The sequence below is a fragment of the Manduca sexta genome, chromosome 25 (assembly GCF_014839805.1).
Source record: "Manduca sexta isolate Smith_Timp_Sample1 chromosome 25, JHU_Msex_v1.0, whole genome shotgun sequence".
Classification (NCBI taxonomy): Eukaryota; Metazoa; Arthropoda; class Insecta; order Lepidoptera; family Sphingidae; genus Manduca; species Manduca sexta.
The window spans coordinates 16,676,050-16,964,407 of NC_051139.1; the positions used below are offsets into that span (position 1 = coordinate 16,676,050).

The 288,358-nt window shown below is 38.2% G+C and overlaps 4 protein-coding genes, 1 long non-coding RNA gene and 1 pseudogene across 5 annotated transcripts; 2 read left to right on the forward strand and 4 right to left on the reverse strand.

The window, feature by feature from the left end:
• Positions 1-52,367: 52,367 nt before the first annotated feature.
• Positions 52,368-52,456, reverse strand: LOC119190640 (annotated as a pseudogene).
• A 7,384-nt stretch (positions 52,457-59,840) lies between these two features.
• LOC115448114 (atrial natriuretic peptide-converting enzyme) lies at positions 59,841-120,892 on the forward strand. The gene is made up of 15 exons (XM_037442797.1): positions 59,841-60,016; positions 78,885-79,114; positions 80,102-80,526; positions 85,882-86,022; positions 89,541-89,735; positions 94,189-94,321; positions 94,830-94,982; positions 95,932-96,150; positions 96,332-96,473; positions 97,959-98,164; positions 117,050-117,230; positions 117,457-117,610; positions 118,084-118,207; positions 118,911-119,059; positions 120,603-120,892. Exons 1-15 carry the CDS (start codon positions 59,841-59,843, stop codon positions 120,801-120,803), a joined length of 2,829 nt encoding a protein of 942 aa, XP_037298694.1. The 3' UTR covers positions 120,804-120,892.
• Positions 120,893-128,277: 7,385 nt separating this feature from the next.
• On the reverse strand, positions 128,278-153,362 carry LOC115448331 (gamma-1-syntrophin). The gene is made up of 13 exons (XM_030175739.2): positions 152,901-153,362; positions 150,422-150,565; positions 150,170-150,329; positions 148,904-149,029; positions 146,952-147,073; positions 146,176-146,296; positions 145,785-145,855; positions 145,404-145,520; positions 143,725-143,883; positions 143,217-143,474; positions 134,838-134,953; positions 134,507-134,597; positions 128,278-134,181 (listed from the first exon to the last, which is right to left on the reverse strand). The coding sequence occupies exons 1-13, from the start codon at positions 152,934-152,936 to the stop codon at positions 134,068-134,070; spliced, it is 1,635 nt and encodes a 544-aa protein (XP_030031599.1). The 5' UTR covers positions 152,937-153,362; the 3' UTR covers positions 128,278-134,067.
• On the forward strand, positions 137,643-138,789 carry LOC115448341 (potassium/sodium hyperpolarization-activated cyclic nucleotide-gated channel 4). The gene is made up of 3 exons (XM_037442718.1): positions 137,643-137,725; positions 137,901-138,007; positions 138,144-138,789. The coding sequence occupies exons 1-3, from the start codon at positions 137,705-137,707 to the stop codon at positions 138,268-138,270; spliced, it is 255 nt and encodes an 84-aa protein (XP_037298615.1). The 5' UTR covers positions 137,643-137,704; the 3' UTR covers positions 138,271-138,789.
• A 947-nt stretch (positions 153,363-154,309) lies between the features above and the next one.
• On the reverse strand, positions 154,310-158,307 carry LOC119190615. The gene is made up of 3 exons (XR_005113027.1): positions 157,694-158,307; positions 156,984-157,061; positions 154,310-156,654 (listed from the first exon to the last, which is right to left on the reverse strand). It is a non-coding gene; the product is annotated as an uncharacterized LOC119190615 (long non-coding RNA).
• Positions 158,308-158,617: 310 nt separating this feature from the next.
• On the reverse strand, positions 158,618-236,572 carry LOC115448703 (Down syndrome cell adhesion molecule-like protein Dscam2). Its single transcript, XM_037442878.1, has 33 exons — positions 236,310-236,572; positions 235,884-236,042; positions 234,437-234,586; positions 233,625-233,745; positions 193,016-193,238; positions 182,972-183,218; positions 182,507-182,660; positions 181,915-182,066; positions 181,266-181,356; positions 180,933-181,099; positions 180,022-180,167; positions 179,555-179,690; positions 173,273-173,395; positions 172,705-172,881; positions 172,305-172,449; positions 171,929-172,077; positions 171,433-171,646; positions 170,870-171,015; positions 170,486-170,654; positions 170,167-170,315; positions 169,642-169,788; positions 168,984-169,133; positions 168,576-168,705; positions 168,136-168,311; positions 166,819-166,998; positions 166,244-166,432; positions 162,107-162,295; positions 161,645-161,790; positions 161,173-161,314; positions 160,456-160,606; positions 160,072-160,223; positions 159,229-159,372; positions 158,618-158,868 (listed from the first exon to the last, which is right to left on the reverse strand). Exons 2-33 carry the CDS (start codon positions 235,966-235,968, stop codon positions 158,666-158,668), a joined length of 5,043 nt encoding a protein of 1,680 aa, XP_037298775.1. The 5' UTR covers positions 235,969-236,042; positions 236,310-236,572; the 3' UTR covers positions 158,618-158,665.
• Positions 236,573-288,358: the final 51,786 nt, after the last annotated feature.

Below are 288,358 nucleotides of genomic sequence, written 5' to 3' on the forward strand. Positions count from 1 at the left end.
ATAATTAGTTTTATTTAAATGTCAAACATTTGTGTACATAAGAAATCCCCAGAATAATGTATAATCAATGTAGGTTTTAGTATATTATGAATGATTATATTTAATATCCTTCCTCATATTATATTGGGTTGGTTTTTATATTGTTTTTTTTTCAGCACCGTACCAAATCGGAATTTAGTATTTCTGGCCAACATGGTGATAAGCTCGCTTCCCTACATCATGATACAGAACACATGTGACGAAAAAAGGGTTCCTAAGTCGCGCCTCTGCCTACCCTTTCGGGAATATAGGCGTGGTAAGTGTGTATCTGTATATATAACATATTCACATTAGCTTTTGTAGTAATAGAAGGATAAAAATGACGTAGATTGACCAAATATTGGATTAACATGTTGGTAACTTGCTATTGCGGAAAATTGCGAAGATACGCTTTTCAAACGGGGGAATACGTGGACAAAAGTAGTTCATAAAACCAATGTAACAAAAGTTCAATAGGATTTATTTGAAACATGTGTTTTTGTTAGAATAAGGCTTTGTCGGCAATCTTGTTAACTTAGGACCGGTTTTACTGAATACTGAAGTAATACCCTTTTATGTTCAACAGCGGAGAAAGGGTGCTCCGGGTTTGAACTCAAGATATTATTTGTTTTATTTAGTTCTTATGGTTTTTAGATGATTAGCCGAGGCAGAAAACGGGCGGTAATTGATCAGTCAAGCTTATAATGATGGCAATCATTAAGGTACAAAGGTAAAGATCTCTACATATACTGATCTTAGAAAAGCTACAGCTAATTTGAGTTAGATTTTTATTCTAGTGTGCGTTTATAGTATACCTCCTTGTCGAGCGTCTTTTTATGTACGCCTACTGTAGGAATATCCGAAAAACGTTTGGGATGACGGGAATTTATCGTGTCCAAGAATAATTGTGTCTGACCGCTGTCAGACTTTTTTTTAATTGCTTTGAATGACGAGACGAGCTTTCCGTTCGGCTGATGGTAAGCGATACGACCGCCCATAAACTGTAGAAACACCATCCAACACCTTGAATTACAAAGTATTGTTTGGTATTCCACTGCGCTCGCCATCCTGAGACATGAAGTGTTAAGTCTTAATATTCATCAAACCGGAATACAACAGTGACTACACACAGCCGCTTGGCGGCAGAAAGCTACCGCTGGGCAGCGGCCTACCCAGGCGGACTCTCCCACATGAGACCTACCACCAGTAAAATATGTTCTATTTACTAGTTGTGATTAGTTATTTCGGTTTAAGTTATTGAATAACGAAATGAACTTATCTAGTTAGCACAACCTGTAAACAGCAAAACATACAATAACGCACATTACAATGCTCTCCGTTACCAGGAGACTTAAGATGTCAATCTCATATAAAGTAATTACAACAACTTCCTTCAAAAAAAGAGCACAACTGAAAATGCTTCGACGAAATACCAACATTTACAAATAAGATAACCAGTGCATTTTCCAATGTCCATTCGGTGTTTAAACATCCAAAACATGTGTACGAATGTGTAATCCGCATAATGTGATACCGAGTGAAACGCTCAGCAAACAGTCCTGCCGCACTATCCACAGAAACTTCACGAAGATGCTGCGTGCGAACTTACGTAACTCAACATATCGATTTTTGTAATGAAATCTGGAAGTTGAAATTGGGTTGAAAATGTGAAAGGTTGTTTGGAGATTTGACTAGAACGATTAAAAAAAATGCAGTGCTTGAAATTGGCACTTGCTTTAGCAAACGTCCCATGAAACCATTATCATACTAGGCATTATAAATCCCCATAACAGATCTTCTTTTATTGACTGCCACGGTGGCGTGGGTGTCATTAGTACGCGGTATGAGTACGATTATAGTGCTTAGATCGTGGGTTGGAATCCCCGGTCGGGCCAAAAATAATTGTGACAGGGTTTTCAATCTTAAAATGACTCAGTCGTAGCTCGGAGTCAGATATAGGCGGTGTGATACCCCCGTGTCGCAGGCAGCATGTAAGGACGTTCGTCCTGCGCTTGATCTCTCTCCAGTCGTGTCCAACTGCCGTCTTATCGGAGTATGAGAGTGCATCTGTGTATGGTGTACACACTTGTGCACTATAATATTCCGGCCTACCTGGCTGACCCGATGAATCCGTGGCCCAAATTCGGTTAGGAGGGATTCATTCATTCTTGAATTGTAAAACTCATAAAAATTACCTTTACACCAGACAATTTACCCGTCAACAAAACAATTTTCAACCTCGTTAGCGGGCAAAACGAAATGTGATAACTAATCCCTTTGTATAAAGTATGAATAGGGTAAAAAAAACGTCACGTGAGTCTTTGTAATTAGCCGGGACCTTGGCCGCCTTCCAGAGGCTTCTACTGAGGGTTTATACAAAGGTGGAGATGAGAAATATACACGAGACCATTACTTTGTCGTTTGTCGAGACTTTTTGACTGTTTTTATATTTTATTCGTTTTGTTTATAGTAAATATTGTTGGCCACTTTGATGCGTGAAAATTTTCTGGAAATAAGATATGGCGTGTTCAAAGGACTCTGTAGTTTGTGTAGGTCTACACGTGTGCCGAATTGCATTTTTCAACTGTTTTTAAGGATTTTTTAATAAACATACAAACATTTACATTTACTTACAATATTAGTAGGATTATTTTCAAATATAACAAAGATGACATGGGACTAGTTTCAACCAATATATTAAATCACAATACGCGTGGATCATAAAATATAACTTATCCGACTTCGGAAGAAAATACTTATAATTATAGGAAAAGTTCTATTATCTGTAGGTTGACTAGGAACATAAAATAAACGAAAAAAATAAAAAACAAATCTATTGTTGGTTTTAATTGTCGCCTCTTTCCATTTGTTGAAATTCCTATATTTTGTTTCATTCTTTTTTTCTATAAGAGTGCGGCAAAGTGATCCAATTGCACGTTATGATGACTGGAGTGAGGTCTAGTAGAATGTCGACTGACGAGAAATGATTATGCCTCGGCAGTCGACACAATTATGCAGGCCTTTTGGTACCGCATATACACAGGTTGATCGCGGAGCGCGACACACTTACGTTGGTCACTATGGCGGGTTTTAACACCTCGTGTACGGAGGTCGCTATCCGAGCGGTTATAAAATGTTTCCTACCGAAACAGTTCTATGAAACTTTTTACAATAATATGGTTATAATTCAATTTCTTGTTACTAGATTTTAATACAGTGCTGTATCGAGTTATTTTCTACAGTTAGGTGGTACTACGGTTTACGGGCTGTCGTGATGCTTACCAACAGGCGAGCGGCTAGCTCCTCTCATGATTCAGTTGCATATAAATAGGTGCGCCTTTCGCCTTTGCCAGTTGAATAAAACTGCATATTCTTACTTATACCATTTGTATACACAGAGTCGGAGCTTTCTACTGCTGAGTGGGAATTTGCGGCTTCGCGTAGGTGTGAAGAGCTTTGATAGCTTAACTGAAAGATCATCGTTTAAAAGCAAGTGCGATCGTTTCGCTGTACGCTTTGAAATCTTTTGCTGAAGGTTTGTGGAATTGTTTTGCAGTTGTTTGTGCGATATTTTCTCTTGACATTGTTCGATGTGGAAGGATAGTGAATACTTTTTGTAGCAAATGGTGATCTTTATACGAGTTTATAACGAGAGGGACAAATTGTATTCCTGACTTTTGCCAAGGTTATACTTCATTACTTTATAATTATAAAAAATTAGAGGCCGATGGAAGAATAAATATTTTATAAAATATCCAATCTTTTTTTAATTAGTATTCGAATGAGTTATTAAAGTTTGGTCTTAATTTTGATTACTCTCGATTACTGTTTGTAATTAACGCAATGCCCAATGCCTTTATTAAAATAGTCTTTCACAAGTTCTTTTGAATCGTTCTTTTCTTAGATGCCTTAAGGACGGCTCCGGCTTTTTTAGCCGAGGTTCTACTTATATCATAAAAATTGGTTCCAAAAACCAAGACAAAATAGGGGACCGGCCTGTGTTTGATTTTGTACATTATTCTATATGTAATAGTTAATAATACGAAAAAGAAACCCTCCTGCGAAAACTGCATTAAAATTGGTTAAAAAATGAGCCAGTAATTCATATTTCAAATATTACTACGTGCCGAAGTGGGCGTGAAGTAGGGATATCGCTTCATTCCTTTCTTTCGCACGCGTCGTAATGCCCGATGACGTCACACGTGGGTATTGCGCCTCTTTTCTGTTTCTCTTTACTTACCCCTTCTACCGAAATTGAAAGAATTATAACTTGTTGATTTTTTACGGGATTTTAATAATTCTTTCTGTGTTATAATTTATATAACGTAAATATTTGATAATAATAAAGACCAAAAATGAGTCCGGTCCCCTATTGGTAGCGCTCAGATATAGAACCCATTGCCATTTGTACATGAGCTAATTACCGTCTTTCATCTTACAAACTTGACTTTCTGTCTAACCTTTAGGTTGTTCTCCGTTTCACGCCTCAAGCGGTCGTTATTCCAATGGAGTATCAACGAAGCTTATAGAATTTTAATAAATAAATTTTAATAGGCTTTTAGGTTGAAGAAGGCTTATATCTTATTGAGCTTTAGACTCCTAATTAAATGCCAGTATGGCTTGGTTGGTATTATTAAGTAGAAATTGAATGGATTGGTAGACCCTTCCCTGTGTATCGACCACCGTAAATGTGGAAAAAACCCTGATTGTAGTTCGTGTTATCTTGTTGTTAGTTGTTTTCAAAGATCATTTTTACAAGGAATTTGTGCGCTTCGGAATAAACTTCCTCCCACGGTGTTTTCTCGGAGTTATGACTGGTCCTGCATCAGACAAGGTTTAAAAAAAGTCTTTCACGGTAGGCAGCGGCTTGGCTGTGTCCCAGGCACTGCCGACGTCGATGGGCAACAGTAACCACTTACCATCACATGGGCCACTAGCTCGTATGCTTTCGGCAGCAATAAAATGTTATTAATAAAGTTGAATAAAAATATGTGTTACTGACACGAGTATTTATTTCGAACGTAACTATGCAAGAAAAACAACAAAACACATATAACTACAAATATAAAACATAAAAATAACACACCCACAACAAAGGTTACCTATAAAAGGTCTCTTTGTGATTCAATATAAAGCAGAATGTATCTATCTGCTAAAAGACTGTTAGGCTATCGATCTGCACTAACATATCTACTTTTTCTTTAAGTTTAATTTTTTTTTTCTTAAAGAATATTGTAAAATTTTCAAATCGTTCAGAACGATTGTCTCCTGCTTAACCTTAGGAGGTAAAAGGTTTCGCTAATGTGCCCCGCGAATGTTTTAAAAGAAATTCGATGTGCTCAGACCTTTTACACATAAAAATAGTGGGTCTACTTTTTCATGTCATTCAAACTTTTTAATGTGTATCATGTAACTTGAGCTTAGTAAAATTGTGATCAGTAAGGTAAATTAAATATTAGGTGACGTTTCAAATGAGAGTTTAAGACAATTGCTCATGGATAGAATGGAATCGCCACCTTGATTTACCGTAATTTATATAAAATATATTTATTTTTTTTATGTTATAAGTGTAATATCTATGTTTAATAAATTATTCTATAATATATATGCTATAAATTTAATGAAATTAATTATCTTACCGTTTGTAAAAGTACACCTACCTTGTTTATTTCTATATCACCCTAAGGTCGACTGGTAGAAAAGCCTTTGGCATTAAGTCCGCACATATTGTTCTATAAATATAAAGCGTAAAAATAAATATTAAAGACAATATTGAGCAAACATTGTAGTGTTCACATTTTTTTTTTCGCAGAGGTAGTCCCTTATTACTACCGCCCAGCCTTCGTGGGGGGCGACTGAGCGGTTATGCTGGGGTAACCGTGCCTTACGGCCCGGCGTTGAGCCGCCCGGATTTGATGGTGACCTTAGGGCGACCGCCGGGCCGAGTCTCTAACCCTATATACAACTAACCTACGCCCGGCCTACCAGCTAAAACTCCGCGGTGGCCCTCTTCGGCGCATTTGGGACGGTTGCGGGCTTCCTCTGACGAAAGTGTCATAATTCTTCGTCCGCAGCCGCCCCTGCGCGGTGCCGCCTTGTGGCCCGTCTCCTATTGGGGGGCTCAGAAGCCCCCGCGCACCGAAGGACGCCCTCGGCGTCTACGGCAGCATGAGGCCAACTACACACTGCCGTCCATCCCAACATCCGTGCCGAGGTCAACCGATAAAAGTGCAAAAAGATGTACAGAAATGTATTAGGGCGTACCGCCGCCTGCTGCCCGCCGACGACCCCCATCTTGATACTTACGGGACCAATAATATGCATTTGACCGGATTTCCCATATACCAGGTTTAAATGGCATTACTAATTAACGTCACACACTTATCTTTTTAAAAATAACACTTAACAATAAGATACTCCACCCGTAGATGTAAAGTTTTGGGCAGAATAAATATCAATAAAACATAAATGCCCTAATGCCACTACTACTCTCAGAGAATTTGTTGCAGCAGCAATATCATACTTTCGGACAGAAAAACACTCGCACACGCCATACTCTTATTAAATTATAAATCGATGAAAAAATCTGAAAATAATTAACTGGGATTATTCGTTATTCATAGATGATTTTCGACACATTATCAGCAGAGACAAATACAAGTATCTGTTTTTATTTACGAACGCAGTGTCAATATGAAAAAATATAAACATTTAACATAGCTAATATAGAACTATGTTAAATGTTTATATTTTACCAATTCCATCAGCTGTAACGCTGGGTATCTGTATAAGCAGGGCTCTTGCGCCACTACCTTTCCATTTACATGCCGGGTACGAGATTCAATCCATTAAACCAAAGGGCTCGGTCGCGAGGGCCCATTCCGATCTCCCACCACATCCAATTTCCTAGCGTGGTCTAAGTGAAATCGTGTGAATTTCCTAGAGTATGTACCTTTCTTGTTTGTTATTCTTTGCTGTCATTGTTAAGTATAATACAAAATTTTCATACTCCTAAATGAGAATATTAATACTTGAGACGTGAGGTCAGATATCTAAGACCTAAAATTGTCCATCAGCACATGAAGCAAATATGACGTCATTTTGTCGTTTTAGCCCGTATCCAATAATATATTATGTTTCTACAGTCGTTAATACTCATAAAAACAAAACAATATACAATAATGACGTATTTTACCGATGTCTACCGATATATCTGTATATATGTATTTGTCACTCCCATACATAACGTTAGCGTCAACGATTGTAAAAAGGTATCTTGCAACAACCCTTGAAATATAAATGTAATGTTTTCTGTCTTCTGACATCAAGGATTTCCTTCACCATCGTTATTGGAATGCATTTAATAAATAAACATTTCAAACAAACATTAATATAATAATCGCTATTTCCACAACAGTATTTTAAAATTAAACCTATTAATTATACAAAACTGTACTAGTTATATAGGGGTCATTGTTACTAACCCTTTAATTGTTATCATAAGTCATTAGTGACAAGAATTGTTTGGAATCAAAAGTCTTACTAAGTCTTCCAACATAATAGTGTTAGTACAAAGAGTTATGTTGGTATTGTGCAGCCAATAGTTTGAACAATAGTCATTATATACAAACAATAAGCTATTATTAGTCTTGAAAACTACGTAACTCCAAATGGTCACTTGAAGTTTATTTAAATTGCTATTATAAGCTTATTTGTTTTATTATTAATTCCAAGATTACGATGAGGTTTTGAGTGAGATTTTTATAAGATGTCCTTTGTATACTGGCTTTTGATAAAAAATCCTGTGATGATCCCAGGGTCACAAACTAGGTCCATACCAAATTTCATCAAAAACCGTTCGGTAGTTTTTGGATTTATCGCGTGAAAACAGACAGGCGCGACGGGGACTTGGTTTAATAAGATGTTTAAGAATAATCTCTCGGTACAAACCAGCGTGATGCGTTTGCCTCCAATCCTATAAAAGTAGTATTAAGTAGATATATAAAAATCCGTATCAAATAACAATAAGAAAATAACTTCCTCCCGTGCGATAACATTGCTTTAGAAAGGTGATATACGTGCCTTTTTACTCTGAAAACGTGAAAAACTTCCAGACTTTTAAATCGTCGGCGATCCTTCTAGAACACTTCCTGTTACTGTGGTAATGCGTGTGAAAGTTCCTGCAATTTATTACTGACAGTTACAGGATCACTCGGGTCGAGATAAGGCATTTGAAAGGGATATGTTATTGTAGAAAATATTAAAATTGTTTAGTTCAAACGTTTCTTGGTGGTCAATATTTTCTTACAATAAACTTATTTTCAGGCGTGGTGTATTACCTAGCGGACCTCGGGTAAAAAGATGCAGTCCTTAACTCCATCTGTATTAACCGACTTCTGCCAACTTCCCTTTCAGGTCGCGTTTATGCATATTAGTAAGTACTAATATTCTGCGGCAAGTAGGTTGGTAAGTACCTATAATATCTTTTGTCGAGTTCCCTTTCGGAAAATTGCACCCTATGCTTGTGCTGTTTAAGAAGTTAAACAAGGTAGGTTCAGGTCCAACAGTTGTATCTATATTAGAAAATTGAGTCTTTCGAGAATATAAATTGCAGCTGACATAGCGAGTTCTATCCGAGTTGCTATTCACTGGTTGCCTGACTTTTACTACAAAACGCGAGGCGGTGGTCCATCAGATCTAAATATGCTTTTTCCTTCTGATACAGATATAATCTTTAAAAACACACATCACGCGTTTATCCCCGAAGGGGTACAAAGAAGTGCAACTAGGGCACCCAGTTTTGATATGTATCCCGTCTGTAATATGTGATAGGAGGCGAGTCTATCGCCATGCCGTGCCCAAATTCCAGATATCGCTCTGATACTAAGCAGAAATACTCAATACTCGCTTTGCTCGATCCAGGATTTGAATCCGAGACTTGAGTGCGGTATCCGTATACTTCAGGCGTGATCGTATAATTACATTTAAAATAATTTCTGCAAAATTATATCTATTTTACTTTTCAATCAAAAGGTATTTTCATAGTGGTCGTGACAAACAATGGCATGAAATAGTTTGCTAAGTTCCGCTCCGAAATCATCTTCCGTTTCAATACAACGTGGCCAGGATTGTTTTATAACTCACGAGACGAGTCCGACACGATTTTAGATGCAAAAAACCCAGGGAGAGATACATGTACGTGTAAATAAATATTGCTTTTTAATTTACATTTAATGTACGTTTAAACTATGATTATTCGGTGTAATTATTCGAAAAGTTTTGGTGCCATAGTTGCACCACTGCCTACCACTTTTAAAAAGAAGGCGTGATATGGTCTTTTCATATTGGAAATAAATTTAATGACAAATTTTAAAACAGCCGTAAGTCATTGTTAGTTATTTGTTTAATTGTTTCTTTCCTGAACATGTACTTGAATAGTGTGCCTTGAGGTCTTGTTCAGTAATCATTGTGTATTATCAGGTTTAAAATAGATGGTATGATAAGAGAACAGTAATACGCGACTTAGTACAAGACCTCGTTCAGATGACAAACATTACTTATTGATAACTAACATACGTTTTGTTTGAAGTGTTCACATACTGGGGCCTTATTCTCTATCCCGCACGTTATTTTAACAGTGCGTCACAAGCACGTAACACAACGCATCATGTTTAGGACTATAGAAATTTGGCTTACAGAATACCATTCCACGCACATTTCTCGAAGATAACATGACACGGCCGCGTTACGCGTTTACACTACCATACAGAATAAGGGCCCTGACGCGCGCGCTTTAGGTTTTTTTTTAGTATATGACTCTCAGTAGTAGAAGAGGCCCGTGCCCAACAGTAGGACAGTATATAATATAGGGCTGATATATTATTATTGTTGCTAATTATGTCAGTCTGGTGGCGCTTATCGTCCGTGACCTGTTTGTGTCATTATTCGTATGTAGAAACAATAACTAAAGTCGTCGTGTATAAACCGCTTTAACAGTTACGCTAGGTTGGTATCGGCCAGTTGGATTAAGTTTTAATCGATCCGAAACGTTGCTGCCAATTGAGTTCCGCTTTCAGTTACCATATCATAGACCACAAAAAACTATTCTTCATTATTTTATTTATTTTGGGTTGATAACTTAAGTTTTAATTTTGATTGAAATAAATTAATTTGAATTTAATTAAAATAAAATAGTTGAAATAAAACTATTGTTACGATTTTTATTTAATTTTCTCCCGACGTTTCGCCTTCATGGTCACTGGGGGATGGGGAGTCCGTCCGGTGACGAAAATGCGACGTATAGTTTTATTTTAATGTTTAACATGTTTTACATATTTTTATTTAAAATGGTATAAGAATTAATGCATTAGCCTGCTCATGAAAATTGAAAAAGTTGTGACGCAAAAGTAAAATATGGCTTTTCTATTCACTTTTTTTAATTTTTTTATTACCGCCATAGCTCACGTACCGCAAGTTAGAACGCTTATTCAAACTTTCGTATCCTAATGGCACTAAAAGAGATGCACCGGCGAATAAGCTTCATTTCAGAATATAAATGCATCTTTTCAAAGCCTTTGTTAATAAGCAACCGGGGTAGTTTGCCTTCGCGAAACTTTCGCTAAGTTTCCTGAATTGTGTGAATTCAGGAAGTTTTTCCTCCCGAACTCTCCAATAGCGTTTATTGCTGTGAATTGATATATATAATCCGTTATAAATATTAATGGTTGCGGACAATAATGCAGCATTATAAGACATCTTAAACTGCTACTGAACAAATCTATAAACAGATATTCTTTCTTTAGGACGGACAGAGGCGCAACGGACTGGCGGACTTGAACGGTGCACGGTGTACGTTTGTGGCGTTGGTTACGTGTGTTGTAGCTCTTGTTGGTTTATGATATTAACTATTTATTTAATTTTTTGTTTTCTATTATACGGGGAGTTATGAATGACCGACGAAAGAAGTTGTTTCCCAATTAAACCCCGTGCATGACGCTCTATGTTGCGCGGTTCAATTTATTTGGCATTTAGTGGCGTTTTAATAAAAATGAACTTGTCATAATAAAGTTCGCCATGCAGCTATGTTATTAATAGATGACTTTCAATGGAATACAGTTTGTATTTGTTTACTATATTCTATAAACTATTTAAAAACGGACGGATTCATGGAATTATTTTATTAGCATAGCAGTTGAGCAGCATGAAAATAAAGCAAAAACCTTATAAGTTAATTTTGCTAGTCCACATTACAGTACAATATTTCTACTAAAGAAAAATTGGAAATGGTTCACAAAACTAGTATCGAAAAATGTTCAAAGGGTAGGTTTCACTGTCGGCGCGACACATCGACAATACCTGTACAGTCGATACCAAGCCTTATGCAATAACCCGTCCATTCAACTCACATCAAATACCAGCCATTGTTGACGCAGTGAACGGCGACAGCATTTCGGGGTTCCCTCTGAAACCGATAAAATACGGCCATGTGACATGTTTCTTATATTAGTAGTGATATAGTCTTTTATTGGCCAAATAAAGTTGTTACTTGGTATTGTTTTGAAATAATCACTCAATGCAGATGTTAAACCTTACAGTAATTAGTGATTACATTACTACAATGTTCTACATAAACAAAATACCCTCGTAAGGCAAATATAAAATATATTTGTATAGTCATACAAACATGCACCACGTGCAACGAGGCATTTTACGCCATGTGTGTTCTGTACCGTCGTCGCGTTTCCAGACTGCTGGCTGATAGAGAGCTAAAAACCCAATATCACTTCCCAACTCGGGGCTCGAATCTTGGACCTCAAAGCTATGTCGTACAGCACACGCAATACGACTACGCCACTTAGGCTGACTCACTATTCAGTTTATTGGAATCGAATCCGAGACTTCTCCGTTCTTTCTAAACGTCTACTAAAACGAAAGCAGCTACCCTGATAATATATTCAGAAAGAACCCACACTTCCTAATGAGATCGCGCGACCCCAATTTTTCCTTACGTCATCCCAGGGCAATAAGATAGTTTTTATTGCGAGGCATTTACCTTATTGTGTACTTGTTATCTATTGGAAAAGGGACCTTAATCGTCTGGTGCTCTCACTGGGGGCGCAGAAGAGCCGCTAAGGATTAATATTAGATTTATACAACGGTTTTACGTAGTATTTGCTTTAGCCATGACTTGAGCAGTTCGAATATCAGATATTTTAATAAGCAAGTTCTGCAATGCGTTTTATTTGATGTTTGGTTTCCTAATAATGGTGTATGAGATTTCTGATGGCTAAATGTATTCTTAATTATCTCTTTTAAACGCGGCAAGGCATCTTTGATGGCCCATATTGTATGGTTTATGGAATCGAGGGGGCCCTTAAGACCAGGTCACTCGCTTGCTAGTTATATACAATTCAAATACACTTACTCTTTAGTATTTTTTTATTATCTACAAGCGGTAAGTGACATGTGTGCTTACAAAATCTGTTTAGTAAATAAATTACTTTCCAACGGGAACATAATGCACCCTGCTTGGTAGAAAGCAAAGCTATTCTACAAACAAAGTCGCGCAACTCCAAAAATTGTCGAAACTAAATAAAAGAACGCGAAGTAGCACAAAGAACTTCAGGGACTAGCAAGTTACTGCTAGTAAGTAAAACGACTACTAGCAGAACTTTAAACAGTATGGCATTTTACTTCCGGAAATTTACAGGATATCTTAAAGGCAGAGAAACTGATGAACATTTTAATCATTACCTTGAACAGTGTTCTTTATGAGATTAAAGTTACATAACTCAAAAACGGATAAACCAGTGAATTGTTACAACAATTACAAATAATGTGGCAACATGCATTTATTCTTGCCAATGCACGTTATTGACCCATCGGTAGGGGCTGTTGTGTTATGACCCATATTTGAAGGAGAGTGGTCGATTAATCAGCTCATAACTAGGGGCGCTGGACACAAACTGTAAGATCGGTAAGTCCTACATCGACTTCGAGCATCCAAAATGTCTTAGTACCATTTGAAAGTACGAGTGTGAATAGCTTGTAATTATAATTTGTTTCGGGCATGGACAAGCTCAAAACCTATCATCTGTTACGTCCCTTACACATTAGCATAAGAAATACAAGCGTGTACTTGATGCACTTTTGCCACCTCTACAGGGACAATAACATGACTATGTATTTAATGGGCAATGTGCCAACAAGTTAGATTTCAAATAAAGACTATGAATTTCATGATAAAAACTGAACTCCGAACGTCACCTTTGACACAGCGAAATCGGAAAAACATATACTAGCCCCCAAGAAGTGCCAGACCCTTACACGTGGATAACCAGCTCGACAATATACTTTAAGTAAATACAATAAAGCGCAATTCTCACCCCGGGCTTTACAAACTTATTATTACACTTGAACTAGATGTTATTCCGGAGGCATAAAGTTGCAATTTTATAGCCAAGCGTATATTCGACTGGTTCATGTTAAATTTTATTCCAACTGCGTATGGGTACCGGCAAATATGTTATTTTCCGCCGGCACGGCTGGTTATACAAACGACTAGCGCTCGCCGCCGGCAATGTTTAATAAAATATAAAACTTAGATGGAAATGAAAATCAGTTTGTTTACACAAACAGAAACTTTGTATTTTATTTATTTAATTATATTAAAAATTGTCGCCAAGAAGAAATCAAAGAAGAAAGCTTGACAATTATATTCTGATATGTAAGTATGGCTTAATGGTAATAATGTACTGTCATTAGGTTTATGGCCAGGGTAAACGTTTAAAAACCTGCATACTTGTAAAAACTTTTAATATTATACCAATAAATGCAAACGTTTCAGAAGATGTTTTAACGATAGTTTGAAGTTTACATATAAACCATGGAATGGGTTAGATTGAAAGGCACAAAGGCATATTGAACTCTAGATTCACATATATAGATTTATTTTTATGCTGAAAAAAGTACACCATATGCCTTCTTCTATAACGCAGGTTAAGTTTGGCAAAAAGTAGTTCTTAATTCTAAGATATTTGAATCCTCTACATATAGAGTAACATAATTTGATCATCGGGGGTTATAATTGCGATACTCAAAGTCTCTTATTAATAATAATATCAGCCCTGTATACTGTCCCGCTGCTGGGCATGGGTCTTCTCTACTATTGCGAGGGTTTAGGCTTTAGTCCACCACGATTGCCTACTGCGGATTCGTAGATTTCACACACTCAAAATTCCTATAGAATATTTTCCAGGTATGCAGGATTTCCCGGCGATGTTTAACTTCACCGTTAAAACAAGCGATAATTCAAAAAGAATGCACACATTCCTTGGCTTGCCCTTGGGTTCTGAACCTGCGGACATTCGTCTTAGCAGTTCATACCACAACCAACTAGGTTATCGCCGCATGCAATATCTATCCTCAAGTCCCATTTAATCGCTTACCGCAAAACTAACGAGAATTATTCTAGCAAACAAACGTTTTAAAATTAACTTATATTTCCCGAATGCAATTCCAGTAATGGGGACATTAAAAGTTAATTGAAAAACTGTTCATTATGTTAATTTGCATTGGTAGAGTTGAATCTGCAGTTGTTACGGTAGTGATGCGTTGGTATCGATTATCGATAACAATATCGGTATTGTGATATTGTCCGAGTGCTGAACATGGGGCACGTCTATTAAAGAGGGTTTATGCTTTGGAAACTACGTTAGCTTACAATGCGGTTATAAAAAAAAACGCGCTTGTGTCTTAAGTAGACTTCAATAATGTATTCTAGGTTACCCGAGCGTATTTTCAGCTAATGATTCATATACCTCTCAGATATAGTTCGATCGATTTAACTACCGTGACCGGATAAATATACGCCAACTCACTAGTATTTTCCAATTTTGATGTAACTACTAGACATAATAAAACTTAACATCTTATGTCTCATGATTGCGAGCGCATTGGAATACCAAACAATAATTTATAATTCAAGCTGTTGGATGGTGTTTCTACTATATATGGGTCGTATCGCTTACCACCACACGAACGGCAAGCTCATTTTGTAATTCAAAGTAATAAAAAAAGTACACTGAAGAAGTGATTGATTTCGGACGACACTGTCCCTGGTGATATTGATTTGTCGATATGGCTTTGCTTTTAAAATTGTTTTCCCCATTACGGCGGAACTAATGACGTTTAAATGTAATTTTGTTAACTCCTTTGAAAGCCTTCGTGATTTGATTTGAAAAAATGCGATATTTTTTCTGCGGGCTTTTTACTAGATGTATATTATACTGATTAATTTATGTTTCTTATTTATATTGATTCCGGAAAGCGACTTTTAGAATAAGCTGCTATGGAGGGTTGTATACAATATACACGGTGGCTAACCATACAGGTACAAAATATATAAGGTATTTTAGTATTAATCATTTCTGGGTCGCGGGGAAACTGCAGTCATTACCACCACCACTCAGCTGACCATCAACATGTATTTACGTGCTTTCTGTTAAAATGACTATCGATAAATACTATCGATAGAAGTTCTCACACTTCCCAACAGCCGAGTAGGAAGCGGTGCGAATGTTTTGCGCACAACTTTTGCTTAATAACCTTTGATTATGCGTCTAGATGCTGCATCGCGTCGTCATTCCATTGTCTCTCCTGATCATGGAACTAAAGTATTCAAATTTATTTTGAAATTTGTATACATATAAAAAGATATTGATAAGAATGCTTTTATGGGCTCTATATGAAAATTTTTAATGCTTTCAACCTTAGATCATTCAATTATATGTTAATTTAATTTATAAATTACGAAGTATTACTTTCGACTGCGCTTGTGTAAGACCTTTCTTTGTATAAAAGTTCCCATGTGTACGTTTTCCTGATTAATGTAGCCTTTAAGTGAATCTATAACAATGATCCGCACACAAAGCAATATATGACAAACATGCTTAAAATATGTACAAAGTTATTGAGCGGTTTTTGGGGTTACTTTTACATCCAAACATCCTTAGAATTTTTCACATTCATAATATAAAAAGCGGTAATTATTTTTTAATTAAAACTGCCTAATAATTAACAGTAATTATCTCGGCTTAACTGTAGCAGTTACTTTTTGATGGATACGTTTTGCTCTAATATTCCATGACTGACTATCTAGACATGTAAATATTACTAGCTTACAATGTCGCTACTTTTACTTTAGAACTTTTTATTGTTTTGCCGTTTCAGAACATATATTAAGTATATTTGCATTGCTATAACATTTTATAATTTAAAATTAAATTATATTCTTTTGATAAGTGTTTGCAGTATGATCGCTTTAATAACTAACATAAACTGCTGCGTACTTTTTGCAAGTACATTTATATTTTAATTTCCATTTGAGAAATTTAAATGACTTTCATAATGTTGAAGTGTGTGTCCAATTTGTTACTAGAGACACATCTACTTCTTGGGATAGCAAAGGTTTGCGTTCTATTTCCGCATACTTCTACGAGAATTCAGAATGTTTTGACCCACGGTAAAACAACAAATAACAAAAAACTGGAGGCCATACAGATCTCACGCAATCATGCGTACTTGTTTCTTTTTGTACATTCACAGCATAGTGACCCCACTACACCTGATGGTAAGTGGAGTGGGTCCAATAGAATGTCGACTGACGAGAGATGATTACCCCTCGATAGTCGACACAATTATGCCGGCGTGTTGGTAGCATTGGCTGATCCCGGAACACGACCCACTTATGTGGGTTACTGTGGCGTGTTTTAACACCTTGTGTACGGTGGTCGCTATCTGGGTAGATATATATCCTACCACCAGCAAGTGGTAGACGACGCACTAAATATTCTAACTTGCAATTCCCATGTCTGACATTGGATGTACATGCTGCGATGCTCAATTATCAGGTACCGCCCTGTAACCTCATTTGGCGTGAAAATACAATCGAATGAAGATTCTTTTTAAAGTTAATAATTCAACGCGAGGATACGTTGATTGCGAGAAATAAAGTTTTATCTTTATCTGATTCGAGGGGCAGGTTGAGATCGTATCGTGAGGGTGACCTTTTAATCAGGGATTCAATTCGGCTGGTGGAAATATTTAATTCTTCGAACGATCTTTTCAACTTTAAGGTATAATTGCGTAACTGAAAATAGTATTTTATAGGTTTCTTAAATGGTAGGTAGTCTATAAATACTGTTTTGGGCCGTGTAAGCGTTGCTTTGCTTTGAAAATAAATTTGAAGTCTTATTTAACTAATGTTTTACGTTGCCGAGTGCACTCGTTCGAGTTTGCACTCGTTCGAGTTTGCACTCGTCCGTGTTGCTACTGATTAGGACAAGTAATAGTGACCAAGCGAGCAATCCGCTAGTCTCAATGCGGGTGATAGAAAAACACAAAAAAAACTGCGCCGTACAGACGTTGTCAGTTTCTACAACTACATGACTGTTGATTAATTGAAAGTGGCTTTAAGTAAATTGATTATTTTGGCAACTAAATCGTTCCCGCTGTTTAAGTGGGTGTCATAGACTATGAGCTTTAAACCAGCGGTTTTAAAGAACGCGTACTCTGCTCGACGTCGGCGACACAAGACAGGCTTGCTCGTACTGTTTGTTCATATTAATAAAAACAAGAAATGAAGATGTATGCACAGTCTGGTTAAAGCAATTATTAACCAAACGAGAGCATTTATCACATATCAATTAAAGAAAAAGATCATAACGTAGATTTTCGTAATTATTTAATAATGCCTGAGCCACTGTATGAAGAACTATTGAAATAAGTTACACCTATTATAAGTATGGATGATACATGTATGACATAAGTTATGCATTAATTTATTAATTGTAACAAAATGGCGGCACGCCGTGCTGCCACACATACGAGCCTAGACGAGCTACGAGCAAATTTCAAAACGATTGGATCGTCAACGAACTTGCTCGGCGGTTTCAAAGTACGCGTACCTAGTTATGGATCACAGGCGAAAAAGATAGTCGACCTACATTAGCGGATTTAGTGGAACGTCTATGACCCGCTTAACAATTTGACAGTAAGCTGTTATCGATTACATTGCTGAACTTTTGCTTGCATATCTTTTGTTTAAATTTATTATATTTAAATTATTACTGTTCAGCATCAAGTGACCTGTTCGAATCAATTATAATCTAATGCCTACATGCGACAAAAACTGAGGCTCAATCAGCACACAATGGTTCCATCAATCCGTGGAACTGCCGGCTCAATCCATTAGTGGCGACGCCATCTTATCGCGCCATCTTAATGTGTTCTCTCATTTCGCGCGCTGTCCAATGCCGAGGTTGCTACATGGGAAAATGTTATTATATTTTTTTTTGTGGTAATGGGGATAGATTTTACCAATAATTATCAAGGGATTGTTAATGAAGAATATCTCTAGGATACAACTTAGGTCTTGTATCAGAAATTACGACTATTTTACCTTTGAAGACAAATATTTACGGATCACGGAGCCTTCGGTTTCCTTACTTACATCAAACCCACAGTCTCTCGTATTACAGCTGGCTCAACATCCTTTACGCCACGGTAGCCGTTAATAACTATTACGTACTACGTCGTTTACTTTATGCTCAAAAGCGTATTATTTTACATTTCTTTTATTCCGCAACTGAATTTTACGACATACCGAGAAATGTCGGATATCCGAAGAAATAGAATAGACAAATAAAATTTCCATTTTCCAAAACTAAGCCAGATATATACCTGGACGCATCAATAGAATCCCGTCACGGTACAATATATTCAATTTGTGAAATCCCGGACGCCACGAGTCGCCGTAGCGCTGGTAACACTGATAACCGTTGACGTTCCATTTTCGAATGTCCGCGAATATTGGAATGCCGAATTTAAAATTGAATTTTAGTGTATAGGGCGTTTTCACACGCCACGCCGTTTAATAGAGATGGGAATGCATGAATGTGGATTGCGGAAGGTGGAAGCGGCTGTTTAAATGTGAAAATTTTAAAATCTGATTAGAAATGCTAGAATAGTACTGGATATAATTTGTTACTGACTAGTGTTATTACTATTAAGATTTTTATGTGAGCTTTAAATGAACTAGGACTGTGGATAGTAATTAAAAACGCGATTAATTCAACAGACAGACTTTCAAGTCAACTAGGGCTGTGAGGATGTGGATAAAAATAAAAAAAACACAATTAATTCAACAGACAGATCCGGTAAGGAAGGAAAATACGCATGTATTGAGAGTTTCGTATGCCAAAAATATTCCACTTTATTATCGTTAAACAAAAACTACATTTGAAAAAAGTTCCTCAAATGTTTACTTGCAGTTCCTCAAAATACAAACTCAAATATAAGCGTTCCCTTGACCCAGTTATTATAATTTAAAGCCTTGATAGTGATATAATCGGCTTAGAGCAATAAAACCAAGGATACTTTCCACGCGGACTTTGAATGTATTTGTACCGAGTAGTTATAGCCAATTACAAATGCTAATGTGCAATATTTTTTGAACAATTGAACTACGAATTGACTATATTGTTCGCCTCCATGTCTTAAATAGTATCTACAATACTGGGAACCAAAAATTGCAAAGTTTTGTTTACCGCACTGGGCTCTTAACCCTTATACTTACGATAATTCCATAGCATTCCGTAATTACACTGGTTGTTCTTTTTCTACTTTAGTTTCGGAAGTCCACAGCTGAAACATAGTCCTCACTGTAATAGCTGGCTGATACTCCATATAAATTGTAATAAGAATATATTTGCTAGTAACTCGGCGGCAAATACAGTTTGAAGTTTATATGTTCGTCACATCCGCGGATGCCAATTCGGATATTGGTGACATCACTACTCCGCTGCGTGATTAACATCATTTCAGACGTCTGTACTGCTCGCGTGTATTTCTGTCTGAATAAAATATATTTTTGCTTACTATGTTTCTCGTGTCTGTTGTAGGTAATAGATACCACTTTTACGATTCTGAACAGTTTATAGATAAGCATTTGGCATCCGTGCTTCTTCAGGTGTCGTGAGTATAGTCGGCAGAGACAGACTATCAGGAGACTTACTTGCTCATTTGCGGGTGTTAGTTATAAAAAATATGTTCTATCTTAAAGAATTAGCTACTGTAATAATATTGAACTGTTAACATCCGATTTTGAATTTCTAATCTGATTAGTGACTGGCTTTGTGCCATTCCATACGCAATAGGGTACCGGACTCATTTTTTTTCTTTATTATTATCAAATATTTACATAATTTAAATTATAACACAGAAAGAAATATTAAAATCCGGTAAAAAATCAACAAGTTATGTCTTTCAATTTTGGTGGAAAGGGTAATTTACAAAAAACAGAAAAGAGACGAAATACCCACATGTGAGGTCATTGGGAATTACGACGCGTGCTAAAGAAAGAGATGAAGCGATATCCCTACATCGCGCCCACTTCTGTACATTGTAATATTTTAAATATGAATTGCTCGCTCATTTTTTAACCAATTTTTATGCAGTTTTCGCAGGAGTGCTTCTTTTTCGTATTATTAACCATTACATATAGAATAATGTACAAAATAAAGCATAGGCCGGTCCCCTCCTATTGTGTTCGTAGATTTGATTAGTCTTCCTATTTAGTGGCACACGCGGCGCTCACGATCAGATGTTTGAAAATCTTTACCAAGAATAAAAAATACTATTAATATTCATTTTCCTTTTCCTGAAAATTGTCTACATTCACCATAGATCCAAGATTAATTGCAGCACAAGTAAAACCCGGATAAAGATGTTAGTCGAAATGGTTCGATTTATTTCAGCGCTAAAAGGGTTGTTTTCAGCTGAAAAATTACCGCGCTCGGATTCAAGCATTGTTCTGAGATCGAGCCTCGAGAGGTCCGGAGTTTGAGGGATCTGGCGTCTTGTAAATAAACGACTTGGTTCCGGGGTGGTGGATTTAACGGGTGTTTCGATTCGTAAAACGTAGTTTGTGTGACAGGTAATGGGATTTTCGAAGAAAGATCCGGTCTCGCTTGAAAACATTAAAAGAAATTAAATGATTCAATCTAATAAAGCTGAACTTTTGTATGTTTCAACGCGAAATTATTTAATCTTTGGAATATTTACTCTGACTTAAAAATAATTTCAGTATTAGGAAACTACATTGATACTAAGTGCTATAGGTCTTTTTTCTACGGAACGGACTTCTAAGCGCGCACTGCTGTGTGTCAAAGCTAATCTAAGACGGATTTATGGTTTCGTTAAGTATAGGTGTAGGGACACATGTAATTTTGCGTTATAATGTAGTTGCGGTAGCTTAAAATATGTGTGTGACGAATGTAACGTAATATATGTAGGTACCTAGTTAATATAATATTCTATAAGTATAGCATAGTGTAGGGGCGGTTACGCGCGCCAGTAAGTAGAATAAGTTAGTAGTCGCCAATAAACCGTCTTAGAATACGCCTGTGTATTGATAGTCCGCACTTAAAAAGGGAAAAACCTACAATTACGAAAATAGGCCACTCAGTTTGTACCACCTCGTATGTTCCTTCGTCTAGGTGTCTATTTTGCGAGAGCCAAAACAAAGGCCCAGAATTGCAACCAATTTTTACTTAACAAAGTGTACACTTAAAAAAGATCTATATATATATTTTTTTTATAAAGTTAGTCTTATTTGTGCCGTTCTAATCTTAAAATTTGCCGTCCCCTAGGCCGCGGCCTGTACGGCTTATCAACAAATCTACTATTGAAGCTATGTATTGTATCTATGTATTGTGTTATATGAATAAAGAAATACAAATGCAATATTCGATTCTTATTTAAAATATTTTATCTCAATATCAGACAGATTCCGTTATCGTTGATTTCCTTTTGCATTATTTACCCCCTGTTTATTAAATTTTAAGTACTTTAAAGCAAAACTTAAACTTTACTCTTTGCTGAAAACTTATTTCATAAAATAGCGAAAATTTCATCAAAAAGAAATTTCCTATAGAAATTTCCATGTAAAGCTCGTACTGTATTATCATTTAATGCGGTTTATACATTAATTATTTTTATTATTATGCCTTATTTAATACTAGCTTCCGCTCGCAGCTTCGCCCGCGTGGATTTCGGACTTCAAAAATGGAGCCGGTCGCGAACGTTCGAGAATGTTCGTTTTACGAAGCTACTCGCTAGGTGATTCGCTAGCCTCTAGGTGCCAAGCAAGCCGTCTGCCTGTGCGTTCGCGACCTTATTATATATATACAAAAATAATCCTTATAGCATGATTCAGTATTCACGCATGATGGCTTATTATTAGCGTATTTCATGTATAACTTTGGTGTTTCTATACCGATTTCAATGATTCTTTTTTATGGAATATTTAATAATGTTAACTTTTTTAATTAGGGATGACTGAGAGTGTTATAAACGTAAGAGTAGACAAATATAATGAGAAAGCTTTGAACTGCTAAGCTATCGGGAGTTACACGTGTTATTGTGAGTCAACCATAAAAGATAGACATATGCTGTCATGGGATATTTTTTATATAATTTTAAGGAAAACATTTCCGTCATACATGATTTCTGTGTAGCTTTAACCATTAAGGTTGCACACGCGACGGAAGCTTAAAAAATGGAGTAACTTCTCCCGTTTTCCCAACATTTCCCTTCACTGCTCTGCTCCTATTAATTGTAGCGTGATGAAAAGTATACTATAACCAGCACAGGAGTATGACAAATAATTGTACCAAGTTTCGTTAAAATCCGTCGAGTAGTTTTTGTTTCTATAACGGTTATACAGACAGACAGACAGACAAAAATTTTACTAATTGCATTTTTGGCATCAGTATCGATCCCTAATCACCGCCTGATAGTTATTTTGGAAATATATTTAATGTACAGAATTGACCTTTCTACAGATTTATTATAAGTATAGATTATTATAAGTATAGATAAGGCATGTTAAAATCTTAACACAAAGATGATTATTGATACATTAAATACAAAAAGGCGAAGTAATCAATACAATATGTATGGAAGAGACAGATATAACCCATTAGGCTTATTGAAGGCACCCCAAGTTAACTATTGTTATTAATATATACTAACGACTAGGCCCAGGTTCGCCTGATTAGCCAACCATATATATTTTTTCTGTAGTTTCTGTCTCAGCGCGTATTGTGCATGTTATAGCAACAGACAATCGCAGTCAACCCGAGTAAGACTAGGACCGCTTGCATTTATTTTATCACGGCATAGTTTGAGGTTTGTGATTACTTCGAAAATATTCATTTAAATCGTATGGTGTAAAGTGAAATTATAATGTACATGAGATGCTAAAGCTAAGTAACGTATTTAATAAGGATTAATATCTGTATCCGTCTAAATAGATTTCTAATTACCTTATTATCATCATCATCAGCCGCAGGATGTCCACTGCCGAACATGGGCCTATATTACTACATTATATGAAACATTTTTTTAAGTATTAAAATGGTTGTAGTAGCACTTGTATATATGTCATCGCACACTTTATTGTACACCTATAAATGAGGAAAATTTCGACCATATATTATTTTGATATGTCTCAAAGGATAAGGCAGTGTTTTTAATAAAAGCTCTCCATTAGCTTGATTTTTTTCCGAAATCTTAAAAATCATCTATTATTTTAACCTATTTACATAAAATTAATGAATTGTACACATATAGCTTAACTGCGAATCACTCCGTCTATTGGTGGAAACGTAATGTAAATCCATTAGGTAGTTTTTCAGTTTATCTCATTTAGACTGACAAACTTGAGGACCTTTATTTCATTATTGTATATAGTGATAAATAAAGTTTCGATTGAATATCTGAACATGGGAAATATCATTCACCAAAGTATAATAAATGTACAATCAAATTGTTTTATAAGCTTACGAAATTTGAACACAATTCGACACATTTATTAAATAAAATCAGAAAACCTTTTCGAGATAAATTATTGCTAACAGCAATTTAATTACAGAGCAACGAAGCTATTACATAATTTCCAGTGTAACAATTCTCGTAGTACTACGTGTTGTTACAATACGTAGCGGTCTGCGAGACTGCTACGCGTGGGCGTAGGCCGCTACGAGCTTTAGCGGCGACAAACTACGAGCCTAGTACTACGAAGGCGTGGCTCGATCAGCTGATCCACTTCGACATTTGTTTTTGGTTCTTGTGACGTCATATAGCAAATAGATGGTTGGTAAACAATGCATTGTTGTTGTTAATTTTTTAAATTGGGGTAATATTATATTACCAATTGTTACCGCAACAAAGGGTGTTGGTATTGTTAGTGTAATTTAATCCCTGGTCGTGTTCTGTAATGTTTTCCTTTCATTAAACCATAAGTTTACAAGGAGTGACTCGATCGATTGACAGCATGTGCCGCGCCTGTTCGTACACAAGACATTATCCCTTTGTCATTAGAATATTTTAGAAAGTATTGGTTAAGATTTTATTTCTTATTATTGGCCGTTTGTCTGAAGATAATATGTTATGTGGGAAAACGTTAAACAATATTGATAACATAATAATGAAAACATTCAGTAATCACACACGACGCAGTCGTCCTACTACGACACGAGACGAATTTGTCGTTCGCCTGATGGTAAGAGATACGACCGCCCATAAATAGTAGAAACACCATCCAACACCTTGAATTACAAATTATTTTTTGGTATTCCACTGCGATTGCCATCCTGCGACGTGAAATGTTAAGTCTTATTATGGGCAGAATTTACACTGGCTGCAATGTCTTTCAAACCGTAACACAACAGTGACTACACACTGCAGTCAAATATTATAGTACCAGTAAAATATTATAGTAATAAATTCCAGAACCTTCGATTAGAAAGTCTCGAAGGCTGTCACACGCTCTAACGTATTAATCCGTATGTACAGAAGTAGATCTGTCACGGAATTGAGATAGTTAAATTTTGGCACGCTTCCCAAACGCGAGGGTCTGTGGAATCAAGACATCTTGAATTGTGAGATACGATGATTGGTTTTAGTCGTATATTCTTTGCCCTCGTATATTTTGAAGGCATCAATTTCGGCCGGTTAATGTGACGTGACCTTTTCTTCATGCAGTTATGAACATTGTTTCTTTATAATAATAATAATAATATCAGCCCTGTATTATATACTTGCCCACTACTGAGCACGGGCCTCCTCTACTACTGAGAGGGATTAGGCCTTAGTCCACCACGCTGGCCTAGTGCGGATTGGTAGACTTCACATACCTTCGAATTTCCTATAGAGAACTTCTCAAATGTGCAGGTTTCCTCACGATGTTTTCCTTCACCGTTAAAGCGAACGATAAATTCACAAAGAATACACACACGATTTTAGAAAAGTCAGAGGTGTGTGCCCTTGCGTTTTGAACCTGCGGACATTGGTCTTGGCAGTCCGTTCCACACCCAACTAGGCTATCGCCGCCTTTTCTTTATAAACTTGTATTTTAAGTATTTAGTATAACGATGATGTTATCCATATTATTTTATATCTGTAATGGCCAATGTGTTATAATGAACCTTTTTTTGCCATTAATCTTCCGTTACACGGGCCTAGAAAAAAATGTTCCTACTTTACCGCACCATTAAGCTGTGGAACAATTTTCCGACGCAAAAGTTGCCCAAACTTCAACGTATATTATTGGCTTTTTAATCCGAATATGACGAAATAATAGAGCAGGGAGTCAATTGAAAATACAACGAAATGTAAATGTATAAAAAAGGACAAATCATAATAATTTGTTAAACTATTTTAATGTAAGCCCTAATGTAACAACATTATGAGTCTTGGTCCTTGAAAATAAAAACATTATTATTATTATAGTGAGACATAACGAGTTTTCTTTTGACTTTTTATCACTATACGGCGCAGAGTCGTTTTACATAGCAGTGCTAAAAATATGAAATCAACCTACACGTTGGTACTCCACTGCGATACATTTGTAAGTACGATAGTGATATAGAGGGTGAGGACAGCGATTGGAAAGCATTTAGTACACTTATTGGATTTTTGGTCGCACTGTACAGTTGTCTGGGTTGCTGGTTTGAACTTAAATAACTGTTACTATCATGTTTTTATCTCAACCCGCAAGGTTTTGCTTTTTGTACAGTATGGTAGGATTGTCGGATTTGTGTAGTTGTATTACGCTACGATTGCATTGCTATGGTGCGGGTACGCTCTATAAGTTGGACAAAGTGATTGGATTTTTCTATTCAGTATTAGCTCGGAGTCTGGAGTCTGTGTCCGATATGGCGACAGGGTTGCCCTCTATCACATCATGGGACGGAATACGCATGGGAGAGGGGGGGGGGGGGGGGTTTGATAAAAAGCATAAGTGTATGGTACGTAAAGTTCATAAGTTTTAAGTAATACAGTTTCAAATTTCCACAATTACTGAGCCAGTTTTACGTTGATACCAATGTGGCGATTAACAGGTTAATTATCAACATACATTACAATCAGATCTGCTTAGCAGTTGTAAACGTCGTGCCACTGACGCGTGAACAGATAACGTGGAGACAATGTGTGGATGCTGGATGGATTGTGGAGCAAGATATTAGCAGATTGGGATGTTATGTAACTGTCATGGTAGGTCGTATTTGTACACATGTGGTTTTTACCATGTTATTGTTATGTTTGAAAGGTGCAATATTGTGTATTATGAGATTCAATAATTCCATCTCGATGATTACTAATTTTGATGGTATAGTAGTTGCTTTCAGTTCTGACGCATTCTATCAGCCGAAAGAGTGACCCGTTCGTCAATGTATTTAAATTTATTTATTTACATCAACACACAGCCATTACAGGTTACACCCAATTCGACTGGCGGAACTATAATAACATAATAACTTACAACTATATTCTATAACTAAGTATTTATAAAAATAAATAATGTAACAAAAATCATAAAATAAAATTAAAGCTAAGAATAACAAATTACATGCAACAACATAATATGTGTGAGCTCACTCCAGTTACATGTCAAAACGTCTTTTTTGACATGCACCTCGTTTATATTAGTAATGGCTCGGGTGAGAGGCGCCTTGGCCAAGAGGTTGGTCCTGGCCGTCGGCCTACAGGCCTATTGTGGCCTACAGGAAGAATCCTTGCAGTATTTCTAAACATTACATCTTAAAATCAATGTAACTTATCACTTCATAACATTTTTGTGGTTTCAAATAATATAAACCGGTTTTTTCAATAGTCAAGGCTAACCAATGCCGAGCCGATAAGTGTGCGTCAACCCTAATGAGGCTCATTTTGATCGACACTTTTGTTATAAGAATGGTGTTAGTGGGTTTGTTGTGTATTGTGTTCTAACAACCGATGGCCTCTTAGCCGTTGCTAGCGATGAGGCGGGTGTAAAATGAGAGGCCTCGTTCTCTCGCAAAGTAAATATTAGTATCATCCGCATATTTATTTTGCGCTTGGCTTTGGATTGAAAAACCTTAGTACTTAATAACACAAGCCCTATTAGGGTTAATTTTGTATTTATTATTTTCTTAAACAAAGATACGAAACTTTTTTAGGAAAGGATGAACTAGAGAGTACCTCAAGTGTGGGTGATGATTACTGCCTATACATATCGACAATGTTTAACATTTCTATAAATTAAAAAGAAAAGGTTTGGAATATAAATTCGTATTATTATTTCATTGAAGGAAAGCGTGAAGAGATAATTCTCCCACCTGCGTTGGAAACACGCTGCTTATTGTATTCAGAGCGGCAAAAAACCGACTGTCAAACACCAGACGCTATATCTCAACTCGAGCCTTCGTGTTTGGAGAAACGAATGAATTAATGTATTTATTAAAATGTTTTTACTTTGCTGAGACTTGGTTAAATTTTCCGAAAGGTTGGAGTTATAAGTGTTTGGACAGCAGCTACTGGTAAAAAATATTATGTTTAAATTGTGATTGTTTAATGTTTGTACTTAAAAACAACTTAAGATGATTTTTCATTTTTATTGTATAACTTAAAGATTACCATCTAATAGAATAACTAAAAATATATCTTTGTATCGGAGAAGCTGTTTTAGTGATTTTATCCTAAAAAATATTATAACATATTATGTCTTGAAACTTGAAAAGACCATCCTAGAGTGTTATTAAAAAAAATGTAACAATAATAACGACGTTAAAATTCGGTACACAAATCCTTTACCAGTTTTTTATGCGCGAAGGTGTGTGGAGGCGCGGCGTGGTAAGGGCGGCTGGTGGCGGCTGGAGGGTGTGTGGGGGTGAAGCGGGCGGTGTGGCGGGGGCAGCGGCGCAGCGGGGGCTCGGCCCAGACGTACGCCTACGCGCGCCGTTGCGGACGTATCGTCGCCGAGCCCCGCCACAGCGCCGCCAGCGGCTGGGCCGCGCGCCCGCCGCGCCGTCCAACTCTTAACACGACGCATCCCAACGCGACTCATCCACGAACGCGCCGCATCCGCGATCGCAACACTTTTACGGTAAGTTTATGCTTCAGTAGTTTTATGTGTTATTTTGGTTTATTTTTATGGTTTATAATTTTTTTTATTTAATGCATAATATTTAGTTCATACAAAAAAATATAAGTAATTTGTTTGTAAAACATTGTAACAAAATTCTTTTTTGCAAGTGATATTTTGTTTTTAATTTATATTAAGTAGTTGTGGTTATTATTATTTGAATTTGTGTACTGTATTGTATTTTTTATAAAGCAAATGATTTTTATGCAGTAGTTTTAATTTTTATTTATATCAAGAATTAATTAAACTTTCTTCATCCCATTTAGGAAGCTGCTTAAAATATTCTAACAGCTATAATTTATTCTTAAGTGCTACGAATGAAAAACATGAATATTTTTCTTAAGTAATTTCGCAAGAGACGCGTTTTTACCCAAAAATAATTGAAATTATTATTCGAGGGTATGATAAATTAAAGAATGGCTACTTAATTTATTAATAGCCTGGTTTCCTGAAGCCGTGGGCGCGCTGGCCCACCTGTTCTAAAATTATTAAGCCTGATTAGTGTTCTAGGGTTTCCGCACTTTTCATGTAAATTATTCGTGGAAAATTTGAGCTTTATTTTTCGAATAATATACGAATTCAGCATTCTTTAATGTATTTTATTTTGATAGAGTGCCACTTTTATTTAAAATATATCTCGATTAGTTCTTTCTTTGGCCCCCAACGATTTATTACAAAGTAATTAAAAACGAGTTTGGTATTTTCTTACGCCAAGCTAACTTATAAGAATACTAGCGGGAGTGTAATTAAACTATGTTTCATGGAAATAAGTTTGTAATCAACATATTTTATAGTAACTGTGGCTCGGACTAGGAAACAAGACACGTCTTTCGAAATTCAGATAAGAAAAATTAAAACGTAAAAAAAAATATGATTTCTTATGTTTTACGTAATGTTAGACATTCGTATAAAATTGCTTAATTTATCCGCAAAATAGTTTTATTTTAATCAAAAAAATCTCATCGCCGGATTTATTCATTTTCAATAATTTACAAAGTTATGTGCACCTTACTTTAATAGCTACGTAAGGCTGTTAAATTCTTGTAGTCCTGGAACTACTTTCAATTTTGGTTCTGTTCGTAGATTTCAATAACACAAACCTGAACTGTCTAGGGTTGAAATTAATGTATATTATTTACAAATGATGAGTCAAGTAGATATGCCGCTCGTCTAATACAACAAGACACCCACCCGTTGTCGTTAAACTAGGAGGTATTAACAATGAGGAAACTTAACTTCTTATGTGTTAACGCACTTGTGGACCCCTGTATCCTAATACAGGATCCACGGGTTCTAACATGGGAAAGCTTAAATCCCAAAAAAAAGCATGGCGCCCATGAATAGTAACAGTGCCAGAGTAACAGCACTGTGTGACACTACAGTCTACACTGCTCGTCAACCAGAGACAGTAGATAAGTCTCATAACGACGACGATACTCATCTTATCTCACCACAGGGTAGAAATAGCTTGACAAAATGTATGTGCTCGTTGCACCTTATAACTGCTTACCGAATTAAATATTACATACTACCCAATGGTGAGCACAGAAGCCAGAGATAGAAGAAAATTGATGCATCTGTGGATGCCTACGCCAATAAAGCGACTTTTAAAACAAAAAAGAAATAAATAACAATATTAATTTATTGCATACAAATAATATATCTCTTGTAATGTGATAACTATAAATTCATTTAACTCTGATGATTGGGATTTGTGGTAGATTCAAGGCTGTTTTATTTTCTATGAGCAAAGGGCTCCTCTTTAGGGAGGAAGAACGAGAGGGTTTAGGCGTTAGTCCACCACGCTGTTTTAGTGCAGGCAAATTTAACATACCTTCCAAATTCTTATAGAGAACCTGTCAAGTTTGCAGGTTTCCTAACGATATTATTATCCTTCACCTTTGAAACTAGCGGTTCACAAAGATTACACACGTAACTTTAGAAGTCCAGAGCTGCGTGCCTTCGGGTTTTCAACCTGCGACCTTTGTCTTGGTAGTCCGTTCCACTCATCACTAAACTATCGCCGTTTAATCATGAGTGGTTAAGCATTAAACATAATGGCTTCCGTTTGATATTTTCTGTAAATATGTCTCTATTTATTCAAATCGTTTTTCTTCGAAAATCGTTTCAGGAAGAATTTATTGGACCGTGGATTTGAACGGTTTGAATCATGAGTACATGAATGAACATCTCGAGGAAGATGGGTTACTTTAGCAATATAATGTTGAGCTTTTGTCCTGGTTACTGTGGAGTACGGACGCACTTGAGATCAACATCTGGATAATAAATAGAAACTTTCTTATTTCTATATAACATATTGTATATTTCGCGTTAGATAAATGTTTGTTTTAACTTTCTATGTTTCGAAAATTTTACAGACAGGGCCACAAGGTGGCCAAAAGTTAAATAAACTATCCGTGAAAATATTCGTTAAGTAGTTTTATTTAAATGTCAAATTCGTGCACACACAACAAATATTTTATAATTATTATTTTTTTGTAATTTAATAGCTTTTACTTGCGTCTCAGCCCGTGTGAAAGTTCCGCTATACGTTTTCCCGGGATAAAAGTAGCCTATGTCCTGTCCTCTCAAAATATCTCCAAAACAAACTTCATCGCAATCCGTTGGGTAGTTTTTGAGTTTATCACGTTTAGATAGGCAGACAGACGCGGTGAGGGACTTCGTTTTACAGTACATATATTGTTTAGAAGTTTTTAGAGGAATAACTCCGCCATACTTGTGTTTGTTGCGTAACTTTAACCGTTTACGCAGCGCACGTAGCGGAAACCCTCAAAAGAAATACATTTTTCCCGTTTTTGCAACACTTTTTATTGATGCAACGATCCTATTGGTCATAGCGTGATGTTACATAGTCTAGAGCCTTACTCGACAAATGGGCTATCCAAAACTAAAAGATTTTATACCTAAGACTAGTAGTTTTTGAGATTGGCGCATTCAAACAAACTCTTCAACTTTATATTATAGTATAGATACATATTTTTTGGTGTTAAAAAAACACATGCTGGTTCTAGTTCTTACAAATAGCAAATAGTTATAACGGTTATGGCTTACTATCAAGATGACGTGGTTCACGTAGTTTATAAAAAGTCAGAATACGCTTTTTCTTGCGTCCACGTCGCAAAATAATCTAGTTCTTTGAACTCAATATCCAATTGATTCACACTTTAGTTATAATTAAATTTACCATTGATTGTAATCGTATTAATTACTGAGTTAATTAAACGGATTGGAGAACTGCGTATTCATCAAATATCATTCAAGCTTTTATTAAAGACTTGGAATTTTTAATACAAGTACATTGTAATTTTCAGAATAGATTGATCAATTTATGCCATGTTTGTTTATTGACAGTAGCTAGTTACTTGAATTTAATTAACCCTCTGCAGGATATTGAACTGCACTTATCATCCTTACGATTGACATATTCTCAAGGATTTAATGGATTTTAGGGTGATTCATACGGTCATATTATAACATTTAAAACTTCTATTATAATTGACAAAATAATAGGTATATTCAGCAGACCTCAATCCTGTGGTAAGTTCAATACCACGAGGTATAAGTCTAGAGCCGTGAGTATCAACTACTTTCAGTCCATAATACCCAAATCCAATAATAATAATATAATAATAATATCAGCCCTGTATTATATACTCGCCCACTGCTGAGCACGGGCCTCCTCTACTACTGAGAGGGATTAGGCCTTAGTCCACCACGCTGGCCTAGTGCGGATTGGTAGACTTCACACACCTTCGAAATTCCTATAGAGAACTTCTCAGATGTGCAGGTTTCCTCACGATGTTTTTCCTTCACCGTTAAAGTGAACGATAAAATCACAAAGAATACACACATGATTTTAGAAAAGTCAGAGGTGTGTGCCCTTGCGTTTTGAACCTGCGGACATTCGTCTTCGCAGTCCGTTCCACACCCAACTAGGCTATCGCCGCCCAAATCCAATACAAATAGAGAATCGTACAAACATTTTCCACGATGCATGGTACTTGTCTTTAAGTTAACTGCCTATTTATCGGACGTAGAGTTAACGTTTTGTAGAAGTTTGATCGTGGTCGCCGAATGTGCCAATTGAAAAAAAACGGACAAGTGCGGGTGACGCTAGCACCAAGGGTTCTGTAAAAACGTTTAGATTACTTATCTAAGTTTAAACTTGGCAACATTTACTTTGCCGTTCGATCCCTAGACAAGGTTATTGTACCAACCGTTAATAATAAGTTTGTAATAGTAAATTCGGTTCTGTTTCTTATAAGTACCTACATATTTGTGGTTTTATTTTTCATTTCATATAATTTATTTCTTTACATGTGCTGTGAGACATTGCAATAGATTTAATTCACTTTTAAAGTCGCAAAATATACTTACGACATAAACAGACATATCTTTGGATCGTGATGAATTATAAACTTTTCTACAGCTGACAGAGACTGTAATTCAGAGTATTTGTTATAAACTTCAAGTTGATAGTTTTTCGCGTTCCTGTGAAAAATGTTTTTAAGAGATAGACAGACAGACGGACAAAAAGTGATCCTAAAAAGGCTCCTTTAAAGACGGAAGCCTAAAAAAATTCCAAACCCTTTTTTAATTTGTGCCAGAAAAACCACTGGTAATAAACATTAAAAAATGCTAATGCACGACCGGCCGGCCCTCGCATGAAATATTAAACCGAGCCTCTGATGGACCATGAGCCAATATCCGAGGTTTCGAAACGGTGTTACCTTTTCAAAACATTTGAATATTATGAATTAGCAAGTCAGCGACAAAACACAGGTGGGAATATGGACGTTGCTTTACAAAGCCGACGACACTAACCAATTATCTCTGGCAAGCCAATGATATATCCACTGCCGAGTATTGTATAATTTTTATGAATTTGTATTATTATAGTGTCGACTGCTGGTATGCGCTGCGTGCCGTAAAATAATAAGGATTAAGAAATGGAGATTTGTGCCTCTAGAAGTATGCAAACTCGATTATCAATAGATTTTATATTCTTGTAACTCAAATATTAAATATCACATTATTATCGTTTCTCGGTGCTCCAATATGTGCTTTTATTGACCCCTACATAAGAATGACAACTGTTTTATAAATTCGACAATGTCTCATTAAATACGTAGTCATGGTCCGTCCGAAGATTATCCTCTAGTATAAGCATTTTGTATCGATTTTTGTGCTCATTTACTTCGAGGACCACAGAAAAATGTACAAAGAGAAATATATCTCGCGAGTACTCGTTATTTGTTACAGAAGTACGACGTTGAATAAATTTCAAACTGTTAACGAGCGACTTAGTTACTTCCGAACGTCTGTCGACTTAGAATACATGTTTGAGACTTTCCTATGTTTATAAGTAGGAACTTGCCGGCAAATTGGTGAGACCGAATTTGAAATGAAAGTTTGCTGATGTGTTTGGTATGGTGGGTGAGATTTATGAAGGCCCAAACGAGTTCCTCCCACTCTAATGTTTAATTATTCTTCTTTCACGTTACTTCCTGGGTTATCTATCTATGGTAAAAAGAAACTGTTCCAACTTGAAGGACATTGTAGCCAACATAATTACAGGGCATTGTGAGACTTAACGTCTTATGGCTTAGGGATCAGCGCAGTGGAGTGCCACGCAGTTCTTTGTAATTCAAAGTTCAGTATGGTGTTGCTACTGTTTGTGGTCGTCGTAAAGCTTGCCATAAGGCGCGTGGCATGCTTTGTCTCGTTCAATTAAAATACTAGAGCTTTGTAATATACAGGCCTAAACACATGTAATTAACCATTAACAGAAGAATAAAAGGATGCAAAATGTAGCGTGCAGGCTTGTGTTGAAAGCTGTTCGTTTTTCAAATATCGTTATACATTTTCGTTTCATAGAGTTTCAAAATTTCTAAAGAAGTTTTATTTCAAAGGCGGCGGTAGCCTAGCTGGATATGGACCGGACTGCCAAGACGAATGTCCATAGGTTCAAATCCAAAAGGCACATACCTCTGACTTTTCTAAAAAAATATGTGTGTATTCTTTGTGAATTATCGCTTGCTTTAACGGTGAAGGAAAAATATTGTGAGGAAACCTGCACACTTGAGAAGTTTTTTATAGGAATTTCGTGGGTGTGTGAAGTCTACCAATCCGCACTTGGCCATCGTGGTGGACTAAGACCTAATCCCTCTCAGTACTAGAGGAGGCCCGTGCCCAACAGTGGGACAGTATATAATATTGGGCTGATATTACTATGATATATATATTAATTTCAAAAAGGCACGAGAGTAAATATAACAATATAAAACTTACATGCCATGTTTAAATTACGACCGCAGTACAAGCTCGTACTCTGAAGATCTGCGGCGTGATAATTTGAGCTATCTCGTCACTTGTAACACCGTTTTTACATCAGCTTATTGCAGCCGAGCCAGGATTACACCCACAAAGTCAACAAGTGGCCGCAGCGAAGTTCGCGAAACTTTATAATTGAAGTGCAACGAACTCGCGATAGTTCTAATGAATGGATTAATGAACGAGCCGTCGGTTTGTCTTCTTATTGTAAACTCATCAAATTAGAATATTAAATTTCGGTTTGAATGGATCTTTTCAAGAAGATTGGCTTGTTAATATGCTCACTTGTTGGTATTTAGTAAATGTTTGTTAATTTGAAATTGTTTTGTGTATTTGATACATTAATTTAAGACAAAATCTATTAAGCGCTCTTCCATAGTAACTTTATAAATTTACTGGTGTTTAATTTAATTGCTTTTTTTGTTATATTATTTAATAATTCATATAATTGTAAAGGATATTCCATGTAATTTCCTTTATAAATTTTCAATATCATTTTGTTTTGCAGTATAGGCAGCCAGACAAATGAGTAGCCCACACAAATGTTATATCTTAATATTTGTTTATCCTCAAGACGAAGCAATTTGATCAGTTCTCAATTTCTCAGCCTTAAGCGCAGCAATAATTTATGTAAGGACCATCTGTTTCGCTATCGATCCTATAGGCTCCATTTCGATTCGAGAGGTGTACAGCGGTTGCAATTTAGAATTTTCCAAGACGTATTCCGAACGGTTTTTTGCTTTTCTTTTCTTTTGGAAAGTAAAATGGGTAACCGTCATAAAATTGTTTGAACTATATATGTAGGTTGAATACGTCTTTAAATAAGAGTACAAGTTTTGTTAGTATTGCATTAATATCAATATTGTTTGGGTATTATATTAAACATCTATAGCAAACAAGTAGAGACGCAGTGCTTTATAATTCCAGGCTCAGAATGGTGTTACAACCGTTTAGGGCAAGGATGGCAAAACTTTAATGATTAGCGAGCAGTGTACAATATATTACCATATAATTATTATGTACTATTATTCTACGTTCATTGATTTAACACGTCATTTTTCTCTGTAAAACGCGTATAAAATCTGCCGCCTGTGTAGACTCTATACTAAAAGTTTAAAGCGTTCTGATATAACTGGCATAAGTCTTACCTGGCAAATGGACATTCCGATCGTGACCCGAATACAAGCCTCGTGCCATAACTCAATATGCCGGAGATACATTTTTCAAACTTGGCAAGCCTACAAGCCTGTTGTCTCTGGCCAAAAACGTAGGAGGGAACGAGATAGAGATACCGCCAGCTGGGTCAAGTTCAGGGGTAATGTAGAACGTCAACTTAGGTATTAAATAGAGGTATAAGTGTTTGTATATATCTAAATGACGAAACGAGCATTTTACTCGATTGATGATAAGCACGACTGCTTATGCAGATTATTGTTTCCCATTACCCTGTATTCACTGGTCTGAGATATTGAATTTGAAGTATTTTAACCCCCAGTTACTGTATTGACTGCAATGTCTTTTAACCAGGCAAAACATTCAATCGTGCTTCCATACTAATAGGGTAGTTGCCTATTTTTTTTTAAATATATTCGTTAAAAATTTATTTTACCCAAATTTTTTCTGAATATAATATTTCAAAATCAATGTTATTAAGTTAATAATAATAATTAAGTTATAAGGTTTTGAATTTTAGTGAGAGGAGTAGCAGTCAAACTGTAATAGACAACTGTGACGTCACGGAGTGCCACTGGTCATAACGCTGCGTGCGTTAGAAAGAGATAGCGCAATAATCCCACCATGAGCTCGATTTTGCTCACAACAGTTTTTAAATATGGATAACTGCTTTATTATTCGACTGATTTTGGTGCTGACTTCAAAAAAAAGTCTTCGTATTATTTTCTGTAACATATTATAAAATTAAATAGAAAACTGCCCTGTAGACAGCAGAATACTTTGCGGTGATACATACATACTCAGACGGACTCCCGCGCTAGTGTTTATGATCATTGATCATCTAGTATGTATGGGTGTATACTGTATAGAGGTCGTTAATGTTTATTTATTGTGGCGTATATCAAAACAAGCCATATATCACGCTGCCGATACACCTGTACAGGCACACAGTACAGCACAGTCGCGGTATTGCACGGGGATGATTTATCACTGCCGCCGCTCTTTCATTTACTGTTTTTATTTAATGGTTTTATTTTTTATTCAATGTTTTTATTTGCTAGTTCATTTGGTAGTTTTAAGTATACATCCATTAGAGCGTTCTTGTTTTAAAGTGTTATGTCTTCGTTACGGGGTAAACACAAGTAACGTGGTCTCAAAGATTCGTTGATATTCACCTCATGATATGCGCGCCCCTGTCGATGCTTACAAGAGTTGTAGTGGCGGGTTTAAGGCCACCATAGCCTTGTATATTTTTAATTTTTTTACCGTCATACTGTCCTTTTATCCATTGTTTTTGTATCTTCCTTCTTTATACATGGCATTTGATATTGGCATAATCCCTCTTATGCCATATACTATATTAGCTAATTATGACAAACGTTATTGAGTGGATCACTCCACTGTGTGGTCAGTTTGCGGTTGTATATGAATAGTGTCTAATTAATCGGTTTGTCGCTGTTTAGCACTCGCGTGAGTGCCGCTAGGCATGTCATAGGTATATATTAGTAAAATAATTATTGGTTATATTGTATGTCCTTTTAGGAGTTCAGGCCTTCTCTTATTAAGATTGGAGACTGTTTGGACTGAATTGATTATAATTTTGTTCGAAAGTAATAATTTGTTATTTAAAGTTCAGTATGGTGTTGCTACTGTTTATGGGAGATATTATGCTCCCGTCGGCGGCATGCTCGTCTCGTCATTTAACTGAAATAAAAAAGAAGTTCAATTCTGTTTCATCCCCGAAGTGATAGGCATAGGTGTAACTAGGGCACTTGTTTTTCGTAATGTTTTCCATCCCATGACGTAATAAGGGGTCAGCCTATACCCATACAAAAATATCTATAGCGTTGCTCAACTACATTGGAGAATACATTTCGTGTTCTAGTTAATCTAAATTGTAGTATGTTCGCATCATATCTAGCATATTATTATATTCTAATTTGCCAGCGCTACACCGCTGGCGCGTGCAATCCTATTATATGACCACATTGAGCAAATCCTTATGGGATTTGGAAAGCACTTGAAGCGTAAGCGGCTTTCGCTGTATTTAGCAGATTATTAGATTTAACATTCAGATTATATTTCCCGTATGTATGGGGAGGCGGAACACGTGTATGGATTGTTTGAGTTTATTATAAGGGCTCTTGCCTGCGAAGGTCTAGACAAATGATTTGGCTATTCTTACCGTGAGAATGGGAATATTTTAGGTTTGAAAGTATTATAGATAGATTATTAGTTAGGTTCTTTACTGGCACGTCAAAGAGAGGCTACTGCACCAGACTATGTGTGCCGTCCATATAGAGTATTGAATGGTGGAGATCATTATTCCTTGTCAGTTGACACATCTTTGGTTTTGGAATCAGCTTCCTTTGAAAATATCCCTGGGAACTCAGCCTATTCACCCACTAAGTCTATCTCAATTCTAATCAAGGCAAATAAACAAAGAAAGAAAACACCCGTCCAATCCGCGCGACAGCACGTACGGGTCGAGTTGACATTGCACGGCTTGATTGCGTCCCCCCTCCGTCTCTTAGAGGGCGCGGCGTGACTTCCCGAGATCTTATTTCATTTAGAAGAAATTTTAGATGTTTGAGATACGGCTGTTAGTTTCAGTTCAGGTTTAAAAACCTACTTTAGGATATCAGAAACACACTTGCTCTCTTATTTAATAAACGTCAAAATAAAGCTAACAAAATATATTAGTGTACTAATCCCAATGACATGTTTGCTTTAACAATGTGAGGGTATGTGGGAAATGATGATTACGTAACATCAGGTTAACCCCTTTTCCTTTATGCAATTCTTGTATACTCGGTTTTCACACCGAATGCTCCTAGAAAATTCCCATCCTTCCTCTACTTCTTTCCACACTCTCATCCTAGGTTTCTGCAGTCGTTAGGCCGGAGGATTCCAGTATCCCGTTCGCAGGGTACCCCGGCGTTGCAGGGACGCCTACCAAAAAAAAACATCGAGTAACCAGCAAATTATAACTTAATGTTTAAGTAAAAGTTATTTACCTGCTACAAAAACTTTGATCAATCTCCTTGGGATTCTGATAGAAATTATGTAGATTGTTAATCTTCTATCATTTCCATTGTGAACCAGGTGTTTCGGTATTTTTACCACTATGTTTGGAACAAAGCTCAGTCGCGTTACCTGCATACGAAGGTACGAGATTAGCAGAGGTCTCGACCTCTGGGTTATTTTAAGAAGCGCGTTAATTAAAGAGTGATTTAATTAAAGACGTAAAACACCCATCCTCTGAAGAGAAAGGCGTGAAGATGACGAGCCCGCGTTATTTACGATTGTAATAAGTCTTTTGTAGGACTCTGGGAGGGTATGATGAGCTGCGCAGCGTGGGGTAGCGGGTTCGCATATTGCACGGAAATAAATGTTGAATCTGCAGTTTTCGCATCTGTTAATATATGTTTAGACACTTCTTTTCATAATTTAAGTATAATAAATATACTTGTCGTGTTCTTTGATAGCATATGTTGTATAAAAAGCGTCGACAGCCTAGTTGATTTTGGAAAAAACTGCCGAATCGATGTGCACAGGTTCAAAACCTAAGGGCACATGCCTCTGAATTTTCTAAAATTATGTGTGTATTCTTTGTGAATTATCACTAGCTTTAACGATGAAGGAAAATATCGTGAGGAAACCCACATACCTGAGTAGTTCGCTATAGGAATTTTGAAGGTGTGTGAAGTCCACTAACCCGCACAAGGCCAGCGTGGTGGACTAAGGTCTAATCCTTCTCGATAGTAGGGGAGGGCTGTGCCCAACAGTAGGACAGTACATAATACAGGGTTGATATTGTTATTACACATTGTATAAACGCTGCGTACGTGGACAAGATTTTCCTTATCTTATTAGGGATTGTAATGATTATAATCGTAATTACTATACTTATACAATGTTTTTTCTCGTCCCCGCAAGAAAACCGAGCAAGACACTATATCAACATACAACGTTTATTAGAGCAATAAGCATATATTGCAAATAAATCCTTTCTCGATATATTCAATATTTGGGACAAACTATCGAATTTGAACGGAATACACACTGACGTGGCATTACCGGTCAGACGCGAGTAGGAAATGAAATCGGCGCGAGTGACGGACCGAGGCTTTTTAATATTCGCTAAATCCGGGGATTTAACTGTGAACATTTTATATCAAACCGTACTGTATTGTACAAACTTATATGTGGTATGAAAAGTAATGTACATTAACTAGCAGCTGCTTATTAATGTTATAAATATGAGTTTTTCGAGATGTTTGGAGGTTTTGTATGTGGAACTAGCTGACCCGACAGACGTTGTCCCGTCTTAACTATGAATTTGCAGCGCGCATTCTGTCAATCGCTGACAGGCATTTCAAACAATTGACAGTTATATAAAACTAATATTTTCGTTACGTTTTCTTAAAATTTCCTCGCATTTTTTGAATTTTTTCTTTCATAAGAACCTCCTGACAATAACAAACAACAAAAACAAAATAGTGATGTCGGTTCAGCCGTTCACACGTGATGGCGTAACCAAGGGAAATAGGGATTCATTTTTATATAGATGAAGGATACACAGATAAATAATGCCCTAAACTGACATTTATTCAAGAAAAGAATGCAGTTACTTTTATGCGGTCGGAACAGTTAATATCCAGATGATAAAATTCTAGTAGTATAGTATTACTAAACTTTACGGGGGTGGTATGTGGATTGACGCGAAAAATATATTTATAAGATAAATAAAAAGTTGTCTGAATAAATCAATATAATTATATTCGTATTCATTACGTTTCTCACTAAAAATATATCCAACGAAATCCCAAAAGTCTCGTAAATCCAATAAAAGCAGTTTTAATTCAGTTATCGCGAAATTGCAGGTGCACGCAATTGAAGAGGCGAGAGGCGCGGGGCGAGCCCACGAGGCGCGTAACAGATGGCCTATGAGTTAGCCGAGCAATAAATGCTCACTGCACCGCACAACCATGGCCTCTTTCAAAGGTAAGTCAATACTTTCTCATTTTCTTTTACGGCAATTGTTGTACATACATTATGCCAATTTCAAGTTGGGGCATTTTTTTTTTATTTGTGATATTATGTTCGATGGTTTGAATTTAGAACGCGTGCGGAATTATTGGATTTCAGAAAAATGTGAATGCAATCTTAAGATAGTATCTTTTGAGCCGTACCTTTTTGGTTTTCGATTACAATGAAAATATAAAATTAGTAATAATCCAAGAATCGTAAATGATAAAATATAAATGTATCTTACATCGAAATAATTTCGGATTTTTACATTATGATATCTCCCGCCGTTTCAAAGACTGTAGCCTTCACGGTCACGGAGCGGACAGAGGTGCTTTGCTGGTCGTCCGAAAAGTCAAACTTACCATATCTACCTACATTATAAAATTCATACAATACATTTATCGTATTTTATAACAGTATTACTTGGTAAAGTATTCGTCACTCTAAAACAGTAAACGTTAGTCTAATAATGCTTGATAAATGTACTCTTAACAAAGTCTTTTAAACAAGAACATAACAGCGGTACCTTACTTAGCTGAATGACAGAAATAGAACATCAATACCTATCAAAATTCCCGCCTACAAGAGATTTAGCAAATTATCGAATGGCTAAAATACAAAGCCTAAACAGATCCACATTTTTTTGCTTCATAAACTCTTCAGCTCATAACAATCTTTTATATACTACACAAATAGACAGATTTGTGGGCGGTGTTTTGTCGGGACTTATATAAATATATAATAGGCTTAGTTGTTGGACACAATGTTAGCGGGAAGAAGACATTTTAAGCATATTTTGTGACGTTTAGAGCAAGGTTTATTATGCATTCTATACTCTGCTCGCATTGCCTTTTCGGAATATAAATGCTGGTCAAAAACTATTTTGTTGAGACAGATTCTAGACAAGTCGCGCGCAGTTTCACGAAAATCTTTAAAAACAAACCTCGAACACCTTCGTAATTGTTTTTTTATCAGTAGTTTTAATCAAAAGTTCATCAAGCGGCGCCGGGGGCGGGATCCAATCACCCGCTAATTCACAGAAGATTCGCCACAACTCCGCCAAATTTCATTTCCTGATTTAACAAATTCTTGATAGCTCGTCGATTGTGTTTTGATGGAATTCCGATCGAAGCCGCTGAGTAAGCGATTAACAATTGAATATTTTGATAAATAATAATGATTTGATAATATTTTGATTTTTGAAATTTTCTATATTAACATTTTATTAAGGTTTATATACAATGATAGATATTATAAGCCTAATGTTACAATGTGATACTTCATTCTTAAATACTCAATTTATGGATGTTCGTTAACATCTGTGATGATTATAAAGCTAAAATGTTATTTATGTGCGGTTTTCTTACTTGTCTAATCTTTACTTTAAAATCGATGACTATTAGTAAACTACTTTATATCTGTACACTGTTTTATATCTAAATTAAATTTTACAAGCTACGACTAAAGTGCAAATTCTCGTCACCCCCCAACCTACAATGAGATTTTAATAAAATTAAGCTATAGTATAGAAACATAGATAAATTAAGCATAAGATTATAATAGAAGTCGGTTTTTCCACATTAACAATGTTACAAAGATAGTTTTGATATAATTATAAGCAAAGGTTCAAAAGGCGCACTTTATCGCTAGTTTCATAGCCGCGTACAAAGGCAAGTCCTTTTGTAATTAAGACAAATAGACAATGTTCCAATGTTTTTAATTTAAAAACACTTCTCTCCGAGCTTTGTGGTTCGTTAAAGAAGAACGAGAGATTAACTTTGTTTGCGTTTTACAATTGGATAACTTGAAATATAACCAGTTAGCAATTAACATTTCTAAGGATTTAGCACGGAATGCAGCGATTTATTTTATTCACTCGCTGCTATTCTGTGCAGTAAATAAATAGGTGTAAAATGTAAGTTTGGTTAGTTTATGGCTTAATAGGTGGCAAGGCTACCCACAAATTGGGCATAAGTTTCAATTTATGGCAAATCATGAGTTTCTATCGCATTGAAAACCTCAAAATGGTATTGGTGTGGCATGGAAATCAAACCTCATTCTGCACAGCTTACGTTCTTAGATAAGTTCCTACTAAACAAATGAGAAGATAATATGTATATTGTACTATAATGAATTTTAATTATTTTCTTTATGATCTGAAACAAGTAAAGTTAATTACGAAAATTGATGATCTCAAGATCTTTTGAACAGATATTAGATTTTATTCTACTTATAGAAAACTTCGCAATGGTTGATTAATAAACGCTGTATTATGATGTGATTACTTCTGTTCCGGGAAAAAATATACGAGCGGACAGCGCCGCAAGCAGACTCGTAAGACTTCAAGTAATGAAGCGATAAGCCGATACCTAATGTCACATAACACCTCGACGGCGTTGATTTTTTTCTAAATCACGGGCACTCAATAATCCGGAAGCCGTATAAATTAGATTCAACATTTTGTAAGTTTTCCTACCGATCAAAAGCAACTGGATATTTGGATTATAAAAAAACCGCGAGTCAATTATTATGAAATCAATAAAACCAACGTACTGGAAGTGAAGATATATAACAGATTAAAGCATGGCAAATGATGGGTCACGTGATACGTGATCTTACCCACTGTCGTAAGCCAATCTCACATTTGAACAGGATTTTATAGACATGTAACATAAATTTAAATATTTTGTAAATAAAACCTGAGCTGTTACTTGAGCGCTTGTTATGAAGTCAAACAAAACTCGGCTCTCAAAATCTGTAAAATGTGGTGAGTTCAGATATAGTTAGAGACGTCACTGAAGTCTGTTTATTTTGTACTAATGATTTTAGATGCCGGCTTTAACTTGACAGAGGTTCAGCTAATATATCACTTTAGTATACGGCCACGGCAAAGTGACCCCCTGCACCTGATCCTAAGTGGAGTGGGATCCAGTAGAATGTCGACTGACGAGAGATGATTACCCTCGACAGTCGACACGATTGTGCCGGCCTGTTGGAACTGGATATACACAAGCTGATCGCGGAACTCAACACACTATCGTATGTTGCGGGTTTTAACACCTCGTGCCCGGTGATCGCTATCCAGGCGAATGTAACATATAACCTACCACCATACAAGCTGCACTTCAGAGGGAAACTAAGTTGCATGTATTATTAAGGCCCAATGGCGAAGGGTGAAAATTTTCAAAAGGTAACCCAAGGAAATATTTTTTTATACAATTATCATGTAATACGCTGTTCACAATAAATTAAAATCAGTAAAATATCATAATACGTAATAATTTCCTTCTAACATAAACATTATGTCTAAACTCTAAATTTAACAAATAATCACATATTTTGAACATATCTAAAATAGCCCAACAAAAATTAATAACCCACACTATACCCAAACATTAATTATACATTCTAAATTATTAAAAAAATTCGCGCCAATGGCCCAACATTAAGCCGCAAATTCTCGGGTTACCCTGAAGTACACATACACGCACGCACACATGTATTTTTACGTCACTTCCAAAAGATTAGACAAAGACACCGCGCTGCGTGTGAAAGAGACAACAATACCGCGAGGGAAGCTATGCGCGGCCGGGTTCACTTCGAACACTATAAAGCACGAGCACTGCGCGCGAGTTACGATTTAACGAATTGATAATAATATGAACTATGTACCGTAATCGTTGAAGTATTGATTTAATGAAATAAGTAGGTATAGGATGACTTGTTTGAATATACTATTATTATTCCAGTTATATAGTTATGTTTTTCATTTATTATTTTAAATTAATTTACAAAAGGTAACCCGATAGGAATCGGCTTGTATGGACGCTTCGCCACTGTTAAGGCCCTTAGTCTTCTGTCTCTGTTCAGTCTCTGTCTCTTGTAGCTATAGCATATCGTCTTAACGCAATGTCAAAAAAGGTTTATTCTAAATATCCAAGAGTTCGCTCCAACCGTCCTGACCTGATAAGTGTCTTAGGAAGTAATCTTTATATATCGCGTTAATAAACGTAGGCCGGTAGTGTGCTTATATTACTTTTAATAATAACCAAAAATATATTTGTCCTTTTGGCTTGATGGGTAGAGTATATATAGTACGCGTTTTTCCTTAGAGATAGGCAGAGGCTTGAGATCTAACAATTGTTAGGATTTTTACCATCACTTTATCCGACTCAATAATACATTTTTATAGTCTTGCTATGTAGAGCACTAAGCTTGCTTGGACGAAGGATGTACTTTTCTACTTGTAGAGGGCAGCACTGGCAAAGGATCTATAAACCGATTTCTACCGGCTTCCTTTTCGTAAGTTATGTAAAATTTAAATAAATATTATTATCATTAAAAAGATTTGCAGACCGCATTTATGCATATTATTACATGTATGTTGTGTCGGGTTCCCTTTGGGGTAATTTAACCCATAGCCACTGAGAGGCAGCATTGTTTGTATTCTTTGCATAGCCGACTATGGTGACTATTAACTATTCAATGGTCTGTGTACTCGTCTGCTCAGGAATGCAATAAAAAGGCACATAACCAACAGTGGGTGGGGACTTCGGAGATATCATGTTATCATTTGAAGAAATATGAACGCAACCTCCTTGTTAATTTAATTTACTGTGACTGCATAGGTTTCTTCTAAAAACAAAATACTGTACGTTCTGTCTTCTTTCACGCTTCAACTTGTGTAATTTCCTAATGAAAACTAACTCCGTTTGTATAGGATAATTTATTATCTTATCATTATTTATAATGTCTTAACAAGCAAGCCAGTTACCTTTAAAATAACAAACAAACGGAACAAATTTTTAATATCTCTCCGGTAAGTACAAAAGCTTCAACTTATTTCGCTCGCCAACTTCGGAACAAAAGCTCTTAGGGGCTTGTATTTGCAGTTTTTGGGGTTCCATGTGTATTGTGATGGATAAGACCATATTTTATTGTTTAGCAAACACCCTGTATTTGAGTAATGTTTCTGCTTGCAGCTTTCATTCCATGGATGACAGCAGCATGCAGCAATCATAGATAGTACAATTTGCTATGAGTAAAATAATTACCAAAATGCATCGAATCATCATCAAACGATCGCAGTTCCTAAAGCCTATTTAAAATGTGTATGCTGTCACATTAACTACACCAAGAAACCCTTCACAAAACTAATGTATGTAATATAACTACAATACGAACAACGATATAATAGCGTCATAATACGTTGTTTGGTTACAGTAAACTAAGAGAATATTGTAGCAATCTCAGCGAGGGGACAGTCTTCAGTTTCGTAAGGTCAATATTTGTATTGCTGACGGTACGCAATGCTTGTTAGATATTAGATACTATCTACATAGTTTTAAATGTTATAGTTGGTGTTAACACAGCTGTGTTAGCTGTATAACAAACCGATATCGGAGCTCTGAGTTAATTATCGTTGTCATAGGGAAAGAAGGTTTACTGGTGGTCTCATATGTGAGAGTCCACCTGGGTAGGTACTAACACAATGTCTATTTCTGCTACCAAGCTGCTGTGTATAATCACTGTTCTGTTCCCGTTTGAAGGACATTGTAGCCAGTGTGACTACTGGACATCATAATACTTAAAATCTCATGTCTCAGGAGTGCATTGAAATGAAAAAATAATACTTTTTAATTCGAGTTGTTGGCTGGTGTTGCTACTGTTTATGGGCGGTCGGATCGCTTAACAACATGCGAACGGCAAGCACGTCTCGTCATTCAAAGTAATAAAAAAAGATGAATATTCGTTTTCACGCGTATTCATGGGACATATTCGTTACTCAAAACATCATAAGTTTAAACAATTACCCAAAATTTCGGAGTCTTAAAGGATAAACGGTTTATTAGTCATAGTCGCAACATAAACAAATATAATGTGCTTAAATTATAAATAATAATAAAAATAAAAATTCAAAATGTTTGGTCAAAAAGTCAGTCAAGTACGAGTCGGGCCTGAGCGATGAATGGTCTGTAAATGTAAATATTATAACTCAATCATATGATCATGCCTTTATCCCCGTAAGGATAGGTAGAAGTACAACTAATGTCAACATATATTTGTTCCATGATGTGATAGGGAACGATCTCATACATATATCGGCTATTATATTTTCCAATACCGGTCAACTTTGTGTGTTTTATCGAATCAAAAAACAATATTATTTTAATTGATTCAAGACCTCGCGAACCCAAGCCGTACATGCAACCACTAAGCTAAAGATGTGATTAGTAACCAGTTGTCTGTAACAATTAATACTAAACGGTCGAGAGGAAATCGCCAAGTTTCTGAAGCAAGTTGTGACGCGGGTTTGAATTGCATAAATAGCTAAGTTTGCCGAAACCTCGAGTCACTCCGTGTGTCGGACAGCTGAACGTGGCTGCGAAAGGCATTAAGCCTTGGAAACTTAGGTGCTTGTGGTCCGTGCATAATTTTCCAAATAGAGTAATAATGTTTTTTTAAGTGTATGCGAATGGTACACTTTGAGAAAATATTTTTTATTTTTATTTTAGTTTATTTGGGAAACAACAGAGGACAATTTTACTTGTATAATAAAAGAAAGAAATAGAAATGCATAATCCCCAACAGTTTCCACAGATTACAATTAATTTAAATTTAATTTCAATCCATCGAAACTTTCGGACTTTTAACAGAATTACAATAATCGTAAAATTTATCTTATTTCGATAGTAGAATAATATTTTACACATTTTTTCTTTACACCAGTTTGTTTTCTGTTATTCTGTGATCGCACTCCAGTGGCCCCTTCATCTGTATCTAAATCAAATCATCAACCGCTAGTCTTTGTGATAAATAAATTATACCTAAATTAGGTATAATCTTTAACCCAGAAATTTCAAGGTTCTCAAGACTCGGGTCTTCAAAACAACACCAGTATATATCGGTCAATATCGTAAAGTCATTCACTCGGAGACTCGTCCAGTGAAGTCGAGGGTCGATTTGGTCGCTTTGATCTCGAACATTTTTTAGACCTCTAGTGCCCGATCGGGCGGACGGCCGATGTTTCTTAATAAAAACCGGCTTATAGGCTTTGCTGCGTTGATTGGATATTATAGGAAAAGTTATCGCAAAAGTGACTTGAGCTATAGATTAAGGCTTGTACGAAATCATTTGTAAACATTGTGTATTTAAGACTACGTATACAATCGCAAGTACGCACAGATACTGCAGTTTTTTCCGCACTTAGCCCGTAGCAGGTCAAAAGCCAAACTCCTCCCCGAAGCGCAGGATCTTCCTGGTTCCTCCACAGGCCTCTCGGAGTGACCCCGCTGTACCGAGGATTTTAGCCCGTTGTGCAGCTACTCCTTCGCATTCCAGGATAACGTGGGAGGCTGTTTCGACATCCGACAGACATCTCTTGCAAAGGAAGCTCTCGGTGACATCTAAAACATAAAAGTGTTTGTTAAATGGGCAATGTCCAGTGATTGTACCCACCATTATACGTAGAGAGGCCCTGTCCAGAGACAAAAGTAGCTTCGTCTAACGTCGATCCGGCTGTGCCACTGTTTCCCGGGACTGTCTGCATGCACTAGTACTTTCCCATTGATCCGCGTGTTGTTCTTGTGTTTGTCGCAGCCATAATCTTAGCTGGTATAAAGGTAACGCTGGTATTGGAATGGGTCTAAATACTACCGGATTTGACCCTCTTTTGGTCAGCTCATCTGTTGCGTCATTACCTAGAGAGCCGCTGTGCTACTTAATCCATTGAACTCTTCCAACAATCTCCAAGTTTATTTTGTGACCCATGATGTGACGTGGGGCGGGATTAACGCCGAATCGGGTACAAATTCTAATCCGGGGCGCCTTAGTTCAAATCGAATAATTCACACAGATTTTGAACGCTTGACCTGCAGAATAAACTAATGATTTATGTAGAGCGCTTTCGCTTGTCACGACAGTTCACAAAGAGTGACATTAAAAACGTTTCATTACAAAGTACATAGCATTGACCTCCTTGATTCTAAAACATAAGATGTTTAGTCAATTACAAGTGATTAAAGTAAGTAATTAAATATACGAGTATATCCAACCAGAACCCAAATACTAGATTGCCAGTATTATCTAAAACCAACATCCCTACGTGTACAAGGAGACTACACAAAACACATAAACATAAATTAATATACTCAAAGTAACCATACAATTTGTTATTCGCATCTTCAATAGCAATACTTGTGAAGTTCACCGGGGGATGGGTCTGAGGCCTTTAATCGTATTTGCTTTCCAACTCAAACATTTGCCTAATAAAAAAGTCTTTGAACTTTTATACACTCGCCGAGACGAGTGGTTTTGCTTGTTCTACAATTTTGATTCTGTATTTTTATAAGAAAGAGTTTTTAAACGTACACGGGAAGGCGATCCTACTACACCTGATGGCAAGTGTAGACGGCCCAGATAGTGTGTAGACGAGAGATGTTTATTCCTTGCCAGTTGACGCAATTAAGCCGGTCTTTTGAAACCGTATATACATAAGCTGATAACAGATCGTGGCATACCTGGACTAGGATGGGTGTACACATTATCTATGGTGGTCGCTATCCAGGTGGATGCAAATATCCTACCATCAGCATGTAGCCTTTGCTCTCTCCAGCTGGGTGAATGTCTTTTCCCTGTATTGAAAAATAGGTAGATAATAGCATGCAGTTCAATACTCCCCCGGATGATGCTATACTCCCGAGTGCCGACATTGGGCCGTAAGACCGGTGACACCAACATAATCGTCCCCCCCCCCCTGGTGGTAGCGATAATGCGTTCTTTCCCCGCTAAAAAAAAGGGAATACTTGGGGTTTCGATTGGTGAAAGAATTGTCAAAATCTAAGCAGTAGTTTAAGACATAATCTCCTATACATCCAAACTTTAAAATCTCTAAATTTAATTGATAAAGTACTCAGTGTAGTGTATACCTAAGTAGACTATTCGATATAAAACCTTTTTTGTAGACTAACTGCTACTAGTGTAGATTTATTAACAATTATATTTATGAAAGTGTTTTTAACGAGCATTTGTAGATATTAATTAGAGCTTACTCCATTATGAACCACAACGTATCTCTTTAATTAATACTCTAACGCAACATTTATTATATAGTCTCGACATTGTTAACTACATTGAGTGAGATTAAAAATTAAAGCGTCGCGCATACTTTGTCAATAGTTCTACAAGACACGACATTACTACAACCAGTTGGATATTTAGTTTTGACTCAATTTCGTAGCCAGTGCAGTTACTTACTGCCGATTATGAGAAAAAAAAAATAAGCGGCGATAGTTTAGTTGGGAGTGGAACAGACTGCTGAGACGAATGACGTCCCGTTAAAAACCCAAGGGCACGCACCTCTGATTCTTCGAAAGGCTATGTGTTTATTCTTTGTGACTTTCGCTTGCTGTAACAGTGAGAGAATTATGGTGAGAACTTGTATGCCTTAAAAGTTCTGTGTGATTTTGAGGGTATGTGAAGATTGCCAACCGCACTAGGTCAGCGTGGTCGACTAAGAATTAAGCCCTTTCAGTAAAAGAGGAACCCTGTGTCCAGCAGTGGGTTAGTATAATACAGGACTAATATTATTATAATATACATCTAACATCTAGGGTCGTATTAATGTGTGTAGCTCAATTTTGCTCTATAGTGCGATATCAGCATCTCAAATGATATCATAGGTGATAAGGCCACATTGTAATACGAATTTTGACAGCTGAGCTTAGTTTATAAGATAGCGTCTAATATTTGACAAAAGACGCTTAATTGATTGCTCAAGCTTCATTTAAGTTAAATGGCTACTTAAGATCCTACTCAAACGTGAGATTTCTGTATTAAAACTGCCGCCAGTGTCTCAAAGTGACGTGCATAGTGCTATGGTTCTCAGTATTTTGTAATTTAAAATTTTTGTGGTGTTATGGCCAGTCATGCTATCAGACCACCTTTACCCTTCATTGTTAAACCGACTTGGGATCCAATCCAGAACCTCGCAGTTTATCCACACATGCCACTAGACTAAGAGAAACTTAACGAACAAATGTATGACCGGCTTATGCTGATGTTCGGTCGCGGTAGCAAATGGTATCTGCGCGGCGAATAAAATTTATATTGATGTCTGAGTGGATAGTTTTATTGGTTAGGTGTAGGTCTGTATTGATAAGGATTTAGTATAAAATAGGTCAGTTTATTATATATTATAATGCTCAGAGTACTATCTCAATCCTTCATAGATAAAGAATTAGCTAAAAGCCCAACTGTTGCATTCATTTTTTATTAATATAAGAGTGTTGTGATGTAATAGGAGTTATGTACGGTGGCGTAGTTGTACTGCATGCGCGGTACGGCAGCGCTCTGAGGTCCTGGGTTCGAATCCCAGGTCGGGCAAAGTGATATTTGGGTTTTTCTGCTCGGTATCAGCCCGGAGTCTGGAATTTGTGCCCGATATGTCGATAGGCTCGCCCCCTATCACATCGTAGGACGGAACACACTTGGCGAAAAGTGGGTGCCATGGTTGCGCCTCTGCATACCCCTTCGGGGATAAATGTTGTGTGTGTGTGTACGATCGGGCGTTTATAATTTTGAAAATTATACAAAGGATTATATCGGTTTTACGTTTTTTAAATAGCAGTAATTCATCTTCATATATCATAAGCACTGATCTGAGTGTAGTGGAAATATCTCGCCATCTCGTCCGCACACATGCACCGTAATGGCAGTGACGTTACGTTATGGATAGTTCCTTTAGCTTTCATTTGACACTTGTCCATGCCACTCATCGCTAACCCATTTGAAGACATGACAAGCTATATTCCAATATCTCATTTATTAAAACCAACCCATCAGCTACTTGAATAAAATAGCAATGAAGACAGACTTTATAAATAAAACAGCACGAGATTCTGAAATACAGTAAACAGCATTTTTGTATACTCCATTGCGTCTCCGCAAACACGATCTGGCTTGGGGCTAGAGCGAGGTAAAGATACGATTTACAACAAGAGTGAGCAAGACAGAGATCGTGTTCAGTGAAGTGTACGGGCATACATCGTGTAGATTTTGCTTCGGAATGGTAACGTCAGCAAATAAGACTGTTTCGAAAATGTTGAAGTATTGAGAAATGTAGTTTTATATTGGCATAGTGGAGTATTTTCTTCAAAGATGTAGGTACGTCCACTCAGATGTGAGAGTTTATATGGATGGATACTGCTTTTGCCTATTTAGTCAGTGTGCAAGGACTGTCCTGGTTTTTCGGACATGGCATGTAATTATTGACCATTTTTATGTATTATATTAATGCTAATCTTCTCTGTATCGTTCCAATTTTAGTATATGTACTGCCGAAGCAAGTACTTGTATTATATTTGCTGTGTAGGGTTGCTTGTATGACCAATCGTTGGTGGCAATTACCATCACAAACATTCGTTTTACCTGATAGGGTATTAAGTGTACACTGGAGCAACTAAAGAATATTATTCTACCGAATCTTGAATGTAATTTACTCACAGACTTGGTGATTTTCATTCAAATTCTATTGTCAAACTAAGTCAAGGAACTCATTAACTATCCGTTATTGATTCTGTAAGATTCAGCTCGACGATGCATCTTGGAGGACGTTTATTATACCAAATGCGGAGGATGGCAGTTAATTGCTTAAGTTGGGGAGTTGGAAACGTTCACGAGCTCTTGGGACTCAAAGATGAATTTAATAGTTTATGAAAGTATGGATACCAGTAAATATTATGGATCTCGAGGCCGAGTCGGCTTTATAAGGCGTATGCTACTTTTGCCAATTATTTTAAAACTTAGCGCGTTTATTAAATTCTACCTTGCCATCCTGCCATTTATACGGTTTTGACATTTTACTTATTATCGAGCAAGTCACTCGCCCGATAGTATACAACACGGCTGTCCATAAACTATGATAGCAAACACAAATTCTTACTGAAAATCCGTAAACAAACACTAGGATATTTCAAACCAACCCTACAATCAGCTTCTGTTTAAACATTTAATTATAATAATTCGTTATATTTATTATAGAAATCTATAGCAGATTTTTTTGTGTACTTAAAGTTACTTCGGAAAATAATTTATACCAATATCAAAGGATGAGGGATCGCAGTAGACCGACTCAAACGAAGCCGCACTAATATTTAATTTTGAACCATTTCTTTGAGTCTGCTGCAGTGGACGCCAAGTAATACTTTGAATACCGCCTTCATTCCATTTTCAAAGCTTTATATGAATATTATTCGATTTAATTATTATTCAGGCGTTTCTCAAAGTCTTACGGCTTTACAGTCTTCGTCTATTCTAAAAGCGAGAAATTAAAAACATTTAAAATGCTTCGGTATATATTTTGGACGGAACAAAATTTTTTGTTTTTTATTTAGGAACTGTTCCAGAGGTGAATCTCATTGCTATAATATATGTTATAATAATATAAGCCCAGTCCCACTGTTGCACAGCCTCCTCTACTACTGAGAGGGACCTATCGTATCCAAATCAATAAAATAAAAAAGAATACGGAGAAAACTTATCCAACTATTAATATACATTAACGATAATTTACATTCATAATTAATAGTTTAAAATAAACCATATAAATGCTGGTATTAGCTGAACTTATAGATGACACCAGATAACATATAGTAGTACTCACATATTTATACCGCTCTGTTCTTACGACCAATGTAAAAAGCTGCTGCGATCATAATAACATTATTATCTCAAAAACATACCTATTTACCCATCAATAGCCAGTCTTTAATAAGCATTGAATAGGCACTAAAAGGCCTAAGTCGTTAGGCGATCTACAGCAATCCGGCGCTTTGCATAAATCACGCCTTTGTGTCGGGACTCGATTAAAATGGACCTCGACAGACCTCAGAGGATATGAGGTGGGTGGTTAATGGTCTAGGAGATTTTGTCCCTGGGTCTCTTCTGTTCGATATTAATTTGGTTCGATGTGGGACCATATTACGTAGATGTTGTATCGTGGAACTTGACTTGTGCAGGAAAAGTACCTTATTTTTGTTTATGCGTTTGGGAGTGTTGTCCATTATCTTGATTGTATAATTTTGTAATTTCGACAGCGCACACGATATAAAGCAATGAGGTATTATTTTAAGGGCACTGCATTGTGAACACACTGTACCTAATGGTGAGTAGAGTGGGGTCCAATAGAATGTCAATTGACGAGAGATGATTAACCCTCGGCAGTCGACACAATTATGCCGGCCCGTTGGAACCGGATATACACACACACTTACGTGGGCCACTTTGAGAGGTTTTAACGCCTTGTGTACGGTGGTTGCTATTCGGGCGGATATAAAATATATCCCACCACCAGCAAATGTAGCGTGAGTCTCTAAAAATACTAGACCGTTTTTAACCAAAAAAATATTTTGCACTAGTCACGCGGTTGTCGTTAGCTTTCTAACATACTTTAAGGAGCCCTAGAATTTATCGCAAATAGAGATCGCCTATAAATTATCCAATCCCGGTGATTGCGGGATTTGTTTTTTAAATACCGCGGGATGGTGCAGTTTAAGTTTCATAAAATGTTACATTGCAGATTAAATCGGTTTCTCCAATTTAAACTGATGTGTAACTGTAAAACATTTTAGTATTCTATAATGTAATATAATGGGACAAAAATGCAATGCTACCACTTCTAGCCTGATGGTAGCTGAACCATAAATACCCAAATATATAAGAGCTAAAAAAATATAAATCTGCTTTAAGGTGGCATTTTTCGTTAAGGTGTTTAAATATTAAAGGTTCGAAAATAATTGAAAATTCCACGACGACGTTTCATGAGGGAAATGCTTTAATATAATTATATTTAAAATTAAGTAAGATCAGAGGTCCTATTCCGTTTTTAGAGGCGATTTCATTTTTTTTTGGCAATTACGGGTGTTCTATTTGAAGGATAGCTTCGATAGCCGTATAGGTAAAATAGTACAAAGATCAACTTTTTACCGATAAGGCTAAGCTGTCCTACGATCAGAGCGCCCGTAATTGCAAAAATACGGATATGCCCCCGTAGACGGAATAGGCCCCCTGATATACGAAATATCTATCTAAATTCTTCTAACACTAATTAACTAAAACTCTCCTTTATAATCCCTTTCATAATCGGGATCAACATAAGAGGAAGTGGGAAATAGCCGTGTATACGGAACATGACAATTTCACGGGATCCCGTCGCTAATTCCCGGGATTCGCACGCCCTAATTGAGCGCAGATATTAGCTTGTAATGAGATTTTGGAAAGGTCAGAACTATCGAAAATATTCCTTCAAGATGGAATTAATTAATGAACCTTGTAAGACCCCGGTTTATTGCGTACATTTATGACTCGACTTGTTTCTGCCCGCGTCTTCGCTGGGAATAGAATGATTACATGGTTTTATGGACAGTATCCAAATTAAATTCTGCTTGGAGGGGTTTGAACGAAATAGGAACCATAGAAAAACGGAAGACATTTCTGGCGAAAGAAAAGATCCTAGCTCGAGTCCTATCAGTGGAGTTATAAGGATATAATTTGAATAATTATGCTAAATTTACAAAATATAATGTAGGTAGGTAATGAAATTGTAAAAATTCCGATAAAAAAAAAATATAGAAACTCTCTCCACATTCAAGTTATGACATAACTGTTAATTAATTCCCCATTCGTGTGCGTTTGGAAAATTATAAAAAAGGGAAAATATATTTTCATTAGACCTAAAATATTCCATGTTTATGAAAGGGACTGACTCGACATTTTTGAGGCATCATAATGAGGGTTTCAAAGACTCATTTTTAAGCTACCTTTTGAGACTGTCTTATCAAGTATCGTATATTAGAATCATAAGTAGCTTTTCGTGGCTGGCGTGGATATTCGGTTTTATTATATGTCATTCATTATTTTTATATTCTTTCGTATTGGTTTCTCAAGTAGCAATTTTACAATCAGTTATATTTTTTATATGATATTTTGGTTGTGATGTGTAATATTATCTGCATGCCTAGATAATATTATACGAATATTTGTCGTTGTAAGCGGCGATAGCTTAGTTGGGTGTGGAACGGACTGCGAAGATGAATGTCCGCAGGTTCAAATCCCAAGGGCACACACCTCTGACTTTTCTAAAATCATTTGTGTATTCTTTGTGAATTTATCGTTCGTTTTAACGGTGAAGGGATACATCGTGAGGAAACCTGCACATCTAAGAAGTTCTCTATAGGAATTTCGAAGGTGTGTGAAGTCTACCAATCGGCACTGGGCCAGCGTGGTGGACCTAGGGCCTAATCCCTCTCAGTAGTAGAGGAGACCCGTGCTCAGCAGTGGGCAAGTATATAATACACGGCTGATATTATTATTATATTTGTCGTTGTAAGCTCTGGGTGGAAGTGACTCTCCATTCACTCCTTTCCATTCCCCATCGGGCCTCTGCAGTCGCAAAGCTGGGGAATTCCAATATCTCGTTCCCAAGTTTCCCTCGATGTCGACAGCAGGGACGCTTACTAAAAAAAAAAAAATAAGTTTAGCGGCTAAATTAGGTAATACAAAATCAGACGCCCCACAAATGAACCAGTAGATTTCATACGGCCTAACCCAAGTCAATATAATTAGCTAGTCTTAATATAATTTGAATAAAAGGTTATCTCCCGGCTCCGAGCGCAACACGCGCAACAATAGCAGTCTTAGCGAATGTTTGCCGAATGCCATTCATCAACGCATAAAAGGATTCCGAGCGATCCCGAGCGCCGTAGTTCCACAAACTATGTCAAATATAATGGCCATATTAATACGATAATGAATGGGGTTATTGGATAAGACTTGGGGTCACAATTGTTTTAAATTTATAGATTTTGCGTCTCAACCCGGGTTAAACTGATGACTGTAGCAGGAACAGTGAGGTGGCGTTCAGGGATAATGTTGATAATCTAGTGAAACTGGTCCGTTGTTTAAGATATTATTACCTCAGTCATCTTTATAAGAATTAACATAAGTTATTAACAACGTTTAGTTGAAATAACGCATCATGCAAGGTTAAATATTGACTTCAAATAGAGCTTCAATATTTAATATTGATTAAGATATGCTAATTTGATTGTATATGTTAATGATACCAAATATTTTTAAAAAGTCTTGGTTCACTATCGTACGCTTAATTCGGATTTTAGGTTAAAGTTCCTCGTAATATTCCGTGTCAATTTCCAATCGAACAGAACATCTGAACCATTCAGAACGAACGAGTGAATGAATGACATTTTGCGACAGCTGTGATTATACGAGTGTTTAGAGGATTGCGTTTTCAATATAGATATAACATCAGGTGTGGAGCGAGATGCGCCAGCTGGGAACGAGGCCGAGACAAATGTTTGTGTGATTACGTTTCGGGTCTGAGTGGGGTGAAGTTAGGCGTTATTGTAAAAGGGTCACCTATACGACGATGGTGGTCGGTTTCAGGTGCAGTGGGGTTAATGCCGCGCCCCGATATAAATATAAAAAAATAATAAAAATCATTTTAACATAAAATTAAACCGCCTTTAAAAACACTCAAAACCTAAAAATAATTTTACATAACAGGTATATAAGTACTGGATATTTTTTGCAAAGTGGTTGAATTTCAGGTTCTCCTATTGGTATATTAGAGTTCATTCTCACGAAGTAAACATTAAAGTCCAATAGATACGTCGGAGATTTGAAGTACTCTAATCCTACCACACCCCTTACCCAACCCAGTGTTCGTACATGTTTGTTCGCAGAATGTCTGAGCCTAGCAGTGATAAGAAATGTAGTAGTATTTTCTCTTATTTAATATTAACGGGGCTCAGCTGGCTCCACGTGTCCACTTCTATCTTATAGCTGTGTTGTAGGGAGTAACGGAATTCATTCGTTATGTGAAGTGTCTAGATATGTTTATTGTGGTATACTTGTATGTAGTGGACATTGAGTATCTATGTATCGAAAATATTAGGTAAACATAAATTCACGCCTTCATTTCAGCATGGTTACAAGGTAGGTACGACGTATAAATATTTAGTTAAGTTAATATACATGTCCTATATGTGAAAATAAAAAAAAGTGTATAAACACTCGGGTTGAGGAAATCAAACTTTTTACCAATCCGTTGGTAAAAAGTTTGATTTTTTTGGACTACATTACAAACTATAGTTCATTTTTAATTACCTTAGTTCCGTATTGTTCAAATAATATATAATATAATATCAGCCCTGTATTATATACCGTCCCACTGTTGGGCACGGGCCTCCTCTACTACTGAGAGGGAATAGGCCTTAGTCCACCACGCTGGCCTAGCCTAGTGCGGGTTGGTAGACTTCACACAACCTCAAAAATTCCTAATAGAGAATTTCTCAGGTATGCAGGTTTCCTCACGATGTTTTCCTTCACCGATAATTCACAAAGAATACACACATAATTTTTAGAAAAGTCAGAGGTGTGTGTGTTTGGGGCTACATGTCTATTTGAGTTTGTTATGGTTAGTTAGTTCGTGTATAGAACAAAGTCTTTTGCCGCATTTTTCTGTCTAAATGCGATAAACTCAAAAACTACGAAGCAGATTTCGATTAAATTTGATATAGAGGTAATTGGGGTTCCTGGGAATCCCTCCCAGAGTCTTATAGGCAATTTTTATCCTGGAAAAATATATAGCGGAACTTATGTCCCAAAAAAAACTTTCTTCCGAAAAGCTAGTAAATCATTAAAGGATTTCCTACGAAATATCTAAATTGTTAAGATTGCCACAACTATAGCCAACGTATCATTCAAATAAAACGCCCGCGGGAGACGGGTCCGTCCCGCGGGACCTCGCGAGACTTCCACAAAAACTCATAAACTGACGTGAGTTATATACGTTATTACTCAACACATTACCATTTCTCAGAAATGATACATTTTAATATATTTAATGTGGATATGACAATATTTTACTATAATAAAATATTTCATAGATATCAAAGTACGAAATTACCATTTCGTCAATGTCTTTTGCTTACACAATACGTTCCGTTTCCACGATATTGTCAGTATACTTAATTATAATTATTATTTATTAAAATACAACGTTACTTTAAACATTTTATGGTTCAGAGAGACTACAGCGCAGTGTTGAAGGGTCCACATAACCCGATTCCTACCGGCTTCCCTTTTGTAACATATGTCAGCAAACTATTAAAATAAACAATACTTTTAATAAATAAATAATTGATATTTATAGCATAGTGCGTTAAAAACTAATTATAATTGTATTGTATTAGTATCTATATTTTGTGTCGGCTTCCATTTCAGAATATTTCACCCTTCGCCACAGCAGTGGAATGCAATACAGGTGCTGTTTAAATTGTGTTTTATAGGCAGTTGTGGCTTATTATCAGACAAGCTGGTATCTTCATTCAGTTACTTATTTAAAAAATGTATCGGGCTTGACTCTGGGTTATAATATTGACGATAATTTAATAAATCTTGGGACAAGATATTAATATAAAGACCGTTACAGGAATCTTTAATACTAGTTTTGGTTTTATTATGTAGAAGTAATTGAAATCCTTAACAACACACTATCAGAAAGCTTTTTAATTTATACAATATATGTAAAACAAAAGTAGGTCTGCTGTTTATTAACTTGTCTAATTCTGCCTAAAACTCACACGATGTGTCCAATCTTGCAATTGAGAGCAGGAACTTATGGTTTGCCCGACTACGATTAGTAGCATAAACAATGCAAATAAAAATCCGCGGCGACGATGACCCGTCGCACCTAGTATACGCGTTTTTGTCCCAACCCTTCATCAAGTGTGTTGTTCCAGATTGGCTGACAGTGACGTGGGCGCAGGGCGGCATGCAGCTCCAGCCCGAGCCCAGCGGAGACAACGTCATCGACTCCGTCAAGGGACGGTGAGTGTGAACTGACCTTAATATTAACAACAAACGTTATATCAGTAATATCTAAACTTGCTGTAGACAATAACTGTTTTATCTACCATGGACGAGCATGAGATAAATAAATAGGTTTAGAAACTGTAAGTACTTATTACTTGTTACAGTATAGGAAATGCACATAAGATGACATTTCATATTTTATAGAATACTTTTGCTTCGGAAACCTAATGAAAACATATGCAACCACGATACCAATAGAAATGTAAAGCGTAGCACCGAGCAAACTTCAATATGCACGTCCCATTGTGACGATTCTTTACAAAACGGAGCGCTTCGGAAGCCGGGTCGGTGGTGTGTGAAAGGTCTACTTTGACTGTTAGGGAGTTATAGATTGACACGTTCAATCGGGTCTGCAGATGTGAGCGGCATGATTTTATTAGATTTGTTTTGTTGGTGGAAGGGTACTAGAATTAAAATAAATTTAGACCTTAATTGTGTAGCAACCATTGTTACGATGAAATCCCGCTACAATGGCGAGCTGCAATAGGTAACCGTTCGGGTTCAGATGGTGTAGTTTGACCTGACATTTCTTGTTCGTTGCCATTGCACTTTCAATTTACTCCGTTTATCGTGACAGTTTAGGAAAAAAAGGTAATTTTAATTAAATATTCTTTTAACGTATTTAGTAACTAAATAAGTGCTGCGGAATCAGACTGGTGGAACAAGAAGCTAAATGAAGCGTTGATGGCACAATAGATATAATTTATATTTCTAGTTTTATGTTTTTGTTATGTTACTTTGCAGGTTATACTGTTTGAGTTCAATAATAAATCTTTTCTTTCTTTCGTTCTTCTTTCTTTTTAATACTATTTAACGAAGAGCTGAACAACACGCACTTAAAGAATAGCAACGTCTGTATAAAAGTACCAAGACTACATAGAAATTTAAATAAAGTTTACAACAGTCTTATAGCACTAAACTATTTACTTTCTGCACACGGAAAGTACATTCGATATTATGTTTCGTAATGTCCAATCCTTCTTCTGACATAAAATTCACAATCAAACCCATTAAAAAGTAACCGAATTTTGTATAAAATATCGGAATCGTATCGGAGTCTTGATATCGTCAGTTGTAAATGCACCGTCGTCCTCCATTGGGGCGGAAACAAGCCACTGTCGCCGGCAGACATTCCCCACATTATTACCTACTATCCACTTTTATTATGTTACATTTATCTTTTCCTTTTATTTATTTAAACGGTTTTATCTTTAACGTGTAAACGATTTTACAGTGGTTGGTCGTCAGGGCGTTTTGTTTTCTAAATTGACGAGAGGATAATTATGTTTTACAGTTTTTATAGCAAAATGGACTATGCTGTTCAGTGGTAATTATTTTATTGAAGACTTTGTAGGAATACTCTTATAAACTGATTGGAGGAATAGTGATTGGGAACAAATATTTTATTTGATACTTCGATAATGATTACGTATGATACTGCTGTTTGACTCTTGTGATGCTCAACGTTAGGTCAGCGGCTTGTTTTTCGTTTTTTATAAGTGTAACAACACTGATATTCTTTTTCACGCAGATTTTCTATGTAATATTGAATACACCAAGAAATTGTGATATTATCGCATATTATACAGACTGACTGCCTCGGCGGCGTAGTTGTATTACGGTATGATTGCATTGCTGAGGTCTCGGGTTCGATCCTTGGGTCTGGCAGTATTATTGAGTCTTTCTACTCTGTATCAGCCAGGAGTCTGGGTTTTGTGCCCGATATGACAGGGACTTGCCCCTGTCACGTCTTGGGACGGAATATAAATGGCGGAAATTCAGTGCTTCAGTTGTGCCTCTGTCTACTCCTTCGGGAATTATAAGCGTCAATGAGTGTTTTATACCGAACTGTGAGTTACGATTTTAAGATCAAAAGCCAGAGTTCAATTGAGAGTCATCGGATTTCTTGAATTTTCATATCATGCCATCTTATCTTCGAGTCCCATCCGTCTGAAAGCTTTTTACTGAAATAAAAGTCCTCTTGTGCACGTGGCTTAAAAAGTAGCCCATATGTTAATCCAAGACTTGGTTTATATTTGTGCCAAATTTAATCTAACAGCCGTTTATACATGAACTGTTAGCAAACATTTTCATAAATTTTCCTATTTATAATGGTAATAATAGGATGAAGAGATATATTGAATACAAAATTATCAAAACACGAGAAAAGCCGTGTGCAAACCTCGTATGCCTCTAACGTTATGGGACGATATTAAAAAAGTAATCCAATAAATTTGTCCCAACTTTGGCAAGTACCTTCCACGTCGCGAATTTACGTCGCGTTGTAGAAATTCCTTATGTGAGAATTTTCCCATTTGTTAGACTTTGATTGAATATTTATTTTATAATGTAATAATTTATATTGAAAAAAATCATAAAATATTATGTTGAAAGTTCGGTTTTTCGTACGCAGGTGTTCGTCTGGTTACAACGGTTTACATATTTAAAGATAGTAAATATCGATTTAAGGATAATTTTATAGTATAGTATAAATACTTAAGTAGTATAAGAAAAAACACTACTGTATTAAGGCTACCCTGTAAAAGTAGTTGTTAAGTGGCAAATAAATAAATATCTTGCTGTATAACTGTGATTTTACCATCGAGTGTGAAGAATAAACTTAAAAAATTCACTTTCAACGCCAATAGCTAATGCTTTACGCTACAAGCGTCCAAAACAAATGCGCGTATCTATCAGTGGCGAAGCGTCCATACAAGCTAATTCCTACCGGGTTACCTTTTGTAAATTAACTTAAAATAATAAATGAAAAACATAACTATATAACTAGAATAATAATTGTTTGTGTATAGTGTGGCTTATTAATTTATGTTGGGCTCTTTTAAATAAGTACCTATGTTCAAAATATGTGATTATTTGTTAAATTTAGAATTTAGAAATAATGCTTATGTTAGAAGGAAATTATCACGTATTATAATATTTTATTGATTTTAATTTATTGTGAACAGCGTATTACATGTTAACTGTAGAAAAAAATATTTCTTCGGGTTACCTTTTGAAAATTTTCACCCTTCGCCACTGGTATCTATATGTAGAATAGTTTATTCGTTTTTCCCAAAGAGAAGACAACAATATTTTACATTAGCTATATAAACTAACTTGACTAACTTGATGAGAGGGCGCTCCTGTGCGATTGTTGACATAGGCTCCGTAAAGAATATTAATTAAAATAGTAACTAGTGCATAAAAAGTATCAAAAAGTAGTGAAACAGTGAAAAAATGTTTTATTCCTGATCGTATGCTGTGGACAGTGATAGTGAACAGCTAAATAAATAACAAATAGTGAAATCATTCTAGTGACAACCACGGTTCCTTTTTTGAAGGACAAAGTGACTTTTCGAGAAACTGATCAAAATCTTTACAAACATTTCATACAAAAAAGTGTAAAAACTAAAGTCAATAATAATATCAGTGAACTTTTGGAACTTTTAAATTAAGTAACAAATTATAACCTCGTTCGTAACATGAGTTGCAAAAATAATTATGAAAAAGGCGCCATCTATTGAGTGTTACGTGTACCGTCTACATACAATCGATACAACTGCCTCAAACCCTGTGGCGAATTCTAAATCAATAAAGCTAAGTAAATAATACGCCAGTGACCCGCAAGAGGGCCCCAGTGATATCTAATAAATTTGATAATAGAAAAATTTATTCATAAACATGGAAGAAATCTTGAATGCTCTCATTAAAATACAAAGCGAACTAGACGAGCAAAAAACAACGATTATAAAGAATGGCGAAAATGTCACGCAACAAGTAACTCGGAATATAAACACTACAATAGAAGAAAAATTCAAAGTATGGGAAGAAAAATTCCATAATCTGAAGGGAAAAATAGAAAACCAGGAAAAGAGATTATATTTTATTGAAAAACAAGCTAGACAGAGAAATATTGTATTTTTTGGTCTGGAAGATACTGATACATCATATTCGAACTTAGAAACAAGTATAATAAACTTCGTGGTACAATACTTTTCTATTAACTTGGAACGCAGAGATATACAAGAAATAAGGAAAATAGGAAAAAGAGGGGTAAAGCCCCGTCCAACCATCATTACGTTTTCTACACTAGGTACAAAGATAGAGATATTTAAAAAAAGAGATGCTTTAAAAGACACCCCATATTACATCAAAACAGACTACCCTAAAAATATATTGGAAAAAAGGAAGATATTACAGGAACAAGTGAAGTTAGAGAGAGAAAAAGGAAACTTAGCAACAATTAAATATGATAAAATAGTAATACTACCCAAAAAAACCATCACGGCCGAAAAGAAAAAATGGAATCTTTCTAGCTCCCCTGAAAATATAATCAACCAATCTAGAACCGAGCAAAAGGCACAAGTTAGCAAGAAAAATAAAGCGCAAACACCAACACACAGATCATCAAGCATATCTGAAGGTGTTCTGAAACCAGGCATGCTCAATTTCTTAACCAACAAGAACCCCAACAATGCACTCACAATTCAAGAAAATAAACCCTCAAATAAATAGCAATTACCAACCCTCTCTCACACAGAAAAAGTAATCAATATTCAAGCAAGTAATAAAAACCATCTCCCAAGCCGGCCGGTCACCGTGGGAGATTACGACCAAAACCCTCCAAGGAATGCGAGAAATAAAAACAAATTGAACATTTGCACTTTTAATGTTAGATCACTTTCATCAGCAACAAAACTTATAGAACTTAAAGCAGCATTAAAAAACATCAATCATGATATACTGGGACTATGCGAGGTCCGTCGTCCAGGAGAAAATATTATCGAAGACGACGATTACATTATGTACTATCTTGGAAAAAGCAAAGGTCAACTCGGTGTGGGCTTTTTAGTAAAGAAAAAATATAAAGCAGACATCATAACTTTTATCGGAATATCAGATAGAGTGTGTATATTAGAAATTGCTCTGGAAAGTCAGCCATTCGCCATTATACAAGCGCATGCACCTACTGAAGGCTCGTCGCAGGAAGATATAGATACGTTCTATGAAGATCTGGCTAAAGCTCACGATTCTATCTCGACTGAAAACATAATCTCCATGGGAGACTTCAACGCACAAATAGGGAAACCGAAACAGCACGAACACACAGTTACTGGGCAATATGGATATGGAGCGAGAAGTATACGTGGAGAAAGACTCATTCAGTATGCATACGAATACAATTTGAAAATTACCAACACCATGTTCAACTTGAAGACACACAAGAGATGGACATGGATATCTCCAGACAAAAGTATCAAAAAGAATTAGACGCAACTTTTCTAACCCATCAATTACACTGAAGACACCGAAAGAGCAAGAGACTTACCTTGAAAGCCTGAAAAGATACGTATCCGAACTTGTATCGACAGACACTAACTACAGTGCCAACGAATACTGCCAGAAAATAGAGCATTCTATATTTAGTAGCCTAAAAAATATCAAAAGAAACAAAAAATACAGTATATTATCAGAAAAAGCACTAGAACTAATGAAAGAACGAAACGAGTTACAAAACAAATCAAAATTAAACAGGAGCGACAAAGAAAATTTGAAAATTCTCTACAAAATTACAAACAAAGAAATAAAGAGATGCTACGACACATACAGAATGAATATTATTAAAATGCACATTGAAAAATCAAGGTCAGCAAAAAAGGCGTACAAAGAATTAAACAAATCAAAAACTGGATTCCATGTCTTCATTCGAGCTCTACCAAAGCTAATACCCGGACGGACATCTTAACTATTGCTACAGATTTTTACGCGAAACTCTACAGTCAACCAAATCGTAATAACCTTGGGAAAATGACAAACCAAACCAAGGATACTTCCCCAACTCCTGAATTTACTGAATCTGAAATCCTAATACATATTACTAAGCTCAAATCCGAAAAAAGCACAGGTCAAGACGGAATCACAAACGAATATATTAAAATTGCAAGAACTCTACTACTTAAACCTATAACAATTTTATTTAATAAAGTATTAGATGAGGAAGCCGTGCCACACTCATGGACAAAATCTGAAATAATCTTGTTGTACAAAAAAGGCAACCCAATGGACATTGGAAATTATCGCCCAATAAGTCTTATGTCTTGCCTTTATAAACTGTTTGCCTCTTGTCTGCTCGCCAGAATATCCCCAGAGATTGACGCCCACCAACCGATAGAGCAAGCCGGGTTCAGGCCTGGTTTCAGCACACATGACCACATACAAGTTTTAGACCAGGTAATCGAAAAATATATAGAATTCAGAAGACCCTTTATATGTCGCCTTCGTCGACTACAAAAAAGCTTTCGACACTATATCACACGACTGTATCTGGGAAGCATTAGAAACAATAAACATAAAATATAAATATATATATATTTTGAGAACCTTATATACGAATAGTACAAGTAGGGTAAAGTTAGACAGAACGGGTACAAAGATACAGAGGTGTAAGACAGGGCGACCCGCTCTCACCAAAACTATTCATAGCGGTACTACAACACATAATGAATGACTTACCATGGGTTAAGAAAGGGATAAACATAAATGGCGAATACCTTAGCCATCTCCGTTTCGCCGACGACATAGTGCTGCTGTCAGAGAGTTCTGCACAGCTAAATAATATGATTAGCGACCTCCATAGAGTTAGTATCAAGGTCGGTCTAGAAATGAATCTTAACAAAACGAAAGTAATGACTAATCACCATACCGCGTCTATCTTGGTAAATAATGTCCCTCTGGAGTTTGTAGAAAGTTATATTTATTTGGGCAAACTGATTTCTTTTAGAAAAGAAAGAAACACGGAAGAAATAGATTGTAGAATATCGATAACCTGGAAGAAATACTGGGCCCATAAAGGTATACTTAAGTCACAACTCACATCGTCAATTAAGAAAATAGTTATGGATTCTGAAATTCTACCAAGCCTCACCTACGGTTGTCAAACTTGGACATTCGACCTAAAAACTAGAAATAAAATCCAAACCACACAAAGAAGAATGGAAAGAAGCTTATTAGGCGTAAAATTAAAAGACAAGATTAAAAATACGCATATTCGTGAAAAACCCAACTAACTGACGCCTTAACTTTTTCCCTACAAATGAAATGGAGATGGGCTGGGCACGTGGCCAGATATGACGATGATAGGTGGACCATCAGAGCGGTGAAATGGTTGGGACCTCGAGGTCGTAGAAAGACAGGCCGCCCATGTGCTAGATGGACAGACGAACTGGTAAAAGTAGCAGGAGAAAACTGGATATCGTTGGCTAGACACAAAGATCGATGGAAGTGCTTGGAGGAGGCTTTTACCCGAAGGGGGTCCATACAAGTCGCGTAAAAATAATAAATTAAAATTTAGTTAATATTATAATTTTATCACTAATGCAAAAAAATTAAAAAGTAATGTTAATCTATTTAATAATCAGAATTTATCGTATGTTGTATGGAATTAAATAAAGCTTTATTATTATTATTATTTTTTTGTATCATGACTGAATCTCGGCTTATAGACCGGGTTGCATGGTGCGGACGGGCCAAAGCCAAGTCTGCAGCAACATAAAGTAAAATATTGTTTATAGTGTGAAAGGTAAAAGAAATTTAATCGTGGTCTATCTGCAGAAATTTTCTCACTATGCGACAAGTGTTGAGGATGACTGCTTTTTGAAGGGTTATGTATATGAATTTGTGTAGATGGAGTGTCTGTAGAGAGTTGTGGAGCTGTGTGGGAATCACGCCCGTAGTGGATAAAACTATTGGTACTATAACTGCTTTTTGAAGACGCCACATTCTTATAACTTCGTCTTTAAGTTCAATGTATTTGGAAAGTTTCTCAGCTATGGTGGATTGAATGTTGTGAGTGTTTGGTATTGCTATATCTATGATGTAAGCAGACTTCTGGATTTTATCAATTAATATAATATCTGGTCTATTGTAGTGTATCGTCCTGTCTGTGAGTATGGCGCGGTCATAATAAAGTTTATGTGTCAAGTTTTCTAATATGACTGCCGGCGAATACTTGTAATAAGGTGTCGATGAAGCTATAAGTTTATACTTGAGGGCCAGAGTCTGATGGATTATTTGGGCAACCTGATCATGTCTGTATTTATAGTCTGTTTGGACTATGGACTTGCAAGCACCTGTAATGTGCTGAATTGTCTCCGACGAACTATTACATCTTCTACACATATCAGTTGGAAGGTTAGTAGCTTTTATGATATACTTTTGGTAGTTCCGCGTCTCTATTACCTGGTCCTGTATAGCGATCATGAACCCTTCAGTTTCAGGAAAGAGCTCGCCTCGAACGAGCCACTCGTTCGACGCATCTTTGTCGACGTTAGGCTGGCTCAGATCGAAACGATGTCTACCATGAAGAGCTTTCCGGGTCCATTCTCGTATTTTGGTTGTATTATCTACTTGGGTTTCATTGGGCTGGGTACATTTATTATGCAAATTAAGGGGTGTAAACTTAGTATCATTAAAAATAATTGCTGTATGTAGATCGGAGTCAGTTTGTTTATTATAGAAGTAATGCCTGAGGGACGTAATTTGTTTACTGTGAAGATTATTGATATCTATGAGGCCTCTACCACCTTCCCTACGTGGCACAGTTTGCCTTTGGACACAGGCTCGTGGATGGTGTTTCCTATGCTTTGTAAGAGTTACATTAATAACACGTTGGAGATTTTTAAGATCGGACTTTGACCATCTAATAATACCGAACGAGTATGTTAAAACCGGGATAGCGTATGTATTTATTGCTTTAAAGATATGTTTAGAATTTAGGTGGGTTTTTAAAACTGAGTTGAGTCTGTATTTAAATGTCTCTAAGAGTTTTGTTTTTGTTTCTTTTTGGAGAATTTGACGTGCCTGATGAAACCCTAAGTATTTATATGTTTCATACTCAGTGAGTGATAGGATGGTCTGTCCTGTTGGTAGTTGGTAAGAGTAGTCATAAAAGTGCCCTCCTTTGATAGAATTATTTCTGCATTTATCAATACCGAATTCCATATGAATATCTGATGAGAATTTTTGAGTTTGGTCTATTAGTTTGTCTATCTCAGAAGGAGATTGTGCGTACAGTTTAATGTCATCCATGTATAAAAGATGATTTAATCTAAAGGTGAAGTTAGTCTGTCCATCGGTTTCTTTATAATCTAATGCATATCCGGTATCTATCGAGTTTAACATATTGGAAAGAGGGTTTAAAGCAAGGCAAAACCATAACGGGCTAAGTGCATCGCCTTGAAATATTCCTCTTTTAATTTTGATGGGGTCAGTTACTAGAGAAGTATTAGGAAGGTTTAACTGGAGGCGAGTTGACCAATGTGCAGCAGTGGTTCGCAAGAAGGTAATAAGTTGGGGATGAATTTTATAAATACGCAGTACTGTGAATAACCAGGAATGTGGCACGGAGTCAAAAGCTTTCTTGTAGTCAATATAGGTGGTATAAAGATCTTCTTTAGCTTTTTGTGCGCGATTTACAATAACTGAGTCAATCGTGACCTGTTCCTTACACCCCTGACTAAATTTCCTACAACCTTTTTGTTGTTCGGTTAATATTTTATGGTTAGAAAGATGATTATAAATTAAGTCTGAGAGGCATGCTGTAATTATTTTATAAATTGTCTGAAGGCAAGTTATAGGTCTATATTTTGCTGGATTGGCTGTATCATTTTGATCTTTTGGTAGCATATAAGTATTTCCTGCTGTTATATAAGAAGGCATTTCTTCAGGGCTTTCAATAAATCTATTGATATGGTTATAGATGTAGGGTTGTATATGTGTAAATTTTTTATACCAAAAGTTATGGATGTGATCTGAACCAGTAGTTTTCCAATTATGAAGTCTGTTAATGACGTTTTGGTATGTTCGTAGGGGTATTCTTTCATATTGCATAGGAGGGGTGTAATTGTGCTTATCTGTTTCTATCTTGATCCAGTCAGCGTCAGCATTATGTTCGACAGGATTTGACCATATGTTAGCCCAGTATTCTTGTAATTGTATTGGATCAGGTGTTAATAAATTACGTGCAGCAGTTGTGGAGTGTGTGGTTTGACTATTTGTTACAAGCCCCAATGTACGATAAAACTTTCTTTCATTATTGTTGAAGTTATTGTTTTGTGTTTTTCGGAGAGTACATTGTTTGTATCTATTTAGTCGGTTACTAGCTATCGTAAGTTTCTGTTTCAAAGTGTCAAGGAAATGAGACAATTGTGAATTAGGTTCTTCGTGGATTGTATGAATTCTGTACTGTGTTAAGATGTTTTGTACTTGTTGATTTAAATACTCGCTTCTGATACCATTCATGTAATGTGTCAATCTGCTTATTTTAGCTCGTAGATCTGCAATTTTTCTTTCTAAGCGTTTTTGCCAGTGTGGTTTCGGTCGACTTACCATCAGGATTCGGTTACCATCAGGGTTATTACAATTCGCGGGACTTAATTTGCTCCCGTTGACTTTAGCTGCAGTCCATGCCGAGCAGTATAAGACAGTCTGTAAGTGTTTGTAGTCGGTATCATTATTTACTTTTTGGGGTATTATTTTATTGTTGATGTAATTTACAATTTGGAGAAATTTTTTGGATGATTTTTGTTTGGGAATAAATGGTCTATTAGTTGGATCAGTATCTATAAAGCATTCAAACGCGTGGCAAAAAGTATCGTCTATTTCTGGATTTCGTTCATCTTGTTCTTGTATTGTTACTAGTATTGACTCAGTTTGTGTAAGGCAATTTGGTTGTATATTACTAAGGAAGTCACTTTCAGAAACTGCCAAGTCATCTGTAGTTGAAAGTGGGGTCTGTTGTGGTGTATTTTGTTCTGGAGTGTTTGTTTGTAGTTCAAGATCGTTAATTTGCAGTTCTTGAGCTACTTGTTCTTTTATTGCTGCAATTCTTTCAGGTGAAAGTAAACGATTGTTAATTATAACTCTCCTCTGATCAGAGACACGCTGTTCGCTAATGTGCGCTAGGTGTGGGAAGGCGGTTATGAAGTTTTGGTGTAATAGTGTTCTGTAGGATGTTTTGTCTGTTTCTAACTTAGTTATTTTGTAATATGCTGCAATGATAGTCTCGTTGTACTCGGTTGTCCATCTCATACGCTGCCCCAGTTGTTGTGTTCCCTGTATGTATAAGTGTGATTGAATTTGTTGTGTCTGTTGTATTTGCGTGTGTGTCTTTTCTAAATCTTCTTTTACTTCTCTATAAATACTATCTATAGTTTTTTGTGGTAGTAGGTTATTACGTACAATTGCTCTGCGTTGGTCACCTAATCTTTGTCGGCTTACTGTCATATGAGGATATTTTTCTTGAAATTTTGAATGTAACGGTTCTAAATAGGTTTTGGTGTCAGTTCCCATAGATGTTAAATAAAGATATGTTCGTAGGATAAATTCGTTCATTTCAGAGCTCCATTTCCTACGCGTCATGGTAGTAGTGGTGGTGGGCGCAGGGTTGTCGACAGTCAGTGTCTCCTGCGCAACACCCCCCGACATTTGAGAACTGGCCGAAGATGGTGTAGATGATGGGATAAATGATGGGTCAGACCCGGTGTAAGTTGTTAGATTACTAGGTTTACGAATAAAAGCCCGGTTGCGTAAACCTTCCCGGCCGGTGTTCGCATTGCTGCCACGTCCAGCGCCGGCACTGGACGCGCCCCGACGACCCTCGGGCAGCGGCACTTCGGCTGTAATATATTTATCGATGAGGACCCGCCTGTTCAATCCAGCATCGCCAACGTTACCCGAACTGTAGCACCCAGCGTCGGCTCCAGATGCGCCCCGGCGACCCCCGGGCAGCGACCGTAAATTGTATCTCTTATTTTCCATTCTCCATAAATTGGGTTACCATTGCCACGTTAGCCACGCCAGTAAATTGAAATCGTGTGTCCGCCCCCCACGTGATCAGGTGGTCGATCAGGACGTGTGGTTGGGTTTTAGGGGGCTTATTATTATTATTATTATATAAACTTACTTATCGTCATAAGTATGACTATTGACTACACCGACAACTCGCCAAGGTCATACATCAGTTATCAACATAGTATTGTTTGTCGTTTGTCATATTGTTTTGTGGTAGCAAGTACCGGCTACCCGTTACGAAAATGTTTCACGTAACGACCGCTACAGTTGCTACGTTACGCTACGACTGTAACTGCGACTTGCTACGAGTTAAGCTACGACAGTAACAGTGATTGACTACGAGAAGTGTCGTGATTCGCTACGACATTGAAATCTCTACGATAATAATTGTTGAGTACAATAGGAATTATAGCGCCTTGAGATTAGCTCATAAGTCGCTACACAAAAATTGCTAAGTGGACAGTTTTTAGAACTGAAAATTAACGTACTGAAATCGACAATAGGAATATTATTTATTAACACGTGCTCTTCATATAAATTTGATCGAAATAAAAATTATTATGGACAAATAAAATTAATTATTGACGTTTTAAAAGCTCATTACAGATATATTAAATGTTTACAATCCGGCAGGGTCTCCGCGCGGCTATCTCCGTAATTAATTCGAAAAGTTTGCTGTTTATCAAATTATTTCATCTCTCGTTTGATAGCGATTTCTTTTGATGATTTGTTTGTTTACATTATTCATGTTATTTATTAGTGATATTAAAACGAAATGTTCTTCGTTATATTTCTTGTAATATTTTAGATAATAATTAAGAAGAAATAGATGAGTCTTGCGGGCAAGAGTTCGTTTATCATCGTGGCATGTTGTATAAAATTAGTTTATAATATTGTTCAGTAATCATTAATAATATAATTTGTAAAAACGATCAAAACATTCCCGTTACTATGCCTCACCTAACATTGTTTTGTCAATTATTGTAGAGTTAAAAAAAAAATATCTACGCAGCCCGTAGTGTTCGTACAAAACAGACTTTTACATTTTTATTAATATTATAAAGAGAAAAAGTCTGTGTGTTTGTAGGTTTATAGGAGCTAATTTCTAAAACTACTGAAACGATTTTAATAATTATTTTATTAATAGGAACCTACATTACTTCTGAATGATATAGGCTACTTATATCCCGGGAAATTATTTGTCCTCGAAAAACTAGTCACGTGGGCGGAGCCACGGGCAAAAGCTTGTTGTTCATATGATAGAAAGACGTCGGATTAACAGTACAAGGGCTTTATATAACTACAAGGATACACGTCTGTATATAACTACAAATGCCTCGGTGCCGTAGTTACACGGCAGCGCTCTGAGGTCCTGGGTTCGAATCCCGGGTCGGGCAAAGTGATGTTTTGGTTTTTCTGCTCAATATTAGCCCGGAGTCCGGAATTTCGTCGAAAGTTCGTTCCCTATCACATCATGGGTCGAAACATACTTGGCAAAAAGTGGGTTTCGAAGATAAATGCGTGATAATAAGTGTACATAACTACAAATACCATAAAAGAAGGTAACAAGCAATATGTGATAAGCGGCGTGCTCCCGCGCGGTTCGTGTAATTAACACAACTCGATCGTTCCTTGAATACTGTGTAATACCAACACTCGTAGTTCCGCGTAATCACATTGTACCCGCCGCTTCATTGCGTCATTCACTCGCTCACACATTCATTCATTCATTCGCAATGATTGCTATTTTGATTGGATTCGTATACTTTGTCTTTCATCAGGAAATTAATAAAAATACACATCCACGTCATATATTGAGTATTATTTCCGCATTAATACAAGAAACCGGATCAGAATAACCACAACGACGAATTGATATCATGGATTTTTAGACAATCATTATCAGGCAGCCAAATGTTTAATTAACCAGTCAAGCATAAAAATGTTTTACATCTCTATGATAATAAGCCCTTGATCGTGGTTGCGTATGTAGGTTAAGGCTCAAGACGTCTTTGGTTCGTTTCCCCGATGTAAAAGATGGCGAGCCTATTGCCATATATCAGGCACAACAAACTTCAGGCTGTAACTGGGCAGAAAATTATGACATACCGGATTCTGGGATAGCGTCTGACGCCCTTAACCATAATAAATACTTGAAACAAAACTTTCCAAACTCAACACAAGTCGCCGAAACCACTCAAGGAGTAAATTACATGTTTCCATATCCATACATTGAAACACGCCGGTAATGGCGGCTGTCACCCACGACATTTTCAAAACAGTTTGTCATGTCGACAAAATGGCGGTGATAAATCGTTTGTTGTTACGTGATACGCGCGCATTATTGCGGTGATGAGGATGTTTTGAGTGGAGCCGCGTGTTTTGGCGCCGACTGGGGAGGTACCACTTTCTTGAAAGACTGAGGAGATCCGGTAGCGTTTCCAGCGATTACTGAGTCAATGACTTGGTTTTTCTCAGAAGCGATCAAGTCTCAGTAAAATCCTCTGATCTCTGTTAATTATTATAAATGTAAAGGTTAGGTAAGCCAGTTGCTAAATAGTCTTCGTTCCGCTTTTCAATAAAAAGGTATCTTTTAGTGGTCGTACAGGGTAATATTTGATTCAGTTTTTTCTTTATAAAATTAAGCAACGATTTTAAATTTTAAATGAAATAACATAGGGCTTTAAGATTCAAAGCGTCAGGCTTACCCTGTCATTCGCGTATGACGCAGCGAGACGCGTCGTGACGCCGTCGCAAGATTTATTCCCTGTCAGACGTCTGAGGAAATTACAAGCGTTATATAAAAGGAATTATGAAGGGCATGGATGCCGGATCTGGAGTAGGGTTTTCGGTGCCGGTTCAATTATTGTGACAAAGATGCTGGACAATCTACGGTTCGACTTTACATCCCAGTCATGTCTCATGATGTTATTTAAAACCAATGTTTTACGTAGATTACTACTTTACGATTGTTAAATATGTCCTCTAATTTTTGTATACTTAGTAAGAACCACTTTTTCGCTATGTAGTATAATGTTCAATGCACTGTTGTCGTCATCCAATTAAATGTCCATGTTAGTACTCTGCACTTAATTTTTTTGTTATTTTATACTCTATTAATAATAATATTAACCGAGTTCTGCGCATGCGTTGGTTGGGTCATTGGGTCAGAGACCAGATGCAGAAGGCAGTATTGCTGAACACAGCACGGATTGTGAGGAGATTTCTCACTTTGAATCGCCAACCACCGTTGGCTGGGTCTTGAGCTGAGTCTTCGCCATCGGAGGTTGATTATTTTTTTTATATGTATTTATTATTGTATTTTATATGTATTGTTTTTAAAATATGTATAAAGAAATTAATTTTAAAAATAAAGAGAAGAAAAAAAATAACTCAGTATTATATACTGACCTGTTGGGCACGAACCCCCTCTATTAAGTACTAAGAAAGTGTGCGCTATGCTGGACTAGTGCAACCACAGTTGCTGAATGGGAAGATTTCCCCGCAAATTTGTTTCTTATTTTAACGCCACGGGGGGTAATTTGGAGGGGACAAAATGTTTTACTTTTATGGTGAATAATTTATTTAAATGACAAGAAAATCATAAATAATTTATTTCCAAAACAATGACAAGAAAATATGGCATATTTCTAGCTAAAACCGCTATTTGAACTGTGAAAGCCAGGATTTTCTTTTAGGTCCTTCATATATTTTTTTTTTGGTAAAAATACAATTTTCTGAGACCCTTTCAATTAGCTTGATATAATTGGGATCTATTGGAGAATATTATTAGAATTTGAATTGATATTATTGTAATCATCTGGTAAAAATGTGCATGGTATTTAGTACACTTGACATACCTTCGAAACGAGTATACTAATCTTATACGACAAACTGTATCCATTCCTGACCTGTCCCCGCGCAGCGTCATTACGCATGCTGATTGCTGTGTACACCACTCTGAGTGTTTATGTATATGATATGACATCTGTGGATTTGTATTCAGGTTCAGAAAATGTAGAACGAGCGGAACTTCGAACTGATGGACATGTTTCTAGAAATGTATGTAAAGCAGAATACATGATTGGTAGGCAGAGATGCTTTAGAAAGGGATTATGTTATATCCACACTGATACACTTTCTCGGCTGATTCGATTTTGATGAAATTTGACGTAAATCACAAGAAATGGCTTAGGCTACTTTTTAGTCAGCAAATGTATAAATTTTGTCCCTTGAAAGATTATCCACACAGGCAGACCCGCGAGTAAAACTTAATAATCAATTTGTACTTGCCTTATGGCCCTAGTGTCACGTAGGTCGTATGAAATTTTGAGATCAGTTTTCAGGATTTGCAATTAAAATTTGTTTGCGTTTTTCATTCAACACATTCAACTGTAATGGCTGTAACGGCTGTGTGTTAAAGTAAATAAATAAATAAATTAAATAAATAAATAAAAAACTTAGTCGGGATATAAATTAGCATATTAGCGAACTGAGTATATAAATTATCCTATCTTGTTATGGGACGGAATACATACAGCGCAAAGTGGGTGCACCAGTTGCGTCTCTGCCCACCCTTTTGGGGATAAAAGGCGATAGTGTGTGTGTAACAGTGGCGAAGCGTTCATACAAGCCGATTCCTACCGGGTTACCTTTTGTAAATTAACTTAAAATAATAAATGAAAATCAACTATATTACTACAAATAATAATAGTATATTCAAACAAGTCATGCTATACCTACTTCTTTCATTAAATCAATACTCCAGCGATTACGGTACATAGTTCATATTATTATCAATTCGTTAAATCGTAACTCGCGCGCAGTGCTCGCGCTTTATAATGTTCGAAGTGAACCCGGCCGCGCATAGCTTCCCTCGCGATATTGTTGTCTCTTTCACACGCAGCGCGGTGTCTTTGTCTAATCTTTTGGAAGTGACGTAAAAATACATGTGTGCGTGCGTGTATGTGTACTTCAGGGTAACTCGAGAATTTGCGGCTTAAGGTGGTAGCTCAAGGTCCATTTTCATACATTTTGTTTCGGCTTTAATCTTTAAACGCGTCTAGTTAGATTAGTTCTCGCAGTTGAAGAAAATGTAAAATAATTAATAATCATGGATATTTCGGCCTTTAAAATTTCGTCATATTAAATTTTAAAGGCCGAAATATCCATGATTATTAATTATTTTTACGTTTTTCTTTCAACTGCGAGAACTAATCACTAACTAGACGTGAATTTAAATTCTTTACTTGCCAATACTTGTTTAGTTACCCAGATTAAAGCCGAAACAAAATGTATGAAAATGGACCTTGTGCTACCACCTTAATGTTGGGCCATTGGCGCGAATTTTTTTAATAATTTAGAATGTATAATTAGTGTTTGTGTATAGTGTGAGTTATTAATTTTTGTTGGGCTCTTTTAGATAAGTACTTACCTATGTTCAAAATATGTGATTATTTGTTAAATTTGAGTTTAAAAATAATGTTTATGTTAGAAGGAAATTATTATATATTATGATATTTTACTGATTTTAATTTATTGTGAACAGCGTATTACATGTTAACTGTAGAAAAAAATATTTCCTCGGGTTACCTTTTCAAAATTTTCACCCTTCGCCACTGGTGTGTAAGTGCATAAATCACTCTTTTACCTACCCCTCTAAGAATATAGTCGTTAATTCTAAAGTATTAATTACCAACTAAGTATTATTGATGGTCGTTTCAACCTGTTTAATGTAAAATTTCATCAGATAACAAAGGCGGAATTTCCAAGAGATGGAGGTCCATTGATTGCATCACTTAGCGTCTTTAGATTAATTGTGTAACATTTCAAATTTAAATAAACATTAATTAAACAGATTCAGTAAGTTCTGGACAATTATAGAGATTTTAGATAAATGCCTTTCGTAGATGTTTTATTTGGACTGAGTCTTACTTAATATTTGTTTTAGTGACGTAATTTTGTTATATACGAATATAAAAAATAAACCGTAGTCATGCTGTAGGCACATTTGTCTACACTATAACTTAATGTGAAAAAACTACTTTTCTGTTCGGTTTTTCTTTATTGCTTTGGATGACGAGACGAGCTTGCCGTTCGCCTGATGGTAAGCGATACCGCCCATTAACAGTAGGATGACCATCCAACAACTTGAATTACAAAGTATGTCCAGTAGTTACACTGGCTATAAATCGTTTCGTGTTATTAGTGACACTTCGAGAACTAATCCGATTCTTACTTAAATCAAAAATGAATCTAGAATTAATATAACAATATTTATCTATAATAATTATTATTATTGGTGATCACCTACCAACAGGTGAACCGTATGTTTGTTTGCCCTATAACACAAGAAAAGTTAATAAGATCGAAAGTCAAGATTTCCGGAATTGCTCCTCATCAAGGATATTAGATACGAGATATCATAAACTAACAATCTAGAAGGACCAAATCACTGTCCCACCGCTACCCCCACAGCACTAAGACACCGCGTCCGGCGCAGTCCATTCATTAGCAGGACGTTTAATCACGGGTCGCAATCAACGTGGACAATCGACCTGTAATCAACGTGGCTTGACGCTAATAGATGGTGTAATCGATCGATTTGATCGGCTGTATGGAAATTTTGGGGGTTTTTGGGTCAGGTTAATGGTTAGTGTGGTTGGTGGATGTTTACGTAAAAACAAAAATAATCTTTAGGTTTGGGTTCTTTTAATGTTCTCTACGTCTATCTAAATTTATTTTAAAGATAAAGAACACAATCATAATATTTGTATAGATTACGGTCAACGTTTTCTCTCGCTTATCTTTCTTCATTATTATCTTCCTTTTGTTATTAAAAAACAGTTTTAGTCATAAAATAATGATTAGTAAGCTCTAAAATAAAACTATACTGTCGACTTTGTTCTCGTTCGTACGTACACTTCTAGATAATATAACCTTCAATTCGTTTTCAAAGCTCCTTAACCGTCAGATGCGGGCGCGCCGGCAGCCTCGCCGCGACTCCCGGCGAGAAGCTCCTGGAGCTGCTGCGGCCATCATCAGGCACGCCGCGGCGGCACTCTACAGCCGCCTGCGCGCCGCAGCCGCCGAGACCCTCGGGCTTCGTCTACTGCCCCTCGGACGCGCTGCCGTACTGCCCTCCTTCACGGTTGGGACCGCCACGCCCGCATATACCAAAGGTAAGACTGGTTTTAAGGCTTTGTAAGATTGTTATCTGGGTGGTTTATATTGTATGCGAGGTACGACCAGAAATGGTTATGAGATGGAATCCCGAGTCACGCAATTTATTTATTTTATTTTATTTATTTTTACTTACCCCTTCCGGGGATAAAGTCGTGATGTTTGCTTGTTTTCACGCTGTATGATATAATTATGTATTGTTTAAAATTATTATCGCATAGAGGGTGTTAGGTAGCCTAACGGATGTGAAAATTAATTAAAATCCATTCTGCTTAAAAAATGTGTGGACCGCGGTCCACGAATTGGAACAGATTTTAAGCAAGATGATGGTAAAAGTCTATGTGATTCTAAAATTATTAATAGATAAATGTGTCATTTAGCACCACAAACTAGTAACGTCACGAATCTTGCATATTATTTGCAGAGCAGAAAAAGCAGTACAAACGCAATAATTTTAATCAGACACTAAAAATAAATCTTCTTAATCTTTTGACGCTGAATTTCTTGTGACTTAAATGTTAAGTAGAAGCTGTGGGTTTATTATGCAATGCACTAAATGTGCTGACAAGAGCCCTTAGCGTTACGTAAACGAAATCACGTTGCAGCTCTTTCTGTTTCATTTCGACCTGTGAACCGGTCGCCTTGGAGTAAATTTCAGTATTTTTAATAACTACAGACACAGTAAGTGTAAAGATGAAGTTTCTAAATCTAGTAGAAACTTCATCTTACATTTCATTGTTCTATATTCCAAATTGGCCCTTTGAAAAACTTGTGAGAATTACCCGAGCCGTTCTTTTCTCGTGGTATGGAAATTTTGCGTGATATAGCCGTAGGGTCGCTTCAATCCATCACTGGTTTGAAATATAACTACCCGCACCTCTGTCAATCCAATACACCCGGAGCTACAGAAGTCAGTCTATGTTAAGTATTTAATACTATCACATACTCCCTGCTACACTGTATTCTATTGCAGTAGATAATGTTCTTAAGTCAAGCAATGTGTTGTAGCTGCAACCACCGCCCCAAATCCAGCCAGTGCCGCCGCCCGCGCCGCCGCCCGTCCCGCAGCGCACGGCGCCGGTCGCGCCCGCGCCGCTGCCCGTGCCCCGGCGCCGCAGAACAACCAGCCTGTGAAGAGATCGCCAAGTTCGGGCTCGAATATAAGTGTGAGACAAGACTCTAATGTCTCATCGGACTCGTTCAGTCAAACCTCATCGCCGTCGTACACGACAAAGACCATGGAGGCGCCGCTGTTGCCCCACCAACATGTGAATAAGAGTTTAAACGCGAAGATCGCACGCGGGCTATTGTTGAAGGAACAGCAGGAGAAGGAGTCGGGCAATTCGTCCATAACCAAAAGTATGTCTACACCGGCGTCGCTTCAGACGATCGTCAGGTTCCAGAACGGAAGCAACATGTCTTTGCATCACAGGGTAAGTTCATTTTGTTTGGTTCCTTATGTTGTATAACATATTTTGACTCACACTTAGTCTATGCTACCCTGCTTTAACCCTTATTACGAAGTATTCCAACCTTAATATCATTGACTTTTGTCTTCAATATAAACGCGATAGTTCTATTTTTCAGCTGCAACTGTAGCCAGTTGCAAAATACAACTAAAAAATACAATATAACTGCGTGGTGATGTTACTGTCAGAGGAAACGAGCACTCCATTATTCTTTGTCAAGTATTGCATTTAGTAGTTAATTAGAACTTTTAAATCGTTTAACGTAGTCATTAGTACAAAGATTTCAAAATATTTACCGAATGTTAAACAATATAATAATAACAACAAAGAAGCATTAGAGGTGCGTACTTTAATTGAAGTGTTTATGAATTAAAGTGCTTTCAAGTTGTTTGTGTAGTTTAGTCTATTTTATTAAAATGTTATTATTCTCACGTTCATTTGGAAAAAACCCCTGGTCGCTTGAATCAAAGTTCTTAAGACTTTTTTGCACTATGGAAATTATTTTCAATCGATGTCTACGGCAGTTTAGGAAGCCTGAGGTGTCTCAAGATCTTTTAGGCTCTTTCAAACCAGAGGTCTTACAAGGCTATTTGGCTGCGAACATATAAGTCTATGGCGAAAATTGTATTACGTCAAATGAATTACTATTTCAATATTTTTATAGATAGTATAAACATTTTACGCGACGATGCATAATCGTTGTGATTTTTAGTGTTCCGTGTTGGGCAAGGAACAATTCGAATTTCGCCTTAGCCGTCCATATGTCTATCTGAAGAAATAAGAATAAACTAGTTGTTCCAAATTTCAGGCTCTGTAAAACAAATAAATCTTATCTAGCGAATTGTATTAAATTCTATAATAAAATTCCTCTTGAAATAACCAATCTGCCCGGCTACAAATTTAAGTATCATATTAAGCGCGAGTTAATGTCAAAGGGGTATTATAATGTAAAGGATTACCTCGATGATCAGACGGTTTGGAAAAACAGTCCTGCACACCCTGTCCAACCCTATGTTAACGCCAATATTAGAAATTAACTACATAAACGTCTCATGTGTACCTTTCTACAATTTTTACATTATACTGTGTACAGTTTTAAATGTCCGTGACATATTTTATTTTATATTGACTCATTGAATTATCAATGTATAATAGACGACCGACCGATCATTTTGTTGCATCAGCCTTAAAATTTATAATCTAAATTATATTGACCGAGATCTATGACAAAATATGAAATGAAAATATTATGTTTGTAAATGTAGGCGTATGCACGCTGTACACTGTTTCATAGGTTTTATAAATTTTTTAGTATTATTGTTTTTTTTTCGTTAATTTTTAGTTATTGCTAAATACTTTTATGTGGATTTACTCCGCACTTTTACGGCGATGTGCGTGTATTAGCTTATATAATTAATCAGACTTTGTATAGAAAAGACTTATTAAAAAAAAAAAAAATTATAAAAGAATGGACAATTGATGACAAAAAATAAAGCCCGGAGTTTCTTTCTGCCTTTCTTCTTCGGGTAGTCATCGCTTAGGTAGTTAGTGAAAGGCTGGTAGGTAAGCTAGGTTAGGGCTTTTATTGTCCTCACCGGTGAGGATCGCGACGCGTTTCTCCCTTATTGCCTATTCAAAAATACATATATACATCATTTTATTTCTTCTTCCCTGCCAGCCCGAGCTGGCCTCTTTGTTTACTAAGTATATTTTTCATTTATTTTATTTTCAATATAGATTGTCTTTATTTATATAAGCTAATCTAATTAAGTAATAATTAAATGTTCTCATGTACCTTGACTTATCATAAGTGAAACCATGTTCGCCTACGTGATGAATAAAGCATTTTTTTTTTTTTAACATAGGAATTTTAACGTCGATTTGGCAATGTATAGAAGGCCTAAACACAGTTCTTTTATAAAAACCCCACTATAATAATGTCAGCGCGGCTGTAAACAGTGCCAATGAAATTTTCCGACGCGACACCTGTGTTTACCTAATTTGATTCAATTTCTATCCGTATGCCTAAGGGAATATTGTTACGCAAAATAAATACTGATTTTGGTACTTTTTATTTTGAATGTTGAAGAGCTTTGTAAACTACGTCTACCAAATAATAGACGAAGAGGGATGAGTGGCTAATCAAAATTAAATTATGATCGAGCGCATATATATTAGAGAAGACAGAAAATGACTACTATCCTAACTTAAATCGATTATTTACGTAATATAAGGCCACAGCAAAGCGACCCTACTGTAAGTCGAGTCAGGTCCGATGGAATGTCGACTGACGAAAGATGATTACTCCTCGACAGGAGGAACCGGATATGCATAGGCTGATCCCGGAACGCGACACACTTACGTGGATCACTATGGAGAGTTTCAACACCTTGTATAAGGTGCTCGCTATCAGGGCGGTTATAAAATATATCCTAAACAAATAAATATTTAAAAGTTTCATTTAAAAAGCAATAAGAAACAACGTTGTTCGTTTAAAACAAGAAAATTGCGAGACGTAATAACATTGCGGCGCAGTGAGTGCGCCACTGAGACACATATTAATGTTTACTCGGGCTAAGATTGCTTCCCCTGTGTACTTTTATGGCAGATTGTTTCCTTAGAAGGCCTTTAATGCACTGGCTCGTGTACTTTGCTTTGTGCAATCGTTGAGATAGTTTGCCCCACGCTTTTGTGGGTGTGATTGGGGCTTTTGTGGACAAAAATTAGAATGGCTTACTAGGTGCTAGGGAGTTGGTATGTCGGAGTAATAGACCGTCTGGATACTGTTTTCTATTTCTCTATACTTAGAATCCACTTTTCTGTCTTGGAAGCCGTTGTTGTTAGCAATTATATGACAATGGAGTCCCTAGATTTGATTTAAAGACTGAGTTTTCGTTTTGAAAAACTTATATAGTTTGTGCACCGGAGCTACTGAGTTTTAAAATCACCACGTTGTGAGAAACCTGGTGAAAGATCTTCGTAGGTGATTTATTCAAGATTGTATACTCGGAAAATATTGTCATCAAGCAGATGATCGGTCGTTAAAAACTAATTAAAATCCATTCTGCAAAATACTTCAAGAAGTTTGTACATGTTTGTAAATGCGTATCGCACCGATATCACATTGTAGTAGACTACAAGTATGAAGAAGAATTCTGTTATCCCCCCCATGTTAATACTGCTCTGTCTACCTACCCTTGTAGCGATATTGTGCGGGTATGAAGACATGGGCCCGTGTTTAGAGCGTGTATTGTTTGTTAACACGGCGCTCAGCTGAGAGCCGCTCCGACGTACATGCTAGCTTACATAATTCCTTCTCAAATGTGTGGTGCAGACATGCGCTTGTTGCGATAAAATCGTTCGGCTTTTGTGTCTAAATATAATGTACTATAAACTATTAAACGTAACTTTTCCCCGACATGGGGACTTAGGACCAGAAGAGAGAAAGAGATAAACTATTGCAAATTAACTATGACGGCATGATGCGAAGTATGCGTCTCGAGAGACTTTAGTACTCAGAAGTCCTACAACTGTTTTTTATGGGCACGGGCTAAATGATCCCCATTGCATCTGATCATATATACCATATTACATCGTGAAAGAAGCGACTGACTAAAGATTATCCCCTCAGATAATAATATATATAGTAGTATTAATTAACAATACGTTTATAATCATCATTGGTTCAACATTACCTGTATCATCGACGGCATCGCGTCACATTATAACTATAACTTGTGATAACTATAACTATCTTTTTGAATTGCGAAGCATTTGCATTTCCCTAGCTAGACTTTGCATTGTGTGAATAATTCACTTCGCTTCCGCTCAAGCCTCACACCGCTCGGTAGTGGTAAAACGAGCGATCGTCTCTTTGTTAGCTGGTGCAAGATGCGCCGGATAACCAGCTCAACAGCCGATTTGTACACGTTTCCGACCACTCGGATCCTTTTACTTATCGCTATTGTGTTCCTTTGAATGCTTCCGAGACGTATAGCCGTTCTTTATTATCGTAGGTATCACAAATGTTCTCGGCTACCGCTTCTTCTATTAGCGGGAATAATACTTGATATGTTTTGCTTGAGGCTGCATCTATAAGAAACTCTTGGGGTATCAAAATATTTTGTTTTTCTATTAATTGAGAGTTATTTTTTAAACAATCCATTGGTTCGTAAGATTAATTATTGACAATAAAGTATATCGTGTTTGGGAATATAATTAAGGCAAATCCTTTTGAATACCAGGCAAAATCAGTGCTGTCTCGTAATTATTTATAATAACATGAACCATTTATTGCGTATTAGATAATGAATTCTGTCCTTCATTATACGCATATAGACTTCCTTCGCTAGTAAACACGGATCTTAATAATTTTTATATAAATTAATTTGCGAAGATGGCGAGACTGTGTCCACTGCTCATACCTCGGTTTATCAGTGTCATCTTCCTTAACAAATATTATACTTAATTGCCTGTATCACAATTTAAACTGCCGGTTAAAATACAACTAATGTACTCATTTGTTTACCGTTTTAAGAGCACAGTTCATAAGGACTGTCGTATTTAATATATTGTCAATATAATGTTCGAGTTAGAACCGGGCCATTATCATAATAAATTAGATGATATAATACTGCGTTAAATTTTCAGAACTTAAGGACTACCCTAACGCTTCTCGTTTAAGGCAATAGTTCATGAGATTGTACGGTAACATTACTCGAACATGAGTAGTGAAAAAGGTGCTAATAATCCTATTATAGGGCACCGGACTCATTTTTGTTCTTTACTATTATAAAATATTTACATAATATAAATTATAACACAGAAGGAATTATTAAAATCCAGTAAAAAATCAACAAATTATAAGTCTTTGAATTTCGGTGGAAGGGGTAATTAACAAGAAACAGAAAAGAGACGAAATATCCACATGTGACGTTATCGGGAATTACGACGCGTGCGAAAAAAAGAGATGAAGCGATATCCCCACATCGCGCCCACTTCTGCACGTTACAATATTTTAAATATGAATTACTCGCTCATTTTTTAACCAATTGTTATGCAGTTTTCGCAGGAGTGCTTCTTTTTCGTATTATTAACCATTACATACAAAATAATGTACAAAATCAAGCATAGGCCGGTCCCCTATTATCAATGTTTATATCTGCCTTCACAAAACGAGGTGGCTCTCAATTTGACGCGTATATTTTTTTAAGTATATTTTTTTTATTTGTTTTCCAGTTCGTGGTAAGTATTTTAGTATTTTAGTGTTTTGAAAAGAGTTCTAAAGTTCCTATTAATAAAGTGTAATTTTTCGTGTAGATGTTGCGCGACATGCGCGGCGCGGGCCCGGAGTCGTCTCCGCACCGGTTCCGCCTGATGCAGCTCGCGCTCAACGCCGTGGCGCTGCTCGCCATCACCGGCGCACTCTTCGCGTACTTCCGAGCCAACCCTGCCGTACAGGTATAATGACAATATAGTATCAGCCCTGTATTATACTGTCCCACTGCTGGGCTCGGGCCTCCTCTACTACTGAGAGGGGTTAGGCCTTAGTCCACCACGCTGGCCTAGTGCGGGTTGGTAGACTTCACACACCTTCAAAATTCCTATAGAGAACTTCTTAGGTATGCAGGTTTCCTCACTATCTTTTCCTTCACCGTTAAAGCAAGCGATAATTCACAAAGAATACACACATAACTTTAGAAAATTCAGAGGTGTGTGTCCTTGGGATTTGAACCTGCGGACATTCATCTCGGCAGTCCGTTCCACAACCAACTAGGCTATCGCCGCTTTTTTACAAAGCGCTTTTTTACCGCTGTACAGGTATGTAGCATTAATTTGCAGTTCAATGACGAGACGAATTTCCACTCGCCTGATGATAATAAGTAGCCTCTGTATTCCAAGGGTCTCAAACTATAACCATAATAGTTATAAGTTATGTTATGGAATTCATTGCGATGAAAAATGATTATACCTGTATACACAACTTTGGGAGTTGTCTGTACTGTGTACCAATCCGCTTCGTGGTAGACGAGCCCTAAGCACTCATTAGACCCGTACTGCCAAATAGATTGGGAGTGAAATGTCACAGCGTATTACCGAGTGTTATTTGAAACGTAACGGCTTGAGACCGCGAGAGGTGTATAGTGTAAGCAGTAATATCTTACAGTAAGAGGCTTATGTACTGTAACGTACGAAATAGACGTGATTATGTTTTTATCATAAAAATTCACGTTAGGGGTATAGGTAGAAATTTTCCTGTCATAGGCGTAGCTCGCTAGCTAGCCTAGCCTAGGAGGTGTGGGGGCTGAGGTAGTCGGCTTCTAACCTACAAAAACCCTTGCCTTTACAGAGTCTTGGGTGATGCAGGCCGCGCGTTCATTTGGCGACCAGTATGTTTACAATGTGACAAAAAGACTAACACGTAGCTGATGCATCAATATTAAACGCCATCGACTTACGAGTCACGTTTTTTGGGGCATTCTAAGCGGACTGCTACTTTTTGCTCCCGCCCTACTAAAAATAACCTGTAGGTACGCCCATGTATCTTTTATGCGTAAGCCAGTTTGAGTTCTTGCGTTGTCCTTTTCTGTCGCTAACCTGCAGGTGTGTCCCGGTTTGAAGAATATTCTCTATCCATTCCTACCCCCATCAAGCGTCATTCCAGTTTATCATAAGCATTTAATAAATATATTCGTATATTTTCCTGTTTTATTACACTTACCTATACACAAATACCTTATTAATTGGCGCTCGAAGTTTATTTTGACAATCTTCCCACTCGATCCCCCGCTCAATCCGTCTTTGGCGTTTCACCTCCCTTATTTATGCCGAAATAAACAACTCAAAGGCTGTGGGAGTATTTAATCTTCTTATACGTCGAAAATCAAGGACCCAGATTCTCTTTTGAGATACCGTAATATATAAAAATAAATAAATAAATAAAAAAGCCTTTTATTTCTTATTACTTAAACTAAAAAATATGATAAGATACTTAACTAATTTAACTAATTTTATCTCTAACAATATGCTTATATAAAATTAATTGATATCTAACTAATAAGAACCCTTCGTTTCGAAGGTGAAGGCCTCCTCTAGAGTTTTCCATTTGTCCCTATCTTTAGCCATGTTCATCCAACTTTCACCCGCCACCTGCACTACATCATCTGCCCACCTGGCCGTTGGTCTACCTCTCTTTCTGGTGCCTGATGGTCCAGTCCAAGAAGTCAGTCTTTGAGTCCATCGATTGTCGGTCAACCTGGCTATGTGACCAGCCCAGCGCCACTTTAATTTCTTTTACCTTATATTTTTGTGAGGTATTTTCTGTAGTCTAATATATAAAGTATCAAAAACCATAATATATAAAGTATCAAAAATTCAAAACATAACGTAATTTTATGGCAACATTAGCTTTTGTTTGCTGCAGTCCGTCCTTGGTATAAAAGCCTACTTTCGGGATGAAAAGTAATGCTTCTAGTAGTGCTTCTCCTTAGTGAAAAAAATTTAGGAATAGGAGTTTCAGATATTACTTCTAAATCTAAACGAACAAATATCTGTTAAAAATATTAATTCGATGAAATATTGTAATACATTGTACATAATGTAATTATTAACTTTGAATCTCAAAGCGTAAATTAATTCCAGCATATACAGGTTATACAATTACCTGAACGCAAACATAAAAATTAAATTGAAAAAACAATTGTTCTCGTCCACAGTGAAGAGATCGCACAAAGAGCGCGTATTTAATTTCCATCGTTCAGGCCGCGAAGTGGCTCTCTGTGTGAAACAATCAAAATAAGGGCAGGGCTGTAGCCAGGTGGGGGACATTATATAACAGATACAACTGTTAAATTGTTTGTTTGATAATGAGACGATAGTGGTGAAGGGTATTTTTTTCGAAAACAAACCCGACATAACCTATAGGTAACATATTATATGTATATAAATGCGGCTTCCAAATCGTTCCGACATTATATACATACAATATTACATATTTTACATTTTTCATAAGTTACGAAAAGAAAGTCGTCAGGAATCGGGTAAAACGGAGCCTTCCCCACTGTGAGAAGAGTAGGTTGTTTGGTAGTAAGATTTTATGATAATGTGTGTCCAGAAATAATAGAAACACGATAAAGGTTTCAATTAAATTTGTAACGTAGAGCACTATAGTGCGTAGTCGTAAAAAAATCTTCAAGTCATCACTGCAGACAGTGCCTTTTATGCCAGATAAAAAGAATATCATACAAAACCTTGTATAAATATACGGACTATCCACGACAATGAAGATTTACTAAAAAAGTATCACGTGTAACGCCTATGGGGGTCAGGCCCCCGTTACACCTAAAGTACGCACAGTTTCAAAATTTCTATACAATTTGTGCGACTTCGTGCCCGCGGTACAATTCGCTTGTTAGAATCCTTTGTGCTCATTGTTTTAATTTTCGTTTGTTTAACTTTTTCAACAAGGCGCCGTATTGTTTCGTTGTGCGTTATTCACGTGTCGTCTTCACATTTTCCTTGGCACGACTCCATTTTGTTTTTTCTTTGATGTTTTGCGATTCGTTGAGGTGTATTAATAAAAAAATATATATAATTTTTTATTGTACTTTTTTATGTTAAACGAATCGAAAATGATTGCTGATCAGGCAGGTCATAAAATGCTAGGGGCTGAGGACGATCTAGTGTGAATGATAAGCTATGAATATCGATTTTGCAAGTAAAGTTTTATGAACATAATTACTGTAATCATATTTCGAAGAGGTCAAGTTTGTAGTGATGTCAGTAATTATGCCGTGAATCATGCAGACCAGTGTTACTATGCGGACACCAATTTGGTTGAAATTTTAAGAGCTGATTAGACGATAGCCTCGCTTCAATAAACACATAACGCTTTTCTAATTGCGTATAGATCATTGCCTTCCCGAACTAAAAACGTATCTCTTGTTACCACCAAGATAACCAAGGTGTATCCCCCTCAGTACGTGTCGCAAGTGGTGAACCGCTCGGCGGTGGTGACGTGGCCGGCGCCCGCGGAGCCGCCGGGCGCGCGCAACCCCGCGCCGGGCGTGTGCCTGCCCGTCATCGTCAGCTTCTGCCAGCAGCACCGCATCTCCTACAACTTCACCGTCTTCCCCAACTATATAGGACATTTCGGGCAAAGGGATGCCCAGCAGGTGAGGTTACACACCAATTACATTCAAATCAAATAAAATTGTTCTTAAATTAATTGAATATTTAGCTAAAAATATGTAAATAACTTCAACATTTAATACTTTGCAAATTATGTCCGCACGCGTTAAGATATAATTTGAATTGGTGTATCTAGGGGGTAATTACAGATACCAGCTTCTGATATTCGTTTCCAAAAGATAAACTTGGCTTGGTATTGAATTATTAATTGAAGCGATTGTCTTACATCGCACTCTATGCGTAATGATCTTATTTTGGAATGATAACATAAATTCTAAAATATTCAAAGTAGTCCTGAAGCCGCCTGTAAGCTTCCAAAAACGGCTTCTCTGAAGTTTGGGTTGATAAGCCGTTGTTATTTGCTGATATGTTGATATGTCACTCGAAAAACAATAACAATAAATGAACATAAGAACCCCGTGAAAGTACAAATAAAAATATTTTCGCAATACATTATCCAGAATAATTGGAATGCAGTAATCATTTTGATGATTGAACCTGACCCACGCACAATAGTCTAATACAAAATTAATTAATCCATATAACTATATTGAATTTGCTCGTGTCCTTTCCGTCCGTTGAGATTACGATGTATCAGACGACACAATGATTTAATGTTACTTTATTATAGTTAATAAATAATATCATTCCTGTATTATATACTGTTCTATTGCTCGGCACGGGTATCTCTACTACTGAGATAGGTTAGGTCCGCCACGTTAGTCTAGCGCGGGTTGGCAGACTACATACTTTCGAAATTATTAGGTATCTCCATCTCAGTTCTAAGCCCATGTACTGACTAGAAAGGCAATTATTATACAACAATAAACAACAAAGAGATATTTTATACAAATAAATAAATACTTTGAAAATCCTTAAATTCTTTCCGGTCCGAAGCCTTTAAAGATAAAGAAGCAATTATCGTACAATAATCAATAAAGAGAAATTGTATTTTGAAGTATGCACGTACTTTCCATTATTCATAATCCAATGAGGGTGCAGATACTGGTTGGGGAGCCCTTTGAGCGTCGTTAAGTAGCCATTATGGGGCGAACACTCGGCCCTCCGTCTAATGAAGAGCGTCATAAGTATGCGGACAAAATGACGTGTTTTTAATAATCTTTTGTTGATTTATCGAAGGGCGAGGTTTTTGATCTTTTTTTGAAGATTTTTTGATGAACCTAAATAGCTAGGGATAGTTTGTGGTAATATTTTAGGTGATGGAATAGATAAAAGTAGTTTTTATTAATTTGTCTTTCTCTTATAAGAGACTTTGCTTGGATAGGTGAATCCCCTACTAGCCGAAATTCGGGCATAGCGGCGAATTTATATGATACTAGCTTCCGCCCGCAGCTTCGCCCGCGTGGATTTCGGGTTTCAAAAATGGAGAAGGTGCTCAATTTGTCGGTATTTTTTTTTAATTTATGGTGGTATGCAGGTGGTCCGATTGTCCGGTCAGGGTCTGATGATGGGATCCTGGTGAAATCGAAGGAACTTTTAACCATTAAGGTTGCACACGAAATGACGGAAGCTTAAAAAATGGAGTAACTTCTCCCGTTTTCCCAACATTTTCCATCACTGCTATGCTCCTATTAATTGTAGCGTGATGAAAAGTATACTATAACCAGCTCAGGAGTATGAAAAATAATTGTACCAAGTTAAGTTAGTTAGTTAGATAGGTAATTTTTGTTTCTATAACAGTTATACAGACAGACAGACAAAAATTTTACTAATTGCATTTTTGGCATCAGTATCGATCCCTAATCACCCCCAGTTATTTTGGAAATATATTTCATGTACAGAATTGACCTCTCTACAGATTTATTATAAGTATAGATATGCAAAAGTAGCTCAAAAATTGTCCAATACGAAAACATGCATTTTAAAGTAAAACAAAAGAAATAATATCGTGAAGCCAACCAAATAACTAATGATATATTAAATTTTGTGACTGTTCAATTTAGTCGGGTCCGCGATATCACTTTTGTTGAGTTTCAGAACGCGACATTACATTATTATATTCTGTGCTCCAACTCACACTGCTTTGATGTTAGGAACACACCTACATTGCTTAGACAACAGTGAACTTTATACAATAGCAATAAAGCTCAAATTGACTCTACGTATTAGAAAACGTTTGTATGGGAAATAGAAAAATGCTGTTTTGAGGATTTTCCCGGCAATTATTCGAATTTTTCTCACCTTTTAAATCTTCCCTAGACCTCCACGAATAATTCAAGACCAAGATAAGATAAATCCGTTCAGCCGTTCTCGAGTTTTAGCGAGACTAACGAACAGCAATTGATTTTTATATATATAGATTATAGTAAACAGTGTACCCCATACACAGCTGTACTTACTTACTGTTACATCACTCTTAAAGTCCGGTGTGACGGCGATCCGACATGACCGGACAGATATCAGGCACAGGACCAACGAATTTAAGTACTTTCCAAGGCACAGGGTACCACACCGCCAACTTCCTGATACCGAGGTGAACAGTATTTTTTAGGATGGAAAAATCTAGCCACCATTATATTTGGCACGATCCGAGATTTGAACCCAGGACCACAGCACGGTAGTCGTTCTCGTACCGCGTACGTCCTCGTCCTCGAATCGTAGTTAGCTTATTACCATGCTTCAAAAAACGTCCCTGAAACCGTCCATCAATAACCCATGAGACGTGGCTCCTCACGCCGCGGCGAGATTAGGCCGCGTTCCAATTAATTAGGGCCCGGCTTTGATCGCATCGACATCGACAGTTCACCGTGTGTTTACTCGAAGGCTTGAATTCTCGATATCTTTGAAGGTTTATTTGGTTTTCGGTTAAGTTTGATTATATTTGATTATGTAAGTTACCGTTCCGTTGATTTAGCGTGACCGAGCTGTGGGCCAAAGGATGTTGAGTTTCATGTCAAAGTAAGGAAAAAGGATTTAGTTAAATATGGAGTCTCATTATTTTTAAACCCCTAGCCTATGGAAATTATCGTTTCACAAAGGATACTTTAAGGGAAATTTCTAGTAACTTCGTTAACATTAATACTTTAAGACGAATGAGATAACGAATCAGCAGAATCATTCAACTGTCGATTGGGTTTGATTCGGAAGGCATGAACAAAAATGCCCCCTAATGTTATGTCCGGCCAAGTGCATTTACCTGCCTATCTGCCTATCCCTTGATTTACAAAGGTGTGTTTATGTTTTTTTCGTCCTTGTCAAACACACAGCTGTTTTACGTTAATAAAAGTTAATGCGTTTAGGTAAAAGGATTATATCATAACACAGAAGTCGTTAGCGGATCAACCTTCGGCGAATCAATCATTGTCACAACACAATAGGGGTTTCAGGCTTACAGGCTGAAAGCTATGTTTTTAGTATGAATAATTAGTATCACGATTTTAGAGAGCAGAAAAACATTTATATATGACGATGACGAGACGAATTTGCCCGACCGAGCATCACGAATATTTATAACAGCAATCTGAACCGGACTTCAAATGCCCTGCACTAAAGTTTGTCGGTTAAATGTGTTTAGGTGGGAGAATAATAGAAATTATGAATAAAGGTAAAAAAAAGCGGCGATAGCCCAGTTGGTTGTGGAACGGACCGCCGAGATGAATGTCCGCAGGTTCAAATCTCAAGGGCACACACCTCTGACTTTTCAAAAAAATATGTGTGTATTCTTTGTGAATTATCGCTTGCTTTAACGGTGAAGGAAAACATCGTGAGGAAACCTGCATGCCTGAGAAATTCTCTATTAGGAATTTACGAGGGGGTGTAAAGTCTACCAACCCGCACTAGGCCAGCGTGGTGGACTAAGGCCTATTCCGTCTCAGTAATAGAGGAGGCCCGTGCCCAACAGTGGGACAGTATATAATACAGGGCTGATATTATTATTTATTATATATGAATAAAGGTTAAAATTACGGCAACCGTGGGAGCACTAGTTAATTCTCTGTCTATTACTTCCAAGACTCAGGTATTTATATATTGTGAAACGAACATTGGAAAATAATGTCGAGATGGTACATACGATAAATCTGAAAGCCGCCATCCAAGAGATATTAAGCTAAAACAAAATTTTCTTGACATTACGTTAAAGGTCAACATTTGACCTTAAGAGTTCTACGTCCTTTGAGATAACCTTTGAGGAATTTTGAGTAATTTCATTACGTTCGAAATAAGTGTACGTTCGTAACGACCCAAAAATATGTTAATTTGGCTTATTATCCTTATTTAACCCCTATGTTCGTGTCTTATTACTTGGCATCAATCTTTGAGTGATCCACTCCTGGGTAATTGGTGTTAGAACCCACGCACAGTATTGGCCGGCTTAGTGATCGAACTTGACACTTACCGATACACATCTAGACAATTTAAACTGAACCTTTGTATCTACTATATATGTCTTGGTTCTAAGAAACATTTCTGCCGTAGGATCTAGAAATCTACGACGCTGTGGTGGACGTGCGGTGTTACGAGCTAACTGCACTGTTCCTCTGCTCATTATTCGTGCCGAAGTGTGGACCCCTGGGCCACATGGTGAGGCCATGCAGGAGTCTCTGTCAAGGTAAGATTTTGTTTACCAAGTACAGCGTGGTCTAGGCCAATTTATGTTTATAGGGGGCAGATGGTTTGATATTTAGTGGGGAAAATAGAAGATGTGTTACTTTATAATCAGTGATTATCATAGACTATGAATGCTGTAACTACGAGAGGAAGAGTTCAACATTGTTCAACTTTTAGGGGGAATCGGAACTAAGGTTATTTGTTGGATTTTATGTTTCATCTACGAAACGTACCAAAATTCTGTCAATTTTTACAATCACTCAAAGCAAACCGACTTCAGCAATTTTGAAACTTAGAGGACTTACGGCGTGTCGCGCACATAGAATTATTGAAATATTACCGCTAGTGTAAACGCATCTATAAGTTCTTGCTTATTTCTGTGTGAACTTGTTGGTCTTAACTTAAATTAAGTATATTATATTTACATAAAATTTAATCTGACCTACAAGAACTGTTAGTTACTCAACTGAATTACTACCAAGTCTCCAAGTTTGTAACAATGCGAACAGAAACGATGCGGCGCTGCGGGTTCTTCCTGGAGGTGTTCGGTCTGTCGATGCCGGACTACCTGCAGTGCGAGATCTTCCCCGAGTCGGTGGACACGGACGTGTGTCTCGGCAACAGGGAGGTCAAGGACGCGCGCTTCAGAGCCGCCAAGCCTGGTGAGTATTCTTTGTACAGGCAAAATTACTCCACTGAGCCCAATGGTGAGTGTACTGTCAGAATATTGAAGCGACTTTGATTAAAATACAAATGTTTCACCAACTAATCGACCAGTACGACTACGATCAACTGCCCAGGTCTGTCAAACGCTGTTTTTATAACAAAAATTGTCACAAATACTCTCACAAGTATATTTTTATGTTAACAGTACAAAGTGGCCTCTAGATGACTGAGGATTTTCTATGAATAGTCGACATTATCCCGGGATGTGTGAAACCAAATATACACACAGATTGTTGCTGTTATGAACATAATTACGCAGGCCTCGCTATAGTAGGTAGTAGGGTAATACAAACATCCCATCAGTAACAATTTTTATTATATGTTTTATTAATATAATTTTTAGTAAGGTACTTTGGAGCATGAGAGTTTTGGTTTTGAAATATTTAAATTGTCAAATAAAAGAAATAACATCAACAAATAAACTATTTGGATGCGTGAAATGAATACCTAGTTCAATTGTTAACTTTTATATTCAATCGGATTATAATTTATTCGATGGATATTTTTCTGATGATTGAAAAATCCGTGCATCAGTTAAAAGTTATTTGCCCTTTTTGCGTACTATTTCATTATGTAGTAAATTCGTGTGGCCGACGATATGTTGGTACTGACAAAGCAGCGGATCCGCCGACAGGAGCGGAAGATAGTTTTTCGACGTCTTCCGCGATACGTACATACACGTGATTTTTACTCGATAGCTTTACCCTTCTCCCCGGGGCGAATTGAGTTATTTTACGAGTATTTCAGTTCTTTACTGGGTGAAATAAATATGGAATCTTTGAAAACAACAATTTTCGTAATAACTTAAGAGAAATGGAGAGTATATTGGCTCTCAGTGAAGATGCCGAGTATGGCTGATGTGCGTGTGTGCGTGTGCGTGTGCAGTGTGCCCGAGCGGGTTCCAGTGCGACGTGAAGCGCTGCATCCCGCACGACTGGCGCTGCGACGGACACGTGGACTGCGCCGACCGCTCCGACGAGCTCAACTGCCGCGTGTGCAAGCGCAGCGGCGACGTGCACTGCGGCAACCAGCGCTGCATCTCGCAGGCGCACCTCTGCGACGGCAAGCTCGACTGTCCCTGGGGGCAGGACGAGAGGAACTGCCGTGAGTGCCGCCACACCTTACCTACCCTCCAATACAATACTTAATAAATCACCTAAATCGATAAAATCATGATAGAACTGTGGACAATATACAAAGATCAAATATTAGAGGATAGGGAGTATTACCAGCTCTCCAGGAGATGTTCGTTTTTCATCAAGTTATAATTGTCTGTGACTGTCAGTGCGGCTGAGCGAGGCGACGGGCGACGTGGGCCGCGGCGAGCTGCAGGTGTACCGCGCCGCCAACCACTCGTGGTTCCCCGCCTGCCTCGCCACGCTCGACGACAACACCGCGCTCAAGCTCTGCTCCATGCTGGGATACTCGTGAGTCCAACAGATCTACTAGTTCTGAGCGAGGCGACGGGCGACGTGGGCCGCGGCGAGCTGCAGGTGTACCGCGCCGCCAACCACTCGTGGTTCCCCGCCTGCCTCGCCACGCTCGACGACAACACCGCGCTCAAGCTCTGCTCCATGCTGGGATACTCGTGAGTCCAACAGATCTACTAGTTCTGAGCGAGGCGACGGGCGACGTGGGCCGCGGCGAGCTGCAGGTGTACCGCGCCGCCAACCACTCGTGGTTCCCCGCCTGCCTCGCCACGCTCGACGACAACACCGCGCTCAAGCTCTGCTCCATGCTGGGATACTCGTGAGTCCAACAGATCTACTAGTTCTGAGCGAGGCGACGGGCGACGTGGGCCGCGGCGAGCTGCAGGTGTACCGCGCCGCCAACCACTCGTGGTTCCCCGCCTGCCTCGCCACGCTCGACGACAACACCGCGCTCAAGCTCTGCTCCATGCTGGGATACTCGTGAGTCCAACAGATCTACTAGTTCTGAGCGAGGCGACGGGCGACGTGGGCCGCGGCGAGCTGCAGGTGTACCGCGCCGCCAACCACTCGTGGTTCCCCGCCTGCCTCGCCACGCTCGACGACAACACCGCGCTCAAGCTCTGCTCCATGCTGGGATACTCGTGAGTCCAACAGATCTACTAGTTCTGATCTACTAGTTCTGAGCGAGGCGACGGGCGACGTGGGCCGCGGCGAGCTGCAGGTGTACCGCGCCGCCAACCACTCGTGGTTCCCCGCCTGCCTCGCCACGCTCGACGACAACACCGCGCTCAAGCTCTGCTCCATGCTGGGATACTCGTGAGTCCAACAGATCTACTAGTTCTGATCTACTAGTTCTGAGCGAGGCGACGGGCGACGTGGGCCGCGGCGAGCTGCAGGTGTACCGCGCCGCCAACCACTCGTGGTTCCCCGCCTGCCTCGCCACGCTCGACGACAACACCGCGCTCAAGCTCTGCTCCATGCTGGGATACTCGTGAGTCCAACAGATCTACTAGTTCTACTAGTAACGAACCAGGCCGTTAGTAGATAAAAGAGTCATCATTATATTTACCTTGGCGTTTAAAAAAAATATTTATTAGGAAGATAGTTAACGTTCCTATTCTCCCGTAATGTATAAAAATATTAAGCTACGACTTTCTTCTGTGTATTCAGAAATGTAGATGTCGAAAAATATTCACCCTTCCCTTTATGTAAATTTATATTCGCGCGTGAATTTTGTTGAAACTGACAATTATCGGCATCCATCGGCTAACGGCTTGCAAAGGATTTTACCCGACCTGAGTAAACTGCCATGAAACTATGCCGACTGATCTGAATTCCATAAATTTATTCGTATAAAGAATTAAAATTTTAACCTTATTGAACATCTGATTGTATTAGACCACGTGTTGTATTAAGATTTCGGCGAAACTTTGTACAATTATTGTCTTTCAAAGATATTGTAACGATCTCTCTTTCTCGCAGCTGGGTGAACAGAAGCTCAGCGGTGACAGTCGGCTTGACAACAACACCAAACCCTCGAGGAGTGGGATCTAGGGCAGGGAGGATGCATGTGGTGGGAGCCGCACTCTCCTACCGAGCGTTCCTGAGGAGTGAAGGAGGGCTGCTGCGAGAGCTGAAGGAGTGCCGACACGACTCCACCAGGGTTCACCTCGTCTGCAATCATTATGGTAAGTTTTATAATAATATCAGTATTATGTAATGTCTACTACTGGGTACAGGTCTCCTATGCTACTAAGAGGATTTAAGCCTTACCACGCTGGCCTACCGCAGGCTTGGCAAACTTCACATACCCCTAAAATTCTGATATGCACTATTTAATGGTAAGTGTTACAAATTGCAATATGTATATTGTATACTAGCTTCCGCCCGCAGCTTCGCCCGCGTGGATTTCGGTCTTCAAAAATGGAGGAGGTGCTCAATTTGTCGGGATGTTTTTTTAATGTATGGTAGTATGCAGGTGGTCCGATTGTCCGATTAGGGTCTGATGATGGGATCCTGGTGAAATCAAAGGAAGCATATAGCATGATTCAGTATTCACGCGTGATGGCTTATTATTAGCGTATTTCGTGTATAACTTTGGTGTTTCTATACCGATTTCTATGATTATTTTTTATGGAATATTTAATAATGTAAACTTTTATAATTAGGGATGACTGAGAGTGTTATAAACGTAAGAGTAGACAAATATAATGAGAAAGCTTCGAACTGCTAAGCTATTGGGAGTTACACGTGTTATTGTGAGTCAACCATAAAAGATAGACGTATGCTGTCGTGGGATATTTTTTACATCATTTTAAGGAGAACATTTCCGTCATACATGATTTCTGTGTAGCTGTAACCATTAAGTTGCACACGTGACGGAAGCTTAAAAAATGGAGTAACTTCTCCCGTTTTCCCAACATTTCCCTTCACTGCTCTGCTCCTATTAATTGTAGCGTGATGAAAAGTCTACTATAACCAGCACAGGAGTATGACAAATAATTGTACCAAGTTTCGTTAAAATCCGTCGAGTAGTTTTTGTTTCTATAACGGTTATTTATTTATTTTTTATTTATTTATTTATCATTTTATTTGATCCACCAACAGATGATACAATACTTAGCTTACATATTTAACGTACAACTAAATCTTATGATATTGTTCACCTAATTATAGGCGGAACTAACTAGGTTATATAACTAAGGAAGCAGACAATTACGAAAAGGAAATATATGAAAAATAAACTTAAATATAATTGTGGCGATGACAATGTAGAGTCATGTGGACAAAATGTCATCAACCATGATGTAAATCAAGCAAGGCAAAAGGCAGATTATGATGTTTTGTGGTATGTTGTTTGTCTTACATTGTTTTGCCACCATGGAGCTAGGAATTGTATGATTTGTCGCTTAAACGATAAGTGACTGCGCGAATTCATGATGTCAAAATCTTTTGGAAGAAAATTATATAACAACTTAAACCTGATTACCGGAGAGTTGCGTCCCAAATTTGTCCTCCAGTATTTACAAAAAAATAATTTGTATGCACGGGGTCTCGGTAGCCTTGATTGTGCGTTTATGGTTAATATTTTATGGACTAATTCGTGACAGTCTATTTCTCCGTTACAAATCTTGCGTAAGAACAATAGGTCTAATAATTTCCGTCTGTCTGTGAGTGACATAATATTAAAATAAACTAGTCTGTCTTGATATGACTTAAGCGCCTTTAATTTATGGATACCGTAAGTTAAGTGGTACAGAAACTTCTTCTGTATTCTCTCTATTCTATCAGCGTGAACCTTATAAAAAGGATTCCACACTTGAGAGCAGTATTCTAGAACACTTCTTACAAGTGATTGGTAGAGAAGTTCCTTTGTTTTAAATAGTTTGAAGTTTTTTGAGTTTCTGATTATAAAGCCTAGCATTTTTGCGGATTTACAGATTATTTTATCAATATGGTCTCTAAAGTGTAATTCGTTATCGATGACTACACCCAGATCCAGAATGTGATTGACTTTAAGCAATACGTGATTATTGATTTTATATTGAGTTTCTAATTTATTTTTATTTCTTGAAAAGGTAATGTGGTGGCATTTTTCCAGGTTGAGTGACATTTTATTGAGCTTACACCATTCGCTTAGATTATTTAAATCACATTGTAAAAGCTTTGAGTCAGAAGTATTGGTAATAGCTTTTATTACCTTAAGATCATCGGCAAACAGGTATATTTCAGAATTGGGGAAACATTCAACAACGGAATTTATAAATATGACAAATAAGAGTGGGCCTAAATGGGATCCTTGAGGTACACCCTTGGTTATCTTGAATAGTGTTGAATTAATATTATTTACCGCGATAAACGACCTTCTCCCTAGTAGGTAAGATTTTATCCAGGAATACAGAGATCCAAAAATTCCAAGATCAGATAACCGTCTCATAAGAATTTGGTGATCCACCATATCGAAGGCCTTGCTGAAATCAGTGTAGACTGCATCTACTTGTATGCCCTTATGCACTGATTCAGCAATGCGATCAGTGAAGCTGACAAGATAAGTAGTCGTAGATCTACCATTGAGGAACCCGTGTTGACTATTTGTGATACAATTGTTAATATGATACTTAATTGTAGGATAAACAAGGGATTCGAAGAGTTTAGGCATAATAGACAGGATAGTAATCGGTCTATATTGTTTAATATCAGTCTTATCGCCATTTTTGAAAATGGGAACCACCTTCCCTTGTTTCCAATAGTCCGGGAACTTACCCGTTTGTAGTGAGTGGTTAAATATAATACACAAAGGCTTGGCTAATGGCTGAGCACATTTGTGGATAAATATTGGATGGACACCATCGGGCCCAGGACCTTTGTTTACATCAAGTCTGTTATACAGACAGACAGACAGACAGACAGACAGGCAGACAGGCAGACAGACAGACAGACAGACAGACAAAAATTTTACTAATTGCATTTTTGGCATCAGTATCGATCCCTAATCACCCCGTGATAGTTATTTTGGAAATATATTTCATGTACAGAATTGACCTCTCTACAGATTTATTATAAGTATAGATAGATATAGATAGATAGATAATGATATACAGGTCTATTTTCGTCTTTAATATACCTACAATGTAATGTAATAGAGGCAAATTTTGCAAATTTGATTGCGTTATCAATTCACACTGTAAATTCTGAATTTTGATTTGCTATGTCGGGAAGAGATTGCTTTTATAAAAATGTAGACCCACCATCTTATACTTCCACATAGTTATCTAATCATTGAGTTATACGGCAGTGTTCACACAGTAATGCAAAATATCAACAATTCATACAAAATAATTGAGTAACTTTGGCCTCACCAAGAATTTAACCATTACGGGAACAGTCCAGCCAAACAGTAATGTGCACGCGGAACGAGTGCGGTGGGCCGCCGCGGACACATTCTGGTGGTCTCTCTTTGCTTTGATTCACTTTGTATTGCGGTATTTTGTATATAATGAGTCGAGCAGTATAGCTGATTAACACCGGCCCGAGCGGCTTACCGAATCACCGCTGTGTTTGAGTGGTAACTATTGCACTAGTCGCAAGTCTAAAAGGCTGTAATTATGTTCGGTATTTCTTAACAACACAACCACTTAAGAGTCTGAGGTATAATAACTAGACATTATAATAATAATGCGGCTATCAAACATAAATTACCGGTGGTAGGTCTCTCATATGTGAGAGTCCGCCTGGGTAGATACCACCGCAATATCTAATGCTGCCGCCCAGCAGCAATGTGTAGGCACTGTTATGTTCTGGTTTAAGGATATTGCAGCCAGTGTAACTACTAGACATATAAAAGACTTAACATCTCATGTCTCAGAATGGCGAGCACAGTGGAATACAAAATAATGCTTTGTAATTCAAGGTGTTAGATGGTGTTTCTAATGTTTATGGGCGTTTACCTTGCGAACGGCAAGCTCGTCTCGTCATTCAAAGCAATGAAAAAAATTGGTCAGTATACTTTGAGATTGTCATTTTGTCAAATTTCTTTTGTAGCCAAGTTACGCTTATAATTTCGTCAATCGAAAAGGAATATTCAACATTTCCTGGTAGCTCTGCGTAAGTGATAATGACAGGAAGGGCGGGTAAATTAGAAACATGAGCCATTATGTGTGTCCTTGCGGCTAAAAGGTCGTGAATTCGCGGATAAAAAAGGCGGCGTAGTGACGGGAAAAGTCCCGGCAATCGGCAAATATATCGCTACGGAAATAGATTGCCTAGCTAGAGACGTGTCATTTCCGCCACATGTCGATAAGTCGGTTTGGTGTGGATTTTGTTCTTTAGGAGTATTAGTGTTTGGTTTAGTGTTTTATATTTTTGAATAAAATTAGTAGTAGCACATTTTGTATGCAGGATTTCTTCTCTTACAATTAAAAACTGTAAAGAACTGGGTGTTGTTCGCAAATTCGGCAGCGTCAAAAGTATCTTTATATAAAAATCCATAAAAGACAGCAGTTCATAGCGCCACATATTTAAAAGATTGATTATAAATTTCATTATGTCTCATGAGACCGAATAACCAGGGTGTACGTAGCCTACGTGTAAATAAAGGACATCTTACCTGAAATTTGTCTGACGGGTAAAATGTCCTGTTTCTATATTAAGAAACATCTTTGAACGTTGGCACAAACTATCGCATTTATAAAATTATAAAAAAAGATTTATAATTTTATTTCCGAGATGTGGTACAAATAATTGCTTAATATCATTTTAAGAAGCTTATATCTGTCATAACTTTCTTCAATTGTTTTTTTTTTTTATTAAATAATACCAGTAACGCATCGGGGATTCATTCTAGATAACGCGTAAATATGTCCAGAATAGGTTTTATTAAGTATAATCTCCTATCTCAAACTCAGTTTAACAATCATCATTAATTAATTTAAAAAATCATAATTAATTTAAAAAAATACTGGACTGGATCATTTGAATTTTCTTAAAAAATGATTTGTCGCAAATAATCTTATATAAATTTATGACAGAAGCTGATGTGAAAGAACTTACGACCTTCAGTTTCTTACTCGGTTACTCATTTGCTTATTCTGTTAAATACATAACACGCAAACAAAAACTTTCATATTTGAACACTCAGAATTTAAAGTAAAAACTATAATAAAATTATCTAGAAACTTCTGAGAATGTTCATTTTATCTAAATTGAATCGGTTTTATCTTTTATCAAGATGCAGTCACGTCGCCACGTACCGAGTTTTAGATGAGAAAAATAACTTAAAATATGCTAGGTCTTAGAAAAACTCAATCTATGTAGATACCACTGCTTTGTGTATCTGCCACCAAGCAATATGTTAGGTCTATTGTATTCTGGTTTAAAAGGCACGTTTGTTTCCTTTTTTAGCCTACGTTGCTACTGTATTTATTTTCGTAGCGCTAGACAACGTCCTGTTGATTGTCGTCATTTAGTTAATAATACTCTCTCTCCTGACCTTTCGTGCTCTAAATAGACGAAGCGGTAACGCCCACTCTCACAAACTTTCCCACTTGCGACATTTACTAAATCACCTAATACCGACAGACAATTATTACTCCCCACGCGAAATTGGTGAGTCAATATAATTTGGAAGTGTCGAATTATCGATAAAGTCTCATCTCTATGAGCGTCCTGGCGCACCTTGTCGCGCGATCGCGTGTGGGCGCGATAAATTCTGTTTGTGTTTAATTCCGGCCCACTATGTACCGTTTCAATTAAGCACTGTCGGCAGATATTTATCTTTTATTCCGGTTATTTATTTTGTCCATTTCTGCACCGTTCATTATTGTGAATGAAATTTGTTCAATTTAATAATGTTTGAATTACTATACTGCATCACACGGTTCTGATTGTTTCATGTTATTGTATTTCGATGGCTGACTGTTACTATATTTACAGGTAATTTAAACATCGTCAGGACACCAAAGATTTTTTCGTTCAGCTGCCAAATCGAGCTGGCTACTTTGTTATTAATTGTATTTCTTATTAATTTTATCCTTAATTTAAAATGTTCGTAGTTATATAAGTGATCTTAAATGTTATTTAGAAAGAATTAATGTGATAATAAACTTTTTTTCTTATAACAAAAAGTAAATAAACACAACATCCTCTCTTTTATGTTTTCAAGCTAAACACTCCAGCGCAAATACATTAAACAATCTAACCTCAAACAAATTGAAGATTCAAAAGCGAACGCTAACTCATCTTAACAAACTTAACTTGTTATAAAAACCGGTGGAAACTTATCTAATAACTCCGCGACGCGACGACTCCACTCGGAGACAAATTACCTACAAACTCGTTCCAGATTATTGGAATTATCTGCTGCTAGGTATTTTGTACGTGTGACCGTCTGGGTGTGTACCTTGTTTATTTACTTATTGGTTTCGTGGTCGTGTCCTTGGGTTTTGAACGGTGCAGTTGGGTATGAATTCCTCCGAGCCTAATTTCGGCCTCGGCGGCCAATTTCAACAGAAGTCAGCCAAGTACCCAAGATATATACTGCACAAATGTGTGTGCAATACACAGGTGCACTCTCTGTTCTTTCACTCCTATGGTCCGGTGAGACGCCAGTCTGACATGATCCGAGAGGGTTCATGCGCAGGTTTAGTACTGATTCTGAGCTGTGAAAGTAATTTTTTTAAAATGAAATACCCACTCACGGTTATTTCGGCTCCACCCTGGATTCGACCCCAGTTGGGTATGATGGGTTGGGTAACGTTGTGTTTTTAATAACTTTTGTCCAGGTCTATATCCCCCGTAAGAGGGTTGATGTTAATAAGCGGGAAGTTGATAATTTAAAATAAATCGTTTCTATGATATGCTTGATAAAGGGTTATGCGCATACCCTACATTAGAGTCTATAGGTTGAAACGCAAGCAGAAGAAAAATCAACTTATTATAGTACAATAATGAGGTTCCGAAACAGATGACGGTGACTTGTAATCAACGGCTAGGCTGTATCGTCTGCCGGATTTCGCAGAATTAGTCACTGGTGTTCAAAATGCTGACTTACCAAGTCCAGTCGAGGCAGCCAATCGATAAAATATAATGTCGAATATGCCAAAATTGCCGATGAACAGGTTAACCCGTCGGTATTTTAATTAACAGCGAACTTTGCTCAGTTTAGAAATTAATAACGTCAAAAATTTGCTAAAAGCCAGCTTTGTTCCTGCGATGCTGTTGTTACAAGTTTTAGTCGAGTATTTGCGATGAGTTTCCATTTGCTGGTATTTTGTTGTGGTTTGCTTTGTGAGAGGTTTTATTGGAATGAGATTTTGAAATGTAACTACACGAATTAGGACGTTAAGTAATCACTTGACATTCTATGACAGAGCGACTGTCTCAATGGCGCAGTTGTAATGCATACGCGGTACCAGTATAACTATAGCTCCACTACACACAAAAAAACGTCTCGACTCGATATAAATAGTACATCACCCAAAAAATTGCTTTGTTACTATTAATCGTTGGAAATCTTTGAGGTAGTTCTTTGTTTACAATGGTCTACCAAGGGCTGGTAATGGTGATGTTGAGAATAATAATGAAAGTCGGCCTTGTCTATAGGACTCACATTACGACAACGTTAATATTTTTTTATTGCTTTGAATAACCAGACGAGCTTGTCGTTCTCCTAATGGTAAGGGATACGGCGCCCATGACCAGTAGAAGCACTATCCAACACCCTTAATTATAAAGTATTGTTTGGTATTCTACTGCGCTCGCCATTCTGAGACATGAGATTGTAAGTCTTATTATATCCAGTAGTTACACTGTCTACAATGTCCTTCAAACCGGAGCAAACAGTGACTACATACTACTGCTTGGCAGCAAAAATGGATATTTAGTGGTACCTATCCAGGCGGACTCTCACATATGGGAGACCTACCACCGGTAATATTATAATGACTGCTCTGAAGTGCACTTCACAAAAGCTCTATTCCTCTCTGAAATACAAGGCTCATAACTCCAACAAACACTATAATATATGGGGAACGAAAGAATAACTTGTCTAAACGGATAATACTACATCTATCACCGAGGCAAATACACTAGAGTTGGAATCTAATTATCACTCGGGCGTAGTCGGCGGATTCCGCCGGTTTCAGCAATTATTTATATTCATAGAACCACTTTGCACCATTATGTGTTGCGGTTTGGAACTTTCGTACTGAATGCCAACTTTGGAATTAGTGGCTTGAGTTTGGAATTTTAAATTATATTTTATGTTTTTATTTTGTGTCTTAGTTGCTTATTAATATTTATTTTAGTGCGGTGTGGAATTATAAACTTGATTATTTTTGGGTTTGGGCGTTGCATTCATTTGTAGCTGATACTTAAATGTGGCTTTTGTTTGAAATTAAGTTTGAGTAGTGTGATTGTATTAATCGTAATAGAACAAATAGTTACAGCTAGAACGGTATCAACTGCCTACTTAATATCTCTGCTTTTATTTGGATATCCCTTATTGTTTTCCTTCAATGGTATAAGAATCAGTATTGATCGTGTGGGCACGTCTCACGACTCTGCCGAGTGGCACACTCCAGACGTGCGACGTCAACATGCTGAATGCGTGTTTTATGCTACGTATGCACTGGGAGCTCTTACACAAAAATCTAAGAGGTCGGTGGATGTATATCGAATATATTTTGTACCCAAATTGATTGCAAAGGTATATAGTAAATTCTCGGTTTAATGGCCGGGTCCAATGAGTCATATTGGTTTAGGTAGGTCCTGGAAGGCAGGCCGGTATCAATTTGACGAGGGTCACTCAACGTAGCGTGTCTCCTTGGACATTATAATATGAACTCTAGATACTGTTAAAACCAATATAGTTACTTTACACTACTAAGGTTTATGAAATATTCACTAGATTATTGCTGCGTTTTAAAAATAGTCGTTAAAATGCCAAGTTATTCACTCATAGATAGCAGTATCGCTACATTCTTCACATACCTAACCACAAGCTGTCTTGATTAATTTTATTATTTACTAGGTGTTATTTGCGGCTTCTCGCGCGTGAAAAGCCTTTCTTGGTACAAGAGCCCCTACACAACTATGCAACGTCAGTGCCATCTATTTAAAAAGGAGATTTTTTCTCATGAGAGTTAATTATCGGAATAAAAAGTAGTGTGTTAATTCAGGATATGGTCTATACTTGTGCAAAATTTTACCCAAATCCGTTCAATTGTTTCTACGTTTACTTTTAACAAACCTCCAAACATTTTCACGAACTTTCACATTTATAATATAAGTAAGATAAGATTTATGACGTTAGAAGTCATGTTAAAGATGCTCTTATAGGGAGCTTAGGCTTATCCAATTTTCAAACAAAGTAAATGACCTATCTACCAGATAATAGATTGTAATGTGTAGTCGGTCTGAAAAAAAATCCTGGCTTCATCTATTTCTACAACAAACTTACGAGACTTTGAATCTGATATATTTAATACTACAGTATTCGATTGTTTTTTATTGACTGGAAAGCTAAAACTAACTAACTAAAACTACTATAGGTATAAGCGTGCCCGCATTCAACATTCACACACGCAGCGGGTCTCGACTCTCGAGGCACGGGGCAACGACCCGACACTCAATGTTAGACAAAATATATGTCAAACAGATTCTGCATCCTCGAATTATTTATGTGTACTGTTCTAATGTTTTTCTACTATCTCGAGTTACCTCAGAAGTTGTCGAAATAGAAAATTGTTTACATTCTGGTAAAGAAAAACTCAATATTTGTGTTAATTCTTTCAATTAATGTCATCATGTTGAACGAATTGATAAAGGTCGCAGGAACACGGATGCAGGCCGCTTTCGACAGGTCCGTGTGGAAAGTTTAAGGAAGGCCTATGTTCAGCAATGGACTTTATGTGGCTGATGATGATGATGATGATGAATGTCATCATAGATGGGACGGTGTGATGGAGTACTAACCCTGTCACAAAATAAACCGATGTGTATTGGCTTCCTTATTCTTTCCTTAAGAAAACCAACGCATCGATGATTTTTTTTATTCTGGGTGTTTAATGTGAATAGTTGATGTATATCACTTAAAATTTGCTGACCCATTTGCTTGACTACCGGCCTAACTATATCTTTTTAAAAAAATGTTTGGTCTTGTTCCATAAGAAAAAAAAACAGAACAAAATACAGGCAAACTTATGTACTATAAAGAACATATTCACTTAACTATGAACTATAAGATACCCCGCCTGGTCTATCTGAACGCCATAAACTCAAAAACTACCGAACGGATTTAGATGAAATGGTATGGAGATAGTTTGTAACCCTGAAAAGAACATAGGCTATTTTTATATTGATAAAATAAATAGGGCGACTTTATACTGGAAAAACTTTTTTACGCTGGTTAAGCCGCGAGCGAAAGCAAGTATTTTACAATTCATTTTTCTTCTTTAAATATTATGAATAGGTAAAGCTGACAAGAATGTTTCCGAAAATTAAAACTAAACTCTATTTAGTTTAAAAGTACAGTAAAGTTAAATAGTAGAATCTATTTGCATATTGAGAAAAAAGATATTAATTTTGGAAATTGTGTTATAAAAAGACACACTTCTTTCTCCGCTTCCTGGTATAACATATTATTAGCTAGAGTCCTCTTCTAATGAATATATACGAAATAAACACCAAAAATGTATGAATAAGAAAGTAATTTAAGTTTTCCTGTTAACGTATATAGTCATTTAGGGCTTACGGTGAAATACATAATTTCATAAAACTAGTACAGAATTACACTACCATCAATATTTGCTCCAATGTATGTGACAAACACACAACTGTTTGATCGGGTTTTAGACTCGATCCTTCGGGATATTCACATGGCAATAATTACAAACTCTATTCTATTGATAAGTTAGTGTGTTTACTTCGTAGTTTCCGAGATTAGTTCTGCTTTGATTGACTTCAAAACCTCAGTGTCGAAGTTTTCGCGCTACATAATTTGTTGAAAGTTAATATATGTAAATTGAGTGCAATTGGTAAAGGTAAGACAACATATAGATGATACGTTAAAGTGACTAAATTGTATAGATGTTGTATCAGCATTAAGCTGAATGAGAAGCCTATTTATTCTGCCAGTAATTGAGATGGCAGCAAAAATAGTGGTGCTGCGCTATATCCTGGTTAATTAGATTATCCTATTGTTCTTGCTGCTGTTTATCAAACAAGAAAATATATTTATAATTCACGTAGATGTATGAAACCTAGATAGGAAGACAGTTCATTTACCGTACATTCCAGATAAGTAATAACAAAATTGGCCGCCTTTGATTTACTGCCCTGTCGGTTACCACGACAGCATTGTTGGCACATTAATTTAATTGCATTTATTTTTTTATAACTGCATTTTGTGTCAATAATAAAATATTTTCTTTCTTTATGTTTAGGTAAGTGGAGGCTAAGTATTTTGGGCAATATCGAATAATTATTTTACGTATTAATTTTTTTACTTCACGATATAACCACGTATAGCGGAGTCTGAAACTAAACTTGCTAAAACTGTAACAAGCCTCAGTATTAAAAAAAACATCGGCCGCGCCAAGATTGCGCCTTCAAAAAACACAATATTTTTTATTAGTTCTCGTAAAAAGTTCGTATGAACGAGGCTCTGGAATTGAATCGGCGAAGATTATGGCCGCTCGTTACAGGTTGTCGCCATTGCTACTAACAAGCAAATTGGGAGCTTATTTTGACAGTGTAGAGTTAATTTTTGTTTATATTTATGGTGTTTATGAGCACTTTGTTATTTTAATTAAATTTTTGCGAAACTGATGGAATTGTCGCATAAATTAATGTTTATTTTCTGTTTACCCTACGTTTCCTATGTTGTTATAGAAATTCCTAAGTTTTTGTATTATTTGCTACTTTTGCTTGCCTATCCGCCACTAAATACGTTCTTGAGATAAGAAATAGCCTGTGGTATTCACTATTCAGGGATAATATATTCAAATCGGATAAAGTTAGCGATTTTGTATCAAACATGAAAACCTTTAATCATCTTGACCTCATTTCGCATTTATACCTAAAACTAGTATTTGACTGCGTCAGTAGCGTACTTGTATTACGGTATAACTGCAGTGTTGAGATCTCGGGTTCGATCCCCGGGTCGCATAGTGATTTTGGGTTTTTTACGCAGTTTAAATTTCGAGTCAAGAATTTGTGCCCGATAGGCTGATAGGCTCTTCCTTAAGTTTTCTTCTTAAATTGGGTGCACCGGTTATGTCTCTGCCTACCTCTTCGGGGACAAAAGGCGTGTGTGTGTAACCAATATAATACCTAAGTTAATGTCAAATGATAGCATACATTTGTCTCGTCTTCAATACGTGCTGCATTCCCGCCCATCTACTGTATATCACCTACCCTATATTACATCAATTTGCACTTATCTGTCTCTCTCACATGTCGGTAAATGTAATTTGTTGTCTCGTTCCCGAGAGGCAATTTTTCACGTCTCCTTAGCGTTCGAGTATTGTTCTAACCTTTCGACCTGGCGTTACGTAAGCCACAAATGTGTTAATACTTTGTAACACATTTGTTACGATTATTTAGACGTAGTGTCTGAGCGACTTCTTTATTGCATAAAATGAAGTACTTTTTTATCACGTAGGCGAACGATGTTGCACTTATGAAACGCCAAAACAATTTATAAGGATAAATCTACTTCTCAATAACACTTAAGATCATTAAAATTAAACTATTTTTCGGATTTTATCGCGGTTTTTGCAGCCTGCGCGGTCACGGGGGGGACTGAGCTGTTGTTCATCCGCATAGTCAAAATTACAATATCTACCTACATAATATCTGTTCACAATATCTATCTGTCTGCGTAGATCGGACCGCCAACAGCTAAAAATTAAAATAGTTGTAATTTGTAAAAGATCATCCGAATAATAGTTTCATTTTAATGTCTAACATTCGCGTAAACATAAAACATTAAACACTTAATACTACTTTTACAACTATGGACATTTTAAGGGATAAAATTCATCATTATTTTTTTGTTCCTTTATCACCCAGTCCGTAATTAACACAACTGTCGGCATCACGTGCCGAAGATTCTAAGAAAGTCGGCTGTAGTTAACATATAACTATTCATCTATGCAAATAACTCGCGGGATAATTTCTCCTCTATAAAATAATATTATGATAATTTGAAACTGCACTCCATGTTCCAAAAGCCACGCCATGGCTTTGAGGTCACGTTAAGCTGTAGACGCTAAATTGGAAAGGTAACTAAGTATTAGTTAAGCCAAATTAGTTGGTCTACGGACGGCTTTAGTTTTTATAAGTTTGACACTATCAAAATAAGTGGGTAGGAAAGTTGATGATTTGTTAGTTCGATCAAACAATTACGTCGACTCATTGGTTTAGTAGTATTTCCGATTTTTCTTAAGTAAATAAAAAATAAAAATGCTTTATTCATCACGTAAGCGAACATAGTTGCACTTATGATAAGTAAAGGTACATGAGAATATTTAATTATTACTTAATTAAATTAGCTTATATAAACAAAGACAATTTATATTGAAAATAAAATAAATGAAAAATATACTTAGTAAACAAAGAAGCCAGCTCGGGCTGGCAGGGATGAAGAAATAAAATGATGTATATATGTAGGATGAACGGAACGTAATATGTGCGTGAAACGGAATGTGTAATGTGTGAGCGAGAAGGAGGATGTTTTTGAAAATGGGAGTAGTTACAAGTATGGAGAATTAAGACGCAAGGAAAAAGACGTGTAATGTAAAATAGTATAAAACAAGTACAAAGTGAAGAAAAATCTTTTATTTACAATATCCCACATATATGTATTTTTAAATAAGCAATAAGGGAGAAACGCGTCGCGATCCTCACCGGTAAGGACAATAAAAGCCCTAACCTAGCTAACCTACCAGCCTTTCACTAACTACCTAAGCGATGACTACCTGAAGAAGAAAGGCAGAAAGAAACTCCGGGCTTTATTTTTTGTCATCAATTGTCCATTCTTTTATAATATTGTTATTAATTATATAATTTTTGAATAAGTCTTTTCTATACAAAGTCTGATTAATTATATAACCTAATACACGCACATCACCGTAAAAGTGCGGAGAAAATCCACATAAAAGTATTTAACAATAACTAAAAATTAACGAAAAAAAAAACAATAATACTAAAAAAATTATAAAACCTATGAAACAGTGTACAGCGTGCATACGCCTACATTTACAAACATAATATTTTCATTACATATTTTGACATAGATCTCGGTCAATATAATTTAGATTATAAATTTTAAGGCTGGTGCAACAAAATGATCGGTCGGTCGTCTATTATAAATTGGTAATTCAATGAGTCAATGATTCAAATGAAAGGGAAGCATGCCTCTTGGCCGATGGTAAGTGATACAACCGCCCATAAACAGTATCAACGTAATAGTAGTAGTAGTACAGAACTGTGAATTACAAAGCACTGGGTGCTACTTCACTGAGTTCGTCACCCTGATACATAAGTTGTTAAGTCTCATTATGTCTAGTAATAACGCTGGCTACAATATCCTTTAAACCGGAACACAACAGTGCATGGCCACTGCTGCTTGGCGGTAGAAATAGACATTGCGGTGGTACCTACCCAGACAATCCCACGCTTACGAGAGACCTACCACTAGTGCCGTGAATAGTAACTTTAAAAGTTTTCGGTTCGGTTATTATAGCAAAATAAAGTATGTATGACTATTTAACATTTTAGTTGGCAGTTATTCGGTATTGGAATGTGAGGCCTGTATAATGATCACGACGCATTTTACCGCACCGTAGACTGGATATAATTTAACTCAGACTTTATACATACTACTTTAGGTAACCTATCATAATAATTATACAGGGTTATTTTGACGTTTTTGCGTTAATAAATGAAACAGCATACTCGTCTTTATTTCTACTATCATTTTGGCCAAAAATCTTAGAATTTCTTATTTTTCATAATTTTGTAATTTATTATTTGTTCGCGTAACTTATTGTAAAGTGTTATTTTCAACAAAATAATTACATTATTTCATTTAGTAACGCAATTTCAAAATGACCCTGCCGCAAAGTCGCGGCCTTATTCAAATTCTGTCCGGTCAGCTATAACAAAATTTCAATGTAAGTCACTGAATGATATGTCGTACGTTTTTATTCAATATCTTTTTATTCTGTAGTGAAACAGATTTTTTGGGTGAAAGGCTAAGGTCATAAGGCAGACGATGCGTCTCACGTTCCAATGCCAGAATCGAACCCGTATTGTATTTCAAAATACGGACAATAGCGCTATCAGTGAACTCTTCCACACCGCTTGATCTTTAGAAAACACAGAACTGGATTGTTTATGCATAGGTAATTGGACATGAAGTAAATTAGTTGAAATTAAGTACTGTATTATTTGGCCGACGATTATGGTGACCATCGCCGCCCATAAGCATTAAAAACGATAAACTCTAAATAACTATTTCTCAAAATAAATGTACGCAACGATATAGTTTTTATGACATATTATTACGTTTCTTTCTCCAATCTGTTTTTGTGTTTGCTTAATACATCCATATGCTATTTGATAGAATTAATGTATTAAGATAAAAAAAATGAGAGAGAAAATTTCGTGACAACATTTCGTTGGTATTTTTCCTTATGTACATTTATTTTGAGAAATACTCAAATATGCCCACGGTCTTCAAGAAGGCTTTTTTTTCGAAAAGAACAGGGCATTTGTTGGTTTTCCGTATATGAGAATTAGCTGTTTATAGTGAGAAAAATATAAAAACCCACCACTGCAGGCGAATTTATGCTTGACCGTAGCATAATCATTATTCATGATATAAGCCGTGATATAATACCTGTCGGAGTGAAATTGTTTACTTGGTCCTTTTCTAATACTTCCTCGATGTAATAATAGATGGCGCCACTATCGCTCCGGAAATTCACCAGTGCTGCGGCGACATACCTTATATTACAAGGTATTAGAGGCGGCCTTAGGTGGAGGCGAACCGGGCAATTGCCCGGGTCTTCGTGCATGCCTTGGAGGACCTTTATTTTAAGATCTTACCGATAACACTGTTGAAACCGCGAATTTTTTTTTGTCCGCCTGGAGCCTCGCGTCGTTTAGGGGCGCCAGTGCTAGGCACTATAGACAATATTTTGTGCGATGTGCAAAATGCTGATGAGGCCTTGCATATCTATATTGTATAATTAATATGTTTTAAACTTAATTATTAATTAAAAATATTGTAGTGTTTTTATAAAACTCCTAAGAGAGTAAAATATTTCGACAATTTTATGACAATCATAATAATATTTAACAACAGTTCTTATTTCTAACTATTGGTATTTCTATGATATTCTTTAATCAATCATCACTGATGAAATTCAATGACATAGGAAGCCTTAATTCGCGTTGATCTAAAAAGCAATTATCTTTAGTGGATTTCTTTGTGTTTACCTTCCTTCAAAGACTTTTTTCATGTAAATGTAAATACAAATAGCTTAGTAAATTGGTATGTGGTTGGAAATTTGAACCATGACTAGTTTCTTATTTATCTATCTGCCGCGCCACGTATTATTATATTATTGTTATTAGATATTTATTTATGACAAAAGAATAAACTGTATAAGTAAACTTAAAAAAATCTTTAAACAAAACCGTCAAAATTGTATTAAATTTAGGCTTCCCATAATTCGAATACTAGGCCTTCCACATCAAGTAGTCGTAATCATTCTTGCAATAAAAGAAGTAAAGCAAGCTTAAAAATTCAAAACATCTTATCCATTCACCCTTAAAAGTTAAAGTATCTTGAATCGATATTCTATATAGGCACAATGTTATCTCGTCTTAGACGAGTCGTCTATACTTTACTCACTTAAAAAACTAAAACTTTGTATTAGAAAATTCTTTACACTTTTTTTTAAATAGAAAATAGTTGTAAAGTCATAAAAGCTGAAACATTTTAGCATTGTAGTAAAGTTAGTCTGGATTTAACAAAGGATTAAATCTGAAATAAAAACAATACTTTCACAATCTGTCGTGTGGAATGTCTGATGTGTAATGGTAAGTTTAGTTTAGTTCTTGCAGCAATATATTGCGTAAGAACCAGATGCGTTTATATTAGCGGCAATATTTCAATAGTTTTATACATAAGCGGCTCGCCGCAAGTCCTGCAAACTTCAACACTTGCAGGTCACCTTGCTGTGATAGTTTATATTGTAAAAATGGCTTACGGATAATGAACTAATGCAAGTATTCTTGCTAAGGCAGACTCGCGTCAGAGTGCAAAATAGTAACAACTGCCACCACTCTATCTATGATATCGACCACTTTTGTGTTCTGGTTTGAAGAAAATTGTAGCCACTATAAATATAGGACATTATGAGGCTCAACATCTCATGTTGCAGCGTGACTATAAGTAGTATTTTGGAAGGAAACATTCGCAGTAGTGTACTTGTTATGGTTGTCTTTCCTCTTCTCATATATAACTCTTATCCCAATTAATTGTGAGAACGGTGGAACAAACATTTCCAGAATGTCGCAGAAAAGATTTGATGTCGTTTTGATGACCAATTAAACTAGCTGTTTATTATTAACATCCTCAGGAGATCCAGAAGCGAATAACTTTCCGGTGCACAGTTGTACTTATTACAATGAATCCAAGGGGGCGATAAATTCATTTTAGCCATTCTTTATTCACACACAATCACGCTTTTAGGGGATGAGAGAGGTGCGTATAGTGCACACACTTCGTTTTGTGTGTGCCATACCATAACATCACTGGGGTCGAACTTATCACCATGTCAGAGACAAAAAATCCAGATTGATTTTGAGAAGAAAAATTTATTATTCGTTATTATACAAAAAATAAATCAAAACTCTAAAAAAAATAACATTAAAAACAAAAGCGAAATCCAAGCAATCACAAACATCTGTCTGGCTAGACAGCCCCGGTGTAATTACTGTTGGGTCACTCGACTTAATCTAATCTCTAGTATAATTGGTAACCGCAAGGCAGGGGAACTTTAATTATGTTTTTGTAATGGGCGACCGCGGGCGCCAGGTGGGCGACAGGTAAAAGTGATGAGAGGTGACAGGAATTACTTAGTAGGGCAGGTTTATGGGGTTATTTGAATGTAAGGCATTATGTATTCAGGGATATGCTTATGGAAATTATTATTGAAGATTAACTATTGTTCGGAGTCTATGCAGCGATAAAAGTAACCAAATTAACATAAGCATAGCATATGAACATAGTGAGGCTTACAATCGTTCAAACAAATGGTCTAGTCTGTTGAATTGCATACTTAGTTCTATCTAGTGGCAGGAAATTACCTGAGAGAATTATAAATTAAAAAATATTCATTTATATTATCTATAATCTATATCACTAACCTTTGGTCTAGCTTATATGAAAAATAACCTAAAAAGTACGTGAGTCATCTTTACAGAGAAGATAAACATTTTTTGTTCATTATACACCTTCCGATTTCAGAATGCAACTGTAAAGAGCTAACGAAGTCAGTAAGGTCAGCAACCATCAGTGGGCGAGTTTCGTAGATCCCCGCTGTCGCTTGTGTCCTATGCCATCACAACTTTGTTTACTTCCAAAAAGGGTTTTGCTTTTTCAATTTGTAAACCGCTGGACGTCAAGGTGAGATGAGCAAAGGAGTTATTTAGGCCGCAACTTGTGTCAGCTTTGTGAAATAACGCGCGAATTAGTTTCATTGTGGTTTCCTTTTATTGTCTGTCATAAATTGTTTTGTTTTCTTTAATGCTGTTTCGTATGAATTTGTATTTCAAATATGTAAAATGAAGGTACTTCTATATTAACATTATTAAGTTTTTGTTAAATTATTATGTTTTATGATAAGTTTTACGTAATGGCACTCAAAAATTAGGAACGTGGGTGGTTCACTTGTTTTCAGCTGTTTTTTGTAATTTCTTCACTTGATCGATACAATACAGCACGATATACTTTTCTCTGATCTGGCTTGTTAAACTTCATGTTTTCTTCGTCAAAGAATGCGGCAAGCGACGAACTATAGGCAGTGCTACGAAGCGCATCGTGGGCGGCGTGGAGGCGTCTCCCGGCGACTGGCCGTTCCTTGCAGCCATCCTGGGCGGTCCTGAGGAGGTGTTCTACTGCGCTGGAGTGCTTATAGCCGATCAGTGGGTGCTGACAGCTTCGCATTGTGTTGGAAAGTGAGTAGAAAATGTTTCTTTTTTTTTGATCATTTTTGATGTTCGGAATTACTATAGGTATTTGATTAAAAGACATAATTCACACAAGGTCGTTGATATTGTGGATGATCTTGCAGTAGCACTAATAGCTTTGCCAGCAATATGCTCCCAGTAAACAAGTGTATAATAGTGGACTTCCTTAAAGTCCTGAATCAAAGGCCACATGTGACCCGTTGTGTGTTCGCAGCCACTCCGACGTGAACGGTTGGACGATCCAGCTCGGCATCACGCGGCGCCGCTCGCACGCGTACTACGGACAGAAGGTGAAGGTGCGGCGCGTGGTGCCGCACCCGCACTACAACGTCGGCGTCGCGCACGACAACGACATCGCGCTCTTCCAGGTACCGCACTAGTACAGTACCTGCAGCTTTGAATGACGAGACGAGCTTGCCCTTCGCCTGATGGGAAGCGACACGACCGCCCATTAACAGTAGTAACATCATCCAACACCTTGAATTATAAAGTATTGATTGGTATTCCACTGCTATCGCCATGTTAGGTCTTATTATATCCAGTAGGTACACTGGCTACAATGTAAAGGTGTACCTAACTTAGTTTCTAACAAATAGTCTTAAAACACTTGAGAAATGTGAATTCATATGAATAATAATGTCATCAGTGTTTCTCTCTAGTTTTGGCGCTATTAGCTGAGTGTGAACAAGTTTAAAATTATGGTCAATAAATATTATCTTTAGTTGTTGATGTGACATATTTAGAGTCCTGCTTTTTTAACGAATTTAATTATTTTCTTTATGTGTTTTGTATGTTAAGGCATCATCATCGTACCATCTTTGACGATGACAATCTTTTCCAGTTGGCAGTACGTGTGAGATATCACGAGCAGTTGTCTCCGGTGTGTCTGCCGCCTGCGAACCGACCGCTACCGGCAGGGACCCTGTGTACAGTCATCGGCTGGGGCAAGAGAGACGATAAAGACAGTAAGTGGAACCTGTGTGACGTGCTGCGAGTGGGTTATATAACACGCATTGAGCGGAATCAAAAAAGGATTAGTTCAAATTCCTGGAAATATTAGAAGTAATACGCATTGGAACTCGTATTATCGCTGATTAGTTGAAAATATTCCTTTCTTTAGAAGTCCTTAAAAGCTTTGTGCTAGTCCGTCAGGTTCTGTTAGTGCCCGACTAATCCAGAAATGGAACTAAATTTGCCTTATTCTAAAAGTAAACGCTTTGGTTATTCAGTGCAGACTAATTATTTATTTCCACCCACATGCTCGTTACATTTAATACATTACATATTGTCATGACACAGATGTCGCTATTAAGTATTTGTACATTTTGATACAATAACGCAACAATTCTTATATCCCAATACAACTACAGATAGAATTAGAATAAACTATTTATTTCTTAGCTACCATACTGTACATTATAATCTATTGGCAGTGGTAATTAAACAGAGCATAATACAATAATTGTTAAATATATTTTATGCTTTAGTGGTACCACTACCGCCACCGCTAACATTTGTGTAGTGTGTGTACTTAGTATATAAGATATGTAATGTATAGTATTATGAGTGCAGTCTAATACAGAACCTGAAACCATTAACACGTCTCAACATATATTCATCCTTCCGTTACATTTGGACTGCAAACTAAAGTGTTATTTGGTGGTACAGTGTCCGAGTACGAGCCGGCGGTGAACGAGGTGGAGGTGCCGGTGCTGCACCGCGACCTCTGCAACCAGTGGCTCGAGCACCGCGACCTCAACGTCACCGAGGGCATGGTCTGCGCCGGATACCCCGAGGGCGGCAAGGACGCTTGCCAGGTCAGCTCACCGTCATACCTCGCATTCAGAGACAGCCACTACACAAGGTTTCCTTCACACACACGTCACACCTTTATCCCCGAAGCGGTAGGTAGACGTGTAATGAAGGCTCCCACTTTACGCCCAGTGTATTCAATCCCATGATGTGACGGGGGCAAGCATATTTCTATATCAGGCATAAATTTCATGTTCCGGTCTCATGTTTGGCAGAAAAATATTACTGCCCGATCCGGAATTTTAATCACGGACCTCAGAGTGTTATCGTACCGAGACCGCAATAAAACCACACATAGTTTTGCCACTTCGTGCTTTAGTAATCTCCGATGGAAAGATAAGGAATTATAAGTTATAGGTGTATGTCTGACTGTGGCATCATAATTCCTAAATGAGTGGAACGGTTTTGATGTGGCTTTTTTGTGTAAAAGATATCACAGGCTTTGTAGGTAGGTACTTATGCTTTGCTACCAAAAACTTTTAAGGATAATTGTTAACTTAACTAATAGGTTCTCGTATGCCCAAGTCACCTGATTTGATACTGTCGCGTTCTGGTATGAAGAATATTATAACTAATGTCTCAGGAAGAGGACCGTAATTCCTTGCAGAGCTAAGAATGTTGAATGATGTATTTACTTATTGGGCAGACGCGTCGTAGCGTTGGCGGTCAGGCGATGCACTCTTTATCCCACTGTACTTAAAAATTAATCTTACAACTTAAACATTACATATTAACTTACACAAGAGCCCAAACATTCTATTCAACTGAACAAAACCAAGACGACTCACAATATAAATGATATTACGCGCTCACCGTCGATCCGCCATAATTTTTCCAACATAATTGAAAACAGTACTCGTGGGAAGCATCCAATTGTTTAGCAAACAAATATCTTCGCCAATAACCAAATCCAATATCGCGGCTCGCGCCGGTCCCCGCCGGTATTCCGGTACTCGCCGCGCCGGTATTCTCCGATCCAATAAGCTTGTAAACAATCGTGTTTTCGCCATTCGTGTCGGTTTTAATGTATTATTGAGTTGTCGAGTGGATCGTTTCGAATTCGACGATCTCCGACGATGGAATGTGCGTGTTCATTTCGATTTGTGTTAGGATATTTCGAATAACGTTTGTTGTGTAGTAATAAAGATGACTGAATGCATGGAAGTAAGGCCAAATACGAATGATGGCCACAATGCACTACCTACAATATCTTGTATATCAAACGTTTGGATTGATACAAAAATTTAAGGGCAATCAATTTTATCAGACGATAGACCGGCTCGTCATGTTATGGAATTTAATATTAGATAATGCTGTTTCCCTTATGACGGCAAGCCACTTGCATATTTGAGAGCTTTTGTTCTCAAGTGGTAGGGCAGAAGCCTTCTCATCCTAGTCTTACAATTATTTAATTGGTATTCAGCATCCAGCGTAGTTGACTAAGGCCTAAACCGTTTCAGTAGTAGACTCAACAGTGGGCAGTGCATAACATAGGGCTGGTATTGCTTTTATATTTGGCATCGAATTCATAATGTTTAATAATTCCAGGGCGACTCCGGTGGGCCGCTCCTGTGCAAGGACCCTGACGACCCTTCCCGGTGGTACGTGGGGGGCATCGTGTCCTGGGGGATCAAGTGTGCCCACCCGCGCCTGCCAGGAGTCTACGCGTACGTCTCCAAGTACATTCCCTGGATACAGAAGCACATCGCTCTCTACAACGACGAGAACGCCAAGTCGGAAGACATTTGAAGAGACACGTCGATCCTTTTGATGCCATTTTGTATTTTGAGAAGATTTTATACATTTGATACGTCTATGCTTATTGTTAAGATCGAAAATTAAATTGAATTGTTATTTTCTTGAAAAAATTCTAAAAATCAGTTTGATATGATTATGTTAATGATCACTAAATTAATAAATTTTATGACTATAATTATTATGCCAGGAAGATTATTTTTAAAAATATCGAAATGGTGTCAAAAATGTATGTTAGAAACTAAGGAATATATTGACTTTATAAAATCGTGTCAATAATAAACGGATATGTGACTATTTTACGGAATTATGACAATAAATATATGAAAATGTGACAATAAATAAATATTGAGACAATAATTACGATAATGACTAGATATGTAAAGGAAAGAGACAGCAAGGTGTATACATTATTAGATAATTTAAGCGAGTTTTTTACGGGGCGGGATGCTGATCTCTCCTTTATTCAAGATATTTAGGTGACATATCATTCGTATATCACGTATGATGGAACTGTGATACTTTGATATCCTTTTGAGAAATTTAAAAGTATCAAACTGACAATGACAATAATAAATATGGCGGAGCGGCAAAAATATATGAAAAAAAGTTTTTTAAAAGGAAAAAAAATACGGCTTGTAACTATGTAGGGTTGTAAAGCTTTAGCAAGACTTTTAGGGTTTTTTCTTACACGTGTACCGTTCGATTTGTTTTGACATTGTGTTTAGGTGTTAGACGTTTCTTTGATGTTTGGTGTGCGTAGTGGTAGGTAAAAGTGCTTTTATAGACATATTATTAACTACGGAGGTAATAGATACAATTACTTTACGTTTTTAAAAAATAGACCGGAAGCTGATTATAACGCTAATATAATGAAATATAACATTTTGGAACATATTTTTTTATACGTGATTAAGTAAATGTTTGTATTAATCCTATAAAATGAAAATAAGTATTAAATCAAATCATATTTTATTATTATCTAGAAAACGTCTACTTAAGTATTCGAATGTTGGAACATTCCAGTAAATTTTCTAAATACGTAAAATAATGGTATCGGTTACTAATAAAATTAGGAATAGTGTTTGTTTGTACGCACTCTAGTCTATGTAAAAGTGGATGAATACTAAATACGTCAGTTCCGTTGAAGCTCTTCCTATATAGACGATATGGAAACTTATGACAATAATTATATAATTATCTATGGTAAGCCAGTCTGTTACGTCATCAATCTGTGGTGAACATTTTGACAATATATTGATGTAAGGTCTAAGTCTGATGTTGTGGAGATAGTGTGCGATTCTATAAAAATATATAAATATATAGTATGTAAAATATTAACTTTACTTGGTACGTTAACAAGGTAATATAATAGAAAAATAAAACACATTTTTATTAAATCTACATGTCAATACCAATCAATAGATGACCAAATAAATGTTCTGGTTTCCTTTTTTTTTATTCGATATTTTACAACTGTATTTTGAAGGTATTTATTTTATTAAATATTGATATAAATTACATCATTAAAATTGATATTGAGCATAAAATCGTTGAAAAAGCATTCCAATATGATCATTATTTTTCTTTTATATTATGGCTGCCATAGTTTATTTATCGATAATTTTGCCAATGTCGAAAAATAATAGCAGATACAATAAAAAACGCCATAATAATAATTTGTTCACGTATCTCTGTATCGCTTGGTGTTGCTCACTATCTCCCAAATTTCAACAACTAGGTACAATGTACAGTTAGTGAAATCAATTAAAACCGATTTCTAAATTAGGTTACTATCGTATTTTTATTTTAACTATGAAATTAGTAACATAGCTTTAATAGTTCCTAAGGCATATATTAGTAGATACTAGTAGCTGTACGTGTGGAATATATTTTATAAAAAAATAGTAAAAAAAAATAATTCTTTTTATATGTATTTGGAGGTAGGTAACATAGGTGTTTTAGGATTTTTATTGACGTTTAGAGTTGATAATGCTCAACATATACTTATGTAAGTACTCGAAGGATGGTTGTCTTTTCTCTTATGAATCTCCTTCTAAACTCGAGCTTTCTATTAGTGTTAAATGTTGAATATTATATATACGGAGAAAATATAAGGAAATTATATAGAAATTAATATAACAGAGATATTGTGTTAATATAGAAAAAAATGATTTTTATTTATCGGAGGTAGTGTAATTTCAGGAAGAGGTGTGGAAATAAAGTATTGTAATAAATAGGAAAAATTGTAGATTAATATTAACGAGTTTGCTGATTAACCTATTATTTTTTTTTATAAAACAGACACAATTTTTTCAAGGGAACTTTGTTATGTAGAAATGTTACTGTCTTGTTGTTTTTTTTTCTTAACTTTACAAAAAATATCACACAGGTAACAAACTTGGTCACTTTTAAATATCGTTTACACATATCTCTAGGAGCCGAAGGAGATCAATAGAACGTTTTTATTTTTCAAGTACTAAAGTCTAGTCCTAATTATAGGTAGGTTAGGTTAAGGTATAGAACCACGCTTTAGCGTTCTCATGACTTATGACATTTGTGATCTCACTCTTCCATTGTCAATCCGTAGTGTTCTTGTCAAGCTTGAGTGTTTCTACTTTTTTTTACCCCCTTTTATAATTTTTCCTTAGGGTTTTTCCTCGATGGACTCAAACATAATTAATTTAAAAATCCTAAAAAGATCAGTGGACTAAACATTCGATGTAGTAGATAATGTAAAATAAACTCGTATAAAGTACCATCCATTGTTATAACTTCATTTAGATACGTACTGTACAGAAAACTCAAGGCGTCCAAAATTCTATACGTTTTTTGATTCTTCAAACGTAAAATGTGAGTATCAGGATGTGTTGATTTTCTCGACACCAAAATAATTTCACCGAGTCCCTGTCAATTCTAAAAACCTTAAGGTCGGTTTTTTCAAACACTTCCTAATGCCAATAGTTATAGGTAGTAAATTATTTTGTAAATTATTTAACATTTCTAGCGTGTAGGTACCCCAATTAGTTCCTCTATCATTAGAAGCTTTAGTGACTGGATAGATATGTTCGAAGTATATTAACAGATAATTATAAATAAAAATAAATGCATTGGTATTTGGCTTTATACAGAACATGTGTTACATGTTCAGCAGTTAATGTTTATGATATAGAGATATTTAATCTTAATGTATACTGTCATAGATTATGCAGTTGACATTTTTTATCGTAGGGCAAGTATCGTGTTCAAAGAGTTTCCTTTGAATTGTAGGACATAGAGTATAGCAAGTAATTTGTATAAGATAGCATAACTAACTGTATAGTGACAAAGATATTTTGATATCGTTCTAAATTTCTACACGATCGTGAAGGCTTTTTTATACAAAATATGTTCCTTCGAACTCAGGCATTGTCCAACCAGAGTAGCGAATAATGTTTGGTCCGTGCGAGCTATTTTACTCAATTATATTCATAGGTAGGTACTGTTTAATCGCAAATCTACATATCTTATAGATATACAAATATTTTGTATAAAAATGACACTTTCACATCACATTATGTAAAATCAAGCTTGGACTTTAAAATGCTTTACATATACATATATTTAGTTATATTAATACGGAGCTACGCATATGTTACAGGCTTATAATAATGGTTGTGTACAATTTGTCCGTGACGTCATCAAGTGACGTCACCTAGTCGTAGACTCCTAGTCTGGCATAATCTAGTCAATGTGAACACGATCCATAATAAATGTTAATTGTTGTAGAAAAATATTAACTAGAATTTAATATATGTGTTGTTATATGTTTCCTTAAACATAAAAAAATCTTGTAAAGAAAATTTTATATCTGACATCATTTACTACTTTCAAGGAAAATTGGACTTGCGTCTTTAAACGTTCGTATACAGAAACATAAAGTCAATTTCCAGAATAAAATCAATTATTGTTATCTATTCAAAATTATACATTAAATAAGAATTTTTAAATTAACTTTCGCCAGATATAAATGTCACTTTAGTTTTGCGTCGATGCAAGATAGCCAAGATAAAAGCGGCGATAGCCTAGTTGGGTGTGGAACGGACTGCCGAGACGAATGTCCGCAGGTTCAAACCCCCAAGGGCACACACCTCTGACTTTTCTAAAAAATCATGTGTGTATTCTTTGTGAATTTATCGTTCGCTTTAACGGTGAAGGAAAACATCGTGAGGAAACCTGCACATCTGAGAAGTTGTCTATAGGAATTTCGAAGGTGTGTGAAGTCTACCAATCCGCACTAGGCCAGCGTGGTGGACTAAGGCCTAATCCCTCTCAGTAGTAGAGGAGGCCCGTGCTCAGCAGTGGGCAAATATATAATACAGGGCTGATATTATTATTATTATTATACGACTAAGTTTATAAACACATTACCGAACTATAATCAAAAATATAAGTATATTGAGTTACTGTAAAAATAAAAAATAATATTTATTTAATTTATAATCGCTATCAAATAACAAATCGCTTCTTTAGTTTATGTACTCGAAGGTCTTGGAAAATAAAGTGATTTTTTATATCTGGTAAATAAAAAAATTGAGACAATAAAATGACAATAAACGTCAAATTGGATAACGTAATTTTAACAATGCTATGTGACAATAAGTCATAACTGAAAATTAATGTTTGTATTTTTTCATTACATAGGCTTACAATTAGTAGATTAGACGTTGTCGTTAAGCAGTCTTTGTGTAATAAACGAGCTATTTACGTACATATCTAATCTTCAGAAGGAAAATATTCGTAAATATCTCAACTATATTCTAAAAAAACAAGGGATAATTCCATCTAGCTCGTGTATTACAGTTAACCCTTCCATATATCATTTCTTACACCATGAATTCTAATATAGATTCAAATTTATCCATACCTATTTACTTACTGTTAATATCGATTATATAAAGTTAAAAATATATTAAATTAATTCTTGACCGAAAAAAACGTCACCATGTTGTGGTTAAATATGTGACTTATTTGTTGTGGAGACAATGTTAACATTTTATCGAAATAGCAAAAGTTTCGCTGTGTACGGAAGTATTTTTTTATTTTTCTAGACATACCATTTCTAGCTATGACTATATCTAGTTGTTCCTAGAAATAGGTATATAACGTTTTTTTTATTAATATTAATTTTAAAATTTACATTTTAGAATCTTATATGCTTTAGGTCAAAGTTACCCCAATATTATACTTTACTGTCACTGTGCTGGGTATGGAAGGGTTAAAAACCTAGCATTAAAATGTAGGCACGTAATAAATACGCACAAATACTCCTTACTGTAATGGAAACTATTTTAGATTTTCCGTTTACACTATGTATACAATGACTGTGGCGTATATTAACGTGAATGTTATGTGTTAGATGATGGTGTTGCTTTTGAAGCTTTGATTTTTCGCAGTTTTATGTGGTCCCTATTCTAGTACTGTTGCTGGTCGATGTTAAACTAAGCAAGCCGAAATTTCATACCTGCGCCATATTTCAAAAGGCTCGGCTAGTATGACTTTAGTTTTAATTTGTTCGGTTACATTTTTCACCAACGTAATTTATTTACTGAAATTAGGTCGATGCCTATGTATGTTCTATTTTTTATGTAACTCAGTCTTGTTACAAACTATTTTGTAAAATAACTATAAATTAAATTAGAAACATTTACAATGCTTAAGTATTTTACATTCAAAACACTATTATAAGTAGACTTAATTATAAATTGAAAATGTCATTATTTTTATATCAATAAATACACGTAGAATGTTTTATTTCTAGTCAATATTTAAAGACAAATTAGTAAAATCAGATTGAAAGATGTTTAAATTTTGGCTATGACTTGTACACTTATTATTCTAAATCCCTCTAAAATGCTTTTCAATTAATTTAGGAACCTATGACAATAAATATGTATAATGTATAACATGAAAATTTAGAATTACGATAATTATGAAAGCAACATTCAAAATTAGATTTGATTTATATATATTTTTTGCACCCAAAAATCAATTTTCAAATAAATGTTACATAATGTAATTGAAGCTTACGTTCGCAAATTTTCTGGGGTACATGTTGTAGCCTGAATCCGAAATATCTCCTTTAGATATGCCCATTGCCTTTCATCACACCAAAATCACTGTATTAGATCTATGTAAGAGACTTCATCGAATACTCTTTCGATAGAATGTATTGCTATCAACAGTAAACGAAATTTTCTTAGATCTGTGGGCATATCTAATTAGATACTTTTTTATAGACAGACATTTACGGGTAACTATTTTTTAAATATTTTTGTGATTTTTTTTGGGGTAAAAGTAACCAAATCTTATTTGAATGTATTTACCTCGTTGCATTGATGTATATTGCTTTAATTTATTTATCGTATTTTGTGTCGGAAATGTTTCGCTTATCACCTTTAACTGCGTAATGCGTAGATTTACTTTGTTCCTCAAGCTTGAAAAAAACTTTTAAAAATATTGTTTAGTTTTATTTGTGATATCCCATAAGCATAGCTGTGATAGTTCAAGTCCGTCATCAGATCCAAAGGTAGTATACACGTATTAATAAAACGGGGCATTACAATTTATCATTTTTTTCGCAAATTTTCCCCTTATATCTATTAATTTTAATTGTAAATGTTGACCCATGTTTTTATAAATAACAAGGTGAATCCGTCAAAGTAACGATGGTCGCACGAACGCGGGGGCGCGGTTATATCTTCTCGCACTAATCGTTACCTGCCAGTGGACTCGAGCTTCACGTAAATAAAAAATTGCATTGAAAATGCTATCTTATTTCATTTGTTTTTAATGGTACGTATTAATATTCTAACATATTTCACTGTAGTCATATTTTATATAAACATACACTGATAAAATTTACAGTTCTTTCTGAGATATAAAAAAAAAAACATCGGTCCATGCGCTCCCTTGTATATTAGGTTTTTACAGGGAACTCTTTTACTTTGCACCTTTCGAAATATTGCAATGTGATGTGATCCCGTAATCGGGTTACCGCTTCATCTCTTTCTTTCGTACGCGTAGTAATTCCCGGAGACGTCACATGTATGTATTGCGCCTCTTTTTAGTTAACCTCTTCTACCGAAATTCAAAGGCTTATAACTTGTGGATGTTTTACCGGAATTTAATCATTAATTCTGTGTTCGAATTTATGTTACTTACATTTATACTAGTGTAGAGACCTGAAGAGTTTGAACGCGTTAATCTCAGGAATTACGGAACAGTAAATTTTTTTCACTAATAGGACGCTATATTACTCCTGAATGCTCTGGGAAAATATATATAAAAAAAAATCAGCAGGTAGAGCCGCAGTTAATTATTGATGTTATACTATATAGTATACCACTATTTGTTAAAGCAAAGAACAAAATTGAGTCCTATACCTTATCTACAGGCTGTTGGGTGTTGACGCAAAGTAAAACAATCGTGACTGTATTATTATTTTACTAATGGATACAATATTACATGATCAACAATAGGTATAAATAACTAGGCGTAACTATAGTCCGGCAGAGTGACCGCGGCCCGGCGTCCGAGCCGCGGTGAATTTGGCGGACATACCTAATACGAGACGCGATTCGTTTCCATTTGTTTACACGAGTATACATTTCATTTTGCTTAATTTAGGCCGAACAACATAATATTTAGGTTGAACAAATAATCAAATAATACATTGGTTTCAAGACTGTCTGCAGTATGCGTGGTGTTATCCCTGTTTCGCCAATTACTTACGAGAATAACTTGTATTTACATAGCGCAGACATTATTGCCTGTTTTCATCTACCTTGACTCCTTGAAGAGTGTAGCACCGCATTAATGTGCTATTATTGGGAGTCTCCTTTACGGATGATGTGTGAAAACTGGCACAATCTAATATTAATGGATGGGATTAATTTATGTTTTACATTGTTTGATATATTATTTCTAAAAGGAACTATGAAGCAAGCAATTAAAGTTTAATTTATCGTATTATTTAGCAATGTTTATGCCACTTTAATTTTGGAAGCTTTAACTAAACATATACTCTAAAAATAAATTGATTAATTAGAAATAAATGTGTTTATCTTAAGTTGTTAGATTTAGTACATTGCTCACTTCACAGTGCCATATTTATAGTTATAGACAAAATATTCTAGTTGAAGATCTGATAATGTCTGTCAGCTCTTAGACCATTCATAGATACGAATACAGGAAGAATTTACATGCAATTGTATGTAATGTATACTGCACTGACAACCTATTACAATATTCACAAGTATTCTTGCTTCATTCCTAGGTTAACCATTTCGTCATACTCTTACACGAGTATTATGTCAAACATGTATACAACACAAAACAGATTTGGAAGAAGTGGACAATATTTGTAGATTGTAGAAATACTACAACAATTTATAGCATAAAAATATGAGCAATATTGAATGAATACCCGGTTTCGTATTCTCGGTTACATTTCAACTATATTTTGTTTTCGAAATCGATATTAAGGTGCACAATTTTTGTTAATACAATATAGAATGAATCAATTTACTAAACTGGACTCGAAAAATATTTAGGATACTATAACATAATGCCGATATTACAAGAAACTAAAGGCGGTAATTGTACTAAATTAGTAAATGTACTAATAGGGTCACTATAGAATATCGATATCAGTAAGAAAATGGGAATCATGCCGCATCACACTCAGTCTTCAGTAATTCCTCTAAATTGACAAATCGATTGATACAGTTACGAATAATTGTTACGTTAATTGCATAGGTTTAAATTGTTATAGCATAAAATATGCTAACTCACAAAAAAGGTTTTAAGTGTTCTATCCATATTATAATATAAATTATCTTTGTTAGAATTTCTGTCGACAAAAAAAATATTTTAGACACATTTTATCAACTTTAAGGTTAATTCTGTTTAAACCTAATGCTTAATATTGAGTCTAGTAGGTGATATAGGCTTTAGTTTAGTGGCACGTACCTTTATAATAATTCGCCGTTGCTGTTAAAAAAGGGGTTTTCAATTCGGCAGATTTTTTGTGAGTTACCACTATTTTATTCCAAATAGGAAACAATAATAAAGTCGATATTGAACATGTTAATCACACTATGAACTTAAATATAAAATATTAGTATTTTTTTCCAATTGGCGTAAAGTGTACAAAACGATACAACTTACCCCATTCGCTTAAACTTAATTTAAATAACTAAGAAAGTACAAACTATTGGTTTTATAGAGGAATCGATTTGCTATCTCTCTCACTCACGTTACGGTGGGAACGAAACAGCAATAGTTATCAGTAAAACAAATTAATTTTAAGGAACAGAGTAAGATTCTGCTAATAAAACACGAAGAGATGAATTTTATTGTTGGCACATTATATTGTTGTCTACTTATTTATTAAAACTACAGTAATTGAGTATTTAATTTGTGGTGGAAGCCACTACTTTAGGAGTGATAAACCTTAACAACGTACAAATATTGTGGCGATAAGCAAGTAATATCGGGTGAAATTCATCCTTTCGTGTTCTTTCTGAGATAAAAATATTCATGAGTATGCTGACTGGAAATCTTAAATCTCAAAAAAATATAAACAAATTACAATATAAGACAGTAATATATTCCTTAAAATCATTTCGATTTGTTCACACTACATCAGAGAGTCACACACACGGAGTATATCACGAAATACTAAATTAAATCACCCAAACGGTGTATAATATTGGTGTCACACATCCATATAATAGCCTCGAATGCACAAAATTGACCGTACACAACTCTTTTAGTACAACTAGATGTTAATTTGGCTGGCAACATCTTTTTACAGTGGGGAAAATGGGGTACTTTATACATATGAAAATTCAAAGTAATGTGTAAAATCAACTGTAGAGTTAGTTAGAAATAAATGCAATGAAAATCAGAACAATAATTGTGAATCACAGTTACAGATGACGAGTGTAGTGCAGCACCCCTGTAGTACTATTTGCATGTCTCATTGTATTAATTAATTATTTGTGAAATGCATTTTAATAAAAAATAAAATGCATTTCACAAATATTTTTTTAAATCAACGATTTTTTTTTCGCTAAGTGTAAAATTTGTTGCCAGCTAAATCAACTGAATATATTAATACAGTACAAGTTAATAACTAATATGTTACACTCACACGAAACCTAACTACATTAGTCAACAATAGTTTTCTAAGCAATGCTTATACAACTAAAATATAAAAGAGATTAATTGAGATTTCGTTTTATATTTTATTAAATAAACGACGTTGGTAGTTGTTCGAAAATGTTTAACCTATAATTGTAAATATTGCCGTTTTGATTGTCTAAAACTAAAGGTCATGTATCTTGAGAGAATGCTATTTCTTTTTACTTAAGTTTTTTTTCGAATACTGCACAACCAAGCGATAATATGAATCGTTTAATTCAAAGGTTTATTCATTTTTACCTTAACCATTGAAATACCTCTAAACATATTCATTTTTTATACTGTTCCACGGCTGCGCACAGGCCTCCTCTACTACTGAGAGTTGTAAGGCCTTAGTCCACCATGCTGTAGTGCAGATTAGTACAATTCACACATCTTCAAAATTCCTATAGAGAACTTCTCAGGTATGTAGCAGATTTTCTCACGATGATTCATTCAACATTAAAGCAAGAGATAATTCACAAAGAGTACACACATAATTTTGGATAAGTCAGTTATGTTTATGTCTGACTCCCATAGTGTAAACATAATAAATATAATTACGTAAAAACAACCAATTTAACTTTGAGCAAACATCAGCACACACGTTAAACATTTCCAAACACTCACCACGAAAGATCAACCAATTTTATATGAATAATTATTTTTATATTAATAAATTGAAAAATCCATCTTTTATTCGCACGCGTGGCATAAAATATCAAAGTTTAGTTTTAACAAATGAATATAGACTTTATTTACCTTGGATTTAAAATTGAAAGACAATTTTCAATCATTGAAATTAGCTTTAACTGCATACAGAACTACATAAATATTTTAGGGCGGTCAATGTCACCTCCAACTATATACTAATTACCCCAATAATTCGAACTGAAATAAGTCTATTCAAGTTGAAAATTGTCTTTCACAATATCCAAGATTGAAAAAATAATTTTCTAGTATCAATGATGCGTTTAAAATATAATCTCCTTAAATGTAATGATATGAAGCAAGCGCAAACGTTTAACAATTATATTTTCAAATAAATTTATTTTACATCGATGTCGATAAAACGCAAAACGCTTTAAAAAAATTATCGATATTTTTTCGTTACCTTTTTTTAGACCTTACCTTTTCTATCCCATTTTTAAACAAAGTTATTAAATTATGTCGATTTTTATTCTTTTGTCAATATTTTATAGTATCTACGAAAATTAAAATCAATGTTACATTTATTGATAACAATATTTTTTTTTACTATTTCGTATATTTTCTATTTAATCGTCATGCAGGAGATGAGGTACTACCATTTGATTATTATTAAAAAAAATCATTGCTTGTTTAAAAAATATGTATAGAGTGAAAGTCCTGTTATATTAAACGATCACTTTTTATCGATTTTTTTATTGATAAATAATCGTTTCACTTTTTCGGATAATATGAAAAATATTTCAGCATGACCAATTACAAATCAGTTTTACTTTATCAAATCAAAATACATTTGAACACTGCCGTAATTTATTATTCGAAAATGTCTTATTAAGACATCGTAGAAGGAAGGATAACATTGTTAGGAATATAAAAAAGGATCGATATTTCAAACTAACTAGCTTGATAGCCTCAAAAAATACTGATCAAACGGTAGAGTCGAGAATCGCGAGGTAGAAAATAAAACATTTAAATAATTATTAATAAGCCTAAAGTCTTTTGATTCGCTGTTTGGGTTCGAGATATTTCATAACATTTATTTGGTCCAAAATATTAAATTTAATAGAATCAAGAAAAAAAAAATAAGCCTCATAGTAGCTATATTTATCGAACATTTAGTTGTAATATTCTTTATAATAATCTTTTGTCTGTTAAATCAATATCATTAAGGAATTGTAAGTTTTGAATAATGATTGGTAACAATCGATACTCCGATTCTCGATTAAATTGAACACCGTACAATCTATTATCGATTGGATTTTATAAAAAAACATCTCTACTTTAGATGTTTCTGATCCCATTATTGGGATAATCAAAATAGTCAAATATAGTTTAGACTAGTTTCGATGTTATAAATAAATCGATTACAAAGAAATAATTGCAATGTGAAGTTAGTCCCGCCCTATACCTAATTTATTTTAAAAACAGTAGTCGATATTGCATGCATGTTTTAAGCATAATGAAATATATGTATATTGGAAGATTTGTAGCCAATATTGGCCCAATACCAACTATTTGGTGAATTGCCTATAAATTTTGAAATAAACGATATAATCGCCAATCGAATTTAACTATTTCAGAGTAACTGCCGCTTTCAATAATCAACGCCAATCTCAATCTTCGATCCGATTCCGAGAATGAACCAATCACAATAATTCATTTGTAAGTTCGTCACAATATTCTTTGTTGTTGATTGGTCATTTTTTGAGATAGATCGAAAAAATCGATTGGGATCGTTTATTGAAAACGGCTGTTAGTCATACAGCCGTGCGGAGTCAGGTCCGTGGCATGATTGTCTTTTCATTACCGACTGAGCACTCATAGAAACTATAACATAAGTGTTTTACATTCCTATTTTTTTTTGTCACCGACAGATCAGACTCAACACGACATACAACCTATCAGAATGTAACGATCGTGAATAATATTAAAATCTTATAAATTCGAATAATTTGCCGTCGTCCTATACACTACATTCATAACCATTCTTTTCATTCTTCTTGCTGCCAATTATATATCTAACAGAGCGTAAGTGAGCTTTAGTTTACCACCATTTATTTTTTATTTTTTGACCTGAACGAACAGATCTGTCACTTAATGTAAAATAATCTACACTGAATATCAAAACTCAATATTTAGTTGGTGGTAGCATAAAAAAACATACGAAAACTCTCTAATCCGTATTAAATTAAACAAACGGAAGCTAACAACTGGCAACGAGCGTTTTTTTAACTTCACTTTTTCGCGTTTTTTCAACCGCGGTTCAAACGCTCGTCGGTCACACGCAAACTGCGAACGGTTTGAACAGCGCTGCCTCTAATATTCAGTTAGATTGTTGTATGGATGCGAGGAACGCCGGGTCGACGGACGCCACCTTCGCAGTGAGGAACGCGTGCATACAGAACAACAGGCTCTGCAGGATCTGACACTCCAGCTCCTAGAAAAGGATCAATATTCTATAATTTTGTAGTGAAAGTATTGTTTGAAGACTTGTAGCCTGATTAAAGCGGCTCGAAAGTAGATTTATCCGACTATATCCCAGCAATCATTTGGCAATAGTATTCTTTCTATTTAGCATTATAATTAACATGATTGTACCCTAATGAACACGGGACTCTGTCATATGACACTTCAATATTTAAAATATTTAGTAATTTCTATACTTGCCGATCACATTATCCATAAGTTTAATAACGCCTAGTCGAGAAACTTCATGGCGATATCAGTACTTTCAAATAATAATGATGCAAAAAAGTACTCACTTTAGTCTCAATAAGTTTGGTCTCCGCATCCTGAAAATGCAGTTTTAGTTTCGACTTGCCGTCGTCACTCGAACCTCGCAACTGCGAGAACCTGCAATAGTCCAAATAAATTTAAATTAATCAGAATTATAATATTATTATTTATTATTATTAACTTTTAGACTGAAAGTAATCAAAATAACCTTATAGAGGTTACAATTAAAAACATATAAAAACTTGAAGTAGTAGAACCCCGTATTTTTAAGAATACAGCACAGTCATCCTCACCGATGAGCCTGAAAGAGTGGTGTAGAGATTTATCTCTACTAGAAAGAACCGAGTATGATAGTACCTGTATGCCCAGACGGGGGGCGCCCCCGGCGTGGCGTCGCTGAGGGAGAAGCCGGCCGCCCAGTCCAGCGTGAGTCCCGCCGCGCGGCCGCAGTGCACCACTGTGAACGTTTTTTTCTGAAACAATATTTTTAAATAAGTTTTGTGATCTTGAGTAGTATGGACTAGTGGACTCTATATCTCCATAGATTTATAATAAATTTTTAGAGAATATATTATGCGGAGTCATGTCATGTCAATGGCCGCAGGATGTCCACTGCTGAACATGGGCCTACTCCAAAGATTTCCAGATGAACCCAACAAGAATATTATCACTACGTTTTAGATTGACTTATTGTAAGTGGCCCGCATTCAGCGACCTCCTGCGAATTTTATGAGATTATCTGTCCACCTCGTGGGCCGACGCCCGACGCTGCGCTAGCCAGTATGCGGAGTATAAAATTCTTTTTGCAGAATTCGACGGATACCATTTTTGAAACATCCTTGTCAATGTCAACAGAATATTTTTAGCAGAGTAATTTAAAAATTGAATTGAATTGAGTAACTTTTAGTAATTATGTTGATCAATCCGATGCTTTGTGATTAAGTAAAGTAGTAAAGTAGAGTTAAGTAATAAAAAATGGATTACACGAGCGGGAACCACGTGTGCATGATGCCCAAGGAGTTGCCGTGCAGAAACGTGTCGCCTACTGCCGGCTTCTTTAGACGACAAGTTCGTACACAATTAATTATATCAGTCCACACACATTGTTAGCTCTAAAGCCTTTGCTAGGTAAGGTCAGCTTTCTATTATAATTTGAGTTGATAACATCGGTTGGTAAGCTTGGCATATTTTAGTCGGAATTCCTTTGTTAAATTCTTATGTAGTCATTAACGATGTTTTTCTTGCCTAAAGCAATAATACCATTCATTGAGCAATAATTCTAGTAGGAGGTCAATGATGGTAATTATTTATATGAACTTTAATCATACTAAATCTCACACTCTTTCGGGCGCTCAATCTGCTTAAGTGGGTATACAAATTTTTCTTCACGTATTAACATATAGATCAATTATTAATCAATCAGAGCTTTTACGAAGACTTTAAATACGTTCCAAGTCTTAACCTTTTCTAATTTCAGTTGTGTAAGATCCGCCGTCAGATGTTGCCGAGCGCGTGGCACCACGGCACGGCGCTGTTCCTCCGCAGCCACAAGAGTCTCCTGCTGGAGTGCGAGCGACAACTCCGCAAGAGCCATTGGCTCGTCTGGCATCCGTACAGCGCCATCAAGTTCTACTGGGACTGTGCGGTCGTGTTCCTCAACTTCGCTGCCTTCTTCTATATGCCGTTGCAGGTGTTTTACAATTGTAAGTTTTGAAGACTTCTGGATTTAGAAATGCTGTATGTTAGATGTACCAGTTTCAGACAGCAGTGTTCCCAAACTCGCTGGGCTTCACTCAATCGGTCTATTGCCAACTGTGCGAGGGCAAGATTGCCTTTTTAATTGATTGTCGTTGTCTTTGTAAAGCACCGGAGCTACAGTAAATGGATATAGATATTCTTTATAAAAATGAAGAGATGTAGAGACGACCTAAATTCATTGTAAATTAACAGTTTAGTTCCCTACTTACTATATACAAATTGTATTCCTTGGTAGTACTCTCGTACAAAGTCTACATTCCAGGTCCGGACCCCTACGACCCGTTCATCCTATTCGTGGATTCCGTGGCCTTCCTGGACATCGTGTTACACTTCCTAACTGGCTACGTGGATGAAGACAACAGGGTGATCATCCTCAAGCTTCGCTCCATAGCCATCCACAGGCTTCGAACAACCTTCATTTTCGAAATCATCGGGGCGTTACCACTCCAACTAATACAGCCGTTTGAAAACTGCCAATACCCTTCCCATACAGTGTTCTTTATCTTCAAGCTGTTCCGTCTGGTGACCCTGCAGCGGAAGTGGAAGAACATGTTGGCGCAACTCGGCCTGTCGTACGTCTCCAAAATGGCTCTGACTGTTGGCTTGGAAGTGTTAAGGTTCTTCCATTGGATGACCTTCGTCCACTACCAGATTCCCGCGCTGTGTGTGCATTTCTACGAGATGGACGCTAAGATGCTGATCTGGTTGAAGCGGTTTAACGTTGTTGATATCGAACAGAACTCCATATTTCAGAAATACACGACAAATTTGTTTCTTGTGTGTGGGGTGTGCATAGGCGCGGGGTACTACAGTCCTATAGACGACCACCTCATCCCTCAGATGCTGTTGACAGCCCTCATGAGTCTTATTGGCTTGATCTTCTTGACGTATTCGTTCACTTATCTGCTGCGATTAGTCATCTACACCCAATTCGAGATGTATCTCTTCAACGGGAGATACAAGGAGCTTGAGGAGTACATGGTGTTCAAACGCTTGCCCAAATTCTTGCAAAGGAAGATCAAACTGTTCATAAACTATAAATTCGACGGGCATTACTTCAACGAGGAGTCGATTATGAACACGATCACGGAGCAAATCAAGCAGGACATCAACATGCACTGCTGCAAGCTGCTGGTGATGAACGTGCCGCTGTTTCAGGACCTGCCCATTGCTCTCATCAACAGCATCATATTCAGCATGCAGCGCATTCTGTACATGCCCGGTGAGGCAAGTATACTGTGTTTACTAATACTAGCTGGGTATTATACCTACCATCCCACTCCTGAGAGCGGGCCTCTACTATTGAGGTATACTATACGTTTGGGATGTCATATATATCATCAATATCATCTTATGTTATATTCACTAAACTCGAAGATTTAACAAAAGTTCTGTTCTAGACGGTCGTGAGTTACGGACAACCTGGGAGCTCAATATATTTAATATCGTCTGGTACTGTTGCTGTTATGGATTCAACCGGCAGAGAGGTATGAATCAAACAAAACTAAATACATTTCAATAATAATGGATTTCTTTAAGGCAGGCAAGTCATTCCCCAATTTAATTTAAAATGCTCTCGCCAATTTGAGGTATTACGTTGAGTGTAATTCCAAGTAATTTAATAGACTATCAGCACGTTTGTCTTTTTTTTTATAATCTGAGGTGGCGCATTTGAGAGACGGCGCCTTCTTCGGTGAGACCTGTCTGCTCCGACCAGGAACGCTTCGTACCGCGACCATCATAGCTCTTGAGATAACCGAGATTTATAAGTAAGTGTAAAGTCTAGAAATACATTTACTTTTGAATTTGACTTTTATAGGAGTAGAGTTGCGAGCAGGACTTAGGAGGGGAATCATAACAATAAAAAGGTCGTGTCGCTCCTTTTAAATAAAAAGAATATTATAGTGTGAGCAGCGCGGAGTTCCAGCGCCGCCTGCAGCCCTACCCGCACCTCAAGCGCCGCCTCGACGACGCCGCGCTGCGCCCGCGCCCCACACACTCACACAACGCTGCGCACACGCTGCTGCACTGACCACCAGCCGATACCTCTATCCGCTGTAGTGTATGGACTGTACGGCGCGCTCGCGCATGCGTGTTGTCAGTGTGAGTTCCAGCGCCGCCTGCAGCCCTACCCGCACCTCAAGCGCCGCCTCGACGACGCCGCGCTGCGCCCGCGCCCCACACACTCACACAACGCTGCGCACACGCTGCTGCACTGACCACCAGCCGATACCTCTATCCGCTGTAGTGTATGGACTGTACGGCGCGCTCGCGCATGCGTGTTGTCAGTGTGAGTTCCAGCGCCGCCTGCAGCCCTACCCGCACCTCAAGCGCCGCCTCGACGACGCCGCGCTGCGCCCGCGCCCCACACACTCACACAACGCTGCGCACACGCTGCTGCACTGACCACCAGCCGATACCTCTATCCGCTGTAGTGTATGGACTGTACGGCGCGCTCGCGCATGCGTGTTGTCAGTGTGAGTTCCAGCGCCGCCTGCAGCCCTACCCGCACCTCAAGCGCCGCCTCGACGACGCCGCGCTGCGCCCGCGCCCCACACACACACACAACGCTGCGCACACGCTGCTGCACTGACCACCAGCCGATACCTCTATCCGCTGTAGTGTATGGACTGTACGGCGCGCTCGCGCATGCGTGTTGTCAGTGTGAGTTCCAGCGCCGCCTGCAGCCCTACCCGCACCTCAAGCGCCGCCTCGACGACGCCGCGCTGCGCCCGCGCCCCACACACTCACACAACGCTGCGCACACGCTGCTGCACTGACCACCAGCCGATACCTCTATCCGCTGTAGTGTATGGACTGTACGGCGCGCTCGCGCATGCGTGTTGTCAGTGTGAGTTCCAGCGCCGCCTGCAGCCCTACCCGCACCTCAAGCGCCGCCTCGACGACGCCGCGCTGCGCCCGCGCCCCACACACTCACACAACGCTGCGCACACGCTGCTGCACTGACCACCAGCCGATACCTCTATCCGCTGTAGTGTATGGACTGTACGGCGCGCTCGCGCATGCGTGTTGTCAGTGTGAGTTCCAGCGCCGCCTGCAGCCCTACCCGCACCTCAAGCGCCGCCTCGACGACGCCGCGCTGCGCCCGCGCCCCACACACTCACACAACGCTGCGCACACGCTGCTGCACTGACCACCAGCCGATACCTCTATCCGCTGTAGTGTATGGACTGTACGGCGCGCTCGCGCATGCGTGTTGTCAGTGTGAGTTCCAGCGCCGCCTGCAGCCCTACCCGCACCTCAAGCGCCGCCTCGACGACGCCGCGCTGCGCCCGCGCCCCACACACTCACACAACGCTGCGCACACGCTGCTGCACTGACCACCAGCCGATACCTCTATCCGCTGTAGTGTATGGACTGTACGGCGCGCTCGCGCATGCGTGTTGTCAGTGTGAGTTCCAGCGCCGCCTGCAGCCCTACCCGCACCTCAAGCGCCGCCTCGACGACGCCGCGCTGCGCCCGCGCCCCACACACTCACACAACGCTGCGCACACGCTGCTGCACTGACCACCAGCCGATACCTCTATCCGCTGTAGTGTATGGACTGTACGGCGCGCTCGCGCATGCGTGTTGTCAGTGTGAGTTCCAGCGCCGCCTGCAGCCCTACCCGCACCTCAAGCGCCGCCTCGACGACGCCGCGCTGCGCCCGCGCCCCACACACTCACACAACGCTGCGCACACGCTGCTGCACTGACCACCAGCCGATACCTCTATCCGCTGTAGTGTATGGACTGTACGGCGCGCTCGCGCATGCGTGTTGTCAGTGTGAGTTCCAGCGCCGCCTGCAGCCCTACCCGCACCTCAAGCGCCGCCTCGACGACGCCGCGCTGCGCCCGCGCCCCACACACTCACACAACGCTGCGCACACGCTGCTGCACTGACCACCAGCCGATACCTCTATCCGCTGTAGTGTATGGACTGTACGGCGCGCTCGCGCATGCGTGTTGTCAGTGTGAGTTCCAGCGCCGCCTGCAGCCCTACCCGCACCTCAAGCGCCGCCTCGACGACGCCGCGCTGCGCCCGCGCCCCACACACTCACACAACGCTGCGCACACGCTGCTGCACTGACCACCAGCCGATACCTCTATCCGCTGTAGTGTATGGACTGTACGGCGCGCTCGCGCATGCGTGTTGTCAGTGTGAGTTCCAGCGCCGCCTGCAGCCCTACCCGCACCTCAAGCGCCGCCTCGACGACGCCGCGCTGCGCCCGCGCCCCACACACTCACACAACGCTGCGCACACGCTGCTGCACTGACCACCAGCCGATACCTCTATCCGCTGTAGTGTATGGACTGTACGGCGCGCTCGCGCATGCGTGTTGTCAGTGTGAGTTCCAGCGCCGCCTGCAGCCCTACCCGCACCTCAAGCGCCGCCTCGACGACGCCGCGCTGCGCCCGCGCCCCACACACTCACACAACGCTGCGCACACGCTGCTGCACTGACCACCAGCCGATACCTCTATCCGCTGTAGTGTATGGACTGTACGGCGCGCTCGCGCATGCGTGTTGTCAGTGTGAGTTCCAGCGCCGCCTGCAGCCCTACCCGCACCTCAAGCGCCGCCTCGACGACGCCGCGCTGCGCCCGCGCCCCACACACTCACACAACGCTGCGCACACGCTGCTGCACTGACCACCAGCCGATACCTCTATCCGCTGTAGTGTATGGACTGTACGGCGCGCTCGCGCATGCGTGTTGTCAGTGTGAGTTCCAGCGCCGCCTGCAGCCCTACCCGCACCTCAAGCGCCGCCTCGACGACGCCGCGCTGCGCCCGCGCCCCACACACTCACACAACGCTGCGCACACGCTGCTGCACTGACCACCAGCCGATACCTCTATCCGCTGTAGTGTATGGACTGTACGGCGCGCTCGCGCATGCGTGTTGTCAGTGTGAGTTCCAGCGCCGCCTGCAGCCCTACCCGCACCTCAAGCGCCGCCTCGACGACGCCGCGCTGCGCCCGCGCCCCACACACTCACACAACGCTGCGCACACGCTGCTGCACTGACCACCAGCCGATACCTCTATCCGCTGTAGTGTATGGACTGTACGGCGCGCTCGCGCATGCGTGTTGTCAGTGTGAGTTCCAGCGCCGCCTGCAGCCCTACCCGCACCTCAAGCGCCGCCTCGACGACGCCGCGCTGCGCCCGCGCCCCACACACTCACACAACGCTGCGCACACGCTGCTGCACTGACCACCAGCCGATACCTCTATCCGCTGTAGTGTATGGACTGTACGGCGCGCTCGCGCATGCGTGTTGTCAGTGTGAGTTCCAGCGCCGCCTGCAGCCCTACCCGCACCTCAAGCGCCGCCTCGACGACGCCGCGCTGCGCCCGCGCCCCACACACTCACACAACGCTGCGCACACGCTGCTGCACTGACCACCAGCCGATACCTCTATCCGCTGTAGTGTATGGACTGTACGGCGCGCTCGCGCATGCGTGTTGTCAGTGTGAGTTCCAGCGCCGCCTGCAGCCCTACCCGCACCTCAAGCGCCGCCTCGACGACGCCGCGCTGCGCCCGCGCCCCACACACTCACACAACGCTGCGCACACGCTGCTGCACTGACCACCAGCCGATACCTCTATCCGCTGTAGTGTATGGACTGTACGGCGCGCTCGCGCATGCGTGTTGTCAGTGTGAGTTCCAGCGCCGCCTGCAGCCCTACCCGCACCTCAAGCGCCGCCTCGACGACGCCGCGCTGCGCCCGCGCCCCACACACTCACACAACGCTGCGCACACGCTGCTGCACTGACCACCAGCCGATACCTCTATCCGCTGTAGTGTATGGACTGTACGGCGCGCTCGCGCATGCGTGTTGTCAGTGTGAGTTCCAGCGCCGCCTGCAGCCCTACCCGCACCTCAAGCGCCGCCTCGACGACGCCGCGCTGCGCCCGCGCCCCACACACTCACACAACGCTGCGCACACGCTGCTGCACTGACCACCAGCCGATACCTCTATCCGCTGTAGTGTATGGACTGTACGGCGCGCTCGCGCATGCGTGTTGTCAGTGTGAGTTCCAGCGCCGCCTGCAGCCCTACCCGCACCTCAAGCGCCGCCTCGACGACGCCGCGCTGCGCCCGCGCCCCACACACTCACACAACGCTGCGCACACGCTGCTGCACTGACCACCAGCCGATACCTCTATCCGCTGTAGTGTATGGACTGTACGGCGCGCTCGCGCATGCGTGTTGTCAGTGTGAGTTCCAGCGCCGCCTGCAGCCCTACCCGCACCTCAAGCGCCGCCTCGACGACGCCGCGCTGCGCCCGCGCCCCACACACTCACACAACGCTGCGCACACGCTGCTGCACTGACCACCAGCCGATACCTCTATCCGCTGTAGTGTATGGACTGTACGGCGCGCTCGCGCATGCGTGTTGTCAGTGTGAGTTCCAGCGCCGCCTGCAGCCCTACCCGCACCTCAAGCGCCGCCTCGACGACGCCGCGCTGCGCCCGCGCCCCACACACTCACACAACGCTGCGCACACGCTGCTGCACTGACCACCAGCCGATACCTCTATCCGCTGTAGTGTATGGACTGTACGGCGACGCTCGCGCATGCGTGTTGTCAGTGTGAGTTCCAGCGCCGCCTGCAGCCCTACCCGCACCTCAAGCGCCGCCTCGACGACGCCGCGCTGCGCCCGCGCCCCACACACTCACACAACGCTGCGCACACGCTGCTGCACTGACCACGTGGCCACTACTAACCCATATCTCTATATTACGTAATAAATATTCTCATATTGGAGATCACATTGTTTTAATTATTGTTTTTATATTTTGTTTATACGACTCACTTCTTGATACCTAATGGTGAGTTCAGTGGGGTTTGAATAGAATACCGAATGATGAGTGGTGATTATTTATCGTCAATCGACACAATAATACCAGCTTGAATGACGAAATGATGACAGTTCTACCACTTTGCGGATCAAAGTAAGTTAAGAATATGCACTCACACCAAGTCGTACGACGGCGCCGACGATGCTGGCGGTCCAGGCGGCCTCGACGCGCAGCAGGTCGCGGCGCGTGTCTGCGCTGAAGTACCTCGGGCCCGGCGCCACCACTCCCCCCACCCCACCCACTCCCGCGCCGCTGCTCTGCACCAGGAAGCAGTGTTGCCGCCAGTCCACCGTCTCGCTTTCTTTCACCGTGCGGAACATCGTCTGGTACACCTTCAGGCTCTCTGGGCATTTCGCCAGCTCGCTTATATTCATCTGCACAACAGAAAACATCATCATAAAATCTATATCTATATGTATAAAAATTAATCCCTGTTTCCCTTGGACACGCCATCACGCGTGAACGGCTGGACCGATTTAACTTTTAAAATATAAATTTTATATAACTGTCAATTGTTTGAAATAACTGTCAGCGATTGACAAAATGTGCGCTGCAAATTTATAGTTAAGGCGGGACAACGTTTGTCCGGTCGAAACAAATGAGTCAATTCAAAAGTTGGCTTACCGGCGGCACATCGAAGAGCATGACGTCTGTGCCCTTGAGCACGAGGAACTTGGGCCGGTAGGTCTGCCACGGCTGCGCGGGCGACAGCACGCCCTCGTGCACCCAGCCCATGTACTCCATGCGCTCGCCCACGCACAGCTGCCGGTTCAGCACCTTCATCTGCGCACACGTACATACATACTGTATTAATAATATGTTGACGCAATGTCAATAATGTGGCATCAGTAAGCTTTATTATAACTCATACAAATGAAGTGTTGCGGTCTCAATAAAACGTTGAGAACGGTGTTCAAAAATGCCCAGAGACCAGATGCGCGCGTTTTTGGGTAGATGCACAACCGCATTGGACCATCGCTCCGCCAATCAGACGCAAGCGTCCCTGTTCAAACGAGGTGATGTTTGTAACTATTTGAGTTTAATGATTGTCAGTACATTCGATACAATTTTAATAATTATACTCTTTTGGAGTTGGGATACTGAAAATTTGAAGGTCTGTATTATTTTCGCTTTATTCGAAACGGTTCTTTAGGGATTTTCAGAGCTTTCTAAACTTGATTCTTCTTTGATGATAATCTCATTTCCTCGTTCTTCGTCGATAAGTCTAGCTACTTCCATCAGCCTATGTACCGGCTGACGGACCCCAATAAAGTAACAAGACGCAGTTTTTATATTATAATTTTTCCCTACGTTTCGAAGATTTTTCAGTCTTCGTAGTCACGGGGCGGACTGAGGTGTAAAATAATAAAGGAGGTGAGGTGAGGTGAAGTGAAGTGAAGTGAAGTGAAGTGAGGTGAGGTGAGGTGAGGTGAGGTGCAGGTCATCGGAAAAGTCAGGATAAGAGTAAGTTACAATATCTACCTACATTTAACAATTTTTTTTTAATTTTAATATAAAACCGCGATAAAATCCGTAAAATAATTTTATTTCAATGTCTAACATTCGCGCAAACAAAATTTCCGGCACCACTTAGTCGTTTTTATTGCACCTCCATTCACCACTTTTATGACCTCTCTTTGCCCATCTTTTAATTGTCCACATTTGTCACGTTTGTTCTTTAGTACGGACTGATGGACCCCTGTAGAACACGGACCAACCAGCCTGTATTAAGCAACACATGGGCATATCTACCGTAGAGACTGCTCCTCTTGCTAGAAGAAGACTTACACGCCATAATATAGATCTTGTAAGGTTTATTTATTGAAAGTAAACATTTCTTGTACATGAATCAGGGCCTTAGATTTTTTATGGTGGGTAAAAAAATTTACATGAGCTACTTCTGTGGTCGTTTAATTTCTTTATTCTTCGCTGATGTCTCTCCGTCGTGCTACCCACATCAGGCGAGACACCGACTGGTGCCCCACCATAGAGGGCCCACTAGTCGGTATCTGGCAAGACGTGAGCATGTGCCCTGCAATGAGTTCTTCTGTTGCTCGGTTAACAATGATAAATTCAGTTCTTTACACATTTTAAAATCTACATTATATTAATCTCGGAATTACTATTTTGGCCCTGGGACTGCGTCACGATGGAGGATGAGGAAAAAAGCTAAAATAATATATTTCGAATAGACCCAAATGCCATCCGAGATAATAAAACAAAAATAAAATGAAACTTAAAGTTAACGAATTACGGTTGAAATTGGTGCACAAGGCGACCACTTGATTAAAGTGTTCGTGTACCTGTAAGTTGGTGAGTCCGATGATGTTGTCGGAGATGCTCTTGAGCCACTGCGAGAGGGCCACAGGATCGTCGACGTGGATGATGCCAGTCGTGAGGTGTGGGCGGGCGCCACGTACCTGCACACACACACACACACAATTCGTAAGTAAAGACAAGAGTGTTACTTTACACAGAGATTTAAAGCATGGTAATAATAAAATTTAATATTGATCAAATATTTTTCATCGATTTTTTCTAAATTATCAAATCAACAAAAATTAAAACATTGAATAACATAGAAATATAAAAACATTAAAACACATAGAGGGAAATTTTTAGATTATGTAAGCCGAACATATTTAAAACACACCCTGTATGTATAGACAGAGTGTTGTTTTTACCTCAAATGCTCCGGGTCTAAGTTTGTCCGTGCCCATCACGTATCGCGTCACATAACCCATCATCAGAGGAACTGAAACATGAAAAAAAATCTATTTTTACATTTTTTTTTTTTAATATTTTGTCTGTTGTATTGAGAGTCCGGTATATTGTCCGTTTCTGTGGATATGCAAAGAATTCGGGGCTAGGCACTATGAGATTCAATATATAGATATAGTGTATTTTAAAAAGATCAGGGATTAGTATATTTAATTATAATAATAATAATATTAATTATTATTATTATTTCACATGTCAATGTAAAAAAGAGTTGTGCGTGCGCAACTTTTTTGTTTGGTTTGTTAGGTTGTAGGATATCTGAATTTTTTGAATAGAGAAATGTTAATATCTGACCGGAGACGACGTCGACCCACTCCCGGGCGCCGTCGTGCCGCTCGGAGGCGGCGGACAGGGCGGACAGGGCGGAGGTGGCGGAGGGCGGCCGGCTCGGCTCCTCCGCCTCGCACCACGCGCTCTGCCAACACACACTCACAGGCTTAGAAACATCAACATTTCCTCCTTCACTGATTCACTACAGTTTTTTTGGAACGGATATCTCAATATGATGAAACTTTCATGAACATATAATTCTGTCGACTTGTGAGGTTTTTGAGCTTGCGTAGATAGACTTTCCGCCACAGTTTCATGCAAATTATTGCTACGATTGTATTGCGTAAATAATATCCCTTGTGCGCCTGGCTGATCTCCTTTGGATTGACCGTGATCGATATTCGACTAGGAGAGTATTATTTTATTTATAGATGGTAGTTATATATGATATAGTGTGATAAGCTTTCCACTATTACAAAGGACGGAAACCTCAATTAATAACTAATGCTATTTAACAATGTACGCATTACTTTAATAAATGCTGTTTTCTTTAAGTTGGTTGTGCATCAGAATATGACCATCCTTACTTATTTATTAATAGACACACCAACGATTTATAATCCAATATATACATATGAAAGATCCACAATATTAGGCACTTATTCTTGGTGACAAACCTTTACATGTATATACAACACTATCCGCTTTACACTCATCTCTAACCTTAATGTATAATATGTTCGAGAGCCTTAACTATATAAATACTATGTGCTATGTACATGATCACACATCCGACTCACCTGCCAGCCGCCGTTGGTGTGTTCGCTCTTCTCGGAGTTGCAGTTGGCGTCGACAGTGTTGTGGTGCGAGGGGTGGTCGTCGCCGGTGCTGCTGTCCGTGTCCGACGCGCCGTCCGCCGCCGCTAGCGAAACCGACTCGTCAATATATTGTGGATGATTTAAACTCTATAATAACTCCTCAAACTCCGCGATGGCCCTCTTCGGCGCATTAGGGACGGCTTCCTCTGAGGGAAGTGTCTAAGTCTTCGTGCGCAGCTGCCTGATGCGGCCCGGCTCCTAAGGGAAGGGGGGTCAGAAGCCCCCGCGCAACCGGAGGACGCTCTCATCGTCAGCGGCAGCATGAGGCCTACCTTCCACGCTGCCGTCCATCCCGGGGGTCACCACAATGGCCTAAACATGCTCAACCTGCACCAGAGGCGGACAGCGCCCTGCTGCCCGCCGACAGCCCCTATTAGTCGCCTCTTACGACAGGCAGGGGATATTGTGGTGGAATTCTCCAAACCCCCTCCAGTCTACAGGGTGGACTATTATAACTCCTCCTAAACAAGGATCGGCAGTGGCACTGTATGACACCGAGTGGTGAAGCTCAGCGGGTCTCGTCAAATTTCGTCGTATTAAATTTTAAAGGCCGAAATATCCATGCATATTAATTATTTTTACGTTTTTCTTTCAACTGCGAGAACTAATCACTAACTAGACGTGAATTTAAATTCTTTACTTGTCAATACTTGTTTAGTTACCCAGATTAAAGGTGAAACAAAATGTATGAGAAATGGACCTTAAGCTATAACCTTAAGTCAATTAACATTACACCCATCGATTTGATTGATTATTTAAATCACACCCTATAATATAGAATCCATAAATTTTTTGTTTTAATTCAATATAATAAAAAATTTAAACAAAAATTCCATTATTTCCATTTCATACTTATTATCACAATTATATTCGACTTTAAATAATATATGTATAAGTGAATGTTGATAAATGCACTCTATCGAAATCTGGTTACCCGCGCCATTCCGTAACTTTGAATTAAATATTAAACAAGATCTAAATCATTTTATATTTACGTACAACAAAATAGTTTTTCTGCAATATAACATTAAGTCCACCAAATAACTTGTAGTATACAAGGCGACATATCTGTAAGGTGATCAGGGCCCTTATTCTGTATGATAGTGTAAACGCGTAACGCTGCCGTGTCATGTTATCTTCGAGAAATGTGCGTGGAATGGTATTCTGTAAGCCAAATTTCTATAGTACTAAACATGATGGATTGTGTTACGTGCTTGTTACGCACTGTCAAAATAACGTGCGGGATAGAGAATAAGGCCCCAGCATTAAATAGAACTCTTGACATCGCGTGTTTCCTAACATTCACTTATAGCCTTTTATTTAAACCGTTGTTTTTTTTATTTAAACAAAGTCAAATATTTTTATTTCTTTGGTTTTGAGTAAAACCTCATTAACAGCGGTTTTCAATAAACGATCCCAATCTCCATCTTCAATCCGATCGAGAATGAACCAATCAAAATCACTCATTAGTAATGTCAAAAAAATCTTTATTCTGATTAGTACATTTTGAGATAGATAAAAAAAGCGATCGGGATCGTTTATTGAAAATGGCGGTTAGAAGAAGCAATTATTGGAAGCGACAATAGTATGCAATTATTGCTTAAAAAAGTAACCCCGTCTAAACTTGCCGCAATGGCGACGCAATTCTCACCTGCGTTGACGTATACGAGTTTTTAAAAAACCAGACAGATATTAAAAAACAATTATTCTTGTGAAATAAATTGTGATTGTGGTAACGAACCCAGTAACAATATCTAACAGCACCCATTAAGTTGAAAAGGTTGGGGATAACGATACACCAGTAATTGGACCTCTAGATCTTGCTTGCCATTGAAAAAGCATACTCCTATGGACTGCAAAGGGTTATTGCTTACCTTGCTTCTGCAGGAATGGCGTGGCTGCCCTATAATGCTTGACAGTCAGCACCACTATGTCTCCAGCGTTCCGCAGGATGTTGACCGCGTCGTCATGCTTGCACGCGGTTATGTACTCACCGTTCACTGGAATACACAAGCCGTGGGACCTCAATGTATTACGGTATTACTGCCGTGATATCTTGAGTTTGATTATCGGTCGGATAATATCATATCGGAGTCTGGAGTTTATATGGCGATAGACTCGACCCCTATCACACTATGAGACGGAATAGCCATGAAGCAAAGTGGATGCATTATTTGCACCTCTGTGTTCGAGGAAAAAGGCATGAGTGTAAGTATGGATAATTGAACCTATTATGTTATTCTAGACTGCCTCGGTGGCGTAGTTGTATTGCACGTCCGGTACAATAGCGCTCTGAGGTCCTGGGTTCGAATCCCGGGTCGGGCAAAGTGATATTTGGGTTTTTCTGCTCAGTATCAGCCCGGAGTCTGGAATTTGTGCCCGATATGGCGATAGGCTCGCCCCCTATCACATCATGGGACGGAACATACTTGGCGAAAAGTGGGTGCCATAGTTGCGCCTCTGCATACCCCTTCGGGGATAAAATGCGTGATGTTATGTATGTTATTCTATCAGCTTTCTATCTTGGTAATATTAATACTTTATCGAAATTGGATGGTGTCTGATACCTATTGGCTCTACTTAGGGGCTAATGCCACACTGCTAAAGCATTCAGTTTGAAAATTGGGTCATAAATAACATTTCGTAAACTCGAAAGCCGATGCTACCAACCAAGCATGCCTTAGTTGCTAACCAAGTATACCCTATCAAATAAACTAAACAATAACTATACATTTGCAATTAGCAATAAATTGCATCATACGAAGCCTGCGTGATATAACATTTAATACTATTACGCTTGTAACACGCGACGATCCGCTTAGTTACTAAGAATAGGACGCCCTCCCTCCCGCTCTCCCACGTACAGTGCTTTATTGGCCTCAATTGCATTGTTTAAACACAGAGACATGATGTTGACCTGATGTTTTGAACTGATTGTAATGTTTTGAATAAGGCTTAGAATAAATACAATGAGTAACATTCAAAACACAATACCTATATAGTCCTGCTGCATAATTAGGGGTAGGCAGAAGCCATCGGCGCAACTAGTAGTCGATGGAAACGAGTGATCCTAATACCAATGCACATTGTCTAATTTCTTTTACATGAATGTCAAACTATGTAGATACAATAATTGATACCTTTAATAACTGCATCGCCGACAAACAGCTGCCCCGTCTGGTCGGCCGCCTGGTCCTTGTATATCTTGGAGATGAGGATCGGCAGCTTGTGCTCCGCGCCGCCCTTTATACTCAAACCCAGCCCGCCCACCTTCTGCCGGTTTATTTGCACCATCCGTTCCTGGAAGAGATGATGATGACAAGAACTTCCAGGTGCGTGTACACTGGCAGTAATATTTAATTAGTGTATTATGTGGTATGTTGTGTACTCACCCTGGCGTGTGGCACGGACTTGTCTCGCGGCGGCTGCTGCACAGGCAGCTCGCGCTGCACGGTCACCGCGTCCATGGTGAGCACGAGCCGCGCCGGCCGCGGGCGCGACTTGCCGTCCGACACCTGCACCATGCCTGTCCGGATCTGAACACACCACCACTCTTTATACTCGTATATCAATACATAACTAGATGGTGTGTTCCTACTACTACATAGATATAAATAGCAGCTAATACGTAAATAAAATATGAAATAAAATTATTAAGGTTTTACAATGTCTGTGTAAAAACAAATCATCAGATATAATATAAAGCAGCCACATACAAGTCAAGCTCTCAAATAAGCAACTGTACTGAGTACTTTTAAAGTCAGAAATTGCAAAAACTTTTTTCAAACATTTTGTATTAAATCCGATTCAATTTCGCACAGACATAACAAAACTATGTAATCAACTATGATTGACTGACTTTTTTTTCAGCAAAGTAAATTAAGATACTAACATTTTATTAAGTAATTACAGAAGTTTAGCTTGAACAATGTTGACAATAACAAATTACCAAATGTTATGTTGATTTACACAAAATAAAAACATTGAAATATAATATTATTTTATTCTTACTAAACAGACTTAAAAGTGAGATCCTTACCGACATAATTAATTGTGCTGAAGAATATTGATCTATATATCTGCAGTACACTTTCACTTTTCTTATTCAAATGACCTCACATTTATATCACTTACGTAACACTGTTACATTACTGATAACATTATCAAGATTTATGTCTATCAATCAAAGCTGAGATAGATTTATGAATGATTAAGTTATAAATTCAATATCAACTCAAGAGCACTATTGAATTTGGAATCATTTGCATCGCAAATAATAAGACTGAATACTTCATACATTACAATATTACATATTGAATTTAGTATCCTGCTTGCATTTGTTTTATTTAGGCTACAAAAAATGAATGAGTATGTACTTTTAAGTTGACTCTAGATAGGAAGGCTTTTGCGTCCAGTAAATAAGATGGGTACATTAGCCTTCCTACAGAATACAAACTCAATATTGTAAACTAATTATTAGTTCTTCATTACATAGAAATATTTTAGATAAAAATACCAGTTTTACTTTTTATATATTTTTTTATCAATATGTAATTTAGTGCAAATATGTGGGGGTTTGTTTATTTTTGTCTGAAAGTATGATGTTGCCCGTGTGACAGACTTTTATTAGTAGTGGCATAAGGATGTGTAAAAATAAAATCAATTTTTACTTATATTTACTATGCTCAAAACTTCAAGTTTTTTATTTTCCATAAAAATTTCAACAACTTATTGTTGACTGTCATTTTCAAGAAGATAAGTAAGTGGTTTCATTTAGTAAAACAATTTCAAAATTATCCTGTATAATTTTTACCAATACATCTCTATTTCTTAACCATCTTCTGAGTTTCTATCATTTCTTAATTCTTTCCCTTTGCCTTCCTATCATTACCTACATATTCCTACACCAACTGATGGGTCTTAGTAGAGTATGAGTTCAATCAGCCGGTACCTGTTACTGGGTATATTCGCCACAGCGCCTACTATAGCACAGAGTAAGTAATAATGTTTGACACCTAAGTGCGTGTCTATGTATTTTTATTGTGGAAGTGATAAGTCACTGTTGTGTTGTGTTTATGTATGTATGTGTGGCCAAAGGGGAGGATCTCAATATTTGATACGATGGCCATTCCCGTTGCTGGGATATGAGTAAGTGAGCTGACCTTCTCATCTGTTCTTCATCAGTTCCCCTCGCATGTTTATGTAAGAATTAATAAGCCTGAAGGTTCTTAAGGTAAATATACCCAGTAATCCTTTATAGCTGTATTATTTTCTTGGTAGGGTGGGTATTATGCCATCCTCAAGTGTTTCCAGACTGAAGTTAATATTTTGAAATGGAGCATGTTAATTTTCCAATACTAGTTTATTTGATAAGCTTCTATAAAATTATTATTAGTAAAAATATGTAATTTTTAATAAAGTTTAATTTATAATTGTTAATTGGCAAGTTGTTGTAATTTATCAGAAGATATTATAAAAAATATCTTACAAATAGAAGAATTTTCATTTTTTTTACTGCTGCTTCAAATTCTATCAGAACTTAGCCCACCAAAGGTTTTATAGAAAAAAATCATTACTTAAGTTATATTACGCATTTATAGTTATGGAAAAAACATATTAAATAACAACTGCAGTCTAAACTGGATTCATATTGTAAAAAATATATTGTGTAGATTGGTAGCATTTTGACTTTATATTACTTAAATAGAACAAATTACCTGAAAACATATCTTTATAGACCTATTTCAAGTATAAATTATTTTTATTTATTTATTTATTCAAACTAAAGAGCACAGCTGGTACTCACTGGTTTACCATTGAAATAAATACTCTTTACTTGTGTAAGACTTACTTACAATGAACGAGACCCACCTTTTCATCTTTCTTCTCCTCAACAGGCGTCATCATCGTGATAAATGCATGCTATGACGGGAAGCAACACTCCTATTTCACTTTTCAAATTCACGAAAAATTCAATTTATACGCCTCATTGCACCAACACATTGCCCCAATATGGAAATCACTGTCAAAAACTCATTCTCAAGCTTTAGGGCTGTTTCTTCTAATGATTATATTAATTATTTACGGGATACACATTACAAATACTAGAATCAGGTCGCTCGCATGCGATAAATCAATATACGAGTACACATCAAAACAAAGAAGATTATGTCAAATTACATTATTTTTGACACAACAATTAAGTATTAAGCACGATTTTATTGTTCCGGGAACCTTTCTCGTGAATTCTTATTGAATAAATTATATTGCAATAGCACAAAAACAAATATTTTTACAATAAACTGATGGCATACGAAACCATATACTCGAACGCGTAAAGTAGTTACTAGTGGTGCCAAGGCGTAATTTACTACTGTGTTGCCGTAGTCGATTGCGAGTCATCTTAGTCGATTATTCGACATTTTTAATACATCTTTTGTAAGAACATTGTAATAGTTTAAAAGTTAAATTATTTTAATACATAATTGTATTTATTTTTCATATAAAAATGCACTTTATAATTATATCATGCTGACTGAGAATAATAATAGGAAAAATGATATGTGATTTCTGGTTTTTACAATATACAAAACCACTACGAAGAGAAGCTAACGGGTGCCGCCGAATTTCATTGTCCACTTTCTGGCTAAACAATCTCTGGCTACGTGTATTGTAAGTGCATTACAGAATATATTAACCCAGTTGTATCTTGATTTTTTTTACCTTATGTATCAAAGGATTGGACTTTTCCTATTGTATATAATTTTGTTAAATTTTGGATACAGATTCGGGCACATTGCCAAAAGTACTAAAGCCATGGCACGTAAAACTCTAGCTCTCGTGCAAACACGCAAACAAGAACAAGGACTGTACGTGAACATTTTTAATTAAACTACCCACTATTCGATATGGCATGTTTGCGAGTACTAAGGGTTTACTAAAGATGCAAATAGATTCCACGTTAAAGCTTCTCATTTTTGTTGTGTGTCATGCAAATTTCAAGGAGGCGTTTAAAACTGCCGAGTAAGTCGGTCGACGATCCAACAGACTTGAAATTATAATTTTAGATCATGAAACATACTTGACAGGCGCAGAATTTAGGGCTTATGTAAATGTATGTTACGCATTATTTTGAATTCATAGAAGTGTCACCTCAATAAATACTATCGAAAATATGAGATATTTTTCAGAATTTAGGGGTCATTGAGTTAAAAGCTAGGTAACGGGTTTTTGTGATTTAGAAGTATGAAGCACCTAAGGGTGAAAAATAAACTTTATACCACAACACACATCTTTATTTTCCATCTTTTGCGCTAATATTTAATAATTTTATTATTACACAACATGTATATAGAAAGATTTTTATACAATAGTGTATAATTATTGGCTAAACGACTAAATCAACAATATTAAAAAGAATTACTTATATACTGGCAGTCTATTATAATGATATGTATCATTTGCGGTTTGGAACAGCCATCACTTAATCTAAACTTAGTTAATATCTAGCTTACAATTAAAAATAAGAAGTGCCTTTTGACCTATTGACTGTACAAGGGATGCTAGGTAAAAGACGTCTAATTTCATTAGCAGAGGCTTAATTTAATAGTCATACAAAAACGAATCACAAATGCAGAAAAATATAGTTACCTAAGTCATTGTATTCTTAAACAAGAGTATTTATCAAAATTTGGTTAGGGACGTCTTAAAGCGGACTGTGGTGTAAAAAGTTGAAGAGGTTTCACCGTGTTTGAAAATATCCAAATGTAAAATAAATACCTACATATTATAAACGGATGCTGATCATTGAGTATACTGAGATCACATTATTATGCACAATTTAAACCCACGAATTTTGTAAAATTTATTCTCTTCTCTTGTTTCATTGCATTTTAGGCCATACATTAAATTTAATTTTATTTAAGCTACTGGACATGCATGAAACATAATATATTGGCTTACTACACGCAACACGAGAGGTGTGTAAATAAAATATTTTATTGGACATTGGTACGTGACTTTTGTGTACTGTAGCAGTTTTCCTATGCAGTTACGGCATTTATATTTTATTTATATCACAAAAAGCATTTTGAAAATTATCGCGTTCTGAGTATGTTCCATGAAAACAGACATTGGTACATCGAATCACGTGACAAAAAAATATTACTACTGACTTACAATTATCATGTTTATAATTTTGGACATTTGTTAACTATAATCTACTTAATTGGATTATTAAACATTCGCCAATTTCATGTAAAAACTATTATACACGTTCTTGGTTGGATACACACATAATATTGAGCTACGAGATCTTTAAATTTATTACTAAAATTAACAATCGGATATAAAATTCATCAATTATCAAGTCTGTGTGTATTATGGATCTTACACCAAATACATTTTTGCTTTTTTATGTATCTTGCATTGTAATGTGAACAAATTCTTCAGATTTTTTTAACCCTTTCCTTTTAAATGCCGTTTCACATTTATTTAACTTATCAACAACTACTATGTACAATTTATTTAACTCTTATAAATCTAAAATGTCATAGATTAACAGCATTTTAAATAAATCACATTATTCTTTAAATATTTCTCATTTTAACAATATTATGTTTAACATTGCAGGGGACGTCATTATTGCTTTAGCTGTATTTAATGACGTGCGAGTGTTTAGGCCGGGTGCAAATTAATATTTCAATATTAAAACATTAACAATGCGTGTGAATACGCAATATGAAGCATAATATACACAGCACCAATATGAGATTTTAACGACGAATATATCTGTAAATTATTTATTAATTGTATGGCCGTGGATTCAAATAGACAACTTGCGATAAGCTTACACGTTGTCCTTTAACCTGCTCCCGGCCTTGTTTAGCATTTTTGAAACACTTTTTTGGTAAGTCTCTCATGCAAGATTATCATGTTTATTTTTTTATTTTATTCGTTAAATAATATGTACGGTATTTACTTTTGTAAATACAATATTGTTAAATATACAATTTGTTTTATATAAGCCTGTCAGAAATTAATGTAATCTTATACGAGGTAGGTCTGCCATATAAGAAAAGAATAATTTAAGAACACGCCATTCATAAAATATCGTAAAGCATTTGACGTCAACGTGTATGAAAAAGAGAACAGAATATAACAAGGTACATATTCAAATAAGAACGTATTCTCAGAGAATGTATAACGAGCAACTTCTTTTCTTTACAATATCGCAATTATATAGGTAGCATCAGTCATCAGCTATGTTTTCCAAAATATAGGTTTTGAGTTATTACTTTACCATAAAATATTTGTAATTTAGAGTCGTGGTAGTAACATTAATTGTATGTATTAATAGTGATTCGATCGTTTAAAAGCATTCTGGTCGTATATTAGAGTACATTGTCACATCTTACGTGAACTTAACAATGTCATCATCACAAGTTTGTTAAAATTTCATTTTTCATCATTATAAATCCTCGCACTTAGTATGGATTGGTAGTTCATCCAATTAAGTCCCATTAACAATGTCTTGAGATCACATTCGAATGTCTTGTACATTCAAATTTAATGTTACACGTGTATTGTACACTCGCGCCGCTCCTGTTCTTTCCTTTGCTGGTATCTGGAATGATATAATGACTGTTGACATATATGGCCACAGAAATTGTGGATTAATTAACGGCTGATTCTAATAAACTATTCAACCACTATGCGTAGGCGGTTAGTAATAGTATTTATTTCATGTAAAATAAATATGTATGCATTAATATGTGTAACGAATATATTGTAAAACATCCAAATATGTACGAAAAGTGACTGCGAAAAAAATTGTGTCTGCCTTTCTTCTGCTGGTCGTTACCGGTTAGATCACTAGTGAAAGGCTATTGGGTTCCATATCATTAAGATAAGCATACTGTAAAAAAAGAACGTTATTTGTATGATGTGTCTTACTTGTCAATTAGAGAAGATATATCAGCGGGGACCGGGGCGAAGCTCCCCGAGAGGCCGTCGCTCCCGTTCGGGCCTCCACTGCGGAACACACTCTCTATTTAAATACATTCAAATTTATCACAGCATCAATAAAACAATATAATATTATCATAATCACGAAGCCAAACTAATTTCTTTCAAGCTTAACCCTACTTCAAGGACTTATGTATCCAACTAAAACGTCTCTTATATCAGGAAGAGGAGAAATAACTAACTGCATCAAAGTAAAATAAAATACCTACTTTGGCAATAAAAACTAACTAAACTAGTGAATTATGCTTAAATGTGTTGAAATAAAAATAGATTTATTATAGTATTACAATACAAAATAAAAATAACGCCGAATGCAGACAGTCGGAAGTAAAACTGTTTATATAGTATTGATAATTTCTATACAAAAATTAAAGCTACTTTAATTAAAATTTGCTAACTTTTCTAGTGTTTTTATGTTATAACATAAAATTTAATTAACAAATGCGTAGATTCGGGGTAAAAATTGTCACTTTTATGGAATAACAACCTATTAGTGACAAAAACAAATGTGCTGCATTTGGCGTAATAATTACCTACGTGCCTAATCTGTGTACAAAAAGCATAATATCTGATCGACGTGTATGGGCACTGTGGGGCGGTGTGACGGTGTGGCGGTGAGGAGGTAGCGGGGGAGGTACCTGAGTTCTACCTGCTGGTGGTGCGCGCGCTGCGCCGGCCGCTACCGTACGCGCTGCCGCATGGAGACGTACCCGACCCTGCCACCAAGTGACCACATTACAGCCTTTTACAGCTTTGTTTTGTCTACTGCAGTTTACTAACTAGGCGAGCATGCCGCTTGTCTTATGGTAAACGACACCAATATCATTGCCCAAATATACTAGCAACATAATTCAGAGCTATGAATTCACCTTGAGACGTAATATGCTGTTACTTAATTTGTTTGTAGTTCGGCTGAGTAACATAATATTATAAGCACGAATAGCAAGTTGACTAATGTTTTGGTATTTATTAGTTATGAGATTAATTCCTTTAATGAACCGAAATATAATTATAATTCATTAATTACCCAGTCTAATATACGTAACTAAATAGTCGATTATTAGAAAACTAAATCAATACATCACTAGATAACAAATCAAAATGACATTTTATTATCAAAATTTCTCAATATAACTAATAGAGGGCGATATTTTACTTAAAAGGCTGTGCAGTGGCCAATTCAGAACGCATACACTGCCGTGGTAAGCTCGAAAGCGGTATCGCAAAAAAAAACAAAAATTTGATTTTTATGTCGTCAGATAGCTTAAAAAATACCTATACAATGAACTAACCTTAATATCCGGTATCTTGTTCAGAACTTATTAAAAAAAACCTTAAACAAATCTCTATCTGTTTTAAATACAAAACAATAAAACTATATTTACAAAACTTCGATTATCTCAAAATAAGGTTTCCCTGACATACAGCTTTTGCGCTTAGCACGGCAGTACAGGCATTGTTAAAATGATTATGTACCAACATAATGATTTTCAGATGAGGAATAGTGAAGGTAGTTACCACAGAATGGCACGCGAGTAAGGCGATACCTTACGCCATTACGATACGCAAAAAGGTATTATATCGCGGCGCTGCTATCCTGTGGGGCAATGTTACGGATACTTGCCCTTGGTGGTGGTGTTGGCGGCGCTGTCGCTGTTGTCGTCGGAGTCGGTGTGCGCGTCGCGGTCGCGCCAGCCCCCCGCGCCCGCCGCCGGCCCAGCGCCCCCGGGCCCGGCCGCCCCCGGCGCGGCGCACGCGGCGCGCATGCGGTGGCGCGCCTCCACTGTCGAGCATTTAGACAGGCTCGACTCGTCTGTCGGACATCATGCTTGCGTTGGAACCGACGTTCCACGGGGTGTTGTAGTGTTACAATGATTTTAAAAAACAAATTTTACGTCCTATTTAGTAATCCGCTAAAGGGATTCCATTAATGATCTTTATTTTTAAATCATTATTACATTAATGAAGCAAAAATACAAGCTGCTATATGTAACAAATATTATTCCAAAAATAGTCTAATAACAAGTCCATGATTGAGGCAATAAGTGGATGTTTTAGAGAGAGGCGAGCCGGTCGGAAAAAACTAAGTCAAATTCATTCTGCAACATGCTTCAAAGAGTATGTTATGCCAACAGGTAAAAGAACGGGTATATAAGAAGAGAAGAGTGCCTACCATATCGGTAGTGGTCGCAGGCGCGGTGGCGACGGCGGTGCGGCGGCGCGGCGTCGTCGTCGCGGCGCGCCAGCGTGCGGAACTGCAGCGAGTGCGCCGCCGACACGCCGAACGTCGCGTACGGACTGATCTCGTACAACTCCGCTGCAACAAATCAAACACAGGATACTATTGTATCCTCTTACTACCGTAGTACTGTACGAGGCAGCTCAACAAAGGTTAAAGATACTATTCCCTAGGATCTCACCATCGAGCTCACTTCTGAATTAGCGGTGTAATTTATATTAACGCCACTAGTTAAGAAAGTTGGTGTAGCAAATTCCAGTCACTTTATTCATAGATGAGATCTTTATCACGCTAATAGGTATACCTAGTAACAAAGTATTATTGAACAATCTCACATGAGATGTCGGCAGTCATCTATCTCACTTCACGTTAACTGCGTTTCTATAGTTTAGTACTATTGTTCCTAATATTAGGGGATCAACCGGGACCAATACAAGTTTTTGGAAAAAGTAAGTAATAAGTTTGTTACCTTTATTTTAGCTTTTTATCTTTGGGAGTTATATTAATATTGATATGACGCAACTTCATAGGCGCCGCCACGATTAGTTTTAGGGAGACGCATTTGCATCTCCAGACTATGCTATATGTATAATATCATTTAGCTTTTTTTTTAAAATTCAAATTGTGGGGTTTTTTGGAAATGCTTAATCGTTATTTATTGTGGTCGATAGTTCCTATTGTCTATTTATTTAGACACTTATATTTTTTTTTTATATGGGCAAGGGGGTGCACATGCACCTACTTGTACCCCCCTCCCGGCGCCCATGTGCGACTTACCAGAGGAATCATCATTAGACTTCTCATTGCCGTTGATGGATGAAGAGGAATACAACTTCTGCCCTTCCCTCAGCTTCTCCCGTTCCGCTTCGTTGCTCTCACTCAGCTTTCTGTCATCTCTCATGTAGTGGTCACTAGATATGCAGAAGAATCTAGAATATACGAAGCAATAATCAAGAAATAAACGCGGAGTTTAACATCGAAGATTCATCATGATGATTCATGAATCAGTCTAGATATCTGATGCTCTCTTTTTGAGAAATTTCATTTAACGCCATTACATGGCATGAGCTAGAACTTACGTTTATATTAAACACTGATAACCTGTAGTTATGTATATGCCCTAAACTACAACTCACGACCTGACGATCAGCCCATACTTACTTCTTCTTCCCATGTACGAGGCAGACTATAGCAGCGAGCGTGACGACGATGACCACAGCGCTCGCCACGCACGACACCAGCACCGTGCGCAGCGACGCCGGCCGGGACCCGCCCGACAGAGGGGACGACGGCTTCAGAGGCGGGATACGGCCTGAGGGAACAACACACGTAATCAACTCGAGCGGAATAATTATCTTTTATGTGAAAAAAAAACCCTTCAGATTTTATAAGGCAAATATAGCCCTTGTCTGGTTCATAGATTCTATAACCCAACTACAATGGTTCAGAGAAGATAGACTTGGAACAGAAATTATATAGGTAAAACCCGAGAACCTACCGCAAACTAAAGCATTGACACCAGATTGAAGTTTGTATAATGCCGGCGCCACACATAGCAAAAATATTTGAACACTTGTTTGAAACTTATTTGCGTATTTGTGCAAAGTTTGTTTAAATGTTTGCGTATTTGCCATTCGGTATCGGTTTTTCGACCACACATCAAAGCGTTCAAAGTTAGCGAGTTGCTTGAAGGAGAACCGATTATATGGAAAGCTAAAAGTAAAATATTTATTAAATTTAATTTGGTCAGAGTCTGTAACTGTGTTCAAATGTGTGGCAAAGTCTTTGTTCAAATATTTGTCTCTGTGTGGCGTCGGCATAATGAAAAGAAGAAATCAAAAGTATGGAGGATACAGGTTCTTGAATTTCAAACATTACCTCCAGCTAAAGTATGCGTGTCAGCGTGAAGGGTGACCCTCTCGACCCCTGCGTCGCTGTAGGCCTCCACGCACACCTCGTACCACGTGCCGGGGGTGAGGGAGCCGATCACGTGACTCGCCGAGCTCAACCCGTCGCCCACCTGGTGGAAAAACACTTTTATTATACAGGATATGGGCTCTCTTTATATTGTTTATCGAAGACAATTATTATGTAGGTATATGACCTTTAGGTACTCTTAAAACGTAATTTATGTATTTATTGTTATAATTAGGCATATGTGCTTATGAATTAGTCAATAGAACTACTTATCCTTCGCAATATGTAGTCAAGGCTTGGTATCATTATGAATAACATTTTTTTTTCTATTTTCAGCATTTTTATAATCTATGTATTCTATAAAAGTCTGCTTTAAGGTTCTGATACCAATATTATACGTAATTTTTTCTAATGTTTATAAGAGCAATTATACCTTGATCCAATGCTCGGTCCCAGCTCTTCGATAAGACACTCTGAAGCCTAGTATAGGACAGCCACCGTCACGCCACGCGTAGAAGTTAATCTTTATGGCTGTGGAGTTCATATATACGTGGTCTTCGGGCTTGGGGGGCTTGGGTCCTGGAACAATAATATACTTTCACATATGTATAGTAATGTGCCTCGATAATCAAATATGTTCCAACGGCAATTACCAAAAATTTAATATTAATGTGTCATTAGGGTGCACTGTGCAGAGCAGCGGTGCAGTGTCTTTCAAAAACAATATCTAGAGGTTGCATTTGTGGATGGTCGTTTATATTATGTTTTTATATGAATATAACTATACCGTACAAGTATAGCACAGGAATTCTGTACGATTTATTATGCTGAATTATCATTTAACCTTACTTGCTTTCATTTTAAATCCCTATCTTATCAGCTAAGTAGTACTCACGTCCTCCTCTGGTAGTAGCAGTAAGGAGTTCACTAGGGGGCCCTATCGATATCTTGTTTCGTGCTTGTATCTTCGCGTTATATGTGGTACCACATTTGAGCATATCCATGGTGTAGGAGGTGACCTCTGGCGAGAGCTCCACCGTGTACCACTCGGTCTCAGACGCTTGCTTGTAGTTCAGGAGGTACCCTGGAAAGAGGTTATTTAAGATTTTAATATTTCTAGGGTTATTATTACTGTTCTCTTAATTTACAACTTGGGCTAACATAAATTGAGAACTTGGACAGTGAGCTAGCTGTGGATGCACTTCAAATCATAAGCAATATCTAATATATGTCCAAACATAGTATTACGGGTTTCTTCCTCATTGAGGTAGGTAGAACAGTAACTGACCCATGTATTGCCAGCTATGTTAGGATTCACGTAATATGGTATTCAATTTATAAGTGTATAACATTTTCGATATGCATCGAGCATGATGAAACTTGGCTTGTTTTTTAATTTTATTTATAGAGAGCCTCGGCTAAGCAGATTTGATTCGTTATATAGGGATTTTATATATTTTTTAACATGAATTAGGGGTGTAACATTTTTTACTGTGTTAAAATTTACATCGTACTTGATCTTCTGTCTTGATCTTTGCCTTATTTCGTTATTTATGTCTTCGTGTCATGTCGCCCACATTAGGCGAGGTACCGGCTTGTGGATCCTAGTGAAGGGAGCCACAGTAGGTACCTGATAAGACGTGGACATGTTCTCCACAATAGTTGCTGTTGTTGCGAGGTGAATATTCATACACGCAGTAGGTACCTTATTATTAAGTACCTAGTCTTGCCATAAATATTGTAATAAAGAAAAAAGAAAATTGTTAACTGCAAATAACATTTATTACTTTTACAGTGTGTCAGTTTAATACATAAATATAAAACAATTAAAAATATAAAAAGCTTATTCGAAGTGGTCTCCATTGGCTGCAATACAGTCCTTTAAACGATGAGGCCAGTTATCAATAGAAGCACGCACTCTTTCCATGGGAAAATTCTTCACTGCCAATCGTATAGATTGTTTTAGGGACTCCAAATTATCATGGCGTTTAGAGCAAGCTGTACTCTCTAAAACTGACCACAAATCATAATCCAGCGGATTAAGATCGGGACTAGACGACGGCCAGTCTTCAGCTCTGATGAAGTCCGAAACGTTCGATTCCAACCAAGACTGCGTGGACCGAGCTTTATGACCCGGCGCCGAGTCTTGCTGGAAGGACCATACTTGGTTATTGAACATGGTGATGTTAAGGGGCTTAACTACCTTCTCAAGAATGGTATCTTGATACACTTGTGCCGATGTTTTGATACCTTTTTCACAAAAATATGGCTCAGTCACTCCTTCATAGCTAACACCCCACCAAACCATCACTGAAGTCGGATAATGTCCACGTTGCACTCTGTCGACTAATTGGGAAGCTTCCTTAGAGCTTTGAGCATAAATACGGTCATTTTGTTTGTTAAAATGTTGCTCAATTGTAAAAATTTTCTCATCCGTAAACAAAATTTTTCTGTGACCTCCCTTTGCGTACCGCTTCAGTAGTTGTTTCGATTTTACCACCCTATTCTTCTTTAAATTATCAGTTAAGAAATGGCCAGTGCGTCTCTTATAGGCTGCAAGTCCTAAGTCATCTTTTAAAATACGCGACATGGTTCTAGGTGCTATCTTCATTTCCCGAGATAAAATCTTTTGCTTTCGGACAGGATTTCTTCGAATTCTTTCCCTTACTGCTTTGACCACCTTTTTCGTACGAACACTACGTGGACGGCCAGATCTTTTCTGTCACAAACAGAGGAGGTCTCATTGTACCTATTAATAGCCCGGTACACAAACATTTTACTAATACCAAGTGTATGGAGAGTTTTAAAAATTGCATTTGGCTCCATACCTACTTTGTGTAATGCTATCACAGCGATTCGGTTCTCTTTATCACCCCACACCATTTTAATATCGCAAAATATTTTACAATGTATTGGCGCCAAAATGAGAAAACACAATGAACAATCGTATAAAAATGACAGATTCGAAATTCAAATGTAATATTTTTTTATAATTAAGTGTAACAGTATTTATGGCCAGACTAAGTATATAAAATCTGATGTTTACGTATGATAACAAATTATTGACATGGTTAAACGATACAATGTATCAATGCCTTTGAAAGATATTATTTTTTTACAAACTTTTAGTGTATCTGCCCTTAGGGTGTAAGAAGTAGAAAAGCAATTTGCTTTCATAACAATTGATAATTATTATCTGAGCAAACTTAGAGCTAATTAAACTAGATTCTTCTTTCCTGATTTCAATTTTCCATTCTTCATTGATGTGCTACCGACATCAGGCGAGACACCGTCTGGTGCCTCCCCATAGAGCGCCCACTAGTCGGTATCTGGCAAGACGTGAGCATATGCTTCGTGATGAGTGTTCTTTCTTTATTCTTCACTAACATCTTTGCGTAGTATTATTACCCACATCAGGCGGGACATCGACTGGTGCCCCTTCATAGAGAGCGCACTAGTCGATATCAGGCAAGACGTGAGCATATGCTCTGTGATGAGTGTTTTTTCTCTATTCTTCGGTGATGTCTCTCCGGCGTGCTACCCACATCAAGCGAGACACCGACTGGTGCCCCCCCATAGAGCGCCCACTAGTCGGTATCTGGCAAGACGTGAGCATATGCTTCGTGATGAGTGTTCTTTCTTTATTCTTCGCTGATGTCTCTCCGTCGCGCTACCCACATCAGGCGAGACATCGACTGGTGCCCCTTCATAGAGAGCGCACTAGTCGATATCAGGCAAGACGTGAGCATGTTCCCCGCGATGACTATTCCGGATGCTCAGTGAAGACATATAGACGTGGAACTTATTAGGTTATAAAATTTGTTATACTAAAATAATGATTATGACATTTGCATGAAATCAACAGTGTATAGCAGATGTACTAGGAATTTGAACGTTCAATTTATACAATTGTTCTGCAGTTCCTTAAAATGAAACTAATTTACACATAATTATTATCATTATTGATTATAGCAATAAGGTTGTATTCGTTACAACACGGATACGTTTCTATGGCGTCTCTACTTCTAATCCTATTGGACTAGATCTGTACCCTGATCGTATCATTTCTTCATTCTTCGGTGATGTCTTCACGCTGTATTACCCATATCAAGCGAGACACCGACCGGTGCCCCCCCATAGAGGGCCCACTAGTCGGTATCTGGCAAGACGTGAGCATATGCTCCGTGATGAGTGCTCTTTCTTAATTTTTAGCTGATGTCTCTTCGTCGTGCTACCCACATCGGGCGAGACACCGACTGGTGCCCCCCCATAGAGGGCCCACTAGTCGGTATCTGGCAAGACGTGAGTATATGCTCCGTGATGAGTGCTCTTTCTTAATTTTTAGCTGATGTCTCTTCGTCGTGCTACCCACATCGGGCGAGACACCGACTGGTGCCCCCCCATAGAGGGCCCACTAGTCGGTATCTGGCAAGACGTGAGTATATGCTCCGTGATGAGTGCTCTTTCTTAATTTTTAGCTGATGTCTCTTCGTCGTGCTACCCACATCGGGCGAGACACCGACTGGTGCCCCCCCATAGAGGGCCCACTAGTCGGTATCTGGCAAGACGTGAGTATATGCTCCGTGATGAGTGCTCTTTCTTAATTTTTAGCTGATGTCTCTTCGTCGTGCTACCCACATCGGGCGAGACACCGACTGGTGCCCCCATAGAGGGCCCACTAGTCGGTATCTGGCAAGACGTGAGTATATGCTCCGTGATGAGTGCTCTTTCTTAATTTTTAGCTGATGTCTCTTCGTCGTGCTACCCACATCGGGCGAGACACCGACTGGTGCCCCCCCATAGAGGGCCCACTAGTCGGTATCTGGCGAGACGTGGGCATATCCTGCACTATAACTGCTTCTATTGCTCGCTGAAGACTGACAGACGCAGTAATACAGATATTCAAAAAATTACGTAGAATAACGAATTTTTTTATACCTACTTTAATGAGGGCCACAAATCTTTTTGTTACCCAGGTGATACCGACCAGGTATATCTACAATATATCACGCCATGGGTCGGAAAAACTTACCTAAAATAGGTTCGGACATATCCCCAGGTAATTGCCAGTGCAGTTTGATGCTAGAGGTGGTGGTGTATTGCAGCTTAAGAGCCGGTGCGACTGGTGGCAGGATAGCTACCACCACGTACACTATCGAGTCTTCACCGATGGTGTTACTGGCCGTGCATGTGAAGTTGCCTGATGATTGCTCGTTAACCTCTGTAAGATGGGATCATGATGGAAATTATATTTTGTATGAGTAACATAGATTTACGTATTAATGTTTATGGTTGCCTGTATGTCAAATTGAAATTAGTCTACTATTTTTCTATTTATTTGCAATTATATGTAATAGTTTTAATTTCGTTAATAATTCTTAATAAATTAAATGTGTTAAGTATGAGCACACTAAGTAAGAGGCACGAGTCATGAGCACACTTATGATTAGACGCTTGGACCTACAACACGGCGATATTTCGCGCGATTGGTTCTTAGTCGATGTTCGATTTCTATTGGCTAACATACAGTATAAGATTACTACCACTGTTTGGCACGAATTGTGCCGTGTAGTGTGTCGGGGAGTAGTGCAGTAGTGTGTGTCGTACCGCGTATGTGCAGATGTCCGCGGTGCGTGACCTGGTAGTAGGCGTGGTGCGTGACGGGCGCGCGCGCGTGCGCCCAGCGCGAGCGCGGCGGCGGCGCGCCCACGCATGCGCAGCGCAGCTCCAGCGCGCCGCCCGCGCCCGCCGACACCACGCGGCCGAACGACGCGATGCGCGCCGGGACTGCCGCGTGCAACGTCAACAACATCAGCTACATCACCTATATCCACTCAGCTCCTACGACCTTTACTGGCAGGATATACTGGCTATCAATTCTGCCGAATTTATCTACTTTATTGATTGCATGGTAAGTAATGACCAAATGACAACAATTTTCTTACTTATTTCCGCTGCTATATAGCTATGCACAGAAAATAATTGACTAACTTTATATAATAATCACAAAACCCAAGAATTTAATTACGCAACATAGTGTAACGTTACCAATTATAGTCACATATATACTCTGTTAACGTTACTATTGTCTTTCTAAATAGTCTGTGGTTATAATGTGAATGATTAACGCCCTCGCAATTAGAACTACCAATGAGCATCATCATTGCATTGAATTGTCATTGCACTGACGTACGTCCGATTGGCGCCTGCATAAATAGGCGTGCAACGCGACCCGCCACCTTTTTAACCATTATCTTTGGTCGTGGCACTACGTATTGTCACACACGTCGTTGTTCCCGATAGGGTTTTTCTCTACGGCGTGCCTTCTTGCACGGTGCACTATCACGGTGCCGTAGCAGACGGACGGGAGAGCTGCCTCCCGACCACGTCCAGCTGCGCACCACCATCGTCGGGTGTGCTGACCCCGACCGATTGCCGGCGAGCTGCCGCCAGAGCCGACCACGTGCACACCACCATCGTCGTGGAAGCTGACCCCGACCACGTGCACACCCTGCTCACCCACGTGGCCTTCCAACTGCCCAGCGAGCTGCCGCCGGAGCCAGCCGCGTGCAACATCTACGTGCCGTTCGCCTGGATCGGAGTTCCCCAGGCCAGTGACTCTTGTTGCATAACACCAGCAACCAGTACCGAGTGTAACGCGGAGGTGTAAAAATAAAGCTCGTACCACGTAATTACCCTGAGTTTGCAATTGTCTCCCTTCTATATGCGGGCAGGCCCTCAACCGCCGCAATAGCATACCATTACACTGCATCACGAAACGTCTGATAATGTACAATAATTACGTTAAACAATTATATCAATATTTCACAAACCCGAACTTGTGTAGATACGATACGATCACACATTTATGAAATACCTATCTACCTTATGCAGTAACTACAAAAATATTTAAAGACCACTCACTTCTAGAACTAGGTCCTTGTCCTACCACTGGCGTGGACTCTCCCTCGCCTGAGCCCGTGGTGGCGGACACCCAGAACTCGTACAGCTGGTTCTCCAGCAGATTCCGTACTTGGAACATCAGCTCACCGTCAGTCTGCTTGTCAGCTGCAACTGTGAAGCTGGAATGCTTGCCCAATCTGGAAGATAAACATGAAAGATTATATATAAGACAGCACGAAATAGTTGTCCTGACCGTACAGTAACTATGATCAAATTATAAATATATTGATTCTTTTGTTTTTTTTTTTTATTGACACGGCTTTCAATATCCAGTTCTAATTATTGTTACCAGAGGCATATGTCAGTTTGTTTGTCTCGATGTACAGTTGAGTGTGCACCTTAAATCCTTGCCAGTAACTTCTTGCTTGCATGTCAGATTTTATTAAGGTACATTTTCTTACCGTCCCGCTTCTCTGTAATAGACGGTGTAGTGGGATATGATCCCATTAGGAAGCACGGGAGGGAGCCAGCTGACCAGTACCGAGTCGCTCGAGAACGCCAGGGCCTTGATCATCTCAGGAGCTGATGGTACTGGAGCAATAATAATAATTACGTAAATTAACAACTATAGTATGAACTGGTAGCATATTATTGGTCGTGACCGTTATTACAAAAATCCGAGGGAACTCATGTATTAGTTAACGTATTACGTGTTTCTCTACTTTCAAAGGGACGTCATCTTTCGTTCAACTCGCTAGCTCGATGTTAAGACAATTTGGCAATCTATAATTAACGCCTTGTATACTTCTGCCGAGTTTAAAATTCGACAAGACTTTGCTCTTAATATATTAAATGTTTAATATTCATACCGTCTTCTTCCGTCATGCAGTAGACTGGCGGGCTGCGTTTGCCGTCCCCCGCGTTGGTGAATGCAAGGACTTGTATGGAGTAGTTGGTGTACTTCCTCAGAGTGTGTAAGTAAGTGTCTGTTGTGGTCACTCGCTTAATCTCGCCCACATCTGTTAGAAGAATTCTTGATAAGTTGGAATATTCATACAAAACTCTTCATGCTGCCTGTCCTCATCATAGCTTTGTCGCTTTGTGTACTATGTGAGCAAGAATTGCAATAAAAAGCAGAATACCTTTGTATCTTATATTTACGATAGTCTGCGACGAGTCGCGATGGTCTTTGCGTAACGGAGCGTCGTGTCGTTTTGCAAATTGTTAATTGTTCACATAGGAGTTAGGTCACCTCGTGATCGACGAGTGGAGATACCAATAGAGTATTGAGATTACAGGCTTCATCGGTGGCTGCTTTCGCCACACAGGTGCCATCCATAAATGATGTCACAAGAATTTCCTGATTTTTTTCCCCTGGCCCAAGCTTGTTACAGGTGATCACGTTTACAGTTTACAGGGATAGCCCCCGACTTCACATGTTCTAAGTTAAGACTCAAAACTGCATTGAAAACAGCAGCCTCAGTATTAGTAACACAACTGCGTAATTATTAAACGAATCTATCTTACCATGGTCAGTCGTGAGGGGTGAGTAAATCACTTTGTATCCTTGTATGAGGCCGCCGTGTTGGCCGATCGGCGGCGGGTTCCACGACACCTTCACGCTTGATGACGATAGTGGTGAGCACGTCAGGTGAGTGGGATGAGACTCGGGAACTGGTAATATCCATCCAATACTGTATATTACTTTATGCGATATTTGAGGCTAATTAATTATAGGTAGAAGTAATATTAAGATCTGACTTCTGAAGCTTTAATATTTGTGTTATCAACTGCAAAGTAAAATTAGTACCATAAGCTCCAGACATAAAAAAAATTAAGTGTGACTCATTAAGTGTAAATTTGTGAAATAAATGAATTTGGAATTGTTGGTATAATGTCAAGTTCAAGTACTTTACGGCGATTTCGGAAGAGCAAACTTTAGTGTAAACCCTAAAACTATCTATCTTCTACGTTTCATATTTAAATTAGTTTAGGAATGAGCAGAAGTACAATGTTCACATAGATGAACTATTAAGACATTCAAATTTCTACCTCCTTCTAAAGTGGTAGCCGACACTGGGGCGGAGGCGGGTCCGGCAGCGACTCCGTTGAACGCTCTCACTCGCACCTCGTACCGAGTGAACTTCCTCAGAGCTGACAGACTTAGTTCTGTAGCTGACCACCCGTTTACTGTTAATGTTCTGAAACCATCCGATAAGAAGTTTAGCAAAGGACGATAGAATAAAATTACAGCAAAAATAATCTCACCCACAAGTTCCCTACTTTTTCAATAACATTCGTTTGCACCAAAAAATCCTGCAATTTCAATCTTTCTCTTTCTACCTTACGACGAAAATCAGGTGTTTCTAACCTGGTGGAGTTTCTAAGCGGAGGTCCAGCTGGATTTGTCTCGGTGCAAGTGACGGAGTAGCCGAGCAGCTCTCCATGCCAAGCCTCTCTGGGTGGTGGGCGCCAAGACACGTGCAGCTCTCCTGGACCTCCGGGAGTCACGTGTACGTTGGAGGGAGGTTCTGATGGGGCTGAGGAGAAATAAATTGTGTCAGTTGAATATGGACAGGTTGATAATATATTCGAACATTTATATGTGGCACTAACCAAAGCAAGAGTTGTATTAGGCTCATTGATTATATGGCAGCAAGTTCATATACAAATAATTTATTTTGGAGTTCTACAAGTTGGGAGTACCTACACTGTATACGTATACATGAAGTCAGAATTGAAAGTACAGAATTACCTTCTTCCTGTGTCTTTACCACGACTGGTTCAGTGAAGGCACTCCGGTCTATCTGGTTGATGGCTGCTATCCGGAGCATGTAGGCGGTGTGCGGTTTGAGGTTGCTTAGCAGAGCTTCGTAATGGATGTCACCTTTCTTGGTCAACCTGAGAAAAAGTAACATAATAAATTTTACCAGGTAACCTCACACTTGGATTTAATATACATTTTAGGCTGAACTATAAGTATTTGTAGTTTAACACCTATTATAGCAGCAAAGGGTATTAAATTATTCAAAATAAATTGCTTTGTGATTACCCAAAACTGCAATAACAATAACAATACTATAAGGTTATGCATGGCATTTCTCTGCACTTATGATCTTTTAATTTATTGTTGATGGTAGGCGATACGACCGTCCATAAACAATAGAAACACTATCCAACAACATTAATTGCAAAGTGTTGTTTGGTATTCCACTGCGCTCGCCATCCTGAGACACGAGATTAAGTCTTATGTCCAATAGTTACACTAGGTACAATGTTCTGAAGCGCTATGGAATATCAGTCAGTCATATTACTCACGTGACATGTGAAGGCGCAGCTCCATGGACGGACACGTTCACGCTATGTGCTGACTCCCACTGGCTCCCCCGAATGCCCTGGGCCGACAGTGCGCTATACTGCAGCGTGTAGGCCATCAGGGGACTGTTCCCGTCGAACCCCTGACTCCAGGACAGGCGCACTGCCCGCGACAGGATCTCCGTCACTGACAGTGAGTGGGGGATATCGGGCTTTTCTGGAAAGAAATATTGAGATATTGTTAGTTTTGTTTCGATATTATATTTGTAGTTTTGATCACAGACTGCAGATTTAGGAATTTAGGAAGTCATAAGATGGAGACGGTTCAGGGCTTGGCATATCAGAACTGGATCTTGATTTGTGAACATGATCGAATGTAGACTTTGGTCCAGACATTGATATTTTTTCCAAGAGCGAAACCGAAAGTCCTTTGGAAGAAGTAGGATGCTCCAAATGTGGAGTCTGAAGGTTGTCATTATTAATTCTATGTACATAGTACCTTGGACGGATAGATAAATATAATGGTCGCTGTGTCCGTACGCGTTGACGGCCTGGCACTTGTATACGCCGGAGTCCTGCCGGTCCGCGCGGCTGATGTACAGCTGCGACCTTAAACCACTGTCAGTCTTCGCTTCCGAGATGCTTAGTCTGGAAATATACAACTGTGTTACACATACACATAGAATCTTATAGTAAATGTTAACATCACCGCCTTAGTGAATGTTATCGCTCTTAAGAAAAGCTTGCGCAAAATTTTACACCCCATACCTTGATTTGATTTAGAAATTGAAATGATTACGACTAGTGAATGCTATGTACTATTTATGTCTATACGTCTTCAATGCAGCTCTGCTGCTTTTTAAACATCAGCTTACCTATAAGTGTTAAGATCTAGATGGTTCATGTTGTGCGTCCAGGTGAGGCGGATGGGGCTGTCGCCGCGCACGTCGCAGGCGAGCGTGGCGGGCGCGTCGCGGCGCGCCGACATGTTGTGCGACGTCAGCTCGAAACGCGCCGGCTCTGGGATTACAACATACACACTCATTCCCTCCATCATCATCGCTTACGAGCTGCCTATTGCTGAATATAGGCCTCTCACAAATATGTCCAGATGACCTGTAGGAGGTGACTGATTCGAATGACTTCGTGCGAACAGGTTGATAGAATATTCAGTTCATCAATTTATATCGCGTAGTAACATTACAGTATATTCTTTTAAACCGAAACATGAATGCCTGCACACTGATTAGGGATAGTTAAAGGTGAAATTCTTACCATTTATAGCGACAAAAATAGTCTTTGTGAGCGGGGAGCCCACCCCGTTCTCCGACTTGCACATGTAGTGTCCCTCATCATAAGGCAGGGCTGACTCGATCCACAAGGTCCCGTTTGGTAGGAACTGGAATCGCCCTCCTAGATTCACTAGAGGTATGTAGTCTGATGATGCTGTGCCTAAACAAGAAAATAGTCTTTAATAGGTACTCCAATAGAAAGTTTTCACTATTAAAACAATAGGATTGATTCACGAACAAATTTATTTTGAAGTACTTACTGGCGGTATAACATAATAAATATTTTATGAAGTATCTACAAAACCTAACATCAAGTCTTGCCTTTATCATCGAGATTTATTCGCTGTCATATCTATGCATCTAGTGATAAACTAATTGCTCATTATATATTTACAAAAAACGTATTATGTTGAACCTTTGCCAAAAATTAGTTAAAAACTCTTAATTAAAACCATTAATAAATTTTTAAACTTAAGAAATAATTCATCAAATTATTCATTAAGTAACAAGGTATGCTTTCTGTATTGGAAGATTAGTTGAACAATAATCACCTCCTCTCTGTTTAAGCCAAGTGATTTGCGGAGTGGGAGAGCCGGTGGTCTGGCAGTGTAGCGCGAGCGGTTCCCCGGCCAACACCGCCTCGTCTGACGGTTCCATCACCCATTTCGGTGATACTGCAGCGTGCAATTCAATACAAATTGTTAGTTTCATCGACATTTCACAAGGGAATAGGAGGTGTAAGGGTTGGTAAGGGTTGCTTTGAGGTTTTTGGCTCTCTATCAGATGAATTGCACACTTACAGTCAATGTATGCCCGAAATTAACGGCATAAACCAAAAAAACAAACGGTATATTTTCCTGGAAAAAATAGGCATTAATGTAATTTACGAATTTAAGACATGGAGTATGTATGTGCAAAATTTTATCGAAATCAACAGCATTAAGTTGCAATCCGTCTGGTAGAGTCGTGGATTCAAAACCATAATATATTACATAAAGGTTACTTTTAATAATTTTGGATACTGTACGAATACGCTTGTCGTCAATAATAGTGCAATTCGTTTATGTAAACTTCAAGCTAGAAGCGGTACTAAATGTATATAAATTGAAGGCTTGGTCAATTAGAACACCGTTTTAATTGTGGCACGTTACGAATGCTACAACTGCATATTATAATTACGTACGTTCTGTCGTACTGTACGCAAAAACAGAACTTAAATTGGCATCACATCGTGAATACTGCACTTGTCCTTTGTAATAAAACGCGTTGACATCAAAATTACACTATGTTGTACTGAAAGAAGTACATAATTAGTGTTTAGTGCCAAGTACACCAGCATCAACTGTGGTAATATGTTGACGGAACATCAACACACTTCACTAGCAGAACGCTTTGATACACTAATTCATTCTAGTTGAACAAGCCTTTCAAATGTATTTAACTTTTTGATACTAGCTTTGTTGTAAGACCGGGCGTACCTAATTTATGCCTAGTTCAGCTATAAAATTTATAACAAAAATTAATAATAAACTTATCAATTATTTAGTTTATTCACAAAATTAGTTTCTCTCATTAACCTGGCTTACCTCAACCTGAAATGTAATAAAATTTGAACCTTTTAAATCAATAATATTAGACTCTAGTCATATAGAAATCATAAATAAATACACAACCAAATATAAAATGTGAGGATATAAAGGATGTAAAACATTATATTGCACACAATAATCGATCTTCTCGATTACTGGCGTACATCTATGTCGAAATGTTACCTGTTCCAGCAGCATAAATATTAAAAAATATCCCTAACAGTCACATATAATAGCTTTAATATCATACTTATTGTGTCGTAGATATAACTACAATAAAGTGCGAAAAACACATCCAGCTCCGACTAAAATATTTTAAACACAATCACACATCACGTCTCTCTCCGAAGGAATAGGCAAAGGTACAACCACCTTCTCTTCAACACGTGTGTTTTGCCCCATTGTGGATAGGCTGCCTATCGCCATGTTGGGCACAAATTTCAGACTCCGATACAGAAATATTTTATGTTTACAATTGTCTCCCGCGAGAATAAAAACCGCGGCCTTGGACTTCGTAGTTTTTTTAAGACGGAATAAACTATCGAATTTTTATATTTATTATAAATATTAAATATATAAATATTATAAATGATCATGAAAATCAAAACAATATAGATGGACCTATAACGAAAAAAAGATTATCGACATATTTTTAAAAATAAGACCTACATAAATGCTTTTTATAAAATGTAGGTACTCAATTAGTAGATCTATAACGAAAAATATCTGACTATCGAAATACTTTTAAGAATAATAATGACCTACATAAGTGTCTTTATAAATGTAGGTACTAACGTAAACTAAGAAGACGAACCTCTAGATGTATCTAACTCACGAAAATAGACATCATATACTCCAATAATCTGTCGCCAACTTGGGTAACGAAACGTACAGAAACACATTTCACACTTCAATAAAGTTACGACGCGTAACACAAAGATAAACTTTGTGTTCGCATCAGTTACATACTTTATATTAAGTATGTCAGAATCTAACATTTCTGATGTTTAGGTACGTGTATTATAACTTTTGCCTGTTACTTTGCCTGCATGATAAAGTTGTTCCGGAATAAAAAGTAGCCTATAGCACTTAGGAATAATATAGCTTTTCATTAGTGCAAAAAATATCAAAATCGGTTTAGTAAATCCTGAAAATAGCGCATTAAACAATCAAACTCTTAGACTTTATAATATTAGGTACTATAGATTATCCATGACTATTTACCTACTGGTAGCCCGAATAACTCTCTGTCTTTCAAAAGCGGTTTAGATTAGTAAGAAAACTTATAGAAGTTATCTTATGCAAGTGACTTTTACCGTGTAAGTAACGGCAAACCAACTGCTCCAAATAGAGTAAAATATCGCAGTTATGTAAACTTATCTGGAAGTTCTTGCGCAATGTATTTCTGCGAAATCTTACTATTATTAATTTAAGGAATAACGAGAATAGACAATTAATATATCTGCGTGGATCCGCGTCATTTATGAGCGTTGATGTTTTATCATCATGGGATAAAGTTGCTTGTATGCCTCTCTATTAAAAAAATGACTTACCACTACGAGGACCAACCCGTATACATATTGCCATTACAGCATAAACCTCCAGAGATTTCTGATTTCTCACATGTCGCAATCGGTTCAGTATACTGTATTTACTCCTTTTTTTCCTATATCTAGGGCGGTCAATTTTGTTTTATCACAATAATAACAACAAAAAAAAATTGAAATCGAAATAAAAATAGTTTCAGGGTTTTAGCGTTTTTTAGTATTTTATTTCTTCCCGCCGCGACGTTTCGAAAACGTTACAGCTTTTATGGTCTACTAAAAATCGCGTTAAAATTCAAAAAATAGTTTTATTTCAATGTCTCACATTCGCGTTAAGATTAGAAATCATCAAGTTATTGAAATCTAAAATCTTCTCTTTCTATTTTTTTTATCCATTTTTAAATCAACATGTAAATGAGTAAATCCTTATTAATTATTTGTGTTTTCCAAAATAACATTTTATGATTAATAAGAATTATAAAAAGTACAATGTCCGTCAAACCGGTTATTGCTCGTGAAGCTATAAATTAGCACATAAATGATACCTCCAAAAATGTAGGTATTTGAAAATCGCTTCACTAAGATTTAAGATATTGGCATAATATACTCGACGAGATTTCGCGTAATACCCGTCCAATACCTACATTGCACAACCCTCCTAGTGGATCCGGTTCGGTCCGCTCGACCGGGCCTGTCTATTGACCGGAACGCCGGATGTTTGGTGTACCGAACGTACGCCGAATACCGACGGAATTAGGGACGTCTGTTATTTCAGACCTACTCGAGCTTACTACCAGCACTTATTCGCATTTTATTTTTGTTCATTAGTCTCATTTGGGGGTTAATAGTTGTTTTGATTTCATTGTATTTGTTTTTCAACTGTCCAAGTCTAAATGCTTTTGGGTGAAAAGGTACACAATTATAGGTAAATTGTTCTAGTCCGCACACGTTGTTACTACGTACATAATTACTGTGTAATAATACAGGAATTCTAACGAGGAACAAAATTTAAACTCAATACGTGATCGTAGAAATAACGATAAAAAATCTTTAGCGCAAACATTGATAACATCCGACACCGAAATTCACTCTGAAAATGAACGTGTAAACGAAGACTGCTTCGACAAAGCCAAAGTACGGGAGCAGGGATTGTGTGCCAAATTTACACAAAGGCCGTGCGTCTGTTACTCTGCTCGCTGCTTGGCACCTTTGGGCTATTCCTCAAACGTTATCGCGAGATAAAGAATCATTTCCAGTGAATAGTGGCTAGTTTCGTGTCAGAATTTCACATAGTTTGTAAGGACGGCGACTTTCAAGTTTGGCTGATGTGTCGCAGAGTATGTAACAAAATAAGGACTCGTCTGGAAAACAAATGGTACATAAATATTTGTAAAGTGAATAAGATTTTTGTTTTCGTGGAGACGTGCAGGTCGTCACCGCCTCTTTTTTTTTAACGTGCACGTTAAAGTGACGACACTGCACCTGATGCTAAGTGGAGTAGGATCTAATAGAATGTCGAATGACGAGAGTTGATTACCCCTCGGTAGTCGACAAAATTATGCCGGCCTTTTGAAACCGTATATACTCAGGAATCTCGGAATGAGACACCGTTGCGTGGGCCACAATGGCAAATTTTAATACATTGTGTACAATGGTTGCTACCCGGGCGGATATAAAATATATCCTACCACCCGTAACGCATGTGTTAAAGCATTTAAAGACGGACACGAATTTTAGTGGTTAAGAAAACGACAAAGAAGAAAAATAGAGAGGAACAAATAGAAAAAAGTTTTTCCTGTTTCTAATTAGTTGTTATTTTGGACTGTACAACATTTACAAGTAGATCTAATGAGTTATTTCGTCGAGCAAAGGAAAAATCAATTGAGCATTAAATTTTACCTTGTGTATCGTGGCCCACATCTATTTACTTGTTCACGTAAATTTACTGCTACAAATAAGTTTTTTATGGTTCTCTTTTGTTGACTTCCAAACTTCGTAGACGAATAATAAAATGTTGTTGATACCTAAGTTAGATTATATTTACTCTATTATAACACGAAAGAAATATTGTTGAATTGTACACCATCACAATTTTATCCCTGAAGGTGTAGGCAGAGGTGCAACCACTTTTTACCGTCTGTGTTCCGTCCCATAATGTAATAGTAAGCGGGCCTATTGTCATATCAAGCACGCATTGCAGCCTTCGGGCTGATACTGAGCAGAAAAAACCAAATGTCACTGCCCGACTCGGGATTCGAACTTATGATCTCAGAGCGGTATTGTACCGCGCACAACTACGCCACCAAGACACTCATACAGAAATCTTATTTGACTAAAATGTGTTTGTTTAGAAAGCTTTATAAGAACCAAAATATGATGTATTTTTGGTATCAAGTCTTACATGTCACAGTAATTTATAAGATAATAATTTATACAGTATTTTGCCTCTTAAATATTTTTTCCTAAAGAAGACAATGCTAAGTTAGCGATTAAAAATACTGGATAATAATCTTTATTGCTAAATGATTAGAGAACAATGTAAATAATATATGCTAAAAATGGAGTTACCATTTCCAAAGGCCATCTGTAATCCAATGTCGCGCAGAACGAAAATAGTAAATGATAAATACACGTACAATGTGCTTTATAATACAGTGCTCGGGGTAATGGACGATTCGAAATAGAAAAACATGTAATATAGAATTTTGCAGAAAAGTTATAGTTTACATTTACGAATGCTTGTTGTCACCTTGGTGTGGTGAATTCCTCTCATATGAATTGTCTTCCCGCCGTTTTCAATCATAATCACAAACGATATGAAGTCCACTGCTAAACATGGAGCTCCCCTAAAGATTTTCAATAAACGACTCCAATTGCTTTTTTTCGATCCATTGCAAAAGTGGATTAATCAAACTAACATTTTTATCTGACATCTTTAAAAAATCGTATTTTAAGATAGTTCATTGAAAACTCGGTTACAAAACTCAACGTGCGATCTGATAATCCAATCACCTGTAAGCCCAAGGCCAGTAAAGGTACTTAGCTAATAAACCAAAATAAATATCTCCTAATCATTTTCTTACACTGAGCGTATTTGTATAAAAAAGATGAAAAGGTTGCCTTTAATAAACAGCCAATTATTGGATTGAACGTCTATTTCAAATCGTCCATTATTATACAAAAGTGCTTATTTACATTTGTATATAGAGATATTCATACAGACTGGGTTAATATGCACAAAAACTTCTTTCATAACCAAAGATCGAGTAAAATTTACTAATTATACGTACTTTTGATGAGATGGCGAAGAAGGTATAAAGATCTATTCACTTTATCGATGACGAAAATCAACTATAATTATAAGTCAATTTAACGTCAGGAGTATATTGCCTATTCATCCAAATCCTTTAGAAAACCAAACGCTAACACTCTTGAGAGGATGACGCAACGTCCAATTTGGGCGACTCGTCTTTGAAAATTTTAGGGCGGATAAGTATATTGAAGAAGATAGGCAAATACGTTTTTTATGTCAAGATTTGGCATAGTTAAAGCATTACGGAACATCTGTTACTTTCAAGCTTCAAGAGACACCACAGTCCGTACAAAAACCTCAACAATTCTATCCATATCGGGTGTACAGTGCTGGTGCGTGGCAAGTGCTGGTGCGTGGTGCGTGGTGCTGGTAGCATGACCGTCGTACCTTTGACCACTAGCTCGGCGGTATAGTTAACCTTCGCCGCCGTGTTAGATGCCACGCAAGTGTACAGCCCGCTGTGTCGGGCTGACACTTCTTTGAACACCAAGTTGCTGAAAAAATCCGCTCCCCGCTCTTCGACCTACCGATAAATAGTGGGAATACTGTTAAGTGAGACGAACTGTTTGATGTTGTTTCAATTGATAATGGTTTTTAGAATATGCCATTTATCGTTGTAGGTGAATGTTTAACAAATATGAAATGATATATTTGTCGTAGCGCTATGAATTGTTATTACTGATACAAATAGCACGATGTACAAACAAACCATAAACAGACATACGAGAGTAACACGCTTTACCTAAATATGAATTATTGAATACCATAATGATAATATTATGGCCACGATGAATACTCGTCTACCTAACTTAACAGTATTTCCACTGCAACAATCGTCTTATGTGTGTACCAACCTGGAGACTCGAGGGTATGGGCCCGTTGTCCTTAAGCCAGGTGAAGTGCACGGGCATGTCTCCTGAGGTGACGCTGCAGCTCACCTGGGCTCGCTTGCCTTCTTGGAGGTTTGCGGAGAAGGAGAATGGCTCGATTTCTGGTGGATCTGATGATACAATAACGTTTTGTTTCATAGAGCCTATTAGTTGCATATTTATTTGATTCAAAAATAAGTAGAAAATATCTAGGACTAGCATTTTATACACACGTAAAATTCTTATATAATTAACTAAATTCTTGTCATGTGTTTGTATGTACGCGTCACATGATTGTAGTAGTCTATTTTTGCATAAAAGGCGCTGAGCAGTACATTTGATCAAATTTTGTATGACGTGATATTCACGGATATAAAATATAAGTAAAGCCAGTGTAGGAAATATTATGGCCTCTTATGAAAGTGGAATTGTGAGTAAAAGCAACCTTTTTTAGCGCTTGTAAAATTTTATAATACTGTTTAAAAATGTTATGGTGATGGATTGTAGGCATATTTTTTATGTAGTAGAAGAAAAAGGCATATAAGTATACATATATATTATATATGTACGACGATCTCCAATTAAAAAGAAAAAATACGTTTTATATATTACCACTAAGTTATTTTTATTTATCGCAACTGAATACGAGCTCGAGTATGCTTGATGTTAAGCGATACAACTGGCCTTAAACATCAGCAACACTACTGAATCTTTAATTAAATAAGGCACTCAACTACGCTGGTCACCCTGAAATAAAATGTTAAATCTCATAATGCCAAATACTGGCTACAATGTCCTTCAAACTGAAACACAATAATACATGTCGCTGCTGTTTAACACAGAAAAATCAAAGACCCAATTGCATCAACGACCAGCAAAATAATTATAATACTTACTACTAACGACAAGCTGCAGTTCCCTTCTGGCTATTTCTCCGTGTGGTCCCATCACTGCACACGTGTATGCACCAGCTTGGGACGGCTCCACCCTCGCTACCCTCAGAGCTCCATCGATATTGCTGTCCCATTCTACTGGGCTTCCATCTCGCTCCCACTTCACGGAACTGTAATAGATAATAGAGTTAGAAAAGACAAAATACAGTGGAAGAATTGAGATGGAGTTTTTTCTAACACGGTAGAATTACTTCTTTATACTAGATTTTATGTGATGTATGTCCAAGGAAAATGTCAATAAGAGACGTTGTAGTTCTCTTCATTGGTTGAACTTACCTAATGGGATATCCAGAGTAAGGGCAGTACATGACCAGCTCTCTACCAGCCACGGCTCTGATTGGTCCAATCGATCTTACGTACGGTGGACCTGGGAAATCATTTTAAATGGCTTATCAAAGCACAGAAAAAACAAAGTTGGTTAATCATCGAGAATGATGAATGGATAAAGCATATTTTGTAATAATATTATGATCCTCATCAACAGCATGTTAGGTCCCGAAGGTTTCGAAATAAATAAAACCTATGTAATATTTATAATATCACTATCTCGTAGATTTGGTGTATTATTCAATATGAATAAGATTGATCATTCGCTAAAAAAATAGGTACGTATAATAGAACGTAAGATAATTTTGTTTCTTTTTGTTTTAGTTGTTGGGAGGTATATTCGGAGGATATTTTTAAGACTCTTTCGTAGCGCACGTCCTTGAGCATGCGTTCTATACATTTTGGGTGCACAGGCTACGGCGGGATTATGCAAAGATTTAGGAATAATTTGGTAAAACTGCTAGTACAAGCTTCCTTCACAATAAGATACTTCCTACGGCCCTGAGTAACTTGCATCCAGATTCGACCTGCGAACTTTGTGGTGGAACTAAATATATGGTCAAAAAGTGATGATGTGGGCACGCATATTTTGACTCACCGTAAATATTTAGTCTAGAGGTATGAGAGACCTCTCCCAAGGAGTTAGCCGCTCTGCACGTGTACAGACCTCCGTCCTCCGATCTCACAGACGAGATGTTCAGGTAGCTTACCACGTCGTTGCTCTTTGTAGCGAACTGCTCTACGCTGTATCTGTATTGAAAAGTAGAAATTTGGATTTTTTAAACCCAGTAATGGTAGCAGGTTTCAAAGAGTGTATATTGTTTTTAATAGCTAATCGCCACTCATCACGCCAACAGAAAATACGATGTATGTAAGTATCACATGGTATAGCATATTTTCCAGTCTTTACAGCTCTTTTATCTGGTCTCTCTGCTTCACAATATTCTCGGGAGGTCACTTGACGTGAAGTTGAGGTCGTTGAATCCTTCTTTCTTGATTAGTCATCATTCTACTCTAACGAATTTATGTCTTGCTAACTACATTGTGCCAGGAACCGGCTGATGGACTTGTCTCTTGTATTCCTATGTTAGACAAGAAGACCATTGCCCCTTACAATTAACTTAACCTTTTGCTGGCCATCTACTATTAAAAGAAGCTTAGTTCATAAAGATAAGAAAGTGTATAATTACCTATGTCCTCTAGCCATGGTGTTTAAAGGCTGTCCATCCAGCATCCAAGTGAAGTGCGGAGGCGGGGACCCTGCCGCTGAACATTTTAGGGTGACTACTTGTCCTGGCCTCAACACTTGCTCGATAAACGTGTATTGGAGTTCTGGCGCCGTGTCTTTAACAACAAATGGAGGTATAATGAGGATCTTTAAACTATCAGCAATATGGATTATAGAAATTGATATTAGAAATTGATATAAATATAGAAGCACATGTTATATATCTGAAGGTCTAAACAGACTCGCACTGGATATACCCATTAATTAGTCACCAATTTTATTTTGATCCCTTGAAATTTTGAGGGCACATGTCAAGCTTACAATTAGTGTGTGTTAATTTCATTAAGAAATCGAGTTAACTCTTACTTCTTGCTTCACTCTCAAGTAAATTAAGTTCAAATTCTATTAAATATTTTTTCCCTCTTACCTCCAAGCCTCAACTCAGCACTGGCCTGAGCCGAGTCCCTCTCATTCCTGGCCACACATTGGTACACTCCCTTATCTCCCCTATGCACGGCAGTGATGACCAGCTGCTCAGCATTGCTCAAGACCCTGATCCTTCCGCCAGCGACCCCAGCGCCGAGCGGCACGCCGTTGTGGAGCCACTCTAGTCGTGGAGCAGGCCATCCACCCCATGTGCAGTTGATGGTGGCGGTACCACCGCTGTTCACCATCTGATGGCAAAGAAATCATATTTTGATGGCACGACAAAGTAACCATGATTTAATAATTCAACTAGGCTTTCGCATTGATATTGTTGCTGAGAATATATTTTGTATTATAGATAGCTCAAGGGCATAAGTAGAGAAAGAATTGTCATAAATCTTAAGAGTCGCGTGCCCGCAGCCAGTGAGCACTGTCTATAATATTGATGAAGTAAAATATTTTTGATGACATTACTCTTCATAGACAATTTATTGACCAATTTGCACGGGCACCGTTACTGTATTTTGTATTCATCCAGATAATGCTGACATATCTATGCAGGTAGTATATTACGTTTAGCTGTACGGATTACAGTAATATAAATTAACAATATTCCAAACGCATAAAACATACATTAAACAGGTCGAGTTAAATAAATGTCATTGAAATGGGTGATGTTTGAAACTGTAATGCGATTGTTAAGTATTTTATTCATTGTTTTACATTATTAAATAACGCGCTGATTAATGGCAACTGTTGCCATTACCTACTGTTTACGCGCGAACGCGTTTTGTGAACATAGACAGGTGTGGACTCAGAGATTTGGGGGCCATAATCTAGTTTATTACGTATCATTTACACCCATATTCACAAAGCATACTACGAGGATGAACAGAGATTTAACGTATAGTATTGGCAATTGCATAGTCTTCTTTTTCGGCTTTGTTTATCTGACAGCCAACTGAAGTAGTTGTATCTCAATATTAATGAATCACTGTACCGCGTTCTATCCTATGCCCACGCATAGCTAAGGCTCTCAGGCCAAAAGCATTGATAGAATAAAAAATAACATTGCTCCGCGCTAAGTAATGTCTCTGATTACAGGATTTATTTTCCATACTTCATCTGCCCTACTGTGACACGGTGGACGTCTGTCTTCGATGGTTAACATATGTTTTGTCATGTTCCCTCTGACGTTACATGTCACTTAACGTAGCAAAAACATTGAATAAGTTGTGGATCTCCATAACTTTTATTAGTAAGGTGATATGTAGCTAGTGTTTTACATTAAGGACTATTTTATAATAAAAAGAGTTTGGCTGGGTAGGAGAAGTCTTCAATCTACAGTATACAGTCTTCTTCAACTTGTCCTTTTTGCACTTTGATGTCGTATCGTCACCATACTTAGTATATCCGCGCATGTAATAGAATTGTCCATTTGGCTTAGTTTTTCAATTGCAATCCAATTATTAGAAACCTTTCCATAATTATTCCATTCCAAATTACTAAAAATAAAATAAACAAATCTAAACAACGAACAGTTCATACAGCTCTATGCAATAGCATAGAACTGTAACACGATGCCTAGCTCTAATGAAGCGTCGCTTCGCTGCTCTCTAAATATTTACGTATCGGCAAAACATTCAATTAAGGTGGTAGCTCAAGGTCCATTTTCATACATTTTGTTTCGGCTTTAATCTGGGTAACTAAACAAGTATTGGCAAGTAAAGAATTTAAATTCACGTCTAGTTAGTGATTAGTTCTCGCAGTTGAAAGAAAAACGTAAAATAATTAATAATCATGGATATTTCGGCCTTTAAAATTTAATATGACGAAATTTTAAAGGCCGAAATATCCATGATTATTAATTATTTTTACATTTTTCTTCAACTGCGAGAACTAATCACTAACTAGACGTGAATTTAAATTCTTAACTTGCCAATACTTGTTTAGTTACCCAGATTAAAGCCGAAATAAAATGTATGAAAATGGACCTTGAGCTACCACCTTAAAACAAATGAATCAATAGACAATACCCAGCGGCAGAACTGACGGCACAGGCACGTAATGAGGTGTGTGCGTTGAGGGACTAGTACACTAATATAACTTTGCCGGTTAAAGTTAGTCTCAAGGACCACCGCAGCTATTGTTAAGATTGACAGATGTAGAAGTCAGGTGGAGCATCTAACTTAAAGTCACGCAAGTTAAATGACATTGAGCTGAAAAACGCAAGAGTATATGTATCATATGAGTCAATAGCGTATATCAATTATAAAACCTGTGAGACTCTGGTTTCGTTCTTTAATGATTAGCTGTGTGAGTGTATTTTGATTTAAAAATCACAATATTTATTAATTAGGTATCTTTAAGCTATATGGGCGTTGTGTGTACAAATTGTATCTTAATCTATTTTTTAGATTATATAAACAAGACCTTCATTAAAAATATTTACTAATATCTGTCGAAAATATAAAAACTATCAAACTTACAATAATCTAATAATAAAAAATTTATTTTCGCCACCTAATAATAAGAGTCAGGTCTACCAACACAAAAAAGCAACGTTATCTAGAACTCAAATTCGGTAGCGGTGTTAGCCGGTTAGCCGATGAGAGGCTTTGGGCGAAAGAAAAAGACACATTTCATAGTTAAAATTGTTAGTTAACAAGAGGTGATCTTAAAAAAAGGTCCTCCGTCTTAACAGCAGGGTCCTTAATTGCATAGCGCAAAGCACCAGGTGGTTTCCCCGTTTAGCTGCTCAAATTAATTTTTTTTGCGTAGAGCTGTATTTGAGCGTCACTGTCTTCAATTATTGAACCCTTCAATCGATACAATATATATATTACTTGTATATGGCTGGGTAGAATAAACTATCAGTAACATCCAGTCAATGAATATTTCAAACCAAAGTACATATTTCATTCTCCAGAGTTGTACATCAAAAGGCAGCACAAGAGGTCACTTTATAATTAACACCAGCAAAATAATTACACCGAGACGAAACTAGACGCTTCCAACACGTGACACACGATGCGTCCCAAAATATCTCGACACTATCATTGGACCGAAAACTTTCCAGGACTGTGTGCTTGTTAAATCTAACCAAATTGTGTTACAGATATAGGAGTTAATCCTGCTCTCTTGGTCTAGCGATACTGTATATTGACTGCAAACTTGAATGTCTGACTATTCTCAGGTTGTGTGATTTTTTATGTGGGTTTTCCTATAGGTTCGACATAGATTGTCTCCCCTAAAGGGGTTTGAAGACAGAAAAACTCAACCAAATCATTTTTGCAACATAATTAAATACGTTGCGCAAATACTTTAAGATTAAAGAAGACTAGTGTCAGAAGCGAAGATTTTGTGCGATTCCGTATACCCAAGCAAACTGGGATATATTCACAATTTGACTAAAGTTACTGTTTTGCGTTCGCAAATGTCAAAAGAGAGGTCATAACCACTTACAATACTCTAAATACGGCCCTGTAGGAACCATATCGCATAATATTTGCGGCCCAGCGTCGAACGGTGTGACGTTAATTTTATTTTACGATGAACATTCAACGATTTCGGTTTAATTTGTTGGCGGTATTTTTAAATTGTGTAGCGGGCTGTACGTTGTTGATGCGAATAACCTACCCCTGTATTCCGTATCGCAGTTTAGATTCCACAAGGAATTTGTATGACGCATAAACAAATATTGTATAAATCTTAGAGGTAGTAGATTAAAGACTACGAACGTGATCCCAACACTGAGACTAATTATAAATGAACAACGCGTACATACATTTTTATCTGGTAGTAGACAAAGTAAACTTTTCTATAATGGAATGAGTTATGACGTCATACTATGTTAAAACTTATAAGTATTAAGTATATTAACAACGGCAGTATGTAGTAAGCACAAAAATAGACGTGATTTTTTTAAAGTTTGTAGCGATTCCTTGTGTCAAGGGTAGATGATTCCACACATTTTGGCACATAGAATTAGTCCTTAGTATAGCGTAATCTAAATACAGTGCCGAATACGATATTTTCTTTTTACGAAACGAATAAAATGTGTATTTTTTTCGAACCGCCTGTATTGTACGTAATACATACATTGTACAAAAATAAAACTGTACAGGATTGGTCAATATTCACAATGATTTTATATGCACTTGTGGTGTGATGAATCTATCGCGATATCAAACAAAAATTCCAATATCGGATAGTCACAAATCATGTTTTTAAATTAACAAACTCACATACATTTTTACCGTTCATTTTTATAGTTTTGTTTAGAAACTATATTTTTTATTGAACATATTTCAGAATAGCAGAGGCTTATGTCTAGCCGTGGTACAATGCAACGAGGATATCATTGCATTTCATGTCTTTATACCACACTGAATCTACATACTGGCATTTCTTTTATCTTCAGGGTATAACACTTGAAACAGATTTGCAATTCGTCGCTTTAAGGGTGCCAAACTAACTATGTGAGGGTGCTCGATGTTTGGCCCGTCCCTCCAATCTAAAACAATCAGAGGGGCTTCCGAGCCGGCCTTTTGTGACGTTTCATTGTTTGTTACGGACCCAGAGGTTTGCTTGTTAGGGATTTTGTTAGCCTTCCATATTTTTACAAATTTCTCCGCGGATTTGCTGAGAGGTTTTTTGGATTTTGGAATTAAGTTATAGGTAAGCGTATTTTATTAAATTTAGGGCTCTTATGCGATAGTTTGAAGAGGTTTTCTTTTGTATACTGTATGTTTTTCTGTCACCAAGCAACAATGTACGAGCACTATTATCCGAAGACTATTGAATAGATTTTAAACTTATGTTTCAGAGTTAATGCCACGCTATAATGGTACTTGATCCAAGGGTGAAGTTATTTTAGGGTTTGGCGCGGGCGGAAAAAAGGAAAGTTCATACAGATAGTCCCGAAACATTTCATGATGGAATTATATTTCTAAACTATGCATTAGTGTTGACTCCGGGATGGACCGATGCCTTGCCACTGCTAGATACGCCCATGGTCTCTGTATTGTTAGGCTGAGTGATCGTTTGTATTATTAAATCCAGCTGTTGCCGAAATCTCCCTAGGTCTTCACTACACCCACACTGTTTTGGTTTGCGATCGGAAGTAATTAACACTGTTTTTACATAGATATACGTTTATGTTTTGGTGTTGGATCTTGCTGTATCTTATTACACGAGCGGCTGTTGTGCAAGGTGAAGATTTTTTGAGTATATCAAGCTTTTAGAAGGCCGAACAACTATAATTTATTCTGATCTTAAATGACTTCAGTCCATGAATATTGAGTATTTGGTTACTGCTGGTTTGATAAGTTGTTCCTATTTATAATAAAGGGTTTTGTTTAAAGCGTAAGACCTCAGTCCTCTGTGACTGTCGGTTGAGCGGAAACTCCAAATACCCAAGGGTTTCGTGTCTGCACTCGACCGGCTCTTCTCTTTGCGGTCTAAGGATCCGAGCTCCACGGTAAGTGAAGGGCTAACATCCGCTCCAGTTTTTTAAATTTGGTGCGAGATCACAAAATATGGAACTTAAAAACATCATGTATAATCTGATTTTATGACTATGGAATTCGTAGTAACCCGACTTTTAAATCTATTTTATTTATATTTTATCGGACGAGCGATAAAATGGAATCTGACCAATTCTACTTCACAGACTTTTAAGTTTTCGGGTTATATAATTTTTCTTTGTTACTTTTCAAATTTCACGTACTTTTGATTATCCACTTTCCTCATCATGTTGTATGATGGCCAATTACGACATCGCTTCGTGTATTTTGCTGCTCAATTCACAATTCGATTTATAACTTATATACTTTATTTTATTAGGGTCGAGCGATAATTCCACAAAACATTACCCGGACCCTAACCCGATTCGGGATAATAAAAATCGGAAAGAAAAACACAGAAGGCTCACAAGGAAAACTTTATTTTAGCAACATGATTTCCCCCGTATAGACAAGGCAAGTTAATATTTAATTGAGTAAGCGAAGCTAATCTCACAGGCAGTTTAGACCCTACCGGAGGGCCAGCGGGTCGGAGGGCGGGAGAGCCGGTATTTACAGAGGCGAGGGGACAGGTACGTGGGTGTAAGGAGAAAAATTGTATTAAAATATTAAGAGGGTAAAGTGTCGGGAATGTGGTTTTCTTGCTGAGTTAAAATGTTTTGGGTTCCTTGTATGTGTACTTCGTGCAGGGGTGTTTGTATGTATTTAGAACAAGCTTGTACAAATATAAATGAAACTAAGTATATCTGCTCTATTATACCGCTAGGCACGGGCCACTTCTACTACTGAGAAGGATTAGGCCTTTGTCCACCACGCTGGCCTAGTGTGGCTTGGTAGACTTCACACACTCTCAAAATTCCTATAGAGAACTTCTCAGGGATGCAGGTTTCCTCGTGATGTTTTCCTTCACCGTTAAAGCAAGCGATAATTTACAAGAATATACATAGTTTTAGAACAGTCAGGGGTGTGTGCCCTTGGGATTTGAATCTGCGGACATTCGTCTCGGCAGTCCGCTCCCCACCCAATTAGGCTATCGCCGCTTTTACAATACGCATATAGTACAATATTGACTCTATATAAAGTTTTCGTTAAGATTTTTAAGAATGATAGACATTACGCTTTTGTAACCGAGTTCAGACAAACATGTTAATAAAAAAATTCTGCGCTTTCAAAAACCACTAAAAAACAATAAATTCTTTAACATTACGTATCTATTACTAATAATTTTGGAGTCGGTGCCTCATTAAAATTAAACATTGTTTCCGTATATTTGTTCATGTATTTATCTAACGTAGCTAGAAATTAATTAGACACCGGTAACCAGTATCTATAGGTAAGTAAAGTTAAATTATTTATTGATTTTTGAAGGCAATATAATTTTATGTTAATAAGTTTTTAATTATACGTTGTGTTTAGTTTGACCACTGCATGCGGATTTATCGCCAGGGAAGCTATTTATCAGACTTGGAGACCTAAATGGTTCCACTAAAATAAAGCAATATTTCAACGATTAATAGCCACTTCCAAAAATGATTTAAAATGGAACAATATTCAGCACCACACCGCACGTCAAATGCATCCGACTATACAGAAACAGTGACCGAAACCTCAAAACGCATTAAAGTCGCCTGATGACGTCACCGGCCGCCATTTTGCCAGCCGACCGCATGACGCAATACAATGTGTATACAGATTTTGTTTTATTTCCATTCGAAATTTCAATGACTTTTTTTGCACTATTGATTGAGGAGTAAGTCACCCCTTGATAAAATCTACTGCCAATACTTACTAATAGCTATAACATCCAGAATACGAATTAAAAATACTGCACGATTTTGCGGTATATGGCGAAACGCTTGCCCCCTGTCATATTATGGGATGAAATATGCACGATGAAAAATGGATACCAGTTGCGCCTCTACCTATCTCTTCAGGGATAAAATGCATCAGTGTGTGCGTGTGTGTCGTAATCATAGACCGGCTAATGACTTAGTGGATGAATTTTATTAACGCGGATAAAGTGGGTTTTTTACCACTGCCGTCCAGCCTCAAGACTCACGACTAAACGATTATGTTTATGTTCAGTTATCTCACACGCCCCACCTACACCGACTTACCCTCCGCTCGTCACTTCAGAATAGAAAAGTGACCCCACTTAGAACTTTACACGTTTACACCTTATATTCATTGTATTGAGTTTTAAAACGAGTGTTTAATAGTGAGAATCGCTGCACCTCTCAGCGCGACAGTTGGAATTATGTTGGGTTGCCAAATATCTTTAAAACAGATAAGTAGTAAACGTGAAATGTTTAGATATTATATTGTCTATCTTAAATACAAACCATAACAGAACAAAGCATTGCTCAGCAGTTAGTAATCATTAAGTTTCAGAATAGCAATTAACTAAACACGCTAACAATCCAGAAACAATGCTTATAGACAAAACTATCTACCAGAGACTCGCATTCCAGAATCTAGCAAATGAAAACGTTTACAAATACATACGAAACCAGTCAGCTGTCCACGTTAAGCCAGCGTTCAAATGGATGATGGAATTGCTAATGCGAGTGTTTAGCTCGCAATCCGCGTCGCTTAAACGCTTTTAATTATGAGCCAAAATTGAGCTGAACGTTGGCGTAGTTTGCGATTCGTGAAACTAGATGGCGTATTAATGTTTGTTCTACAACCGTGGTCTTATTTTTATTTTGTTAATTAGCGCGTCGTGGATGTGACTTCTATTTTGTAAATGTGTTTGTTTAGATAAATAATATACAAAGTATACAGGGATATTTTGATATTGCTTTACTAAATGAGACCAATTAATCGAAGTGTAAGATAAAAAAGTGTAAGTTTTGAACTATATAAATGAAAAAAGTAATTTTGATTTTATACGCCTTAATGCCACTTATATTCTAAGTGAATTCGTCGCAGCGGCTACATCACGGACTTATTCTTATTAAACTACAAAATGGCCAAAAAATCATATTTTTTTACGGTTTTTTTCGTTTTTATTCATGGATGATTATTGGCGCAATGTTGGCAGAGGTAATAACGAATATGTGGTTTCATATACACGCAATGTCAAAATGATTGTATAATTTTAGACTACATATTATCACACTAAGTACGTTAGTGACTTTGTCCATGCAGAATTAAATTATCATTTTTACTCCCTCTATCACGTTTTTGATTTTGAATTGTTCGCGCAGCAGTGAAATGTGCTTTGAAATCCTTTACGTTGCTCTATGTTAGGCAAATAACATGAACTGTTTTTTGAGTGAGGTCTTCGTGTATTTCAACAAAGAGTAATTTGTTAACAACTCCTCTAATCGGCCCGCATGAACTGATGCGTACATTTTCCCACACATTGCGAAAACAATTTGGCTTAATTTTATCTGACGTGACACCATCGACAATGTCCTGAGACAATAATGCCGATAGATATATTAATACATATATACAGTGGTAAGCTTGAATAGGACTTGAAACAGACAGCATTGTCATCGCATTATCCATTTAGTCGCATCGAAACTGACTTGAAAGCCTTTGTAATGTGTTTTGCATACATGTCTCTAAGGGTCGGTTTACACTGTTAAGTTAACAATGTGAACAAGCGTTAACCAGACACTGGATCGATCTGAATACGCTCTAGTGTCCTTTGAAATGTAGAAGAACATTTTAATCGCGGCTTCATTTACATATTTTTTTTCTAGTAAAAGTCTTACTGGTGTGTTCTGCTTCGATAATAAGTAGTCAATTTTTTAAATTCAGAACGTGATCATTCTATATGCAAAATTTAATCTAAAACGTTTTGTACATACATTGATGAACTTATTTTTACAAACAATGACTGAATTACCTGGAATGCTTCACAGCTGCCTTTTTTAACTGTATTCGATTTGAATTTAAACTATTACATTTCAGTACACTGCATTCGTCAGTCGTCACCCTAGGACAGTTGTTAACATGCATAATGCGTTGTGATTATGCTTAGAACAATGTCCTTCAGACCGGAACACAACAGCACTTGCACGCTGCTTGGCATCCAATGTATGTACTGGACAATGTAGGATATAACATCTTATGTCTTAAGTGACAAGCGTTATTATGCCATGGTCCATTGTAAAAGTATAAAGAGGAATTTATATTGTTGAGTAAAAGGTATAAAGCTTATAATTGATCAAGGGATTTGCTCGTATTGTGAGTTGTTGTGATGATATAGGTTCTCTAGATAAAACTAATGATGAACATAGGATTATATTTTAATTTTTATATTTATAGTATACTATTGCTGAAGGGTTTTCATTAACTGGACAGTCTAGCTATCGTTGGCAAAAATTTTGGCTGCTGACTAGTTCTTGTGAGTAATTAATATTTATAAAGAGTGCTGTACCTTACCTTAGCTGAATGAGCCTTAGTTCCTGATGTTATGGTACCTTAAATCGATTACCCCGCAAACAAAAGGAACAAACAGAAAAGGAAGGAAGAAACAGAAAGAACTGTTTGTACATTGTGATTACCTGTGTATGCGGCTGTGCATGCGCAGTAAGATGTGCGCGTACAGCTAGATGCAGCCGCAGTGTGAGATGCCCGTGTGCATTAGCCGCTCTGCATGCCCAGCGGCCGCCGTCCGCCACCTCTGCGCGGCGGATGCCCAGAGCCTCGTGGGTTCTCGTGTACCTTCCACCGCCCTCGCCATCTCTTACTTCGCGGAGAACTCCTCCTGCAGTCTCTCTGTACCATCTGGAACAACAAGAGGAAGTTAGTCTTGTATACTGGTACAAAAGAAGATGCTAGATTAGTAAAGAGAAAGTAATTCTAAAACTTTGAGGTTTGATTTGTGTAATAAAGCGTTATAATCAGTTAAGAATACATTCAAAAAGAGTGGTGATCCTTTATTGTCTCAAATTTATCGTCATATACAATCGCTATCAAGTAAAAAGTGAAGATGGTACTCTCTCGCAATGAATTCGTTTAGCAATATGCGACATTGCTAAACTTTTTCCGTGCCTTATATTGCTCTACAATTATTATCCATACAATACGACAATGAGATCAAACTGGTCATCATAAATTTTGTATTAATGGTACACGAATATATAATAAATTAAACAAAACAGTAGTTTCCGACAACTGACAATCGTCGGAAAAATTAAGCCGCGATAGGAGCTGGATTACAAGCTGACACCAAACAGATTCGCAAATGAAAAATTGCAGTTGGATGTTTATTGAAAATAATATTTCAATAGCTATTGCTGTAAGTACTTAATTTTCATATAAAATAATAAAGAGTCAAACCGCCTCCCGACCGACCCGATCGCCTCATGAACGACTACCTACGCTACCCATAGCTTTAACAAAGCATGAACTGCGCTTGTTCTTAGACATTCGATGTTAATTCTTATAGTCAAGTAATGAAATTGGGCAAAACGGTTACATTTCAACTGTGTAATGAAAGTAAGTTTTGTATTCTCAGCACAAACTACATACGAGTGGAAAACACAACCCTATTTGTAGAAGCCGGTTAAAATATTTATAGAAAGTCTATAAATAGCAGAGCGTGGCGTGCTTCGCCGAGGGATATCTTTCAAGGGCTCTCTGCGCCCGCCTTTGTGGCGGAGTAGACGCCGCACGTGAATTCACTCGCATTTTATTTAGGCAATTCAAAATGCAAACAAACCCTTTGTTAACGTAAAAGATATTATGATAATTCTATTATAATTTATTATTATTTATGGTAAAATAAATCCGGGTAGATAACTGTAAATTGAGACTTCATAGTTCGTTACAGATTTTGGAAATGTTAAGTTTCATAATGCACACGTACACAAATAATCTTTTCTGAAGCATATTCGTATTAACACATTACTGCTTGGCTGTATAAATTATTGATCTTGGCGATGATACCTATTACCATATACGAACACAGCCGGACTCCCGCAGAGGAGATTAACCACCTCATAATTAGTTTTTGAATAAATCCAGCATGTTACGTCCCGCACTTGATAACTTATATTTTTATATTGACTCGGAAACGTGACCTAACACTACCTGATGGTAAGTGGAGTGGGGTCCAATAGAAGCGACTGACGAGAGATGATAACTCCTCGACAGTCTCTCGGCAGATATAACATATATCCTAATGATTTCTTATGTTTACGCGAATGTTAGACATTAAAATTAAACTACTTTTCGGATTCTATCGCGGTTTTTTATATTTTAGTCCTCCGTGACCATGAAGGCTGCAAAGTCTTCGTAACGTCGGGAGAAAACTAAAATATAAAAAAACCGCGATATAATCCGATAAGTAGTTTAATTTGAATATATCCTGCCACCAGCTATCACATGTTTTAGGTTAGATAATCTTCCCTTTCCGTTCCATCCTAGTAGAACACACCAACGGTAACTGAATTCATGCTTTTTAGGAGTAATTATAATCACACAATGTAATTTTGATACCAGTTAACAATTTGAATAACTAACATGCACTTTTCATATTCTATCAGTTCAGTTAAAAATATAAAAACAATATGCCAGCCGTATCCCGTGGGAGCTGGCCAGTGCCGGCAGAGGGCGCGGTTGCTAGGCAACGGCACGCCTAACTCGCACTCATTAGGCACGGAAAACAACACAAAAAGTGTTCCTGTGCTTGTAAAGAATTTTCGTTTCCATTCCGCTGAAAGGGTGGAAATGCGCCGGATTAAAATATACTATTGCAATTACGGAACTGCTTTGTTCTAGTTTATTTTTTACTACAAAATGTTTATGGCTCGGATATGAGCATTGACGTAACTTCTCGCGATAATATCGTTGTTGTAAGGTAGGTAGGGAAGTAATTGGTACACTTCGATTTTTGCGTCCCGTGATGGGATAGATTAGAAGTCTGAACCATAATCGCTTCTATAATTGAACTGGGGACTTCCAAGAGGCCATTCCATTTCTCGATAAGCTGTTTCTTTTACCATACCTTCACACATAGTATCCCTCGTTAATTCTTTACATTACTAAAAATTTTAATATCCAAACAAGATCCTGCACCTACGTCTCCAGGCAGATCCTTTAAAAACTCTCGACACAAAGCTTATTTTCATTACCAATATAAAAGTTTCCGCATCTAGCCGGCATTTGGTATGCAACACCAGTGCTACCTTCGCAGGTTTTGCTAACAAGAGTTACAATCTTTTAGGTTGAGATTCCTTTAGCACGGAATGCTACTAATTACTAGAGCAGGTCGATCATATTTTTCAGAGTATACGACAAGAACCCAATGGGTTAAACCTGGTAGTGAATAACACCCATACTGCCTAAAGATTTTGATATGGGCATGGCAAAGTAAGGTGCTTCTGTAAATGGAGTAGGGTAGATAGAGCGTTGGCTGACGAAAGACCTTTCACCTTTCGAAACCATTCCCTGTTTGGAGTCGGATACACACAAGCTGATCGCAGAACACGACACATTTAACTGGTCTATTCTGGCGGGTTTTACTTCTTGTGTACGGTGGTCGCTATCCGTGCGGATACAAAATAAGTCCCACCACCAGTAATCTCTTGGTTAATTTGTATAAAAATTAAGTACGGAAATAGCTATTGTCGCACTGTGAAAATATTACTATATTATGAGACTTAGCTAATGTCAGAGCGCAGTTAATTTCATTGCAAGCCTTTGTAATATAAAATTATGGATAACTTTCTACTACCTACTCCTAGTTTCAATTAAACCAGAATGCCATATGGAACAGCAGCATGACATTCCAGTCACGGTATCATGGCCAAATCATCCTACAGGGATCAGTAAGTTGATTATTCCTGTAATTGGAGTGGGATGTAAAATCAATGATCCATCGCACGAGCGAGGACAGACGCTCCCGGAGGGCAGCACTCAGCAATATTTGACCGATATCTCCGACCCAAAGGGGTCTTTTGGCCGCCGTAAGTTGTAAGCGGGAGCGGACACTGGAAATGGGGAAGGTAATGGTTTGGTACAAGATGTTATGTATAGCCAGTTTAGGGATTTTAAACGTTAATAATAATAATAATATCAGCCCTGTATTATATACTTGCCCACTGCTGAGCACGGGCCTCCTCTACTACTGAGAGGGATTAGGCCTTAGTCCACCACGCTGGCCTAGTGCGGATTGGTAGACTTCACACACCTTCGAAATTCTTATAGAGAACTTCTCAGATGTGCAGGTTTCCTCACGATGTTTTCCTTCACCGTTAAAGCGAACGATAAATTCACAAAGAATTTTAAACGTTGTAACATACAAAACAGGTAAGCCTAATTATTGGTTTGTAGATTTAAATTGTCAAGGAAGAGGTTCCGTAGGATTGACTTCAAATAGTTTCAACACGACATAAGTTGTTAAACAGTCAATCATGGAGCAGGGTGTTTTTTTTTTAAGATTATGAGAAGAATAAAACACAAATACCTTCTTTAAGGTATCAGAAACAATTTGGTTTAGTTTTTATGACTCTGAGACATCCGTCCTTTGCAAATCGTCTTAACCTACACGAATTGCTTGCCCTAAAATTTGAATCTGAGATCTCCATATCTATATATACGTCGCCGATAGACGAAGCAGGTAATATCCTGCAAGAAATCTCCAACCTTATGAAAGACAATATTAAAAACAACTTTAAAGTCAGTGCTCTGCATAGTCAAGCAAAATTCAAATGAGCCGGCGGTTATGATCAGTGCCTTAAAGTCAGACTAATCTAACCAGACCGCATTGTTTCCCAACTGCAGAGGCGTTCTTTTATTACTTCGCAGTCCGTACAAACTTCCCAAGTTGGCCTGAACTCGTGGAAAGCATGTTAATATATAAGTTTGCAGTTTGTAAAGTGATTTAGAAAATGACAAAAAGTGATTGAATAAAAAAATCTGATGTCAAGCAACGTGGGGTAAACACTGTTGTGTGTCAGTTAGAAGAATATGATAACTAGTATAGTCAGATACTTAGTAGCCAAACAAATTCAAAACTTCAAGTCACCTATACCCGTTAAGTTTAATTAAAACATTTTATTCTTTGTGTGAAGTAAAGTAAATCTAGTATTTTATTATTGCGAACAGAAAAAAAAATGGTAGGAACATAAAAGTGTGTAAGCGATTTGAAGTTTCTAATTTGTTCAGTTATTTATGTGGTTGTCTATGCCTATTATTTGTCGCGACGAGCAAGTCACCGTCTAACGTTTAGCGTCACGACTGCCTATTATCATCAGAAGCAACAGCTTGATAATATTTGACTGATATCATTTTCACTGCTGATGTAGAACGTATTATATCTACTTATATAAAAAAATAGGTAATGAAAGTGCGTATATCAAATCCCTGGGGTGAGTCGTTGCTATGGTTGTAAAGACTGCCCGCGGCGATGACGTAAGGAAGCCTCTTGTGACTTCAAATGCGATGCCATAGATACATTTAATGGAGCCATGTTCTTTGCTGATAAAGACATACTTGTGTTGAAGGATATTTTTGTCTCTATTTGTAGTTGTTGTAGTCACTCTACTGGACCTTATGATAAGAATGTTTAGAACTTAATACTATCATGCTCATTGCAGACCTGTTCGAACTCAATTAATGTTACAAGTACAGCAAATCTCCAGACGACAAATTACTGTACCTACCTCGGTGGCGTAGTTGTGAGACGTGGGCGGTACATCTCTCTCAGATCCTGGGTTCGAATCTCGGGTAGGGTAGTGATATTCGATTTTTTCTGCTCATCAACCATATATTCTTGTTCCTTACTACCTATAAATCATGGGACGGAATACATAGGTATAACGTGAATGCTCTGGTTGTTATTCCACCTGCCCCTTCAGGGATAACGCTGTGATGCGTCTTTGTTTTTTGTTTAAAAAAGAACCGTGGGCCACAATTGGTTTTACAACTTGACTTTTATTTATAAGTGTGTTCTTTGTATATGAACGTACCCAAATTTCTGAAGAAAGTGTATTTATAATAAAAATTGGCTTATTCAAGCCTATATATAAGAAACGCTATTTGGTCTGTATTTGGACCACTGCTCACGGGTCCACCTGACGGAGGGAGCGAACATTTTTACGATTGGTGATAACGTACTATTCATAAATAACGCAAACACGTTGATTTCGGCCTTTCCTAAGAAATACTTCAAGATTTTCCAGTTGAAATGTGATTTAGTCGACATTTCTCAGGTTCCAACCAATGGAAAAGCCGTTAGTAATTCAATTTGAGTTGGTTGTAGATTAGATTGATTTATGAAGTCTGGTTTTTCTTTGACTAAGTTTTATTGCAATATTTTCTAATATAAAAGTGAGTATTTTATATTTTGTTCATCTGAATAAATATTTGTATCGATAGTGATTGGAAAATGTCATATCATATAGCAATAAGCTTGCCCTGTAATCTGTATCATAGGACAGAATTGGGATTTAGACCATAGCAACTATACGACTAAACAAGCGTGGTTAACTAAGAATACTGATATTTATTAGGGTATTTCTTGCCCTCTGTTGCGCTCTCGTGTTACTTGTGTATCCAATTATGCTAGCATAGGTACGAGTGCATTTTGGGAATGGCTGGAAGCCATTGATAGGTCCTTTATTCGTAAATATTACAGATTGAATAAATGTGATAGTATATGTGAAGTAACAACAGCGTTCATACGCGCTAGCACCCAACTTACACTCTCGTATAGAAGACAAGTGAATATTCACAATGACTGGGAAACTTTACGCAAATCCTCGCACGAGTACAATGAAGCTGTACTATAATAACAATTGTGGTGGGGGGGCGGTGGGGCGGATGCGGAGCGGCGAGATACGGCGGATACAGCGGAATGTCGCGAGATTTATACGTTCCGCCAACCGCGCGAGCACAAAGCATCGCTTGTGTGAATTTAACAAAATTCCACAGCATTTTACGTGGAACTGGGTTGCGTGCGTCAACCTATTTTTATATGGGGAAGGATTGGGTGTTTTAGTGCATAACGAGTAACTTGGGTACAGCTGTAGGGCTATGCGACTATGTTCATGAAGTCAGTTGCCAATTTTTTTGCTTGTTATATGCAAAATGTTTCAGAGTATTAGATTCAGTTTTGTCTATTCAATCAGCCCAGAAAATCCACCCTACCTATATTAGTTAGGCTGGCAAACAGTGATATTATTTGCATAAAAAAAATCCGGTTAAAACGCTATGAATGAGATCAATTTATACCTATCTCAATAGACGAAAGAATTTAAAAACTGAATGTTTTGTTAACAAAAATTGCAAAACGTATTGTATAATTCAGTTTGTATAAAACAACCGCCTCTATAATACAATATTTGCGAGTGTAGTAATTCCAAGGCGTCTACCAAGCTTGGTTTCTTTACTGACTCTACTCATGTGAGAACGTGTAATTAACGGAGCGCTTGAGACGTCACGTTATTTCTTAGTAAAATATCACGTTACTGTGTAAGGAAAATTGTCTACATCGTGGATGGGCTGACGTGACTAATAGCACATACATCACCCCTTGATCCCCGAAAGGGTAGGCAGAAGACAAGGTACCCAATTTTCGCCATGTGCGCTCCGTGTCCTAATGGTGGTGACGAGCCTACCGCTTAATCTGGCACAAATTTCATACTCCGGGCTTCATTCGGTATCACTTTGCCCAAAAGACCTCATGGTGTCGTACATCGCACGTAATGCAACGACGCCATCGAGTCAATATGTGTTGACTGTGATTATACCACTGTCCAAAACCTACTCATGAACTTGACGTTGCAACTGTTCTGTCAGTCAGAATTTTAACAACACCGACCCTAGTTAATGAGTCTCGTAGTATTAAATTCTGAAAATAAACTATTTTACGAATTTTTTTGTATTAACTTCTTTGTAATATACAATAAAGTTAATTAATATAGTCAAAACTATTACTGCTACCACCCGGTAATGGCCATTCTCGCGAAAATAGCTCGGTTGTGTAATTAAAAAAACTTAATACATTTTTATTAGAGAGAGAATTTTCAGAAAAGACCCGTAGTATCTGAGACTGTTAATATGTGATAAAAGAAGAGAAAGTGTACCAGGAGTTATAGACAAGCCTTTCTACTAGCCTTAACACTAATAGGAACAATAGTTTTGAGGTTTTCCTCTACTCGAATTAAGCTTGGTATACTGAGCGCCCGCCCTGAGACCCTCAGGGAAAAGTTGTCCCAATTCCCTTTAAATAGAAACAATATGTAATATATTGTAACAATGAATAATATAATAATACTGGCTGTGCTGGCGACTTCGCCCGCGTGGAAACCAGCCTGTCATAATGTTTTTCCGACATAAATCCCAACCTACGAGGATTTTAACAACCATCCGACCTCTTCAACGGTAATCGTTATAATTCAGTCAATTTACGTAAACAGTTATATACTATTAACGTAAACCTTCCTTAAGAATTGCAATATCTTGTAGTAAAAAAAATATTAAAACAAAAAGATCTATCACTGACTACAGAAATAGTTTCACTAATATTACACCAACCAACCGACCGATACGACTATCAATAACTAACCGCGTCGTTCTGTCAAACGCTGAGTGTTTTATAGCAAAAAATGTTACAAATACCCTCACAAAAATATTTTCAAAACAACACGGAAATTACATTCGATCTATAAGTCTACCGCTAGGATATGTCATTTTTATATATTTTTGTTTTCTATTAGCGTTAACTATTTTGTGTATTATACTTTGGTTTTTCTGAGCTTTTGGGTTTTTCTGCTCAGTATCAGCCCGGAGTCTGGAATTTGTTCCCGAAATGGAGGTAGGCTCGCCTCCTACCACATGACATGGAACACACTTGGCTAAAAGTGGGTGCCCTGGTTGCGCTTCTGCATACCCCTTCGTGAATCAATATATAGCGCACCAGGAACCGACACGTCAGCAACAAAAGGAAGCTCATTCATGTATCGGTAAACAAGCTTATAAACTTTGTTGCTAAACTCCCGGAATACTGGCCAGACTTTTTCAAACGCGCAACGAAGTAAACTAAAAAGTTTGGTATTTGGGATACGTTTCAAAAATTCGCTACCATACGCTGTTTCTAATGTAGTTCTCTCGAATTTCTGCAAAGAGCTATGTGTCGGCTACGAGTACGGCGAAATCTGACGAATGCACGTGTTTACGAAAGGTTTGGCGTTTATATGTTCTTGCCACGTGTATTATTGTATTTCATATTATATGGAGTCGAATTTTGAGATGGGGTAGCAAGGACAGCTACCTTAAACATTATAACCAAAAGATTTTTTTTCTTTGGAGACTGTCCAACATTTTTGAAGACATTATTATGATTTGCATTCACAGATTTTGATACAAATGTGCAATCGACAATAAAATAGGCATTTTGTGTAAAACCTTATTTGTGCCCCCTCGATCTGGTTATTTTACTATTAAAATATTCAATGGGACTTTTAGGGGTTTGAGTACTTCTAAGGTCAGAAATAGCAAAACTCTTTCTCTATACATGTATGAAAAATAACTTTTAACTCAGGGTTGATTAATTCGCAATTATTATCAATAGAAATGTCATATAATAAAATTTCCAGAGACTAATAGTAAAACAGAGCAAATGTATGGCACCGACCGTGATGCAGGAATCCAATAAGCTGGATTCATCCGACCCGTAGGACATTAAACATAAATTTTGCTTAAGTGGTTTTTGTCGCCGAAGGCCGGAGCAGATCGCACATCATGTGTTTAAAGTTTATTCCTTGATGACTCACGACCTCCAGCTGTATCAGTCGACGTAACGAAGGAAGGAATGAAGAAAGGAATTCCATTGCAATTTGCCAATGTAACTATAAATATGAGTATAACATAGTATGTATGTTTTGTGAATGTTAGCAGAATTCACAGGACTTCTAAAACTAGGAATTCTAAAAAGATTTACTTGAATACTGGGTAGCAGGTAAAGGGTCCGTATAATCCAATTCCTGTCGGTTTCTCTTTTTAATTATATAAAATTACTATAAGAACAATTTGCAGACCGCGTTCATCTATATAACTAGCTAAGTATATGTTCCCTTTCCGAAAATTTCACCTTTCGTCATTGCTGGGTAGATATATGTTTACATTTCGATACAAAGTTGATAAATACGCTGTGTATGTTTACAGAGCGCGGATTGAAAAGATTTTAAACTGCAGCACTCGTTTGCAGTGCGCCCGACCGTGAGTTTACATGTTGACGTATTCCGGTTCATGAGTTCGGGTTAATGTTGTTCAAGTTACGTCACGCAGCGAGTCGGTTTTTATTAAATGAATTGATAACACCTTGCAAAGTGATAAACCGCATACTCTCCCGTAGAGAGCAGTGATAATAAACACTGATAAAACAATATAGAGTTTTTTTTTTATAGGGGCACAGCAATGTTAATGACGTCGTGATGAAATGAGGTCGTCACCAGAAACATTGCATGCTACCACACACGTTGCAGCATATTTGCCCATGTAGTTTTTGTTCTCCCTCTACGTCTTTTTCTGGGAATGTACAGATCCAATACCTGGTTGCCAATTTAGTCAGGTAATTTCCTTTTGACATGTCCGTACCATCCCAGTCTATTTTCTTTAGAGAACAAACGTTACGATAGACTATTTATAAAAATAATTGCAACCCGCTTCATCTCGCAATTTATGACACAAACAAATATTGAACATAAAATGGCAATAATGCACGGAGCAGCACTCACAAACACACGAGTGTACCGATGTTGCAGGCTCGAATTAGCTGCAGTTTTCCCGCCCTTTGCACTGGCAAAAGTTATTGACTCGATGACGCTTCAATTAACGACAGTTTGCAATTGTATTTTCATATTTTGCTTACGGTGCGCGATTTTTGTACCCAACTATACAGCGACTTTAATTATGGCGAAAAACACGCTTTGTTGACTAGTTCCAAGGAGTCGCGTTTAACAGGCCAGGCGCATGATTCCCACGACAAACACAATTATTTGTAACAAAATATGTCGATACAAAATGTCGGGTATCAATTAAAAACCGCTTTGCCTTATTCTCCATATGCCTTGTTATATTTTTTTCAGTTCCCAGTATCTTATACCTACTATGCCGGCAGCATATCTATAAACCTTTCCTGACTATGGTTATCATTTAATAAGTGAAGCTCGTTTGCTGATCTATGTAATAAAATATCCTACTTAAATTACTAACCAAATCTGACCGTTAATTTCGACCTTGACACCATAAAGTTAGGGTATATCAACTGGCGAGAATTTTGATAACGCGAGGCACCCATTAGACGCGATGAACGACCTCTCGCGGTGAGATAGCACAATAAAAGGCTACATGAGCCCCACATTAATTAAGGGCCATCAGTGTCACATCTGACCTTGCGTTTTGACGCGGCATTAGGGCTGCCACAAAAAGTTTGCGAGTTACTTATGTTTTATTCGTACTGACTTGCGAAATTACTGAAGTTTTCTGTGATCTGATCTTAGGAGAGTTGTAATCTTTGAGGTTGGATTACAAGGATTTTGTGAGTTACTCGTTTTCTATACGAGTTGTCATGAGATTGGCTGATTCGTTTGATGACTTACGATTGCATGTAAAGTAATATTACCCAGAATTTTGAATTACTAAGTACTTCAGGGTGCTTTACTGTGCTAGTGATTTTGATAAATGAGGTTAATTAATGACCAGTAAGTAGAAATTTATGTCTGTCTTTGTGACGGAATGAGTATCTGTGCCTTGTTGGTTCGGTTGCTATTAAGAAAGTAAACGATTTTTTTCAATCTTTGACCCTACAATAATCCGCATTTTCATACAATTAATTCTTCCAGTTCGCCACTGAATTCCTCACAAAGCATTATTTTCGCAAGTGGGTCGACTCTTATAATTCGGGAATCCATTAGAGACGCGACGCCTCTGCATCGCCGCGTCGGCTGACGTGTGACAAATGGTCTCGCTTCGTTGGACGAGGTTGCGGTGATGGCGGATGGCGGTATAGGTGATTTTTTATTTGAGATTGGAAAAGTGATTATATTCCGGTTAGTTAGTCCACGCTTAATGTTATAGCGTGAGACGAATCTTTCGACAATTGTAATCATTTTAGCTATCTAATTGTTCCTTCATACTCTGTCGCTGTAATGGTTGCTAAAGTTTATAGCTTGGAGAGACATTATATTCCACCAGTACAGAATTTTATATAAATACCAACTCCACCATCAACGTGAATTTCTGCCTGAAACTAGAAAATAACGCGACAGCAAACCCACACAGTAAAACACAAAACCGGTTACACAACCATTTAAAATCCCGATTCCCACCCGTATTGGCAAAACGGCTCACGCACCGCCGTTAAATTTTCATTTGAGACAAGGATCAACTGGAACGGTGCCAAATCGCTAATCGCTTGCAGCGGCGATGCCGTGGAGGATGAGTGAGTGCGGTGCGGTCCGTAATGAGCTGTCTCAGTAAAGATGCTTTAGTGTGCGAGAGGTCTTGTATGGTCTTCGGTTAATTTATAGAATATGAATAGATTCTGACTGATCATTACTTCTTACTGTTTGGGGAGATGTTTGAATGTGTGTTAAAAGGTAGCTGCTGAACGGATTTTGATTAAATTTGGCACACCGCATAAAGATGTATCTATGTTTATCAGGAGTAATCGCTCAAACCGTTGTACGGTTTAATAAAATTAGGTGCACATAGACTATGCCCGACTAATTATACCGTGGTATTTTATTTTCTCCCAAAAAATACTACTACTACTTTTAGGGAGAAAATGAAATACTAGCACCGCGATAGAATCCGAAAATTAGTTTAATTTCAATGTCTACCGTGGTAATCGAGAGGGCAGTAGTCAAAGGTGGCTATTTCCTCTTACGAACTTTCTTCCTATCTAGGTTTCATACAGCAACGTAAATTATAAATGCATTTTCTCGTTTGATAAACAGCAATAACAACAATAAAATAATCTAGATAACCACGGAATTGAGCAGGACCGATGAGCAGAACCAAATTTTCTGACCTACTGGTATATTGATTACTAGGGCAGTATTTACAGGCTATTTTCTACTCATAAACCGCACTGTGAGCCTTTTATTTTAGACATTCGCGTGCATGAAGCCAGAGGGTATTTGGTCATAATTTATTTCGACGAAAAAATTTGTCACTTCACGTGACTTTTTACATTATGTCGTTATCTACCACGGAACTCCACAACGAATACGGAACCCAAACCCTTCATTATCTTAATTACGTGTCAAAACGTACCATTAGCTAGCTTTACGGCGTGTGTTAATTATGTATCCAGTAGGACCTTTATAAAAATATATTTGCTTGTGGTTTGGTAATTTCCGTCTCATTACCAGTTATGGGGTTGTTGGGAAGATATGGGAGTTTATTTAGTTGGAGGTTATCATATAATTTTGTTCAGCAATAATTGTGGTGAATATTATTGGACGAAAAGAAAATGATTATTTCACATTTAGTGCATGTTATTTTAATACGAGCACGACACAGAGGCGATATGTAGGGTCCAATAGAATGTCGACTGACGAGATATGATTACCCCTCGACAGTCGACATAATTATGCCGGCCTGTTGGAACCGGACATACACAGGCTGATCATGGAACGCGACACACTTACGTGACCCATTATGGCGGGATTTAACACTTACTTTAAAATATATCCTGCCACCAGCACCCTTATCACATAGGTATTTAATATGGGATATAATATAAAAGAGAAACCCTTTTAATTAGGGCATGTTGCAACGCCTGCGATGTGACTTAGTAAATTGGCCAGCTTAGGATAATGCTATGTCGCGACGTGAGCCGTTACAGCGCTAGTTTTCAGTGGCCATCTAAAGTGACGCGAGGGAACCAATTACAAATACAATTAATAAATATTCCATCAAACGAAAACATTCCATCGGCCAATTTTAACACATAATTCCAGAAAATACAAATGTACTTTTAGAAATCGAAACGCACATCAAGCCTTTATGTACGAATGGATAGCCAGAGGTGTACTTAGTACGTCCATTTTTGCTATATGTATTCCGTTCCATGATATGCCAAAAGGGGCGAGGTTATCGCTACACGAGGCATAAGGCTCGGGGCTGTTGCTGAAAAAAATCCACTATCACTTTGCCCGGACCGAGATTTGAACCGGCAACCTCAAATGAAAAGTCTTACCGTGCAGTACTACGCCACCCAGACAGTGTATTATATTAATATTATCCTTTGCGATATTTTTTACTACTATTGAATCTCCTCGTCTAATGAGATGGAGTAGAGTTCTTTTGAAATTTCAAAGTATTAAAATTTAGAATATTTATTTATAAAAGTAAACTCGAAAGTAACAAAGGGCTGCATAAAATTATGAATGTTAGGGTCTATTCGCTAGTTTGTATAGAGGTTTTATTCAAACTGCGTAAAGAGATACTGTTCTTTGTAGGTTTTGTAATGAATGAATGAGGAAATCACTCGTCTGATAGCAGCGATATAAATACTGAAATCATACATAACTGAATTATAAATAGTATTCACAGGAATAATTAATACAAATAATGCATATCATCTGCGATATGCTAGGTTTTTTGTATGTAAATAATTAAGAATGGATGTGGTAATTGGATGAGCTTATTTGTGTAAAATAAATTGTAAATAATCACCTGTTCGGGATATTAATCCGCATTAACAGATTCAAAACTATACCTCTCTAATTACTACATAGTATAAAACAAAGTCGCTTTCTCTGTCCCTATGTCTCTTTGTATGCTTAAATCTTTAAAACTACGCAACGGATTTTGATGCGGTTTTTTTAATAAATAGAGTGATTCATGAGGAAGGTTTTTAGGTATAGTAACATCCATTAAATAGTGGAGAAATACTGTTATTTTGTTATGTTATACCCGTGCGAAGCCAGAGCGGGCCGCTATGTTTTTATATACAACGTTCACAGTTTTTCTGTAGTGTATTGAGTATCAGCATTGCACCCGTGAGAAGCCGGGGCGGGTCGCTAGTATAAAATACGCAACAATTGTATAACATTAGCTTTTTCTCGCGGCTTTGCCTGCATGAATTAGTTTTTCGGGATGAAAGTAATGCTATATATTTTCCAGGGATAGAAAGTAGCATATTTACTTCCAAGGGTGTCAAACTATCTCCATACCAAAATTTTATATAAAGCCGTTGAGTAGTTAGAGATTATAACGTTCAGACAAGCAGAGAGATGCGGGCGCAATTTGTTTTTTTAATAATATATTTTTTAGAATTTTTTTAAATGATTAATACCATTATACATGTTTGTTGCGTAACTTTAAGCGTTTATGCTGCGCACACAATGGAAACTCTCAAAAATAATACATTTGCCCCTTTTTGCTACATATTTCATTGATGCTTAGCTACTGTTGAACATAGCGTGACATAATATAACCTCTAGGTTATGCGTTCCTTGATAAATGGGCTATAAAACACTAAAGACTTCTCAGTTTCACAAACAAACCCTTGAGTTTTATATATTAGTATGGATATAGTTTTGGTAGATGCACTATTTGCGCCCCTATCTTATCTTGGTGAATAAAATGCGCGAGTGTATACATATTCCACAAATTATTATGAATACGATCCGATCCTGTTCAGTTAATGAGCGTTTAAACCCTTGGCTTGAATATACCCTTAAAGCCCTGTACACATCGAGCGCTTTCATAGCAAAGGGTCTTACACACAATGCTATTTTTATACTAGTGAATACTAACTTCGTAAATATAGTTACAAGTTTCATCAGAACACGATACTGTTAGCATTTTTCAAAACATAATTATAAAAGTCCAATTTAAAAAAAAAAATTATAAATGCAGTGAAAATATCAGCTTTCCAACTACACTCGCAAATGTTTGTTCTATGAATTAATCTATCTTTTATTTAATAAATAAGTAGTACAAGTAAACAAAGGACACGTCAGGAGTTCCCATTTGTTATATAAAAGTAGAAACAAGTAAATTACCTGTAACTCGTAAGCTAGAATTTATATCATAATTTATAGGCAAATATATTTATGTAGGCAATTTTCAAGGATTTTTTTGCGGAATTTTCGCCTCAGGAACCATCGATTTAAGGTGTCCTTTGTCTGACTGTAGGACAACGATAAGATTTTAACAAGACCCCTCTACATTCAGGGAAGGAAAACTAAAGTGTATGTAAACGAACATTACATTTCATTCAGAACTATTGATTACGACGAATTCAATAAAAAATATATTTTCTAAAAGTGGGTAGATATTTTTGAACATACATTTTGTTCGTTCCTTAAATATAATATTGAAATTATTGTTCGCTTTTGAGGTTGTACAGGTCCTGCTTCCAGGTCAAGTTTGTTAAAGTGTTTTCATATTTACGGTGCCTATACACCGGGAATCCTAGCATGGTAGGTATAGCTTTAGGGTGTGTGCGAGAGTCCTACAGAAGGGTCGGTGTGTTTGTATGTTAACGATGTTTTCCTTTTGAATATTAATGCAGTCACCCTTGTCTGCCGCTTTTTTAATTTGCGCTTATTTAAACGTGTTACGTTAAATAAAAAGGTGGCTAATGAGGAGTTTGTAGCCTGCTAGCTGGTTGTATGGTAGAGAGAATATAATTTCTGATTGCTTGAAATCTTGATAACAATAAGGGGTGCTTTGTTGATAATTATTACACTTATTATTGTCTTGCCCAAATAAGGAGTGGTTTGTTCATAATTAATATACTTTAATTATTGTCTTGCCCATCCGATGTTGTACTATTACTGTACTCCAGAAAACTGCAAGGTAGTGGGTACGTCTTCTCTCTTATTTGAGACTGGTTTATGATCGCGAATCCGCCCGCGTGAAATCTTTTTCCGGGTAAAAGTGCCGCTAAATATTATCAGAGACAAAAAGTAGCCTATGTTCTTTCCAGAGTCTCAAATTATCTCCACACAAAATTTCATTGTAATTGGAGTAGTCGTTCAGCCATGAAAGAGTAGCAGACATACAGACAGAGCTACTTTCGAATTTATAGTATAAGAAAGACGGTAAGATTTGAGACTTTCCGGAAAATTTTAGGAGGCTTAAGGATTTTTCCTTCAATCCTTTCTTCCTAGTTTTCCCTTAAAGATTACAAATTCCGTTTGAAGTGTAAATTTCCATATCATACTTTCTGCTCTTTAAAAACATCAGCAACAAGAATAAAATTTCCTTAGATCGCATAAAATCAATTCGTTCTAAAACGTTTTGATTTCTAACGTAACAAAACTCTTCAAACAACTTAGGAGTTTCGCTTATATTTGTTATCTGTTTGTTTCACCTCAAGAATAACAATTTACGGCAAAAGTTATTTAAGAATTTACAAAGTTACAAACGTGTGGATGTTAGCGATTGATTACAATTAACTTGCTGTTTCTGTTTTGTGTGACGTATCTATACTATTATATAAAGCTGAAGAGTTTGTTTGTTTGTTTGTTTGTTTGAACGCGCTAATCTCAGGAACTACCAGTCCAAATTGAAAAATTCTTTTTGCGTTGGATAGCCCTTTATTCGTGTAGTGCTATAGGCTATATATCATCACGCTATACCCAATAGGAGCGGGGCAGTAATGGCTAATCTCAGGAACTACCGGTCCAAACTGAAAAATTCTTTTTGTGTTGGATAGCCCTTTGTTCGTGGAGTGCTATAGGCTATATATCATCACGCTATGACCAATAGGAGCGGAGCAGTAATGACTAATCTCAGGAACTACCAGTTCGAACTGAAAAATTCTTTTTGTGTTGGATAGCTCTTTATTAGTGTAGTGCTATAGGCTATATATCATCACGCTATGACCAATAGGAGCGGAGCAGTAATGACTAATCTCAGGAACTACCGGTTCGAACTGAAAAATTCTTTTTGTGTTGGATAGCTCTTTATTAGTGTAGTGCTATAGGCTATATATCATCACGCTATGACCAATAGGAGCGGAGCAGTAATGGTTAATCTCAGGAACTACCGGTTCAAACTGAAATTATTTTTTTTTGTTGGATAGTTCTTTGTTCGTGGAGTACTATGGGGTATATATCATCACGCTATGACCAATAGGAGCGGAGCAGTAATGGCTAATCTCAGGAACTATCAGATCGAACTGAAAAAATATTTTTGTGTTGGATAGCACTTTGTTCCTGGAGTGCTATAGGCTATATATCATCACGCTATGACTAATAGGAGCGGAGCAGTAATGGCTAATCTCAGGAACTACCGTGTTTGAACTAAAAAAATCTTTTTGTGTTGGATAGCCCTTTGTTCCTGGAGTGCTATAGGCTATATATCATCACGCTATGACCAATCGGAGCGGAGCAGTAATGAAACATGTTGCAAAAACGGGGAAAAATTATTAGTTTTGAGAGCTTCCGTTGCGTGCGCTGCGTAAACGATTAAAGTTATGCAATAATGATGTATGACGGGATTATTCTTCTTAAAAAGTTCTAAAAAATATGTTATAAAACCAAGTCCCCCGCTGCATTTGTCTGCCTGAACGTGTTAAACTCAAAAACTACCCAACGTATTAAGATGAAATTTGGTATGGAGACAGTTTGAGAGGCTCCCGGGAAACTACTACTTTTATAACGGAAAACTTTATAACGCGGGCGGAGCCGCGGGCAAAAGCTAGTTAATAATAAATATCATTTTTTATAACACACACAGAAACGCTCTCACATCTTTTATCTCCAAAGGGGTAGGCAGACGCGCATATGCAAATACCTTTTTTTTTTTTTTTTTTTTTTTTTGGTTTCGCGGAGAAAGTCCCTTATTACTACCGCCCAGCCTTCGTGGGGGGCGACTGAGCGGTTATGCTGGGGTAACCGTGCCTTACGGCCCGGCGTTGAGCCGCCCGGATTTGATGGTGACCTTCGGGCGACCGCCAGGCCGAGTCCCTAACCCTATATACAACTTAACCTATGCACGGCCTACCAGCTAAAACTCCGCGGTGGCCCTCTTCGGCGCATTAGGGACGGCCGCGGGCTTCCTCTGACGTTGGAGTGTCTAGTCTGCGACCGCAGCCGCCCCTGCGCGGTGCCGCCTTGCGGCCCGTCTCCTATGGGGGGGGGGCTCAGAAGCCCCCGCGCACCGAAGGACGCCCTCGGCGTCTACGGCAGTGTGAGGCCAACAGCACACTGCCGTCCATCTCGGGGGTCAACCGAAAGATGTGCAAAATAGCACAAAAATGCACTAGGGCGGACAGCCCCCTGCTGCCCGCCGACGACCCCCTTCGTGGCCCCTATTAGTCGCCTCTTACGACAGGCAGGGGATACCGTGGTGGAATTCTCCAAACGCCCCCATTCCACAGGGCGGGAGACGCCGGTCAGTCGTCCACCCGGCGCCTCCTTCGTCTCCTCTGACGGCGGGAGGGATCGGCCCGTTCCCGATCCCTCTCGGCACTCTCCTTCTGCGAGAGGACCACCTCGCAGAAGTGGGCCACTGCACGCCAGGCCTCCCGACTGCCGACCATGGAAGCGACCACGGCCGGCAGCGAGAGATCTCCTCCGACGACTGAAACGAGAGCGCTGCGCTCCTCGTCCCAGGCTGGGCAGGACTCCAACGTGTGTTGGGCCGTATCCTGCGGGCAGTTGTCACAATGGTGACACACGGCGCTTATTTCCTTTCGTACTATTTCACACAGGTACTCACCGAAGCAACCATGCCCGGTGAGCACCTGCGTCAGGCGAAATGTCGCCACGCCGTGGCGCCTGGCCAGCCACTGTGCAAAGACAGGACGCACTGCCGCGACGGCCCTAAGCCCCGCTGACGGGGCCTCCAGCCTGAAACGCCACTCCTCCACGGCGGCTCGCCGTAAGGAGGCCCTTTTGGCCTCCACCTCCTTCGGGGCCGGACGCTGCCCGTTCCTGAACGCCTCCTCCCTCCAGTGGAAAGTGTCAGAGAGAGATTTGGCGTCCAGATCCCAGGGCAGGAATCCGGCCAAAACACAAGCCGCCTCGTACGAGACCGTGCGGTACGCCCGTATGGCCCGCTGCGCAACGATCCGTTGCGGGCCCCGCAGGAGGGCGACAGAACGCCGCCCCAGGGCGTCAGCCCAGACCGGACTGCCGTACAGTGCCATGGACCGCACGACCCCGTGGTACAACCTTCGGCAAGGGATACCAGGACCTTCCAGGTTGGGCAGCAGGCTGGAAAGAGCGCCCGCTGCCCGGGACAACTTCGTCCTTAACTTCTCGAAATGGGCGCGGAATTCCCACCGGCTATCCAAGATCAGACCTAAATACTTCATAGTTTTGCCGATGGGAATCCGCACCCCCTCAACCACGATGTGGGCACCGGCCGGTGGCCCCCGCCGAGGCCCGTGAAAACAAATGGCCTCGGTCTTCTCGAGGGCCACCTTCAAACCTAAACGTCGGATCCGACTCACTACGTCGCCGGTGCCCACCGCCGCCAGGGCCGCGGCGTCCTGGAAGGTCTTGGACGTGGCAGTGACTAGCGTATCATCCGCATAGCACGTCACGCCTACGCCCCAGAGATTGGCACCACGGAGCACCCAGTCGTACCCGATGTTCCACAAGAGAGGGCCCAGAACCGACCCCTGTGGGACACCGCACGACATCGCTCTACGGTGCCACCCGTCGGCGCCCGGATACACCACGTACCTGTCAGAAAGGTACGCGTGCACCAGACGCCTGATATAGGGCGGCACCACGTGGTACCGCAGTGCTTCATTGATACATGGCCAGGGGAGCGAATTAAACGCGTTAGAAATATCTAAAGATACTGCAATCACAATTTTACCCCTGGCCACTGCTTCCTCCGCCTGCGACTTGACCCGCAGAATCGCGTGGACGGTAGAGCGTCCACCACGAAATCCAAACTGGTTGTCGGCCAAGTTGGGACCGACCCTCTCGAGGTGCTCGACAAGGCGCGCGTGTAGAATGCGCTCAAAAAGTTTGGCAACCTCGTCGAGCAGCACGATGGGCCGGTAGGCCGACGGCGACTCTGCGGGTCTCCCTTCCTTCTTAAGCAGGACGAGCTTCCCGGTTTTCCAGCGCGCCGGGAAGACGCCCTGTGCCATACAGGCGGAGAAAAGGCTGCGGAGCCGCGGCCCCAGGTACTCGAGGGCTAGCACCCAGGCTTCCCGGGGATGCCGTCGAGTCCCGGGGCGGTGTTCTTGCCCCGCAGCCGGAACACTGCCGCCCGCATTTCCGCGGGCGAAACCTCCGGAATATCCCTTGCCGATAACTCTAACGACGAAGACGCCACTACCGGTGGCGCCATCGGTGGAGGAGTGGTATCCTCGATGGCCGGGAACAAGGCTGCGACGACGTTGGCCAGAAGTTCTGGCCGGAGACTCTGCGACAGCGGGGGCGCCGCTGGACGAAGCTTATTCATTACTAATTTGTAGGGGCGCCCCCAAGGGTCCACGTCGAGAGTCTCCAAAAACTCCTTGCGTGCCGCGACCTTGGCCCTATGCACGGCCACCCGCAGCACTCTCTTCGCTTCCTTGTAGAGGCCGTAAAGCTGCCGCTCTTGGTCTTCGTGTGTGCTACTTCTCAAACGGCGACGGCGATGCCTGGCGTATCGACGGCGCGCCGCCACGCAAGACGCGCGCAATTGCGCTAGTTCCGCCGACCACCAGTACACCTGCCGCCGCGGAGGACGACGGAGGGCCCGGGGCATGGCGGCGTCGCAAACATCCGACATTGCCACGCCGAACCACTCCGCCTCCTGCTCGACCCGCACCGGGCCCTCCGGCGCGGGGAGCCACGATACTGCCAGAGCGGCCAACCCTAAGGCCTCCTTATCAAGGCGCCGTAACGCCCACCGCGGGCCGTCCTGATTAAGGGCACTCGGTCCACCACTGTTGGGCCGGATACTCGAGGACGCGGAGACGTCGAACCTGATATAACGATGGTCCGACAAAGTCTCTACGCCCACGAGGACTCTCCAGCCCTGGACACGACGTGCGACGGCGGGGCTCCCAAACGACAAATCCACTATGGACCCGCCGTTGTGCCGCACGCACGTGTTCACCGACCCCCTGTTCAGGACGGCCAGGCCGACGGAAATCGCCCATTCCTCCAGGACCCTACCACGAGCGGTGGTCGCCGGCGAACCCCAGACCGCGGATTTCGCGTTGAAGTCGCCGGCGACGATCGCCTGGTGAGGTTGGCCCTGCTCAACCAGGGCCCCCAACCGAACGAGAAACGATTCGAACTCGGCCAGGGGTCTGTTGGGGGAGAAATACACTCCTACTACCCACAAGTCCCCCAACAGAGCCGCGACGCATCCCTGGCCCTTCTCGACTTTTGCGAAGGGCGGGGAGCCAACGGCACCCTGGGTGATGATGGCCACCGACCCGTCGATGTCTCCGACCCAGTTATCGCGGGGCGGGACAAAATACGGTTCGGCGACCACGGCCACGTGCACCGACCACTGCGCCAGGCTTTGGGACAACAGGTCCTGGGCGCGGGCGCAGTGGTTTATGTTCGCCTGGAGGAATCTAAACTCCATTATTGATGGGCGACTTCCTCCACTTCCATCTCGGCCACCACTGATTGCGGTGGGCTCGCCGCCTGCGACTGGGACGGAACCTCAGCCGCGGCAGCTGGTCTTCTACGCGGGCGACGCCGGGTTTTCTGGGAGGACGCGGAACAATTCTTCCCTCCAATTCGGTGCCCGGCGGGCTTGCCAGCTGCGGCACACAAGGCGCAGTTGAACTTGTCTGCGCATTGCCGGGCTTTGTGGCCCGGCTTGCCGCAGCGGTAGCACAACTCACTACGGTCAGTAGAACCGTCGCAGCTCCCTCGCACATGCCCTTTCTCGAGGCAACGGTAGCAACGCATAGGCCGCACCTCGAGGACGGTCACTCGTGCAACGACCCAGCCTATTTTAAGACGGCCCAAACGGCACCCATGCCGGATCTGTCTGGGCGGACTTCCCCAACTTTAATCGCCTCCGCAGCACACCCGCCAATGCTAGATAAGGCCGCCTTAACCGTCTCGGAGGTGGCCGCAAAGTCCAACCCCGAGATCCGCAGCTCCGAGCACTTGGTGGGCCGGGAGACAACCACATCCCCGAGTCCCCAAAACATTCTCTCAGCCGAGCGGCGAGGGAATCGGCCTTCTGCTCGGACTCAGCCCCGGGCACCTCGTATAGCATGGCACCCGTGGCTGCATATTTAGGCCTGAGTCTGTCGATTTGCAGACCAGACAGATCCACTCGCCGCTGGGCGTCCGTGAGTACTCCAGCGTACGTTAGCCCCTTCTCAACGGCCGCTGGTGTCAATGATATGATTACCGCGGCTGACTTCGGCGGCCGGAGCTTCGGCTCGGAGCGCTTGGACGACTGTCGCGATGCTGCGGGTTTTGGTGCACCGGACTTGGCCTTCTTCTTCCTCCCCACCACTTCGGTCCAGGCCGTATCCATGGACACGGGGGCCGGCGGAAGTGGACTAGGTTCCTGTGGGGCTTGCTGCACGGGGGCGGGCTTGTTCTTTCCTCTCCCCTTGGTCTTTTTGTGGAGCATTCTGTGGTGTCGGCGCCAGAGCGGCGCCTTTCTCGCCTTGAGTACCCTTTTTGGCTACACCTTTGGCTACTTTTACGCCAGATGGCCCGGCAACTGCAACGCAGGACGGGTTGTTGGAGGGAGTGACCAGTGGTCTCTCTACTGCCCTTCGCTTTGCCCTTAGCCTTGGTGGAGGCGGACTGAGGTTGCCCACCAACAAATCCTTCCTGAACTGGGAGCTCCACTTGCGCGGTTTTTGTTTCATGGGCCAAGGGAGGTCTTTGAGCCGGACCCATGAGAGTCGACTCAAGTCTGGCCTGCAAGCGGGCTTCCAGCTGCTCTATGGCGTCTTCAGATGGTCTCGCACACAGAGCCTTCTCTAGTTCTTCTATACGTCGTCTGAGGGAGGCGTTCTCTTCCGTCATCTTGCTCATTGCCGTCTCAAGGCGCGCGCTGTGGTCTCTAAGCGCCTTCGTCTCCTGCTCGAGTCGAGCATTTACCGTCGCCTGCGGTTGGTTGACGTATTTGGTTATGGTCTCAACCACCGAATTCAGAGCTCTTTGGCTCGTGCCCTTCAAGTTGCCTGATTTGCGGATAATCAGCCGCACGATCTTGCTGCAATGAGTCAGGTCCTCTCGTAGAATGACTCTCGGTCCGTCTAGCTCTATCGGAGGTATTTCAGGATCCACAGAGGTTTTCAAGTACTCTTGAACCCGTTCTTCCATTTCCTCGTCCCGCTGGATCCGGTGAGCCTGCCGTCTTTGAGTTCTTAGGTCACGTTGTGCCTTGCCCGTTTTTGAAGGCGGACCGGTGTCTGTGCCGCTTTCCGAGTCGCTGGACGGACGACAAATGCCTCCACGTTACACTACGTAATTTATCTATACTATTATATAAAGCTGAAGAGTTTGTTTGTTTGTTTGTTTGAACGCGCTAATCTCAGGAACTACCGGTCCGAACTAAAAAATTCTTTTTGCGTTGGATAGCCCTTTGTTCGTGGAGTGCTATAGGCTATATATCATCACGCTATACCCAATAGGAGCGGAGCAGTAATGTCTTATCTCAAGAACTACCGGTTCGAACTGAAAAATTCTTTTTGTGTTGGATAGCCCTTTGTTCGTGGAGTGCCATAGGCTATATATCATCACGCTATACCCAATAGGAGCGGAGCAGTAATGTCTTATCTCAGGAACTACCGGTTCGAACTGAAAAATTCTTTTTGTGTTGGATAGCCCTTTGTTCGTGGAGTGCCATAGGCTATATATCATCACGCTATACCCAATAGGAGCGGAGCAGTATTGTCTTATCTCAGGAACTACCGGTTCGAACTGAAAAATTCTTTTTGTGTTGGATAGCCCTTTGTTCGTGGAGTGCTATAGGCTATATATCATCACGCTATACCCAATAGGAGCGGAGCAGTAATGGCTAAACTCAGGAACTACCGGACCCAACAGAAAAATTATTTTTGCGTTGGATAGCCTTTTGTTCGTGGAGTACTATAGGCTATATATCATCACGCTATACCCAATAGGAGCGGTGCAGTAATGGCTAATCTCAGAAACTACCGATTCAAACTGAAAAATTCTTTTTGTGTTGAATAGTCCTTTGTTTGTATAGTGCACAAAGTTATATATCATCACGCTATGGCCAATAGGAGCGGAGCAGTAATGTCTAATCTCAGGAACTACCGGTTTCAACTGAAAAATTCGTTTTGTGTTGGATAGCCCTTTATTTGTGGAGCGCTATAGGCTATATGTCATCACGCTATGACCAATAAGAGCGAAGCAGTAATGAAACATGATGCAAAAACGGGGACAATTTATTAGTTTTGAGAGCTTCTGTTGCGTGCGCTGCGTAAACGGTTAAAGTTATGCAACAATAATGTATGACGGGATTGTTCCTCTTAAAAAGTTCTACAAAAATATATCATAAAACAAAGTTCCCCGCTGCATCGGTCTGCCGGAACGTGTTAAACTCAAAAACTACCCAACGTATTAGGATAAAATTTGGTATGGAGACAGTTTGAGACCCTGGGAAGAACATAGACTCCCGGGAAAATATATAGCGTGACTTTTATAACGGAAAACTTTAGCCCGAAAAACTTTATAACGCGGGCGGAGCCGCGGGCAAAAGCTAGTATAATATATTTGCATTTGCCTGCAATTCTACTCGCGTGGAAAGTCATTCCGGGATACATATTTTCCCGGGATAAAAGTATCATACCGTGTTCAAGAGTAATGTAGCTTACTATTATTACAAAAAGAAACAAAATCTGTTTAGTAGTTCCTGAGATTAGCGCTTTCAAACAAACTCTTCAGCTTTATACATTAGTATAGATAACTTATAATAGATTTTTTATAATATATAATCCCTACATCTACATAAATTTATCAGTCGCATTTTAAAAATACTGTAATCTCGTCAGCACAAAAGAAGTCTACTCACTAATCACCCGAAATGAATATAAATATTTGGGCAATTTCTTTTACAAACTCAGCCGAGATCGTATGCCGCTGATAAATGCTTCGTTAGACTAAATCTTGCGAATGCCCTCAAAATCTCAAAGTTTAAAAAGGTCTACGCTATTTATATTTAACTAGCGTTTGTTCGTAGCTTTGCTCTGTATTTATTTTTTTAATAAATAGTCTCATTTCTGAAGTTTTTCATGATGAAATGCTAAGAATTTTTGCCTACATTATTATTACAAGTAGGTACTCTATGTACCCATAAAGGTCATTTTAATGTTTTTTAGTTATTTAAGAAACTTATTTGTAAAAAAAACAGATAGAACATTTTTAAAGTAAGGAAAAGTCTAAAGCTTTTAGTCTGAATTTGCAGACTTTTATTTATTTATGTAGATAAAGACAATTATTTCAGTCAGACATTCTAATTTTATTTAGATATAAATAATTTAACAAGTCTATTTATTCTCAGATAAATTTAACTAAGTCAATTTAACGTAATTAAGATCCCTTGTATAGCCTTCTCTTTCTTTCTACATCGACATTAATATAGCTGTCCCATTCTTACTTTTCGCGTTAATTAGATAATTTATATCACGCATGTCACATACGCTCTACCAACGTACATGATGTAAGTACTAACCCCCTTATTCATAGACGTTTTTTATCTAACGACCGAGTAAGGCTGTGATAACAAGTCTGTTTCTCAGTGCTGACGGCATGGCAGTCTTCTTAGTGCGTAGACGTAGGGCCGTTGTGATTGGCTAATATTGACATACAATAATAATAACCAATCACAACGGCCCTATGTCTATTTCTCAGTGCCGTTGGGCACTGAGAAACAGGCTTGTTATCACAGCTTTACTCCATCCTTAGATAAAAAACGTTTATGAATAAGGGGGTAAGTCTTTATTAGATGGAGAGAATATTTAGGTTTACCAAGATGTTAAACCGTCCCTCAAGTTCTTACATATTACAAAAACCTTTTCGAATTTATACTAATACTAGCTTTTGCTCGCGGCCTCGCCCGCGTGAAGGAGTTTTCCGAAATATTTTTTTTTCCTACTTACTTGATATGTATCGTTATATTATGACCAAATTACACAAAATCATTATAAATTGTAGCCTATGTGTTATTCTGACGTATAACTAATATTATTGTAAAGTTTCATACAAATCCGTTCAGTATTTTTTTCGTGAAAGAGGAACAAACATACATCCATACATTCATCCTCACAAACTTTCGCGTTTATAATATTAGCAGGACGTAAAGATGAAGAGTTTGTTTATTTGTTTGTTTGAATGCGCTAATCTCAGGGACTTCTAAAACGATTTATTTTTAATTAATTACTAGGAAGCTACATTACACCTGAGTGCTATAGGTTATTTATTGTTTTGGGAAAATATTATCGAGAAAAAAATATTTCACGCAGATGGAGGCGCCGGCAAAAGTTAGTTTAATATGAAATTATCAGCAAATTAGTTTCATCCCTCGTTTTTATTAAGTAAGTACACTTAATACCAAAGAGTGTAACGCTCACATTGACACTGATTTTAATGACATTAGTAATGTCAATTTATGAGTAAGTAAATATGTATTTACACAAAACTAACTAGTTATGGTACGGACGGATATATGCATGTAGTGATAATCAGACTACTAAAAAAACAATCTCATGAATCTTTAAAATTACAAGTAAAACTATAATCGTTATACATAATTCTGAAAAAATAACTTTGCAAATCAGTTCATAAATAACCGAGTTCTGAGGTAATAAACAAAAAAATACACGTCGAAACGATGACCTCCTTTTTTGAAGTCGGTTAAAATACCGGTGCATTAACAGGCGGCTAATTAAGACTAAAACGCCAGTAAAACTCACACAATAACATTCTTGGAGTAGCGATAAAGGCCGGGCCATGGCGGCGCCAAATTGAATAGGAAAATAAAACGGCGAATAAAACGCAGCGGTAAAACAAACGTAAACGCGGTTACTCGCGTCTGCACTCGGCGCTTAATGAAATGTCTTGGGGCGAGAGCACAATGACTTCGGGTTGGATTTTATTGCTCTCGACCGTCGAGTTGATTGCTGTGATAGATTGACCAGTCTGTAGAGGGAATAAAGATGTTCATCGCAGAGGTTGTGAGATATTCAGCTGAGATAAAATGTCGCAGTAATTGCTAATCATATGATGTTTTTTTTACTTATATATTTGTGAAAATATTAAAATATAGATATATTATGCAAGTAACGAAGTTTCGTATAACAGTAAATCTTGCTTAAAAACCAGTCTACACTCGGTACGTTAAGTGATCTACAATACCATTAGCAGACATGAGAGTTTTAATACAATGCCGTAGATTTCCCAAGAACTTAGTGGTATTGCATTTATTTTAGAGCATACAATAATTGTCAGGCGAATAGCGTGCCATTAAAAATGTGGAGTAACTCGAACAATACGATGTCTACACGCCCCATAACAGAGAGGAAGTACCACCCCATTCTACCCTGCTTGACGACGCTGCAGCACTCAAATTTTACTACGCCCGCGACTTCGTTTACGTGAGGTGTTAATTTTAGATTGTAAGGGGTTAGAAGGACTACACAGTGCGACGGTTGCCCGAACTGTCCCATTGAGTTTTATATTACAAATTGGATCGGGAGTAGATATCGATTGTATATGTCTACCTACATTGAGGTTTGTGTCCAAGTGCCCATGGTCAGTCGATATAAGTAGATACACCTATAAATTTCTTCAGAGATTTTTTCAATCATTAATTCTTACACATTATAACAAAATGGCGGTACGCAGCCGTCAATTACTACTAATTCCTTTTCCGTTTTACGATAAAGAAAAAACGACTTCTTGGTAAATTGTAAATAACCACAAGCCTGACTCAAATATTAGTATTGTTAGCATAGAATATTTTAGTGAGGGTATTTGTAACACTTTTTGCTATAAAAATACTGAGCTTTTTTTGACAGACCGAGTTAGTTGGTTGTTGACAGTCGTACCGGTCGGTTGCTTGGTGAGATATTTACGAAAGTATTTCTGTAGTCAGTGATATTTCTTTTGTTTTAATTAGAATCGAATCAGTTTTCTAACAGTATAAACTCTACTTTTTAAAATTACAAAATGTCGAACATAGAATATCCTTTTTAAAATTTGGTTAAAAACGAGGGCAAGATGTAAAAATTGCAAATAATTCAAATTATAGTGGCATCTCAAGAAGCCATTTAATGTATTGAACTATTCAATAAGAAAGCTTGAGTTTTCACTTAAGAGCGTATTCCCAGCTGAGTCGTCATTATTTAATAAACATTAACTACTGGACATATTGAAACTTAACATTTCATGTCTCAGGAAGGCGAGCGCAGTGGAATACCAAACAATACTTAGTAATTCAAGGTGTTGGATGGTGTTTCTACTGTTTATGGGCGGTCTCATCGCTTACCATCAGGCGAATGACAAGCTCGTTTCATCTTTGGATGCCAAAAAAAACACATCCATCATACACCGTCATATGCTGTGACTTAAGACGTTGTAGATATCGATTTATTAAATAGAATGGTATCTGATCTAAATAATTAATTGGGTGAAGCCGCAAGCGAATATTATAAAGGCTTCCATATTAAATGTCACGTTTCTACGAGTTCCTTCATACTAATTTTTAAAACACAATTATTTTTAAATATCTTTTGCCTATGGAAGAATTTTAGATATATTTCGTGCTGAACTGGAATGGTTCGTAGTGAAGTAAGCAAATTTAAAATAAGTAAGATATAAATGTATAGTATGTAAAGTAGAATAGTATGTAAACTCTGAACAGGAAAATAAAAACCCTCGCTACGTTGTTATAAATTGTGATACAGATCTTGCACTGACAACGTTAACTTTAAACGAACAAGTAACAGTGGCGACCCCATCGAATGTTGTTGATTATCATTGGTCAGTTATAGTTTCGATTGTTAGTTCGCTACGACTACAAGCATCCCTAATCGTTATGTCTCATCCTCCTCCAGTAACCGTCCTGACCCGAGGTTCGTAACCTGTTAGTGGGTTGCCCTCAGCATGGTCGCTTAATTTTCAAGGGTTGCGAGCATCTAAAGCCGCTCACCCAAAAGTCCGGTGTGTTTGTATAAGTCGGCTCTTACCAGGGTAACAAATGTAATGTCAGGTTAAAAAAAAAGAAAATCTAACTGGTCAGATTATAGCTGCTATGCCGCAATACTGTAAATGTACCGGAGTATTTTTAATATGTTTTACCGAAGTTACGATAAAAGCAGCTCTGGCCTCATATTAATTAAACATTTGTGTGGTTTCCCATCGGCAGGATTCATTGTGTAATTAACTTTGTAATTTACTAGTATTTTTTATATTCAATATTACTTAAGAAATATAATATTTCTTTGAAACATGTAATCGAATGTCTACTTAATATAATATTTATTTTGAGTAATCGGATTTTTATGGTCTTCGCTCTACCAATATGATATTGTGATGGTTTTGCTATTCAGTTTTTGTTTTGTTTACATCGCATGGAGAGATACCTAGCAGTTCGCCTTAAGGTAAATGTCACGGCTACTCATAAGCAGAAGCAAGGCAAAATGGATTTGATTTCATTATCATTGATATGACATTATTCTATCGAAATTTTTATATTATATAACAATGACCATTCATTTCACCGGCAGGACGTTGCATCCATAACCGAAATACGTCATTACACGCACACAGCTTGACGGTAGACTTACCGTCATTTTTAATAAACGTTCCCAATTACTTTTTTCGATCTAACACAAAAATGGACCAATCAGAACAAAGTTGCCATGCTTACAAAGACTTATTTTAATTGGTTCATTCTAGGAATCGCTTTTTTTATTGCGTCTGTATAACAAGATGAGCATGCCATTGGCCTGATGGTAAGCGATACGATAGCCCGTATACAGTAATAACACCATACAGAACTTTGACTTATAAAGCACTGTGTGGCACTCCACTGAGCGCATCACCCTGAGACTATCATAAATAATAAAGAAGCCCAGTAATTACGCCGACTACGATGTCCTTCAAATCGAATTACAATACGCACACTAGGGCATGACGGTAGAAATAGACATTGAGGTGGTACCTACCCAGACGGCCTCTCACTTAAGAGACTTATCACTACAAAGAACAGGATTGGAGATTTATATTGGAATTTATAAATAATAGCTCATAGCCTATCCACCCAGACCATAAAGCCAACTAACTTAGACACAGTAAAATTAACGTTTACAAATCTTACTAAACCACATTTCCATTATTCTGTTCAACAAATCCTATTATAGTTACGAAAAGCTTAATAACTTTATTTACAACTAAAATAATAGTTATTTTTACGTTTAGAACAAAGGCTGCATCGCGAGCCTCGTTAGCGTCGAGTACTATGATTTATCGCCAGTATCCGGTGTACAAACGACTAGTTTCCTGCCAATAAGCCGATGGCTGCGTAGCACGAAAGCGTTTATTATTTCACAACGGCTAATGGGAACTCGGTAACTGGCTTGTAATAGTAATGGAAATTGATGAAATATGTAATAGAAGGTATGTCTGCTAATCCGCACCAGGCCAGTGTGGTGGACTAAGGCCTAAATCCTCTCAGTTGTAGCGAAGATCCGTACTTAGTAGTGGGTAGTATATAATTCAGGGCTGGTATTAATCTATTATTATAGCTTAGGGATTTGTAAGCCTCAAAAATCCGAATAGAGTGGGAGACCTGTTACAATATTTTACAAAACATTAAATTGCTTCAGCACAATAATAAAAAATATTTTATTGTTCCAATAGTAATACCTCTGATTAATCTGCATGTTAAACTGAATTGCTGTGTTGAGTTAAGCTACGTCAGTGGAATAATAAGTAGCTACTTAAATAATTTACTTACTATTAAAAGTACAACATAAATTACTAAAAACAACCCATATCCAACTGCAATATGGGGTCAGCACAAAGCAAGCTGTATAAAATATTGGCTTCAATTTTACGGCGCGCTGCACCTCATATCAACTTCCTATGAAGGATCTAATGTTAAGCAGCGCAAAACAATTCACAATAAATGTTCCCCGAACTAGAAATAGGACCACATACCCTGTTTGTTATTAGTCCATGGAAGTAATAATAATAACAGCCCTGTAATAAATATTGTCCAATTGTTGGACACGGATCTCCTCTACCGAGAAGGATTAAGCCTTAGTTAACCACGCTGGCCTAGTGCGGGTTGGCAGACTTCACATACTTCGAAATTCTGTTGTAGATTTTTTAGATATGTAGGTTTCGTTTATATATGTTTTCTTCACCGTTAAAGCGAATGATACTTGATAAACAATATTCACATCTATTCGAAAAGTTAGGGTTGGGTTTTGAACCTGGAGACCTATGTCTAGGCAGTTTGTTCTATTCCCGACTAGACTATCGCGCTCTAGACCATAAAGTGATAACATATCGCTTGCTCACTATTACAAGGTCCATAGTAATTTTTGTTTTAGTTGGAAAATTAATGAGAATAAAAATGTTTATGTTGGTAGAAATTAAAAAATATAGTATGTTATGGTTCTCCCTTTCTTTATCTTTCGGAATTATTGGATTATTTTACTAAAAAGGTTAAAAGTTGTGTTATATATAATTCAATTTGCATTTCAAATATAACAAAATCTTTTAATAGCGAGCCAAATATAAACAACTTTTTTAATAAAACTTCTGAGATAAAACTGCATGTACATGTCGATTATTGCTACATCAGTTGGAGCCCCTTGTGTGCCCTAAAAAATCTAGACTAGCTCACGAAATAATGACCGTTGTGCACCGAAAGTTGATCGCAGTTAACAGGACACTTCTATCCTTAGGGATAAGTACTCGGACCAGAGTAACAACTACTGGAATAACTAAAATAGAATAAATAACAACTACTTAACAGTTTGATGCGCAAATGCAGTAACAAAACGACCCTTTAGTGCTTATAATTAAATTTCTAGTGAAACAGTAGCTTCGTGGTAAGTGTTCTGACTACTCATTTAGCAAGACTACCTAGAATTTTGAATTATTAGGTTTTACATGACGCTGCACTGCACTTATTGTCTTTGGCGAGCGCTATGTAATTATGCAGTTAATTGAAGTTCAAAGCACTAGCTATTGACTGGCGCTTCCTTTTATGTATAGTACCAGGCGAGCGGCTTTGTTCGTCTTTTCCATATTAGATACATCTATGACTTGATCGCATGATGTTAGAAGTAAAATCGCTAGTGCTAGCTAGGAACTGAAGTTCCGAACCTACCACTATAAAACCTTTCTTTACATTTTAGTGCATCACTGATGACTTATCATAATTCAGTTAAACAACATCCCTAAATCATTTAAGACAAGTCTCAAAATCCTCAAACCACAAGTCCCGCTTAGAGCCCATTAACGTACCTTAAACGTAAACGCAACGCTAACATCATTACGTTACGTTTTAGTAAAGACGCGTTAGGTTTACGAGCGAGTGGGGATCATCCGGCATGTCGCGCGGTCACACCACATAAATTTCCTTTTATGGACAGGACCGCACTTTAGATTCAAATTGTGGGCTTTTGTCCCACGTGTCGTTCACAACAGAGGATGTTGTGGGAAAATTAGGTCATGTGACAAAAGGTTTTTAAAGTAAAAGTAAATTTTCATTAATATTTCGTAAATGAAGACCCATGCCTTATGCTCAAAATTTGACAGTGGTGGGAATTGTTATCTAGAATAAAAAAGTAGTAAAGCTTGCGAATTTATTACTATGGACAAACTTTGGAACCGACTCAAAATGATTTAATTAAAATTAATGAAACTCGTGTACAGATATTTAGAATTAGCTGAGCATCACAAAATTTATCGCTGTGTATGAAAAGACAAACTGCTTAAGCGGCATATATGTACAATGTACATGTCTCTTTTCTGTCATATGTTTATAGGCGGAACGAAATAACAGCTATTCCTGTTCAAATATCAAGGCACAGATAAAAAATACAATCACCATTAAAGTAAGTAAATGTATGCAATTATCGATATTACAGTTGAAAACGAATCAAATATCAGGTAGTTACAGGTATCAGATATCAGATAGTTACGCAAAGCACACTTGCGTACCTCGATGCTCGATTTACAACTAACTGTCTTAAGGCGATACCTCAAGGTCCATTTTCATACATTTTGTTTCACCTTTAATCTGGGTAACTAAACAAGTATTGGCAAGTAAAGAATTTAAATTCACGTCTAGTTAGTGATTAGTTCTCGCAGTTGAAAGAAAAACGTAAAAATAATTAATAATCATGGATATTTCGGCCTTTAAAATTTCGTCATATTAAATTTTAAAGGCCGAAATACTTGTTTAGTTACCTTGAGGTATCGCCTTAATATAAACTAAGATATGTACTATGTACCTCCAAGATTTGAAACCGACTCGCCCAAACGAAGTAGTTACTACCCTATATATTTCATTAAATATTAGTATATTAGAATATACGGTAAAGTTACCGTCGCGTTAATTTAACACCGATCAGTAAACATTTCACAAAATCCCAGCGTTACAGCATTCGTTCTCTGGCTAAAAAAGGAAAATCTCGACCAATATAGAATGACGCATGCATCAGTCTTCCTGTCAGTCAGTGTCGAATTCATCTCGCTTAGAAACGTATCGATCTATCGTGCTAGTCGCTAGGTATTAAGCTTCGCTGATATTTCTCGGAATTTTTATTCCATTCTGACAACAGGTGGAATTGACGGTGTATTATAAATAATATAACGGTCCTGAAAGTTCGCTAGAATTACATTAGCTTCTTTTAATTTACTTCGGTTGATGCCAAAACTAGCATTGTCAGTTATAAAAGCAGGATTTTTATTTGTATGAGTTTGTTACCCAGTCAGGAGAAAATATTTTATGTTTTGTATCCTCGGTCCCTTCCACTCTTTAAACAATAGTATATTATAATATAATTAATAATTAATTTGGGAGTACTTTCTAATATACAGCTGTTATATGACCAGAATCAGCATGTAGCCATAATATTCCACAAGGATATAAGCGCAAGAAACAACGTTTTGCAAAGCTAAAGCCAACTGATTTATATCTTTCTAAGGGTATATATGCATCGCCAAGGATCAAATTTTCCTACAGCTTGATGTGTATTTACTTTATTATTACTTAAATAACAATTACGAAACGGGCTAATGGGATGTCAGATTATCCGATATGTTAACAACCACGAGAGTTGTTTGGACCGAACTTGATTTTGATAAAATGTATTAATAATATGATAAAGATTATCTAACAGCTCTATAATATTAGTATTTGCTTCACTACGCCTTTGGTTTGTTTCCATTTTATAATCTTCTTCAAGAGCTCAATACTAAGTAAGATTTGGTTAAGTTTTTGTCTTACCGCACCTTTAATTTTATTTACGAGGTTATATTGAAAACGTATTTGACTAATCTACCAATTTACGTAATTCTTTTCAAATAGATGAATAAAAACATTAAGGTATTAAGTGTTCATATCCTTACTATTAAATCTTTCTACCATTTAATTTTCTCAGTAAGCTCCTCAGTAAGCTATATTGTTATTTTGTAATGACTATAGGGAAAACCGATGATTGCATCAGCCTGAATGTTAAGTTTTCATTTGATCATTTTGACACTATTAGAGATGTTTCATCAGATTCAGATCATTTCTGGTTAACTGTCAATCGGTCTCTTTTTGTGGACAAAAACCCTTTTGCCTTTATGGATGCAGCTCTCTGGCATCAGGTAAAGCTATTAAATACTAAGGCATTTCAAAGAAAAATATGTCTATTGAGATCAAATTCGCATGAAAATGATACTTGAGACACTATTAGGGTCCAAACATAAACCATAAATATTGAGCACAAATTCCAGTCCCGCACAGGTCAAATATATTTGAAATCGAGTAACTACAAACAGGCCGTCGTGTGTCAATCAAACCTTGGACCCGGTTTCACACAGCAGGTATACTTTATCAGACTAACGAGGAAAACTAATTAAACTTGAAGCTAATCGATTTAACTTGTAATTGGAACTATAAGATCACAACCCTCCGTTCATTACCATCTCCTAATTTAACACACATGTATTTATGTATTTTGGAGACGACTTTGTGGGCCGCATTAAGGTTTTTTCCCAAACACTCGCTCCCACATTTCACGGTCTCTAACTACACTCGGGGGCCACATTCGGCCTGCCTTAACGCACTTATATTAGCTCCATTAAACAGGGTCGTATTTGGTCGACTTTGGGGGATAATTGATGTAAATAATTGATTGTAAATGTAGTTAGGCTTGGTTATTGTTGGGTAAGATTAGTTTCTTTGTCTTAGGGATATTGTTTGTACCTTCATAAATCTGAAAGGCGATAGTTTGTGTATTTATAACAAAGGTTCTTTTTTGGCACGGTAGTTACTTTACTCTTTCTGGTATTAGGTTTAAGAACTTCGAAATGTTATATGTGGTAGGTCTCTCGTATAACGTATTCAAGAATCTGAGAAGTCGGTTCTATTTGTAACAAAGTAGTGAGCAAACAAAATATTCAGATTTGAAGGACATTGGTACTAGTATTATTTATCGAGCATTTGATTCGCATGATCTAACGTCACAGGATGTCAGAGTGACAAGCGCAGTAATGTGCCATGCAATTTTGTAATTTAACAATTCTGCCACTATTGACTATAGAAAGGATGGCGTTAGTGTCAGGCGAGTAATCTATTAGTTTCTCTTGTTCTGCTGCTACTGACTAGGAGATAGCATAGTGTTTATTACACATACGTACATACAGAAAACACCTTTTATCTCTGAAGGAGTAGACAGAAGTGCATTCACTTCTCACCGTATTTATTCCGTTCCATGATACGAGAGAGTGAGCCCATGTCGGGAAAAAATCCATATTCCGGGATGATACTCAGCACAAAAACTAATATCAATTTAATACTTATTATGATTATCGGATTATGCCTTACTCTGGGGCATTTTTTTCACCCGCTCCGTTTGGAGTACGTCTCTGGCTCTCGGATACTATCCAATTAGACCAACATCCTTCTAGATAAAACGGAATGAATGAGTTAGTGGTAAGGTTGCTGCTATCTTCAGATCCCGAGGGAGCTGGACGCTCATTGTTCACAGGTTCATTGTAAGGGTAGGAGAGTTATACATAAATGAGATGCCGTAGTGGAATTTTCTAGACTGGTGTTGGCACACTTTTTTACTTTATAAAAGGCCCTTAATGTCTAGCAATTCTCATTTTTGGTCACAAACGTAATGCTTAAATTATCATGCCTGCTTGTCATTTAAAAGCAGAGTTTTATGTCCTTAATCAAACAAGTCGATCTCTGGTTTATTGGCTAAGCATTTCATTATCTTTGAAGGCTTGAAGTTTTATGATTTTACTTTCACGTTTTTATACAAGTCTTCAAGGATTTTAATTAAACCTGATTCATGAAATATGCATAACAAAGGCGGTTACTTTATTTCTTTATGTTTAGCATTTAATTTTAATTGCTAGATTTAGTACTCGATTTTGGGATCTGTATGACATCATAAACATTCGTACGGTAATAATGAGTGATAATTAAGTCATTTCGTATTGTATTGTTAGTTTTATGAGAATAATAGTGTAAACTGAATGGGTATGGATTAGATTACCAAAATCGAACCAACTTAAATTTAAAGCTAGTTAATCGAAATTGAGAAACACAGCAAATTGCACAAATGTATTTTATACTGAGAAAGTGCTTTGACTTGGGCGAACCCATGAGCCAAACATAATTATGTATAAGTCAAGACACTGTGAGCTCATTTTGCGTAGATCGGACCGTCAACAGCTAAAAAATAAAAAGTAAATTGTATAACTGTAAAATGTAGGTAGGTACTTTGACTTGCGGATGACTAACACCTCAGTCTGCCCCGTGACCATGAAGGTCTTCGAAACGTCGGCAGAAAGTAATAATATAAATAACCGCGATAAATCCGTAAATAGTTTTACGTCAATATACTTATATAAGTCGTTTTAACATATCCACAAAACATACAACCCTAGTTCATATTAAAACCCATTCCACAAACCATATTATCAGACACCCGACTAGATCCAATGTTCCTGGAACGTCGTTCCCGCGAGAATATGCAATGAAGTTCCTTAAGGAAATGTGGCCGCGGCTTACGGTGTACCCAGCTCCGACTTTGCTTGTTTAGTTTAGTAGCGACATCTTTTATTTGTTCCGCGTAACTGTAATCATTGTGTGAGCACTAGGTTTTGCTTCGACTACGTCCGCATGAAAGATGTGTTATTTACACGAATTTATATTTTATATTAAGTAAAATTTATTTTTTAATCCCCTAAGGCCATAGCTTCAACATAAAGACAATTTTTCGGAAAGAAAGCATCATATTTTTAGTCCGAAATACACTCACACACTATATTCACACTAAACAACAAAATGATAAAAACAATAAAAAAAAACGAAACCGGGATTCTTGGCGAAAACATCTGTTATTCATAAATGATTGTGGCGCAATGTTAGCAGATATTAAAACGAATATATGGTCTCATTTAGTAACGTAATGTCGAAATGACTTTTAATCCTGTAATTCATTGTTTATAACTACTAAAATTAATTGTGTTTTACCAAAACTACATTGAGCCTACGTTTGAGCCACACAACGCATATCACCCTACAAAATGTCTTCACTAGAGGGCAGACATGTCAGAGCTAACATAGTTAGTTATTATAAGTTTAATATCGTCGGATCCACCGGCGGCGGTCTCTTTGATGCATGAAAGGCACTAATATTGTTAGTACATGAACCGCCGGTCGGATAAAAGTAATTTATGAAGAGCAAGTTTCTTAATGTGGTTAACAATTTATTTTATCGCTAAGTTCATGCTGTCATCCCGGGAAGGGTAAGTAGAAGCGTAACTAGCGCACCCGTGGTCGCTTAGTTTATTGACATAATAGAACATGCAATGAGCCTATCGGCATTTTAGGGAAGCATGTTCCAATATTTGCCGACATATAGCTTAGCTACGCTATTGATAGAGCAGTGAGCCAATCTTGTTGTATAGGTATTATGATGTACACATTATAATAGTTTTTATCTGTGTTAGTCGTATAATGAATTCAATTTTAATGAAACAATTATTGATATATTTAATTTGGAGTCCTATCAAGATCTTGAAATAATCAATGTAACCTATTCTAGTTTTCTTAGCGGGCACGGAAAAGTGACTCCACTGGACGTGATGGTAGGTGGGGGCCAAAAGAATGTCGAATGACGAGAGTTGATTACCCTTTGGCAATCGACATAATTGTGCCGGCCTGTTGGGACCGAGTATATACAGGCTGATCCCGGAACGCGACACATTTACGTGGACCACTATGGCGGGTTTTAACACCTTGTGTACGGTGGCCACAGCCTGGGCGAATATAAAATATATCCTACCACCAGCGATGCGAAGTGCTTGGTAATGGCAGACACACACTCACACATGTGCCTAAGCAACTCTATGCATAAGAAAACTCAAACGCATGAATAGGTGTAATTTATGAAATCCATCTATTAGTCTGGGTTATAAATATATTTTGTCACATTATCATTACAAATTTATAATAAATTGATATTGCCCCATTTGGTTATATTTTCGCTTAAAAACTGGAACATGTTTTATCTCAATGGGACATTAGGGAGCTTCATAAAATAAAATGCTTCACAAGATTTATATGTAGGCGAGGGTACAGGGGATACAGGACTATATGACTTTAGCAATACGAGATATATTTATTTATTTTACATAATTATAGTCAGTCGCAGTCAAACATATGGCATAGTCCAACAAAATTAATTGTGAAATTTTAAATAATTCACACGCAAATACCAACTTTAGCTTTTTTTTTATTGCCTTAGTAGACAAACGCCAAGCAGCGTCTGCCGCCGAAGGACTTTTCAATGTCATAGGTACAGCAAAGCCGTTGTCTACCGGGAGGCGAACACTCTTTTTAAGCCTCGTTTAAAGGACAAGTCATAGTACTCGACGAACCGGTGCAGGGAGTTCATTTCAAAGTAAAATAATATATCATTTGTAGACATAAACAGAGCCATTTGTCAGTATAGCTAAAATTATTTACCTTTCTACTCGATTGGCTCCGAACCTAACGAGCGGCCGTTTGCGAATGTTGTTACAAATCAGTTCGATATAAAATTTGTTCACAATTTAACGTTTCGAAGGTATTTCTACCTTCATGACTGTTCCTTCGAGTTCAAGAAATAAGTTTTCAAAGGCTAAATGCCTTGTTGTTTAGCGATCGTGAAAAAGGTATAGCAGGGAATCTACTAAATTATTTTTGTAATCATTTGCGGAGTTCCCAGCAGTTGTGCGCGATATATCGAAGTACCTACCATACGCCCCAGTTTGTCCACTAGACCATTATGATCACCTTGAAGATGAAATATTAATCTACCTCCTATTAGTTTTAAGTAACAATAATAATATATAAGATATAATTTTGAACCCTAATAAAATGACTTACTATGTTGTTAAAATGAAACCTTTTGTTAATAACAGTGTAGTGCAATAAATTAAACTGGACCAAGGAATAATGGAACGAGACGAGAGGTTGGTTAGCAATAGCTTTAGTATATCGGACACAAATAATAGATGGCGTTAGTGTCACAAACGAGTTGGAGTGCGTTTGTGAGGTAGCAAGCGATCCCCTTTGTTTGGTATAGTGTTCCCTGAATTGTTTCGAAAATGGAGTATGAATTGTGTCTGAAGATGCATAGTTTAAGTTTCAATTAAATTGGAAACTGAGATGGAAATATTCAATTTCATGATATATATAAAGTAGTGTGCGCGTGTGTATTGACTATTGTACAATGTATATTACGAACTTTATGACAGATTTGTAAATTCTCAGTTGGTTTGTTTGTATTCGCTACGAATATTGTACATCTTGTGGGAGTATTTGTTGGGAAACAAGCGCCATTATGTCAGACGATATGCAAAATAAGAGTTGAATATTAAATGGATGCTAAGAAGAAACTCTGTAATTTTTTCTTCGTATTTTTCAATTCTGTTTACATAGAATAGTCATATATTGTCGAAGGATTAGCAGAGACTATGTACTCACGTGATGGTGGCGGGCGGGTTGGCGTGCACCAGACAGGGCAGCACCACATCGCCGCCGCGGCGCACGCTGGCGTCCCACTGCACATGCGAGATGGCCCGGGGAGCGGACGCCACACTCATCGCTGCAACAAATTGATTGATGAGTCTCCCCTTTATATAATGGCCTTGTCCTAGTTCCCGCTGTGCGTCTTCTTATTTACGAGATCCTGTTTGCTCAAGGCGCAATTTGTTAGTATATCTATTGAGGTATATTCGTTTGATTTGTTAGTTATACGTTCCGATTTTTCTTTTCCTAAGTAGGTGTTACTTACAGCTTTAACCTTGTGATAGACCATTATTAATACAGAACATTGTGTATCTTAAGCCAAACCTGTTATGTCTTACAAACATCCAAGTCCAACAATATTTTGGAGCTGGGTCGATTGCCTCCATTAATAAGGTATAATTAAACATCTCTTGCTAATCGGCACTATGTAAATGCAACTTTATTTACCAATTAGGTGCAAATGAGTTTTTTTTTAGATTCCCGTATCAAATAAAACGCCTAAACATTATAAAAAAATAGTGTTCTTACTAAGATGTGACCTTTCCTGGTGGTAGGATCCGAGCGGATACCGACCATCGCACACAAGGTACAAAACCTACCATAATGGCTCACGTAAGTTGCTTTCCGAGATTAGCCTGTTTTAAATAGGCCGGCATAATTCATCAATCGACTTTCCGACCTTATTCTATTTACCACCAGGTGCAGTGGGGTGACTGCCGTGTTTATATAAAAAAGTGAAATTCAGTAAAGTTATTGTTGATACTGACGAGCAACGTCGATGTTGACCGGCGTGCTGCGGCGGCGCTCGCCGGTGAGCGCGTCCAGCACGGAGCAGGAGTACTGCGCACGCGTGTCGTCGGCTCGGACGGCTCGCACCACCAGCCGCCAGCCGTCGTCGACCAAGAGTGTGGCTCCGGCTACAATCACACGACCGAATTAGTATGCACAGATACCCACATAAGTAGTTGATAAATTCAAAAGTTTAAATCTTCTATACACCTTTGTGCTTTTATCATCTTATTTTCTACGTCAAAATGTTTCAATTGAACTTAACATGTATAGCCGATTTGATGTTTTGAATATATGCAATTACACTCCTTAAACAATTGTCTTTGCTTGGCTGTAGCGTGTAGGATACAAAAAAGTATTAAAATAGTTTCTTTTACGCAGTGTGTCCTGGTTTTAATGTAAGAAAAGCGGGTACTTTGCTTCTTATTTTTTTTTCGTATCCAAAAAATATCGTTTGTCATCTTTCACTGACATATTCTTCATTTCAGAATAATGATTGGCATTAATAACTAAAATTCAAATTTGGTGACAAATATTAACCATTAGTCTAAGTATTCCTAATCTATTACTTAAATGAATGTATTGCCATCAAAATCTGTAAATCCTCGCAAATTGTCAGTAAACTACCGCCAAGCAAGATTGAGAAACCAATTCAATTATCTAACGTTTGTAATATTAAAATTTACAAACATAAATTTTGTTTCTGGTTAGTTGTAAATAACCTACACTGTTAATTTATTGTTCTTATACCAAGCATGCGCGTTCTTCGAACGAGCTCTTGAATAAGTAATTTCTAAAGTTTAGAGACTGGGTACGAAATAAAGAAAGTTTACCAAGAAAATGTTAACAAACATCTGAAGTGCTTGAGTCACATAATTTTATCGAAAACAGGAACAGCTCGACCGGATGGCGCAAATTACTGAACACCGACGGTGAGTAAATTATTGCATTTTATGCGGCTATTGTGATTACTAAATGTCTAAATAGTTTCACCCTGCTACTTAATACGTCAACAAAGTACTCATAAATAACTTGTTTGTCTCCTCTAAGTCTATTCTTCTATACATTCAAGTGCAGTTCTATCTTAAATATCAACCCACTAGTCACTGTCTAGATGCTGTAGTGACATTGGGATATAGCGTTATTTACTTATAACGTCTTCTATTTAATATCGAGTGAACTTCGGCGTAGAATTAGTAACTAGAAGACCACGTACTATAAATAAACTAGATATCCATCATCAATATTGAAAAACACCACATATCGTCGATGCTGAATCGCGGTAGTAAAGTTTGGGAGGCGCTCAGAATATATTATATATAGCACTCTAAATATCAACCAGCACGATACGTCAGGTACAATATCCGCCTAACTGAACGCAAACAACTGTCCGTTTACTGTTGGTGTACCTAAAAATGTACTTACAAAGATGCTCAGCGGCCGGCAGCACAGCGTCGTCCCGGTACCAGGCCGCGACTGACGCGTGTTCCCTCAGAGCTGCTGGCGCCATGCACGACAGCAGAGCAGGCCCGCCTGCCTCCGCTGGGGTCGAAGTCACGTGCACCTGCCACTCTTGCCATACCACTGCGAACAAGGGGTGATGGTTAGAAAATGATACTAACAGCTGATGATGTTAATTATCCCATTTATCCTCAACCAGCAAAAGGTAAGGAATTGCCCTATCTCCAATGTGAAGCAGGCCGTCATAATTGTGTCAACTATCGAGGGTGAATCGTTTCTCTTCAGTCTTCACTTACCATCAGGTATGATGGGGTAAGGTTCCCGTATCGATACAAAAAAACAAATACCATGTACAAAATCATGTACAAAATGGAAACTCGACATACATACAATTTTGATCTAAACACGTCTACAATTTCATCAGCATACGTCGCGTTCTTCACGACAAACATGTGATGTCCACTGTCCAGAAAACAAATCCTTCGTTAGAGGTCCTTAAATAAATAAATAAATCAAGTTATCCAATTTCTATAGGCATAATGCACTTCTATAATTCACACGCTTAGTAAGTCTAAATAAAAAATCACAAGTCGCCAATATAGTGTACGTGAGTTAAACACAGCGGTCGATTGCTAACTGACTTATTAATTGAAACATCCTACCCTCATAATTACAATATTGTAAACCGACTTATACAGTACAGGCAGTAGGTCACAATAACATACTAGTTTATCTCCTATTAAACACATTATAACATTTTAACTTTCACAAAAATCAGACGTAAATCCCCAAAGTCAAGTAGAACAAAAACCTTTTAGCTTTTTAAAAATTAACGAAAGTATCAGAATACCCTTGGGCCTGAGCCCGGTTGGTAATACTACCCACATGTTTTTAAGATCCGCAGCATCGCCTCGGGCTACATCCGGAACATTTCGTCCTTTTAAATAACAACGTATCAGATCGATTGATATAACAAATGGAATTTGTTTAGTGTGTACGATACGATGGCAATACGATTTATCGTATCAGATTTGTAGTATATTGTACGCAATATGCTTATGTAATACGTTTGTATATTAAGTACCGTAGGAAGGTTTTTTATGGTCCCGAATATCAAAGTGAAAGAGTGGTTCGCTTGATTGTAAGCAACGACTGCTCAAAAGGAGTAACTAAATCACCTAAACCTTGAACAAGCGTAGTATATATTCCACAAATACATTTGTTAGAGATATATTTTTTAATCAATTAATAGAATAAGCAATAAACTAAAAGCCACAGATAGCTTGAAGAGAGTACAAAGAACAGTATTCAATTACGTAACCAAATACCAATAAGAAAAGAAAATATTAATTCGTTTGTAATTTCATTAAAAGATAAAGAGAAATATAGAAGGATTCAATAAGCGATCACTCTATATAAGTTTTTCTTTACTCACTTTGTTAATTAGTTTAACCGGAAAATCATAAACGTTTTGCTTTTGTATTTTCCTGATTAGTAGAATGGTATGAAAAGTTTATTAGCTGTTTTCTAAAGGATGGGGTATTTATTATTGAAAAGGAAACTCCAGGTTCAATAGGTTATTTATAAATTCTTTATTAAATTATATATCTTTGAAGCGAATTAAATTTATGTAATTGACGGGGCATTGCAAGAATTAAAGAAAAATGTGAAATATTCAGGTACTTCCAAAAACTAGCTTGGTGGTCAATATGCCTAAAGAGTGAAGTCCGTGTTTACTACAGGTACAGTAACACAGCTAATGTCACTGTTAGGTTATCCCTGCCATAAAATGTTGTAGTAATTATTTTTTTTTTGTTGACCAAATAAATAATTGCAAACCCGGTAGTAGCCTTAAAAGTTGTACTTCCTCATTAAGCCGTTAAGACATGAAGATATTAAATATCGACAGAAAATATCGACAAGTGGAAATAAGCCTCGAGTCCGCTTTCAAAATAAAACTTGTCTAACATTTTTGACACAATACAAGACGACATTTTTTATATCTTTTGTGATGGAACCATATCGTTTTTCATTTTTATAATATAACCCCTGTATTTACAAAGATAGGTAGAGTTGTATTTGGTACTTAAGGATCACAACATTTTTATTTTGTAAGCAATGATATTTTCAATAAGCGAGCATAAGACAATAAGCGTGCATAAGAGAGAGAAATCTATGAATGTATAAAACACGCTGGCCTGGCTGCAAGTATATGATAGAGAATTATATTTCCACTTGACTCCATTAAACGAAGTTAAAAACAAATTTACATTGTAAAGTTACATTTGTTTCGAAGCCACTGGTCCGCGAAAAGGAGCGAGTTTAAATCCTCTGTTAAAGAATAAGGATTGTATGATAAATTTCGCATGGAAAATAATTTCGAGCAAAATTATATTTAAACATAATGTTGAGTTGAAGCGGCGATAGCTTAGTTGGGTATGAAACGGACTGCCAAGACGAATGTCCGCAGGTTCAAATCCCAAGGGCACACACCTCTGACTTTTCTAAAAAATCATGTGTGTATTCTTTGTGAATTTATCGTTCGCTTTAACGGTGAAGGAAAACATCGTGAGGAAACCTGCACATCTGAGAAGTTCTCTATAGGAATTTCGAAGGTGTGTGAAGTCTACCAATCCGCACTAGGCCAGAGTGGTGGACTAAGGCCTAATCCCTCTCAGTAGTAGAGGAGGCCCGTGCTCAGAAGTGGGCAAGTATATAATACTGCGCTGATATTATTATTATTATTATATTGAGTATAATTGTATTGCTGGAATCCAGAGTTTATTGGGTTTGCGAAAGCATTCGGCGGCGACATGACGCTGTCAACTGTTGAACACGACTCAAAATGGGGGTGGTCAATATTTAAGGTTTGATCAATCAGCAGAGGGGCGGGACGACGATGCGACGCTGGTGGGACCTAAATTATAACTGTACTATAATACAAAACCGTCGCGCTCGGCGTTCAACTTCACTGAGCGTCGAGCCCCAGCGTCGCGCCGCCGTCCGCTATTTGACCAAAAGCTTTCATTTAAAACCGACAGTTGTTTAAATCGAATAGTCAGTCTACCCTAATTTATTTTCAACTAGCGACCCGCCCCGGCTTCGCGTGGGTGCAATATTTTTCCACCATTTAATGGATGTAATTATACATATAAACCTTCCTCTTGAATCACTCTATCTATTAAAAAAAAACCGCATCAAAATCCGTTGCGTAGTTTTAAAGATTTAAGCATACAAAGGTAGGGACAGAGAAAGCGACTTTGTTTTATACTATGTAGGCTCCTAAAAAGTTATGTTTTAAATTTTTTGCATAAATTAAATTATTATAAGATATGTCGCCGCAGCACTGGTGAATTTCCGGAGCGATAGTGGCGCCATCTATTATTACATCGAGGAAGTATTAGGAAAGGAGGGAGATCGACTGTTGCCAATATAAGGACCGGCCGAACGACGAGAGCTCAGTCTTGTACGAGTGTTGGTTGAGTCTGGTTGGAGTCTTGTACCAGCCTTGTAGCAGTGTAGTAGTCTTGTTTCACGCTCGAACCGAGCACATTGTGTATTCCGCTGGTGTTGCTATGCAGTAAATTGTTATTGAAGTAAAGAAGTGTTTCAATAATTGAATAACTGTCTGGAAAATAAATATAGACCGGTGAAACTTTACCGGTCATGTAAAAAAATAACCAAGTAAACAGTTTCACTCCGACAGATACAATATTCCCTAAAGATACATAAAGGGAAAATAATGAATTAATGTCTTTTCAAATTTTAACCGACATGAACATTTTGAATCTATTTTTCAACACAAGTAAAAATTAACATAGGACCTTTTAATACTGAGCTAGTGAATTGTGAACTATTCTACTGTTGAATATAGTAGAGGATATTATTTGAACACGTCATATTTCGTAGTAATCGAAGTTAAAAACTAACTTATACTGTGGAGCTTATATAATGGTGGAGCTACATCGTGTTTGAGTACGCGTTTGGGGAAGTCAATACGAAACTCTAGAAACAGTTTAGTATTCAAATATAAACAAAGCTGTTCTGTTGTCTTACCTGCTTATTAATGTACCTATTGCTATAATCAGGTACGAATAGTAATTTAGGTGGAATGTGATAAGAGTTACAACATATTTCTTTTTCATTATAATAATTGTTTCCTTTAACACTTGCTAAATTGCATAATTTTAGGGTTGAACATAATCAAACACTTATTTAAGTATCTTACTAAGAATACCCAGTGCATGTCGCATTCAAACCTAGTAGATGTCAATTAAATGATTGTACTGTTAGTTACAATCAATTTTGTATTAATAATAAAAAAATAGTAATATTTTCTAATTCAGCCAGCAAGCTGTTAAGTTCGTATATAAATAATAGGAAAGGATAAAAACTGGCACGTTACACGACTAACGCATTGCTTTATACAATATTGTTATTTTTTGATACTACTAGTTACGCAATGGTGCAATCTCTTGACATGACCGAATCTACATCATATATTCAGACGATACAGCCACTATTCAAGGATCTCTTAGTGAGCCAGCACCATTTTAAATTTTAAGAAATTAACAAAGATAAGGTTTAAGGTTACCTGCCAAATATAGAATCTACATTTATATTTTAACAAATTAACGTAGAAAGATTTAAGATGCCTGCCAAATATAGAATCTACAGAGTCAATTAGAAATCATAATCACCGATACTTAATTTCAACACTAAATCTTCCTAAAAAATGAAAATGGCGAACGTCTAAAATATTCACGGAGAGGGCTCTAATTGAATCCGGAGGCGTCCCTCCCGAACTGAGGGCAGATGAAACTCGCTAAATGGAGACACGAGGTTAGGTCACTCCAGTTATTCACAACTTTATTATGAAATTAATTTCGTGAAATGTATTCTACGAGCGTAAATACTGAATTATATTGGAGTTTACGGACTGGAATAATATTTTGTAGTGAATATAATTACTTCTGGTTTAGTGGTTGTAGATTGGGAAGTACTTCAGATAAAACTTTGATTTCTAATATTATTTGCCTTGAATTGATCGCAGAAGTTGCAAGTAGGCAATGCAGTGGATTTAGTATTTATTATTTTAGACATGACTATACGTTTGTTAGCCTGACAAGGGTTTTACGAACACACCGGTCTTTCTAGTGAGCGTTTAAAACTAGTGACCACGAACGGGTTACGAACGGGAAGGCCACTAGGAGAGGATGGAGACATCGACGATTACGGGAGTCATTTAGTAATTCAATTTTTTATATTCTATTCTAAGCTGTATAAGCCAATTCTGAGCTTGAAGCTATAGAATTTGCTTATACAGCTACCAAATAAAGTGCAGCTCCACTAGACAATTTTCAAGCATCTAAAAATACGTACAAGGCCATTAAGACATTTAGGTTATGTGACTATTGTTAAATATTAGTATAATATTACGTATATCATGAAGCGAGCAGTTTCACCGTCCAATTATTCATTTGTTTAAAAAAGCGAGTTAGTACCTATTAATTGAAGCTAGCAATTCCATAATTTCCAGCATTTACCTCACCAGTCGGAAATGTGCAAATTATTTCATTCAAACGACAACTTATAAATGTATCCATTTAATATAGAACAGCACAAGCCACTAGTTATAGCGACGGTGAGAAAAATGACTATGCTGAAAATTTATAAGACAGAACGAAGAATACGAATTCCTCATTATCTTCAGCTTTTAGAAATCCACTGCTGACCATGATCACCCAAAAATTCAGCCAAATATGAATTAAAAAAAAAAAAAAAATTCTCGCTTGTCGGTCGGTTGGTTTGATTCGAATTGTCGTACCATTTCGATTTTCAGCGTCACCCGTGAGGCAAAGCCAGTTCCAATTATTAAATTACTACCAGCCTGCGACTTTACTTTTTTAGTTAATTATAGTTAATTGAACTAGAAGCTTGGTGAACAAGGAATTGGATTTAGCATGAATTAATATATTTGAAGTAAATTTATATAGAAGCAAGGCGAGGCGAGCAAGTTGCTTGCCTGATGTTAAGTTACTCCCAGAATTTTTAATCAAAAACTGCATATGGTTTTTTCGATAATATTATTTCTGGTGATATGGGTATTATTTTTACTGGTGGTAAGTCTCTTATATGCGAGAATTTGTTCTGGGAGTTTGTTCCGGTTTGAAGAACATTGTAGCCAGTGTAACTACTGGATATAATGAAACTTAACATCTCATGTCTCAGGATGTCGAGTGCAGTGGAGTTCCAAACAATATTTTGTAATTCAAGGTGTTGGATGGTGTTTCTATTGTTTATGAGCGGTCGTATCGCTTACCATCAGGCGAACGGTAAGCACGTGTCGTCATTCAAATCAATAAAAAAAATAAGAATGATCTCAATGGGAAGTGTCAGTAAAAGGTAATGAATGAGAGACGACGGCGAAAATAATTATTTAAAAATATTGAAATATGAATTTAATTTAAAATTTTAATAACTGACACTTACAATATTTTGACCTAAAGGTTGTAGTAAAATATTACTAGGTACTTATATTATACTTAAAGCACAAAGAAACACATTATTTCTTTAACTTTTTATTTTTTAGTTGTAACTAAAATGATTTCGAATAGCGATCCAACATTTCTATATTCTCCATATACGTATTACGTTGAAATTGTAAACAATTTAGTATTAAGTAGCAAAAAAGTTCCTATCAAATTGAATTACTGTTACTACTCTGTATAAATACTGTATAAAATGTATCTTATATAAACACAAGAGACACCAACAGGAGTACAACATATTTGAGTGATAATGCTGACAATGCTACGGCGCAGCCAGACTTTAAACACGTCTGTAGCGAGTAACATTGGCGCGGTGCTATTTACCTGTTGGGACCGCTCCGAACTTCTGCACAATACAAGTCACCGGCACGATAACAAACTTTCTGCAACTCGCAACTAATGTGCTACGTTGGAATTTGATTTAGTGTCGGAGTTTCCTATGGCGTTTATGGCTTATTTTATTCTTCATGACATTTTTGTTGATAATTGGAACGGCAAACATGTTTGTGCTGTTTAAAGTGTTCGATAATTTCCCGATAGCTGTACAGGTTTTTATTACTTATTACAAATTATTGTACATCAAAGGTGAAAGTACAAACATAAAATAGTAATAATAACAAAAGTAAGCCAATGTTGGTTTGACAAGATTTTTCACAGGCGTTTTTCACAATATTATATCCTCAGAAATGATGTGAGCTTTAAAGAAATGTCTCGTGTTAGAGCTAGATGTCGCTAGTAGTATTTAAGTTGTGAAACTTTACAAAACTTAAAATTTTCTGCGGATTTTATTACGAATATGCCGTGTCATTAAATTTGGAAAGTAAAATATTCGCATCACAAAATTTTACCCATCTCAGCTGAACCCTATCGTAAACTACATAGTTTGATGTACCTACATACTCGGTTAATCATATTGTATGCCCTCTCAATAAAATTGTAACATTAATTAAATTCTAAGCGATTTGTAATTAATTAAAATATAAACTAGAACTTTCAAAGCACTTTTCACTGGAAACGCTCGAAGCCGCAGCGGCCGCGGCCGTATCACGCTTTCATTAAGATAAAAGCATTACCAGAGCTTTTTTATGAGACTTTATTTCCTAGATTTAAAGATTACTGCTTTTAGATCGGATCGTGAGCGGTTTGTATTAAAATAATTGAGGTTATATTGCTAATCAATATTTTTATGAAAAGAATTTGTATTTTTATAGGTGGTTGGGAAGTAGTAGAGGAGGCCCGTTGAGCAATGAGCAAGTATATAATACAGGGCTGATATTAGGTGGTTGGTCTTTTCTAGGTATGAGTAAGTCCGCCTGGTAGGTACCGCAATATGTAACATCGCCAATCCACATTATGTACTTACTAATTAGGGGCCGTTCAAGTATTACGTAACGCAATTTTTTAACCCCCCCCCCCCCCATGTAACGCGCCGTAACGTTTTCCTGTACGCCCCCGCCCCGCCTTCAAAAATTATGTAACCCTAAAGTTAAATTTTTTTTCTAACATTCACAATTATTTTACGCAAAATACCGGAAAGTCGCTAAAATAACTTTGTTATTGTTTTAAAATAAAAAATACAATGTTACATAACGTTTTGTACGAAACTCCCCTCCCGCCCCTGTAACGTCCCCCCCCCCCAAATTGCGTTACGTAATACTTGAACGGCCCCTTACTAGCCATTATGAGACTTAATATCTAACGTCTAAAGGTGTCAAACATAGCTGTGACACGTAATACTTAATAATGTAGGTAGTTGGTGAACAATACATTACCCCTCGTATACGAGAGACCTACTAAGAGTTATATTACTCTAACTTCAAACAGAACATAGATTGCACACCAGTGTAGTGAAACGAGATCTAAATCAATACAGTATCTGGCAGCGCGTCCATTACGCGCCGGCCACACATTCCGAACTCGACCACTAATTACAATGAGTTAATGCACGACAAACAACTACGGACGGACGATAGCTTTGTTCTGTGATACTGTTGTCATTTAAACCATGGTAAAGTATTGTATGATATATCTTCCTGTGAGGTTATGATTTAGCACTTTGTGTATGACGAAAAACAATATATTCTAATTTTAATTGTTGTATTGTGCAGCAATTTGTGTATGACAAAAAACAATCCAGTCTAATTTGAATTGTTGAATGATCAACATCCCGTCTGATAGCAAAGTACTCATGTATTAAAACTTGTGTTCGAAAATTAACGAATGATTTCTTTGTCTCATCCCATTGCTGGTAAGGAAGCAATGATTGTGTCCCCAGGATCACCCGCCATTCGAGTGTCGTAGGCATAAAATATTTTTCCTCATTTTCCGGCGACCTTATTTTTTTAGCAATTGAATTTTTACTATAAAAAGTTGGTTATAAACTGACTTCAAAGAAGTTTAACCCGTACATAAAGTTCAAAGATTTTTTGGTAAGTAGCCAAGTCCAAGTCCAAGTTCTAAGTCAGTTATATTTTTTGGTAAAATGTTTTTTGGATTGTATCGCGGTTTTTTACATTATCATTTTCTGCGAAGGTTTCGAAGACTGCAGCGTTCATACCCACGGGGCGGACTACGTCGGTTAAAATTTATTATATTTTCAAAATCGCACTAAAATCCGAAAATTTGTTCATTTCCCTGTAACATTCGCGTGAACATAACGAATATTTTTTTTTTAACATTATTTGGACTGCACTATAAATTATACATGCTGTTTATCAGGTTGAGAATAGTAAGTAACTATGCTAAGCTAGTATGAAAAAACCTTTAATAATTCAAATATACAATACACATAAACGAGGAATCAAACCAGTCCCTTTGTTTCTCTAACTAGCGCCACTTCGCACAATACCCGCTCCCTATGGGGTAAATATTTACTAATAGGAGTTGTTTGTTCTCGCGGTTCTGATGTATTGTTGTCAATACAACATAGATCGTTAAATCGTTGTTTATGAAACAGTTGTCTAGTTTAGGTAAGGTTTTGAACTGTGTTTGATTGATGATGTTTTTTTGTGTTGGACCCCGCAGTCAACACCAGGGGAATCCTATGGAAGAGATATATACTGAAATCCCCCCGCTTAGCGACTGCAGGAGCCTGGAAGAAAGCTGGGGGAGGAAGTGTGGGGGAATGGAACGCACTGCTTCGGTGGTGTAGTTGTACTGCATGCGTGGTTCAACAGCGCTCCAGGGTTCAAATCCCGAGTTGGGTATATTGATATTTGGGTTATTCTGCTTAGTTTCAGCCCGGAGTCTGAAATTTGTGCCCGATTTGGCTATAGGCTCGCTCCCTATCACACCATGGGATGGAACACATTTAGCGAAAAGTGGGTGCCCTGGTTGCGCCAGTGCATACCCCTTCGGGGATATAAAGGGGGGATAAGGTACCTCTTAGGATGGAGGGTGGGAGAAGGCTTGAAAATCTTCGCGAGCCCTTATAGGCCTCAATATGAATTGGCAACCGTGAGGTACATCAACACTTAACTGTGTGCTTCAGGCTGCAACAATTAATGTTCCTCCGTGCATGGGCGTGCATTCGGTGTGAAGACCGCGAGCACAAGAATTGCCTCGGGGCGGAGTGTGAGGTTTGCTGCGATTCAAGTCACACAACTGATTTGAGAATGTTCCTTAAATTGTTTCGCTGATTTCTTGAAACACGTGTAATTTGGTTATGATTCGAAGAAGACCTTACAAACTTAATTTCCTTTTTTATATTTTGTGCTCCGTCATTTTAAATTGTCGAAAACCAGGACATGACACAGAAATAAAGATGTGGTATCTGGTTATCGCTTTGGCAATAGAGGTTAACCTATGAACATAACTTGTGAATTGTTCATTAAAGCGGCTTACAACATTTTCAACCCCAGTGTTAGGCGAAGAAACCTTACGTTTTACCTTAGAAACTTTGATCAGATAAGTTAAGTTTCGATTTAATTTCTACTCGCCTTCACTACATACTTTATTGATTAGGGAGCTTGTTCACAATATGTAACTACTGTACATAATAATTCTTTGCATAATATCATGTCTTAGGATGGCGAGCACAAGGGAGTGCCACACAATACTCTGTAATTCAAGTTGTTGGATGGTGTTTCTACAGTTTATGGGCGATCGTATCGCTTTAGGTGTAACGTTGCTTTTTCCTGTTTGTCAGCTGCGCGTAATTGTTATTGAAGGACAAAAGATCATAAAACAATAAATATTTATAGCAATATGCAAAAATCGCGTTGTTAGGGAGACGAAATAATTTGTAAAATTATGGAATCTGAGTGATGTCGTATCACTTCCCCTAACGCTCCTTGATTGTCCATTCATTTATTGCGTTGGTTTTCCAGTCATATTACGCACGTTTAACTTGGTACGACTGATGGATCTCAGTAAGGCACGGTATCCATCACCTAGTGCCTAGCAACACATGGGCAATGGACATATCCGCAGCGATGAATGCTCTCGTTGTTCAGAAGAGGTTGATAGATGCTGTATCATAGACATTGTAAATATAATCATCTATATATATAAAAATCAATTGCTGTTCGTTAGTCTCGCTAAAACTCGAGAACGGCTGAACGGATTTATCTTATCTTGGTCTTGAATTATTCGTGGAGGTCTAGGGAAGATTTAAAAGGTGAGAAAAATTCGAATAATTGCCGGGAAAATCCTCAAAACAGCATTTTTCTATTTCCCATACAAACGTTTTCTAAATAAAATGGAGAGTCAATTTGTAATTTATTACCGCTGCATAAAGTTCAAATTCGCGTGCGCGTTGGAGGATCTAATATCGCGTTCTGAAACTCAACAAAAGTGAAAGTGAATCGCGAACGCGACAAAATTGCATAGTCTCAAAATACATAGTACATAAATAGTGGTCGGCTTCGAGAAACTCAATTTTAGCTAACTTCAGTTGTTAATATAATATATAACTCAAAGGTGACTGACAGTGATATATCAAGGAACAGCCCAAACCATTGGACGGATCGGGCTAAGACTTTACATGCATAAAGCTACTATGACGTAGGCATCCCCTAAGAAAGGATTTTGATAAATTCTACCCTTAAGGGGATAAAATAGGGGATGAAAGTTTGTATAAATGTTCTTAGATTTTCGACTAATTGAACTGAAATTATAGATTGGGGATAAAATTAGTTTGAACCTATAAGTACCGGGAAAATATGTAACAAGACTTTTATCAAACAGTGGAATTTTATCCTGGAAAACACCTTCACGCGGGCGAAGCCGCGAGCAAAAGCTAGTCTTTATATATAAAAATGAATCCCTATGGTCCTTGGTCACGCCATCACGCGTGAACGGCTGGACCGATTTCACTACTTTTTTGTTGTGTTTGTTATAAGGTTATATATATATGTAAGGATCTTATGAAAGAAAAAATTCAAAAAATTGCGCGGAAAATTTGAAAATTTAAGAAAACTTAACGAAAACAGGGTCATTTTGACATCGCGTTACTAAATGAAACCACATACTTATCTACTTGGAAATAACACTTTACAATAAGTTACTTGACCCTTAGATGTAAAAGAAAAAAAGTGTAAGTTTCGAACAAAATAAATATAAATAAAATGTGATTTTAATTTTACGTGCACTAAAGCCACTACAACTACTCTAAGAGAATTCATTGCAGCGGCAACATCATACTTTCAGTCAGAAAACACCCACGTACACGCTTGTTCGCATTAAACTACAAAAAGAGGAAAAAAATAGAAAACTAAAACCAGAATGTTTCGTGAAAATATTCGTTATTAATGGATGATTTTTGGCACAATGTCTTCAAAGGCGAAGTTCAGTCTGTGGTTTCATTTAGTAACGCAAAGTCAAAATGACCCTGTGTAACTGTCAATTGTTTGAAATAACTGTCCGCGATTGATCGAATGGACGCTGCAAAATCATAGTTAAGACGAGACAATGTCGGTCGGGTCAGCTTGTATGTAATAGAAAAAGAAAATAACAAAGGCGACGGGTATTTATAGAAGGTAAAGTAACGCTAATTGACTTGTCTGCCTTTTTTAAATTTTCATGACCTCCTTCTTTGCCCATGGCCCGTAGAGCTACCCACAAGCGAGACATCGACTGCTGCCCATTCATAGAGAGCGCACTAGTCGATATCAGGCAAGACGTGAGGAAATACTTCGTGATTAGTGTTTTTTCTTTATTCTTCGCTGATGACTTCCTGTAGTGCTACCCACATCAGGCGAGACACCGACTGGTGCCCCACCATAGAGGGCCCACTAGTCGGTATCTGGCAAAACATGAGAAAATTCTCCGTAATGAGTGTTCTTTCTTTATTCTTCACTGATGTCTTGCATTTGTGCTATCCACATCAGGCGAGACACTGACTGGTGCCTCCCCATAGAGGGCCCACTAGTCGGTATCTGGCAAAACATGAGAAAATACTCCGTAATGAGTGTTCTTTCTTTATTCTTCACTGATGTCTTGCATTTGTGCTACCCACGTCAGGCGAGACACCGACTGGTGCCCCCTCCATAGAGGGCCTACTAGTCGGTATCTGGCAAGACGTAAGCATATGCTCCGTAATGAGCGCTCTTTCATGAATCGACCTGACGCAAACAACTTACGCATACATTTAGTTATTCAATTAACTATAGCTTTTTACAGTAATTTGCATAGAAATCATTTATAACCAATCATGACAGGAGCATAAATTAAACCAATAACTAGAAGAAAGCTGGTATTAATATTTCTATTATACAACACAAATGCAGCACGTTACAAAAACATAAATTCGTGGCTTGATCGTCTTGCTTCATTCCATTTCTTTATTCTACGCTGATGACTTCTTGTAGTGCTACCCACATCAGGCGAAACATCGACTGGTGCCCCTTCATAGAGAGCGCACTAGTCGATATCAGGCAAGACGTGAGCATATGCTTCGTGATGAGTGTTCTTTCTTTATTCTTCGCTGATGACTTCCTGTAGTGCTACCCACATCAGGCGAGACACCGACTGGTGCCCCACCATAGAGGGCCCACTAGTCGGTATCTGGCAAGACGTGAGCATATGCTTCGTGATGAGTGTTCTTTCTTTATTCTTCGCTGATGACTTCCTGTAGTGCTACCCACATCAGGCGAGACACCGACTGGTGCCCCATCATAGAGGGCCCACTAGTCGGTATCTGGCAAGACGTGAGTATATGCTTCGTGATGAGTGTTCTTTCTTTATTCTTCGCTGATGACTTCCTGTAGTGCTACCCACATCACGTGAGACACCGACTGGTGCCCCCCCCATAGAGGGCCCACTAGTCGGTATCTGGCAAGACGTGAGCATAAAGTCCGTAATGAGCGCTCTTTCATGAATCGACCTGACGCAAACAACTTACGCATACATTTAGTTATCCAATTAACTATAGCTTTTTTCAGTAATATGCATGAGATCATTTATAACCAATCATGACAGGAGCATAAATTAAACCAATAACTAGAAGAACGCTGGTATTAATATTTCTACTATACAACACAAATGCAGCACGTTACAAAAACATAAATTCGTGGCTTGATCGTCTTGTTTCATTCCATTTCTTTATTCTACGCTGATGACTTCTTGTAGTGCTACCCACATCAGGCGAAACATCGACTGGTGCCCCTTCATAGAGAGCGCACTAGTCGATATCAGGCAAGACGTGAGCATATGCTTCGTGATGAGTGTTCTTTCTTTATTCTTTGCTGATGATTTCCTGTAGTGCTACCCACATCAGGCGAGACACCGACTGGTGCCCCACCATAGAGGGCCCACTAGTCGGTATCTGGCAAGACGTGAGCATATGCTTCGTGATGAGTGTTCTTTCTTTATTCTTCGCTGATGACTTGCAGTTGTGCTACCCACAGCAGGCAAGACACCGTATGGTGCCCCACCATAGAGGGCCCACTAGTCGGTATCTGGCAAGACGTGAGCATATGCTTCGTGATGAGTGTTCTTTCTTTATTCTTCGTTGATGACTTCCTGTAGTGCTACCCACATCAGGCGAGACACCGACTGGTGCCCCACCATAGAGGGCCCACTAGTCGGTATCTGGCAAGACGTGAGCATATGCTTCGTGATGAGTGTTCTTTCTTTATTCTTCGCTGATGTCTTGCAGTTGTGCTACCCACATCAGGCGAGACACCGACTGGTGCCCCACCATAGAGGGCCCACTAGTCGGTATCTGGCAAGACGTGAGCATATGCTTCGTGATGAGTGTTCTTTCTTTATTCTTCGCTGATGACTTCCTGTAGTGCTACCCACATCAGGCGAGACACCGACTGGTGCCCCACCATAGAGGGCCCACTAGTCGGTATCTGGCAAGACGTGAGCATATGCTTCGTGATGAGTGTTCTTTCTTTATTCTTCGCTGATGACTTCCTGTAGTGCTACCCACATCAGGCGAGACACCGACTGGTGCCCCCATAGAGGGCCCACTAGTCGGTATCTGGCAAGACGTGAGCATATGCTCCGTAATGAGCGCTCTTTCATGAATCGACCTGACGCAAACAACTTACGCATACATTTAGTTATCCAATTAACTATAGCTTTTTACAGTAATTTTCATAGAAATCATTTATAACCAATCATGACAGGAGCATAAATTAAACCAATAACTAGAAGAAAGCTGGTATTAATATTTCTACTAAACAACACAAATGCAGCACGTTACAAAAACATAAATTCGTGGCTTGATCGTGTTGCTTCATTCCATTTCTTTATTCTACGCTGATGACTTTTTGTAGTGCTACCCACATCAGGCGAAACATCGACTGGTGCCCCTTCATAGAGAGCGCACTAGTCGATATCAGGCAAGACGTGAGCATATGCTTCGTGATGAGTGTTCTTTCTTTATTCTTCGCTGATGACTTCCTGTAGTGCTACCCACATCAGGCGAGACACCGACTGGTGCCCCACCATAGAGGGCCCACTAGTCGGTATCTGGCAAGACGTGAGCATATGCTTCGTGATGAGTGTTCTTTCTTTATTCTTCGCTGATGACTTCCTGTAGTGCTACCCACATCAGGCGAGACACCGACTGGTGCCCCCATAGAGGGCCCACTAGTCGGTATCTGGCAAGACGTGAGCATATGCTTCGTGATGAGTGTTCTTTCTTTATTCTTCGCTGATGTCTTTCCGTCGTCCTACCCACATCAGGCGAGACACCGACTGGTGCCCCACCATAGAGGGCCCACTAGTCGGTATCTGGCAAGACGTGAGCATATGCTCCATAATGAGCGCTCTTTCATGAATCGACCTGACGCAAACAACTTACGCATACATTTAGTTATCCAATTAACTATAGCTTTTTACAGTAATTTTCATAGAAATCATTTATAACCAATCATGACAGGAGCATAAATTAAACCAATAACTAGAAGAATGCTGGTATTAATATTTCTACTATACAACACAAATGCAGCACGTTACAAAAACATAAATTCGTGGCTTGATCGTCTTGCTTCATTCCATTTCTTTATCCTACGCTGATGACATCTTGTAGTGCTACCCACATCAAGGCGAAACATCGACTGGTGCCCCTTCATAGAGAGCGCACTAGTCGATATCAGGCAAGACGTGAGCATATGCTTCGTGATGAGTGTTCTTTCTTTATTCTTCGCTGATGACTTCCTGTAGTGCTACCCACATCAGGCGAGACACCGACTGGTGCCCCACCATAGAGGGCCCACTAGTCGGTATCTGGCAAGACGTGAGTATATGCTTCGTGATGAGTGTTCTTTCTTTATTCTTCGCTGATGACTTCCTGTAGTGATACCCACATCAGGCGAGACACCGACTGGTGCCCCACCATAGAGGGCCCACTAGTCGGTATCTGGCAAGACGTGAGCATATGCTTCGTGATGAGTGTTCTTTCTTTATTCTTCGCTGATGACTTGCAGTTGTGCTACCCACAGCAGGCAAGACACCGTATGGTGCCCCACCATAGAGGGCCCACTAGTCGGTATCTGGCAAGACGTGAGCATATGCTTCGTGATGAGTGTTCTTTCTTTATTCTTCGTTGATGACTTCCTGTAGTGCTACCCACATCAGGCGAGACACCGACTGGTGCCCCCATAGAGGGCCCACTAGTCGGTATCTGGCAAGACGTGAGCATATGCTTCGTGATGAGTGTTCTTTCTTTATTCTTCGTTGATGACTTCCTGTAGTGCTACCAACATCAGGCGAGACACCGACTGGTGCCCCACCATAGAGGGCCCACTAGTCGGTATCTGGCAAGACGTGAGCATATGCTTCGTGATGAGTGTTCTTTCTTTATTCTTCGCTGATGACTTGCAGTTGTGCTACCCACAGCAGGCAAGACACCGTATGGTGCCCCACCATAGAGGGCCCACTAGTCGGTATCTGGCAAGACGTGAGCATATGCTTCGTGATGAGTGTTCTTTCTTTATTCTTCGTTGATGACTTCCTGTAGTGCTACCCACATCAGGCGAGACACCGACTGGTGCCCCACCATAGAGGGCCCACTAGTCGGTATCTGGCAAGACGTGAGCATATGCTTCGTGATGAGTGTTCTTTCTTTATTCTTCGCTGATGTCTTGCAGTTGTGCTACCCACATCAGGCGAGACACCGACTGGTGCCCCACCATAGAGGGCCCACTAGTCGGTATCTGGCAAGACGTGAGCATATGCTTCGTGATGAGTGTTCTTTCTTTATTCTTCGCTGATGACTTCCTGTAGTGCTACCCACATCAGGCAAGACACCGTATGGTGCCCCACCATAGAGGGCCCACTAGTCGGTATCTGGCAAGACGTGAGCATATGCTCCGTAATGAGCGCTCTTTCATGAATCGACCTGACGCAAACAACTTACGCATACATTTAGTTATCCAATTAACTATAGCTTTTTACAGTAATTTGCATAGAAATCATTTATAACCAATCATGACAGGAGCATAAATTAAACCAATAACTAGAAGAAAGCTGATATTAATATTTCTACTATACAACACAAATGCAGCACGTTACAAAAACATAAATTCGTAGCTTGATCGTCTTGCTTCATTCCATTTCTTTATCCTACGCTGATGACATCTTGTAGTGCTACCCACATCAGGCGAAACATCGACTGGTGCCCCTTCATAGAGAGCGCACTAGTCGATATCAGGCAAGACGTGAGCATATGCTTCGTGATGAGTGTTCTTTCTTTATTCTTCGCTGATGACTTCCTGTAGTGCTACCCACATCAGGCGAGACACCGACTGGTGCCCCCCCATAGAGGGCCCACTAGTCGGTATCTGGCAAGACGTGAGCATATGCTTCGTGATGAGTGTTCTTTCTTTATTCTTCGTTGATGACTTCCTGTAGTGCTACCAACATCAGGCGAGACACCGACTGGTGCCCCACCATAGAGGGCCCACTAGTCGGTATCTGGCAAGACGTGAGCATATGCTTCGTGATGAGTGTTCTTTCTTTATTCTTCGCTGATGACTTGCAGTTGTGCTACCCACAGCAGGCAAGACACCGTATGGTGCCCCACCATAGAGGGCCCACTAGTCGGTATCTGGCAAGACGTGAGCATATGCTTCGTGATGAGTGTTCTTTCTTTATTCTTCGTTGATGACTTCCTGTAGTGCTACCCACATCAGGCGAGACACCGACTGGTGCCCCACCATAGTGGGCCCACTAGTCGGTATCTGGCAAGACGTGAGCATATGCTTCGTGATGAGTGTTCTTTCTTGGTTGATGTCTCTCCGTCGTGCTACCCACATCAGGCGAGACACCGACTGGTGCCCCACCATAGAGGGCCCACTAGTCGGTATCTGGCAAGACGTGAGCATATGCTTCGTGATGAGTGTTCTTTCTTTATTCTTCGCTGATGACTTCCTGTAGTGCTACCCACATCAGGCGAGACACCGACTGGTGCCCCCATAGAGGGCCCACTAGTCGGTATCTGGCAAGACGTGAGCATATGCTTCGTGATGAGTGTTCTTTCTTTATTCTTCGTTGATGACTTCCTGTAGTGCTACCAACATCAGGCGAGACACCGACTGGTGCCCCACCATAGAGGGCCCACTAGTCGGTATCTGGCAAGACGTGAGCATATGCTTCGTGATGAGTGTTCTTTCTTTATTCTTCGCTGATGACTTGCAGTTGTGCTACCCACAGCAGGCAAGACACCGTATGGTGCCCCACCATAGAGGCCCACTAGTCGGTATCTGGCAAGACGTGAGCATATGCTTCGCATGATTTAGTGTTCTTAACTATATTTTTACGTTGCATAGAAATCATTTATAACCAATCATGACAGGAGCATAAATTAAACCAATAACTAGAAGAAAGCTGATATTAATATTTCTACTATACAACACAAATGCAGCACGTTACAAAAACATAAATTCGTAGCTTGATCGTCTTGCTTCATTCCATTTCTTTATCCTACGCTGATGACTTCCTGTAGTGCTACCCACATCAGGCGAAACATCGACTGGTGCCCCTTCATAGAGAGCGCACTAGTCGATATCAGGCAAGACGTGAGCATATGCTTCGTGATGAGTGTTCTTTCTTTATTCTTCGCTGATGACTTCCTGTAGTGCTACCCACATCAGGCGAGACACCGACTGGTGCCCCCCCACCATAGAGGGCCCACTAGTCGGTATCTGGCAAGACGTGAGCATATGCTTCGTGATGAGTGTTCTTTCTTTATTCTTCGCTGATGTCTTGCATTTGTGCTATCCACATCAGGCGAGACACTGACTGGTGCCCCCCATAGAGGGCCCACTAGTCGGTATCTGGCAAGACGTGAGCATATGCTTCGTGATGAGTGTTCTTTCTTTATTCTTCGCTGATGTCTTCCTGTAGTGCTACCCACATCAGGCGAGACACCGACTGGTGCCCCACCATAGAGGGCCCACTAGTCGGTATCTGGCAAGACGTGAGCATATGCTCCGTAATGAGCGCTCTTTCATGAATCGACCTGACGCAAACAACTTACGCATACATTTAGTTATCCAATTAACTATAGCTTTTTACAGTAATTTTCATAGAAATCATTTATAACCAATCATGACAGGAGCATAAATTAAACCAATAACTAGAAGAATGCTGGTATTAATATTTCTACTATACAAAACAAATGCAGCACGTTACAAAAACATAAATTCGTGGCTTGATCGTCTTGCTTCATTCCATTTCTTTATCCTACGCTGATGACATCTTGTAGTGCTACCCACATCAGGCGAAACATCGACTGGTGCCCCTTCATAGAGAGCGCACTAGTCGATATCAGGCAAGACGTGAGCATATGCTTCGTGATGAGTGTTCTTTCTTTATTCTTCGCTGATGACTTCCTGTAGTGCTACCCACATCAGGCGAGACACCGACTGGTGCCCCACCATAGAGGGCCCACTAGTCGGTATCTGGCAAGACGTGAGTATATGCTTCGTGATGAGTGTTCTTTCTTTATTCTTCGCTGATGACTTCCTGTAGTGATACCCACATCAGGCGAGACACCGACTGGTGCCCCACCATAGAGGGCCCACTAGTCGGTATCTGGCAAGACGTGAGCATATGCTTCGTGATGAGTGTTCTTTCTTTATTCTTCGCTGATGACTTGCAGTTGTGCTACCCACAGCAGGCAAGACACCGTATGGTGCCCCACCATAGAGGGCCCACTAGTCGGTATCTGGCAAGACGTGAGCATATGCTTCGTGATGAGTGTTCTTTCTTTATTCTTCGTTGATGACTTCCTGTAGTGCTACCCACATCAGGCGAGACACCGACTGGTGCCCCCATAGAGGGCCCACTAGTCGGTATCTGGCAAGACGTGAGCATATGCTTCGTGATGAGTGTTCTTTCTTTATTCTTCGTTGATGACTTCCTGTAGTGCTACCAACATCAGGCGAGACACCGACTGGTGCCCCACCATAGAGGGCCCACTAGTCGGTATCTGGCAAGACGTGAGCATATGCTTCGTGATGAGTGTTCTTTCTTTATTCTTCGCTGATGACTTGCAGTTGTGCTACCCACAGCAGGCAAGACACCGTATGGTGCCCCACCATAGAGGGCCCACTAGTCGGTATCTGGCAAGACGTGAGCATATGCTTCGTGATGAGTGTTCTTTCTTTATTCTTCGTTGATGACTTCCTGTAGTGCTACCCACATCAGGCGAGACACCGACTGGTGCCCCACCATAGAGGGCCCACTAGTCGGTATCTGGCAAGACGTGAGCATATGCTTCGTGATGAGTGTTCTTTCTTTATTCTTCGCTGATGTCTTGCAGTTGTGCTACCCACATCAGGCGAGACACCGACTGGTGCCCCACCATAGAGGGCCCACTAGTCGGTATCTGGCAAGACGTGAGCATATGCTTCGTGATGAGTGTTCTTTCTTTATTCTTCGCTGATGACTTCCTGTAGTGCTACCCACATCAGGCGAGACACCGACTGGTGCCCCACCATAGAGGGCCCACTAGTCGGTATCTGGCAAGACGTGAGCATATGCTCCGTAATGAGCGCTCTTTCATGAATCGACCTGACGCAAACAACTTACGCATACATTTAGTTATCCAATTAACTATAGCTTTTTACAGTAATTTGCATAGAAATCATTTATAACCAATCATGACAGGAGCATAAATTAAACCAATAACTAGAAGAAAGCTGATATTAATATTTCTACTATACAACACAAATGCAGCACGTTACAAAAACATAAATTCGTAGCTTGATCGTCTTGCTTCATTCCATTTCTTTATCCTACGCTGATGACATCTTGTAGTGCTACCCACATCAGGCGAAACATCGACTGGTGCCCCTTCATAGAGAGCGCACTAGTCGATATCAGGCAAGACGTGAGCATATGCTTCGTGATGAGTGTTCTTTCTTTATTCTTCGCTGATGACTTCCTGTAGTGCTACCAACATCAGGCGAGACACCGACTGGTGCCCCACCATAGAGGGCCCACTAGTCGGTATCTGGCAAGACGTGAGCATATGCTTCGTGATGAGTGTTCTTTCTTTATTCTTCGCTGATGACTTGCAGTTGTGCTACCCACAGCAGGCAAGACACCGTATGGTGCCCCACCATAGAGGGCCCACTAGTCGGTATCTGGCAAGACGTGAGCATATGCTTCGTGATGAGTGTTCTTTCTTTATTCTTCGTTGATGACTTCCTGTAGTGCTACCCACATCAGGCGAGACACCGACTGGTGCCCCACCATAGTGGGCCCACTAGTCGGTATCTGGCAAGACGTGAGCATATGCTTCGTGATGAGTGTTCTTTCTTGGTTGATGTCTCTCCGTCGTGCTACCCACATCAGGCGAGACACCGACTGGTGCCCCACCATAGAGGGCCCACTAGTCGGTATCTGGCAAGACGTGAGCATATGCTTCGTGATGAGTGTTCTTTCTTTATTCTTCGCTGATGACTTCCTGTAGTGCTACCCACATCAGGCGAGACACCGACTGGTGCCCCCCCATAGAGGGCCCACTAGTCGGTATCTGGCAAGACGTGAGCATATGCTTCGTGATGAGTGTTCTTTCTTTATTCTTCGTTGATGACTTCCTGTAGTGCTACCAACATCAGGCGAGACACCGACTGGTGCCCCACCATAGACGGCCCACTAGTCGGTATCTGGCAAGACGTGAGCATATGCTTCGTGATGAGTGTTCTTTCTTTATTCTTCGCTGATGACTTGCAGTTGTGCTACCCACAGCAGGCAAGACACCGTATGGTGCCCCACCATAGAGGGCCCACTAGTCGGTATCTGGCAAGACGTGAGCATATGCTTCGTGATGAGTGTTCTTTCTTTATTCTTCGTTGATGACTTCCTGTAGTGCTACCCACATCAGGCGAGACACCGACTGGTGCCCCCATAGAGGGCCCACTAGTCGGTATCTGGCAAGACGTGAGCATATGCTTCGTGATGAGTGTTCTTTCTTTATTCTTCGTTGATGACTTCCTGTAGTGCTACCAACATCAGGCGAGACACCGACTGGTGCCCCACCATAGAGGGCCCACTAGTCGGTATCTGGCAAGACGTGAGCATATGCTTCGTGATGAGTGTTCTTTCTTTATTCTTCGTTGATGACTTCCTGTAGTGCTACCCACATCAGGCGAGACACCGACTGGTGCCCCCATAGAGGGCCCACTAGTCGGTATCTGGCAAGACGTGAGCATATGCTTCGTGATGAGTGTTCTTTCTTTATTCTTCGCTGATGTCTTGCAGTTGTGCTACCCACATCAGGCGAGACACCGACTGGTGCCCCACCATAGAGGGCCCACTAGTCGGTATCTGGCAAGACGTGAGCATATGCTTCGTGATGAGTGTTCTTTCTTTATTCTTCGCTGATGACTTCCTGTAGTGCTACCCACATCAGGCGAGACACCGACTGGTGCCCCACCATAGAGGGCCCACTAGTCGGTATCTGGCAAGACGTGAGCATATGCTCCGTAATGAGCGCTCTTTCATGAATCGACCTGGCGCAAACAACTTACGCATACATTTAGTTATCCAATTAACTATAGCTTATTACAGTAATTTGCATAGAAATCATTTATAACCAATCATGACAGGAGCATAAATTAAACCAATAACTAGAAGAAAGCTGATATTAATATTTCTACTATACAACACAAATGCAGCACGTTACAAAAACATAAATTCGTAGCTTGATCGTCTTGCTTCATTCCATTTCTTTATCCTACGCTGATGACATCTTGTAGTGCTACCCACATCAGGCGAAACATCGACTGGTGCCCCTTCATAGAGAGCGCACTAGTCGATATCAGGCAAGACGTGAGCATATGCTTCGTGATGAGTGTTCTTTCTTTATTCTTCGCTGATGACTTCCTGTAGTGCTACCCACATCAGGCGAGACACCGACTGGTGCCCCACCATAGAGGGCCCACTAGTCGGTATCTGGCAAGACGTGAGCATATGCTCCGTAATGAGCGCTCTTTCATGAATCGACCTGGCGCAAACAACTTACGCATACATTTAGTTATCCAATTAACTATAGCTTTTTACAGTAATTTGCATAGAAATCATTTATAACCAATCATGACAGGAGCATAAATTAAACCAATAACTAGAAGAAAGCTGATATTAATATTTCTACTATACAACACAAATGCAGCACGTTACAAAAACATAAATTCGTAGCTTGATCGTCTTGCTTCATTCCATTTCTTTATCCTACGCTGATGACATCTTGTAGTGCTACCCACATCAGGCGAAACATCGACTGGTGCCCCTTCATAGAGAGCGCACTAGTCGATATCAGGCAAGACGTGAGGAAATACTTCGTGATTAGTGTTTTTTCTTTATTCTTCGCTGATGACTTCCTGTAGTGCTACCCACATCAGGCGAGACACCGACTGGTGCCCCACCATAGAGGGCCCACTAGTCGGTATCTGGCAAAACATGAGAAAATTCTCCGTAATGAGTGTTCTTTCTTTATTCTTCACTGATGTCTTGCATTTGTGCTATCCACATCAGGCGAGACACTGACTGGTGCCTCCCCATAGAGGGCCCACTAGTCGGTATCTGGCAAAACATGAGAAAATACTCCGTAATGAGTGTTCTTTCTTTATTCTTCACTGATGTCTTGCATTTGTGCTACCCACGTCAGGCGAGACACCGACTGGTGCCCCCCTCCATAGAGGGCCTACTAGTCGGTATCTGGCAAGACGTAAGCATATGCTCCGTAATGAGCGCTCTTTCATGAATCGACCTGACGCAAACAACTTACGCATACATTTAGTTATTCAATTAACTATAGCTTTTACAGTAATTTGCATAGAAATCATTTATAACCAATCATGACAGGAGCATAAATTAAACCAATAACTAGAAGAAAGCTGGTATTAATATTTCTATTATACAACACAAATGCAGCACGTTACAAAAACATAAATTCGTGGCTTGATCGTCTTGCTTCATTCCATTTCTTTATTCTACGCTGATGACTTCTTGTAGTGCTACCCACATCAGGCGAAACATCGACTGGTGCCCCTTCATAGAGAGCGCACTAGTCGATATCAGGCAAGACGTGAGCATATGCTTCGTGATGAGTGTTCTTTCTTTATTCTTCGCTGATGACTTCCTGTAGTGCTACCCACATCAGGCGAGACACCGACTGGTGCCCCACCATAGAGGGCCCACTAGTCGGTATCTGGCAAGACGTGAGCATATGCTTCGTGATGAGCGCTCTTTCATGAATCGACCTGACGCAAACAACTTACGCATACATTTAGTTATCCAATTAACTATAGCTTTTTACAGTAATTTGCATAGAAATCATTTATAACCAATCATGACAGGAGCATAAATTAAACCAATAACTAGAAGAAAGCTGATATTAATATTTCTACTATACAACACAAATGCAGCACGTTACAAAAACATAAATTCGTAGCTTGATCGTCTTGCTTCATTCCATTTCTTTATCCTACGCTGATGACATCTTGTAGTGCTACCCACATCAGGCGAAACATCGACTGGTGCCCCTTCATAGAGAGCGCACTAGTCGATATCAGGCAAGACGTGAGCATATGCTTCGTGATGAGTGTTCTTTCTTTATTCTTCGCTGATGACTTCCTGTAGTGCTACCCACATCAGGCGAGACACCGACTGGTGCCCTCCATAGAGGGCCCACTAGTCGGTATCTGGCAAGACGTGAGCATATGCTTCGTGATGAGCGCTCTTTCTTGAATCGACCTGACGCAAACATCTTACACTTACATTTAGTTATCCAATTAACTATAGCTTTTTACAGTAATTTGCATAGAAGTCATTTATAACGAATCATGATACGAGCATAGATTAACCCAATCACTGGATGACCACAAAGCTGGTATTAATATTCATACCATACAACACAAATGCGGTTAGAAAAATTCAGTACGTTACGTTCGTTCTTTAAATAATACTGACTACCAACAACGTTTTACAATTCACAGTAATATAAAATAAAATACTAATCAGATCACGAGCATCAACGTACCATATCACTGACTGATGATTGTCGTGTCTGTCACTCACACTTATGAGACGATATGTTGATGTTTTGACAATGATCTTATTATTCCTCGACAGTATATGTGTGATGTGTATAGCCGTTTTATTTATCGCTATTAGAAAATAAGGAATAAAAACATTAAGCATTATCCTGGCGTGGTAGAGCGTTGGACCTGATGGTAAGCATAATCTAGTTCCCATGCAAAAAGGAATTGTCTAGAGATGTTATCGATCTGTAAATATTGCAAGAGGTTAAAAGTGTCTGAATGCACCAAATGACGTTTTACAAATAGACTCGTCATAGACAAACAAAATTACACATAAAAACAGTGCACTGTTTACAATAGTCACATACCTACACAGCCCTAGCAACTCGCATTGATACGGCCCCGTCGACCGACGTCGCCATGACAATGGAATAAAATGCATTTATTGGTTAAAAAATAAATATAATAGCGTATAATTATTACTAAAGTATGAAATGAAACGGCTTTTTCACTCACAGTTGCAGTATAATTTTTACATCGTCTAAAAACGCAGAAAGGCATTTTATTTATAAAAATACAAAAAGTTAGTAACTCGACTAGCCGCGACACTGGTTGGAGGTTGACTAAGTGAATGTCAGGCAATTACCTTGCTTTCGTCTTGCCAGTATTGAGCTCGGACAACGTATCTATGTAATAAAAAGATTTTAGATTGCACCCATGCAGACCGAATTTGAACGTAACTTGTAGGAATTAGCATTTATAGTGGCTTTTTCATCAGCAATGGCCGCGATTAGTTATTCAGTGGTCCATAATAGTCTCAGATTGCCTGGACTCAATAAATATATAATTTCAAAATATAATAATCACGATAATCTAGTTGGGGATGGAACAGTCTACCGACATTGTCCGCAAGTTCAAAACCCAACACACGTAACTCCGACTTTTCAAACCTTTGCTTGTATTTGATATCAAATATTGTTCAGTTTAACAGTGAAGGTAGAAACCGTAATGAAGTTTACTTACTTACCTGAGCATTACCTAAAAATAAAAAATTAAAGGCCAACCAGCACTTATGATTTCTTATGTTTACGCGAATGTTAGATTTTGAAATAAAACTATTTTGCAGGTTTTATAGCGGTTTTTAATTTATTTTTTATATTTGGGTGGCTCACAGCTATCAAAAACAAATATAGGATGGAATGAATACAATAGATAAGTTAACCTCGAGACACCGCAGATAGTTTTTAAAATTACTTTATGTTATCGTCTTGAAATCTTAAAAATATGTTAACAAAACTTTACTAACTACGTATTTAAACTTAGGTTATTTAAAAATACTTACTAAGTAATAATAACAAAATGCCGTTGTTGTTGTTTATATTATAACTTTGTCCCGATATTTCGGCCCGTTACATTACAAAACGCGCATTAGGTCAGCGTGATGGACCAAAGTCTAAAACCCTCTTTGTAGTACAGGAGTTTCTACTCCACAGTTGCTAGTATATAATACAGGGCTGGGATTGTCAATATAAACAGTTTAGCAGTAATAAATGTACGTACATAAACGCTTTACTCGTCTTATCTTCGCAGCATAAAAAGGTTGAAAAATTAACGACGTATCACAACAAAGAAATGGCTCACTCGGCTCGTTCTTCCTTATTTTAGTTTTGTTTGTTAGAAGCATGATAAAAACAAATCTCAACTTCATTTAATTAAGCTCATCTGATTCCAAGCTTTGTTTATCGGGAAAGAAGAATCACTTCCGTTGTTTTTCCGTGTTTTATCAGATAAGGCTTAATGAAGAGATATCCGTTTTCAAGTTAACATGGGTAGAGGTAAATGCACACATAATTATTCTTTAAGAAGTATACAATTAACCAATGTTCCTATGGTTCGCTCGGCTTCTAGTTTCCATTACATAAGGTGGCGAGCAGAATTCCATATTATCAATTTAATAACTCAAATGTTCTTTAATCGAAAAAAATCACAAAAGACGTACGTATCGCTTATTTATTCATTAAATCCTAAATCTGAAAAATATGGAATATTGTGAAAATTAATAGTTATTTCATTGTCAAATTACAACAACATACCCTATGAATATTTACACATTTCGAAAATATTTGTACACATAGCTATTGATATAGCTATTACCCATATCAGGCAAGATACCGGCTGATAAACTTTAATAAGACAATGGTTCCATCAGCAGGAACTTGACAAGACGTAACCGTATTATTTGCCACGAGTCCTCGTGTTGATCGATGCAGTCAGTACACTATAGGTATATACAAATGTATAATAAGGCGGACTTAATGCCATAGGCATTCTCTACCAGTCAACTTTAGGGTGGTGCAGAGATAATCACGGTAGGTGCATCACGGTAATATGACACTGAGAAAGAAGATAAATATATACCTATAATAACTATAAACACAATATAAGTAACATTGCAACTATCAAAATACATAAAAATTAAATTCAACGCTGTATATTCATAAATCAATGACTTAACATCACATCTCATTTTTAATAGCTAGCCCGACAATATTGAACTGTATTTGTATAGAAATAAACATATTATTCATATTTACGTTGATGATTGGAATTGGGGTCCAATAACGTTCATTAGGTTTTCGCAGTAATTATATAAAGGAACTGATATATTCAAAATTTTGACGTACAGTTGCGTACATGATATCGAATATTGTTTGCAGAATATAATTAACAGCGCCGATGCGTGTACATTGATACTTCATTAATATTATAATTAATTTGCTCGATGTTAACTCGGTCTGCGATCAGATAACGCTGACGTGAATGTTTACGGAAAATGTGGAAAAAAGTAAACTCTATAAGGTTGTAATAAACGCTTACTCATGTCAAGACAACTGCAGATCAAAGCAACATCATGAGTTAATGCTATTCAAAACAGAAAAGTCAGTCAATCAAACAGCCCAACATTAGAACATGTCAGTCATACTTAACAATTATGTCGTTAATTTACATTCTATAACGAAAATAATAATAATAAAATACTTTATTAAACGTAGGCGAACATAGTTGCGCTTATGATAAGTCAAGAAACATGAAAATTTTCAATTATTATTCCAATTACGTCGCTTATATAACTACACATTTTATTTTGGACGTAATACAGATGAGAGTACAAAGTAAACAAAGAAGCCAACTACTATAAAATGCTGTACAAATATATAACTGATGATGACATCTTATTACTGTTACTAATAAGTTACAAAAACAACAACTCTCCAATCACAGAGCTCCAATACTCATCGCGTAAAGTAAGCGCGGCCTGATTCCATATTCCATACATTTACATGTAGAGTGATGTCACATAATGATAGATTGCAATTTTTTTGCTGGCGCCACGTCTGGTCTGGCTTTTTGAAAAACAACCGCTGTCCACACTAACTACAGGTGCGCATCGTGATGGATGGGTCGGTAAAACGACACCTCCAGGGAAATGTGATTAATCGAGATCGATAAATATTTGTATTTCAACGACGTGTTCCCTGCGTTAATTATATTATGTTTAAATTTGATGGAAACTATATGGTTGTATAATTTCTGCATATCTGAGAAGTTCTCTATAGGAATTTTGAGGGTGTGTGAAGTCTATCAATCCGCACAAAGCCAGCGTGGTGGACTAAGGCCTAATCCCTCGTAGTAGTAGAGGAGGCCCGTGCTCAGCAGTGGGCAAGTATATAACACAGGGCTGATATTATTATACATAGTTACAAAAATATTCCAGGCATGGAAAGTATTTATTTTATTTGGAATAACAAACATCTTATATTATACACACAGCTATAGATATAATACATTTATAATTAAAGTTAAACCTAAAAATATTCACCAATGAATTAAACAATTGAGTAAGTAAATACTTGAATTGTTTTATATGCATGAGCATAGATATATAATACCCCAGATTATAATCAGCATTGTACAACTTTCTAAACTAAACTAGAGGATTGAAAAGACGAGAGGAAACTTCTTGTCACGAGTTACCGCAAATGGTGAGACGAAGACATAAATAGATTGATTTGATGACTATAAGATGTTAGTACATAATTAAGTTTTTTGAATTAGGACAATTATCTTCACTAACGGCTACTTCACTATTATATTTTGGACAATGTTTCGTAAATTATAACGTTTTAAGATCATACTATAAGAGATTAATAAAGAGGGAATATTAGTTAATATATTGTATAACACAGTAAACAAAAATTAGAAGAAAGTAAATCAAAAATCAATATTTAGAATTGTACAATTTAGGGAGTAGTTGAACTCGATTATCTTTTTATTTTTAGTACAGAATATGGAATAACATTTGGGAAGACTAAGAAAAAGTGATTTCGCTGCAATAAATATTACATAAGTTGTGGTTTTCTTGAACCAAACCAAAAACCAAAGTTTGGTGTTGTTTTATGAGCTTTGTATATTTTTATATCATCAACATTCATTAATAATTTAGTATTGAACAGAAAAGAACCTAAGATAGATCCTCAAGGGACCCTCAACTATATACTTGTTGTTTTTGAGTCTTGTTGAATAAAGGAGACAAAACAACGAAGTAAATTGTCACGGACTCCATTAAAGGCAATCTTTTCCATAAGCTGTTTATGATCCATTTTATCGAAGGCTTCCTGAAAACCAGTAAGCACGGAATCTTCAATTCGACGATTCATATTTTAAAAAAAATAATCCGCGTGAAGAGATTCGTTGAAGCGCGGCGTCGTTTTACTAATACATTTACGATAAGATGATGGACATGAGGAAACAACACCCCGTGTACGATACTTAAAAAAGCTTAGAGAAGAGAGACGAGGTGGGTATGGACCGGTTCATACTACAGGCCTTGTCGTTACTATTATCAATCAGAGTAATGAAAGCTCGATATAAGGAAAACACTCCTTAACGCAGGCACTTATTAAATAAAGGAGAACATTAATGATATTATGATATATATATTTTTACTTATAAATTTATTTATTTCCACATACAATTTATTTATTTCCCCGGCTTCGCACGGGTGCAATGCTGATACTAAATACACTACAGAAAAACTGTGAACATTGTATATAAAAACATAGCGGCTCGCTCTGGCTTCGCACGGGTATAACATAACAAAATAACAGTATTTCTCCACTATTTAATGGATGTTATTATACATATAAACCTTCCTCATGATTCACTCTATCTATTAAAAGAACCGCATCAAAATCCGTTGCGTAGTTTTAAAGATTTAAGCATACAAATGGACATAGGGACAGAGAAAGCGACTTTGTTTTATACTATGTAGTGATTATTATTACAGATGTGAATTCCGTCAAAAGCATGAAATTATATCAATCTGGTTCAGCAAAACATTGAGCATAAGCAGCGCACGCGTCTATAAATCTTATATGCATAAATAAAAATAGGGATTATACAGTTACTGATTCCAATGTCCTTAAAACCAACACCAATAATAAACGGTACTATTTACTAACTGTGAAAGGACCTTGTATTAAGATATGTTAAAGATAACATAAAACAAACGTGACAGTCTCATTCAGTTGAATAAAAAACTATCACTTTTTGCCCTTAGAACAATCGTTGCACAAAAACTGGTGTAATGTTTTCTCTTGAAACAAGACTTACAACACAAAGTGAAGTTTCCGAAGACCCGCGTCCCAGACAAGACGTTTGAAGGGAAACGGAACAATCTTGTGCAAAAAATCGCAATGGAATTGCGGAATTTCCATTTCCATTATAAGACAATAAGTTTTTCAATTCTTTAGCAAATAGAATCAACGCAAAGAACTGTAAAAATACGTTGAGAGACAACAATGAATAGTGGTTTATATTCCGGCATGGCAAAGGTTTCTATGTAATTAAGTTGAGTTTATATTTCAAATTTAAATTTGCCCAACGAGAGAACACGAAAGACCGAATAGATACGAAGGGGAATTTATCGATCACGATATTTTCACCTTGCACGAGCATTCATTACCAATGAATACTGGTAACTAGACAGCGCTGCATGCGGGAAGGTTGAATCAAATTTGTGAAAAAAGGGTGGTTCGTCTTCTAACTATATAGATTTTTATGTCTAAAAAAATCAAAACTTCTCTAATTGAAGCCGAACAATAGCTCGTTTAAAGTTAATTGAAATCACGACTGCTGATTGGCTGCAGCGGTTTAAACTATTAATTGAAATATGAAATTAAAGCAACCGCTTCGGAACTCGACACTGGGACACCGACGGAGCTAACGAAGCGCAAAATACTCGCAGCTGAGGGCAAAAAGAAAAACGCCTCGCAGGAAAATGAGCTCGCGTTGGATCGGAGAACCTCGTTCCAGATGTTTCTCGTCGGAATCTTTTTGCAAGCTTGGAAACAGTTTGATAATGGAATTGAAAATAGTGGTGAAATTGGATATTATTTTTGCTTGATAGTGTTGATTAATGGTGTATTAGGTAATTTAAAAAAAAAAATTACGATTCACATCGGAATACTTAAAGAGTAAATGTAATAATAGAATGTGAAAGTGATAGACTTAATTGAAATGAAGCTATTACAGTGAAGAGGGTTTAGGAATCTTGCGAAAAAAATTGTATTTGAATCCAAAAAACGCAATTCACTACAAAAACGGAATCCTTTCTTCTTGTTGTGCACATCCTTCCTTATTGTGCACAGGAAAATTATTTTAATCAATCCTTTCTTATCATAGGGTAGACGAAAAGAGGGTGTGCTGTTGTTCCAAGTTTGGGAATGGTATCCATAATTAATAACAGACCTTAAGAGCCACTATAAGACCAATGAGACTATCTTTACTGAATTGAAGCACCATTCGGTCACGACTTTGCAGATCCTTTGAATACTAAACTAATTTTAGTATAGCGTACCCATCATAATCTCTAAATAATCTTCAAAGTTTTCAGACTCCCTGTAGTAGCATTAAGTTTGGTTTAGGTTTGACAAGATTTAGTTAGGAACACTTAATTTCATCTACAAGATAATATATAAGGTTCAGCCGATACGGAACACCTAATACAGATTTTTTTATTGCTTTGAATAATGAGGCGAGTTTGCCGTTCGGCTGATGGTAAGTGATACGACCGCCTATAAACAGTACAAACACCATCCAACACCTTAAATTACGAGGTATTGTTTGGTATTCCACTGCGCTCGCCATCCTGAGACATGAGTTGTTAAGTCTTATTATGTCCAGTAATTACACTGGCTACAATATCCTTCAAACCGGAACACAACAGTGACTACACACTGCTGCTTGGCGGTAGAAATAAATATTGTGGTAGTACCTACCCGGGCGGACTCTCACATATGAGAGACCTACCACCAGTAAACACCAATAAGTAATAAGACGGATACCGTATAAATATAATTCGTCACTAGCATTAACAATCTGTTTTACCGAAAACTAAACATAAGTGGACAGTCCGCAGTTGCATTACAGTTGACGGGTGATATTGCCAGAGGCAAAACCCTTCCTCCCTAATCGATATTTCTTTGTTTACGTGTAGCAATGCATCTATTATTCATCTGGTATTGTAGATGTTTGTTAGCTAAGCAGTTACTATCAGCTTGATGGTAAGTTAAATACATAATCGTTTGCTGGCATACGTTATAAAAAAAGAACATCACCTTCGCTTTGAATAAAAACATTATATATTTAATACAAGTCAGAATACAGAGGTACGGTTGAAACAACAACTTAATGTAATTTAAAAAATGGAGAAGGAAAATGTTTGGTACATATTTTTGTTTGCAAATGTTATCAGAAGGGTAGCCCATCGGCCCGGACGCCCTGGTAACGAGGTGACGAATAATTTTATTTCTTTTTTCTTTATCTTTTCTTATGAACCGAGCCGGTAAAAACAATGTATTAAAATGAATATTAGAAAAAAATCTGTTCATAATATAACAAGGTAGATACGAAATCCGAAATTGATCTTATTGTGGTAATGTCTATGACCATAAATAGTAACAAAGTTACCCAAAACTTTGAAGAACAAAGTAGGTATTGTATAAAACTGCATTGTATTCTTCCTGAAATGATAAGTCATACACTGTCTTTTTAACCAGCATTTACACAGTGTATGTTAATATACCGACGTACTTTCCAAACAAGAGACATACCTACAAAGTGTGTACAATATACCTAGTAAAACATTGTATATTTACTATTTCAACTACGTCGCATACTTCTTTCGCTTCACATTATATTTACTAGAAGCATTTACATGCCCGTTGGAGGTAACTCTAGTGTGCGAGTTAACAAGCGAGCAACTTTAACAATAATAAAATGCCAATTACGTTCCCATTGTGGAACAATTTCACCGGAAAGAAACGCAGAATGTTTTATATGAGAATTTATGCATTTTTCAAATCTTTGAAGAGCTGCAGAACTATATTTTTTTGTTTTCATTCGGATACGGAAATATGACCCCATTAGACCTAATGTTAAGTGGAATGGGATGCAATAGAATATCGACTGACAAGTGATGATTACTCCTTAACAGTCGACACAATTATGCCGGCCTGTTGCAACCGAATATACACAGAATGATTTCGGAATACGACACATTTACGTGTGCCATTATGGTAGGTTTTAACACCTTGTGTATAGTGGTCGCTATCCGCTATATAAAAATATCCTACTACTAGCAAAATGTGTGGTATAATATTGCGAGTATTATGAAAACATTCAAAACCCGGAAATTGACCTAAAGAAAGACAAGCTACAACTGTATTATATATACTATACCATACTACATTGTATTTTATGCTTTAAAAATGACAAGTAATACAACCGATATTTGTGATCGTAAGCTCAGTAATTACTACAAAGTCTTGCTGTTATAAATACCATGGTCTAATTGCCGTGTTTAAACTGTGGACCAGGTGTTCTTAGATCCAATTTTTTCTTTGAGTTTCTCTTATATACCAAGATTGGTACCTCCAGAAGGACTTACGTTAACTAATCGGTCTTTATAATTAATCAAATTATAACTACAACTTGGTGACTTTTTTTTTAAAGACAAAGAGAATACCAGAGCTATGATAAATGCTGTTTACGCAAGTACAAGTGAAACTGCTCGCTGTTATTACGCATTGACGACGTGTGGGCACGTTCACAATTTATTGTCTATGTGTACGAAAGCGCAAGAGGGCCTTTATCTGAACTTATTATAACACTAATACATTGATTAACGCGTTTTGTAGCGATTCGTCGCAAACGTGGTGCGCTGGCCGTTCCGTACCACCAAAAAGTCAAGTAAAGATGGCCGGCCCCGCTACCGTCGACACGACGCTCCTCTAGAGTGACTGACGGTGTTACTCTTGACATTGACTTTCCTGAGACGCGCCGTCATATATTTATAACTATACATAATAATAAACATGATCAATAAACAAAAAACTCACCCGCCTGAGTCTTCATCTCGCGCGAGACAATGGCGCCATGTGCGTTGTGAGCGCGACAGCGGTACACCGTCGCGTGGATGTCTTGTCGGTACTGGATTGCAGAGAAGGGCAGGAACACCAGCGTGCCATTGTCGAGGACTTGTCTGCGAAAGAAAGTTGATGGTGAGTAATATACATTAATTGATTATTTCTGCCTACCCCTGAAAAAGATGTGGTGTTATACACATAACGTCTTTATCAGGGGTACGCTGAGGTTACCATACATACATTTCAGGCGCCATAATTGAGAGGCAAGCCTAAATATTACCATATGCAGGATACAACTCCAGACTCCGGGCTGATATACTGAAGATGTATTTTCGTTTATTATAACAGCTACGGATACTGATGCTGCTTCTTTCAATTGAAAAAAGATACAAAGAAGCTGCTTGTCTGTTGAAATTTATATTTAACACGTCCGTTTACCGATTTCTGCGGACGAACCGGTCTAGACTGGCCTAACGATTAAATCCCCGCCGTGCTGCACTCCCTCCCTTACATCGAAGGTCGCGTTCTGCGCATGTGCATACAACCCCAACCCTTGCAGTCTGCTAATAAATCTAGGTATAAATAATAACAACGCCATCTAGACAGTACTTCACATCAATTACGCAGCATTTATAATATTGAAACATGAGATGTAATTTGTTTGCTTTTCAAACTTGTAAATGAAAACTAAGGATTTTGATTCCATTTGGTATTCTAGGTAAAGACGCAATGGAAACAAGATACGACTTAAAGTAGTTAAAAATCCATATCGGGTGTAGACTATCTTAGAACTTGTAAAGGATATTTCAATATAACAGGATTCATTCCTGGTATGCTAAGAGAATTCCTTTAACGGTTTCTTCAGAAGTTGAGCGTTCGCATTTGAAAGTCGATATCAATTGGTTTCTGCGTCCGTGGATCTAGTAATTGATGCTAAGAACGTCACAGCTAATTCAACATTCCACGAACAGTTATTGGAGTTTCCGAGCGCGACGTCAGTTTGTCGTCTGAATTATACTGACATAAATAAATATAACTTGAACGTCTTTGTCTATAATAAATTATTATTGTTATAAACATATGGCTCATCTGATGGTAGTTACCGTAGCTTATGATTTTTTATTGCAACTGAAAGACTAATTTTGCCCCTCGCCTCATGGTAAGCAATATTGCTCAAGTTGCTACTCTTGTTGCAGCGTCCTAGAACTTTAAATTGCAATGTACTGTGCAGTACTCTTCGGCCTGAGACATAAGGTATTAAGTCTCATAATGCCTAGTAGTAACACTGGCTACTATGCCCTTCAAATCGGAATACAATAATTGAAACTGCTGCTTGGTGATATAAATAGACATCGCGGTGGTACCTACCCAGGTGGACTCTTGCATACGCGACTCCTACCACCAGTAGAAGCTTAGCTGGCAAACTCGTAAGAATCACTTTCTTTCTAATTCTGTAAAATCCTATGACCTTTTATAAAAACTCTCCGTTGTTTTTTGGGAAATCTGAAAACCAAAGTCTTCCAACCATCGTTACGCTCAGTCATTATATTATCTACAATATTCTCTAAATCAAAACAGTGATAGAGCATTTCTACCGAAGAAATAAATAGATCTCTGCTTTACAAGTATTCTTGCTAACTTCTTATATACATTTACAAAATCTTTGAAGTGGAAAGTATGTACCTATACTATGTAGACAACTAGATGATTTCCATGATAGAATAACATTTGATTTCTCTTTGTGTACATTTGTGTATACCATAATACCAAAATCCCTAATTAAGACATCAAAAACTGTCGCGCACCAACAAATAACTGGAATTTAATGGGCTCACTCCCAGTTCTCGGGGAAGCAGCGGCTCAATTTAATTCCCCCAAATGAAATTCGCGCCGAAAACATCGGCTCGTTTTATTTTACATTAGCCCTATTTGTGAATCGGGACGAATTTAATATAGCTGTTTATTTGTTACGCGTGAGGTGGGTTATAATTAGATTTACATATTTGGTTTTACAGGTCGCCTATTGCGAACAGCCAATTACAGAACGAGATTGTGTACATGGAAATGTTTTGAACGAACAAGATTGTGAAATTCTTTGAATTATATTGGATGTAAATATAAAATAAATATTTAAGCGACTTAATTGGAGGAATTCTTATCGAATCTTTAGGGGAGGCCTTCAGCAGTGGGCATCCCGTGGTTGATGATGATGATGATCCAACTTCTCCCTATCTTTCTATTTGATTAATTTCGTTGCGGGATAATGACAAATTAGTTTTCCCTGAGGCTCGCCGAGCTTCACCGCACGGTGTCATAAAATCCACGCCACTGCTAATCCTGGCTTACAGGAGTTCTAGTGGCGGGTGTGAGGGCGAGAAAAGTCGTTGATGATCATGATAATTAAATATTCTGATGTACTTTAACTTATTATAAGTGCAACTATATTCGCCTACGTGATGAATAAAGAATTTTATTTTATTATTTATTTTAAATGGCTCTGTACAGATTTAGATGGTTAGGATATATTTTTTATTGCTGTGAATGACGATAAGAGCTTACCGTTCGCCTGATGGTAAGCTATATGACCGCCCATAAACAGTAGAAACACCATCCAACACCTTGAAATACAAAATATTGTTTGGTATTCCACTGCGCTCGCCATCCTGAGACGTGAGATGTTATGTCTCATTATGTCCAGTAGTTACGCTGGCTACAATGTTCTTCAAACTGGAACACAACATTGACTACACACTGTTGTTTGGCGGCAAGCAACAGTGTGTAGTTATTGTTAGTATATACATAGATATGTCTGGTTTAACATTGTAGGCTGCTTTTACTGCTAAGACCGAACTTAACCACGAGCAGAACTGCAAGCAAGTCCAACTATTTTATATAATGAGATAGACATTTCTTAGAAGTCGATGTCAAACTCCATTAAATGTCAATAAACAGGACACTAAAGTACAAACTCATCTCCCCGCATTAATTTAATACTTGAGGAACACAGCGTCTGCGTGGCTTCCGTCAGTCGGATTTAATTTAAAATCAATTTGGTATTTCTTTTAGTATAAAAATGACGGTAGTCGAGCTTCCTTTGAGCTCGCTTCCTACCGGTAATGACTCGGCGGGACTAGTGTCGCCATAGTGCGGCCATTGTGCGGGACAATTACGACTCTTTGTTTATTTGCTCGGCTTTTTAAAGCACATCCTGCCTTGTAAAGATGACAATGTTAATATTTTTACTTGTATTTTTGTTACGATAACAATGTAAGATAAAAATTGTCACCATTTCGGATATTGATGCTTGTTTATGATAAAATAACAAAGTCGCCGGATCTTACAACCTGACAGATATAAATAAAAATACAGCTTCTAGCCGTGCCATGTGCTAATATTGAAAAAAACTGTTCGACGCATTACAGTAGGTAAGCAAACTACAATTATAAGTACACTATATAAGTCATGCAATATTTAAATAGTTTCCTTTTTAGTCCACAATACAACAAGAATTTTAATAAAACGTTTCCAAAAAAAGCCACTACAAATCCAACCTTACATAATACGCAAAAATCAACAATATATATAAATAAAAATTCCCATAGCATGTAAACTCTTTAAAATTTGTAAATGTTACCCTGTCTACGTGTGGCTACCTTAATATCGGATATTTATGTATTAATTGATGTTAAACATCGCACGGTTGTTTTTTATTTAGCGAACAATTTATTTAATCGGCGCCGAGCGGTCCCTTGGGACGGAGATTTTAATGTTATCAGTCCGTAATATTGTTTTAATTTGTGGTCAATTTAGGATTGGAAGGCAATTTTTTAATTAACGGGGTTAGGTAACACATTAATTTGTCTACTTGAAACTTTATATAAGGAAGTGTTTAACAAGTTTATTTCTAAGGCCGTATCGAACTATTTTAATATTTATTTTCATAATGATAATTTAGTGGCGCTGTTTATGTGTTAAAAATACCTTAACAATTATTTTCAACAAGAATTTCATAGAGAATAATACCAGGTGTTTTTGAATCGGAATCGGAATTGATAAAGAAATAAGTTTGTAACACTAATGTTTTATTTACCCTGTCTTGGTTGGTTGTACTGTACTTGATTTTAACATCAGTGCGTACCCATCACAATTATAGCACGAAAACCTTCGACAAACGTTTTTGTTTCATCAGTTCTTATCTACTTCATCATCATCAGCCGCAGGATGTCTACTGAACATGGGCCTCCTCCAAAGATTTCCAGATCGCCCTATTGGAAGTGGCCCGCATCCAGCGACCTCCTGCGACTTTTATGAGGTCATCTGTCCACCTCGTGGGTGGACGTCCGACTCCGCGCTTGCCAGTTCGTGGCCACCACTTCAGAACCTTCTTGCCCCATTGGCCATACATCGGCCTACCCACTTAGACAAAATAAAATAAAAACACTGGGATCCTATGGTTTATTCTGAACCTATCGCTATTACAAACCAATAGTACTAATAATAACTATTTTACTATTCATTACTTAGCCATTACCATATCCATTTATTGACGGCCGCAGTTCCTCCCTCAGGGAAATTTGGGATATTATTTGAGTTATTGAACAGAAAACGCAATATACCCCGTGTATGCATAAAGGTATGCATATGTTGTGTATTGCTGAAACGGGTGTGTGGGATGGATTCTGAAATTAGTAAAGGGGCTCGTGACCCCCTTATTTGCATTTAGTCATTCAGTAAACTGATACCGACAATGGTTGTGAACGGAAATTCTTTTGTTGATGTACAGTTTATAAACAATGTGTTTTTGTATTTCAGGCTTAGACCTTTTTTTTAAATTGTACAGCGAAAATGATTGAAATAAAACTTTTCGAAGACTTCGCAGGTTTCGTGGTCTGTTATTTATAAAAAAATACTGCAACAAAACCTACAAAATAGTTTTATTTTAATGTCTAACATTCGCGCAGACATAAGAAATCATTATACAGAAAATGATGTTCCCAGAATATTGTCGTTTAAACGTACTTTCATTAAAATGAAATAATAAATAGGTCATAAACGTATTACAATTTTACTACCGAATACGTCAAGTTATTCCCACTCCCTTTCAACAAGAAATAATTTTAGTAAATCTAGGTCATGCTAACCTAGAATATATTTCTAAAACTCATGTTTACTAAGGATTTGCCACAATTCCTCACTAAAAATGTTTTCAACACATCAACTTGTGCTGGAATTTTAATAGTTTTCAAAGGTATTTGCACATAATTAAAATGGAACCTAAATTTCTAAGCTAAAATGTTGTCGAGGCTACCTTGTGACGAATTTGAAATATAAAATTTAGAGATTTCATTTCTATTTCACGAGTGATGTAGGTTTAGAATTCAGGCTAGAAGGAGTGGTAATTGTAATGCTATATATTAGTTTTGCTACAATAACGACGTCAGCCAATAATATTGATGTATATCTTGGTAAAATGGTGCGATCCATTAAAAATTAAAAGTTATCGCGCTAAAGTTTTTCAGTGCTCAATAAAAAACTACTTAACGGACTATAATAACTTCAGGAAATTTATAGTCAATAAGAAATTATGGATTCTATAGCGAACGGAAGTTAGAGTACAAATATTTGATAACGTTTTGTCTAAGTAATTCTTCGAGGAATGATTTTAACACAATATAATGATTACTATCTGAGTTGCGATAGCCTAGCTGGTTGTGGAACGGACTGCTGAGACGAATGTCCACAGGTTCAAATCCCAAGAGCACACACCTCTGACTTTTCTAAAAAATTATATGTGTATTCTTCGTGAATTATCGCTTGCTTTAACGGTGAAGGAAAACATCGTGAGGAAATCTGCATACCTGAGAAATTATCTATAGGAATTTTCGAGGGTGTGTGGAGTCTACCAATCCGCACTAGACCGGCGTGGTGGACTAAGGCCTAATCCCTCTCAGTAGTAGATGAGGCCCGTGCCCAACAGTGGGACAGTATATAATACAGGGCTGATATTATTATATTATTATTTTCGGAGTTGAAGGTTAATCTATACCGATACATTTTTTTTACTAATTTCTGTAAATAGACATATGTATAAGGACATGCTCTATACATTTTTTTTCGCGTGCACAAACGCCTTATCGCTACCATCCCTTGGAAAGGTGCGTGGTTATGTTGGTTTCACCAGTCTTACGGCCTAATGTCGACACTCGGGAGTATAGCATCATCCAAGCGAGCATCGGACCGAGTCCCTAACCCCTATATATGCTGTATATCTTTGGAGATTAGAGGCGAAAATATTGGCGTAAACACAGCCTGATAATGCGAACCATTACTTTATAGAATTCTATATCCAACAACAGGAACTTATGTGTATTCTACTATAATATAAAACTTAGGTAAAAGTTTCTAGACCTAGAAATTAAACCCAGAACATTACGTATTACAGCCGAAGTACGCTCACACAAGATCAATGAGGTGATATAGTGCACCACATTGACTCGTAAACGATAGCAACGGAACATTCATTAGTTTCAATTTTAGGACCTACTGCAGTTTAGAACACTCGACATTTTGGGATATCGGATGAAGTCTCATATAGACTAATCAGTACATTCCTTTCTGAAACACTAAACTGTCATCTGGTGACAATAATACACAAAGCAATGGTATTCCATTGAGGAACCTCTCGAACATGAAAACCTTAGGTACGACTCGCGTTACAATTCACTTGTTTTATTAGATCGACAGGCCACGAGTACAAACGCCACTAGAAATATATATTTGAAGATAAACTGGATTACTTTGAGCTACGTCTGGCGCTAACAAAGTAAAAATCATATTTTGCCATTATAATACTCAACATGATAATGATATTCCAGAATACAGGTCGGTATATAGTATCTAGGAGTAGCTTGTTCTTAAATTATTATTCTGGACGATTTGTAGTACAATCTAGTGATATGATGCTGACCAGCTGATTGCTTATCCCAAGATTAATTTTTTAAATAAAAATTAACCAATAATTCTGCTTCTTCAATAATTTAGTAAGTGGCCAATCAACCTTCTAGCGAAAACAATACTATCAACCACTATAACTAAGTTAGGATATAATTAACAAGCAAAATCCAATTATTATTAAAACAAAACGTAAAAGTTTTGCATCTCGTTAAAGCGAAGGCGGTCCGCGGACTCGTAAGCACGAAACAAAAGTTTATTAGCACCCCTGTAAGCCTACGTGGCAATACGTATTCAGACGTCTAACTTAGGGGTTAAAATCTAGTTAATAAGTTTATTTTTCGCAATACTTCTGTATTTGAAACCGCGCATATGTGTATCGCTTTTTTGCCAGTACGAAGTAAATTTTAATTAATCCAATCGAAAAATACACGCTGTTTTCGATTTTTTTGAGTTATTATTCAATTTATTTTAACGTAGAAACATAATTGTGCTATTAACATCAATACCATGAAAAAATGTAAATAAATTTAAGTATTGATAAAGTTCATTACGTCAGCGCTTTAAAATAAAATATTATTATCCCTGCGTAAATATGTCACGTATAAATGGAAAATATGGATAGTAAATAATTGATTAAATAACAAAGTATTCTTATAATATTTATATTGTTCTACAGTTATAAAATTCTTGTTTAAAAATGAATTCAATATAACTATGTGGCGGTACAATTAGTGCATATACCGCCATCTTGTCAACATCGCCGGAACTGCAAGAGGATCGATGCAGTGACACAACTACAGTGATATCACACAGCAATCACGATAGATGGCGACGTCGATCCTGAATCACGCTTGCACAATTTGAACGACGTGTAGAATATATACCACCTCAGAATAAGGACTGTCGGAGGGGCCGCGGCCGGTCAGGCGCAACATCTGCCTGACTGGAAATCTTCCCCTTCCATAGAGGAACGTAACTATCTGTTCTTCTATAGTGGCGTTAACCTTTACGCCGCTAAAACTAGTTTGTTTTTTAGTATTACGTATAAAATATTTAATTGCTAGACCATTGTCTATTCAAAACGTTTCGTGGTACTAAATAACATTTAAATTCCGGTTAAGCAAAGATTGATTAGTATTTATTTCTAGAATATTAAGTAAGTAATGTTATATTGTATTTAGTTATTTAAAACACGAAGCAATGACGTCATCAACTTATCATCCCCACACGATATTCATAATTCACACCAAACGATTCAAAATTGGAACCCATGTAATAAGAATATTTGACCCCCATAAACCGTTCTAAATCCGCCCCATCTCGCCAGCGTAACTTTTGACATAAATTTTTGTCATTCACTTCCCCATTAAAGCTGGTAATATAATTTCGAAGGGATGAAGGGCTTTGGAAAATTGTCTTTGTCCCTCGACGCGTCGCCGCCTCTGTTTTATAAAGGATTACTATACATAATTAACTCTTAGAAAACATGGGACGAAGATCGGACGTGACGTTTGAATGTATCTATGTACTCTGTGGTAATGTGTAATACACATCTCTGACCTTTCTAAAGTTATGTGTGTATTCTTTGTGAATCATCGTTTGCTTTAATGAAGGAAAACATCGTGAGGAAACATGCATACTAGAGAAGTTCTCTATAGGACTTTTGAGGGTGTGTGAAGTCTATCAATCCCCACTATGCCAGCGTGGTAGACTAAGGCCTAATCCCTCTTAGTAGTAGAGGAGGCCCGTGCCCACAGTGGGACAGTCTATAATACAGGGCTGATATTATTATTAATATCAATAAATGCGGTTTGCAAATCGTTCTTATGATAATTATATTTTACATAAATTACGAAATGTAAGCCCGCAGGAATGGAGTATATGGACCTTTCGCTATTGATACATATACAATATACATACGCACCTACGTTTGTTAGTGGTTAGGTAAAGGCAGTGAACCATTAAGCATGGTGTAATATAGGTTAGGTGACGTCAGAGAACACATACAGACTGATGACTGAATAGCAAATCTCACACATGGCGGGTCTATAGGTATCACCGCTTCGTTTATTGCTACCGTCAAGCGTGTGAGCACTGCGTATGATGGATATTGTAACTAGACTCCCAATGTGATGATCAAATTTATAACCAGTATTAACATTACATGACTGAATATCAAAGCAGTAAGGGCACTTCTTTTTGTTTGCGAGCAGAATGTGTCTTATGACTACCGCCTGGCCGAGGGGGGCTCTATGTCTGAGCTGCTATGTTGGGTTCACGGTATAACATAATCTATTTTATACTATCTATTATAATTCTCTTCCTTCTTCTTTTGTATTATGGCTGCCACCGTTTATTTGTCGTTGCCAATGTCGAGTAATAATAGCAGATACAAAACAATGAGTACTATAAAATCAGATCGCCTTTTTGTCAACCACGTTCTATAATTCTCTTTTCATAATTTGTATTATGTACCTAATGTCAATTGTCAGTTTTATATTATAAAGCATCTGTGGTACGAAATTAAGCGCTATTCCTCGCTGGTCAACATGGAGTTTATATTGCATCCAAACAAATCCCTACATAAAAAATAAGATTCCTGCTTCCTCCCGCGTACAACAAGAAATAACACACCGTACCTTACGACCCGATGTTGAGCCACCGAAGATAGTAAACGTCAGGAGACCGTATTGCAGGACACTGTACTATTCTCAATAATAATTTCTTATGTTTACGCGAATGTTAGACATTAAAATTAAACTATTTTTCGGATTTTATCGCGGTTTTAATGTTTTAGTTTTCTCCCGACGTTTCGATAGATATGTTATACCTATAAAAATAATTTCTCTCCAATACACAACACGAAGACAGCTATCTACGGACATCTGTCCCTCATCCCACCCGATCCCTTTTTAGACGTGGGTTCGGATCGGCGCCGACCCCACGGGGGTTGTTATAAAAGTGCACCCACTTGGAAATCCGTCTCGCGACTTAAATAAAAACAATAATTATCCTTAAAGTAATATCCTCGGCTGCGTTTTGTAGAGGTCGCGTGTGGTACAAGTTGGAGGTGGAAACGTTAATATCGGTTATTGGGATGACAATATACGTCGAGTTAGTCATAATTGTTACGTGTCCAGGTTTTCAGTTCGAAATTATCATCGCTGCTTTGGCATTTTTGCTTGATTTGATTAATAAATCTGTGATTAGTTCTCGCAGGAGTTTTTATTGGCGAGTGTAGTAAGTACTTTATAATATGATCAAATAATAATAGCTTAGTGTTATATACTATCGCACTGCTTGACACGGGCATCCTCTGCTACTGAGAGGGATTAAGCCTCAATCGACCACAATAGCCTGGTATAGATTGGTATACTTCACATACCCTCAAAATTCTTATAGAGAATTACTCATGAATGTAGATTTCCTCACGATGTTTTCCTTCACCGTTAAAGTAATAATTCACAAAGAAAACACATATAACTCTATAAAGGTCAGAGATGCGTACTTTTAGGTATTGAACTTGCAGACATTCGTCTCGGTAATCGGTTCCACTACCAACTATGCTATAACCACTACTATACATCAAATATGTTCTTAATACCGTGCAGGTAAGGTTGTGATAAGTCGTGGCTACGTCCTTAAGGCCTAGCGGCTACGTCCTGAGGATAAATTGCAAACGCCTAAGTAAATTTAGCAGGTTCAATTATTTTCAGGTGATCTCATCGCCTGTCGCTCATCGCTCGCCCCAGGCCACCCTCCGTAAATTATCTCGGGCGAGTGCTCAAAGGAGGCTGTCATTAGTACATAGAGTGCGCCGCACACGTCCCTGTGCGTTACGAAAAACTTTACCGCGGGATGTAGGTCAACAGTCTTTCACTTGCGCTGTTTTTGCTTATTTTGTTGGTGGGAAGGTTTTTGGCTGATTTTTTGTAATATCCGCCTGTACCTTGGTATTAATGTCAACTAATGCCTCGGTGGCATAGTTGTAGTTGTACTCGGTATGAGCACAACTACCGCGCTGAGGTTCTGGATTCGAATCCCAGGTCGGGTCAACGGAAGGCACGTAAAGTTGTTGGTCCTGCGCCTGATCTCTCTCCGGTCATGTCAGATTGCCGTCTCTTTGGACTATGAGAACGCGTATTGCGCACACACTATAATACCTCCTACGTACTTGGCTGATCACTGTTGAGATAGGCCGCCGTGGCCGAAATTCGGTTAGGAAGGAATCAATATTAACTAATGCCTCTGCGGTTTGCCGAGTTTATGTTATTTTACGATCCTTTAAAAGTCGATAAACATTTTGTCAAGACTTAAACTGGGTAAATAAAATAAAATATTTTCGGTCTTATTTTAACAAATCGAGCCTAATATATTCCACATTGATTAATATTCTAATTAAGCCATGTTAAAGAGAGAGCCTCAGGCAATAAGAGCCATTATCGTAATGAAAGTATTTTAACAAATTAAACACAGTGGTAAGTCGTTAAACGTGGACAATATTGTCTCCAGACATAAAGAATACTAAAGGCGCCATTTGTAAAAAGTGGTTTACCTAAAAGCTCTATTTAGTATACCTTAGTTGGAAGAGGGGAAAATGTTCATTAATTGTTGAAAATTCAACGTAATGCGTTGATGATTTTTATACATAGAATGAAGACACGGAAATAGCTCATTGAACGTTTGGACCAAGACTGCAATGATATAAAGCATGAATTACTTTAAGACATAATAATTGTTAGATTAATAATATCTCAATAAAGCCTACACAATAATTATAGGCGATTGAAAAATTACCAAAGGCGAAACACCAAGTATTCGTATTCTAGCTCGTAATGATGGAAACTCGATACCATTTATATTCACGCCGAATTCATAATTCAACAGCACTGTAGTTTACACAATATAAAAACTTAATAAACTTTTCTCATCAGTGAATCAACTTACAATACAAAATTCATAAAAACTGTTCGCGTAATAAATCAAACCTCACAAGATTTACGACGAAGGAACTTTTGGCAAGTCCGCAAGATCCACTCGGAGTCCGCTGATCTAGCGCGACCGTTCCGAACGCAACGTATTTACGAAAAAACAAGTCAATGTGAAAAACTGTTGCCGTAAAATAGTGTCGTACTAAATTTATGGAGGGTGTTTTCTACCAGACTTTTATGTAACTGAATGGAAAGAGGGTGACCTAACAGTACGTACTAAGTGAATGTATGATTATCCTTAAATGATATTACAACACAATATTTGAAATTAGAAAGTTCTGCATTGAAAAAAAAAGAAGTAAAATGGTTTTAGTAACATTATATAAAGAAAAAAACAAAACAAATAATTAAAAAAGAAAGACCTTAAAACTACATCAATACAAGAGAAAAAAAAAAAAAAAAAAAAGGAACAAACCAAAATCAATATGGATCCAGGTCAACTTAATGCTACAGCGTGAACTGAAGCGCTGATTTTCAGCTGAACCCAATACAGATTACGTCTCGTAATAAATAACAATTAAATGTGAAGAGTAGGTAAGACGAGAAACATTTGTACATAAATGTAGCATTTATAATATAATTTACAATAATCCGAGCAACAGACCCAAGTCGCTTCTTCACGATAGTCACTTCATCGCATTTATGGTTTAAGCATACCTTAAATTTGATACGTAATAAAGATAAAATCTTTGATTTTTTTCCTAAAAGTCGTAACTGTACATAACAGATCCTGTAAAGAGGGTTGTATTATGTTATATATTGATTTTGAATATAATATAGATTTAGTATCTTAATGGGCATTGTTCAAAAGTAATCTGCGGGTAATTGCTACGTCTACCAATAAATATTACAAGATACCACTCAAAATCTTGAAATATAAACTTCTAAATTGCCTTATGCGGTCGTCAAGCTGAGACATTTGATGTTAAATATCATAATACATAAACAGAAACAATTAGTCTTTAAATCATAAAACATTTTATAGTTCAAAATAACTTTATCACCCAGAGAGCTTAGATGTTCGGCAACATAATACCGACTAACTACACTAAGTAAAAGTCAACATAAATGCGCTTAACGACAAAAAAACTACTAAAACATTAACTAACAATACATTTTAACATTAAGGATAATGTAGCGTTCCTTATTGTCGCAGTAAATGACTTCCGTCCAAAACAAAACTGTAAGCTAGGGCAAATTATGTGATCTATTTGATCTCAGTATTTCTGACAGCAAAAAACGTCGGCAACCAACTTGATTATTTCTGTGAATAAATTATTCAAGATTCCGCACGATGTGAAGGAAATTTCAATTTATACATATGTAGTAGATTTAGTAAGGGATCAGACGGGATTGTGCTGATTCTGTATCTCTTTGAATGTAGATATCTGTATTTACTTGGAAATTATTGAGTATAGAGCAGATAGGTAAAGCGGGTCTTTTAATAGTGAGTGATAGACGCCATCTTTAAATATGTACAATACGTAAGCAATGGTTGCCCTGCCAATAACATAGCTATGTACATGGCTTGCCAAAAATAACTCATTTACTATAATATTATTCAGTCTGCTATGTCAGAAAGAGACGACAGATACTGTAATAAGATACGTCTAAATATTTTATAGTTGATCGATGTTGCGTAGCTATACATAGGTAGCTATAAGGAGATTTGTAATCCGAAATTCTGTTTGCTTATGCATTAGTTCTTGGAGATACACAAAATCACAAATAGTAAACTAATCCGAAAATCTAAGGTGTTGTTGCGACAAAAGCCGAAATCTGACTAACAAAATAACGGCATGCACCTAATTCCGCACTATCGTAGCCGAACGCCGCGAGCGACGCATATAAATCCCCTCGTGAATATTCATGCGAGGAACAAAACAAGACATTATGGGACCGTGCAACCTCCGGATACCTGGACTCACGGGATATACGGCAGGATATTGCGCATCCGACTGTCGCGTTTGTGTTGTACACAATTATGTAATTTTGCAACAAATTGTGTTGTATTTTTAATGTAAGGTCAGAGGGCCATTGTCTACGGTGGTATATCTGTCTTTTTGCAATTACAGGCGTTCTTATCCAAGGACAGTTTTGATAGCGATTGTTTTGACTCCCACCTATACCGCCATTGAAGCTGTCCTTCGGATAAAATACTTGTAAAAAGATGGATTCACCCGTATAGACGAAATAGGGTCTTCTGACCTTAACGATAAAGAATCAGGTTGCATAATATATTGGCAGTTAGATAACTGCAGGAAAATATTACAGCCCCTTCCTTCACTCTATTTCTTCATCGGGAGATATAACACTTAAAACTTCTTTGTCAGAACGGGTCGTAAACTTTATAAAGATACGAGTACACCGTCAAGTTATACATTGTTTGCCAGGCTTTACAAAAATGACAATAAACACTCGTTGGCACTTAAAGAAAGTTCCTTATTTATATTGCAAGTATATTTCACAACTTCTATTTTTAGAGAAGCCAGTGGGCAAGTTAATTAAACAAAATAAATTTTATGCAAACAATGGGGACTATTCAAATTTACAAAGTTAATTGTTCACTCAAGACTCCAACCAACCGCTGCTTATGGGTATTATAGTGCTAGTTTGTTTCACCATTTCGCCTTTATTATTTCTATCCTTCATAGTTAACTATGTGTTTCAACATGTATATTTGGATTCAGCAGTACGTAATTGGGCGGTACATGTCGCATAAGTTTCCCGCAGTCGAGGCACAGAAATAATTGTAATGTTCTAAAGAAAACGTTTTTCAGTCACTGCTGGATTTAGGTCGATTTGAATTGCAGAAAACCAACATAGGTTTTTTTATTCTATAGTCAACTTAGTGCGTCTTTATATGTAATTTTTTATAAAAATATTATTTTTGTAAATCCAGTGTAAAGGATTTCCATTACCCTGTTTATGCAAATGACACAATCCGCTCCCAGGATTGTTATTTTCATAATCCGATAGAGATGGCAAAGTGACATTGGATTTTTCTACTCAGGATCAGCCCGAAGTCTGAAATTCGTGCCGGCCATAGATTCGCCCCCTATCACATCCTGGGACGAAATACACACGCCTAAAAGTGGATACGCCAGTTGCGACTCTGCCTACGCCTTCGAGGATAAAAGGTGAGAATGTATGTGTTTGTCTGTGTGCGTGTGTGTCTTATAATAATTTATAGTCTTTATCCACAGTAGTAGAAACAAATTGATCATGTAGGCTGTGACATGTAGTAATTAGTATTACAATATTTTATTACAAAATATTATTATCCTCTACTTTAAGCGCCTTAATATAGGATTATTTACGGTCGTCGGCATATGCCATTAAGAATAAAATGTTGCGGCAAATCTTGGAACTTGTTACTTTCTGCGTCTTATATTAAACTGAGCTTTGAGTTTTATGTTTTAAGTAAAATAATTCTTAGAAAAATATTACTAACATTAAAGTAATGGAACTATGTTTGCGTTGGTTTGCCTCTCCTCTGCATATTCCTCGCTTCTCATAACACCCGGCTGTATATTTCGATGCATATATGTTGCATTTATTAATCAATAAGAAAAAAGAGGAGACCCGTGCTCAGCAGTGGAACAGTATAATATAATACAGGGCACATTTTATTATTTTTTTATTATAAGGAAAACTAAACTTTATCTATAACCTACCAACTTCTTAACTATAACCACAGACCTTCGGCGTTTAAATATGTATCTAAATTGTTCTATGTATCAGTGGTGAAGGGTCCATATAATCTGACTTCTATCGGCTTCCCTTTCGTAATATATGTAGAATCTAATTAACATTGGAATGATTTGCTAACCGCATTTATGCATATTAGTAGTACCTATAGAAAATGTCACCCTTCGCCACTGCTATGTAACTAAATCTAAACGTTCCGCCAATTATCTCAAATATACGGTACATTTCGAATGGATAGGGCAGCTTGGTTTTAGTGCAAACATCGTCTCATAGACGATATTGTTTTTCGTGCGGTAAGTAAGATTCATAGATGACAAAAACTTACAAATGCAAACACTTTTCCTTAGATCACTAATAGCATCTCTAATTCCTCTGGCATTATGAGTGATCATAACAAGCTTACTATAAAGTTCTATGCACGATTACTAGCATAATAAGTAAATATTTGTTATATAACAGTAGAAGGCATAATAAAATCCGAGATCACTGCCGCGGTGTGCCCGCTCGGTACACGCCCCCGTATGTTTACATAGAGCGGGAGCCACGGCGCGCGTGTGATTCGACTACGTCACGTCCGTTTAAAACGGAATTCTTGTAATTTGTTTCCAACAAAATGTTAGTGCAAGTAAAATGTTTTTCGACTCCCGCTGGCTATTTTTGTATCGTCCTATTTGGAGTAAGTCAAGGTTTTGTTGCATCAGAGTATGGTATCCTTTTACCGCTTTGGAATTTGCTATGGTTGCTCGTTAATGAGCAAACATTTAGCTATCAAGACCGGTATAATTTGACTAAGATACAAAGATTCTATGAATATATTTTTTATTAAAGTTTTATATGAACCGCCAGTTCACAAAGTAAAGCACTTATACATGAGAGATGTTACAAACTTTATTAATATGTTTTTATTGGATCAGAGATCTTATAGGAAGGATTTAAATCATACTGCGTTACTTTTAACATACACAGCTTACGTAGGATGATCCGATTATGGGACATATTTCAAAATTCTACGAATTATATTTTTGGTTTAATTCGTATCCATGTGTATTTACATACAAGAAATACCAAAAAAATACAAGAAATCCACATGTATTACACACAACGTTATCATCACAGGGGGGTAAAAACAGTTTAAAAATGGCAATTTATTTCTGGTTAATATTTAGGTATTACTCATGAATCAACTCGCGTGAAGAACCTTTTAAGGCAGTTATAAATCCTGTCGCGTAGTTTTCCGAGACTCAAAGCAATCTCAATCCTAAATCTAGGACATGATGTGACATGATGGACACGTTGAGTGGTTTCTGCATTCATGACTAACAAATGTCCAACGTCTAAACATTGCATATAAAGCTATTCAGAATAATACCTAATCAAAATATTTTGGTAACAAAATAGATTACCTAAAGCGAACTGCCGAATAAAGGTTTTCGAGTGTCAAAGAGACCCTCGAGGCTTTTGGGGACAGCGTAGCAAATTTTTTACGAATAGACAACATTGGTTTTGCGCGCTATGCCGACAAAATAGATAACAGACAAAAAAACACGCTGTAAGGTATAACTGAATAAAAATATATTCTAATTGAGTGCTCTGTGTTAAATGTGATAGCGTACACTTGTTTTTCTATTCAGTATTAGCCCGGAGTCTGAAATTTGTTCCTTATATGGCGACAGGCTCTTATCACATCACGAGACGGACTAATCAAGACAAAAAGAAGATAGACTGGGTGCGCTCGCCTAGAAGGTAAAAAGGCGTCACTATGTGTGTGAGTATGCGTGTGAGTATGTGTGTGTGGGT

What these genes read in the sequence shown, in the direction of transcription:
- LOC115448114 (XM_037442797.1), top strand. Translation starts at nt 59,841, where the DNA reads ATGCAAATAAAAATCCGCGGCGACGATGACCCGTCGCACCTAGTATAC. An exon ending in TGCTCCATGCTGGGATACTC is followed by an intron (nt 96,474 to 97,958) that starts GTGAGTCCAACA and finishes TCTTTCTCGCAG; the next exon opens with CTGGGTGAACAGAAGCTCAG. An exon ending in CCTCGTCTGCAATCATTATG is followed by an intron (nt 98,165 to 117,049) that starts GTAAGTTTTATA and finishes TCTTCGTCAAAG; the next exon opens with AATGCGGCAAGCGACGAACT.
- LOC115448703 (XM_037442878.1), bottom strand. Translation starts at nt 235,968, where the DNA reads ATGGCGCCAGCAGCTCTGAGGGAACACGCGTCAGTCGCGGCCTGGTAC. An exon ending in CCATACCCTCGAGTCTCCAG is followed by an intron (nt 179,691 to 180,021) that starts GTTGGTACACAC and finishes ATTTATCGGTAG; the next exon opens with GTCGAAGAGCGGGGAGCGGA. An exon ending in CTGCATGACGGAAGAAGACG is followed by an intron (nt 168,706 to 168,983) that starts GTATGAATATTA and finishes TTATTGCTCCAG; the next exon opens with TACCATCAGCTCCTGAGATG.
- LOC115448331 (XM_030175739.2), bottom strand. Translation starts at nt 152,936, where the DNA reads ATGATGACGCCTGTTGAGGAGAAGAAAGATGAAAAG. An exon ending in TGCTCTTCGATGTGCCGCCG is followed by an intron (nt 143,475 to 143,724) that starts GTAAGCCAACTT and finishes TCTGTTGTGCAG; the next exon opens with ATGAATATAAGCGAGCTGGC. An exon ending in CCCCCCGTCTGGGCATACAG is followed by an intron (nt 134,598 to 134,837) that starts GTACTATCATAC and finishes GGACTATTGCAG; the next exon opens with GTTCTCGCAGTTGCGAGGTT.
- LOC115448341 (XM_037442718.1), top strand. Translation starts at nt 137,705, where the DNA reads ATGGATTCAACCGGCAGAGAG. An exon ending in TGGATTCAACCGGCAGAGAG is followed by an intron (nt 137,726 to 137,900) that starts GTATGAATCAAA and finishes TTATAATCTGAG; the next exon opens with GTGGCGCATTTGAGAGACGG. An exon ending in GAGATAACCGAGATTTATAA is followed by an intron (nt 138,008 to 138,143) that starts GTAAGTGTAAAG and finishes AGAATATTATAG; the next exon opens with TGTGAGCAGCGCGGAGTTCC.